Source organism: Symphodus melops, assembly GCF_947650265.1.
Source record: "Symphodus melops genome assembly, chromosome: 15".
In the NCBI taxonomy this organism is placed as follows: Eukaryota; Metazoa; Chordata; class Actinopteri; order Labriformes; family Labridae; genus Symphodus; species Symphodus melops.
Genome location: NC_136705.1, coordinates 14203420 through 14436121, shown reverse-complemented (window position 1 = coordinate 14436121; position 232702 = coordinate 14203420). Strand labels below are relative to the sequence as shown.

The 232702-nt window shown below is 38.8% G+C and overlaps 14 protein-coding genes and 2 long non-coding RNA genes across 34 annotated transcripts in view; 9 read left to right on the top strand and 7 right to left on the bottom strand.

Annotated features, from left to right (window-relative positions):
- Nucleotides 1–3729: 3729 nt before the first annotated feature.
- On the bottom strand, nucleotides 3730–50696 carry camk2g2 (calcium/calmodulin-dependent protein kinase (CaM kinase) II gamma 2). Of its 14 annotated transcripts, XM_079362789.1 has the most exons (23): nucleotides 50467–50696; nucleotides 48675–48769; nucleotides 30805–30864; nucleotides 28598–28652; nucleotides 27938–28003; nucleotides 26154–26226; nucleotides 23071–23173; nucleotides 22632–22715; nucleotides 22385–22479; nucleotides 21301–21423; nucleotides 20707–20790; nucleotides 20487–20529; nucleotides 19575–19634; nucleotides 16370–16410; nucleotides 13127–13207; nucleotides 11292–11336; nucleotides 9958–10012; nucleotides 7835–7939; nucleotides 7280–7399; nucleotides 5828–5903; nucleotides 5568–5662; nucleotides 4892–5137; nucleotides 3730–4522 (listed from the first exon to the last, which is right to left on the bottom strand). In XM_079362789.1, the coding sequence occupies exons 1-22, from the start codon at nucleotides 50529–50531 to the stop codon at nucleotides 4905–4907; spliced, it is 1857 nt and encodes a 618-aa protein (XP_079218915.1). In that variant the 5' UTR covers nucleotides 50532–50696; the 3' UTR covers nucleotides 3730–4522; nucleotides 4892–4904. The 14 variants fall into 14 exon arrangements, with proteins under 14 accessions (XP_079218915.1, XP_079218911.1, XP_079218917.1 ...); XM_079362785.1 differs by lacking the exons at nucleotides 7280–7399; nucleotides 7835–7939 and adding an exon at nucleotides 15560–15592 and having other exon boundaries at nucleotides 50467–50693; XM_079362791.1 differs by lacking the exons at nucleotides 7280–7399; nucleotides 7835–7939 and having other exon boundaries at nucleotides 50467–50692.
- Nucleotides 50697–56987: 6291 nt separating this feature from the next.
- LOC306835666 (arylsulfatase I) lies at nucleotides 56988–59373 on the bottom strand (the record flags this gene model as incomplete). Its single annotated transcript, XM_079362331.1, has 3 exons — nucleotides 56988–58068; nucleotides 58159–58491; nucleotides 59069–59373. The coding sequence occupies 3 exons, from the start codon at nucleotides 59371–59373 to the stop codon at nucleotides 56988–56990; spliced, it is 1719 nt and encodes a 572-aa protein (XP_079218457.1).
- An 8765-nt stretch (nucleotides 59374–68138) lies between these two features.
- Nucleotides 68139–78563, top strand: synpo2la (synaptopodin 2-like a). The gene is made up of 4 exons (XM_079363041.1): nucleotides 68139–68553; nucleotides 71164–71315; nucleotides 71551–72269; nucleotides 74210–78563. Exons 1-4 carry the CDS (start codon nucleotides 68452–68454, stop codon nucleotides 76795–76797), a joined length of 3561 nt encoding a protein of 1186 aa, XP_079219167.1. The 5' UTR covers nucleotides 68139–68451; the 3' UTR covers nucleotides 76798–78563.
- A 3705-nt stretch (nucleotides 78564–82268) lies between these two features.
- On the top strand, nucleotides 82269–87605 carry myoz1a (myozenin 1a). The gene is made up of 6 exons (XM_079363081.1): nucleotides 82269–82509; nucleotides 84159–84245; nucleotides 84831–85018; nucleotides 85874–86114; nucleotides 86558–86714; nucleotides 86795–87605. Exons 1-6 carry the CDS (start codon nucleotides 82494–82496, stop codon nucleotides 87021–87023), a joined length of 918 nt encoding a protein of 305 aa, XP_079219207.1. The 5' UTR covers nucleotides 82269–82493; the 3' UTR covers nucleotides 87024–87605.
- Nucleotides 87606–88162: 557 nt separating this feature from the next.
- On the top strand, nucleotides 88163–104097 carry hhat (hedgehog acyltransferase). Its single transcript, XM_079362883.1, is given in 14 exon segments — nucleotides 88163–88314; nucleotides 88596–88744; nucleotides 88832–88896; nucleotides 89118–89231; nucleotides 89330–89416; nucleotides 89418–89490; nucleotides 89493–89524; nucleotides 90569–90781; nucleotides 91113–91290; nucleotides 91929–92079; nucleotides 94150–94185; nucleotides 97555–97756; nucleotides 98215–98359; nucleotides 102904–104097. Coding segments are annotated over 13 exon segments (1503 nt in total). The 5' UTR covers nucleotides 88163–88314; nucleotides 88596–88623; the 3' UTR covers nucleotides 102990–104097.
- A 5441-nt stretch (nucleotides 104098–109538) lies between these two features.
- On the bottom strand, nucleotides 109539–147148 carry kcnh1a (potassium voltage-gated channel, subfamily H (eag-related), member 1a). 4 transcript variants are annotated; one of them, XM_079362879.1, is made up of 14 exons: nucleotides 146710–147148; nucleotides 143649–143675; nucleotides 141621–141744; nucleotides 137587–137693; nucleotides 137105–137233; nucleotides 135842–135960; nucleotides 134489–134881; nucleotides 131224–131250; nucleotides 128726–128883; nucleotides 126435–126706; nucleotides 121934–122133; nucleotides 120186–120438; nucleotides 115821–116017; nucleotides 109539–112392 (listed from the first exon to the last, which is right to left on the bottom strand). In XM_079362879.1, exons 1-14 carry the CDS (start codon nucleotides 146780–146782, stop codon nucleotides 111523–111525), a joined length of 2949 nt encoding a protein of 982 aa, XP_079219005.1. In that variant the 5' UTR covers nucleotides 146783–147148; the 3' UTR covers nucleotides 109539–111522. The 4 variants fall into 4 exon arrangements, with proteins under 4 accessions (XP_079219005.1, XP_079219006.1, XP_079219007.1 ...); XM_079362880.1 differs by lacking the exon at nucleotides 131224–131250 and having other exon boundaries at nucleotides 146710–147147; XM_079362881.1 differs by lacking the exon at nucleotides 143649–143675 and having other exon boundaries at nucleotides 146710–147147.
- Nucleotides 147149–149154: 2006 nt separating this feature from the next.
- Nucleotides 149155–153111, bottom strand: mrpl57 (mitochondrial ribosomal protein L57). Its single transcript, XM_079362888.1, has 2 exons — nucleotides 152952–153111; nucleotides 149155–149720 (listed from the first exon to the last, which is right to left on the bottom strand). Exon 2 carries the CDS (start codon nucleotides 149703–149705, stop codon nucleotides 149400–149402), a length of 306 nt encoding a protein of 101 aa, XP_079219014.1. The 5' UTR covers nucleotides 149706–149720; nucleotides 152952–153111; the 3' UTR covers nucleotides 149155–149399.
- A 504-nt stretch (nucleotides 153112–153615) lies between these two features.
- LOC306836021 (cytochrome P450 3A30-like) lies at nucleotides 153616–159826 on the top strand. The gene is made up of 13 exons (XM_079362884.1): nucleotides 153616–153765; nucleotides 153869–153962; nucleotides 154089–154141; nucleotides 154809–154908; nucleotides 155838–155951; nucleotides 156072–156157; nucleotides 156941–157083; nucleotides 157192–157316; nucleotides 157794–157878; nucleotides 158231–158391; nucleotides 158479–158705; nucleotides 159219–159381; nucleotides 159464–159826. Exons 1-13 carry the CDS (start codon nucleotides 153695–153697, stop codon nucleotides 159536–159538), a joined length of 1497 nt encoding a protein of 498 aa, XP_079219010.1. The 5' UTR covers nucleotides 153616–153694; the 3' UTR covers nucleotides 159539–159826.
- Nucleotides 159827–164167: 4341 nt separating this feature from the next.
- LOC306836023 (cytochrome P450 3A30-like) lies at nucleotides 164168–172940 on the top strand. The gene is made up of 13 exons (XM_079362886.1): nucleotides 164168–164695; nucleotides 164810–164903; nucleotides 165569–165621; nucleotides 166920–167019; nucleotides 167448–167561; nucleotides 167683–167768; nucleotides 168441–168583; nucleotides 168669–168793; nucleotides 169835–169919; nucleotides 170668–170828; nucleotides 170916–171142; nucleotides 171990–172152; nucleotides 172235–172940. Exons 1-13 carry the CDS (start codon nucleotides 164625–164627, stop codon nucleotides 172307–172309), a joined length of 1497 nt encoding a protein of 498 aa, XP_079219012.1. The 5' UTR covers nucleotides 164168–164624; the 3' UTR covers nucleotides 172310–172940.
- Nucleotides 172605–188336, bottom strand: LOC306836024 (deubiquitinase DESI2). Its single transcript, XM_079362887.1, has 5 exons — nucleotides 187643–188336; nucleotides 180782–180854; nucleotides 180498–180591; nucleotides 179303–179444; nucleotides 172605–177139 (listed from the first exon to the last, which is right to left on the bottom strand). Exons 1-5 carry the CDS (start codon nucleotides 187688–187690, stop codon nucleotides 176873–176875), a joined length of 624 nt encoding a protein of 207 aa, XP_079219013.1. The 5' UTR covers nucleotides 187691–188336; the 3' UTR covers nucleotides 172605–176872.
- A 589-nt stretch (nucleotides 188337–188925) lies between these two features.
- mtrf1l (mitochondrial translational release factor 1-like) lies at nucleotides 188926–194934 on the bottom strand. 2 transcript variants are annotated; one of them, XM_079363038.1, is made up of 8 exons: nucleotides 193284–194934; nucleotides 193097–193176; nucleotides 192490–192594; nucleotides 191994–192072; nucleotides 191388–191551; nucleotides 191141–191258; nucleotides 190016–190152; nucleotides 188926–189421 (listed from the first exon to the last, which is right to left on the bottom strand). In XM_079363038.1, the coding sequence occupies exons 1-8, from the start codon at nucleotides 193684–193686 to the stop codon at nucleotides 189209–189211; spliced, it is 1299 nt and encodes a 432-aa protein (XP_079219164.1). In that variant the 5' UTR covers nucleotides 193687–194934; the 3' UTR covers nucleotides 188926–189208. The 2 variants fall into 2 exon arrangements, with proteins under 2 accessions (XP_079219164.1, XP_079219165.1); XM_079363039.1 differs by having other exon boundaries at nucleotides 189285–189421; nucleotides 190027–190152.
- Nucleotides 194935–195020: 86 nt separating this feature from the next.
- Nucleotides 195021–199191, top strand: fbxo5 (F-box protein 5). The gene is made up of 6 exons (XM_079363040.1): nucleotides 195021–195208; nucleotides 195871–196481; nucleotides 196961–197131; nucleotides 197547–197637; nucleotides 198115–198312; nucleotides 198436–199191. The coding sequence occupies exons 2-6, from the start codon at nucleotides 195919–195921 to the stop codon at nucleotides 198694–198696; spliced, it is 1284 nt and encodes a 427-aa protein (XP_079219166.1). The 5' UTR covers nucleotides 195021–195208; nucleotides 195871–195918; the 3' UTR covers nucleotides 198697–199191.
- Nucleotides 199192–200347: 1156 nt separating this feature from the next.
- On the top strand, nucleotides 200348–202043 carry LOC306835627. The gene is made up of 3 exons (XR_013780678.1): nucleotides 200348–200645; nucleotides 200751–200848; nucleotides 200944–202043. It is a non-coding gene; the product is annotated as an uncharacterized lncRNA (long non-coding RNA).
- Nucleotides 202044–207847: 5804 nt separating this feature from the next.
- Nucleotides 207848–213319, bottom strand: vip (vasoactive intestinal peptide). Of its 2 annotated transcripts, XM_079362172.1 has the most exons (7): nucleotides 213265–213319; nucleotides 212928–213179; nucleotides 211907–212011; nucleotides 211226–211330; nucleotides 210235–210360; nucleotides 209796–209907; nucleotides 207848–209126 (listed from the first exon to the last, which is right to left on the bottom strand). In XM_079362172.1, the coding sequence occupies exons 2-7, from the start codon at nucleotides 213095–213097 to the stop codon at nucleotides 209118–209120; spliced, it is 627 nt and encodes a 208-aa protein (XP_079218298.1). In that variant the 5' UTR covers nucleotides 213098–213179; nucleotides 213265–213319; the 3' UTR covers nucleotides 207848–209117. The 2 variants fall into 2 exon arrangements, with proteins under 2 accessions (XP_079218298.1, XP_079218299.1); XM_079362173.1 differs by lacking the exon at nucleotides 213265–213319 and having other exon boundaries at nucleotides 212928–213194.
- LOC306835557 lies at nucleotides 213306–215436 on the top strand. The gene is made up of 3 exons (XR_013780660.1): nucleotides 213306–213404; nucleotides 213601–213726; nucleotides 215212–215436. It is a non-coding gene; the product is annotated as an uncharacterized lncRNA (long non-coding RNA).
- A 9718-nt stretch (nucleotides 215437–225154) lies between these two features.
- anapc1 (anaphase promoting complex subunit 1) overlaps nucleotides 225155–232702 on the top strand; it is a 42786-nt gene continuing 35238 nt past the window's right edge. Inside the window, exons 1-13 of the mRNA XM_079362878.1 lie at nucleotides 225155–225381; nucleotides 225980–226219; nucleotides 226572–226736; nucleotides 226883–226925; nucleotides 227006–227103; nucleotides 227550–227632; nucleotides 227791–227864; nucleotides 228007–228152; nucleotides 228246–228388; nucleotides 229204–229335; nucleotides 229761–229979; nucleotides 230797–230892; nucleotides 231123–231213. Coding sequence (XP_079219004.1) covers nucleotides 226004–226219; nucleotides 226572–226736; nucleotides 226883–226925; nucleotides 227006–227103; nucleotides 227550–227632; nucleotides 227791–227864; nucleotides 228007–228152; nucleotides 228246–228388; nucleotides 229204–229335; nucleotides 229761–229979; nucleotides 230797–230892; nucleotides 231123–231213 — 1506 coding nt within the window. The 5' untranslated portion in view covers nucleotides 225155–225381; nucleotides 225980–226003. The remainder of the gene's footprint in view (nucleotides 225382–225979; nucleotides 226220–226571; nucleotides 226737–226882; nucleotides 226926–227005; nucleotides 227104–227549; nucleotides 227633–227790; nucleotides 227865–228006; nucleotides 228153–228245; nucleotides 228389–229203; nucleotides 229336–229760; nucleotides 229980–230796; nucleotides 230893–231122; nucleotides 231214–232702) is intronic.

Sequence of the window (232702 nt, the reverse complement as noted above, 5' to 3'; positions counted from 1 at the left end):
AAACTGTAATGGGTCAATCATTGCCGTCAATTTTAACCACATACATCCACATGATCGACTACACAACTTGAATGCAGAGTAGCTAAGAGCTTAAGTTGAGCAGTTACAGCAGGGGTGGGTTATTTAACACCTATTACCTGAAAAGGCTGTGAATAGTGAGCTTTCACTGCACTGCAGTAATAGATTACTGCTGTTAAGGTTTGAATTAATCTTTTAGGCTTGCAAAGGAAAGATGAACTAAATTTTAAAATGCTAGCTTAAATGATTATAAACTTAAGGACGACCTTGTTTATTATGTAATGCTAACTTTAAGGAGACTATTTAAGGCGATGTCTTTCAAACAAGAAACCAAAAAGTGAATTAAAGTTCTGATGAGTTTTGAAATCACATATTGTTTGCACTGTTAGTCCAGGGCTCAGCTGTAGGTTGACTTGTTTGGTCTTTAACGCCTCCCAGAGGTGACTGTCAGTACAACATAAATGCAACACATTTTGATATGATTAAAAACGTGTAAAATATGTCCTTCTAGACTTTGATGAGCTAAGGCATTCTTATTTGTGAACAGGACATTGAGTATTTCATGAGTAATCGGTCCACTAAACTGTATCCACATCGTGTTGAGGTGGATTTTAAGCTGCAACATGAGAAACAAATCATGAAAAGTAATTCACGGTATATAAAATGCTTTAGTGAATAATAAAACTATGAATAACTGGTTTAAAAAACAAACGACAGACTGTTTTAAATGTAGGATGTTTATTAACTGTATGGTCATGCAAAAAGTCCAGCATCCAAGTGAAACTCAAACAGTATAGACGTATGTAGCCCCTTTGTAGTACAAGGTTAAAATGCAATAACTTCACTTACATACAAGCTCGGCTTCTGTGAACCTTTTATGCTCTTTAATGTGAGATAACATTGGCTGACTGTCATCTCAAAGCCATTTTATAACCTGGAGGATGCAAGTAACACAGATTTCCATTTTTTTTTTAAGTAACAGTGAAAAATTACCAGAAAGTAGACATGCATATTTCTACCATTTGTAAAACTGCATATATAGTGCCGCTGTTTAAGATTGTAGTACTTCAAGGATCTTTTCCTCCCCTCAGTTTATTCTGGTGCTTTTGCCTTATCAAATATTTCTTAGACGTTTTGTAAAGTGTCTAATCAATTCTGTATTTGTTTTTCATTTTTAAAACTAATGTTTTATATAAATTAAACAGACGGCTACATGCTCTACCTACTGTGAAATCATACCTCTTAGGTAGTTGGTGCATTTAGCCCAGGGTTAACCTTTGTAAGGTTTACATTTGGTCACGTTTCCTATATACAGTTTTAGACTCAGAAGTCCATACCCTGTCTTATTACAATACAATTAATGAAAAAAAAAAAAAGATCTTAAAGATCTTCCACTGAAGCAGGGAGGTTATTCTGTAACACAGCTGTGAAGGCAAAGAAAGCTCATCTACTTTAAACACCTAAGAGATCAGAACCACTGCTTCATGTTCATGAAATAAAAAGATCCTTTCATTGCATTTAAATCATCTAACAACCGTCCACTGGAATCTTGTTTCATTGACATTAAGAAGCAAAATGTTTAATGACAAAATAAAAACCCAGTAGAATATTTCAATGCAGTCATATTGAAGAAATATTGAGCACTCTGAAATTAATGAAACGATAATGGAATCACTTTGAGCTTTCTTTGCCTCCTTTAACTGTAGATGGACTAAACAGGCCTTCAGCGTCCACATGTTAACCCAGATTGAAGATATTAAGTCATACGTGCTTGTTGATACCATGTCTGATTCCACAGGTTCTGTTCAGGACAGACCATGAAGTGAGCCTTTTAAAGAGTCAGTTCATCCAACATGTTCTCACTCACCTCCAGCCAAGCCAGCTATGCAGATTGTTTTGATTTTATGTCCAAATTTTCTTTAAAAAAATCTGATTTATACTGTAGGAGAATTTCAGAACATTTTAAGAGACTGAGAAAAAAATATTCTTGGTCAATGTTTTAGGAATAGTTACTGATAATGCATCATAGATGTATTATCAGTTACAATTACACCATGTTGCCTGTCTATTCTGCCTTCACATTGATCAACTAGAAATGTTACAGTAACAAAACTTGAACTGTTTCCTTCTTTCAGGAGTTTGTACGGTTTAAAGGGAATCGAATTCAAACACCCCCAAGACTGTGTGGCACACAATGAAAGAAACATACGTCAACAAATCGCACAAACAACCATTAAGTCATCAAAAAACATCACATAGTTTCAGTTCTAGTTTTCATCATGGGGTGGGCGTGGGGGGGGGGTCCAGTTTGTTGGCATTTCAGATATTTCACGGAAGTACAGGTGACTGATACAGAATGGAAGTACTGGTGGCTGATACAGGAGGGCTGGTCTCAGATGATTCACAACGATTTCCAAAAATGTGCATCAACTGCACCAGGGTACGTATGAACATAGGTGATGATTTGAAGCCTCAGCCTGCAAGCACGAGATAGTACGGAGCAGCACAGCACAAAGGACATGACAGCAAGCCTCCCCACTTCCGCTGGTACAAAGTCACACACACAGTTTTAAACGACACAGTGACACACACGTTTGTCCTCTTTAAAGGGACAGTCTTCATACTAATGTGCTTTTACGGTGCTGTGAATTCAATCAAATCAGCCAAAGGAGTGTGTTAAATGTTTTTTTTGTTCCTATATTTTGCATTCAGTGTGTGTGGGGACAAAGGAGGGGCAGTATGAAAGTGTTGTTGCAGTCTCCACCTACTTTCATTTCAGCCAATCATTTTTTTACAGTTCTGACTAGAACAACTGATAAAAATATTAACATCAAATCACGCACAGCTACGCTGTTTACAACAGAAACTCTGACAAAATCCTTTGATTGCCATCAGCTATGGTCCCACAGCCCTTTATCAGGCCAAGCCCTCTACCCATCATGCCTTGTTTTAGTCTGACCCTTCAGCTGCATTCCCTTTTTAACATGCTTTTTTTTATTTATTTTTTATAGTGCAACAACGTCACACGGCAAGCCAAGACAGACCCCATAAAAACTTTAAGAACACGACCAGAACAAGAGACAGGCATAAGGGTGACATCATCACACGGCTGCGATGAAGACAGTAAGTAGGAGGCAGGAATGACGCAAGTAAAGGGACAGAGGTAGGGAGGAAGGGAAGGATTCAGGCGAGCGTAACCTGAAGTTGCAGAAAGGTTTACTCCCGTCAGAAGAGTGAACACAACAGCATTGAGTCGTAAGTGTCAGTGCAGAAACAGTACAGGCCATGAGAAGATCAGATAATCCATGCTTCACCTCAAAAAACACAACAACAGGTCAAAGAAATTGTAAAATGTTGGCATGGGATCGGATCTGAGCTTTCATTAGGAAGTCAAAGATGTGAGGAGCTTTTCACTAATGGCGCCCCCTGGTGTTTGATTTTAAACACTGCGGGGCAGACAGAGGGAGGCCTTCTGCAACTTCAAGGTGAGCTGGCCTCGTGCTGTGTCTAAAGCTCAGAGGTGGCTCATCCCTAAAGAGAGGCTGGAGCACACGGGCCTCGAGTCTGTGTGTGTATTTACACCTCAGGACAACAAAACGGAACAAAAACCCCAAATTCATGCTGAACTCCCTACACCCTCAAAGTACCACCCTTTCCCCTTCTATAAATACCGATGTGTACACGATTGTATTAAATAAAGTCCCCCATAGATTAAAAATGATCAACACAGTTATTTAAAATACATAATTCAAGAGATACAAACAAACTGCTGAATAACACATCATACAAAAAGACCAAATCAAAATAAAGGTCCCTTCAGTAACGTTGAACGTCTAAACCCTGCATATGCTCAAAGCAGACACAAAGATGACATGTTGATATTTCAGTTGTGCTGATCCTTCCCACACACAAACACCTGTAAACTGTAAAACAAACAAATATCTCTAAACAAGTCGGCCTTCTTCTGCTCTCTGAAAACAAAAATCACCACATACTTATATGACTTGCCGCTCCATTCTCTGTGAAAGTGTTTTCTGTTATATATATATAGATATATATATACATACATCTATATATATAGATAAATATATACTGTATATTTTAACATGGTAATACTTTTCCAGACAGCAGACAAAAACAAAGACAGGGAAGTAAAGGCCATGGGAGACGAGGACCAGGACAGCATCAACCCATGTTGCCACGGAAACATGCACCATCTGCAAGAAAGTGGCTGACATCAGCCAGGCCTCACCCTCATACGCCAGGGTTTAGACTGGATTGGTGTCGGTCGCTGTGGTCTGTCACTCGGTCAAACTTTGTATTATGCTTTTTTTTTTTTTTTTTAAAGTCTGTTTTTCTTTCTCTGTTAATTTTTTTTTAATATAGATTTTTCCCCACTTTTGTGTTTTTAGAAGGTTCCAAGGAGCCTCTTCCTGGCCAGGATCCAGACACCAACCCGAGCCAGACAATAAATGCTCCAAACAGCTTTAGGGTTCAGGCAAAGCTGGAAGAAGAGAGCAGACACTGGTTAGTGTGCAAACTGGAAGCCTTGTTACATATTCTTTTTCTTTTTAGCCTTCTCGGGGTCGGGAGATGGGAGAAATCTCCTGTAGATAGCTTAAAGCAAAACTGCCTGCATGCAGAAAACATTTGTTAAATATGTATTTCATGTATTTGGGAAATGTCTATTCCACCTCTAGTAATTATTTCTGTTAAATTGGTCCATAAACTTTCATGATTCTCGTCCTGAAGAAGGACTCTTCACTTTGTAGCTTTAGAAGAAAATGTTGCCGAGTAAAGAGCTTCAGATGACGTGAATTAAAGAGAGCTAACGTTAGCATCAGACTCTCAGAACAGTGATGCGTTATCTTACCTGGGCCTGGTCTTCAGTTCAGAGGTGCAGCCGGCGCTCCAGAGCAGTGGAAGTGCACATTGAGCCATTTGGCCTCGCGGCGGTGCCACACGCGCGTCTCCTCCGACTGGCAGGAGCGCGGCCGGCCCTGGCTGTCGATGTACTGTGTCAGGCGGATGTAAGCGATGCAGGCGGCCTCCTCTCCAATCAGATGGACGTGGGGGTTGAGGATGGTGGTGTGCACCGGCTTACTGTTTTTACTCAGTACTGCGGGGAGGAAAACGTGCCCGTAGACATGTCAGGGCTCAGTGGAAGTTAAGTAAAAAAAATGAAGATGGAATTTTAATATTTTTGTAGCTTTTCAACATTTGCTGTCAGCTTAAAACAGCCAGAGGAGGTTTTTATTTCTACAGCTGAGGATGAAGTGCAAATGTTCTGACACATGTCTAACTCTAAAGGGATTTGAAGACAGTTAAAGTGATCAGTACATTTAAATATGAAAAACTTTTTATGTTTGTTTGCCGTTTACAAAAATGTCTGTCAGAGAGCCTAGATTTAAACCTGAGATACATATTTCTGCAACAATGATCAAGCAACAACACACTGTTTTTAAAAATAACTGTCCCTGGTGTCAGAGAGGTCAATAAAGCAGTGTTATTAAAGAAAGGTTTCTTCAAAACTAAACGGAGCCACTCACAGTTCTCAAAGTAGAACTTGTGGAAGTCCATGCCCTCCACCAGGTTTCCGAGAGCTTCTGGCTCAAAAGAAGTCAGTCCAGGGTCACAGATTCTCCTATCAGAGGAAAACACCGCCATGTATCATCTTCAGCTCAAGGTACTTTATGATGGAGGTTAAAATGAGGGGGGTCAAAACTTTTCAGGCTTTTGAGAGTCTCACAAAACGAAAGACACTTTTAAACACAGCTTCTAATTGTTTAAGCAGCATTTTTAAACTTACGTGTAAGCTTCGAAATCTCCATTGTTTATAGCTTCAATCAGCTGCTCCGTCATCTTTATGATCTCCTGTTTACGAGCTGAAAGTCAAAGAAGATGAGGAGGTGCAGAGAGTTAGGGGAAAATCAGGAGAGGTTAAAGGCTGTTTGAAAAGGGTTGGAGCTCGAAGGACTACACTTAATGTTTTCCCTGAATGTTCCTTTAACTCTGACATTTGACAGAATGTGAACACAGCCTCTGGCAATAAGCGGACGTTTGATGTCATTCTGTATGAAACACATCAAACACACTGTGAATACTCTCCGTGTTCAACACAGCACCAGGAGCATGCGAAGCTGTGTTTAACGTCACTGAAAGCAAAAAAAAAGCATCTCTTTCTTCCTGGTGTCTTTGGACAAAAAGCCTTTTTGGTTCATTTAAATCACAAACCTCCACAGTGAATACCGTATTTAATGTCATGTTGCAGTTTAATATTAAAGGACGCTTTCACTAATCTGCATCCCTCAAAGGGAAACGTTCAGTTTTTGTTGCACCTCTCATTTAAAGATAGAACGACAAGTTAAAAAACCTTCAGCATAAAAAAAGTCGAACAGAAATGACACGGTGTGTGGCTGACAAATCGCCGGATTTTAGATGAAATTTTCAAAAAATGAAACCAAATATGAAATTTGTTAAATGACATCAGATTCATGATGCAGCACTTACCATTTCAATTATGTTTTCACAGTAACTGTCAGTTTTAAAAATCACCTTTTTACTTGAAAGGACCAGACTACAAATCAGTAAATGGATTCAACACTCAGACATTTTCTTTTTTTTTTTTTTTTAAAGGAATTCATTTGCATCAATCCAAGTAAACTCCAAAACAAACTAGTGATTCTCCACACACTTCACCACAAACAGGACACATGCTTCAAGGTCATTTTCTGAAACCAAAGGGTAACATCTGGAGATGGAGAATCAACCAGGTAAATTAAAGAGCTGTAGAAATGTCACAGCTCAAAATAGATAATTTGACAAACAGATGAGCAAACACTTCAAACACAAATATAGAAAAAACTGTCTCATTTCCAGTTGCACACAGTTTAAAAAAAAAACACTGCAGCATGAATGCAAAATGCTCAGCTCTCTCACAAAATCTTTTTTTAACAAATTTTGAAAATGAACCACGAAAGAAGAAGAAATTTCATAAGACATCACTCCAGAGAAGGACAAACTGCATGCAACAAACTCCACATCTGTGCAACTGTGAAGATAACAAAACATCATCATACACTTTAAAAGTGTTTAAAATCTCAACATGCTGCTGCTGAGCTCGAAAAACCCCCCCCAAAAAAGCCAGCAATGACATCCTCCACACCCGACTGAATCTGTGTGTTGATAGAATCACTTCATTCTCTCAAGTCTTCAGAGTGAGCTGAGTGGGAACACACTGCTCGACCTGCCTTCAACTTACTCTTCTGTGGTTTGCTGCTTGCAGGGGGCGACAGAGCAGACTGCGGTTCCGGACAGGAGCTCTGAGCTGGACGAGTCTGAGGGACAGCGGGGCTGATAGCAGCCTCCTGCAGGGGACGAGCTGCAGGCAGTCATCCCGGTAAAATAAAGTTATTTATAGCAAACTGGGAAGTATGCAACGATTCACACTGCAATAATGTTGCTTATTCTGCACAAAGTAAATCAAGCAGACGTTAAAGGAAATTAAGACTCCACACTCCAGACTCAGATATAAAATAGGAACAGCAGCGTGTAGTTAGACTTTGGTGCCAGTAGATGGCAGCACAGGGCGGCAGTGGAGAGAAGTGCAGTAAATTGGTGAAAAGTGGAAGAGAAGCGGTCAGATTGTTTGTTTTCTTGTGTTAAAAAAGTGAGACTTAATTTTAACACCATAAATGTCCTGTCCACCCTTTAGGGAGGATTTATTGCTAAACACTGTCGCCGGGTGTAAAGAGAAGAGAGGAGCACACGTCAGTCAGAGCAGAGAGGTGAGTCGGGTAAACTGCTGCTGACTTACAGGTGAGAGGTGAGCAGCTCGGAGACGAGGTGTGGGTTCGCTCCTCAGCAGTGCTGCACAGGCTTAACACTGCACTGTCTGTGCGAGTGGACTCACAGGCAGCCACTGCAGCTATCACAAGACAAACACACAAACACAGACTGACAGAGAGCCTGAGAGGATGTGTCCACCGTCTGCTGGGATCTCTTTAGAAATGTATCATTTAAGTTCTTTAAGCCAAAAAAAAAAAAACGTGTGATGGCATCAACTTAATACTTTTTTTTGGTTTTTTTTAAATAATGAAAATGTTCAATCCTCGCACAGCTCATTTAATTGTTTTTCACTCTAGTATTGTGAAACTCACACCTAGATAAACACACTTCAGGAGGTGGTTTCGCACACAGAGCATCGTGGTGGAAACTTACCAAGTAAACACAAAAGACAATCCGAAACGAGTATTGTCAGCTTCTTCAGACACCAGAGTAAAAAAAAACCCAACTGATTATTGAAACAAGCCACACATGTAGCCCGTCCTCGGGTCACTCGTCCTCCAGAGTGGACGAGTGAAGGGAGACAGAGATCAGCAGTCTGCTGCAAACAGCCTTCACTCAACGCAAAGTTATCTGAGCTCGAGAGTAGAGTGGAAGTGCAAACAAACGTCCTCACACATGTTAGGGCAGGTTTGAATTTACTGATCATATACAGCTTTAAATCTTCCTCCACGTCCATGAGAAGTTTTTGAAGTTTTTGACACCGGGGTGGTTAGAAGAGACTAGCAGCACAGGTATAGGATGTTATCTCACTCACTTGTCATTACAGACAAACTGAACATTCTGAAGCTTTGACAGGTGTCTGAGGGTGATGGCCCCCTTTTAGCTTCATTTGTAGACAGCAGATATCCACATTATGGATCCCCAGTGCTGCTTATAGTTTGTAGTCCAACGAGCAACTAGTGACACATGAATAGAGTTTGAGTTGACAAAGTTCCATCAACAGATTTCCTCAGAGGTCATACTTTGTATTTCCACCGGCTCATTCTGCCTCCTGCTAAAATAATGGGATGTCATTTTCCTGCCTGTTTGTTTGTTTGTTTTTTTACCAGTTGTAAAAGAGGAACAACTGCCTCTCTGTCCCATGTCAGTGATGATCTGCTATAAGATCGAGCGCTGGTAAACCTTCAAGCTGCCCTCAGTAAGTGGATTAATTACACGCTGGAGATCTGCAGGTAGGCTCTGTCCTACTTCACTGAACTAAAGACACTGTGGGTCATCGCTGACCTGAAGACGTGCCGTGTGAAGCCAACATGCTCACACGGTCATACAGGAACCGCAGAAATAAGGCACGAGCGTACACTGTAGGAAGAAGTGCTCTTTACAGTTATTCAGGAAGATGATGTGAAATCACTTTCTTATATAGCTCTGACTAAAGCTACCACTGTACAGTATGTGCAGAGCTTTAATGTGTTTCATTGATTCTAAAATTTTTATTGCGACTATTATTATAATATTTTATTGCGACTTGATTGCTGTCTGTCACAGAGGAGTACACACACTGCCGTGGCCGTCTCTATACATTATACTAATATACTCAGTATATACTATGCTCGTATGTTGGTCCTTGCACAGCTTCAATGATTATAACAAGTAGTAGCTGAGTGAACTGATTTAGAAAGCGGGGTGACACCATCTATCAGCTCTACCAAACAGAACCGCATATAAACACGTATTTAAGGTGAAAGACTGAAGAAGAAAAAAGCAGCTGTTTGGTAACAAGTTTCTTCTAATTATAGCTTAAATAGCATGTGGTCACTTTGTACAGGAGATGTAAATGTGGAACACAAACAGGCTCAGAGAAAAGAACAGTTTGTTCATATCCACATGCTAACAATGTTTTCTCTTTTCTGTGGCGCTTAAGGGCATCTGTCGTCTTTCAGCTGCCAAACTTGCTGAACCCGAGCTGGGATTACCATGACAGACTCTCTTTATCTTTATGAGATAACAGTTGCCAGTAGATGTGATTTACCTTTAATATACATTGAATCAATGCAGAGCAGGATTTAGTCTTACATTTCTCAGTCTATTCTGGAGTTGAACGAGAGAAGTGAACGTAAACGCATGCAGAGTAGGTGAAAGTTGGACAGGTACCTTTCCTACCTTTCATCTCCTCCTCTTCAGTGTTATTGCAGCTCTCTGTGGAGCCCTGTCACACAGAAAAGAGAGATGGAGAGAGAGAAAAGAGGTTTTGGAGAAAAAAAAAAAGAAAAAGCAGAAATAACAAAATAAATCATTTGCTAATGTGTAAGTGAGACATGGCAGGGAAGTTTTAGACACTTTCCTCATACAAAGACACAGACAACCTGACAGACAAATGGATGGGTGGATGAATCCCTCCCAGGAGCACAAACCAGCCAGGACAGCAGCGCAGAAAGCCCCATGCGTGTAGGGAAATTTACAAATCCTTTGACTTATTTTAACTTGAAGGAGTGTTTGAGTGCGTGTTATAGAAGTGTGCAAGTGCTCCTCTAGTGGAACAGCAGCAGTCTTTGTGAGTGTAAAGGAAATCAGTGACTAGTATAAAGTCAACTAATACACTAGAGTAACAGGCACATGACAGTTACTTCCTGGTTTAATAAAGTCGTACAGAACTATTTGAAGATATAGTTGTTAATGATAAAGACGGTACATGCAGATGCTTTAAAAATGGAGAGTTTAGTACGCAAAAAGGTTTTAATAATTATTAATACACAGCTGGCTAAACACTGAAGCTTCAGTGTCCGCTATGTGGCAACTTGCATGAGCATTGACTTTAGGGAGGAGGGTGCAGTGGCAGACAGCCCCCTGCAGCAATAACTTTAACAGAATGTCTTAGAGTTACATATTGCTCCTTTAATATGTCTTAATTATAAAATGTTGGATGTTGTTAAGGATGTTGGAGTATTTTAAGGTATGAAAAGCCAGCATTCATTGATATCTGGATAACTAGTGTAAATGCTGCGAGGAGCTGTAACGAGCTCTGATTGGTCAGTTCTTTTGTGTTGAAATTCCAGCTTCTTCTTCTTTTTTTCAGACTGACGCATGGATTTATCATTTAAAGACACAAAAGGAAGCCAAATTAATTAATAGTAAAATCTCATAAACTTTGTGTTGAATGTATACAAGAATTGTTTTTGAAACTTAACCTAATGTATATTTAATGTATTAATTGATTCTAATAAAACACTGATATTCAACAATTATTTCAGTTGACCTTCACCACAATCAGAAGCTGTGTTGATTTGGCTGCGAGTAATCAGGAAGAGAAATAATGAACACGCTGACAGAAGCCAGCTCACATTAGGTGCACAATGAGGCGTAAAGAGTTGCTACAATCATTTTTCGACAGAGATTCACATGGAGTAAATTTAGAGCAAATCCTCCACCAGTTCCCTGCCAGTGTTAGTAGTGGCTGGTGGCTTGTGGTGGGAGAAGGAGGGGCTTACCTTGGTGCCGTCAGCTGGGTTGTGAACAACAGTTGTCTGGGCTTCCTGGGGGAAGGTAGGAAACACTTTACCATGCAGGGAGGGAATGAGTAGATGGGGTGGGTGGAGGGGGCACCAGGGAAGATGCCAGGGAATATCAACATATTCCATGACAACAAATACACAAAACAGACGCATGTGTGCACACCAAAACAAACCAGCAGCACAGAGTGCGGAGCATTTATAGTGATTATGTGGATGAATGTACTTCTGTTCGATCATTTACCAGCATGGGGCCTTAAAAAACGTCTCCAAAAGAATGAAAAAAGCAGAGAACACTAGAAGCTGCTAGTACACACATTCAACAACCAGGGCCAAGACTAAGGAGGAGGTTCTGTAAGGGACCGTTCGCTTCAGTTCGGCCTTTAAAATGTATGAACAACTTAGTACTTAATGCAGATGTTACGCAACCTTTCCATCACTTTAAAGTTGCCTTTGTTGAACATGTACTCACTCCCAATGGTTGCAAGATGACGCTGCACATACTTTTAGCATAATGTAGAGTTATGCTTAATGACAGTTAATAGATGTATTGCTGATGTCGACAAAGAGAAGTTTCCAAAGTAGATTACAGTTGCGATACATTAAGGCTCCCTTGACCTCCTCCTCAACTTTGACCACTTCCCAGAAACATTCAGCACAAAGCGATCCAAGAGCACCAAGTACTGCATTGTTTGGAAAAACAAATCCACAGTAGCACTCACATGCTCAAGTTCCAATCAAATTTAGATGGTGGACTTACAGTGCACAAACTACACCCGAAGAAAATGCAGCCCCTTCAAAGATTTTTTTTAGCTCATGGGGAGTTTTGATTTGATATAATTCTGTTTGACATTTTTAGCCTACAGGGATTGAAGATAGCAAAAGAAATCGTGATTTCTTTCCAAATGACTGAAATACCGGGTGGCAGACAGAATTCTTTTTCGACCCTTCTAGGGAAAAGCAATCCTTGCTAGTTCATCTAGCTTACTGGCGTTTGATGATTTACAACTGGTAACATGAAGTGTGTGGGTGTAATGGGAATCTGTTTCACTTTCTCATTAAGAAACATGAGAAGGCTGCTTCTTCTCTAATGGTTGTAAGCACTTTGGATGTGCTTTTACATGTATTAACACAAGGGCTGCATCCTCACTATATGGGTGTGTTACTGTGTTACTAATCCACTCCTGCTCAATGTTTTACCCAGAAGTCCTTATCATAACAAATCAAATAAAAAGCTTTTTTTTAATGGCTAATAATTGATTTAGCAATTGTTAAGTTGTTGAGTTTCCCTGCTCAGCCTTAGAGAAGCGGCTGTTCCTTTTCAAAGACGGCACATAAACAAATCTCAGGTGACACATTTAAAACGTACAAATGAGTTGTCAAGACTCGGCTGAGCAGAACTTGATAGAAGTGTCAGCTGTTGTATCTCAAAATGAAAGTCATTTGTCATCCCGTCAGTGTCGCTCGCTGTGTGGAAATAAATACACATGTGGCTGCAGTACGTCTGGGTAAAACACGAGCCAGGAGAGACGCTCTAGGGCTCGAATCAGCAATTCAATTCCAGAGTTGTCAAATCCACCGCCAACATCACAGTTTGTGTTCAATACAGAAGCAAAGAGGCAGAGAATGAAGAACAAAAGAGAGAGAGAGAGAGAGAGAGAGAGAGAGAGAGAGAGAGAGAGAGGATGAAGTGCTGAGAAGATTTCACCAAACATGGGATATGACAAAAGGATGAGGTGACTGAACTAAACACTAAAAAGATGAAATGATGCCATAAAAAGCAAAGTGAGAGAAAACAAATAGAGATGAGGTACCATTGGTGCTGTAGATGACATGCTGCTGTCTTTGGTGCTGCTGCTGCTTACTACACTGTTATTACTGTTGTTCCCCTGAGACTGGGGCAAAAAAAACAAACAAAAAAAACAACACAGAATGACTCCCACTGCTCCCATAAACCAACCTATGTGAGTCCAAGTGGAGATCAGGCATATGACTAATACAAGGCCAATATAAAAGGAGGAGAAGTCAGCGAGAGGACTTCAATACTTAACATGTTCATTGGAACATCTGTGTCAATAATCTGCTCCTTTCCGCTCTGTGCAGTTTACAGTCTTTGACTGCCTTCTATGGACCTCGATTAAAAGTGATCTCTCTAATCTGCAACACCATCCTTATTAGTGTAGCTACCTGACGCTGTAACCAGTTTGAGTGACAGGAGATACTTTATTTCTGGTATAAAGCTGTCCATTGAATGGGGGTTGAAGGGCTCTTTAAGTCTCACATCCTGAGCTATGCCCGTGTTTTGTGTCTAAAACTACCGCAGACGATGTAGGCCGTAAAAAAGAAGGAATACACAAAAGTTAGTAAGCAATACAATTTAAAACAACAAACATAATACAAAAGTGGATTTTAGTACGAACGAAAATCGACTGGAGAGAAAGAGAAACCACAAAGTTTGTATCTTAAACAAGTCGACTATTCCTTGCAGCAACGTAGCTAAAGCATGTGTAACCAAGTCTGACATTCATCTAATGATTGTTTCCAGTTCAGGTCTGTGCATGCAGTGGAAGGCCTTGATGACAAGTTCTTCTGTAACTGAGGACAAGTAAGTGTGTGTGTGTGTGTAATGTATGTTTTTTATTTCTTTTATTTTCTTATGCAAAGCCACACAACTTTTACAAAACAAACTTAAAAAGCATTTGGAATTATTTAGAATAAGAAACATGTTTGATAACAGCCTCTGTCCATCACACTGTAGATATAACAGTGGACTCACAAGAATATCACATATTGCTTGCTTTTTGAGAAATGCAGGGTTTCTAGCCTTTTTTTTTTTTGAGTGTAAAGGTTCACATCTCTCTGCTGCTCTAAATATCCTCCTGCAGGTCGCTTGACTTTATGGAAGTGTAGTGCTAGCACTCTTGGAGTTCTGGTTAAGTATTATTGCTCGCTCAACCCAACATTCACTTTTGTCATGTTTTGTTAGAAACTCGAGTAGAGGTTCAGCTGCATGATGACAGATGGAGTGTATGATGTGAACAAGAAAACACAGTTTGAACTGGACTCTGCCTCGAGCTGACCGGAGGGGGGGGAAAAAAAGGAAGAGAGGCTTCGAGAATGCAAATCAGTCCTCTATAAAGAAAGTTAAGCGGTGTGAACGGATTGATTGCATCAACAAAAAGGTTCGGAGCAAAGTGCTGGGAGCTCTTTGGCTGTTTTTCTGCAACTTCAAAATAAGGAAATCTCCAACAGTGCTTGAAAGTATTTTGGAAGCTTCTGTGGCAAATCTAAATTATCTTCTGACAGAATTACTAATGTGCACCACTGAGAGCACAGAGCAACATTTCACTTACATTATACAAAGTTTTACAAAATCTGTCTTTTACGTGTGAATCAGAATAACTCAAAGTGTTTGTTATTTATTCGTACTATCTTGGAATCACGTTACCTTACAATATGGACACAAGATTTTATTTTCTTAACAAGTGACCAATACATACATGGCAACTATTTACAATAATTTCAGAGCTATCTATTTTTTTTCTTCACATTCACAGAGATATTTTCCTTCAGAGAGATATAAAAACATATTTGTCTTTCAGAGTTTGTGCCAAACTGCAGGCCTTTTTTTAACACAAGATCTCTGTGAGAGAGTGTTTCCCCAACAGTTATATATAAAAAAAAAAAGTTGTTGACAAGAAATGAAATCTTTAAAGAAGTGTTTTATTTATAACTAGGCATCAAACACAAAATCAGCACCAGCTGAAACTGTCTTGACTGTATGTGGTTCAAAATAAATTATCTGCAGATGACCAGGACAGCTGTTTTCTATACAGGAAAGAGGACAATAGGAATAATGATGACGCAATAAATAAATAATTAAAAGAACGAACGATTAGTTTTGATGTTTATGGTGGTTATTTATTTTCTTACTCCCTGATCCCATCATCAGACCACTTGTCTCACTGTGAATGTGTTTCTCGTTGAGAGCTGAAATGGTTTTGGTGGCGCTTATGGCAGAAGGGGATGCAAAGATGTTGGATGGAGTTGGAAAATCCAACATATATTGAACAAGACAGAAACTGTCATGGTCGACGCCTCAAGCATATCTGTCCCGGTGGGGAAAAAAAAAAAAAAAAAAAAAGAAACAGAGAGGAGGGAGGGGAGGAACTGAGGGGGATATACTCAGAAAGACGAAGAGAGGATAAACATGATAAAAGAACAAAAAACGACGGAACAGATCTCACCATCAAACAAACACTTGAGCTGGACTTCCTTTTCTGACAGACAGCAACAGAAAGGAGGAGGAAAAATAAGGGTTCATCGGGAAACAAGAAGGCTAATCAGAAAACACTTCAGAGAAGTGAAGCTGTAAGGTTGATCCCAAAAAGAGAGAAAAACTAAAAAGCTGCATAGGGATGAAAGGAAGATAAGAAAAAAAGGATACTAAAAGGGATTCAGGAGGATTATTAAGAATCAGGAGGCAGGGAAAAAAAACAATCAAAGGAGTTCTTTTTTTACAGGATAACTGGACATTTTGTGGGAAAAACAGGTTAAGTGATGTATTTCAATAATATTCTGGTCTTGTTTCGGAGGGATTTATTAACTGATAAAGCTACTGTATGTGTTTTTGGCCCTTGTTGATCAGGGTGCTTCACTGCATGCATTGACACGGACTGTCCAAAGAAAAGTGAACGTCGAGGCATAATGGCAGCTCAAATCTAAGAGAGAGAAACCTGGTGGTTAAAATGAAGACAAGCTTTTAAAGGCTTTTGGTCCTATTATTTCCCTTCATCTAACTTTTCACTCATCTCACAATTAACTGCTAAACATGAGTAAGCTGCTACTTAGTTTACTTAGCACTAAAACACATGGATTATTCAACGGCAAATATACTGAACCTAGTGCTTTTCATACACGTCTCATATCAAAGAAACACAGAGGACGTGGGGTGACTGACAGTAGAAGACAGGAGAGTAAGACAGTTAATAAGTCACAATAAACATGAAATAATTTAACAGTCCAGTTATAAATCCCTCATTTGACAGGGAGCTTACCTTCACTCCATCCGACTTTTTGTTTAGTAAGGTTTTGCATGCTGGAAGAAGGAGAGAAAAGATGGTGAGGACACAGTTTTAGACGCTGCTTTTGCATGCTCATGGTGTTTTAGAAACTTCAGCTTCATTTTCTACAGACAATACATGCCTCTTTTCTTTGATAGAGATTAAGAACAATTTTATGTTTTTATTGCAGGATGTTTTTGTGTGTGTATTGTGAGGAAGTCTATTTTAACCGGAAACACATTAAAAACAGAAAACAAAATAAATATATATCCATTAAAATGTACAGCAAGTCCTATGTTTGACATAATTATAAACGTTTTGAGGAGCTGAGCCTTTACAGCTTTCAGCTGATGCCGAACCACCAAATATAAAAAAAGAATAATCAAGTACACAAACTTAGAAATGCATCTCCCATACTTATGTTTTAAATTATTTTATTTATATTACATTGTTTTACTTTTCACATTAATCTGAAATTATTTTACTTTTTCATCAGTAACATATTCATCCATTCATTAAACTTTGGAAGAACAGATTCAAAAACAAACATTCAAAGAAAGTCAAACAAAACATGAAAAACATTCGAGCTTTGCTTGTTATTAGAATACACTGATCTAAATTGATTGATCAGTGAGCATCCTCCCTTTAGTGAAGCCTCACAGGGGTAAATATGACTGGATGAATAAAAATAAAAATCTAATTGAGCAACGAAAACCAAAACATGCTTAGAATTCAGCAATAATAATAATAATAATAATAATGTTGTTAATGTCTTAGTAAAAAAAAAATATACGGTTTGTTCTATGTGCTACAGCTAACATTGTCAACTGTGGCTGACAACCAGAAAATAATGACACAAAACTGTTTACTGTGATAACACATGTTTGTGTTCTCTCCTTTGTTCACATGTCATCTGCATGCATTCATAACTTGACCACATCAAAAAAGTGGAATTAAAAACAGAGCACTGAAGAAAATGTCCACAAGCATGCACACACACAAACAAAGACTTGTATGTAAAACATATAGTCATTTATCAAGTATTGAAACACCCGGATTTGTGTTAGTCATGTTCCAGTCACCTTCCTTACTTCCATTTATCAGGTAAGAAGGAGGGCAAGAAAACAGTCGTATTGAATATCTGCATCCTAACTGAAAACTGACTACAACAACTGAAGACACAAACACCTGTCAGGTTTACATTATGTGAGAGATATTTGTTCATCAGTTGAAACAGGTGGCGGGGGTTCATGCAATGAAAGTGGCTCATCAATATGTTCGGCATGCAGTATCCCAGGAGTGTATTACCAACAGTTATGAGACTGTTCAGAAACCTATCACCTAAGAACCATACCCTTCACTGACGCTCATCATCATGACCGTCAGTGAAGGCAAGAAACAAGCTTAAAGTGATATCCGTCACTTTAACTTATTATTGCACCATCCCAATCAATCAATCAATCCGACCATAACTCCTGGAAGAACGGTCTTTAAGCAACCAGCTCGCTCGCCACGACGACAGCCATTTACCTTAAAAGAGCTCAGTATGACAAACACCAGCTGTCAAACAGGGAACGACGCATGAAAAATCCTACTCACAGGGATTACTGAGACCAATGTGCTGGACAGCAAGGCGTTGTGCTCGTCTGGTTTTTAGTTTGAAATGGGCTATTTCAAGACTATGTGTGGGAAATTGTAAACATGAGAATAAGGATTCCCTTTAATGTAAAGTGTTAAATAAAGGTCAAGGTCGTGATAAGGTCAGTGAATGATTAACATTATAAAACAAAAGGAATCATTACTCACACATGATAAGGGCTTAATGGCAATACATTGGATGATGAGGCTGAGGCACATCACATTTTCTTTTTTCTCTTTACTCTTCAGTTGTGTTAAAATGATACTTACACATCTCTAAATATACTACTTGATTGTAAGTTAAGTCATTGTTGGCTCTCTTTCTTCTTAATAAAACCTTCTATGCGTCTTTTACCCACAAGTAAAGGTACAAAAGGCCTTCTGCTAAATGAGGTAGGGTAGGTCGACATAAAAGGAACCTTTCACACAAACATGCAGCCTGAAGTGCAGGAATTATAACCTGAAAGCTAATAGCTATGTACTGTACTACCCACAACTATCTTTGAATACACATGGCTGACAGGTTTCTGTTTTATATGATTGTCATTTATGTCATTTGTTATACTTGTCTACTATGGATCTCTTATGTGTTGTACTGCATTATGATGAACCAAATGAAGACATTGGTCTCAATATCACGACGTTTAAGCACAAGACTTTATGTGGTTTTGGTACTTGCCATAGAAGCTTTCAGAAAATCTAAGAAAAAAAAGGTCTTGGAGTCAGCTCTCTTAAGTTCAGTGTTGGTTTGAGATGCTGTTTGACGATCATGCCAGCACTTCGTTTAAAGCATAGTGACACTTCCAGGTTTTCGGTGGCTTTGTTTGTTCACACAAAAACAACGGAGCAGGCAGGAGAGAGGAGACAGAAAAGATAACACAGTGCACTTTACATTCTGTTTATCCAGCTTCCCATGCAGTTAGGCATACTGTGCTGTGCGCTACACATGCTCGGCTGGCGTTAGTGCCAGAGCCATGCGGTTGGAAGGTTGAAGCGATCACAGGCAGGCATCGACTGGGCATCCCAATATTGTGGGTACAAACCAATTCAAAAGGAGGTTGGGAGGTTGAATGTTGATGTGTCCATTTCCATTTGTAGTATAAAAGGTTCAACTTGTTCCGCAGCAGAAGAAAGAGATACACTATGCGGTCTTGTTGTGTTAATGCAGAGGTGTGTAAACAGAGCCTTACTAGGCAGCAGCTGCAGCACTTGGAGGTCACAGGGTCATGCTGAGTGTCAGTTAAATAGCTGTGGCGTTCGACACAGGAAATTAAACAGCCTGTCCTGAAGAGGAGCTCGGTTCATTAGAGTGTCAAAACAGCGACAGTGCTGAAAGGTTCAAAACTGAACTGTTTGTGGTGACTATTTACATGTTTATTTGTCTGTGTGCGTGTGTGTGTGTGCGTGTAGGATGCCCCAGTGCAATGACAACCATTCAAAAGTGTTTCATCACTGTGCAGTAGCAGCAGGCACGAGGTGGAGGGTTTCAAGCAGCAGGTTCAAATCGCCTGAGTTTGAAGTTGGCATTGCCGGACTACAACACCCCCTCGAGCACACGTACCTTCCTGTGCCATTGTGGCCGTGCTGGTGGTGGCGGCAGGGCTGGTATGCTGCCGTCCCACTATTGGACAGAGAGGGATTCAATATGGAGGCATAGGTGGGTCAAGAGCCTCACTGAAGCTGGATAGCCTTCAATAAACTTTATGTCAAGAATGACATCGATGGGGTTTCTGAAAAGTGTTTGGTTCAAGATGGCATACTGATCCTGTGCCATCTAATGAACTGACAATGTTGTACCTCTGGTCATTTTATTTGGATAAAGTGAAGCAATCGACGGGAAATCCTCTATGCCACACAAAAACCTGTATCTCGATTTTTAAATCTCATTTTAAAGAACACTTCCTGGTCTATAGTTAAGCACAAAGTTTTGACCTGTCTTGAATCTTTAGTCTTGACACATCCTGAACATTAGAAAGCGGATGGCTGTTAACCACAGGAGCTTGTTTGCTTCCACTAAAGCCTGCAGTATAAACACAGGGCAAATATCCATTAATCATCTTGCCTGCAAATTGGGTGTTCAAATTGAAGTGCACTGTGTTTCAGTGATCGAAGTACTTACAAGGTGGAAAATCACAACAGCCAAGAAGGCTGACGAGCAAATGTGGACAGGACTACAATTTTGCAGTTAAGAAAATTAGATTCAGGCAGAAGGACATATTGATCGCAGACAGGAAGTAAAGCAGAAGACAATCAGTAATATCTGTTCCTTGACCTGTGTGAGAGATCAGACCAGGGAGAGGTGTGCCTGTCTTTCTTATTTGATGAAATGACAAGAGAACTTTTTTTTACACAAAAACATTTTGTTTCTATGAACCCAGCTGTTTCTTTGTGTTGTATCTCTCCTTGTTTAGACTTAAAGGGCCAAATGTTATTGTTTTCTATGTTGTTTGATTTGCAAAGCTGCAAAGCTCACCTGAAAAGTTCCTGGACACCAACATCGTTGTGAGGATAGCTCCCTAGAGGGACAAAATAAATAAAACATCACAGAGATGTGTGTGCCGAGTCAGAAATTCATGTAATGATTTCCAGTTGAGGTATTTGTGATTATGCCAAGTCTATATCTAATCAAGAACAATAGCATGTGTGTGTGTGTGTGTGTGTGTTTTTGTGTAGAAGTACATGACCACACTCACTTTCAGTTTCCTCCTGGCGTTAAACTTGCGCAGACACTCCACAGTCTCCTGACGGTGCATCATGGAGGCCACAGTGGAGCGTTGCTGTATGCAGAGGAGAGGAAATCACAATATTCCTGAATGCACTGCTTTAACTCTTATTCGATCAAATAAGATGAAAAGTCCTGATAATACAGCCATGGCGGGAATTGAAGTCAAAGACTATAAGCATCATACTGTTTTTTTTTTCATTTTGACATAATCACATCACTATAATAAAATTGGATCCTTGTTTAAGTTTAAGTTTGTCTGATTACATTTAAGGCCCTCTATGACCTTTCTCGCTGTCATATCTCTGACCTGTTTATTTACTTAAGGCTCTCTTGTTTACTGTACTGATTCGACTGTTGACTGAAATGTTTTTGTTAATTTACTGGCCAATCAGAACTACATATTTCCATGAGTATTGTATATTTTTCTACATTTCTCTGTGTTGTTTAGAATATGTAGTCTTGAGAAGGAGGGTGGGGATGCCAGCATTTAAACTTTTTTTTTTAAATGCTGGGGGTAAAAAAAAAATGATTTGAAAACCAGAAGAAGACAAGTGTGACGTACGCAGACCCAGGGATGCTTGATGGCCTGGTCGGCAGTGATCCGTTTGGCAGGGTTAATGGTTAACATCTGATTGATCAGATTCTTGGCCTCAGGGGTCACTGTGTCCCACTCTGGAGAAGGAAACTGAAAATAAAGAGGAAGAAATGTTAAGAAAGTTAAAAAAGAGAGTATAATCAAATATTTCTGCCCCCCTTTATCCCCATCCTCAGGGGCTTAAGGGCTGTGGCTCAGCGGTAGAGTCAGTCATCTATCAAACCCAAGTTGCTCCCCTCTGCTTCGTCAGTGACATATGAATGGGTACGAATGAGATTGGTTAATACTGATGGACACTTTACATAGCAGCCTCTGCTACAGTGTGTAAATAGAAGACTAGAAAAGCATTCCACAAGCTGCTTTACCAGAAAACATTTTATCGATGCAGCACTGAAATGTTTTTTGCTAAAGATCAAAGCTGGCAGGATGTACTTCAAACATTAGACAGCAGCGGATCACTGACATAAAGGGTTAAAAAAAGACACTGAAGGTATCTGTATGACTATGATAAAAATGCAGATTCTTACTCGTGCTTGTCACAGTCACTTCATAACAACTCTCATAATATGCCCATTCATTGGATGTGGTTGCTACTTATTATGAATAATGTTATGGGGGATAAATTCTTCTCTCCCAGAGGACTTTGACAAGCTCTGATAAATAAGCCCACTGCTCTCTGATAGTTCATCACTAATCTCTTATCTCAAGGTTTTGAGTTTTATATCAGCTGTACAGCCTAATGATCTGAAAATGTTGTTTGTTCAGCACCTGTTGGGAGCTGAGGTACAGAGCTTTTCTTGTACGTAATTACCAATTTAAAAATTCTTAAACAAAACTTTCCCCATTAAGCAAGGCTCCCTGGGTTTTTTTTGGGGGGGGGGGGGTTACATCTGAAGCCTGTAATCATAATATACTGTGACACAAAAGCAGGCAAACTAAATGCTGAGTGTGTGGGCCATGATACACCTCAGGGAGTGTTCTTCTTCTGAAGTTTTGAAGCTCATACAGATGAGGAGGAAGGTGACTACAAGATGATGATGTCAGTACTCACGTCGTAAGCACCAGCCTTAATTTGTTGGTACAACTTATGTTGATCCTCATCCCAGAAGGGAGGGTAGCCCACCAACAAGATGTACAGTATCACACCTGCCACACACACAGAACCCATGTAGGCACATGAATATAAATAACACATAAAAAGCATAGACAATGTAGTTTCAGTGAAATGTTTTTTTTCTAATCATTCATAGGTAGCATGACAACAAATAAGATGGAAAGTGAATTTTTCAAAAACTGACCACATGCCCATATGTCCACCGGTTTGCCGTAAGGGTCCTTTCTCAACACCTCCGGTGATAGATACCCTGGAGTTCCTGCAAAACCTGCAAATAAATCGTTGCACAAATTTTAGATTTGTCATCAAATCAGTGAAACCTGCCCTATTTATGGAAAAGTAATAAACACAATGAATATTCTTTCGGAATATAAAATCCAGCCATTGAGCAGCGGAACAAAAAGCTCAAACGTGCACAAGAAAGACTGTTTGTTGTGTCAAATTTATTGAGTACTTATATTAATAAAATCAATATAAGAAAAACTCCACATGGTTGTTCAAAATGTCACAAACGTATTCTTCACTTATCTATTCAACAGTCTCACTCATACTTTCTCAATCAGTGCTGTTGGTTTTCTTGCAGAAGGAAACTTTGGGACGACGAAAGAGAAGAAATGTCCTACCAAACCATGCCTGTTGGTCTCCCTGCACCTCAATGGCTAGACCAAAGTCAGCCAGCTTCACTGCTGCTCCCTTCATCTTACTGGCCAGGAGAAGGTTCTCTGGCTGCAACACACAGGAGAAAAGAGCTTTTTAGAAAGACATTTCTTATTCAGGTTGCATCTTGGGACTATAGTCAAGTTTGTTTTGAAGGCAAAAAAACAGTTACTCTGTAATAGTGTCTATCTTTCATTTAAAGTGTTTTAATCAGCACTTTAAGATAGAATAAGTTATAATCAATCATTGTGATGTATCCTCGAGCATACTCGTGAGGAAACACAATTACATGTATTATATTTAGGGGAAGAAGAATTCCGCATGCGTCCTGTTTCATCCTGTTTTATTGAGGCATGATTTGGTTAAACGGCCTCCCCCAAAGGAAAGACCTTCGACGTGAGCTGTCGTATACACAAACCTGTTGTAAAAAGTCAGGACTTTTCAGAGACGTTAAACGACATCTTATGCATGATCCCCTGCATGAAGGCTCAAATAGCTGTTTGAGAATTGTGAAGTCCTTGTAAGAAGAGTTTCTGAGAGGGCACAGTGCTTTCTACGATCTTAGCTTTCAGTCGTTTTTAACATGTTTGTTTTTTTTGAAGGAGTTTCTGTTTTTGGACTTCCCTACCCATCCACATAAACATTACACAAAAATGAAAGAGAACAGTTAATGCTGGTGAATGCATACATAATGCATTGTAATGGAATATAACCACTGAATAGTCTTTGATTGGAGATCTCTGTCCAGTGACACAGACGCTCAATGATCACATAACTAATGTTCTTTTGCAAGTAAGCTGCCTTTCAAAAAGCTGAAGATTGAGGGGAAATAGGTCAAAAGAATGCCTATACTGTGCAATAAAAGGAAAAGTCACATGACCTACGGTGGCCATGCTGGTGCTAGCATCCTTCTCCACTGGCAATAGTTCCCTTCTTATAGTATGATTAATGTCGGCCTGGGAAACTGTAATGTGTTTGTTATTAATTGGTTACAGACCACTGATTTAAAAACTCTTCCCCAATTTATTCACAAATGTAGCACTTGACTTTATGCATGCAAGCAAAGGCGCTCCCGCAGAATTAATAGTGTTTAAAGCATCTGCCTCCTCACAAGAAGAAAACCAAAACAGTATATTTTTTTGTTTTAAATCTGTTTGTGTAGAGGGGGAAAGTTTCTCAAACCAGGCAAGGTAAACAAGTCTGACAACACTTGTAAGTTGTAACTGCCTTGAAACAAAGCCTGTTCCTTCTCATCTGACAGTCTGGATGTTTCTCTTTCTCCATCTAGTAATCCATCAATCTATCTATCCCTACTTCCAACCACAGTTTCTATTGAGCTGAAACAACTGGAGAGAGATGGAAAAAAAAAAAAAAAGGAAAATGCTAAAAGGACAGAGAGCAGGACTGAGGGCGTCTGAAGAAAAAAAGAGGGAGAAGGAGACAGATAGAGACAGATAGATGGGTGGTGGCATAATGAGTCCCTTTGCTGGTGCTGCAGCAGCCGGGTGACCTCACCCCCACAGTTACCATGGCAACCAGTCTGCCACCAGCCGAGAGCACTCAACTCTTTCTCTGTAATTCCTGTTTTGCTTTCAGCAGCAGGCCCTCCCAAGGTGACAGAGAGGCCAACATATGAGATGTGGGGGGTCACAACTCTTCATGGCATCATTAGTATTTTCATGCCTCCAATTCGGCTTAATTCCCTGGACGTTCTTGAAAAAGGTCAACACCATAAATCAGATGTAGCTTCCTTCACAGCTGGAGGGTTCCCAGAGAAACTAACCCCATGAAGCTGATTTAGCTTTGTTTTCAAAGAACAGGGAATCAAATCAAGCTGTAAACAAGGCATTGATCATCTTTAATAGAGATGCACGAATCACTAATGCCAGCAGATATGGAGCTCATAGCATTGATTTGATAGTGTATCGCTGGACACCAAATAGTGAAATAGTCGGTGCCTTTTTAGTTCAAGTTAGCTAATTGAGTCACTATATTGAATTCTGAATCAGCTTATTCCAACCCTTTACAGAAGCTGTCTGCCAAATGAGAGTGACATCATGTAATGGATTAGAAGTTAAACCAGGATAAATATTCAGATCCAAGGCTTCATTTTAGGCTTCTTGAGCATCATTTGAGACACATTTCCCCGAATTCAACCTGACAAATTTGTGTTTTGTAAACACTACTAGACTTCAAAATATATGTCAGTGGATGTAAATGCTCTTTGGCTGAATGAGTTTGTAAGAAATGATGCAGCTGATGAGGCCCTGAGAAAGTTGCACATTGAAATGAATGCATGTTATTTCTGCCCTCTGTCCACATCAACAGCGTCATCATCTCTAAAATTCTTTGGCTCAAAGTTCATTACACATCGAGATCCATTTGCAAGATTAAAAAAAAAAAAAAAACATCAATGAAAAGCAGGTAAAATTCATTTGCACCACCCTCACAAAACAGACCGCTCACCTCCGGATTTATGCTCTGATTTTGTTCGGTCTCGTAAAAGTAATGGACAAGATTGTTAAGTATACGAGGCCCGTGAACTCAACCCTAGGTAATACAAATGTGGTGCTTATATCTCAGTTCACTTTGCTCTCTTCATTCACTATACTGTTAAAATCAAATCAAAAACAGCTGAGCAGGTCAGAGGGCTGCAGCAAAATCGTCACTGGCTGTCATCGCACCACCAGACCTGCTATTTATAGCAGCTGGTTTGCTTTCGTCACTCCTCAGCGGTGCAGGATGGAGGGGAAGGGGGGAAAGGCAAAAAGGAAGAAGGAGAGGGAAGAGGACAAAAGGGGTGGAGTCATAAGGCAAACTGCAAATAAAGGGGAGAAAAGAGGTGAAGAGAAAAGAGGGATGACACTGAAGTTGTTCTGAACATCACAGCCTGGCATCTGCATGTGTGTGTGTGTGTGTGTTTTAGGGCTGTTATGAAACCCTCCAAACTGCATTCACCACATCGTGCTATAATGCATGTCTGAGTGTTTATGCTGCGAGATAGTATAGGAGGTCCACTCATATTTACCACAGGTGTGTAATAACTCACCTTCAGGTCTCTGTGCACAATGTCATGCTGGTGGATATGACTGACGCTCTCCAGGATCTGATTGATGCAGTGGCTGCAAGAGACGGAGAAAGATGAGACACAGAGAAGAGACACATCTGTCAGTCCAAAAACCGAGGACACTCGACCACACACAAGAAAACACATCAAGTTAAACTTAACACCGGGTCTTCACATCTTTTGATCCTTTGTGTTCATTCGATTATTTTTCAGGGTGATTTAAAGGATGAGAGGTATCCGAGGTCAGAGGTAATGTAAAACTCTCAAGAGGCCCACAAAATAACTCGTAATACGTATTCTTACAGGAAGTACCACCAGCAATGTTGAAAATAGCTCTGAGGACTTAGAATTGGGAAGCACAACAAGACAAGAAAGGAAAGGAATGGCATAGAGACAAAAAAAAAAAAAAAAACTATGACAAATGGAAAGAGTTGAAGAGAGGGGCATTAAAAGTGGGTAAGTTTCTCCTGGTACAACATCGTCTGACCTTGAAGCTAAGTGTGGTTGGAGAAATTCTCTGTTGCAGCGGTAAGTTTAAACAATGTCCAACATGCTACAGGTCTGTCTTTCTATAAGCGTAGAGTATTACATTTAAACATACAGATAATTAAACCACAAGCGTTTACAAACTGATTAAATGAAGAATTAGTGGTAACATGTTTCAACAGTGGGTGCAATGTGCAACAATGCGAGCCTTCCCTCTCAACATTTGACACAACTAAAACCTCTCGGATATTTATGTACGAGTACGCAAGACCCTTGTAAGAGGCAAAATTCCTCCATAGTGCAGACATTATTGTGAGGATGGTTGTATACGAGGGGGGAATGGCTCAGTGGATTTTTGTGTGAATGAGCGTGGGGAAGGAAGTGGAGCAGCCAGGGTGAGTGTGTTGTTGAGGCAGTGAGGTTATGTAAGTTATGTAAGCTTGTCCTTGGTTACAAATCAGCTATTTTGCTGGTCTGATGCACTGCTAAAATCACTTTTTTTTCTTCTTCTCCTAAACAAGGCTGAGGGTCGACACTCAGTGAAGTCAGGGTCAGCAGCAGGGGTGCTCACACATTTTGAGAGAGTGTCCTCTCTTTGTAAGAGAATCTCTGCGAGTGTTCTGTCCAAATTAGGCTAAATCTGAACTTCACATTCACACTGCCTGTTACTGCAGCTTATTCAGGCCCCGTCGGAGAACCCTTTCGCTGATCGCTTAGTCTCTTTCATGTGTCCAATCTTGAGCTTATCCTGTCCATGTATTTGTCAGGGCAGGTTCCATTTTACAGACCAATATCAGATAACCGGGTAATCTGTTTTTTAGTAATGTAGAAGTAGTTAACGTCATTATTTTGAATGTTTAAGTCAAAAAGTAACCAACTCTAACGAGTTTCCCCAAAGTTTGATTTAATCTGCACAGACAAGAAAAGTTTTGTGCTGCAGTGCAAAAACGCAGCTGCTACGACTGACAAAGGGAAAAATAAGCTTTAAAAACTTTTAACAGCTTTTCCATTATTTATTAATGAAAATAAATTTAAAAACCCCAAGTGACATGTTCAAAAATAAAATGCTCACTGAAAACAACATCAGTAAGCAGGCTGGGAGAAACCACAAGCACTGCTGCTGCTGCTGCTACAGAATCAAGTGCATTCACTTGGTCCTTTCTGGCAAAGTAAGGGTTCATTTTGGTCTTTAAAGATGTTCTACGCAGGAGAGTTGACAAGTTACTCAAAGAACTGCTGCACATAACATGTTCACATGTTAGCATGATGATATACTGTACCTGGCATCTGCCTCGCTGTAATACTCTCGAGCAACAATGTCCTCAAACAGCTCTCCTCCAGTGACACTGCAGACATACACATTGACACATTAAAGACCGGCTCGTTATTGAGAACATGATCCTCGTAGCTCCACCTTGTTTTGTGTAAATATGGAGCTCTGTGTACTTAGAACTTAACAACTGTCGCTTTCAGAGGCCACTTGACCAGTTGCTTATTGAACAAGCTGATTTAGCCCGTCTGACTTATTTGTGCGTCAGAAAAATTAAAGCAACAAAAACTTGATAGCTTTGGAGCTTCAAACAATGACAAGTGAGGACTACTTCTATGAACTACACATTTTAAAATCTACTCAACAAATTGTGGTTCTGTTAAATGTTATCAAACATTTACTATGGAAACTAAGGGAGTATTTTCTTATAGACTTTTATACAACTGGACTTTTTGATGCATGTAAAAGATCTTTGAACACGTTTTAGAGCCAGGTCTCTTTTTTGGAAAAGTCTGCGAAAGCAATTTTTCTTCAGAACAAAATAAATATTGAACCTCTCATCTGTTTACATCTTTGTCATTGAAGAGTTCTTCAAATATAGATAACGGTGTTGGAATAGGCGTCCAGTACTGGAGAAATGCAGTAATGGGCTGTAATGTGGTTCACTTACAGGTCAAAGACAAGGTAATGGAAGCCTTCCTCTGAGATGCTGTCATGGAGTCGAACTAATGAAGTAATAAGAAACAGAGAAAACCTTTAATAAGAAAATCAGTCGTTTATGTCAAACATCACGGATAATGTAAACGATCTATTGCAGTCAGAACACCAGGGTTGGTACATTTAGTCATCAACTTGATTAAATATATAAATTAGACAGCTATGGTGGTTTGATGATATAACAATGGGTAATCTTTTCTTTTATTATTTAAAAAGGGGCACACTTCATCCCAGCAGGTAGAGAAGGTATTATCAAGGCTACGTTGTTATCCGAGCTGCTGGAGTTCATTTCAAAACCTGTCCCTTTGCTTCATGTCATCTGCTCTCTCCTCTCTCTGTCCTGTCTCTTCTCAGCTATCACTTTCAAACCCTAAAAAAGCCAAATGACAAAGAAATGATATGAAGAAAAAAAATGTATGGATCTTTATTTGGATGACTGATGAGACTACTTGCCTTCATAGTATCTCATTAAGTGGTTGGTTGTCTGAATCCTGGATTATATTAGAAATTTACCAAGAAAAAGTTGTAAACTAAATATACAGAGGTTTTAGCTTTCAGGGATTACTTTACATTTGTATACCAAATTATGTAAACATTATTCCATTTAAACTGGGAACAACAATACAACATTATGACACATGTAAAGGACCATCTTTATAGATGACCTTTTAACTGTCTGCATATTTAGTCCTATCTTCCTAATGCTAATCTGTGAACAATGTGGAATCGTAGTTTTCAATGACCAATGACAAGAGCAGATCGGCTGAATAATCAGATCAGACTTGGCGCACGTGGGGACTCCATATTTATTTCTTATTTTTGTCCCTTCGTGGGGGATTCTGAGCGTTCGAAACACAGGCAGGTGAGAGAGTCTGCATGGAGCGACAGTACATGAAAACAGACGCTTTAAAAATAGATATGAACCCCAAAAAGGGCAGAATATGGGACCTTTAAGAACACAAGGTTTCCAGCAGCAGAGCTTTTTTCCTGCCTCTCTAAAATGATCCACTCGACGGCCCAACTGTTGGTTTGCAAAGCCCGACTGCCACCTGTCTCTTTGGCAACCTAGAAGTAGCTCTTGGATGATGAAGTTGACAGAATGGATGCCATATTTTAATCATTCATAATTAATTTGATACTGATCATTCCTTTTAGTTTTTGTCTCTGTAACAGGATGCTCAAAAGCAGGCAGTGGACAGAGTTATTGCCAACATGGACAACTTAAGCCAGTGGCTCTTCTTTAGAAATGGATTGGCCTACTAAACTGACTGCTCACAAGTAGATTAAAAACCTGCTCAAGTCAAGGTGGGTGAAGGTGCCAGAGTGTCTAAATTAAAACTGGAAAGGTTGTACAGATTAGACTGTACTTCATTCACATGATTTGCTTTTTAAAGCAAAGAATGCTTGACACGCTCTCCCCATGAGAATGGGGAAGATGCACATCCAATAAAAAAGAAAAGCTGAAGAAGAAAAAAAAAGACGAAAAGGTTGCTGATGAGCAGGAATCACATGGGATGAAGAAGAACGAGAGACCAATGAAACTATTCTTTTGATGCATACTGTGTGTGTGTGTGTGTGTGTGTGTGTGTGAGAGACCATTTCCTTCCAGTCTGAAAAGGCACACACAACTATCACAAAGACTAAGTTGTGTGAAAAATTGCTGTCTCAAAATGTGATGAAATTAAGATTTAACAAAACAGTTCTGTATGTTTTTTTTTTCGTTTTTTCTGGGGGAAGTAACAATGTAAGTCCATCAGATATAAGAGAGGCCAAGTTTTGCGTTTGTCTATATTTGCTTCATTGAGTATCATTGTGTGCCTGCAGCGAAAGCAATTAGGAAGGTATCACAGTGTTACTTTGAAACAGGAACAGAAAACTTCTGAATGTGCGATTTCTTTAAGTTCTGAAATCAGAAGTACGGTTAGAAGAGAATTCAATACATTTTTCACAGAGGAAAAAAAAAAGTATTTTGCATTTTTGACTTTGTTCCATAAACAACAAAAGACTGCACACGATGAGCGACACTCATCAGAAAACATTTGTTTTTGATCAAACTTCGTGGTGACTTGTTTACTCTTGACATCCTTCCCCCCTGATGTTCTGAATGAGTGACGCTGTTCCACTGATCCATTAGTCTGCTGGCTCTCAAAGATGACTCACCTATGTTTGGATGTTTGAGCAGACGACAGATTCTCGCCTCCCGCTCGAGTTTCTGGTGATCTAAAAGGAGAAAAGAACAGAGAGAGGGGGAACAGTAAGGACACACGTTCAGTACCAGGAAGAAAGGTGGAAGTAAAGCTCGAGGTCGTTTGCTGTTATTCAACATTAAGACTGAAGAGACAAACAATCAGAAAACACACGGCACTGCTTGAAAAGCCGACGGGAAGTGAGCACAGGAGAACAAAGCAAAGATTTATGCAAACTGGAATTGTAACACATAGATTAAAAAAAACAACTATTTTTCCAGTTCTCTCAGCCTACTCATCCACTCCCAACTACATTTACCTCTTAAGATGCCACTTTGTGACCAACATGAAATGGACTCGAGCTGAGGGGACAGCAGAGACAGCATGTCAAATAGGTAAAAGTTACTGTGAGCCAGGCGAGCTACGAGGCCAAGAGAGTGGCTGTCAACTTACATGACATTACATAAGTGAACAGGCAGCCATACAGTGTGTACAGACCCACACCAACACACAAACAGCCTTTAGCGCAAGCGTTTTGCACTTAGTGAAATTATTCTTGTAGGTCTGGCCTTAATATAATCAGTGTCCAGTTAATGATTCTAATGGCAAAGGAGGATTTCAGTGTGTGCGTGTGTGTGTGTGTGTGTGCGCGTGTGTGTGTGTGTGCGTGTGCGTGTGTGTGTGTGCATGTGCGTGTGCATGTGCGTGTATGTCAAGCAGACTGCTTGTAGCACACACACACACGCATCAGTCAGACGCAGTGGAGGAACTCTCTTGTTGGAAGGTGTCAGAGGTCAAGTTCACACAGGATTCTCCTGCCACCCACCAGCTGCTGGTCTCAGAGCAGAGCACAGATGGGCAGCTTATGTGTGTGTGTGTGTGACAGCGACAGCAAGAGGACTACATTGGACATCTCTAATCCTCCGTCTCATCCAAGGTCTATGGCTGGGTCATGGTATCTAGTGGGATCATAGTGCAGCAACGAGCCATGATTCTAAACATGAATCAGAGCATGTTCTCCTTTTACTGTTTGGTCCATAGAATGTTGGAATCAATGGGAACATTCCTTAAAGTTGACATGTTTAGATGACTTGTTCAATTCAAAATATCAAACTATTCAATCTAGTATCATACAGTTTGAGACATCCATACAAGCCGTCATAAATATACCATCTGCTGTCTGTACGTCTATGACTGCTATCAAATAAAGATTCATATTAATGTGACACAACTGTAGCTGCAGGCTAGCTGGAACACTTCAGTCGTTTTTCTGCTAGTTCTCAGAGAATCAACGTTCCAATTAAAGACAGCGATGATTCCAAACAAAACCCTTTCAAATGTAAAAACGTCATTAGGCAGGGTCTTGGTATGTAGATAACATGTTGACACACATGTTGAGGCATTTGTTCCCGTGAACCTCTCAAGACTGTGACCCAAGTAAACACATCTGCATGTTCAGTGGAAATAATCCTTCCTTCGTAAACACAGAACATAAGCTCCTGAGTAGTTACAAGGGTAAGACGTGCGACGAGCCAGAGTTCAACTCCATACGCCCTTTCAATCCAGTGTTTATTCATTTTGTATTGAAAGAAAAGTTCATATGTATTTTAGAAAATTAGAAAAATAATTGACGTTTTGGGAAAACAGAGGGGTTTAAATTTGTATTCATGTCTTTTGATTGAAGATGTCAAATATGTCATCTCCCAACTAATTTCACTTCTGACCACAACATTAATCATAATAATAATAATCATAATAAACATTTTAAAAGAGCAACTTATTTGATTTAAATAGGATATATTTTTAGCTCATTCAGAAGTGTGATTGTCTTGTTGTGAGAAAATACTGTAGTGTATTTACCCGACGCTCTCAGCTGACAGTAAACGTTTCACCTATGAAAACACAATAAGGTCCTGGGTGAGCAGCGCGGTAACATGCTAACATGAATCACTAAAGCTGATAGCACTCTCAAATCTGAATTACTGTTGATAATGAGGTCAAACGAACCCAGCCAAAACAGTGAACAACAAGTAAACTCTGTTTGTTGCAACACTTAAAAACAAGAAACCCGATACTTTAGGGGAAACTAATCAAGTTTGATGTAACGGATGAACCCTGAAGCTAACAGAGGTAACGTTAGAAAGCCTCCCAGCTGGCTGGAAAAACACTCACAGGAAAAGTGAATAGGAAACATTTCCTTCCTTCAGTGTGGGGCGCATTAGACGCAGTGGAAAACCAATTTCCACTCTGGTTGATGTGTACTCTGTAGTCCTGCTCAATCTCAAAGGTGCCGATTAGCTCTAAAACTGATTTACTGTCAACTTACTGATGTATCCATCAAGCAAACGAATAAATGTTAGGATAACGTTTTCATTTTAAATGTAAGGAATTGCTCCGTTGTATTAGACTTCAAACAAAACTTGATTTAACTCCAGACCTGGAAGGAAACGGGATCAAAACTATGCCCTGCTAAACCGACGACCCTTAGGGCTAAACCAATCAACTGCAGCTTCTTCCTGCACGCCTCCGTTTAAACAAATGTTAATGTCAGCTTATCCTGTTTGGTTCAATATCCAAGCTTTGGTTTAGACCTCACACAAATACTGTTCATACAGACAAAAAAAAAAAAAAACCACGGCCACAAGATTTCACCTGACCCGTGTGTTCACAGGATGAGAAATCAAAGGATTCAGCAGACATTCTTCAGACTTCTACCCAGAGCCTTAACAGGCTATTTTGGCTGCTTGTATTATTAGAAGTTGGATCTGCGAGCTAAAACAGGACTATTTTTCTATGCTGGCCTGAGATGACTTCTGCATTATGCCGGTGAACACGGACAGTCTTGGCAGCTGGATGATTAGAAATTCCAAAAAACTCACTAAAAAAAACAGAAAGAAAGATAATAAATACATGGTTCAAAAGGACTAACAGTGGAGAAAAGACAAGAAACATTGTGCACTTCCTGTACTGTAATCATGTCAGAGAAGCTGAGGTGAAATGTACTGAAGGCCCTTAAACAAATCAGGAACAGTAGAGAAGGAGGGGGAGAATAATAAGAATAAGAATAGGAAGAAGAATAGGAATAGGAAGAATAGGAATAGGAATAGGAATAAGAAGAAGAAGAAGAAGAAGAAGAAGAAGAAGAAGAAGAAGAGGCATTCTCTAATAGAAACAGAAGTAATGAAAAGCGTCCTTGTCCTCACTTTTCATCTTTACAGTGAACCTCGAGCAGACACTTTTCAGAGAAATCCTCTCAATCTTGTGAAGTTGCACTCGCGCCTGATCTTTCAGTAATAGATACTAAACCCATGAATTGTTCACCAACTCACACACGCACGTAAACGTTCAAGAGTTTTCCACAGACACGCTGTGATATCGTGCCTGCTCTGAAAGGAAAAACACACACAGCACTTAGCCCATAGATTGAGCGGTTGGCACATCATCATATTTATTTATCCATCCAGCCCGTCCCTTATTACTATCTCATCTAGATGCTCTGAACAGACTGAGCAGAGGATGGATGGATGGATGGCTTCTTTCAGACCACATACACTGTTTGAAAAATGATCCATTCCCTCATGTACATCAATTAACTTCAGCCTGCGGGGGAAGGGACTCACCATAGAATAAACTGTCAACTAACCGAGCACAGGGAGGAGATACCCTAAACACTTTTCCTGTTAACTATCAGATTGATTTATTTTATTTTTTGTTTGCTTTGATGACACGTTTATATGTGGTTCATCTGGTCCCCGCTGTCTGCACATTTGCTGAATTTATGAACAGTAGGTGATAGCGCACAAGGTTGCGATTTTTACTTTGAGTTGCACCAGTCATCTCGTGCACTTCATATTTTTCTCACAAAAAGAGTAGCCATACCATACCAGGCATTTTACAAGGAATGTGAAAGTTTCATTCATACAATGATACACCACCAGGTTTTTACAAGCGGTAGAAAAAAATACATTCATGTCGCAGGTCTGTCCGACTGTGTCAAGATAACTGTCACCAACACTTCTTTAAATAGTCAACGTGTCAGTCTGCAGTTTCGTCAACGTCCCCTCTCCTCAGGCTCCGTCAGAAACAGAGCAGAGTCAACAAAAGTGCCTGGTTGCCATGTTCCACTCTTCATTGTCTGACTGAAGCTGACCTGGCAACCTGCAACCAGAGCAGGATATTAACATGATGGGAAGCTTATTAGACACAACCAGCACACACACACAGCACCTTTAAAGAACTTCTATTATAAAGCAGAGCTACTTTAAGTCCTTGCACAGCTTTCTTTACAGCTAACCCAACAATACAGTCATAATACAAACACTGTCATGCGGAGGTTCTCAATACGCTGGAAAAGTGTCAATAACAACATATGTCAATATGTGCAAATAAATGTGTAAAAAAAAATTTTTTTTTAAAGAATTATGAACGGACATCAACATATATTACATGCAGATACAGCAGAGCCCATACAAAAAGTTTGTGGCTCTGTATGGTGGATTCATCTCATCTCTCGTGTTTTTAAGAATGCGTATTAAAAATCAGACACAAACGTGCCAGCAATAAAATGTGTGTGTGTGTGTGTGTGTGTTTGTTTCGGGTGTCATGTACTAATGCCGTTAGATAAGACAGACATCTGTGGCCTGCTTCGCTACTAAATAGCTTTACACAGTGAAATGTCACACACCTAATCTTTGGACCAATGTGCTTAGCTGCCTGACTCTGCGTGTGTGTGTGTGTGTGTGTGTGTGTGTGTGTGTGTGTGTGTGTGTGTGTGTGTGTGTGTGTGTGTGTGTGTGCGTGTGTGCGTGTGTGTGCGTGTGTGTGCGTGTGTGTGCGTGTGTGTGTGTGTGTGTGTGTGTGTGTGTGTGTGTGTGTGTGAGAGAGAGTTTTGGTTTGATTGATGGGGCTGAATATGACCAAAAAAAAAAGATTTAGGAGCACTCAAACCAAATGTGAGCAGTGCTCAGGCTGCAGTCAAACTCTGATACAAAGATCTGGGTAAAGACTTTTGACACAACAGAATCACGAGTGGATGTAAGTGCAAACTTGACAAACAGTTGTATTAGAGACAATCTGTGTGCACTTCAGCGGTTGAAGTGTGTTCGTTGGTCAGATTTCTATTTTTCAATCAATAAAAGAAAAGAAATCGGAGTCGTGGTTTCCCATTGAGGAGTTGTTGTTGGGTCCTGAGGATGGATCGGTTGAGAACCACGGCCCTGACGGCACCCTAAACTGTCTGTTAAGAAGTTTTCATCAACAGCTCCAGATTTGTTGGATTTCGTTTTGGGGGACGCGATGACACAGAAGCCTCTTTTCATTATGAGACTGTAATGTCCCGCGTTCGATAAATGTCAGGGGGGGTAACGGTTGGTCCAAGTCAGGCGGTACAGGATCTTTGTTAAGAGGAGATGACGGAACACAACAGCACGTGTTGTGTGAGTGTGCGAGTGTGTGTGTGTGTGTGTGTGTGTGTGTGTGTGTGTGTGTGTGAAGATCCTGCTGCTTTTAAACAATTAAAAAAAAACATTTCCAGATGTTACTTTTTCATAATATAAGCACTTCAACAAACTAATAGTTGGGAGCTTTTATTGTGAAAAAAATTAGAGCTTAAGCAGAGCGACAATTCGCCGAGATTTTTAATAAAGCTGAATGATTATTAAGTTCACTAACTGTGAGGTCACTCACTCTTGTAACTGAACCTGGTTAAGGATTCGACTCAGTGTGGTGTCAGGTGTGTGGAGCACCTCTGTTGGCTCATTATCTCCCCTTCAGTGTTTTCTCGTGCGTGTGCGTGTAAAACACAAACAGATCCTTTCAGTGACGGAGCCGAACTAACCCGAGATGCCGTTGTTAAATGCTTTATTTATCTTTTCTTCTCATATTATTATTATGTTGTGATTGTCAACTTTTGATAGCGAAGCGTTCCAAGGAATTTTAAATAACTAACTGTAGCTCAAGCAACTCGAGTGAATTCAGTCCCACGTTTGAACATTTTATAGACAAGTTAATATAAACAAAAGGTAAATTAATGAATTATTTATATAGGGCTTCTTCTTAGTTCCCCTCTTCGGAGCAATGCATGAATCAAAAGGGAAATGTTTTCACCTGATTGTTCCCTTCTTAGAAGAAAAGTAGGAACACTGGATGAGCACTTGGATTTTAAGACACGAGCTTGAGTTGAGGATTTTGCGAGTTTAATTTTTTCTATTTGACGGTAAGTCAAGATCGAGGGAAGCCCCACTGGTTTAAGACATTTGAGTGACAGACAGAGAGACCTTGGTCAGTGTGGCCCAGAGCAGACAAGTCTATAAATAAATCCAATCCTCCGCCGGCTTACAGCCCTGAATCACACTGACCCGGCCCGCCCTGCATCAGCAAGCACAGAGACCCAATGAGACAGAAAGTGAGACGCAGAAACAGAGAAAGTGTGACAGATGGAGGCGTACAGAGAAATGAGGAAGCTGATTCTTTCCTTTCGGTCACGGCTTTAACCATCAACAAATGACCCAAGTCAGACAGTCCTGCTGCTGTGAGAGGTCAGTGTGGAGTCTTTGAGCCGATGATCATGGTGCTTCCTCGAGCAGCATTAAACACGACGAGGAGGACAGTGATGAAGAAGGGACCGTTACGTCAATTCTGAAGACAACAATCCTTTAGACTGTAAATAACAGGAGACAGTGGGTTCTTCTTTTATTCTTTTTTATTTGATTTATTAACTTTGTAGGTCCATTCTACTTTTCAGCTGCCCCTTGCAGTATGCTAATTAGACAGAGACAGACACCAGTTCTGCTCCATAGGAGCCCAGGGACAGACAGTGCAGTGCCACAGCTCAGCCAAGAGGAATAAAGTAGAAGATACGTCAAAAGAAAGGACAAGACTTGGCTTTGTTCAGACGGCAGAAAATTAGATTTCATTCCTTTACCCAATCTTTAGACAGTGTGGCTGCACTGTTATTTCAAACTGGTCAAATCAACTTTATGTGCCCAGACATCAGCAACTCATTTGCATGGGTTGCTGACAGTTGCTTTTAAGGGGGGGGGGGGGGGGGGCACAATTGAAAAGTGACTGAAATGTGAGTGAGCACACGCACAGAGACATCCGATTACTTTGAAATCTTCCTAACATCTATATTGGAACGATCATGATGCAGCAGAAATGGATTTGGGATGACAATCTGAAGACAAACTTTCACTACTTTGAGGTTTTTCTTCGGCACAAAGGTGCTTTAAGGTCAATGTTAAAAAGTCACGATGCTGCCATGCTCAAAATAGTTCAGCTAAATTGTTAATGTTTAACTGATACGGTGTATACTTAGTTTACCGTCAAAACAAGTAATTCAAGTTATTTTCTGACTTCATGGCTGGCTCTCGTTCTTTTAAATTTTGCTCCGAACACAAGTTATGCATTTGAAATTTGAAATAGTCATGTAGTTCAGATTAAACTGATCACCAATAAATGTTTGTATATCAAAGTTTATAACCCTTTCCATTCTTAAATTAAACGCAACAATATGCCCAGTCATGTTTCTGAGTGTGTTGGAGTCTGAGAGGTATCAGTTTAGCACCATCACACACTGAACTGAAAAACACAATGAGAGATAAGAGGGAGGTTTTGCCTCATATTATTAAGCATGCTATAGGAAACACTAGTGAGTCGTTGTAAAGTTTAAACGACGATGTGCTGACCCGCTGGGCGAGACCATCTCCTCCTCAGCGTTTAGTGATTAAAATCAATCTGACCAAAGAGACAACAAACACAGCGACAGACCGTCCTGCGTCTTTGTTAAAGGTTGACTGCGTTTACAATGAACAGAGCTCATTCTTGCAGTAAATGGTGAGAGGTGAACAGGCCAGCTAACAGCAGCACAAACACAAAGAGCGGCTGACCTGTGTGCAGGAAGAGTGAGTAGAATGAGTTCAATGTCGCCACGGGATGAACGTACGCACCAGCTGTTTTCTAAACTGAACCAAGCTGGACGCGACGCACCCATCAGGTATTTCCACATTTAAAGCTCATCATGCTGTCTTCTATATTTTTAAATATAGAAGACAGAAAACTCTTGACTGAAAAACTTGTTATGAGTTGAAAATGATCATTACAAAACTAAGAGTGAAAATATGTTTGTCTTTCCCAGAGCAGAAAGTTTATCTTTAAAGAGCTTTATTTGTTAATAGTTTATTTTGGAAAAAGCTTCGACATCAAATGTTTTTGACATCTTTGCTTTGTTTTTATATTTGATGTATTTTTATATTTATTTTTATTTGTTAACATTTTTCACTTATTTAAGAATTAAATTGTTTTCAGCCCTAGAACACTTGATAAACATTACTCAAACACATTTCTCAATAAAACATCACTAACAATAACAGTTTTGATTCATCTCTAACAGGACTGTTGTTAAAACTTTCAGAGTTGGATCTTTCTCCTGCACAAACTGTCACTGACTGTGGTGATCTCTGGAAGTGGAGACAGCAACCTTCCTCACACACCTGTATCCCAGAACAAAGCTCTCTGTGACTGGTCTCTCTCAGGGTCCCTCCGTGTCCTTTTCCTGCTCTGTGACCTTCATCAGGCCTACATCAATAACACCAACCTTTTTCAAATGATAAGAACGCTGAGGAAAGAACTCGGCTGCTGACTCAACACCAACACTGACACACAAGTCCTTACACAGTATACTAGCATGACATCACATCTGTATGTCAACATGCAACAGTCAGGTGTGGGTTATGGGCTTTACACGAGAAAGTTCAATAAAGTTTTGTTCTTCCAGGTTTCAAACCTGTTCCAGGCAGCCATATTTAAAATCAATGAATCCATGCATCATGAAGGATCTTTTTATTTCATTCCAGTGACCCCACACTAACGTTAGTTTGACTCTTCTTTTAGAATATTGATCAGAGCAAAAGCTGCCCGGCGTGTAAAGGTCTGTAAAAAATGAAAACATGACACTTGTGAGCTTAACCCATCGTGAGATTATAGGTACATTTATTACAACTCCTCTGCCTGATTTTTGAATCTTTTTTGACTTTTTGTCAACAACTGAGCCTACATGTTGTGCTCCGTATTTGAATAGTTGAAGTGAGTAGCTCTTGCTTCAAATTTGTTTGTAAAAGTTTGTGATGATGACCTCCAAATGAGCACTTAGACTTTGCCAACATCGGCACCTCCTGTATCCCAGCACCTACATAACACATTGTTCCCAGCCTCGATGTGTTGGAGTGCAGCCTTAGTCCTCGCTTAAATGATCATCACTGATGAGATAAGCATCAGCCTTGAGAATGGTCAAACATTAAACATTCATTCGGGATGGAACAATGACCTCCTCAGTGTGTTCAAACACTCAGTCCTTTGGGTGAGGCACAAAGACACACACATGAACAGACACATCCAGAGGTAAAGTCTGACAGCTGAGCAGGGATCGCTCCACAGGAATACTAAACTTCTTGCTCCTTTCAGGTTGGCTCTACCAGTTTAAGCTACAAAAAGACATGATGTTCACTATTTGTTTTGTACTACCGTAGATAGATCAAGTCCCATTTGTTGTGTGTAAATAGACAAACGTAATCAGATGCTCTATTGGCTTGATTAAACAGTGAAGGATTACAATGCTCACTGAGCAGTGTATACCAGTGTGCCCAAATATTCAGATGGGCACAAACTTGTACAATTCATCACCATAAGGGGTCACTGAAAAAACTGCTGAGATTTAGCCCGAAAATCAAACCGTTTAAAATGACGACTGATGCCGCAACTAGACCTCAGAAACGCTAAGTTACAAATATCAGCTGCGAGAAGATTCACTTTAGTCCCAGGAGATGCAAAGGTTGGCACTAAAATGGGAGCTCCTCACTGAAGTTTTAGGGTGAGATAATATTCCACACATCACTTTATTTAAATCTAAAGTCCTCACATCTCGGCATCACTCACACAATATGTGCTGGCAATAAATGTTCCTGTCGATGAGGCAGCTCATGTTGTCGTTTTAATCCACTGGTGGTGCATCATCAGCATTTAACAACAAAAGTGGATCAACAGAGTTTGCTGTGAATAGAATTATTGTATTCTGAAGGACTGTTTTGGTTGTGACCTTGAAAGCAATAAAAAATGCAATCTGTGCCGGTGTCGACAGGACCATGCACTCCAACTGAACGGTAAGGTCATAACACACTTGACTCCATTTATTAGGACACTACAAACGGTTTAAAAACATAGAGAGCAGCTTTGACTGGACATAATCAAACACTTTTAAGTTGGCTGAGAGGCTGCAGACAGCCGTCTTTTGTTGAGGAAGACCTGTGGCACTGACAGCAGGACAATCGACTGCGTGTATGTACAGTATGTGTGTGAATGTGTGAGCAATGTAGTGTGTGTTTGTGAGTGGCTGGTTAAACATCCTCCTGTTGGGAAACAGAAGCCTTATGCAAAGAGAACTTAGCCAATAGAGATAATAATGAGGACAAAAGGTGAACAAATATTTGCACAGATCATTTTATTTTCTTTCTTTGTGTTTACACCCAAATGTGGATGGCAGTATGTTTTCCGGGTTCTGTTGCACCTGGTTTACATCTTGTAAAGTGAATATATATGTATATTCACTTTACACTATACATATACACACAAACACACATACATGCATATATATATATATATATAGTGTATATACGCTGATAAATAATGACGATGGGATATGTGAAGTGGCATGCTGTAGCCTTGATCAATATTAGCCGCCTTTTAAAGTAGACTGATGAGTGACATGTGAGAAAAAGAACGACGTGATAAAAGACGGTAAGTGAGGCAGACAGAGCCGTGTTTGGAGACATGGAGCTCATAACCATTAAGGAATGATTTGGCAATATCACCTTACATGAAACCTCAAAGCAACTACAATACTCAGAGGAAGTATGCAAAAGACTCCACTCCTTGTTAGACTTCAGGTGTCATCAAGTGGATTTCACTTGCGCGTCGTTTCGACTTCAAACTGAACATCTCATTATTAAACCAGCTCCATGGATGGCTAATGACGGGTCAAAGCCCCATACTTCAAAACCTATTACTTATGGATGGCAAACATTGCATCAGAAGCTAAGAATGTGTTAAAAGCACACTCACTATGGATGCTAACAGCTCTTTGTCATACACGAGGCCCAATGTGGTTTCTAACCTGTTCAAATTCAAAAGACACTCCATAGAGTAAAAGACCATTTGATTGAATTTGCATTGGAGCCCATTGCTCAGGGAGCAAAGTTATTAAACAACAACATGTGATGTAGACAACAGACGCATCAGAGAGGACACTTTGGTGGCAAATGTCCTCCAATGACAAGGAGTTATTCCCTGTGCTTTTTATGATGAGGACCAGGGGCCTGTACCGCGAAGCAGGATTTAAGATGATCGAGGTAAATTCAGTGTTAACCCTGGGTTTTCAGACCTACGAGGGCCGTTCGCTTCTTACCTGGGTTTATCGCCACGGTAACTTACGCTGCCTCCAAACCTAACCTGCTCTGGAGCAGGTTTTGTCGTCCTTTTTTGTCTTTCCTGCATTTGTTGCTGTAGCAGCTGTGTAACTTAGCCTGTTTGTCTTAAAGCTATTTATGTAGTTAATACAGTTTGATTACAGTTTGTAGACATGCCCATCTGCCGATGATTGTGATAGGTTAAATGAAGGTAACGACGCCCTTTTATGTGAACGCGCTCTTGGTAACCCTGGGTTGACCTATCAGGTTGATAACCAGCTTCGTAGGACGTTCTCTATACTCCAAGTGCCAGATGAGTTTTGACCTCTTCCTGCTATACGTCCACACATACGTCTGTCAGGAGCGTGTTAAAGAGGGGCCACTGAGAAACTTTCTCTCCCAACCAAACGGATTCAAAAGACTTGAGACTTATAGCTGCATCAGTATTAGCATTACTGCTCAACACCTGTTAACATGTTCATTTGACTCAACTACATCCAGTTAATGAAACATTCAGATTAGATCACACAAAAAAGTCAGTTTTTACTGCAAGGAAAAAAACAACAACATTTGATTGGCTAAACACAGTAAATACTATTTCACTATGTTTCTAATAATTGTACAAGGCACAAGATCATTTTGGCTGTCAGGAGTGAAGCATAGGCTGCATGTAAACTAGCTGTTACCATGGAGACAAGCTGCTTGATTGACAGGGTGACAGTGAATATGTGATCAGACGCACGCACGCACGCACCTACACACACACACACACACACACGAAGATGGAGTTATTCATGGTCAAACATCCTGTTTTGTTGACCAACAGTGGCAAACAAAAGGACATAATATTTGTTCTTACTAAAATCATTTTAGGATTTTGCCCTTTTTATGAAAAGAAAGCTGAAGAGAAAACAAGAGGAAACACTGATCCATCAAAAGAGCATAACCAGTTCCCCATTGCAACTTTTTTTTTTTTTTTTTAAATCAAAAAAGTTGTTCGAACTCATATCTTTAAAAAAAATATATAAATTTAAAAAAAAACTTCATCCTGAGCCGTCTCTTCTTAAAGTCTCTCTGTCCGTCAAAAAAAAAGTGAAATCATCTTTCTTGTGATTAATCACTTTTCTTGTTCGGACCATCATAGCCCTACATGTCAAATTAAAATTTCATTACATTTGGCTCTTTATCGATGCCATATGCTTTGGACAGGGGGAATAATGGTGAGCCGATAAAGAGAGAGAAAGAGGGCAGTATGAAAATTACAGGAGAGGAGTCCTGGAAGAAATACACTGAGACCACAGAAGACAGAATGACAAACACAAAACAACACAATGTTGTTTGAAAGCCTTCATAAGACAGGAGGAAGACCCACGTTATGTATGTGTTGCAATCCACTATTTATGTTCTAAATTGTGTAATCCCATCCTTCACACTCTCTTACTATAGCTGCCCTTCTCTCTTTCCCATATATGGCTCTCTCTCTCTTTCATCAAATATTCACAGTTGGTCCCATTAAACATTCACTGGGCTGCTACGTTTATCTACCCTCCGCCAATCAGCCTCCAGCGTGCAGAAGCCCACCAAAAGCCTGAGAAAACACACACACACACACACACACGCACACGCACACGCACACACGGGGGACAGGAAACTGTGTCTAAAAAGATAAAAAGAGAAGAAGAGGAAAAAAAACAAACAAGAGAGACAAAGATACAGTGGCTGAGGGAGAAATGACACATGACACCAAAAATCTGATGAAGATAAAGAGGCAAAAAAAAAAAAAAAACAAGTGTGAAGGTTCACTCCTCTGCTCTGGTCCAAGTAAGAGCCAAGCAGCCTTGCAGCTCAATAATTCAACAGCAGGACGAGCGCCGCCCGTCCGCCTGCCTCTACTCCCTCTCTCTCTCCTTCTCGCTTTCATTGACATCAGAAGGCCTTACCTAATAGCAGTGTAAAAATACACACAATTCGTCAGACATAATTGAAGCTAAAAATAACATAAATCAACTCCAAGATATATCCCATTGTCAACAATGTCTCTTTTGTTTCTAATGTCTACACAGATTGAGTTCAAGTCAAGTGTTTCACGTAAAAGATGTGCTCTTACTTCAGTAAATATGAAGTCTTCTCGGGCCGGTGAACAGCTCATATTTCAGTCTTTTTCTCTCTTTTTCTTGTTTATCTAAAATGATTGAGCGTGCTATCAAAATGTAGATGACATTGTGAATTGTGCATTAATTCAATTAACTGATCTTTAGTGAACTAAACTGAGATGTCTTCTGTGCAGACAGTGAAAGCAGCTTAAGCAAAGGCAAACGCTGACGTGCTGATAAACATGTAAATGCAGGATTTGGGGGGGTTTTCTTATTCTAATGCCAAAAAGGAGATATGAAAAGATCTCCCAAAAACTTCCTTCATTGTTCTTTTGAAGCCTAACCACTGACTTCTGGTTTATCTTTACACAGAACGAATTCAGGCCTCCACACCAGATGAGCAGAAGTCCCGTCTCATCATAAAAGCCACAGAGAGGAGAACACTTTATGTGCTCTTTCCATCAGAGAGTGCACTAAAGGCTGAGAGCCCTCCATCACTAACGTAAAAGTCACAGTAGCTCACAGGCACACTTCCCTATATCAACTTCTGCTTCCCACGCTTTTTTTTTTTTTTTTATCAGGTAGTGACGACTAACTCAGAACAACCATGACTGACATGATCGGCTTCTGTAAATCGAGTCACTTGTCATGTCGGTGGCTTAAGTATTAGTAACCAGGAAGCCCGCAGAGAATTCAGGAAGTAACTGATCTATTCATAATATTGGTTGCTGTTTTTTGGGGGGGGGGTTTTAAATTTTGCTTTTATGGAACACTTGCAACAGAAACTAGATATAATATGTTGACAGATAAAAAAAGACCTTTCAAACATTAGTAGGCAGATTGATGATATCAGGCTGGTTGTTCAGGGTCTTTATGCTGACTCTCTTTTTAGAAAGTGAAAAAGTCTGTCTCCAAATATTTAATGAAGCTGCATCACTTCATTTCAACTATAGGCGTGCTGACACAACACATAGTTAGACCCTCTTTATTTCAGCTCCACTCAATCCAAAGTAGTTGTTTGAGGATAATTCAACTATGACTAATGAGATCTATCCCACTAAAAGAGTCAGACTGTTTGTCAGTTTACTTTAAATAGTGTTTATGATCTGTGTGCCATTCAGCAGGTGTTGATTCAAACGTGTGAATGTCAGAGGAAGTGACAGACCGTGTGTGTGTGTGTGTGTGTGTGTGTGTGTGTGTGTGTGTGTGTGTGTGTGTGTGTGTGTGTGGTTGTCAGTATCTGCTTGAGCGACTGAGTGCATGCACGTGACGCCACACGACCCAGCCGTAATCGCTGACCTCGCCACCAGCCAATCAAGCACGCACACACCACGCGAGAAAAAGCAACACTCCGAAATTCATCAAACCACCAAAAATATTTACAGTATATCAGTGTTTTCAAACACTACAGGAACAGAGACACACAGAGTGTCTTATATTGAATCGAATATTTTACCTTTTTTGATTTTCGGGGATTTTCAACATTAAGACGAGACAAGAGACGAGAGGATATATTACACTACAAAGAGTGCCGTGACGATCAGTTGGTGAATCACCCCTGTGAACAGAGCTGGTTTAGCTTTGGTTGATGCCTTCTGTTGCTTTTAATCACATGGTGATTCTAGCGTTAAACGCGTTAATCGTGAAGCAATGAGCGGAGTTGCAACGATCCATCGCTCCGGATCGATACGTGGAAAGGTTAACCGATGATCCAATCAGATCACAAGAAATATTCTGTCTACATCGTCATCTTTATCTGATATGAAATACCCGGTGGGCCTATTTAACAGGGTTTTTTTGCCCAGTTGTGTTTCATCCTGAACTTCCAAGCAAGCTAGCGGCCAGCCGTCAGTAACTGATCATCTATTTAGATCCTGTACTGATACGAGTCTATGTCCGTTCACTTTCGATCCATCGCTAAAGACGTGTGAGGTTTGCACCGCGTGTCACATCTACGCATTCACACACTGATGACAGAGTTGGCCAAGTAGCAAAACCATCAGAAAGAACTAATCCCATTCATACGCCGCAGACAAAGCAGCGGGAGCAATTTGGGGTAAAGTGTCTTGCCCAAGGACACATCGGACATGTTGCTGCATGTATATAAGTGATTGTCACACCTTCTGCAGACAACAGGATTTTTTCATAGATATCTATGGATGTCTTGGTTTCACTGAATGGATCGATTGTGGTTATTTTTTTGTAGATTTATGTTTTGAATGTTCAAATGCAGCCTTATATAAATATGAAAGAGAAATAAACCATGGTATTAGAGAAACTGCATACTTGCAAATGTTTGAAAATTTGGATGGGATAAAGTTGAACCGAATTTGTAAACTGCGATGGATGTTTACAATGGAAGGTTTGTTTGTTCATCGTTGTTCTCCTCTTCATCCCTCTGGCTCGCCTGCAGCCTCGCTGAAACCTGTCTAATTAACTGACTGCTGATCTCAGCAAATCCAGATCTCATTATCAAAAACCTCGTTAAAAAAAAAAAAAAAAAAACTGTCTAAAATATGAGAATCAAACATTAAGATCGGATAAAAAACCTGACTCATCCTTCTTGTCTTTCCGTCAGTTCTTCCGAGGTGGCGAACGTGTGGGGTTGAGACAGAAAGTATGTGCTCCCTGTATTTGTAATTAAAACACACGCTGGCAGCACCAGCATATTTCAGCTCTGATTAAGGACACTGCGCTGTGGAGAACCGACTAATGTGTGTGTACTTCACAATGACAAAGTGTACACAGACTGGCCTTGTCCACATTTAGTGTGAGAACCGTTAAGTAGGTGGGAAGAAAAATGTGAGCAACTGTCTTTGTGTTTCAAAGTGAGAAAGAGCAGTCGTCTATGTGTGATAATTGTGACCACTCTCTCTCTCTCTCTCTCTCTCTGACAGCCTATAGGATGACGAGGTTCACCCCTGCTGTTGCCGGGTTACTAGCTCCAGACCATAGCCAAGAAACACACACACACAAACTTGATGAAATTGCCTGGTGAGAGAGGTTTTAAGATCTTTCCTCAAATCAATCTTTTGTTTACAGCGAACAGAGTGAGAGGGAGGAAGAAAACTACTTAAAATGAAAGGAAATGACTCGGGTGGGGGTGTTTGAGAGAGGCACAGAGCGAGACAGAGCAATTCAGTCTGCATCCTCCCCTGAGGAAAAGAGCAGCCCAATCAGTCCAGAACTGGCCCTGATCCGCGACTCATGTCATCACTCAACCCGATGGCGGCCCAGCTCTGACGCTTTCTCAGAGCAAAGACGCGCGCACACACACACACACACACACACACACAGTCTGCCGCGTATTGTGACAGTGAGAGGAAAGAAGATACAGTGACAGATCCATGGAAATCCTGTGCAAAATGGAAAAAAAAAAAGAAAAAAAACATCAAAATAATCAACAGACAAAGACGCAGGGATTCAGATGCATGGCAGAAGGAATGCTTTGACACATCAGACAGTGTTATGGGCTGATCAATGACAGCGACAACAAATCTGCTGCAAAAATGCTAAAGCACAGGTGGTGGTATTTCAACGTGTGTTAAACTGCACTGACACACATACACCTCACATTCACACACAGGCTGGATGACGCTGCAAATATCTGAACTCTGAACAAACTACAGATTCTAAAGAAGAATATTTAGACTTGGGTCATTATTTTTTTTTTTTTTAAGTTTTGGCTTTCAAGTTGCAAACAAATGACTAATCTCATGAAATGGTAACGGCGCTCAAAAAGACTTAGCGACAATAGATCAGTCTAATCAAGGATCATTCATCTATGTATGCAGTTGTTCAGTTTCCTGCCAGCTTTGCTTTTTGTGACTGACGTACCGTCGGGTCACAGTAGACATCAGGGTTCGCTTTGTTTGACATACATGTACAATCACAATCACAATTACATTATCGAAGTAAAACATTTTCTTAAGGGCAGTGTTGTCAAATCCAAAACAAACTTTATCTCATCGTATGCTGAGGTCAAACTCGAGGATATTTTGCAAAAAAGGTCAAGCTGGCATAAGTACATACCCAACGGTAACCGCAACAAACCCAAAAACGGTTGCACACACAACAGCCAAAGACCACCGAGTCCCACCCAACCACAACAGCAGACCTCCAGCTTCCCAGAAATCTTCACTTACAAGGAATGACGGAGTCCCTGGATCACTGCACTTGAGGAAATTAAACAAACCTTCTGCTCAGCGGACTTCCCTGAGCAACAATTGGCATAAATAAGTTGATTCCTTGCCCGCTATGCTGAGCTTCACGATGGGAGTATCAGATGCACTTACCTCTGGCTGACAGCTTTTTTGTGTTAATAATTTTGGCAGCATACTCCTGACCAGTGGACTTCTTAACACATCGTCGAACGATAGAGAAGGCCCCCCTGTAGTAAAAGAAAAAAAAGAAAGAAAAGAACCTGAATGACAGACGAGTAAAATCATTTCAAAAGTATGACAAAAATCTGCATCCCGGTTGTGTGTGTCAAAGGGGAAAGTGAATAGACTGTGACGTACAAAAGAAAGACATCTATTAATCACGTACAACTAAAGAGAGCAGAGGAAGTCGCATGCATAATTAATACAGTCTGATATTGTGAGTATGAGATGTGAGAAGAGGTCCTGGGTGATCGTACTCGACAGGAGAGGGTGAGAGCTCACTATTAGCTCACGTGAAGAAAGGTGAGAGGGGTTCAAGGCTGTAGGAGTTATGCATTGACATTATGCTTAGTGCATGTGTAATAGTCATAATGTAGGACATGCAAATAAACTGCATTCTGTTTAATATGAATTTCAGCTCCTGCGAGACTCTGCAAGCCACCTGCCTGTAAACGTGGACGAGATAGTGCTGCTATCAAAGAAAATGTTGCTAAGCCATAGGCAGCAGTGTTTAGTTATGCAATGCTGCTCTTGAATGCATTCCTGTTCACAGCTGCGAATTCATCCTGCTTATGGTTTTAATGTGGCTAAACAAATTGTGAGTGCGTTTGCTTCTTGGGGTTGCTTTTCAGTCACTTCACGTCCACAGTGTAAAGATTTGGCTCAGAGGCAGTATGAGATTGTAGAAAGGAAAAAAATGTGTACTGTCACAGAGCTGTCTACAGTTTTCTGACCCAACATTAAAAACTAACTTAGATGTTGCTCAACTCTCTCCACTTGTCATGCTGGTGTCAGATTCAATGAGAGAGGACTGAACTGAGTGTTAGAAAATGGACAGGTTGGTTTTGTTAGAAGAAAATTCCCTTTTGAAGTCACAAAGTGATAGAGGTTCTCAGTGTTAATTATATTAAGATGAATAATACTGCATATAAATGCCATTATTACATGTATATTTTCAAATGTATAAATATCACAACCAATTAACAGAATTTTCTTTTCTTTTTTTTTATGAAGAAGGAATTCATCTGTCTTCCAATATTGCTGGCGTTATTTCACGCACTGCTCCTTTAACCTCGGCTGTCGGCTGTATAGGTGGGCGGAGCAGCTCTATTAGCCACACGCAGAGATTAGATGTTACAAAGTGGCTTTGTAGCCAGGATATACGCAGTAACCTCCTCATGTTATTAATCCTTAGTGCAGTAGATTATCGCATGTTCATAATGTGCAGCGCTTGGTGTTTGTTTGTGTGTTTGTTTGTTTGTTTGTAGCCGGAATCGTGTCTTTTTCTAGTGGCTTGACATAAAGCCTCCAGTTTCCCTGCAGTGTGCTCAGAAATGCACAAAAACACAGCGCTGAATGATTAAACACGAGCGCGAGGATGCCACCAGGCAACGGCGCGTGCTACTTGCAGATGAATTGACAAACAAGTTGGTCCAGGACGCGCGTGTCTCACACCTTTTCTGTTAAAGAGAAAGCCCAAAAGGTGCGATGCACCTTTAAATGCGCATTCGGGGATTAAATACAAAACCTCAACCTGACCTGTCTAAGGTGCCTCTTAATACCCCTGCAGTGTTTCAGACAGCCCCTCTCATACCTTGTCAACACTGAAGTAAGCGCACACAAAAGGAGACAAACGTGCAAACCCACACAAGCACACACTCTGAATGCAACAAGAGCAGCAGCAGCGCGGGTCACGGTCGCTTACTTTCCGAGCTCCTCATACAGCTGATATTCGTCCGTGAATCTGGTCGAGGTTACCACTGTAGCCATGTTGACTGAAGTGACGAGGGGAGAAGGGGGGAACAGGCTCGCGCTATACTGGCCGACTCGCAGGTTTCGGCAAGGGAGCTTGTGAAGGCAGTGAGAGGGGGAAGAGTCTCGAGCTCAGAGAGAGAGAGAGAGAGGAGTAGGGAGTGGGAGGAGAGCCGAGAGAGGAAAGGGAGGGGGGGGGGGACTGTAGTAACAAAGATGTTCTATTAAGATGATGTATTACTCTTTTTTTATTTAAAAATAAACGATTAGGAAAACTGCGTTGGAAAAAGTGGGCGTCTACAATCTAATATCACGCATCGCCTCATAATGATAGCTTTGAGTTTTCCAAACAAGTAAACACTATGGAAGGCAGCTTCAGCATTGTGTACAAAAAAATAACAACTTGGTGTGATATTAAAATGATAAAAGGCTCGTCCCTTTCTGTCCATTAAGTAGGCTTTGCATTTTTATCTCATTGTATCAACCTAAAACAATGTGGGTATTTCAAAACCAAAATATGTCTTTTCATTTCATGATCATGATCTATCTATACCGCAAGTCACACTTACCTAATCACACGATAAGGGCTGAAAGTGTTATTGTCAGCTATACCAATTCATATGCCGTGTTTTGCCCAAGGACACATAGGAAATGTGCTGGCAAGAGCTGGTGATTAAACCACCGACCTTCTGGTTGAAGGCGACAACTCTACCACTGGTCCACACAGTCACATCTTGTCACTAGTTGATGTATTTTAAAAAATAAAGTGCTACCAAACTGTCGCGTGTTTGGGAGGTATGTTTGCTAAAACCAGAGTAATAGGCATATAGGAGAAAAAGGCTGGTCAAGAGTATACGTGATTGTCTACAACAACTTTTGAGAACACTACATCCATTAGCTGTTAAAATGTTTTATTTGTTTTCTCAAAAGTCAAATAACAGCAGAGTAAGACCTCTTTTCTGCTTTCCTCTCTGTAGAAGTAATGGCAGAGGAGGGATGGAAGCCACGCGAGATCTTTATAGTGTCGGCTCAGAAGCCACAGATCTAGGTTCAGTTTTAACAGATCATTCCTCTATCTTTATTTTCATGTAAATAAATCGAAAACTGACACGCGAACAGCTAGTGACGGCGGTTTCATTTGTACAAACGTGTCTTGTCGGGAGATGTAGCCTAATGCCGCAATATTTTAATATTGGCACAAAGCGATGAGCTGCATGCAACGGAAGCGCATTGCATTCAGCAACACAAAAAACAAACACATTTTAATACTTAAACGTGTTATAATGAAATCAGAACCTCGTAATTAGGAGATAATTACAAGACATATAACATAATGTCTGGACTTTCTATATGCAATACCCACATCCCTGAGTTTTACCTAAGGACAATTCTAGGCAAAATAGGTGTCATGAAATTTGTCGAAATTAGTTATTAATGACCAAGCTCATTCTTGTTTATCTTTTCTGTGTACCTGTATAATGTCCAGGCGCTTTGATATCTCGCTTTGTTACGGTTAATCTTATGGCCATTTCACTCTATAATATGGATGCACACTGGCTGCACAGCTAAACGCACCTACCTGATTGTGCTACTTGTCTGATTGCATAGTGCTGACGAAACTTTTCGGAAAAAACCATCATCTGCTATTGAAATTTGTCAAAATGCACTTAAACCAAGGAATTCATATAAACTCAACAAAGACAAAATAGAATCCGATTTTAACTGTAAACAGAATCATAGGTGTAAAGACAGAATAATTAGTGTAATATGTAATGGCCTGCTACACTGTAAAGGTTCATCTGACCTGCATGAATATCTCATGAAGGATATTAATATATTCTCTTGGCATCGCAAGCGTGTGTGTGTGTGTGTGTGTGTCGGTAATTACAGCAGCATACACCCCAGGTGCAGTAAAATCTTAGAAAGAGCATACAGTATTATATATACTGATGCTTTATTTGCCATTTATGATGAAAAGGTATTCAGTGTTCATTGTTAATATTCACCTGAAAGATGTAAAAAAGAATTAGGTGGAGAGTTTCAAATGGACATCTAATAATATTATATGATAAATATTTTAGTATAGGGAGGACAATAAAACATGTATTTTCACATTTTATTTTTCTTATAATACTAATATGCAAGATTCTTAAAAGGTTCCTCACCTGTCCACTGGTCACCCAATTCATTTTTGTACCCCACCTCTACCAATCACTGGTCACCTTCCTCCACAGCTGTTCTTAGTGTACTCATATATTTATTTATCATGATGCAGTCATTATGTTTCTGTCATTTCTGACTGCTTGTTGATTAAAGTAAATAACCACAGCATCCTCCACAATAAATCATCCTTCAGACCCTCTCTATGTGCCTGTGCATTACGTCTGTTGTATTTTTAAATGGAAAACACACAGAGAGTAAATGTCCAACATTTCACATAAAACAGCTACACATTACTTTATGCTATGTTTCGAGCAAACATGCAGTGTTTTCCCTCTTCTGATCACTGTGTTTTGCATCTGAACTGTGAGTGATTATCTGGAGCAGTATTAAAAGAACTCTGCTGGCAATTAATGAATGTTTGCAGTAAGCACAGGAGCACCATGGCCACTCTCTGCCATAATTACAGGAAGCCGCTCTGACATGAAAGTCTAATTAGTGAGAGTTCAGAGGTACCGTTGTATTAATTGTTGAATCGCAAGTACTGAGCAGGCTGTGGCAGGTTGAAGGGTGGGTGGTAACAGTGGTAACAGCGAGAGCAACATTTTTTTACAGTAAGATGTTTTTTTGCTGCAAACACTTGTTAAAATGTGTGTATCCTTATGAGGTTTCAGGATTTTCACCACATGCATTGTCTCTAATCTTAACCAGTCATGAGCTTACCTGAGAGCAGCACGGTTGGTTACTGAAGCAGAAAAAGAGCAAAGATTTAAGACACATTATTATTATTATTTTTTTTTTTAAAACGTCCTTGTAGATAATCAAACTTTACCCTTCAAAGGTCAGTAGGCCTAAAAAAGTGAGAAATGATTGTCACATCCTCTTTCTGGGAACTTTTATGATTTTAGCTCTTTAAAGGGATTTTACAGAGTACACTTGTCCTGTTTGGTAGTGTAGTTTGTTTATTTTACATTAAAAGTGGAGAGATGAGTCTAACATACACAGCCTTTGTTGTGGTGAAGTATTCAAGTATTGTTTATTATAAAGAACAAATAAAGTTGTGCCAGTAGGAAGAAACATAATGGATTAAACTATCTCAAGAGTTTCATTCATAATGCCAGTGTTGCATGAAAAATAGAAACAGGTAATGCTGATTTATTTAGTATTATTAATAACAAATCCTTAGTATTATTAAGTTATGATTTGTCTTTGCAAATACTTAACATTAATTTATTTTCAATGTTTCAGTTAATTTACAAAAAAAAAAATCGTATTCTAATGTTCTCATGAGCTTAAGGCTCTTTGTGTTGATGATGTTGTCCAGCAGTATTTTGTAACCTTGTGAGGCTGAAGGAGAGTGACTCATTCTGCAAGAATCTTTTTCAGCTTGGCTCGTGGTGTTCTGTGCGTCTTTGGATCATCTCTCCACACTCACATTGGCCACTGACATAATAAGACTCTAATGGTTTTGATGGGTGTGTGTTTTTATGCATCTCAGGGTGTGATCACTGTCATTCCCTGGCATGACACCCAGATAAGACCACCCTATCTGCTGCTGAGCTGTGCTGACAAAGCTAACCAGATGTACTGTAATTCAGTGATACATTTTTCCTTTTTTTTTTTTCCAAGTTTAAAGCTTTATAATTTTTTAGGGAACAGTTTGTCAGGTACAGTACATTAGACTGGACATGTTACCAGTCTTTAATGGGACATCAGGGGGATTTTACTAGGTAATGGGCTGCAAATTATTATGCAAAGGACTCCTGTAAATGTGTCCCAATGGAGTCGTTGATACCTTTCTGTCTTACTGTGTGCAGAAAAATGGCTGCATTTACCTTCAGTGTGGGGTAAATAACCATATCAAGACCACAATAAGAAAAAAAAAGTTCTATTTAAATCAGAGCGAGCCTATTGTGTATAACTTCACGACTTTACCTTCAATTGATTATCCAACAGTGAATATGACAGCTCTCGCCCACATACTGGATCACAGCGTGTTTGAATTCTGTGAATGTTTTTGTGTGTGTGACACCTCCTCCGTGATTTATATCATCTGACGATGCTTTATTTCCACGGGCCATCACAGTATACTGGGAATCAGATGAGTGGGCAACTAACAATTGTCTTCTACAGTTACTCACATGAACAGGACTCTGAGGGTCTCTGAACAACATTCCTGTCATTAACCCTCTGCGGTCTCATCAGATCCCCTCACTGTAGTCTGGTCTTGATGGTTTGAGGTTTTCGCAGAGTTTTTGTTGCATGGACCTATACAGGAGGTAAAGTGCTTTCAGCTCCAGTGCTCCACATAGAGATGTCATACTGTAAGTCATGAGCTTTGCAAATGTATTTTCTATAAGAACTGAAAGCCTTCAGTTGTTTGAATTGGAGAACTTCCCATACAGATAAAGGACACTGAATCTGAGTTTCTTCAAAGATCGGCTAACGGCTCAGATGGCTTGAGCAAGTCTATGTGTAAAGTGAGGCTGTACCTTGAAACCCTAATCGTTTATTTTATTACCTCTACAGTATACAGCACGTTGCCTGTCATAATTGTTGTAACCGTGTTTGTCTTGGTTGTCTGGTTGAAATTGTCTTTAGGTTTTTCATTTGTAGTCTTATATTTGGTAATCAGATAGCTGTATCAAAGATATAAAACATTACATTGACTACAACAATTATCAGCTATAGTGAATGTATGTAGTGTGGCTTTTTCTCTGAAAAGCACTTTAATGTGATCTACAGTAAATGCACTCCAGACATGACAGTTCCCTACTACCCCTGGGGAACTCTCTCCTCCTGCCTCTGCTCTTTTTAGCTAACTGTATGCTACAGAGCTCTGAGCAAAAATGTTTTAATACTTCTAACTTGATCTTCCAAATGAGCACCACTGACTGAGGAATATGGAGAGCAAATTGAGAAAAAAAAAAACACAAGGGGAGGGTCTGCTGAGGGAATGATCAGAGAGCTGAGGGATTTGGAAGGAGGAGGGAGAAGAGGAGTATGAGTTGACCAGAGGGAGAAAAAAAACAGAGCAGTTGGATATTCATTATCAGGCCAATGTTTCTGTGTGTGGAATTGCTGCTGACACACCCATACACACCAACACTTAAAATGCGACACACTTCTAAATTATCTAGATTGGGATTCATTGCAGACATAGGAAGTGATTTGGTTAGGGATGAACGAGTGGCTTGTTGCACATTCATGCATTGGACATTTTTTTCCCACATATTTAGTTGTGCACCATGTTATGACTGTTAATGTTCAGTTTTTATCTAAAAAGAGGAAAACTGGAAAAGCGCATAGCATATTCCTCCCCTTATTCATGCATTGTTCTTTCATGTCAAACCTGGAACTCACATTATCAACAATGCAACAAAACTGCAGCCAGTTTAGTTTGAAATAGGAATATGTAATGCTAGTAGGAGCTTACTAAGCCCCAAGTCAACCCTAACAAAAAGAGGAAGTGTTAAAAAAAAAGCAAACCTCTTCCATTTTTTTTAGAAAAATTATTACACAGCAGTAAAAGAACAACCTTTTTCCGGATAGACAAAAAAGCCTGGTCCAATAATTTCTGCAGAAATGATTGCAGAGACTTTGTGTGAAGACTCTGGTTTTATTTAGATCATTTCAATTGGTTTAAAACATGATAGACAAGGTCAGTAACATTGAGAAAGGAAATTTGAGCTTTAGTCAGTTGGTCATTGCTGCAGGGATTGCACATCATGCTTTGGTCAGAGGTCTTTCAAACAGAGTAGTGAGCTACACAATGAGTCAAAGAGAATCTATATGACCTCTAATAAAAAGAGAACAAGGTGACATTTGACAGACAACATCCCCTTTGGGGTCTTTGTGTCATCCTAAAAGGGTGATTAAGATGTGACATCGAGTCATGCTTAATGCTTCACATCTCTTGAGGCCTCACTTCTACATTCATGCACTCTATCTTTACTATTCATGAAAACAGCTACACACACAAGGACACACACTTTGCTCCATATGCAGTAAAACAACGGCCCAAAGTCACCCTGCTGCAGTTTAGCCACAGGACAGTGAGTGAGTCAGCTTGCTCAGTCATCCGCAGAGTTCTGTTCGCTTTGTTTTCAGGCTGCCTGTTTATCTGCCGATCATTAGCATTTGATTCTGGGTATATCTTGTCTGTTTGAACTGCTAGCTTTTCTCCAGACGTTGTCTCCATCTCTCTATCCCTGTATGCATTACATGGTCAAGGTTCCTCAAATGGAGTCCTATCAACATTAATATGATTCATTATGATGTATTATCCCTTTAGTCCAATTACAGCTGATTAATTTAGAAGAGAGTGTGTCTCTGCAGGCGTGACCCCACCTTCTTGAAGAGAGCTTTTAATTTACATAGTTTACAGTGCCTAATCTTCATAATCTTTTCTCTCCTGCCATCATCTCCTCCATTCCCTCCCTCCTGCCCCTCCAGGCCTAGCCAAGGGGTCCAAACCCCTCCATGAAGTTCTGGGTCAGCCATAGGATCATCTGGAGGATTCCTGGCCATTACAGAGGTCTGGTTGTACTCTGCCAGTCTGATCAGGAGATGCTTCACCACCTCTGGACAAGCGTCTGCCAGGTCTGACCTTTCAAATGGATCAGCAGTGATATTGAAAAGCCAAACTGACTTCCCTGGCTCATTTCGTCGTTTTTCAAGTCGTTGCCAACGTTCTGGACCATCAGGAAGAGCCTGTGGCGGGATCCAGTCTCCGTCACCCACATTCCCTGTCAATAGTTTCCAATCCCCAGCCCTTATTGCTGCCCTTACGGCAGTGTCCCAGATCCCGAAGCCGTTGAGTAGCGCCTTGTCATAAGGCTCCCCAGTCTTCCTGGAGACTGGGTCAATGTTGAAAAGTATTTCAGTTCGTGGAGAGGCGAGGCCTTCGCTGATGGTTCTCCACACATCGTGACCGTCCAGACCATCATTGGACTTTAGGGCTCCAGCTAACCCCAGTAGTGTTGGAAACCAGTCAGAAACATGGATCAGTGCTTTGCTGACTACCCCCTTCCTCTTCAGGAGGGGGCTATGGACAAATCCTACAGCCCTGATGCCCCCTTCCCAGTAGGTGCCTTTGCCTCCTCTCAGGGGCCAATTGCTCCCTCCAGAGAGTGGCTGACCTCCATTGTCAGATGAATAGATCAGAACTGAGTTTTGGTAGAGACCACTAGCCTTAAGTTCCTGGACCATTTGTCCAACCCCATCATCCAGGCAGCTCAGCATGGCTGCATAATGGCGTCTCACACGATTGCTCTGAGAATCATATTGGCGTAGAAAATGATCCGGTACCTGCAAAGGTGTATGGGCAGCCTGAAGGGACAAATAAAGGAAGAGTGGTCTCTGGGGGTTGTGGCTCCTCAGGATCTGCTTTACTCTAGTTGGACAGAGAAAACAGTTGTTGGTATTAATTGTGTTTACAAGTTTGTCGGAATCTGTGTAATTCAAAGTATACCTTGATGTTCACCTTTCAATGTATAGCAGAGTGGAGTAGTTGCCTGTCATCTCCCAGGCAGGCCTGTTTCCATCATGCAGGTCAAATCCACAGGCTTCAGCTCCATCGCAGCTCTGATAGGAAAAATGGTCTCCACTGCCAGTAAGAGTTCCCAGGAAACTATGAAAGCCGCGTCCTGTGGGTAAGCAGCTTGGCCTGCAGAAGCCCAGGTGCCATTTTCCCACCATGTGCGTGGCGTATCCAGCTTCAGCCAGATGCTCAGGTAGGGTGGGAATGTCCGGGGGCAGGCAGAGGGGTTGCCGAGATCGGATGATTGAATGCTGGAGTCCAGTGTGGATTTGGTAGCTGGCAAGATAGAGAGAGATTCTTGATTGATGTATGTTAACACATCAATGGTCAATTTCACAGATGGTTTGAGATACCTTCCATCCCTGGCTACTCTTTACTGCAAGACATTATCAAGAGATATTTACTAATCTATTCAATATTTATAGGAAAGTTAGAGGATGTCATTTTTCTTTTTTGAAAAACCTGCTCTAAGAATTTTTTCTGCAATTTTTGGCAACAGCACTATTTGAATAACACAAGGTGTTATGCCAAACGCTTTTTAAACAGTGTTTTAGTCTGTGGGTTTACTTTAAAAGTGAGATAAATTGCAGGTGAAATTCTGCAAAGGGTGAGACAAGGGCATTTTATATCTCTTCAGCTGTTTAAACAGAGAACAAAAACTAGAAGATCATGTCTTTTTTTTTTTTTATTTTTTATTTTTTTTTAGCCAAAAGCATATTCAATCACATTTTATATCAAGTTTTAAAACAGGCTATGTCTTCAATCAAAATTGAAATATCTTTCCTTTTTTGCTGATTGCTATCTATAACAGGTGTGTTTTGAAGAAGTTATCAAATACAAAAACATTTCTCACCGCCCGGTCATGAGTTGACTGCGAGAAGGGGAGCAGATTGGCTGGACATAATAGCTTTCAAGTTTGACCCCATCTTCTGCCAGCTGGTCCAGTACAGGCGTGTAAATATCTGAGCCATGGTAGCCGATGTCACCGTAACCCTGGTCATCCACCATGATAAAAATGAGATGTGGTGGTATAGACCCTTCCATCTTCCCTGTGCCAACGCGGTAATTCGTAGATTCGTGTTTACCCAAGCAGCCAATGCCATTAGGCAAGGTCACCCCAACCATCAGGAAAAGCAAAGAGCAGATTCCTTCCCTCATCTCCTCTAATGCTGTAAAGCTATCCACTAAACTTTGATTTTGTCTGTATTTTATATTCTGCTTAGTCTGCAGTCAATAAATCTTAAACCAAATCACTTCTGCAGAAAAATGAGCCGATCTGTGTGTCCCAGGAGCTCTTCCATTACTCTTATCTGTCCATGAAGTATGACCTGAAATCTTTTCCTGGGGGTAATTTTTGGTTTTGTGTAATGGAGCTGAGTTGGGGCCAGTGTGTGTGTGTGTGTGTGTGTGTGTGTGAGAGAGAGAGAGACAGAGAGACAGACAGAGAGAGAGAGAGAGAGAGAGAGAGACAGAGAGACAGAGAGAGAGAGAGAGAGAGAGAGAGAAATAGAGTGTGTTTGTGAGTGAGGAGAGAGACACTGAAAAAGACTTTGCTCTTTGCAGTGCCGTGTTAGATTCTTCTGTGTATTTGCCTCATATGATGCCCGGGAAATCCTTGGCAACTGAAATACACACACGCTAGAACACGCACAAACACAACACTAGACTATGCTATGCAGACAGTATAGAAAGACACCAGGCTAAAATCCTGAACTATCCCAGGTTCAGCATGAATGCCTTAGGTTGAGAAAAAAACATACCAAGGTCAAGACCAGCCTGGAATAGCCAACTTTTGTTTTAACTGTATAAAACATAAATTATATCTTAAATTTTAGTCAGCATCACATGATGGTTTCGAAAAGGACTTCGTTTTAGGGTGGGAGAGAAAATCTTTCTCAACATGAACAATTACAATGCTAGAAACCACTAGAGGTAGTAAGGATATTGTTTTAAGCTGATCCATAATAAAAATGTATTACTATTACTCCTCCCTCTGGTACACACTAATGATTTTACTAATTCTGATATTGCTCCTGTACTATTGAAGTGCTCCTACAACTGCTACAGCTAATATTTCCTCTGCGCTTGATCTTAGTTCCTAGATAGTAACTTTATCTTAAATCTTTAATGACAAGCTTGCTAATAAACCGTGTCATGTTTTATTTCTTTTTATATGTTGGACTATTAATTGAGGCCACTTGATGGTTGGTCGGTGAAATCAATCCCAACAACTAAGAAACATCCACAGTGTGATAAATGAAATGAATCGAGCGCTGAGCTCTTAGCCTTTACCTCACTGCCGTCTCCTTACCATATTCCTCAGGAAGGCAATGCCTTCAATACAAGTCAATGTCGTTTGTTGTAAAAGTAAGCTGTGATGTCTCACCATGTCGGGAATTTCATAGTCCTCTTTTTGCAAACAGGGAAAAAAGAGGCTGGTACAGTATTGAAAAAGGGTAAATTATAGGTGAAATAATGAACAATACTGAAAGAAAAAAAAAAGATTATATGCATAATAATAGGTTTATCAGTCGTGGGAGTGCAGGATAAAAAAAAAGGTGCTCAAAAGGAACAGTCACTTAGTCACTGTGTACATCTGGGTGTAGCCATCAGTTTGCCTCAGGGATATGCAGGGTGACATGAACTTGGTTTTACCGCTAAGAGGGGGGGAGTAAAGGGAGAAAGGAATGCAGGGGGATCTGTGAAAATGGAAAGTGACAAATGTCTGTTACATGTATTAAAGATTCTTACATTGTCATTTGGGCAGTAATACAAAAATAGAAGCTTTATTTTAAAAGAACCAATTTGAATATATTATTGCGACTAATAAATATAATGTACCTTATCTAAGTTCATTACTTTTACAGTGAACTATACACTTCGTTATCAACAAACAGCAAACACTAAAATACTTAGTTTCTTTGCAACAAAGACGAAAGCATCCTCATGGCCTAGTATTCCCTTTTACAATGTGTTAGTGTTGTGTGTTTGTGCACATGTCTGAATGAGTTTTCGAGAAGGCAGTGGTGCAGGGTAGAGGAGAGTAGCAGTGGGCGTGATTTATTCATGACAACGAATAAGTGACTCACTCGATCTGGAGCCACTCTCTTAAGCTAAAGCTGAAGTAGAGTGTGTGTCTGCATGTGTGTGTGCCTATGTGTGTAAGTGTGTTGTAATCTGTGAAATTTTTCAATCATCCAACATAAAAGCCTGATTTTTTTTATCTTAAACATCCCTGTCAATTTTCTGTTTCCGAATATAAATACCCCAGAAAAACAATCATGATAAATAGATATTGGTCAGTCATATAAAATGATCTCATAAATACCCATGGATCATGTCTGACTCTAAATGCAGGCTAGTCTTCCAATTTCATCATTAAAGATTCATTTAAAACTGCACCTGACAATGTGCAGACAGTAAAGTCAGTTTGGAATTTTACAATTCAGCAGACTGCACGTGCATTTTATCAGTGATAATAAAAAAAAGTGTTATTGTAGGGTCTTTTGGAAAGTTAACTGAACATAAAAGAATGTGGCTAATCCACATAGCATCCCAGTCAGGTTTTGCTTGCTGGCGCTGCTCTTGCACAACAGCTAAAAATGTGCTCACAATTACATAAATACGTATCTTTTCTCACAAATAGCTTAAAGCTCATTTTGCATATTTTTGATTTGTGCTAACTCAAGAGATATGTTATCCAGCAAACACTGAGCTGGCATTTTTACAATGATGTTAAGCTTAATCCTGGACAGTCTACATGTTTATTGGTACATTGAGGAGAATTGAAATCTTTGAAAACCAGGGACCATTTTCACAAACATTTTGAGAATGTTCTCAGAGCGCTTCTATCTTAGCATAAAAAAGTCTATTTTCATGTGCGTCCCATCAATTCCACCCACACCATCGTTGAAGCCCGCAAAACACATGAATCCCCTTGTGTGAGTCTTTTCGGATGCTTTCTCCAGTCGAAATGAAACACAATATGAGGCTGTTACAGCAGTTGTTGTTTGTGTGATCAGACGGAAGACTGACGGCTGAGACAGACTCAAGTCATCACTGCTGCACTGTGGGGTTTTTTTAAGATTTGTTTTGGGCTTTTTGTGCCTTTTTTTAAAGAGATAGGAGAGTGGACAGAGATGGAAATCAGGGAGAGAGAGAGTGGGGATTGACATGCAGGAAGGGAGCCACAGGCCGGACATGAGCCTGGGCTGCCTGCGTTGAAGACTTTAGCCTCCATACATGGGGATGTGCACACTAACCACTGCGCCACCAGCACCCCACACTGTTGCATTTTAAAGTTGCAAAATATCATATGTGGTGATTACTTTCATTTCTGCCGATATATCATGTTTATCATTGAGTGGGGAGGTGTTGCTGTATCTCTACAGAAATGATTTCTGCAAGATCCAATCTAAAGAATGTATTTAACTCAATGTCATTTGATGTTTGAAGAACATTTCTCCTATCTTTTGGTTTCTAGAAAGTTTTATGAAAACAGCCCAGATGTTTCTTGGAAGTTGGTGTAGACCAAATTAAGGCTTAAAAGACAGTGAATGAACCTACATCCATGAAGTGGCTAAAAAAAAGACTTTGGTGAAATCAAATTGTTACCTTATTATGTTACATCTATTATATCATCATATATTTAGAAAAATCTGTTTTTATATTGAATATAGATCTGGAGGTGCAAATCATTGTATAACATTTTTACATGCTAACTGTTGCCAATAAGTGCTAAACAATAGGCTAAAGATGTGAATAAATTAGTTTAACAAGCATTAGGTCATAAAAATTGTGTTGAACAAATCAAATTTTGTGTAGATGTTGCAATGTCATATGTTCCATCATCTTTGTACAGTGCTAGACATGGAAATATGTAGAAGTTAGTTGCTGAGGCCAGTGGCTCATACCTTCCATCTGCACTTGAGGATACTAACAGAGACCATGGCTCTGATGCTCTTAAAATACTCGAGGATCATCTTCCAGCTAACAGAAACTCAATCCACTCCCCATTCTTCTCATTTTACTCTGTGATGGATTGACAAGCTGGGGCTGGGCAGTGGGTGGAGGCTCTGTGTCTCATCATGTTAAACATGTAGGATGCTTTGGCTTTAGGTCAAATTCACAAAGTTTGGGTAAACTTTTCCTCCTCCTCTTGAAGGTGCACTTCTTCCTTTTCGTCCAGTCAGACATATTACCAGACCAGAGTGAGTGCTGGCTGTCACAGCAATTACACAAGCTGTTTGTTCAGTATGTGTGTGCGTACTGTGTTGGTATAGTCAGTGGAGAGTGCCACCAAGAGGATTAAGGAAATATCACATGTAGAATGATAGCAGGGCTGATGTTACTTCTTTCCTTATTTTGCTATTAGTACCATTTCTCAGAGATAGAAATGGTGAAGTCAATTCAGGAGGATGAGGAGAAGGACATTTTCAAAATGTATCAATGGATAATACAATGGCTGTGGGTGGATGATGGCTGAGTGTTTGAGTTTGCATGCTGGTGCACTTATTCCTTCAAATTAATAAATAAATAGGAATAAACTTGACTTAACTTAGGTATTTTACTGTTGGCATACAATTGTTAATGTAAGCATCCAACTAAATTTTTTACCTGCTAAGGATTAGCATGATGGTTTTTCCATCAAGGACACGCAAGCATACTAGTGTAAGCTTTTAGCTCAAAGGACTGCTGTGTGTCAAGTACAGCCTCTTACAGCAACTTGTATCGCAGTGAACTCTTTTTTTTTTTTTTAACTAAAACACAAGCAAAATCTTATCTCTGGAACACTACAAGGGTGAGGATTCAGATGATATCACTATATTGACAGCCTGGTAAGAGTTACCTGTTGTATGATATGTTTTCTATGTTGTGGTTTTGTTTGAATTGGCAAGTGCATAATGCATAGGTGTGTGTGTGTTGGTGTGTTTGACTCACTGGTGACAGCACATGGAGGTTTTAAAGGCCACCTGGACCAGTGCCACCTCTCTGTTAGGAAGCAGATGAGGACTCATCTCTTGGCAGACAGTCGGAGTCCTGGGATAGATGCAGCACAGTCTGTCACAAACTGGGGTCAGAAGTTTAGCGAATCACCTGCAGGAACAAAATAAGTCACTTTGAAAGGACAATTGAAACAGTGTATTTTTTTTCTCTCAAATAAACGTCAAACAGACATGTTCTTGATGGCAGGATATTGTACTTCAAACTAAGTACTTTACATGTGAATAATTTAAGAGGCACCATCTGAAAAATTAACCATAACATCAACAAGATAAACACACACTGTATTAAAGTAATAAAATGATGAGCTCACATTAATTTGACATCTTGTGTAAAGGACATAGTTGAAAATAGACTACAAAATGTCAGAATTGCAGCTCCTCTGAAGGGAAAAACCAACCTTTTTAACTTGACATTTTAAAAATGTGAGACATTCAGGGGTCCTAAAAAACGTGGCCCTCAAACAGGTGCAGTATTGTATTGAGTACAATATGTTCTTTAAAGCTACATTGTTCAACTGAACTTTGTGAAAAATATCCCGCGCGCTCTTAAATATCAAAAGTAAATAGATAACAGAAGTGTCTTCACATGTTTTTCTGACTTTTTTAAAAGCACAGTAAACATCAGTAGTTCAGTAGAAGGAGACATGACAGGCCAGGGAGTATACAAATACACGGCCAGGGGTGGAAATCTGATTGCCCACCCCAGTTGCCTCTCCAAAGTCATCATATGGTTGGCTCTTATCAAAGGTGAGATATATGAGAAAGTCAACTATTAAGGCAGTATTACAACAGGCTGCTATAAGTTTTCTCTGTGGAATATTTTTCTTTTTTCTTTTACTAGTTTTTATTGGGATTTGAACATACTGTATTTTGAATCCTAAAGAATTCAACTGAATTTAATTGTTGACAGGTATACATTGAGAACTTGACAACTAAAAATTGATATCTGAAACATATAACAATGAAAGGAAAGAAAATGTATATAGTCATCTTTTTAATGTTTTTTTAAATATATATTTAACAGTTTGTAATGTAAGTAGTTAAAGTACTTATTATTAGTGTTGATAGACATGTTCACGATCTTAATGGCATTTGTATGAAGGTAAACTTCAAAAGTTTGAGAACCATTGTTATACATTAGGTTTATACTGGGGAGCAAGTTTGGCAGCGTCTTGAGCGCAAGTCATGTTATGCTGGAACAGCTGCATCAGTTAAAGGCCACAGGGTATGTCTCCGTTGCTTCTCAACAACCTGTCAAAGCACTGTTGGTATGGCAAGTAGGTAAAAAAAAAGTAATTGAATGGAAAATTAAGAGAGAGAAGATGAAGTGTCTGCAATGTTATAATGGTCAAAAAGTAAGAGAAAATAAAACAGAATTCAACAGTGAGAGAGAAAACCTTGAAATGAGAGAACAGCAGACACAAACTAACAAGAGACACTTGAGAGGGACCAAGCTGTTGCCCCCACTTAATAGTTCACCCAAGTCCACAGGAAAAAAAACACAACACATTAATTAATTTTTTGCAACATCCTATTGGTAAACCGATGGAATAAAAAACATGTGGAGCCGCAGGGGAAAGTAAAACATGCTGCTGCATATTGTGACCTTTTCACTCTCTTTGAACAACTCGGGTTGCTTTAAAAGACAGTCATAGAGTGACTTAACAAACCTCTTCGTGGGATGGCTGTATTGAATGCCAATTGAGATATGATCTGAGAGTAAAAGTGAGACAAACAAAACAAGAGATTCAAGTGGTAAAATGTTTTTTTTTTTAATCTAATGCTCAATGTTTTCAAGTGCAAAACAGACAAGAATAAGCCTAGGTAAAAGCTCCTAGAGACCTACAGTGAACCCTCTTTCAACCACCAGGGAGAGCAGTGTGCCCAAATGATCTACAGTACAACTACATGTTTGTCCACATATTTGTCTAAAACTATATTTTCCCCATGAAAACACACACCTGACATGGACAGGATAAGGTTTAGCAGAGCGACTAAGCACATACTTTCACTAACTGTGGTTTCTGTTAGAGCTCAAAGCGTCTCCAATAAGAGGGAATGACATTTTTACTGAGCGTCTGACCCAAAGTGATCTTGGTTTCTATCCTGAGGTCTGGAGACAGCTGCAAAGCAAAGCTGCCAAATAGAGTAGCTATCATTGGTAACTTCCAGCAGCAACGATAATGGCTGTGTTTCTTCACTGGCAAAGAAACATCCAGCCTCTGTCCACAGGTTTAAAAGCCTGTTGATGCTGAAATGTACAGGACAACAAATAACACACACCGTCAATGAAAACTTACTCCTAGATGCTATATTTCTGACAAATCTAGAGTATTAAAATCGTAAAAAGACAAAATGAGAATAAGGAAAGCAAACTTGATAAAGGTTTTGACCACAATATATCAAAGTAAAACATATGACCCATGCATGGGGGCTATACAGAAGTTCTCAAAGCTTGGGTGTGGGATCTTCCCAAATGTCAATCCCCAATCTGACCTGACTCTATCCACTGTCCTATCCTAAATAAAGGTATAAAAAGCCCCAAAATAAAACTTTAAAATTCTATGAACTTATTGCACCTGTTTCCACCTAATTGAACATTGCTGTATCCATGGTACAGCAACCATTGTATTTTTCATGGGTCTTGTCCACTTTGGTCAGGATTGAATAACCCGACATTTAGGCATATATAATAAATATATTTGACACATTTCTGTGAAACTTAGCTCAGTAATGAAAGGTGCTAAAGGATAAAGCTATACAATGTTAGTGATCCATTACGCTTCATGTACTATGTTTTAGTGGCCTGCCACTAAAATGTGCCTCTCATTAATATCAAGAGTGGGGGCAAACATAATGAAATTTCTTACATATTAACAAACAAATACATGCCTTTTTTTGTTTACTTTGATTATTTTAGCAACCTTTAAGCCAATTTTATGTTATTGCTATTGTATATGCTGACAGCAATGCAGCAGTCAGTATGCCCTTTTCTTACATTTTGATTCTGGTGCAGAATGGTCTGTATTTTTGACAGAGAAGTAGGTGGTTTTAACAGTTGTTGAAGCTGCTTTGTCACGGAAGCTTCATTGTCCTTAACATGAAACCTGCACGCCCATTGACTCTAGGAAGGAGGGTGCAGGGTCAGACAGCTATCTCCAATGTTTTGGATTTGGACTGCAGTACCCATTTTAAATACTCCATGCAATTTACACATTACGCAGTAATAATTTGCAAGTCATGCATGCTTTACATGGCTCAAAGTAAGATTGACCTGTCAGTTTGTTTGTTTAATACAAGAAAGCATGGGCCCCTTTAATGTTTGCAAAGAATTGTTCGCTCATTCAGAATGTGGGATTTTAACATATAGTTTATTTCACTCGAGCTCTACAGTAGCTTAATCCAGAGCCCACAGAAGTATTTATCATAAGGCTCTGTGATAACAGCTCAGAATGTCTAATGGCCCTGAGAAGCTGGAAAGATAAACAGTAGCCTCAGTGGCAAAGTCCATCAACTCACTGTCTACATCATTAATTTAATCTGCGCCCTTTGGTGTAAATTCGAAGAACATTTAAAAGTAACAAGGATGTGGAATGTTCTACCATTGCAAATAGCAACCTTGATATCTGAGAGTCTTACTAAAGGTTACTAATGACCTCAGTGCTATAAAGCCAGATATGAAACTGTGCCATTTGGACGTTCTGAATGTTAACTTTCCCTTGGTCTGCAGAGGAGCGGGCAAAGTAACAGAGTGGTGGCCATGGTGTCCTATTTTTGGCAGGGCTATCAGCAACACAGTGACATAGGTCTGAGTGACAGGACAAGTGTTACATTGGAACCACCCCTTGCTCATTTGGGGGCAGGCATTCCTCAGTGTAAGCAGACACAGACCCCTCTCCAGTCATATTTCTCTCTCCTTCTCCCTCACTCTCCCCGTTGATAGTTAACCCACTCTAAGTGTGGGTGGGTGCGCACTAGAGTGTATTTCCATGTGTGTCTTCAGGTGTGAGTTTCGGCCTCGGAGCTGGACTCAGAGAGAAGTCAGTGCCTGGACAGTGTGGCAGGCAAAGAGCAGGTGAGAGCTCTCTGAGGAGCCCTTGTCTGCTGATGATGGGGCCAATGCACTGAGGGCCCTCCCCTGGCAGAAATATTAAAACCTAAAGAGCAGTGGAAAATAAACCAGAAAAAGAAGAAAACCTAAAAAAAAAAAAAACGGATAGAGATCAGAACAATGGTTGCAGAGGAAGTGACAATTACATTGTCCGGTGGAGCACCATGGGGATTTCGTCTTCAGGGAGGTGTGGAACATCAGAAACCACTCCAGGTGGCTAAGGTAAGGCAGGTCAATAAACGGTTTAATGGTATTACTCATAGGTTGCTCAGAGCAAAGTATTGTAAAATGTGTTAGATATAACAGCCTCGCAAAGGAAACTTAAGCTGAGATATATTAGGTGGAGATTTAAGGAGCTGTGAATAAAGTTGAAATGGAATATTGGCTGTCATGCAAGTTGGTTTGGGGCCTGAATATGAGTCATCTACTTGTTTAAGAATGGTCTTCATGCAATGCACACTGATGATTGACTGGGTGATATTCAAACTTCAAGTTCAACTGGGAATGTAGGCCGACCTTGTAGAATATCTTCTACTGACTAACGCCTGTCCTGTTTAACTGCAAGAATCCCAGAGTCATAGATAAAAAACAAAAACACTTATCAGAGAATCTCTACAGTTCCTAATTGGTTTCTTAATTTGTTGCCCTTGACTTTCTGAAACTGTTCTTGATATTTTCATTTTGCAATGTAATGTGCACATTGCTGAGAATATTTTGCTATCAATAGTCATAATTTCATTGAATAAGTATTGGTCTTAAAAGAGAAAGAGAAAGCTTGTGGATACAGTTAACCCCTGAACGATTATTATGATCTGATTCATGCAGGTAAAGTTACATGTTGCAGTTGATGCATGCTAAAATATACATTATTCAAACTCACATGTGCGCACCAATTTAAAAAGAAATGTTGAATTAGCAAAACTACTTTCCTTAGTGGCTATATTTGGTTGAGAAGCAGCAGGCCACGGGCCAAGGTGTTCGTTTCAGCTCAGTACTCAAAAAAGTACCTCATACACTATTTTTGTACATGGGCTACTTAGTATCTTGCACTTTAAGGAAGATCCAACAACGTCTTTTTGCAGGTTCTTATGCATGGAATATGTCGCTTCTGTTCAGGCACCAAGCCAGCTTTGACGAACTGAAGACTATAGAGAAACCAAATAGCTTGTTTTTACCTTAAGCCCTGATTTTCTAAAAAGGTTTTTTCTTGAAGTTCCCCCCAAAAAACTATGAAACATTTTACATACTTTAACAGAAAAAACTGTTCAAGGTATCACGTATCATTACGAAAGCCTCTGAATGTTTTTTTGGTGTTTGAATGTTGTCTCAAACATATCTTGATCTTGTCTTAATGTTTATGTTGCAAACTGAGCCGCTGTGATGCAAGACAAATTTTGGTCCATGTCTGACAATGCTGTTTTATCAATCAATTAACTTCTTTCTAAATCTCATCTATCATATATATTTTTTGGCAGAGAGGATCACTTGGTTTTCTTGTCAGAAATAAAGGAATAGGGATTGTGCACCTTTGTGCCAATCACCTCATTCTCATAAAAGATAAACCCAACAGACAATACTTAGCCTTAGCATGTAAAGAATGATTTCTTTTTAAAATGTTTATCCTGATACATGTAGTTGACTTATGTAGGATGTGGTAATGTGTACACAGTGACAGGGGACACCAAATCACCTTTACAACGGTGGTCAACAGCTGTTTCTGTCCAACTATCCAAAACAGCATGCTCCTTCACCCCTGAGAGTATGAAGGTGTAGTCTTGACAGGTCTCACACTACGTCCACAACAGGTGGAGCAGTTTGGGTTCTCACTGAAAGAGCAGTGCCTGTGGACCTGTATGCCCATGTATGTGTTTATTTATGTGACTTTATGTGTATTTTTGTATTAGCCCATGTGGTGTGTATCTGTGCAAGCAAGTAAGGGCATTCTAACTGTTATGACATGAGACCACAAGGCGACTGACTGAATGAATGACTGACATCCTGCATAGCAGGCAGGCACAAGCCACTTTGAAAGGCTTAGCTTAATGGGGATGTGGGATTTAATTACAGGCAAACATAGCTAAAAGGAAAAGAAATTAGGTTTCTTGATTTCTGAAATCAAACATATAACATCCAAGTATACATGGTAGTGCCATCACAGCTAGATTTGCTGTCATCCTCTTCGAAATATCTGAAATGAATTACTGAGACATGTTGACATGGCTTGCATAGACCTGAGGCAATTTAGAATGGGCAAAACGCCATGGTCCTGACAGACCTTGGGCACAAATAGCAGCGTACCAAAGAAGATGGCTGCTGGCTGGCATTTTGCAATTCAAGTGTGCATGAGTGGCCCACTCAGGGTGCAATATGTGGCCTATGTCCCCAGCAAGATCATCTGTCAGGACAAAATCGTCTGGCTATCAGTCACTATCATAAAGACAAGACGGTAGCATTTTTTCGTCCTTGTCCAATACAAAGACAAAAGTACTTGGTGTGATTTGATATTTGATATCAAAACAGCAGCTCGCAGGCTCAGCATACTTAAATCTGGTTAAATTGTTGGGCTTGTGCTTCAAGGAGATTTGGCAATAGAACACTAAAGAAATGTCTATGATCTTTGAATTTATTGTCAGCAGTCTAAAGTGAAAGTCTTGTACTTTTTGGACTTGTACTCCCCTCAAGGTCTTGAATTGAGATAGTAACTTAAGACATATGATTTACTTTGATATCTCTTGAATGAGTGCTATATTGCACTGGTAACAAAAGGACTTAAAAAAGTATTAATTCAAGAACAGATTCATACAAAGAATAACTTTTCCCTCACTTTTGCAGGTACGTAAGCGCAGCAAGGCATGCCGAGCTGGGTTACAAGAAGCTGATGAACTTGTGTCCATTAACGAAAAACCATGTGCAAAGCTATCCCATGCCCAGGCCATGGACCTAATCGACAGCTCCCCTGGGTTATTACACATCAAGGTCAAAAGGTCAGAGTCAAGAGTAATGATGTTATTCACAACATTCACAATTTATATACAGTATATATGTGAATTTATTTGTTACATTCCCAAAATGACTAAAAATCACAATTACTTACAAATGTCTCTGCTGCTTTTGTAGAGATCCTTGATCTTAGAACAGACATAATTTGGAAAATTATTAAATAACAATTGGTCTTTTTTTGGCCAAATCAATAACTTTTAAACCTTAAATTGTTTGCAGGGTGCCGGCTGGTTTTCAGTCAGTGGTGCTTGTGACCCGTGCCCCATCTCCACGCATCGACAAAGAGTATCGGGCGGCTCTGCGAGCGCTATCACCAACCCATCTCCATCATGCACCTGTTCGTGAGGTCCACCGTAGCCGCTCTTCTTTAACAAGCGGATTGACATCTCCTCCTGGTAGTGAGGCTTATTATGGTGAGACAGACAGTGATGCTGATGTGGCAGGCTATGAGCGGCAACGGCGGCAGAAACGCCGTAGTCCCAGCAACTCCTACCCAATAAAACTATCCGGACGAGCCTCTCCTGAGGGCGGGGAGACGTCAGAGATGAGCGGCTATGACAGTGCTCCTGATGCACATGTTTACCCAAATTTGTTGGCTGGACGTGGGCTTGATGGAGTTGGAGGAGAAGGCCTACCAGGGGTGAAAAGAAGGGAAGTGATTTACCAACCTCCTGGTCCAGGAATGTGGTCCTCCCAGACATCAACTGAGACCTCCTCCATCATTTCCTCAGCAGATGACCAGGGTGCACGAGACGGAGGACAAGAAGAGGATAGTGGCTTTCTAGAACCCTCCAATGTGCCATTGGTTTCCCCTGAGAGAGCCAAGGAGGCCATGATGCTAAGTTCACGCAGCCAGCTGGTTCCCATGGTTGGTCCTCTGAATAAACCTATTGACGAAGAGCTCACTACAACCTACATGGAAAAGGCCAAGCAAGCCAGTAAGTAGAGTTGAGAAAAAACAATGTCAGACATTATATTTCACATGGTATCTCCAAAGTTTATTTACATATTTGACAAATGTCAATGTTTGGTGGAGTCACAACACACAAAACATGTCATTAACTGAAGCCACATAATAGATACTTATTCCACATATTCACTAGTCTTTACCTAATGTATGCTTCTTTTATCATGTTATTTTTCAGTATAAAGGTATTATAATCCAAAATAAAATGTTCTTTGTAATACATGTCATCTGATTTGCAGTGCAGCATTGGATAACCAAAGTAAACAACAGCTGGTCTGTGCAGTTATAGTCAAGAAGAACAGTTCTCAGTATAAATACAACTTTTCCCTGTAAGGTGCGACTTTATTTATAGACGTGCTCATAACTATGACCAATTTACCAATTTGCATGTAGTTCAAAATTAAGTCTAAGTCACTTTGATAAGAATTATGATTTGATTACGGTTCGATTACTCTCATAATTAAGATCTGAATCTAAAAATGAAGAACCCCAATGTTTCCCTGTTATCATATCTGACAGTCAACAATCTTAACTAATCAAAGAGTCATGTTAATTCGTTAAGCTCAGTGTTATCATTGTATGCTACAAATCTAAAAGAGCAGAAGTTATTTTGTCAATCTAAAATGTCACATAAGGAAGCTGGTATTTACATTGTTCAATGTATTTCACTTTGTTATTATAATAATCAAGACCTGAAACATTAACAAATCATGTTATGTAATAAATAATATAATAATAAAAACTTTGAAAAGAGATCAATTTTGCACAAATCAGAAACTACAAAACTCTACAATGCCCAAGTCTTGTGTTTTTTTTATTTATCTGAGATTTACCAAAACAGAATAAGAATGGCAGCATCAATGTGTGAAGATTAAACTTAAACAAACAAATCAAGCCAATTCTAAAGTAGCAATTAGGAGTATAACTGCAATATTCAACTAAATACTTTTATAAGATTCAACATTAGGTCCCCTGTCCATCTGTTTTTTTCTTAGCTCCAGTGTCTTTTTGCAGTTGTTTTTAATCGGTAGACAGCGTTTGCAGCAAAAATGCCTGGATGAAAAGCGTAGTGACCATCGTCTTTTCAACAAGGGATCTGCAGTTTTTATTCAGCTGCTCTGGGCGCTCAAGTTTTATATTCTTTTCAAAATGTATAATATTCTCAGTATTTTAGTCTCCTATATATAGATCGTACCTTGTACCTGAATCCCCATTGCGTCATATCTCAAAAATAAAACGTGCAGTAAAATGTAATGGAGCTTTGTTGGTCACACAGCGGCCGGTGTCAACAAACTGTTGTCATGGAGGGACGTGCAGCGCTTTTCTTCTCAGCACACACACGCTTCATGCACACACTCACAAGCGCACAGACAGCTCTTTTCTGCCCAGATAAAAATGTTAGGTGGATACAGGGCTTCACATAGGTATACAACATACAAACATAGTACATTGGAATTTTTCTTCTTCCTCTTTTTCCCCAAAACTTTTCATGCCCCCCCGTCATTGCGACTATGGCCCACTGTGGGAACCTCTGGCCTAATCCGAGGTGGAAATCCACTACGAATAAAGTTTTTGGCTGTTTTCAACAGGCTAAAGGGAGCACTTTCAGTTGTAAATAAATACCTGACCATTTCCATAGTAATCTTAAAGGAACATTGTGCACACTGTCTAACTTGCAATGGACTTAATTTAAAGTTAGACAGCATAAAATTTGCATGCAATTTATTATGCACTTTAAATTGTGAATTTGCAAATCAAGGATTAAGGGAAGTCAATGTGTATGTTTAGTAGCTGATGCCAAGTGAAGTTTTTGGTTCAAAGATTAAATCTTTTAATACAGATTTTTCAACATAGAGGTCCTGTTACACTATTGTGTAACTATGACTAACAGCTATGCCTTTCAAATTGCAGAACTAAATCGAGGGGATACGCAACAAGACAAGAATGTAAAGGAAGCTAAAAGCAAGTGTCGAACAATTGCATGCCTACTGACTGATGCTCCTAACCCTCACTCCAAGGGGGTTCTGATGTTCAAGAAGAGGCGGCAGCGCTCCAAGAAGTACACCCTCACCAGCTTTGGTAGTGTGGATGAGGATAACTGTCGTGATTCACAAGAGGAAGATGGAGTATTCCCTGGCAGTGAATCAGAGTTTGATGAGGATGGGTTTTCATCAGTTCCTGACCCAACATGGGATAGTGACTATTTGGAAATGCTGGAGAAGAGGGCAACTGCAGGCACTGAAGGTCGTGGAGATGGGGCAGAGGAAGCTCCAAGTCCAGGTTTGAGTGACACCACAGGCAAGGGTGCTCAATTATTTGAGCAGCAGAGAAAGAGGGCTGTTGAGCATGCAAAGAAGGCCGAGGCAGCACAACCTCAAGCTCCTCCACAGTCTCAAGTCCAAGAGCAGGATCAAATGTATCAGTTACATACAGAGATGCAAACACAGATGCAACCAATCCTCCAGGCACCACAGATGTTATCATCCAGATCTACAGCAATTCAGCAAGAACCTTCCCAGACTTCTGGTCAAGTTGCAGCTTATGGAATAACTAATGGGGACTTTCCCTACTCTGCAGTGAGCACTGCTAGCATGGTGATGTCACCTCCACCTGTGGCACCCAAACCACCCACTGGCTCAGTTACTGTTCTGACCCGACCTGCACCACCAGCTGAAACACCTTTACCAGAACAACCTGCAAGTAATGTCCTTAACAGAACAGCGCGTCCTTTTACTCCTGGCTTTATTAGCATTAGAGCTGCAACTGCCCCAGTAACATTCAGACCTACTGTAACAAAGACAAACCAGCGTCCAGCCTCAGCAGCTGTTGTGCCACCACCATTCTCCATGGCCTTGGAACTATCTCATAATGCAACACCATTTACATCACAGGTACCCCCTGTTCCTGCAACAGTGTTCTCGACGCCAGAAAGTCACGTTTCCTTTCACCCTCCTGCCATCTCTACAACTGTAGAGAAAATTCAGCCATCACCACCAATAACTACAGTTCAACAGGCTCCATTTGTAAGTTTTACTACAGGGCCTATGCCTTCATTTCCACAGGCTCCTCAACCACGGATTGCTCCAGCCCCTGTTCCCCATGTACCCTATATTCCTGGTTCTGCCAACCTAGTTGCCCCAGTGCCTTCCCCTCAAATACCACCTCCACTTCAGTTTTCAACAGCACCTACAGCTGCAGTGTCAGTGGTGTCCCAGCCAGAAGCAGTAGCTCAAACCCCTGTTCCTGGTCCAACTGGTAAAACAGGAATCTTACTTGAGGCTCGGCGGCGTACTGGGAAACCAAAACCAATGTTTAATGTGCCAGAAGTCACAAAAAAGTCCCCCAATCCTGAGCTACTATGTATGGTACAGAACCTTGATGACAGGTCCACTCAACACAAATATGGCCAACCACAGTCTGAGAATATCAATGACGATGTAGAGGAGGACAGAAGTGGTGAGGTTTGCATGGGAAGGGCACCTCCTCCGGTTGCACCCAAGCCTCGAGTCATCCATGAGGCCCCGCAATTTCTTCAAGCAGGTGGAAAAGGTGCTCAGTTATTTGCCCGCAGGCAGAATCGCATGGGTATGTATGTAGTGGAATCCCCACCTGAGACCCCTTACCAGCAGGAAATGGCAATGCACAGTGTAGGTCAGCCCCTTGACTCCTCCTCCAATCCTTTAACTCCCTCTCAGTGGAAATACTCCCCTAATGTCCGTGCCCCTCCACCCATTGGGTACAACCCACTCCTGGCACCATCTATCCCTACAGGGCCTCAGAGGGATACTACCAAGCCAGATGGCAGGGGTATGGGAGGCTCACAACGAGAGGGCATCAAAGCTCTCGATTTCATGAGAAGGCAGCCCTACCAGCTCAACTCTGCAATGTTCAACTATGGAGGAAGTGCTGCTAATTTATCATCAATGCCTTCTTACCAGGCCCAAAGGCAGCCACAGGGGGATTACACAATGGTGGGCAGTTCATTAACCCCACCTAAACAGATCCCAATCAAAACAGCTCGTGTCTTTGAGGTCAAGCGATTCTCAACACCCACACCTATGTCAGCTCCTACTCTGAATCCCAAGGTCATTGCACCCCGCTCAGCCACTACCCTTGGAGAGCGTCTGACCTATTCTGGCTTGACATCCCCTCCTTCTTCTGATCTCACTTCAACCCCAGCCCCTTTTTTGACAACAACAGCACCAGTCAGTGCCTCAAATCCAGTATCACCTCCTTCCCATCTAGCTGCACTGCCAAGTCTACCCACATTTTCTGCCCCCACTATTCCAAATCTTCTTCCTCCTGCAGTGCCGAAACCTTACACTCCATTATCATACAGCAGTGGGCTTCAGACAGCCAAGCAGTTCCAGAGTGCTCCTGAACTTAGTATCCTTGCGTCTTTGCCCCCACTCAGACCTGACCCAGTTCAGGCTCCTAAACCACGTTTCGTTGCCACCAAGGGAAGTGTCCAGCCTGTTTGGAGACCCGGGGCACTATAAAAAAGAGTAAATTAATTAAGAATTGTTTTGTTACTTTATTTATTGTTTAATTCTAGTAAAAAATGCCTTTTGCCTGTAGTTTACACATATGAAAATACTATGCTTTTCTCCTCTTAAATCATATATCAAATGTCTTTGATTTTTGGGTGGTTGATTGAACAAATAAAGGTTATGAAGATAATACATTAAGTTTTGATATTGATCAATATTCAAATGCTGCTTTTCCCATTTCTTTTGCTACCAGTTTATATATTTAAACATGTATCTGAGTGGCAATAACAATAAATTATCCTACTACATATCATATGCCTGTCCTGGGGGAGGTTTGTGTAAGGCTTCTGGAGATCTTTCTACTAATTCAGAAGAAATACCATCTAAACAGAGCCTGTACTGATTATTCTTTGAAACTTGAAATGTCTGAGAGATGTTGAAAATTAATAGTTGCAATCCTTATAATAGGTACATATTTAATTGAAGATGTTTGTTTTAGTGGAGGATCATAAAGCTCAATTTCAGGCTTTCATGTTAAAACATTTAATACTATTAATCAGTAAGGCTCTATTAGCTGATGTGCCAAAAAAGTATTTAGTCTGTAGCATTATCAATGAGAAATCCATGAGGATTGGGCCTTCTCTGTCAAGTGGTGATGGTGCATGACTCATTGAAAATCGCTGAACATGCTTCAATTTAACTGGGAACTATATGTGAAGATAAGGTTTGCTCTTGCAAGTGAAGTTTGAATGAGGAAGAGCCAAATACCTTTCGCCGCTAAATTGAAAAAAATGTTTTTTTCACATGGTCACATTTAGAAAAAGTTTTCATTGAATATATCCTTGCCACTGAACACCACAGCCTCCATTAGACACATCAGAGCCTTTTTAGTACGAGTGTGATCTTTGCAGATATTTATGTGAATTCCTTACTTTAATTAAACAAATAACACAGATGAAGGAATGTGTATTTGATTTTGTTTAATTGTGATTTGATCCAAAGGGGTACAAAGGGAAGTCGATTGATACAGAATCACCTGCATTCATTATAATGGGGTTCAAGAAATGAGAGTGACAGTAGAGGGGAGATGAAGTCAGAATGTTGTTGGCCAGTTTACTGAATGGGCTCATACCATTTTACACAAGGGGTCATGGTCAATAGTGTGGCAAAAAAGTGGGATTTACTGTGTGGTTGAATGTATATAGTTATGAAATCCCACAGCCTGTAGAAGTTTGACGAGTATGACTAGGAAAGTTTGAGGTTTGTTGGCAAAGCTAAAAGAGGTGATAGAATGAAGCGCTGAGGTTAAGCTTGTGTCTTTCCTTAAACAGTGGTGGCTAATTAAAAGTAAGAAACATATATTCAATGGATTTTTTTACATTAAGTATCTAGGTATTTTAATGGAAACAATAATAAAATAAAAAAGTGTAATGTTTGAATACTTGGGATGGTACTTTAGTTGTTTTATACAATTTCTAAAATATAATTTCTATGAATGTAGCTGGATTCAGTTATGAGCTTTAAAATGTTGAATATAAATGCTGAGTAGGCATATTAATGACAGGGGGACAAGACATTTTTAGAGGAATAAAATTAGATTTGAAAGCTCTCCAGTTGTCTAACACATGTGATTTTACACTGCCCCCTGTTGCTCATTGTGTGATGCTGCGCTTTCATTATTTTGCATATGCATGTATGCGTACAGTTATGTTATTAATAATTAAGCAATGCAAGAAGTGTATATTAGTTTAAATAAAAATATGTGTTTAACCATACTTTCAGTGGGTAATTTTTTCCAGCCTTTTTCTCTTTTTTTTTTTTTTACAGAAAACAGACACAGACACACCAACTTTGTTTAAGCTGATATTTGATTTAAGGTTGACTTCAGTGTCACTGATGACTTTATGTGAGAGAATTTGAAGCAGAACAGATTTTAACAATTTTGAGGGGTGTTTCATAACGGAGGATTGTTATTGCTTGATAAAGTAAGCTTCAGCATATTCAGTTCAAGTTCCAAAAAGTGTTGGACACATTAGAAATATATTCTCAGGATAATTTTCAATATTGGTTTGAGTAATTCAGAAACATCTGAAGTGGATGAAAGCATTATTTCATGAAAGACAAATTGCTAAAATAATTAATTACTTTGCAAGAACCAAGTTTTTGACAATATTCCATTATCCTAGCTTTTAACTTTTAAGATGTAGAGAGCATTACAATATGAGCAGAAATCAATTTAGGATTAAAAAAAAAGACAGATAAGCAGCTAAGTGTTTAAAACAAGTACTTACAACTTGGGTAGATATTCAATGATAGGTTAACGTTTCGTGTTGTCAGGTTGAACAGTGAAGAGATATTATTTCAAGAGAAAGACAGAAAGAAATCAAAAAAAGAGAAAGATTATTTAAACATACCTTTGTACATCGTTCTGCATATTGTTCAAAAACATCGCATCTCCTGCGTTCACATTCACAAAACAAAAACCAACATCAACACATCTTCAAACACAAACTGATTAGCTCTGGAGCACAGCACCCTGTCATGACTCATGGCTCTACAGAAACTAAAGTCAATCAAAAACCTAGATGTCATATTTTTTTTTATAAAAGCAGCTTCAAAGGGCGCTGGTGGTGCAGCGGGAGGCCCGGGTTAAAATCTGGCCTGTGGCTCCTCTCCTGCATGTTGCACCCCCCTTTCTTTCTCTCTCTCTCTCTCTACCTGACTTCCTACTTCATCCACTGTCCTATTTCTCCAATTAAGGCAAAACACATCCAGAAATATATCTTTAAAAAAGGCAGCTTCACCCCCAGAGACATCTCCACCTGGCTCTTCCTGCTTAAATACACGGCCATCTTGCCTTGACCTAGGACACAGTCTAAAAGGCCACAAAAATGGTTTTGAGTGGACACATATTGGAGAGATAAAGAGAAAACCAGAGGGAGAGAGAGAGAGAGAGAGAGAGAGAGAGAGAGAGAGAGAGAGAGAGAGAGAGAGAGAGAGAGCAAAATTAATAATAAATACAGAATACTTTGAGAACCAGAAGTAAAGGAATGGGCAAAATTCTCACAGGTTTCATTTCACTTCAGCTGTTCTGTCTCAAGAGCACTTGCATTTAACCATCTTCACTTATCAGCACTACAACCTCAACTGCAGTTTAAAACTAAAAAGAAAAAGGACCAGTAAAATGTGAGTACCTTCATAAGAGTGTTGATGCATCATGAACATTTGCTTTTCATGGATCCCTATTTGTGCACTATACAGATGTCACTGTAGTTTAAGATATTCTTCTACAAACAGACACAGGTACGTGTCTTTAAAGGGTTTGGCATGAGCAAAACAACAACACAAGTTAATTTTCTTTCCTGTATAATAAAAGTAGAAGGAAATCCTGAACGCCTAATTGTTACCACTAAGCCAATGTCACAAAAAAACATAGTTTCTTAATTCTGTTTACTCTGGTTAATGTTGAAAACAAATGCATTTTTAAATTTAATTCATAATCAGTTTGAAATCAGTCTTATTAGTTGGTGGAATTAGGTCTGAAGTATTACTGTGTAAAAAGTCACAGCATTGGATTTGAACCTGATATTACTGTGAATAGATTTATTTTTCTAAAATAGTCAATGTCAGAGTTTACATTTATATTTGTTTGGTCCTCATTTTCTCTCCCAGTGTTTCTTGGTTATCTTTCTTGATCTGTCTCTTCTCTGGTGTTCCTTGTTTCTTTAAATCGAGAGTGTACGTACAGTATGTTCCCCGCTTTGCATGGGAACATATGACCCTTTTTCTAAATAAGGGTCCTATGTTCCCTGCTTTCCCCCAAGAGGACCCGAACCCTAACCCTACCCCTAACCTAACCCGCTTACGACAGCAGGAAATATAGGACTGTTTAAAAAAAAACCAAAAAAAAAAACGGTCCTGTTCCCCGGAATGTTATGCGGAACATAGGACCCTTTTTAGGAAAATCAGGGAACATAGGATCTGGGGAACATAGCGATGACCCCCTTTAAATCAATGTGTCCTAGAGTTTATTTTTTTAGTCTTTAGTGTTTACTGTTTTATTGTGTAATTTCTTCCCTGTGCCTCTGCTCATTCTTGAGTTCCGTGTGTCTTCAGAGTTTCATGATTTAGTTTGTAGTTATCTTCAGTGTTGCGTTAATTCTGTGTGTTTCCCTCGAGTCTGGTTGCCCTCATTGTTTTCACCTGTGTCTGATTACCCCTGTGTCTATTTAGTCTCAGTGTTTCCTCTGTTCGGCGTTGGATCTCCGTTCATGTTTTCCTGTGCCTTGTGTTTCCTCTTGGCTATGTGTTTTAATTTTTTGGACATTCAGGATTTACTATTCAAGTAAGTTTTAGGTTGCCTTTTTTTGTTTGACAAAATAAATTTGAAGTTCTGCAATTCGGTCCACGTCCTTTGTCTTTCAATGCATGAGACAGTCAAATGATCAGGGATATTTTGATCAACTCAGTTAGACCCTTTTCTTCTAGCCAGATGACTATTTACCACTAGGTGATGCTATGGTGTGTGTGAGTCAAAGCATATTTGACTGAGTGTGCAATCAGAGTAGCATGACAATGTCAATTTCCACACTCAACAAGTGCTTAAAAGCCTGTTTATATATATATATATATATATATATATATATATATATATATATATATATATATATATATATACACACATCTGTTTTGTTTTTTCTTCAAAGGAATTATGAGATTCTTCATCCAGTGTTCATCGTGTTCAACATTTTTTCTTAAATCACTTATTTCGAATGGGAACAACTTGGGATGCACTTCGGGCACATGGCTTTAGTATGTTAGAAATTCTGACAACCACCTTAAATCCCAGACCATGATGGATAAAAAAAAAAAAAATCCAATAATAATAATCTGAGCATATGTCATGCATTCACACAACATAAAACATCATACAGCAGCACACAGAATGCATTGTCTTTTAATAGGTTGTAGGCTGTTTGATTAAATGGTGCTTTAAAATGTATTCTTTCAAACAGTTTGAACTATGTTAAGCCTCTCTCCGTTTTATTCTACAATTAACTTAGCTATTTAGACAATTGCTCCCCCTGCATTACCATAACCTGACAATTTGGTGTCAGGTTATGCTATTGCAGGGGGAGTAGGAGGTTACTGTCACTGTGAAACACAAGCTTACTTGGCCCTAAACGAACATATATGCCTAACCTTAAATGTGTACTGTGAACGTATACATAATATACTGTCCCTCTCTCTCAATCTCATTGTGTACCCCAAACACACCCCTGAGTCCTCTGAGGTTATCTTATAGCTGAATTTTGTTCCCTCAGTCTTTGCTACTAAATATAGGCTTCTGAACCATCTGTGAGAATGATTTTGTTCCCTTAATATCCCCATCAGCACTTTCAGCTGGCCAACAGGGACTTCTCCCCCCATCTTAACGCCCCCATCCCTATTCATACTCTTAACTTCAATCTCCCCCCTCCTCCCTTCTTGACACCAACGAGGCTACCAACCACAACCCCAACCCTCTGGAAGCTCTGCCATCTGAGTGAAGGGTGGGTTTTTTGCACTTTCCTGGACCTGGTTCCAGCCATACGAAGGGTCAGAGGCACTGAGGGATTTGTAAACTTGTGATTAAGATCACCAGCATTGAGCCGAGGGTTCCCTCTTCTCTGTTAGGTATTTATAGGTTTATATCTCCTCCAAGGATGACAACAAAACCGGGTAAGTGGATCTCCATCTTGTTGATGTGCTTGGCTCTACTAATCAACCAACAGCTTAGACTTAAATTCTGAGTACAACAACATGGGGAGAAGGAATGTAGATGTGCAAAATATTTCAATGTGCAAATCTTTCGATAAAATACCTACAGAGGAATGCTTCATAAACGTGAGTGAACCAAACTATCACTTTGCTTTCGATGAGAATGCTTTCAATTCAACCAACGATTGTTAAAGTTGTTCTGGGATTAACTTTGCTTCTTTCCCATTTTCCTTGTAGCTATTAAAATGCCGAAAAGAGTGGACGAATTTGCTGACCATTCGACTATGTGGGCGTTGCAGAAATTTTATATATCGCGTTACCAAACCCTGATAGGGGGGTGGTAAACCTAAGCACCAGAGATCCCTGAACTGCAATTATTTATGGAAATGCCAGCAGCTGTTCTAGATCTCAAATGTGTTTTGAGTTGATCAAGCATACACTTGTTATTGTTTTCAGAAGCAGTGTTTTGTGTTTTTGAGAGCGTCAAGCCCATTTGATAGGTGAATGACGCCATTACAAGTCACTAAAATGTCTTGGCTGGAAATGGCTTTTATAAATAGCTGCAGTGGGTTGAATTACAGTCAGTAGATGTGATGGGATGTTTTGCCCCTTGACTAGGCCTTAAGGAAAATGTTGAATGCAGAATTGCATGCGGGGACACAAAAAAGTGTAGAATACACCATTAGTTAATACATTTCTCGTGCAGGCAGGAAATACAGGCTATGAACATTTTTTAAGCTATTAAATTGCTTGAGCCAAACATGCATGTTCTCTTGCAGGTATGATCAGTACATGTTGTATGGTCCTAAGGCTTTTGAATGTACTGCAGTATGAGGCCCGAGAATGCATTGATTCCTGAATCCTGCCAAGAACTCACATGCCTCTGTTTATGTTGACTTGTGTGTCCCCAAACAAAACAAAACATATTATGCTAAATGTTTTCATTTGGGCGGACATCTGTTCCACTGGGGTATGTAGGGAATCTAAGGGCACCGACTTCCCCCTTCAACTTGAAAAATGAGCAGGGTCTGGGCTGTCTGTCCATCTGATACATTTAGGATCCATGGATTTACTTTCAGGGGTTGTTGATGGCTGTATGTGTTGACTGTAAAGAGCGGGGTTGTTGTTGGATGTTATAGTAAAGCATTGTGTTGAAGTTTCCTTCCTAAGTGTTATATAAATCTTTAAATTCAGTGAATTTCAACCATAGCTTTGCAAATGTATGCACTACAGTAAGTCAAATCTTCTTATCTGCAATGTATAGTTCAAATTTGAATGACAATAAAGGCAGTCTAAGTCTCTATCACTGTCCGAACTTGTTTTAAAATGGAACAATGTCATGTGACGTGAGCATATCATAATTTAAGTGGACTGTTTTTAAATTCATTGTTTGTCATAGTTTTATTTGGTATTCATCATTCTGGTACAAAACTGATGTTTATCAGACATATATCTTAACAATGGAAATTTCCTTCAAAAAGGTTTCACTATTAAACATATTAAAAATAAAAATATACAAAGTTTTTAGATTCAAAGTAAGATTTTTTTAGGACGTTTTTTTGGCCCTGATGTTTAAACTACTCTAACCATGCTCTTCCCTGAATCTCTAGGCACGCCTCTGGGAAAACCTGCCCCCCTAAACAAACGGAAAAAGCTCTCCAGGATCATAACTGACCTATCACATATCAGTCAGGATGGTAAGGCTGGCACAAAGAGAAATGAATATGAAACTACATTTCGACATGCTCAGTGCAGACCTTTTTATATAAATACATAAACAGACTGATGATAGTGTAGGTTGGTTACTTACAGTATTTAACATGCTAGTTAAAGTAATGTCTGCAGGGAAAGAGAAAAACAAAGATTTGAGACACTAACTTCAATAACTCTTTGTTTTTAAACTTAATGAACTTAAATACTCACTTTGCATTATTCAAAGTGTTTTAAATACAATCAACAGTGTGTAAATAAGTGTTCTATTTAATATGAAACTTGTTTGCATTAGTTCAGGGAAAACGTATCCAGAAAATGAGTTTAAAAAAAAAAGTACACATATTTCAGTCCACAGAGTTTGATTATAATGTTTTCAGTTTAACACATCATTGAACTCATTTGATTACTAATTGATGTTATTGATTAATACTTTCGGGTGTTTTGTTTTCTGGTGAATATATATTGTGAGTGTCACCTTTTATTAAATGTAAAAGGTCAAAGTCTTCTTAGTTACACGCTACACGTCAAAATAACACATTTCTTATGTGATTCTAATGTTCCTCACCTAGAGTATGAAACGGATCCTGAGGCCTCTGAGTTTGACCTGGGAACAAAGATCAGAACCCCTAAAGACATCATGCTGGAGGAACTTTCCCTGCAGAACAACCGGGGCTCCAAAATGTTCAAGATGAGGCAGATTAGGGTGGAGAAGTTCATCTACGAGAACAACCCCGACATCTTCAGCAGTGAGTCAATGGTGAGAGCAGATCAAGAGGAATAAACAAAATAAAGCCTCACTACTGTCATTCAAGAAGATAGTCTTCTTCAAAGTTTAATAAGTGATGTGAATTATAAATAAAAAAAACGTTCACAGTGAAATTTGTGTTGAGATTTGAGAAAAAGTACATTATATGATTTTCGAGAAATATAGTATAATGTTTTGACAACACTATGTTGAAATTATTTTACAAGAGTTTCAGACCTTTTGTATTCAGTGTTGGGGAGGAGCACTGTCCATATGAATAAGAACAAACTGGAGAAGGTTGTTAAACTTGTTAGCAAGATTACTGGGAAGAAAATGTGCAGCATTCTTATATGACAGACTGGTATGCATTGAATTTAGCCAACAAGATCACAGCTGACCCTCTGAACCCCCTTTAGTGGAGTATAAACTCTTGACTTTAGGTACAGAATGACCAGGATGAGGACTAAAAGAGGCATTACATTTGTACCACACAGTATCCTGCTGCTTAATAAGCTCTGAATATACAGTATGAACTCAGCACACTGCACTTTATTTAACTTGCTCATGAAATCCCTCATTTAATTATGTGACACTTTAATATTTTTAAAATCTGTTTCTATAGTTTTTTATCCTTTCAGTGCAAGGGAAATTCCCTTAGGTCCAATCAAAGTTGTATTCATAGTAATGGGATGTCTGTAATGGACTTGATCTTTTATTTTGAAGTCCCTTGTACCAATTACTTCTTCAACCACTAATCTTTGATCATTCTTGATAATCAAATCCAAATCTGGATGAAAATGATTTCTCTGTGTTCAAAGAATCGCGGTCTTTCATGAGACAATAAGGATTGTAAACATTTTCTTTCAGGACAACCTGCAGAAGTTTGTTCCATCTCTGGGAGGTGAGATTGGAAGTCAGATTATCAATGTTGGAGGGCATTTTGTAAGCAAACAGCCTGGACAGGTGAACATTGTGGGGATGCACGGCTTTGGAGGCCCCCCCGTGCCTCCTCCAAAGCCTGGGAGTAAAGGTGCAGGAGGACTTGGTGAGGGCGACCAGGGGACAGGTGGACAAGGAGGAGGGGCAAGTGAGGGGTCTTCACTGAAAGGTCAGCATCTCTATTTTTGTGTGTGCAAATTTCGAGAGACTAAGACTTTTTTGATTTTGCTTGACAAATTGAAGCAATCATACCTTATTGGTAATAATAAATGAATAACCCAAAAAAATACATTGATAGAAGAAGAAGAATTTAGGCCCTGCAACAACAGTTTGTCCGTTTTCATTTAGGATGTGGTATTGTTTAAAAATCCTTTTGACATGAATTATGAGATTATGAGAATTTAAGAGATGTTGGTGGCTTTTGGACAGCTGCACATGATAGTTGTAATGATCTTTTCATTCAATAGCAACAAAGAAAATTAGATGTTGACAATTTTTCCTCAACCTGATAAATCCAAAAACATCACACATGTTAAATTTGCCAGTCCATAGACTGTTTTCAGACAGTTTTTTCTTCAGACCTCTTTAGTGTGTCATATGATATCTTTATAGGACGTGGAAGAGGTGATGTGCATATTCTTGGAAAGACATACATCTCGCCATGGGAGAAGGCCATGAAGGGGGATGAAAATCTTGTTGCCACTCTGAAAACTGGAATGCCTGGTCCAGTTGAGAAAAAGGATACACCCAAGTACAAGTGCTTCAACAGGTAATTCCCCCAAGGCCTAATTTTGTAGAAACTTTGGAGAGAACAGGAGCCTTAATTTACCTCTCAACTTTGTTCACTAGGTCCGCCCTACCATTTGGTGGCTTTGAGAAGGCCAACCAGTTCCTGAAATTCCAGATGCCGGAAACCGAAACCAAACAGGAGCCTGAACCGGTGGTGTACCAACATGAGATTGGCTGCCGGCCTTCCTTCAACCGTACTCCAATTGGCTGGGTGGGAAGTAATGAGCCAAGCAGTATTAATATGGAGATGGATGCTGTTCCCTTTGATGGAGAGACTGATGAGCTGTGAAACAAAATTCATACTGTGATTACACCCACTGCACAAACTCACACACAAAGGCCACAAGAATGAATGTAATCACACACATTAGAAGAAACTCACAAAACAGAAGAGCTTACTATTGACAGTCATTATTATGAATTTGGATCTCTCTGTTTGGATAACTGAAGACATGAAATGTGGTTATGATCTTATTTCACTCTTTTGTGTTTGTGAGGCAAAGAATCCCGCTGTAGCCTAAATATTAATGGGAGATGAAACATGTTATTGTTATGAAATGCTATTTGTTAAGTTTTCAAGTTGAGTCTACACATGTTAAATTTTTTCAGAAAAGTTGGTGAGAAGTTGCAAATTGTCAAAGAGTAAAGAATGAATAATGTAAGAAGGACGTATTTATGGTATTTTAATGTTTTGCACAATGTCTTGATGTCAGCCTGTTACCATGATTGTTATTCCCAAGCTTGTTTAAGATTTGTTATTCTAAAAAAATACCCAAAGGTTATCTAAATCAGATGCATAGTCAGTAGCTGACTGATTAAACTACTGTACCGACACAGATCTTCCACAATAAACATGTTCAAACTTTAACAATCCACTTGTGGAGTGATTCAAATGTCAAGGAAAATCATTTTTTTGTGTGTTAAAACCATAGACTGTAAATATAACCCCCTGAAAAAGGCAATGCCATGCAGCATTAACAACCTAAAAAACAATGGAGTTCATTTTTGCAAAGCAATAACTTACTGATATCAACTGTATTTCCTGGTTTTCTTAGCAAAAGTTTGTTTTTAGTTTTAAATTACCTGAATAGTATAACTTTTAATTTTAATCTTGATATTTCTTTTAAACCTTTTAAGATACAGGGTAAAGCTAGGTTAGGTGTGGGAAATGTTTATGAAATGAATACTGTCAGGTAAATCAGTCATTGCAGGCATCAAATTCCCACAGTTTCCCAGCTTGGGATAGCTATCTATCCATCCATCCACCATTCCATCATTCCATCCATCACTCCATACCACTCCATGACTGACTGACTAACACAACCAGCAACAACATGAGTTAGTTTTTTCATGGTGAAATTCTGGACTCTGTAGCGAAAATGGCTGATGAGCCCTCCAGTCCAGTTGGGGGCAGTCATGCTCAACACAGATGTTTTAAAGGGTTAACGAAAGAAGAAGAACGGTGCCTTTTAAATGTTGGACGCCAGGCTGCTTCAAGCTGATGGTCCTAGTAATCAAGTACCAGGCAGTGCTGTCTACGTTTTACACCAACGAAATGGACACCAGTCCAATTTTAATAGGTAACGCTGCAACTTGTTCGATCCATTAGCTAGCTGTGATCTATACCAGTGCCCGAGGCTCTGATCGAGGCTATCTCCACTACAAACGGTGCTCATAGTCTTGCTCATAAAGATCAAGAACATCATCAAATAGCAGTCTGACATACTTACCTTCTTTCGAAATGTGTTGACATCTGTATAATACACATTACTGACATCTTAATTTAGCTTTAACACATTTTAGAAATAGGAAAAAGTGATTTCAGTTTCAATTTAAAGTGACATACTTTACTCTTTGTTAGGTGCACTATAGCACATTGATTTCTCCTGATGACATCCAAACCAAAGTCCCAGTTGGCACTCCTGCCACGGATAGAGATCCTAACCTATTGGGTGCTATCCTTTGGATCTCATCTGTACTCTTTCTACCAGCTGCACAGATTCTCCAGAGGTAAAGTAAATTCAAAATTTGTTTAATAGATTGAGAATAAAGAATTATTTTGGAAGTACAATTGTTTGTTCTCATGTTGTACCTCAGAGCATGAAGCAGGATTACAGAGAGAATCCCATTTGGAAAAAGGCCTTCTCAATGGATTTAAAAGGGTAAATTTGATAATGCAGTTATTGACTGAATCAAAATTATCAATGTTTGTATACCTCACTTATGTACATTTATAATTTAAGGCCCCCCCCCCCCCCCCCCCCCCCCACATCAAATGCTTAACAACATGATTTCATTTTTTAATGATTTCAATTATGGCCCTTAACACACATTATAACAGACTCAGTTGTATTGCAAATGCTCAGGTACTTGTTTTATTTAGGACCCATCGGACTTTGAGTGGAGTTTCTGGACCGAATGGGCAAAGAAGTCTTTGCTTTGGAGTCTGATTGGTCACGGCATGATATCAAGATTGACCAGCATCTTTTACCCAAAGGTAGGAAAACAGCTGCGACAGGAGTGGCCCCGGTAAAATGAATATGGTTTGTAGGTGTAAAGCTTTTAAATACATTATATTTTGATGTTTTTCGACAGTTAAGGCTGCCAGCACTCACATTGTATGGCCTCTTTGCTGCCACTAATGTGCTGGGGATCAAAGGTGTGAGTGTGCTGCTGGTACATCTTGGGTCTCTCCTTCTCTGTGGCTCAACTACGTAAACCGGCTGTGTCCTGGGCCTGTAATTTGCTGCTGCTCTCTACATTCATATTCAACAACTTCAAGAGATACAGGTTAGAGCCAAAGTGAAAAAAAACAAAACAGTTTTCTTAATTATTTTGAACCTGTTCAACACATTTTCAGAATAATGTGAGCTAAAACACAAATGTCTCTGTCAACTGAGGTTGAACCAGGGCCACTTGATGTGTGTTTGGTTATACAGTATGTTTGTTCTGAACTTTCATGCTTTACTTTTAAATCACTTAGTGTCATATATGCATAGAACACAAGGGGGCGCAATCATACAGCCATTTGGTTACTTGGCACTCAGCGTTCATACAACAAGATAAAAGGTGAATCAGTTTTTTTGAAAGCATCTGTGTAATGCAGGTCATTTCTAGTTCTAACTGGAAACACATTTGAAAATGATTATATCATATATAAGAAGAGAATGGGGAAACATGCTCAAAGTCAAACATCTATACTAGGGAGAATAAAGGACAATCTTTTTCAAGTGAGATTTTGCTTAACTGCATTTTCTTTGACGAGAAATCACAATGATTAACACAATTCATTAGGACCAGCCAAAAACAAAATTAGTTTTTATGACTTTACAAAATCAATTCTATTAATTTCAACATTGACTGGTTAGTTAAAGTGGACACAGAATCATTCCACATCCCTCTTTTCGAATGCGTCATCCAAAAGCTCCCTTGAACTTCAGGCATTTGACACATCAGGTTTCGTCCTACCTGGAAACTATACTCCAATCACAATGGTTTACAATTTGAAGGCATTAAGTCAAATAGACATGACAGGCTGTGAATGCTTCCAGAAATCTGCCTCTTTCGTTTCTGTTCACCAACTTTTAAAGCAATAATATTCCCAACAGTGTCAAGTAGACCTCATTTAAAGTGGTATTTAGCCTATGTTTGTTGGTACACATAAACAGATTTGAATCATCAATTGTTCACGTCTGTGGTGACCTTTTTATGTTGAGTCTGTATATTTTTTGAAAAGTGTGACTTTAAGCACATTAGTTCCAAACTGTCACTTTTTAAAAAGATTTCTCTGGATTGTGCTAAAAAAATAATTGGCAGTGCCTCTGTATTACACAGAGAGGCTGGTATGAGACTGAGGAGGAGTACTATCTGCTGCTCTTCAGTGTCGCTGTATGCGGTCTACGCTTCATCAGCTTCAGCCTGGAGCACTGCTGGTGCCCTCTAGACCGTGGTGGAATTAAGCAGCTCTACTGGTTGTTTTCATATAACTTCTATCATCCTTTTTTCTACAATGGACCCATTGTAACGTATAAAGACTATGTTGAGCAGGTAAGAGAGCTTTTCCTCTGTTAAACTGCATGTCACTTTTATTATGGTCTGGAAGAGGCTGAGGCTGATTGCACTTCATGAGTACCGTGCAGAGGATGTCAGGTCGTATTTTTAGAAACCGAGTATACATCACTTCAGTAGTGAACTATTTTTACAATGGTGATGAAAATGACGAGTTGAATTTTGCACAGTTTTACCATATGTTTGACTTAGGGTGCCGGTTTGTCACTTTTCCACTTTGGGTAAAATTCTCTATCTTGTTAACGGTTGTTTTGACAGTGATGATTTTTAAAAGTTACTTTATGAGCATGCTCACTTTCTTCACTTGCAGATGCGGAGGCCTTCTGAGGAGAGTGACAAGGACAAATCCGCTTTGAGCTACTTTGTGCTCAGATCAGGGCGGATCATACTGTGGTGGTGTATCGCAGAATACATGATCCATGTCATATATATGCACTCCATCCAGTCTAATGAGACCTACTTAGAGATTCTTCCTCCATGGGCCTTAGGTGAGTCTTTATGGTGCACTTATCAGTGTAACACTGAGCTCTAGCTTTAGCCTATCTCTTCCACTTCAAACACACGCTTGTATAAAGATACAGAACTGATTGTTGACTACTCATTGGGCTTGATTTATCGTGCAGTCGTGATGATCTTTAGAGTGATTTTGATAATGTTTGTATAGACATCGTGTTGTCTGTTGGGTGATTACTGGTATTTAGTTTTTTCATACCTTTTAAAGACAAAAAAAAGAATGCATAATCAACCAGGTTGTCGTCCTCTAAGTACCCCACAGGTTCGAACATTAGGTTTGTATTTATTATATTTTTGGTAACAGCCCTCTGAATGATTCATGAGCTGGTTATTTAAACAAAAAGTACCTCTGAAACGTTAGTTTCTCCAGCCAGTAATTGCAATTGAAAATCCTCTTTTGTGTAAAATTGTTTGATTTGATGGGTCAAAACTACTCTTATACTAGAAGGAAAACCTATAGTTCATTAGCACATGTGGGTGGGTCCAGGCTCTTCAGGTACACCCTGTTATTAGAAATTAATTTCCTTGTTTTGAAAAATAATAGATTGTCTTTGAAAAGATCAGACCTTTTATTATTTATAACTGGTTTTTCCTTTTTTTTGTTCATTCACAGGCGGTCTGGCCCTGGCCCTGGTCCAGTTTTTCTTTGTAAAGTATCTGGTTCTGTTTGGTCTTCCATCCATGCTGGCTACTTCAGATAACCTAGTTCCGCCAAAGCTTCCTCGATGTGTCAGCATCATGTACAGTTTCACGGGAATGTGGAGGTAAGATCATACCGTTTTACCAGCTCCAATCAATACCACTGACATAACTACAGTATTATATTGAACTTGTACTATTCTGATGGACAAGCTTGCGCCTGTGGTATCTATTGGAAAAAGGTCAATTTGATGTCAAGGGCCTCAAGTGCTCACTTTGCTTTGACCATAAGATTCAGACTGAGCAAGGTGAATTGTCTCATCTTCTGTCATTACTGGCAATCAGAGCAATAGGTCACCGCTGCACTAAGAACATTATGTCAAGCTTTCAGACTCCAGCTGAAGTTGTTTGGTCAGTTGGGGTATTACCTGCCACTTCTCATCTTTTCAAAGTAATAAAAGGTGAGAAGATCTCTAGATGTTAAATTTATAAAGCAATAAGAATTTTTTTTTTACGATAATTCAGCGATTCCTTCAATAGAGTTTGTAGACAGACAGACACACGTTGAAGTTGAAATAATAAAAAGTAATGCTGAAGTACAGCAACATTCGTGAAGCTTATTTCCTCCGAGATGCTGAAGGGGTCACAATTGCTCAAGTTAAGAACACACACACACACACACACACACACTGCACTGCTTCTTACAAAGGGCTAAAACTACTTTTATCAGCAAGACCGAAAATATGAAAAAAGCTTAAAACGTAGAACAGGGTTGTCGCTGCTCGGAAACAGATGGTAGTGTCACAATCCTGTTTGAGTTAATCATTTCACTTGTATGTCTTCCAGGATGCACACCATGTCTGGGCTGGTGCATTACAAATCAAGCAGTACGAGACAATATCCCACAGTCTCTCCTACCTTAAAGATGCACTATGTGTAGATTTGGTAGTGCAATGTCAAGGTTGGAGAAGTAAAACAATTCAGTGCTTTTATTTTCTGTACTAAGTGCACAGACTTTACTCGGGGGGGGGGGGGGGGGGGGGGGGGGGGGGGTCCCTGGAACATTGTTTGCAGCCAAAAATCTACCAGTTACGGTTTCACTGTTGCGGCCCCCACCATTACTTTTCTTGTAGCATTGTATCTTGAAACAGTGTTACAGGGACCGCCTTTTCCTCTGAGGACAGTTTGTGTATAGAGGTACAGTATGAACATATTCCACAGAAGCTGTACTTTCTAAACCCAACTTCCACATTTCTCCACCAAAACTACAGATTCACTTAAAAGGTCATCTCTTAGAGGCTTTTGAAATGTACTGTATTATACAAGCAAACACTGCTGTTTCTGTTTCCGTCCCCATTTATTTCAGTCAGTGTGTGTAAGAGACACACCTCTCTGTATCATGTGAGACAAAATGATAAAGAAAACAAAATGTATAATAAAGTGTAAATCCTGTAGCGCTTGATCTAAAGACACACCTGAACAATAGTGATCATAACATTCAATTCTCACTGCGCCAATAGTATTAACTGAAAGGGAACACTATAATGTGAGTGTGTAACACCTTACCTTCCCTGTAAGACTGAGTTCAAGCAGGATACTTACAGAATAAACTCAGTACTGAGTGTGTTAGACAGAGCAAACATATAACTGCATAAAAACAATTATTATGATCTTTCAAATTGATTGAGCAATGACCTGTACGTTTACGATGGCGGGAACAGCATTGTTTGTATTTCACTGTGTCAGAGTCAGACTTTTTTTTTTTTATATAAATGTAAATGGCAATAATAAAGTGCAGTCTTCATTAAGAGCACTTATATAGTTATATAGAGGTGGTAGGATGTAAGTCTGGTCTTGCAGTAAAAATGCACCAGCTGTAGACAAGATTGACCAATGTGCTGACACCAAGGCACTCCAATCCGGCCTGCGTGTGCTGAGCTGGTCAATGTCGACAACATTGATGGAATGCATAAAGCTGTCCGCCGATATCATTGACAAAACAGCTTCAGTTTATATGCTGTGCAAAAAAGGAAAAGCTTTTTCTAATCTTCTTAGTGAGAACACACACACACAACACACACACTTTGTACATACAGCACATGCCTCAGTTTCTATGAGATGCAGTGCTCAGGTGTTTCAGTGATATATTATTATGTAAATTTGTGACTGAAATATCCATTTTTGTTCTTTCACAGGCACTTTGATGAGGGCCTGTATCGATGGCTCATCAGGTAAGAGGCACTCAATGAGCAGTGGACGGACTAATTCAGATGTTAATGCTTACTGAAAAAAATGTGAAACGGCCTCTAAACCAAATAACAGCTATGATATCAGAGTGGCTGTCCAGCGGTCTGTCTGCCGCTGTCTGTCTGTATCTCTAACTGTTCTATCTCTTTTTCATCTGTCTGTGTAATCAGATGTATCTTTCAATCTTGACTTGATTTTATCAGATGTCTTTGTGTTTAATCAATTCTGTGTCTTTCTTTTTATTTTCTCTGTCTGTTTGACAGTCAATCAACCTTTATTCGTATAGCCCTAATTTACAACAAATGTTATCTGAAGACTCTTCACAAAAACAACACACTTCTAGTTATTTCATTTATAGAATCCCATCATTTATCCGCCATAAGTCTGTCTGTCTCAAAGTTGAATCAGTTGTATCCTCCTGTATTTCTGTCTATCTTTCTGACTGTCTGTCTGGCCAATCAATTCTTTTCTATTTGTTTGTCTCTTCTTCTTATTGTTTCGGTCTTTCCATCCAATCATTCTATCTGTTAATCTACTGCCCATCTGTCTTATCTATGCGTCTATCAATCTATAATTTTGAATAATTTACATTTCTTCATAGTTTTTTTTAAAATGTTCCTTCTATCAGGAGTAGCATGTGTTTAATCAAACTGTATCTGTTACTACACACTTACCGTGAAGAGCTCATTTCCTGTGCGGCTATGAAGGTATCAGTTGAAAAACCTTTAAAAGGTGCCATCCTCCAGCTGCCTGACCACACGTTTGAACATAATGGACGAGGACGCTGCATTTGCATGTAGGCTTTCTCATGATTATGAGGTAGAACGTTATCGGTGAATAGTTCTTCTGTTGGGGTTACTATTTATGTGTCTCCCTGGAGAAATGCCTCTTTGTTTAACGTGCATAATGCAATGGGAGCATTATGCAGTTGCTCATTCGCACTTTGGACAATGCACATTGTTAGTTTGTCTGCCTTTAATGATGCACACTCGGTTGAATGCAGCCTATTGGGGCTTTATGGTCCACTTGGTAGACGCTGGTTGCTACAGTACATGGAGGAAACGCGAGAGCTACACGGCTGTCAGAAAACACAACGTGATGGTGTGTGAAAATGTTGTTTTATATTAGTCTTATGTTGACTGACTTCTTCTAACTGTTGTTTGTCCTGAATAATATTGTTCCTGTACATTTGCTTTTAGGTTTTTAAAAACAATTTAATGACGATATATTTCATATCGGGCTGTAAAAAAAGCCCACATTAATTTCCTAAAGATCCTTAAATTTAAATTGCAAATGCACGTCTCCATTTTAGTCCGTGTCCATTGGAAATTGTATTCTCCTGCTTAATGGCATCACTTGTAATTATCCTTGTGCAGAAGCAAAATGATAGCCATGACACAATGCCCCGGCGTTCCTTCTAGTGAAAGTGCTCTTAAAGAGGTTTTAATGTGGTTCTGAAATTCTGCTGAAATTGTCTGAAGAGCGCTAGATGAGCGTGTAGGTGTTTAGTGATGTGCTCTACATGACTCACTGACACCCCGTCTCCCTGGGCAGCTAAGTGGCTCATTCTTGGCCATTCCATTACGCTTCTCTGTCTGTATGGTGTCTGTTTCACACACATAAAGAGCTCTTACTGCCTGTTATTACAGCAACATATGAAAAGGAGAATTTAACCCCGAAGCCTTAGGGGGATTAGTTGTAAATTAATAAGTGGGGAGTATGGTTCGGCTTGGCTGGAGGGGTCAGCCATTAACTTTGTACTTAAAGCAAAAATAAAAAAGATCAACAAACATGTACTGTAAGCGGACACTAACTTTAAAGTGTGAACTCACATTTGCACCATCTTTTTCCAGTTGTTGGGCAGAACATTAGACATTGATTATGATTATTCAGGGTTTTAATATGGGTCTAAAATTGAGCATATTTCTCATATGATATGTGTAGAATCAATCCCTATTAATCTAAAAATCTGAACGTGTACTCTGTACAGTGTGTTGAGGTTTGCGTGTGCTCTAATTCTCTGGTTCCTCTCCATCTGTTTCTGCTCCTACTTTCATCCTTCAATATGGCCAAGCTGGCCACTCTATTTAAGGCTCAGAAAATGCTGGCTCATCTTTCAGGAACATTGATTAGCCACAGGGCGGCTGTGATAATTAGTTCCCAGCTCAGCAACACTGGGCACAACGTGGCGTTTGTTTTTTTCTGAGCATGCTGAAGTGATGTAGCAGGTAGAGACTCTCGGTACCTCCGGGACAGGCAGCGACGTTCACACAATATCTGAGACCATTTTTCTTCACAGCGTGCAGCACAATGTGCACTGATTGGTGGAATGTTACACCAAGTCTGCCATAACTTAAAGACTATAAATAGTTTAATAAAAGTGATAATCGCTCTTTATTTGGCCAACTTGTTGATACTGTTGCAGGTTTTGTTCACAGCGTACTAACTAACCAAGATGTTGAAGTTAGACCATACCCAACCAAGAAAAGAAGCCATCTGTTAAAAAAAAAAAACGGTTATTGTAAAAGAGTGTGTTAATGTGCTTTAAAGTGGGATACAGAAATGCAGACACACCGGCTCGGGATGTAATGATTCACTCAACTGCCCATTCATGACACTGAGTTCACAATACGATTCTCTCACGATTTATTTTGAGAGAATTGGGAGGTGATTGGAGCTTCTAACTGCGCAGTTGATTAAATGTTGCGTCATGTCGGTTTTGCTATTTGTGAAGTTCTCTGTCTTGTTGTAACATTTGCACACAGTTTTTGTCTTTAATTTTCTGTCTTGCCATGATAACGGCTGCCTCCTCTGCATTTCGCATCGTCGACTCAGAACCCCAAACAGCAGCAAGCATCCGTCAAGCGTAATTCCCAAAGTAAGCTTGATGCGTCTTCATGACAGCACCAGCTAAGCACATAGACACAGCATTACCTGGGCCCACCCCACCCAGGGCAGCTCTGCAGCTCCCATGCCTTACAAAAGGTTTGTTGTGAATCACAGAGACATTTGGAAGCATTCACCCAGCTGGAGGACAACTGGGGGGGGGGGGGGGGGAGATTGATATTCTCAGGTGTGTCTCCATTTCTACTCTGGACTTCAAAGCAACATTTACTTAGTGAAAAATCAATGAACATGGCATGATTATTTATGTGACAGGCTGACCAATACCTTTAGCATTAATGCTCCCACCTCTTTATCACATGTGGCTGTTTTACATCTGTGTCCTGGCCTTTATTTATACATCATACACTATCACTATTTGCTTTATTCTGTTTGGTCGTAAAGGTTACGATCTTCTTTAAGGATCTGTTCAAAAGGTTATTTCTTCATAGTATGTACACATGTTCCAGATACATCTATGTGCCATTAGGAGGTTCACGTCACGGTCCCCTTTACAATATGTTTTCCACTGGCCTCGCGTTCGGATTCGTCTGCCTCTGGCACGGAGGCCACGACTACCTGCAGTACTGGGCTCTGATGAACTGGGCAGGAGTCCTGGTGGAGAATGGGCTGAAATCACTCCTCACTTCATCCTTTATTCACTCCATCGTTGTAAGTTTGAAATCTAAGAAACTTAGAAACAAGATCCAACGAAAGCCTTTATATGAAGCTCTATTGCAATTAGCTTAAGATGAGTGGACATGATATCTTTCTTGCTAGCTAAAAAATAATGGGCACATAAAATCTAAGTACAATAAGAGATGGGGCCTGGAGCTCTTATGTGCAGACTGGTCGGCATCTATGCTTAACGCCTGAATATTGATGCCAGTAAAATTCTCTTTCCAATGCATTGTTGAGTTTCTTTCAGGCTATTCATACTTTATAAGCTTCTAGCTTCAGGCGAAGGATCTTGTTCTCCAAATAATGCTAAAGGTTGATAGCATACTGTGTTATTTCCCAGTTTATGGTCCCAAAGTTTATTAGTGCCAGGTGCTTTGCTGCTCTTTGTTTCTCAGATTTATGATGAGTATCTTTTGTGATTCTCCTGCATGTGCTTACTGATTTCCCAGGAGCGGAATTTCTCTGCGGCGATGGAAAGGCGTTGCGTTGCCCTTCTCTCTGCCTTCTCCACTGCCATGCTCATCCTCTCGAATCTGGTGTTCCTTGGAGGGATACATGTTGGCAGAATCTTCTGGAAGCGTGTCTTCGTGCAAGGTAAACGGCTTTCTACACCGATCATTCAGTGGAATTTGTGTTTGCATTCATCTTGCTGGGTTGCTCAGCTTGTTTCAGCTTGTCTTTAAAAAATAATAATAAAAAAAAAAGTCCAATGTATCAGACAGAGAGAGGCCTCACATGGTCAGAAAATGATCACAAATCAAATCAAATGATCCTGCTCTTCTTTAGGTTAGGTTATATGACAATATGACACTCATATTAGAAGATGTTTATTCTTGGGTTCTTTTTGCCTCTGCATGGGCAAAGTCCCCTTAAAAGAGACATCTCCTTTATGTTTGTGCCAGTCCCGCTTTTGTTCCCTGTGTCTTTATTTGGCTCGTTTGGTACCTAAAGCTAAATGGCAGGCCCATCCTGAAGCCTGACTACTAATGATAAGCAATCTGAGCTGCTCTCGTTGCTCAACTGGGAGCAGAGTCAGTGCCCCAAGCTCAGTTTAGAACTGATATATATATATATATATATATATATATATATATATATATATATATATATATATATATATAATACACGCTTTGGATTCTGTCTAAAAAATGCTGAAACAAAATGCATGTTTAATCATTTAACCTGATTGATGCGTTTGTGTTATTGGCCACTTAACAATACCAATGTACCAATGTCATGTATAAGCAAAGAGTTACCTATTGACACTTTATTTGAAGTGTTGTTTCTGAGCTCTCACACACGTCTTGTATTTAGCTAACGTTGGGCTCTTTTGTAGTCTCTGCCAACGTCTCTCCGACTCTGTATGCTCCACTATCTTAACCAGCACTGACCATGGCCGTCTGCTGTTTCGACCTAAACCAAAAAATGTATAATCAATAGTATATCAAAGATCTTTGCTGAAGACACCCCCTTGTTGTGGCTTTTAGCTATGATAAGAACCAAAGATACTGAATCATCAGTCAACTTGCTGGCTCATAAAACCAAATCGCAAAACCAATCACAAAACCAAATCAATATATCAAAGATCTTTACTGAAGACACCCCCTTTATGTGGCTTGTAGCTATGATTAGAACGGGGAGAATGAATCATCTGTAAACTTGCTGGCTCATAAAACCAAATCAATGAGCTGCAAAAGACGAGCAAGCTTTTAAGTAAGCCCTCCTGTAGGGTTGAGACTGTTGTTGCTTTGAGTTTTCCCTCTCAAACACAAATGTCAATTTGTTCTTTTTATATAGAGTATAGATTTTTTTCTTGCAGTTTTGCATTAGAATTATAACATTTATTCAGTAATTCAAAGGCTTGGTTTAACACCTTCACAGTACAACACCGGCGCACGCAAGAAAGCTGTCCTCTTTTCAGCTTCATGACTCTCCAGAGAAATGCGACGGCTCATGCAGGTGGAAATAAAATGACATCTGTCAGGATCTGACGACGGTGGTTTCATTTCAGTTTCTGATCACATTTCAACTATTTCTATTACCCATGAAGTCCGTGCTCAGTCATTTTGTGTTCTCTACAGTGTTTCAGTCTCATCAGTATCAGGTCTTCAATCCTTGAGCATTCTGATTGCGTTAGACGCTACTAAAGGAGTCTGAAAAAAAGTCATATTCCAGACACCACTTAAGCTTTATCAGGACAGTTAAAAAAAAATAGCTGTAAGCCTGGAGGGTTCAGAGCAAACTATGTGTACATCCTTCTTGCTGCACTTCTGCCCCCTTTTTACACATACTATACCGTAGACTTGTTTTAAATAAATTAAGAGTTGTCTAAAAATAAGAACAGGGTGCTGGAAATTACCATATCTGTCGTGAATTATTGAGAGAAGGAACTATAAACTCAACTGAGAATCTCAGTTTGCTTCTGCAACAACACATTTGACCCACTTTGATACTAAATAATAAAGATTCCACGTGGCTGATTTTGAAGAGGCACTGATCGTGCCATTTGCTAATTGTGCTCATCTCACTGTTTGTGTTGTTGTGTTTGAAACTGAAATATAATGCACCATCCAGATATGCCTGAAGCAATTCCTTTTGTCTGCATGTGTCTGCATAATGTACCACCGGGGGAGGGAGTTGTGGTTTCCTTCATTAACATAAGATCAATGCTTTTAAATCAGCCTGTCTGGGATTTTTACTGGTGCGGGCAGAAGCGTAATTGCTCTCAGACCTCACTGGCAAAAAAAAAAAAAAAAAAAAAATCCTACTCACACTCTGTCTAAAGTCACTCTGTATGTTGTGACTGAGGATGTACTCGGTTTCACCTGTGTATGTGTTTTACATAAAATAATAGTACTGGGAACATAGTGTTGTTTAGTGTGCAACAATGAAGAAACTTCTTCACCTTTATTCTGATTCGGATTTATATCTAATGTCTGTTATTGTATTCAAAGTTAAGAGTCATTTTTTAACACTTCCTGCTAAAAAGATTGAAGATTGTAGCTGCAGTTTCTGAGATTCTAACCATCACAACCAGTTACAGAGAACTGATGTTGGTGTCTACAAACAAACATTGGGAATTGGACTGTATAGAGTCTGTAGTTTGCTGGCAGTCACTGCAGTCTAAAAAAAAAAAAAAATGTATGAAATCAGATGTTTGTTTATGTCTTTGGTGTGAAGGTGAGAGATTAAATCTATAGCTTAATTTATCAAAGAACAAATTCAGATGGGTTTTTTTTATCAGCCACTTATTTGGGTTTAAATCCAATTTTTGAATAGTGCTTTTTGTCTGTTTAGGCATAATATTCTTTCCTTGTGTCGAGGCGCATGCAGGGTTGCCATTTTGCGGACACGTTGCGCTTATTAGAAAAATGCTGAGGCTTTTTAGATCGGGTAAAATCAGTTATATCTGAACCAGTTTGCTAGCCTACTTCCATCTTAAATCTGGTCTTAAATCTTGCAAGCCGAGGGCAGCCAAAAAAACCTGCCTTCCTTTTCTGAATCAAAAAATAACAGGTCATTCTGGACCAGAATGGAAACTTAGGAGGACATACTGGCTGCTGCAGTGTTCTCGTGAAAGCCGGAACTTCAACATAGCATGTTTGCTTAATGTCTCATGATAGGTGGGTAGCTTACATATTGCGCTGAAAATGTTAGAGAAGAGATAACAAACTTAGGTAAAATGTGTCTCATATTTAACAACAAAATGTAGAGATAATTCACTGTTTTGCCTCATGTTTGTCCAAGCGGAAAAGGAAGGCAGTCATAGTAATGTAAGTTAACCAATATTGATACGTTTCATTCTGGATCAAACAGACGGATTGATTGACTAATAAAACTGACATTGTGTTTATAAGGCAACGCTAATAGCACATAACAAGCACACATTTGTCAACTAGCACAAGTTAACCTTTGTTTCATTCAGCCATCCAAAGTTCCCTGCTAAATCCAATCCTGTTTATACTTTACAGTCCTTCTGCTCATTAATCAATGTTATATTTGGTTTTCAGATACATCTCCGTTCATTTGGCTTTCACACCTCAATCGAACTGGAAGCAGCGTGTTAATCAAGCTGCAAAAGAAACTGGTGTGTAATTACAGCACCTGTTGATCACAGTCAAGCAACCGACAGAACTAGGTTATTCATTAAAGGTTGCACCACTCTTCATCTCTTTTCCACTGCTTCAGAATGACTTATTTAGAACAGCAGAGCCATCAAAACATCTCTATGTTCCAAAATAGCAAAAAACTCTAATCTTGCTTCTCAGTGTTTTCCAGAAGTTATATGCGTGTTGTGTACCTTTAAATTCTGTTTCTTATTGTGTTAGTTTAAAGTCGTTTACAGCTGAAGTTGGGGAACGGTTTGCAAAATCTATTTCACACTGAGAGCGTGAATGACATTTAGATACCTGTCAAGTCAAAACCCTGGGACGCAACATGTCAGCTGGACTTAAATTCGGGTAAAAAGTCTTTCAAATGTGATTTAACTAACTTTATAATAAACTGGCCTTGACTGAACATTTCATTAAATCTTATTCCAGAGAAAAACAGCAAGAAGTATTTCCTTTTTTGGTTGTGTGACTGTCATCAAAATGTGTCTTTTCCATCCTTAGCCAATGCAGCCTTATTCTTATGCAGACAGAGAACTGGCAGCTGTGCATGATGCAGAATGTGTGTATGTGAATTAGATTTTGACATGAATAGAAAAGAATAGACCATTGAAAAGCATTGTGGGTGCAGGTGCAGGTTTCTGAGATAATCTGGATGGAAGCCAGTTTGGGAGGAGGCGCAAACAGCCGTCCTTACCTGCCTGCTTGACTTTCTAAGAAGCAGCTATAAATAGAAAAAGAGAATAACAAAAATACAACACTGTACAGCATGAAAAACATGGCCGTTGCCACTACTGTTACTAATTCTATTTCCTATTTACCTGCTGAAAAGAGTGCAAGACGACGCAATTACTTTTTGGCTTAGTTCAAATATAAATCCTTTTTCTTTTCTTTTTTTCCTTGGAGGGGATGAAACCTTAATCTGGGATAAAATAAGATAAGGACCATATCTAATATTTTGACTTTTGAAATGTTATGATTACTAACATTTAAAAATAAATAACTTAAAGGGTTTTGTTTTGATTTCAGGCTGGTCTACAATCCTCCCTCCTATGCTGGCTTTCCTCTACTGCTTTGCTCAGATTGGGCTCGAGTGGACTTCTCACCCAACATGAGTCACCTTGGCTTTGTTTGAAGGTGTGAATAACTGCTAACGAACAAACCAGAACAACCTGCTGAGTCCACTACTGAGTCCATACCAGCGAATCTGGCTCGAAGCCCCATAAGCTGTCCGAGACTTTGCTGAAGTAAAACTGAGGAGCCACTTTCCACATCTGCAATTTAAAAAGAAACACAGAAACTGCAATAGAAAAATAGTGTCTTTTTGTCAGTGCAAGGAAGTGTACATGAGCAGCCTTTGCTGTTTCAGGGCCTATTATCAGCCCAATAAGCTTTATCGTCTCAATTTTATGACTCTGATAAGATATTGCTCAGCTATCCGGTAAGCTGGAGAAACACTAATTTTATTTTTACTGTCCTTTAACTCAGCACAGACGCAGTTGTGTATTCAGATTTGGACAATAGGCACAGAAGGCTGAATAGAGCAGCAGGAATCTGATCGATGTCATTATTTCCTCGGCAGAGGCCATTTGGCTAAAGTAGAATAAGACTCATGGTTTATGTATTTTTAAAAGCCTTACACTGACGACACAGTAGCTTTTAATTCTACACTGTCACAATGGTAGGTGACATTTATACACTAAACCTTTTTGTGTTAAAAAAACAGGCTTTAACATTTTGTATCCACCTTGTGCCTTCAAAATGTCAAACTCGCAATTCCTTCATCCATAAATGGATAAAATCTTGAATTTAAAATACAACAAATATTAATGTACTTTTTTACGTAATTGGTATATGGACTTGTATCGTGTGTGTTTTTTTTTTTTAGTATTGTCACTACTTTTATACCGCATGCCACACCTACCTTGTCACACCCATTCACACACTGTAGAGGCTGCTATGTAAAGTGTCCATCAGAATCCATTCAAACGCCGCAGCCGAAGCAGCAGTAACAATTCAAGTTTAAGTTTCTTGCCAAAGGACAAATCGGACACGTTGCTGCAGGAGCTGGGAATTGAACCACCAATCTTCCAGAAAAGCAACATTTTCCCATCACTCTCTACAAGTAAAGACAAATCTTTAAAAAGAATAGAAATAAAATGGTCAATTAAATGCTATACAGATTTTTTAAAAGTCACTCTGGAATAAATCTATTCAAAGTTATCACTGTGTCCTGAACTTTTTTTCGAAAATCAAACAATTGATAAATTTAAAATACTGTGTAAATGATTAGATTCTGAAACAATCATTATTTTCAAGTCTTAAATTACACCAATTGGAGTTGACTTCGAAGTATAGGTGATGGGTTGGATGAGTTTTAGACGTTTTCGGTTGATTTACTTTGTGCCTGTTCAATTTCAAATCATTAGTTTAATAAAAAAAACACTTCTCGGTTTTAAATGTACAATTTTTTGTCTAGCCTTTGATCCATATCTGACAAATAAGATCGGTAATACAGTTTAATAGTTTGTCAACAAATTATAAAGACCAACTCTTGTGTTTCAACAAGAAATAAGAAGCTGCTTTAATGAGCTTATCTGTGCTTCGCTGTGTCTTTAGAGCTTAGAAAGTGGGATGCTGCAAAAGAGCCTGATCCTCTTACCATTCACAGTGCACAGTAAGGAAAGCAAACAGCTTCAGGAGATGACAACTGAGAAGATTAGTTTAAGTATATGTTTATTTTAAGTAAGAGTTGCCATCGCTGAGATATACTTTTGGCCCACAGGTTCATTACATTCATGCTACTGACTGTCCCAAAGGTTACGTTTCTCAATAATGGATCTGTGTTTCCTGCAGGGGTCAATGATAAAGAAAACATAGTCCTTGTTACTGTGTAAACAGCATTTTGTTGTTCTGGTGAGCCTGAAGTGTTTCCATTAGCTAATATGTTGTTAGGATTAATACAACCAAAGTGGCATTAGAAAGGATCATTATCAGTGGAGGGTCAGTGAGAAATCCTCTTAAACATGCAGGAAACTGTGAGCTTAATCTGATTTAAGAAGATCAGCAGGAGAATATACCTGCTGAGTAACACCTCCTTAAATAACCACCCTGATCAAATGTCCAGAGAGAGCAGACAGGCATAAAGTATTTATAAAATATTTATTATCAACAATACAGCATGTCACAGTTCAAAACAAGGAGTTCTCGGTGTGCTTGAAATAGTTTCATTTCATCATCTCAATAGTTTCAATGTAGTGTGAACATGGAGGCATGTGCATATAACATTTACCTATAACCAAAATTTCAAACTTTTTCTGTCTTAAGAATCTAAACATTGCAGTATAATCTGTGCATAAATATATATTAAATATATGCATGTCAAGTTTTATAATAAGGCAGCTTCTGCAGCTGACCACAAAAATAGTTGTGTTCAGTTAGTTTCAAAGAGGGGACAGTAGTTTGGATGTTTAACACTGCTTTTCTCACCACCGGCTTGGAATTGGGGCACTATGATAAAAGCACAATGTTGCATGCTTTAAAGTAGTCGAATGTCATGACTAATAATATTTCAGGAAATGTGACAAAGTGGTATTGCAGTGCCATCAAAATATTTTTTAATGGTTCAAATGATTGGAAGCTTAAGGTTTTCTGTAGAATCTTCAGTGTTTGAACCTTTATAAATGTTACAGCACAGGGAAACATGTTGCTTTCAACAATCTTGTCTCCTTCATTCTATTTAATATCACATTCATTTGGTGTTGGTATAAAGTTATGCCTTTTAAGAATGTTGGACTGCTTTCAAAAACTCCCACAAATTTGATTAACAAAAACCAAACGTATTTACAGCGTTTATTACAAAAAAATCTTATAGATCCTCACTTTGTGTTCAGATTGAGTAAAATGTAATGAAACTAGAGGAGAATTGTAAAACATTACAGTTTAAACAACTTCCCACATGAGAGAATCAACGGAAACAGACTCAATTACCTCTTATGAGTACTTCCAATTCTGCCATTCAAATGTGTCAATGGTGAAGTGAATCAAAGGCTGACAATATTTCACCACAAGTATTTAAAAAAAAAAATATATATATATATATATATATATAATGCATTGTTGTTGTTCTTCCTGTTAATTAGATTAAATACATTTAAACAGTTGTGATGAAACTGTTGGTGTTTTGCATGGTTGACAACATAACTACCTGACTTCCGGTTATTTGAGTTTAAGTGACATTTTGAGCTGTCTTGTGATATTTTAAACAAAGGCTCACATTTCTCACCAGTTTGTTTTCCTAAACAGTCAAAATAATGAAATCACTTTCTACAAGAAAATATTTGAAAACAAATTGACTTGTTGTCAATAGTTAAATTATTTTATAGTCTTATGTTAGATTTGAATTAATTTTGGACATTTGGGGTCATTTTAACTTCACTCAGCAAAGAAGCTGAAGAGGTGGAAATGGCAAGCTTAATTGTTATTGTTTGTCAGTCATAAGTTGAATCATGTTTTCATCTCAGTATGGGGAAAAAAAGTAATGATGTAGGATGTAAAATAACATAAAACCAAAATGTATATTCCCCCTAATATGTTTTTAGGTTAAAATACTGACAGTTGGTTTCTTTTGTCCTGCGGTGCTACAAAGGAATTCACAAAAAAAAGTACATTGTGAGATCTTGAAGAACCTCTGATCCTCTATTTTATAAAATGTAAAAAAAATAAAAGAAGCCATACCCAGGATACAGTAATTAAAAGTAATCTAATCCTTTGCATAAAACAGATTATCAGTGATGTTGTAGTTGACCAAAATAACGACTACCAGGGGAGGGAAATGATATTCCAGTTATAAATAAAACCTTAAATTGATTTTTTTTAAAAAGAAGAAAGCTAGCTCAGATGTTGTGATTTATTAATAATTTGAACGAGTGTCTGAGTAGCTGTCAGCTAATAAACCAAAATATGTCACTCATCAGTGAATGTGTTTACATTGACTTGAGTATCTTGGTTCAAGATATGATGGTTACATGCACAAACACAAAAAATGGTGATTCAAAAATTCAAAAGTGTGATTCTCAAGTTGATGTAAACATCCTGGCTATGTTTCTGCACGATGAACTCAATGACCTCACGCAGCAGGTTGAGAAGACAAGCGACTGTCATGTAATGTCATTGAAATTTTAAAGACCACCAAGTTTACATGAAAACTTTCTACAATAACATAACTTTTACATCTTTCAGTAGGATTCCTCAGTGAAACTATCGGCTGTCTTTTCAGCCTCTTAGATCCGAACTCTTCTCTCTACCCAGCAGAAGCTTCACGAATTCTCTGTGATACAGAAGCAGTAGCAAAATGACTTTCAGGGTTTTCCCTTTCTCTAAGATCAGAATTTTCTTTGCAAAAACCGACCCATAAAGCCCCTCAAATACTGACTTTACATCAGAGGAGATCTCACTTCCTTCATGACATACTCGTTTATTTTTAGTGAGTTGAATTTTTGATGGGAAAGAATGTGTTATAGAAAAAAAACCTTTTCACCCTCAGCTGTGTCCATCTTGGCTTGTCTGGGTAAGAGAGAAGGCATGTTGGGAACATAAAGTATCTGTATGAATAATAAATAATATAGAATAATGGTAAGTTTTGTACATTAAAGAATCATTTCACTGTATACTAAGGATAGATTCAGGAAGACGAAGAAGGCTTGTGCTTGAACTGAAATTAAACACTGGGTTCTGTTCTGGTGTTTTGACAATTAGAAGGACATATTCAGCTCATTAAAAATACTCTATGATTTAGAGTGACGAGTTTTAATGATGTGGCAATTTGAGGGGAACCTCATTTTTACAGTATTGAACAGAAATACAAGTAATGATCTTTATTATGGAATCAGGCTTCTCAATACCAATTTGTCAAACATTGGGAGGTTGTGAGAAATGCAAATAAAAACCATTGTGATGATGATTTGCAGAACATTGAAGCTCCATATTTAATTGAAACGACATGTAAAAAATCACATGCCTTTTTGTATTTAATGGCAGCAACACATTTAAAAACAGGTCGCGACAGGGTCAGGTTGACCACTTTTTGATTTTAACAACGTGCAAGTGTTTCGGAAACTGAGGATACCACTTTCTGTAATTGTGAAAGTGGGATGGGTTTTATTTTTCTTAACCTAGGATTTCCACATTTTAACAGTTCAGGGCCTTCTTTTTAATGTGTGGGACTGAAGAAAGGTCAGTATATAACCCTGTTTCTTTTACTCTAGAGCCATGCTGTTGTAGAATGTGTTTGGGATTGTCTTGATGAAATAAGCGAGGCCCTCACTGAAAAAGAAGTTGTGTATTCAGTATTAACGATGCCTTCAGAAACATGCAGGTTACCCATGCCATGTGCACGAATGCACCCGCTTACACTTAATGATGCTGGCTTTTGAATCACATGCTTGTAACAACACACTGTTTAGCTCCCAGGGGCTATTTTTTCGTATTTAAACAGGGAAATGTTCCGATCTACAAGATCCTTCTCAGGCCCTCTCCTCTTTTAACCAGTGATTGGGTATCCAGGATTTCCAATCAGAAAGTAAGCGTTGATTTGTCTGAACTCAGGACAGTTTATCATTTTGCCTTTGTGAATTTCAAAAAGGCCTGGACCCAGAGAAGGTGGTACGTTCTGGATCAGGTTTATATGTGGGTTCAAGCTAGCTTTTGTGAATGCAGTGATGAACTGTGTTCACAGGCAATGGTTTTTGGAAGTGTTCCTGAGCTCCTGCAGTGGTGCCCACGACAATGTCCAGGGCAGTCCAAGGACCCAAAGATCATCGCCACACAATATAACTTTTTTTTTTTTTTTTGCTTTGTCCCCTGAGTAAAAACATTTCCTTGGACTCTCTAAATCTTTTAATAGTATATTATGTATATTATATGGTTTATGCTTTTGTTTTATGTTATACAACATTACTGTTAAAGTGATGTCATTTTCAAATTGCCAGTTCAATTCATGATATTTATGACCCTTTAAGCTTTTGGCTTCATCATGAATGTCAAGGAGGCCTAATGCTTGGACCAAGTCTTCCAACCGCTGTGTCGGCATCTGAAGTAGTAACAGAGGCATAACAGTAAGCCAGACGCAAGATGAAATTACTGTAAGAATGCAGAGCCAGAAGAGCCATCTTTACTTTAGCAAGACTCAGCCTCCCTTGGTAAGTCCTTTTATACCCAAGCATATCACTGACCAGTAACCAGTTAACCTTTTTTAACTTTAACATATTCCATTTGTTATTATTTCTTATTCATAAGCACTACAACTGTTTAAGTTTTTTTGTTGCCACTGTCCCTATTTTTAAACACGTAGCCATCAAATTAAAGTTGGAAATATACAATTCCAAAAACAAGGACATTTCTCAGATGGGACATTTGGAATGCTGTCTTTGTGCTAGTTTCAATCAACCCTCTGCAAATAGTCACTGTCGATTTTAATATAATTTCAAACAATGTGCCAACTTTGTAGACAATTGGATCGTAGATCATTTTATGATCTGGAATATGCATAAAATCATCATGTGATTTTTTTTCTTAAATAAAAAACAAAACTTGGGTATAGTAAAACATAGTGCCACAATTAAGGAAATCTTCACAATGCTTCTTTTTTTCAAACCAACTGTGAAAAGGATAAGGATAATCTTTATTGATCCCCAATGGGGAAAATGTGGGTGTCACAACAGCTCAAAAGAAACAGTAAAACAGGGAATAAGGGGAACAGGGAACACTTCCAACTCAGTGAAGAATATTTGTAAGTGAAATATTAAGAATAAAATCAGTGAAGACTTCAATTTCTGCAAAAAACAATATCAAAATTAATCAATTTAATGTTTTAAAGATAAGTAAGATACTTACTTAGGTATTGATTCATCATAAATATCATGAAGAATTAATAAAGACTGCAATCATCTAGCTTTGTCTTCAATACCTGAAATCTACATCAACTCTGTGATCTATAAAATATGCATGATTATTGCTAATTATCAAAAGTCATGGTTCTGTTTAACTGGAAGTTGGAGGCATATTTTTCTGTAAATTAGAAGTTGTTTTATCAACCAATTTTAGAGTTTTTTCAGACAAAAAGCTTGAGCACACTTACTCTGTTCTCATTCTCTGCTCCCTGATCGTCCTGACCCGTCTACTTATATCTGCTCATTGCTTTTCATAATACAACACTGATACATTCATTTACACAGATTCATTTTTGGTAAACAATCTCATTTAGGAAGCTAATGTGCTCGAGTTGATCTGTGAGTGTACATTTGGTTACAGAAAAATCTTTAAAAAAACAAACACATTTTCAAAAAAATATTTTTTTTTTCTTACATTTTTGTGTAAACTGCTCTGTAAACTATTTCTTAAATACATTTGTTTTTCCTTCATGAAAAATGACTCATGATTTAAACATTTTGGTTTCCTGCTTGGTTGTCTCCCATTTCAAAAGTGCATATAGAGGAAACATTTTCACTGCAAGCAAGTAGAAATTGACTACAAATGTCAGCCACAAAACAAGGCAATCAGTTCTGAAAAAGATCACCAGCACTGGAAACCCTCGGAATCATCTTGTGTGACCAAACAACCTTCATCTTCATTCTAAGAGTTTGATCTTTGCCCTCTATTTTGTAGATATACTGTGTCAGACTTCGTAATTTGATGTTTGTTTGTTTTTTACTCTGGTGGACTGACACATTGAATCATGCATGCTTACTGATGTAACACGTAAAAAATGTACCTTAGCAGACATTAACCATAGGTTTTAGTTAATGTCTTGGTACAATAACACAAACAATCCTGGACTTCATTTTACTGTATTAAACATAAATACATTTATTTGAAAAACGTCCTATTTTTTAACCAAAGCTTAAATTGCTTGGCTCTCGTATCAACAAGCTCATCTGGCCTTGATTAATGGAAATGTTCAGCTGTGCTGAAAGATGTATTTGATTTTGATTTAAATCTGATTGTTTGGCCAGTTTTGTCTTGTGTAAAGTTCATCATGATCCTGACAGTTGATATAATAAAAGAGTGCATCAATTGATTGAGAAAATGTTTCAACAACTGCAAACACTGCCCTTTCTTACCAACACTGTGAAACAATGCTAATTACTTGCTGCCTGGCTGCAATAATCAAACACGCACTGTCTGCAATATGAGGAATACGTGTACTTTATGTGGCATGCAAAGAATCCCATACAAATGATTCAATCACAAACCAGTGGGTCATGCTATTTCTATTGGAACCTTGCAACACAGATTCAGCAGTTTAGCTGAAACTCCTAGAATCTGATGTTATAAAAAGATTTTGGACTAAAGACAAAACTGCTCAAGCAATTTTTCCATTACATTACAATGGAAAAAAATGTACAAACATAACCTATGTACAAACCTTGCATTGTCGGTTTTTATTCAGCTTCAGACACCAAGAGCTGGACTACAACCTGGCCTTTTCAGGCTTTACAAAGGTACAAACCTTTGATGAAGGTTGGCGCAACCTAAAGACAACACTGTCACCATTTGTAAATGGTGCAGCTTCAGCTATCCAAGTAAGCTTGATGTTACTGGATTCCAGCTAAGTTTGCAGTAGACGGTTCCAGATGATTCATTTATCCTTCAAGAGAAGATATCCTCTTTCTCTAGTTCAGGCGAAGCAGGTCTGGAAACATCAAAAAGAGGTTGTGGAGAGTCAGAACTAGATTTCCTCGTTTTGAGTAGGTTAAGTGCTTCTGTGAGTTGCGCCTCCAAGCCAGACACGCGAACATTCAGATTCTTGAGGTCGTCCTTCAGCTCCAGTTTGAGCTCCTGAAGCGAGGCCTGGAGAGTTTGCTCTGGGATTGGGTAGAAGGGGTGCCTGGTGTCTGGAGGCTGGACGGGGCTGCAATCGTGGGGTGTCATACGACAGTCGCCTACATTGTCCAGACGCAGATCGCTTTTGGTTATCCCGCTGTCACAAGAGTCTGTCTTCTTTAAAGGTATCTGTGATTCAAGGACCTTGGTCCGTTCAGGTAAAGTCTCCATGGATTCAGCTTTCGATACCTTATTCCAGTTATCAGTTTTGACCATGGACTCCTTGAAGCGACCCCAGCCTTTGACTTTGAGTGGTTCAGCAGCACGGCCTCCAACCAGAGAAATAGGTACTGGCACCTGCAGCTTTGACTTCTCTGAGGGAGTACAGTTGGGGGATGTTGAAGATGAGGGGGTCGAAGATGAGGGGGTTGCAGGGCTTTCTGTTACAGTGATGATGCTGGTGGTTGTAATGGCTGTGTTAGCCATTGGGACATCCACGTACATGGGGCCCTTCTCAATGTCGTGTTCGTCAAGTTCTGGTTTGTCTGTAACAAGTCGAGCCTCCTTTTGCTGTCGAAAGCGCTGGAAGAGTTTCCGTACTGGGTGATCCGGTGGCAAGTTAAGAGGGGCTTCATTTTTACGTCTCTGACGCTCCTCCTCCTCTCGTTTCACATCGCTGATCTTTCGGAATACAATCTACAAAAAAATTAAAGGTACTTATGACTAAATTATCATCATAATAATCATCAGTTTATTCTGAATAATCTAAAGTACGTGTGTTGACTGTGCATGAGCAAATAACATTGCAATTCCTCGTTTTGAGTCATTTTAGTCTCCTGAAGTCATACATAAGCAAAAAATCATCTTTAGGATCAATGAACAGGTGCATTGATCCTATAGATTGGACAGTTTGTATGAGAAGACTGTTTCAAAATCTGTCTGCTGCTTAAATGTCACTTCAAAGAGGTAATTCCCGAGACACAAAGGAAAAGTTCACATCCTGCCTGTGGCTTCAGTTGGTGAAGGCTCTCTGTTAACTTATGCACAGCATGTAAATGTTTAAGCAGCTTAAGTTCCTGTACTTTGGATTTTTTGGGCAACATGATGTCTCTTTCCAAAATAAGTCCAAATAAATCTTTGTTGTCACTGAATGTTTTCAATTTAAAAATCAGAAAAAAACAAAAGATCAAACTCCCTCCATTAAAAAAGAAGACTCTGGGAAAAGCAAGTCAATAAATCATTACTGTGCTTACACCTTAAGTGCTTCAGTCACTTTAGTCATAAGTGCTTCAGTCACTTAAAGTGTGCTTAAGTCAGCGGGAAAATAATAGAACCATTCTCACAACTACTGTATACTGTGTTTAGCTTAGCATAAGAATGGAAATGTTATTAAAAACGTGTACTTTTTTTTTTAAGGAAAATATCTTCCTGGTTTGAGCGCTAAAGATTACCAATTAGCACCTCGGCAAATATGACTTTGTTTTAATTTGTTGAGCAGAATTACATAAAATCAGTCCTACAGTTGTATTCTGGCTGATTGTTTTTTATAAAACAAATAAATAATGGCCAAGAGCAATTTAAATATACACACAAAAATAAAACAATCTTAGGGTGTTGGATTAGCTCAGTCACTACAGTAGACACTATACTGTATACACTTGGTGGACTTGTGGTTTTACCAATGAGCTAAACTGGCACTTAACATGATAATTTTTTACTTTAAACTCGTCAGAGCTTTTGGGGGTCAATACTTTCTAAATTCCAGTGAAAAATGTTATGATTTCCTGTTTCAAAAATGTGTTGCTCTGGCATTTGACTACAAATCTGACAATAGATGTATAAAGAATTAGCTTGCACTAGCTAACATGTCCCCTTTGTACATTTTTTAAAGAGCTATTCTACTCACCCACTTACACTCACCCATTTTGTATTTTGATTTACAGTTTCGGATAAGCCAATACAAGAACCCCTCTGTGAGTAAACTTTATCTGGCCAGAGGAACAGAGGCCAGCTTTAATTTAAGCATTGTTTTTATTTCCCTAATTGTTTTTAGTTGAATTACGCTTATATGTCTTATAGTACACAGTGTACAGTCAATACTATGAATTGCATTTTGCCCAGAGACCTTCTCATCCCTCAAAACAAATATTAATAATAAAGCTGGGAATAAATAAGTCCATTCAAATAATAACACACAGGAATATAAAATAATAGTTTTTTTGATCATCTAATCTTGTGTTGTTTTTGGGCATTGAAAAAAAATCATCGATCATTTTTAAAAAAGTAAGACAACATCCATTTTCACAGTCTCATTTCAACTGTTCTCAAGACTTAAACCCCTCAAGTGTCAAGCATGTGGTTTGCTTGATTTCCCAAGTAAAACCTCCCCAGCTCCATTTGAAGGCAGTGTTTGGATTCTTTTTCAATCCATCTCTAGATTTCCCTGCTGTATACATTCAGAAAGTAGGGGACCCTGGTGAATCATGATTTTAATGCAGAAGATGACATGGCTTCTTAATATGCAGGCATTTCAATCTCTCTTGCACTCTCTTGGGCAGGCTAACCTTATTATGAATGAAGTAATGACTGGTTGCGACATTTAAGTTGTTGATCACAGCTGTTAATTTCTGGATGAATAATGTAGCAGAGGCTTTAATATATGATGGCTATTTAATGCATCTGCACTTATGATTAATTTTACCCAATTTTATTAGATGTTATTTACTTCATATTTTCCAAAGGGACAGTGTGTTCTTTTTGTATAGTGGGACGTTACAGTATATTGACTCCAGAATCATATTCAGTTGTTTTACTAAGCTAGCTGGTTCCTCCTGCTTTTAGTCTTTGTGCTAAGCTGTGCTAGCCTATTTCAGTGCAAAACATTAGAGGTGTGATTTTTCTTCAATCTAAATCTCAACAAGTTGCTAAAAAATAATCAGCATTTCCTCCTCAGGAACATGACCCTAGCACAACAAACCCTCAGACTTGCCTTACTACCACAGGAGTCTTTTCTAAATGAAGTTCAAGAGACTTTATTTTACAAGACAGGTGGGCAGACGACTTAGTAAAGTAATATAACAGGGATCTCTTAAAGGGATACTTCACCCACTAAAACAAAATTGGGTCTGTATTAAAAGTGGGTCATATATTTCGTAGAAATATGAAATCAATTTTGACGTTGGTGCCTTCTTGACCAAGAAAAGGCAAAAAGTTTCCTTTAGGCTCATGTCGATTAAAGACAACAACTCCCAGAATGCACAGCACTGCAGGCCCCTCCCAATGAAGCTTGGGTGCTCTATTTCCAGTCTACAACACATACGGCCGTTTCCTCAAAAGATTCTGAGATTTTTCCTCATGGAATTGGCATCTTAGAAATTTCTTGCAGCAATGGACTCTATGTCTATGTCCATAGGCAAACAGTGACAGCACCGACACAACCAGCTCGAGCTGGCCCAGACTCCTTAAATCGCGGCTCGTAGAGATAGCAACGAACATCCAAATCAAGCACAATACCTTAAAAATCAGCTTCATCCATATCAGTTTGAAGTTGAAACATACTCAGGGGAAATTGAGGGCAGGATGCAGGACCATTCAAAAATACTACCAGATATCTAATGATACAAAGCTTAATTGAGTAAAGTATCCCTTTAATAAAATCTTACTTTTTTTTTACACTTCAGAGGACTAATTTTCAAAATCTGTATTTACACAAAATAAATCACTACATAAGCAGGAACCTAAGCCAGTGTAACTTTACAAAGAGAAGACAAATTATAGTAAACACCTGTCCTAATTCTCTGTTGTCTTTAGTGGGAAAATACCACAGCTATTATGACTCGTCAACAAAATAAAAACACTTCAAGTTTAAGCTCAATAGAGGAAAAAAACCACAGGAAATGCAGCGCTTATGGGCCTGAAGTAAAAGCAGACTGCAACCATGAAGAATCCTTTGTTTCAAAACATATATTGGGTCAACTTAAAAAAGACAATCATCAAGATTTAGAGAATGATTTTGTTTCAAAGTTAAAAAAAAATCAAATCAGACATGGAAGTTACAGGAAAATGACTGTCAAGCCAAAATCTAAACTAACTGAAACTTAGGAACTGTTTGAAGATTCTCTCACCCTTTTTCGTAGGTTGTAGGTGAGCAGCAGATTTCTTGAGAAGTGGTTGGAAAACGCTGTGTAAAACTCGAGCACCTTCTGCAGAGCATCCCGTTTAATGACGTGGAGGTCACAGTAGGTCAGAGCTCGGACGTTGGCACATGCTTGAGCCAGAGTGACCTCCTTCCAGAAAACATCCCCAAACACATCCCCTTTACCTGCAGAGAGAGAACAATGTTTAAACATTGCTTAATGTTAATGTTTAGCTGCTGGATAAGGATATCTCCTGGATCCTATCAAAGATTTGTCATGCTTTATCCTTAATTATAACACAAATTATGTGAAAAAGAAATAGGGCTCATATTTATTTACCTGTTTATTAAATATTGGTGTTCAGTCCTTTACAATCTTTTCTGACCAACTCCAGCATATTGTGATTTACTTGAAGTTATGAAAATAAATATGAGCGTAGGAACTCTATGGACCAACAGATTGCCTGTGAAGGCACCAGTCATCATCAACATCTGCTGGTTTGAACCTTTAACTGAGCACATAGAACAACAAATCATTGTGATGTGCGTGCCTGAGAAGAAGCCAATTAATATGATTTTGTTGTTGACCACCCGGATAAAGACTGCAGTTTCCGTAGAAGAAGAAGGGAGAAGAAAGACAGCAGTTATTTGCGCGCATTGTGCGGCTCACTACAACTGGTTTTTATATCAAAGATGGCTCGACATTGAGCAGGTAAGTACCTTCGTCACTGAATAATCCTTATCCCTATGGAGTAACAACATATATCAGGCAGTATGCATGTAGAGTATCTGTTTTTTTTCACGTGTTTGGGAAGGCCGGTTATAGGACGCAAGTGTGTCCGGGTGATGCTTCTCTACTCATATTAAAAGATGTTGATGAAGTAAAAGATGAATTTTTCGACTTTCTTGTCTTTTTGCTGTTTTGCACCTGAACAGTTTTTCCAGTTTGATGTTGCTCTTTTTCTTTACAGTTGGAACAGTTGTAGGCTGCACCCAGTAAAAAATGACACTCAAAACTGAAATGAAGAGTCGGCAGTCATGGCAAATCTTGAGCACATACTTTAACACATCAGAAGATTTCATCTTTTTACCTCAAGTTTGACGTCAGGGTAAAATGTCTGCCTTAAGAAAATGGTCAATAAATCAATAAGGCTTATAACTCAGTATAATCAGACTCCAAATCAACAGTTTATACCGTAAAAACATTTATCGATTTACATGCCTGATAACTAATCTAAATACAGCATGAAAAGTAAATGAAGCATAATAAAACAATAATCAAACAGATAAGTTATAATGATTATAATGAGCAACTGATGATGTTTATAAAGCAGTCTCAGGGATAATAAGCCAAACAGCCACAGCCTGAAGATCAGATGAGACGTTTGTGTACTTAACATGTTGATTCTGTTCCCAATGCCATTAGGCTAACTAATTTGATTCATAGCGGTAACTTGTTCATCACTTCAGGCTCCATAACAGGCTCTGACCAGGTCAATGGTATTAGCCTGAAAATACATTGATTGTTACAGAGGAACCAATAGCAGGTTATTGATGGAAAAAACACAGCCAGTATAGTGTCTCTAGTGCAGCCAGAGAATGCTATCCATTATTCACTTAATCAATCATTAGGCAAATTAAAGGAGGGAGTTAAAAAAGAAAAACTCCACTGGGATTTAATCAGGCCAGCATAAGCAAAGGAAAGATCTGTTATCTGATCTTTGTAAAGACAAAGTACGATGCTCACTACTACCATTACTAGTGTACGCACACACACACACACACACACGCGCACACACACACACGCACACACACACACACACCTAACACACGTGTCCATACACAAATGACCATACACACACACATGACCACGCACACAGACACAGCACACACCCTTTGACACATACACAATACAATATTGCTTCGTTTTTTTTAAGTTTTGATTTTTCAAAGTGACATATCAGCACATCTTTAGCTTATAAACAGAATTTATTATCAATATTTGCTTATTTAAAAAAAATCAATTATGGAGAAACGTTAATTTAAACGTTTTTTTGGCCATTTGATAAAAATCTGTCTCTCTCTCTATTTAGGTTTCCACCAACTCCTGAAATGAATCCCAGACTACTTAGCTGCTAAATCCTCTGCTATGTTCACCTACTACTAAGCTTGCTTTGTGTATGCTTTTTTCTTACTAAGCAGAAAATGTACAGGTGGCCTTAGAGCTTTTTCCCTGACAACAGTTAGATTATAAGGCAGGAGAAAACGCTATTTACTGTAAGCAGTTAAAGAGGACCAAAATAGGTCCATATAGCTTCAGCAAAAAATTGTGATTTATGAAGCTGAGAGACGCTGCAGATGTAGGTGTATGGGTGACCCTTTTCATTTCATGAATTATTATGATTAAAAAATATTGATTCTAGCCTTCTGTCTAACGCAGGGCCATAATGCTCCAGAAGGAGTAAAATGGGACTTTTATTACATCTGTTCATTTTTCCTTGATGTTTATTTATAGGTATGTTTTGAAATACGTGTGTGTAAAAATGTGTATGTTTTCATTTAGTTTTTATGAATTATTTTGTAACTTCTTATACACAGACTCTTGTCAATTGATGGTGCTGACATTAGTGGAGATGGAGAGAAACAGACCATTATTGTGTTCTTTAGAGGAACAGTTGTTTTTCTTTCATTGCAACTAAGACAAACTTGAAAAGGCAAGAGTTCATTCAAAATGTTAGCAAGTGTGTTTTTCTGTGACAAACATTACAGACAGCAATCCCCCAAACAGCCACTTTAACTGCAGTCACAATGAGGAAAGTGAAAACTGCAGACACAAAAGGAGAGTCTGAACAACAACCTATTTTTGTTTTACCATGACGCTACACATTTTTTTAAACAGCACTGGAGGCAAATTGGATTTTTTGTTGTCCTTACTGCCACTATGCTATAAAAGAGTTAGCAATAGTAATTCCAGATCATAATGTTGAACACACCTATGTCTGTGTAATGTCACCTTTTTTTAACCTTAGAAAACCCTCACTGTATTTGTCCTGAAAAAGGTGAAGAAATGTGGGGGAAATAAGAAGCCTTGACCGCCCAGGTCATGAAATAAAAATAAGTGAGGAATCCATTATTAATTAGGTTAAAATGCTAATGCTGTTATTTCAGCATTTCTTCAAAGGGTCTCTAAAGTCCTGGGACCGTGTTTACCACACTGCAAAAAGTAAGTTATGGGATCATGACAAAATACAAAATGGTTATTTGTAAAACTAAAAATAAAAGCAATTTTAGTTCTTGATTTTTTTTTTTTTTTTTTTTACATCTAAATCCAGATCCTTTAGATCTCTGAGGCTGGTTAAGAGTACAACCTGAATAGCTGCAGATTAAGCAGGCTTTACAGGAGCTAAACCAATAACTGCTGTTGAAGATTTTTCAGGTAACATGACAATAAATAACAATATACACTAAACAAGAAAAAAGCTGATACTGATTTTAATTTTTCTGTCATTCTACAGCATAATTTGAGTTCACTTGTGGTTCTACATACTCATTATGATAACAATTCAGATTTTATTTTTAGCAGCAGCAGAATTTCTTATCTTATAATGAAGTATTATTTCTAATATTAGCTACTATTGTATCCACATTTAGACTTTAACATGCCAAATGGGAAGTTCTGCTTCACAGCACTGTACAGTCAACAAAGAGTGACAGCACAGAGAATCAAAACAGTATACATTACACAGTAACACAGGCCTGCTGTTAAGTGCAGTTATGGCTGCAGGGATCAGGTTTTTCCCGAAGCCAGCCTTCCTGCACATTTGTCCTGTATCTTTGTACGTTTGGTTTAGTTTTTTTTAATTTAGTTTATTAGTTTAGTTGTCAGGGACCATGTAGAAAAATAACATTGATCTTACTGAAAAGATGCTTCGGACCAGATGATAGCAGTTTGCTAATTTTCATCTGCAGTCCCCGGTCAACACATAATACAACATATGTGATAAATATATCACTTTTAGTCTTGCAATTAAAAAAAACTTTTCAGACATAAATTAACAAAGACAAGATCATCTTATTATTGACACTCAGAAAACCACTTCCCAACTCCTCATTGGCTCTCAATTCCTAGTCTGTGAATAAAGGCCAGAGTTTCAGCACAAATTACTGTCAAAAATATTTAAAATAAGTATTCAACCGCTTCATTTTACTTCTTTGAATCACATTTATTGGAAACATAGAGATACCAGTAAGTCTTAAATTGTTTATGGCTTTGATTTGCATATTTACTTAAACTCAAGAAAAACAAACGAGGAATCCACCTTTTAGTCACATTTAAATAAATCCCCTGACTCACCTAAAATTGCCACCACCTCGTCGTCCTGAATGACCTCAAGTGACCCCGACACCACAAAACAGAGGCTGTCTACGCTTTCACCAGCGTGGTAGATCAGGTCTCCGGGGGCACAGTGGATGGTCTGAAACTCCATGGCCAGCGCTCTGAGACACCCATCACTGGCGAGACGGAAAGCAGGGTGCTCTTTAAAAACCTTCCTATTGAGATGGACACAGATATCGGCTCTCATGTCCTTGGGACAAATCTGCAACACCTGTAAAGACGTGTAGAGAAAAGATACTAAAGAACACTGCAGAGCTGGTTGGACAAAATGTTGTGGTTGTCTCACACATAACATTTGCTCATGTGCTTAACCACAGTTTTCATTATAGTGACTAGTTGGGACCTTGAAAGGCATTTTAGATGATGTGATCAATCATTTTTGTCCCCAAATGTGTTAAGTTGGACAGCTACATGTCTGACATCTTTGTTTGATGCTTGGTTAAGTGTTACAGTAATAACTAGAGACAAAAATTAAGATTTCTCATTTAAATAAATATCAAAGGATAAAGTGTTTGAGAGAGAGCCTTACTGTGACCTTCTCATGGATATCATTATATCATATCTCATAACTTTTTTCCAGACCAAAGAGAAAAAAGTAAACATATTCAGTGATTAAAAAAATGAATGTGGACTTTGGAGTTTTTAAAAAACAAAACAAAAGAAAAAACAGATTATACTGTAAATAGCAGTTCAAAGTGGAACTTGTGAGAAATTCTGATTTAATTGTGCACGGTTTTGAAAACTCAATTGACAAAAAGAAATATTCTAAAGTCGCCAAATAATTTTCAGAAAGTAAAAAAAAAAAATCACATGACACCATAAAGCCTTTTTTTTTAACCAATAAGAGAGCTGAAGCACATTTCTAGTTCAAAAGCCTTTGAAAAGACTTCACCAGTGAAATATGTATCTACATGGTACTGAGTGTGTTTAGTATGAGTTATGATTTATAATGGAAGCTTCTAACAGCTCAAAGTCCAGCCGCCTCTCTGTTGAGTGTCAGCGAGCAGCAGCATGTCATTCAGGTACACCTAATCACCAGGACTCTGCCTTTAAAACAAATCTGTTTGAAGATGAATGTCAAGCAGAGAGGGGATTATGTGCCATTTTTAGACCCTTCAGTGTAGCCTGAAGCCAGACAAATAAATCACACATATAGATGTAGTGTAAGCATAACTTAAAAAGATGAGCAGATAAATAAAGATTAGCCTTTCAGTTACACACGTTTTCCTGGAGACAATATCCTTGCCTTGTTTGAGATTCTGCTTCTAATTTGAGCTTAAATAATAAATTTGTTCCTATAATTGGATTCTGGACAGTTGGATTAAATGGGATTCAGTGATATAAATTCTTTCTGGCTTCACATCATTCAGCGTGGCACCAGCTCAATCTTCCTGCAGCAGCTGAAATTGCTTGATTTCCACAAACTCAAATCATTTTAGCATCGACTGAATTCATCGGGATGACAGGTGGGGGGGAACTCTATATTACTGTGCCATAAATGCAAATAAAATACAACGCCTGATTTTGATAATAGCAGCTCAATTTTTGCCAGAGAAAAAACCTAAACGTTTTTCTGATACAAGTTAACAATAAAAAAAGTACTTTTCCATAATGTGATGGTCAAGGAGCATCAACGGTAATGGTTGCATATCAGTGGAGTGGATGGGAGGAATAAGGGTATTATTTTGGTGATCAGTCTGACATACCTTTTCAGTGTCAATACCCCGTGACATGGACCAGGTGGAGGCAATGTAGTCCATAACTCTTTCGCTCAAGCCTTTTGGCACCTGGTAAAGCTTGAGGAAGTCCCGCACGCTGTTAAGCATCTCATGGTAGCGATTGGTGTTAGCGTACATCTGCTGGAAGATTGTTGTCACATTACCAAAGATGGTGGCGTAAAGAAGGGCTGTGGAAAAATGTTGACATTTAATTTAATGCAAGTTAACAGAAAATCGTGAGCATCATCAAAGACAAGTCTCCAACATTGTTTAAAAAAAAAAATTAAAAAAAAACTGAACCCAAAGGGTGATTTACAAGGAGACCCTAATCTAAAAGAAACCAAGGATAAATAAATCTTAAATCCTTTATTAATCAAGACTTAAACATCTTAACTAGTTGACAAAGACGTTTAAAAAGTAAAAACTTGAAGAATTGGACAAGAAGAAGAATTGGACATAAAAGGATATAATAATTCACATCTCTAAATGTGGGTTTAAAAGTCTCCCAGACAGGAAAACAAGATGTATTCTCTTTGACACTGGTTTCCCTTATATATTTACTATCTTACATCACATAGCAAACAAAATTAGCCTAAGACTTAATATTATTACATGAGTGCTTTATCCAGAGAGGAATAAAACATAGCAGCTCATAATGGTCTCCAAATATAATCAACAGAACTCTGCAACTATTGAAGGTTTGTGTGTCTGTGAGCATGTGTTTGTGTGTGTGTGTGTGTGTGTGTGTGTGTGTGTGTCTGTCTGTCTGTCTGTACCATCCATCCTCAGCCAGTTACACCCAGCTAAAAATATTAAGTCTTGTCTAATGAGACAAGAAAAAAGAAAAAAAAAGTATATCAGTGCATCTCTGAGGTGGATAAACTGGTGCAACAGCTGGTGTGTGCGTGGATCAAAGCAATCACATGTCAGCTCAGCGTGTGTAACCTTCTCTTGGCAATGAAGCCTTAATTAGCCCTAATAGAAGGGACGGAGAGGAGACATACCAGCCACACATTTCAATTATCCTCTGAAGATGACAGGAACCTGTGCGTGCATTTGTTTGTGTGTACGTGTTTGTTTATTTCACGGTGCACAATCAAAGTGTTGAAACACTGTACAGGGAATAATGCTAATTAAAAAGTGCACACAACTCCTCAAGGGCAAGTATAAAAGCAACCTTCCTCCTTTCATCACTGATGCTCATTTGTTACTCCATGTTTTCAAGCATAGCAGTAAAGTATGATGCTCTTCAACACTTGCTAAGCAAAGGGTATGCTATTGTTTGTACAATATCCTTCAAAATCAGCAGATTAACGCAACAAGACGAGGTCTCAGCCAATTAAAACAAAGATGCCTCCCTCTGAAGTTGCCAAAGTTTCGGATGATCGAACCTCAAGCCTGAGCGCAGATGGCAATCCTCACTCCACTGATAAGCAGAAAAATGCTGCAACAAAAGGAAACTCAATCGTTCCCCACGGAACGGCCCTTCATCTAGTTCCCAACGTTGCTCTTTTCTTGCTGACGTGCACAACTTCGTCCCAGCCTTCCTTGGCATCCAACAACTGGCTTGTTTGAAGGTAGTTAAGAGACAGTAGTCAGAAACACAAGCCCCAGGCCAACAGTTGCTATAGAAACAGGACATATGTATAATGCCCCCCCCTTCCCAAATCCCTCGTCACACTGTGATCTTCTACTGCCAGCACCGATCCAGTGCTGATGATAAAAATAGAACAGTATCAGGGCATTCATATTTCATAGAGAACAGCCATGGACTACAGTAGATTGCATCTACAACAAGCCTCCTGAGGCTGTCTGCTTTTTGGGGTACTTACGCTTTAAGATGATTTGAATCTCATGAAGGAAATTTTAGATAAGTCTGCAGATGGGTTTTGTGGGTTCCCTCAAGAGTAAATTCATAAACCTGAACAGCCAATGACAGGAAAGGGAGATGGGGACAATCAGTGCTCACCTCAGGGTAGGGACTGTGCTTGAAAAAAATATTCGACAGAGGTGAGAAGTGATTGCAGAGGGATCACAGGGAGCACTGTACTAAATTGATCCGACGTTGTTCGTTATTACTTTGAGGTGTTGCTCCCCATGTGCAGTCACACATAATGGCACCGTGCTGTACAGCAAATTATGAGCCACACAAGCTGCAGATATCTTATAAATGTTTAATATTGAGATGGGGGAAGAAGGACATACTGTGAAAATCTCCCTACTTCTCAGCATGTTAGATGGTTTGTTAGTTAGTAACAGCGGGTGTCTCGAATGCAGCATAACAAAGTTCAACATCTTTATTATTTATATCCAGGGCAAAATGGCAAATTCTGCCCATTTGTTAACCACAACAGGGAACAGAAACATCTACTGATGAGACCTTTACATTGTGTTTTTAATGGATAGTTTGCCCTTAACTAATGAATATATGCCAAATGATTTACATTTTCAGGCTTAAAATTTCCAGAAAGCCACACAGTTTGGTAAAAAAAAAAAAAAGCTTTACTTAACACTACTCTGAGGACTACACTTCAGAAAATCTCAATAATTCAGCACAGTAGGTCTTAACAGCAGACTGAGTTAATGAGACTAATGTAGGAAAAAATAACAGCTCCCACTGTGCTGTGTTAATGTGGTCTGACTGGAGAGAGGGAAACTGTTGAAAGCTACACAATAGTTTTGACTACAATTTAACGCTTTTTAGACATTTTCACATCTTGCTGAAAATCTGTTTCCCTGCATGTTTTTATTTACTAAATCGTTGTTGTTGTTGTTTTTTAACTATATTAATCTTAAATATCTCAGCAATTGCACAAGCTGTTCTTTAAGTCAGTTTCAAACCAGCCTTACATTTTATTTTGTTATTTAAAAAACGTTTTGTCTCATATCACATCCATGAAAAGACAGGCATAAAAATGTAGCAAACTGAGATGTGATGATTAAGCAGCTGCAGAACTCAAAGTGGCAATACATCCAAGTATTTATATTGCCTAGCTGTAGAAACTGGCTTGTTTGGACACTTTTGCAGGTAACCTATGATGACTGGGCTATCCAACAACATGCTGGACTATTGTGACTAATATCTTGCCAATCACTATTTTACCAAGTGACATTTGAACCCCTGGCATTATCTCATTGGGATCATTTCATTCAATGTAAAACTCAGAAGCTCTTTGAGCTAGCTTGTTGTGTGTTGGCAGGCTCATCAGCTTGGTTGCTAACTTTGATATGTCAGACAAATCTGCAGGGGGCAAAAGATGTGTTTTTTTTATTTTTTTTTATTTTTTTACCATCTGTCATTTCTAAAATAAGATATGTGTAAGCTCTAGTAAGAAATTGACTTGTGTTGTATTAGCTTTTTTATTGATTGCTCTTTATTTAGAACACTGAAATCTAAATGACATAGAAGTTATCCTCTTCTTTTTTGACAATATGGATTGATCATTACGTCTTATGTTGATAGCAGATAGAGAGAGATTGTGGATAGGTGAGCTACAATGACTTTGCTCAGAGAGAGAGGGGCTGTTAAAGAGCTGGTCTCAACAGAAACAGTCTCTTTGTACTTTCAACACATAATAGAGACAATCAAACCTGGCAGGGGCAATCAGTACTACCTCCTGTCTTTATTACTTTTTTTTCTTCTTTTTTTTCTTGTCTCATTATGATTGTTTTTTTTTACAGTTATGAAACTAGACATGACTCTCACTATGAGCAGTGGCAGTAACTGTGGATGAGATTAACAACGGAAACGTGGTCAAACATACTTGAGAAGATGGCCGATGTTTAGCAGGGTAACAATTGATTCCCTGTCCTTCACATGTCCTCTTACCAGAACCTTCCTTGGTTTATGCTGGGTAGTGTTAATTGGCCACCATTTTCATGTACGGTATTTACTTTTTTTAAAAAGGGGAACTGTATTTAAGGCTGTATTTGGTCACATATTTGTGAATAAATGAAATTTTAACGAAGGAAAGTCTATTTCCTTCAATTGGTTTTGAGTGGACCAGTTACCCAAAACCAAAACCCACCCATAATGTTGCGTCTGATTGTATGGTAAATCACTGTCTTTGAAAAGCTAAATTCATCTCTGCAAAAGCTCCACTGATATATTCAAAACATCAACCTCTTGAAGTGGAGACAAAGAAACAAAAACTGACTTCTAAAAGTGGTACTTCTTTAAAAGTATTGACGCCTAAATAAGGGCTTTCATGTGTGACTTTAAGTCGAAGGAATACACTCTGAGGTAGGCTGAGAGAAAGACAGATAGCATCCCCAACCTGTGATAGTAAAAACTGAATAAGAAATACAGGAGAGTGAGAAATATTGCTCAGGTTAATCATCTAAAGTTTTATCTCCCAGCTTGAATGGCTTTATCTATAATTCATTTATTCACCTATCTCACTGGATTGTGGCTTTAAAGAGCATAGTTAAACTCATCATGTTTCATGCATCTGCCACACTGGATGGAAGATAAAACAGCTCCACTCACATCCAATCATCATCATGGCCACGGCAAAGATTTTCTCGCAGTCTGTCGTCGGGGCAATGTTACCAAAGCCTATGCTCGTCAGGCTTGTCATGGTGAAGTACAAGGAAGTGATGTAGACTGAGTGCTTGTTTGGTCCTCCCTCCCACTTCCCTGAGCCGCTTGCGTTGAAACGGTACGGCGTGCCTACGGTCTCAGCTAGGATGTAGAGCCAGCTGTCCATGCGAACAATGTTGGTTTCTTCATCGATAACTTCGTAATCACCAATGCTGTACCTGGAGTGAGGAAAGGAATAAATCAGCAGGAAATACAGAAAACAAATATTTTGAGGGATTAGACACTGAATCTCACAATTACAGGTTAGTAAATGTTGTTTCCATTAGAAGTATTATGTAATGATGAACAGGAAATATGTGGCATACTCTCAAGACAAAACTTAGCAGTCAACATTGAAGCTAGCCGCTCTGTGAGGCTAAAGTCACAGCATTTGCTGCACAATGAGCAAAAAGCAAAGCTAGGATAGCTTATGCTAACACATATTACATTTAACAGGCATTATGAAGGCCTATGCATATGTTACCAATGTTATTGGTACCGGTAAGCCCTTTTGGGTAATTATCAATCAACGTGTATAAATCAGTGGCAGATGGAAATGTCTTTAGTGGTTTAAGTGTGTAGGAGTTGGAGAGAATTCAGAAGGTCAATTTTGCCAGTCCGTCATCAGGATGGCAACAGCCAATGAGCTTTGAACGTTGACTGGGGTTCTATAGCCTGGTATGGTAACTTGTCTATAAAATAAATATCAGAGATTGCTCTTTGCTGTCTTTTTTTCTAATGCTATCTGCACTGGTAAGAACAACCATACAATTGTTTTGTACAGTAGACTACAATTGACAGTGATTCTGCTTCCATCCATCCATCTAGCTCAGGGAAGCTTGACAGTACCAGCAGCCTAATTGCTTATGTCTGTCATTTAGTTAGAAAACCAGCTTGGAGAAGAGCTGGGGAGCTGTGGAAAAAATCCAACACATTATAAATTAACAGCTGACAAAGCAGAAAATTCTGATTTCTTTCCTGTTTTTTTATTTCCTCTGTGACGTGTTTTGGATTTACATCACTGGACTGAGCATGCAAAAAGAATAAATCCTATAACTGTCCCCCCCCCCCCCCCCCCCCCCCCCATAGAACCACAGGATGTATGTCTCCCAGCAGTAATCACCTAAAACTGAGCAGTATTTCACAAGCAGAAAAATCTAAGAAATGTGAACATTTTTCAGAGAGGGTTCATTTACTGTCCTGGTGATCATGATTGATGGTGGTTGAACTTTTCTCAATTGACAACATGACTGTTGTAGATCCACTATACTTTCGTATTACCACTAATAATGAAGGAACACGAGACCAGGGAAGTTGCACTTTGCCTGTATTACTTTTTTACTCAGGACTGAATACCATGACAACAGAAGGGGGTGTGACGGTATCTTAGAAGGGACAAACTTAGGCTGTCAATACACAACAATGACACTGTTTGTGACCATGGAAACCAAAGAAACCACACTGAGGGAAAACAATTCTGGAGCTATTTTTATTACTTCTGAGTCTGTTATTTGGAGAAATGCCAGTTTTATTCATTCATCTTTTATTATACTGTCTGGGCAAATGAAGCAATGTTTATGATATCGGTGAGAGCCTCCTGTGTGTTTCGGCTGCCTCCAGGTTTGTGAACGACGTTTGTGAACATCGTTGAAATCTTTAGACATTGTTATAAACATAATAAATCAAGCTCAACACATGATGGTAACGTAACCAACTCCTGCCCCCTGTAGAGTAGCTGATCTGATTAGACTTTAGAGGCCAACACTCCACACATTTGCATTTTAATGAGGCTCAACAAATTCTCATCAAAATCATTACAACTCTTTGTGGCTCTACCAAAAACATGCAATTTCAATGCATGAAACAAGCATGTTGACAGAAAATGTCATGCTAATGAATGCCCTAATTACTGTACCTTAATCAATGGCCTGCCTATGTTAATTTGCTCTAACGTAAATGTCAATGTCAGCTTAAAAGCAGTCCATTAAAATGTAGTATGTTATTTATTCTATTATCACATGTCGCAGTTATTTCATCTTTCTAATTGAGTGACATTTTTATGAATAAAAAAACTATAAAAAACGGCATGACTGGCTGCAGAGAAGTTGGAATAGCAGAGATGACAATCGTCTACCAACAAGTGAAAGGTAAGAGATTTATTTTTGAGAAGGGGAACAAAAAGCAAAACATAAACATACCAGATGCAGGCCAGCCAGTGAGCAGCCAGTCCAAAAACACAAACCAGCAGGACCAGTACAGCCGCCCCGTATTCAATGTAGTGATCCAGTTTACGAGCAACCCGACCCAGACGGAGAAGTCGCACCACCTTCAGTGAGCTAAAGAGACTGCTGATCCCCTGAAACAGGAATAAAAGAGCAAAGGGACAAAAAGAGAAGACAACATCAGAAACACTTTGGAACATCATCATTTATGTTCAGTTTGTGATATGAAGTAAATGTTTACACAAATCTGAACCTGTAGAACTTTTAACTACAGTTAGACTTTAATATAAAGGAACCCTTTGGCCTTATTCACCACTTTGATCTAATTCATGACTTTATATAAAATACAATGTACTTGTAGCAGGACAAACACAAATACAAAAACAACACAACTGCTGCTCCTACAGTTATTTCTACTGCTATCTCTATACAAATCTGTACAGAAATGACTGTGGCTATTTTCTTTCTTTTTTTTTTGTTGTTGATGACTTTCCCGCTTTAATCCCGTTATTTCCCACTTATTACCTTTTTGTGATTAGTCTTGTTTTTGAAATTCGTAAAGAATAGGAATAAGGTGACAGCTGCTTGTAAAAGTAATAAATCTTAGTGATATTATGATTTGATATAAGCACAAACAACAAAAACCTGTATTCTTCCTTGCTTTTCTCAGGCTGTCCTTACCCAAACGATATTAAAACCAAACATTGCAACATGGTCAATTAAATGTGATAATTTATGATATTTGCAAGAGCAGATCATATGAACGAGAAGAGAATAGAAACATGTTAAGACCAACAAGATTCAGTGCTAATATTGATATCTTTTTTTATATTAAATATTTCTGCGCATCAAGACGATTTTACAAGCGGCAGTTACATAACAAGGAGCCAAATGTCTACTCGGCTAGAAACATCCACTATGTGATTCAAACAGACAATCCCATCATTTTGCTGGTGGTCCTGTGTGTGTGTGAATGCGTGTTTATGTGTGTGTGTGTGTGCAGGCGCACGTGTGTGTGTGTGTGTGTGTGTGTGTGTGTGTGCATTTGGAGGGATATTGATTTAACTAATGTGCTGTTGTGTGCAATCCGAGTACGACTGCAGCGCTAACTGTCACTTGATCTGATCGAGCTGCCTGCCAGACACCTCAGCTTCTCTAAAATCCCTTTACAGAGCTGAGCTCCAACACAACTCAGTTAGGAGTGCAATACCGCTGTTAAGTCCTTCTGCAAACTCTACAAACACAGGAGCTATGTTCATCACTTAAAAGCTTGTTAGGGGATCTAACTTGTGAAAAGATTTTTCTGATTCATAAAGGCTTATTTGCTTTCTTGTTATGAGTTACATGAGACTAGATAGCTGGCAGGAAATGTTCAATACAAAGCTGAAGTAAACCTGACAAGCAAAAAAAGAAAGAGCTTCCAAATTATTTTTTTTGACATCTTGCGCTATACCTAAAGCTGATCAGGTTTCATAAGTCCTGAAAATGTCATATAATTATTATTGTAAATATATAATAATAATAATAAACATGTTAATCGTCTGCCTAAAACAATTATTTGGCTTTTCTTACCAGTGCAGATAGCAGTAATTGGTTAAATGAGGTTAATGCCGTACTAGGCCAACAATACCTGATTCTAAAATTATGGGTGGTGCGATCATGTTTTTATTTGCTAAGAAAGGCAACCTGAAGCCCAAGCTTTTTTTTCCTCCCTATTGAAATGTAGGATTGATGCCATGGTAATATCTGTGCTTTGAGAGAGAAAGAAGCTTGAGCCTGGAGTGAGGCAGTCTCAGCATGAAGGAGGGAGAAACGATCCTCTCTGACATTTGCGTAACAAAAACTTAAAACTTAACTTAAATTTGGGTTCAATAGGGAGCTTCTGTCTGTCAATATTTTGTCGACTCTTTCACAGTGTCAAAAATTTGTCAAAATAAGACACTCTGGAAAACAAGTCTTTAAAAATGTTGGAAGAAGAGACTTTTAAAATATGCAGCACACTTTCTTTAAAACTCCCTTTGTTTAGGCATTATTTCAATGCCTGGGTGACTTTTTGAATTTTTTAAATATCTCATTGCTGCTGTATATTTGTCACAAATGACACGTAACTGCTGACTGGAGGATTGAATCAGCTCTCATGCAGCTTTAATGAAGCCGTTTTTCATTTCAAAGTGGAGAGCACAATCACATTCTTGTCATCTCCAGGCAATGAAGAGCCTCAGCAAGAGAAACAAAAATAAGCAGCACAAATCTTAACTTGCTTTCTGTGACATTTACGTCACGCAATAATGCTTCTGCTGTCGTACGCTCATCCAGCACAGCAGCTGAAGTTTCAACGCAAGAGTGAACGAGGATGTGTGGTGCGTTTTGTCAGAGCTTTCGTGGAGGGTGGATGTAACGTTTGTGTCAGGTGTAAAGGTGTGTCTACAAGTCAAACGAAAACACAAAACTACTCTAATCAAACTGAAGCCTACTTGGGTGACAGCTCGGTGATTCCAATTCTTCCCATCACGTCCCATGCATGAATACAGGCAGAGGAGGAAGGTGGGGGGGATGGGTTGACCATGCAAACAGAATGGAGGGATGCAAAAGAAGAAAAAAATACACAAATAAGACAGAAAATCAGAAGTAAGCAATGAATAAACACATAATAAAGAGATTTAAAAAAAACCCATCTAATTTGATAAAAGCATGCAATCCTGTACCGACATTCTTAAAACACATGGACAGCAATACACATTTGCTGCTGATGTTTTTGTTCAGTAGTTTTTTTAAACTGAAATGACAATCAGTCTCAAGTTGATGTACGGCCCTTTAAAATCGCCAAGAATAACTTTGACAGCCGCTCTTTCTTAATGATCTCCCCTCCTCTGTTTGGAAACCTGTTGGGGGGAACAGCCATCAAAGTTATTCATGTCTGTCGTTAAGGTCTGCAGTGGCAGCAAATATGTTTCAGTGCCAGGTTTAATAACACGGGCAATTGTTTACCCGCTCTCGTTTACCCCTGCCATGGATTGCCTCACAGCAATCTGGAGCATATTGGAGTCACTGAGATGATGCAGAGACAAGCTGGAAGATGATCCTGGAAGTGGATGGTCATATACAGTAGCAGGAATGGATGTTGCTGTACAGTAAATGTGTTCATAACCTTATCCACCTCACAGTCATAGAAAACAACAGTATGGTGTTGTGATAAGTCTGATTTCTCGATATTTCATCAGCTTGCGGTTCACGTGGATAACAGCTTCATAGTGTAACTGAAAAATGTATGCATTATTTCTAAATAATCTCTTGACATGGAATTTGTTGAAATAAATAAAAGATGTACACCTGTCCTGATTTTAATTGTCTGACTGTTTACTATTGTTTTTTTTATGGTTTATAAGGTCCTACTTTGAGATGTTCTTTTAAATGTAAGGTGTGTTATAAATAAAAGGGATTATTATTATTATTATTACAATTGCTCTTACAGGATTTAACTAATTATGTATCTCTTATTTAGACCTCAAGTCAACAGCAGTAATCTATCCTGGATACAATTATTGTTTGTTTTTTCCCCACTCATGACTGTCAGCATATCTTTATTCTGTAAAGTCAGTTTCGAGCATGTGGTAGCTTTTATGCCACACAGACACTGAGTATGCTCAGAGAAACAAGGTTTCTGGCTTTACTTCTGCAAGACATCAACTAAGCTCTGGCCGTGACAATTTCTAGAATAACTACACTTAAACAATTATTTTTCTAGAAGATCACAAACTGCAGTGGGTGGGTGCCTTTTAAAATGCCTTTTGGACTTTGACAATTTACTTTGTCTTGAGAATTTAAGTTATTCACAATATGTTGTGTGCATTGTGGGAGATTTTACAACCATTCTGTCCATTGATATTTTGGTCATCAGTGGAGTGCTTGACCTTACTTATAGTGATATGAGTAGATTACTGATTCCTGATGCTTTTACACTGCTCAGCTGTTCTACAAGTGATGGTAACAAACCTGGACATGCAGCAATGCAAGTGCAGGAGAAATGAAGACTCCGAACAAGTTAACATAGGTGTATACAATGCAGGGAAAATCAACTTTGATGGTCTTTTATGAGAAAGGAAACCCATTTGTTGCAATGCTTAGAACACCAAAATACACAATGTGTTATCATTGTTTTTACAGGAACTTCACAGGTCTCCTTTAATAAAAAATCCTAGTATGAATTTTAAAATTATGGAAGTGCCCATCACAGTTTTCCCCGAGCTCAAACAACAATTTTGCCCAATGAAAAGTTTTAATGCCCCAAGATTTGTGTTGTTACAGTCTTTGGTTAATATGATGGATTACTTTGTCTCCAGAAAGAAACAACATGCTCATTAGATCGTTTCACAGACGAAGAAATGACTTCTCATTTATTTATGGATTTGTACTTTTCTCCCCACAAGATCAGATAACCCCAGATCTACCCTTTAAATCCCAAAAGGCAGTTGTTTCTTCCTTCTGCTGACCCCTAACTCTCTGTGGCCCCAGCCAGTTGAACTTGTCAGCGTTCAGGATGCTGAAGTATTGAAAGACTAGAAAGGGCTAAAAATGCTTGACCTGCACATAAAACTCAAGGCTCCATGCCACCAAAATGTCTCTTTTTTAAAGCATTACCACAGCATTTCTTATTCCTGCGTATTGTACGAGCTGCCCCTCAGAGCTCTCAGTGTGACGCACAACACTGTTAAACGCCACTGCAGCATTTCTACATGAACACGCTGTCGCAATAACACACACACACATCATGAGGCATGACACATTTAAGCACACATGGGCTAATACGAACACAAGCAAGGATGCATTATTATAATGAAATCCAGCAAGTGCAGGATGCAGAAGCTCCATTTTATTACTGTGTCAATGTGTTGGAGTGTGTGTGTGTGAGTGTGTGTGTGTGTGTGTGTGTGTGTGTGTGTGTGTGTGTGTGTGTGTGATTGTGTTTGTGTTGGACCTGACTGAAGCACCATGGAGCTGTTTTCATTCATTTATTTCATAGATTTTAATCAGAAAACTTGTAGAATATTTAAAGTAATAAACATTCTTAGTTATTTTCACACATTAAGGTGAGAAATGTATAAACTAGAAATAGACAGCCTTCCAAAGGGGGATGAAAATAGAGACAAAGCTTAAAAATCCATCCAAAAACCAAACAGTCTAATTCATACATATAAATAATAAATATACAACAACACTTACAACTAACTCAAAATGCAGGTTTGAAAACACAACACCGCTTAGTTTTAATCACAGCAGGGTTTCCCATGATTCATTGCTTTTGTCAGCTGTCATAAGGTGTTAATGGTTTTAAGGCATCAGTGACAAAGCAGAGGACTGCAGAGTGGCTCAGTTTAATAATGTAACACTCCTTCCCCCAATTAAAATGTGCCAATTATCTCGAGATCCTGTGATAGCTCTCCAGCACACACTGCCTCATTATGGTCCAACATTTATTTATTCACAAACAAGCATATTATTATGGCGCTCCTTTTTTTCCCTGTGTACAGGATGGGATACGGAGTGCTGTCAACAAATACAATATGTCCTCCTCCTTAGAACTAATCACATCACATAAAATTCAGAGGCAAAAACCTGATCATAAAGCTTTAAAAAATGTGTTTTTATAATAGCAGCAAACGTCACATTTGACAACATGATGTTCATCAATCTATCTTTTCAGCACTAAGTAACAAGCACAGACAAAACCAGCGCTCTCACCTCATCGACGTTCTCAAAGGCGTTAATGACGTCATACGGCAGGCAGGACAGCAGGTCGATGACAAACCAGGTCTTCAGGTAGTTCATCCGAATCAGCTTGGGGTCTGAGATGACTTCCCCGGCGGGTCCTACAAACGTGGTGTGAAAGTTTAAAACAATATCCACCAGGAAGATGACGTCCACGATGCTGTCAACCACGAGCCACGTCACGTTGTTCTGCTTGGTCTTGAAGGAGACGTTGTAGGGTACCATGATGGCTGTGTAGAAGGTGAGGATGAGGATGACCCAGTCCCATGTTGTTTTGAAGAGGCAGTAGTGCAGGATGATGTGAGGAGGAGTTTTAGGGGTCTCCTGCTTATACTGAGGGAGGATATCTGAGCCCAGCTGCAGAACCTGCCACAAGAAGAGGCACATGGATACAGAGTAGGAGGCAAAATATAGTAGTAGGGATAGTTGCGTTATTTTTATTTTTATTGAGAAATTGAATGCATGAAACAATGTTTGGACTAACCGTTTTCAACAAAATCACGAAATCATCAAACTATAAAAAATACATTGCAACTAAATGCAACTGTGTGCCCTTACCAAAAGAGGCTCGAGATGACTTAAGTTCTTACACAATACGCTTCATTTGCAGATGAAAATGAACACCTGGAAGGTGGTACGTGAAGCAACAGAATCCCTTTTAAAGCTTCAAATCAGTCGACATAGCGAGCACACAATTTAAAGTGCAGAAACATTGAAATGTCAGTGACAGATTTACTATCTTGTGTTGAAAAGATGAATGTATGTGATTACTAGGTTATTACATTTACAGTGTTCAATTATTTATTTTACCTAGAAAGCATAATGTTCAATCACAATTGCAATTTTTTGAGTTATTTTAAAAAAAAATTTAGGCCATTAGCACGTTTGCAATAAAGATATCAATCAATAAATCTATTATTTTCTTTTACAGTGCCAGCTGCTGTGGGATGTATATCTCACAGCAAAATGACTTTTTGAATTGAGCACTGACACATCAGTGACTGAATTTCTGGTTTCTTAAAAGTTTGCATCACGGCTTCTCATTGGCTAAAAGATTCAACACAAAGCATCATGGGAATGACCAAGTGGATGGTTAACAGTTTTCAGTGAAGAAAAGATTGATCGGTAAAGACATTGAAAATTGCATTTATCCCTATGGATTTACCTTAATATGTCTCAGAGAAAACACGTTGTTTAAGGCCAGATCAGAAATTTCCAGAAAGAGAAACAGTCACCCTGGAGCTCTAGTCAGAACAGCACAGTTGTATGCTTCACAACAAACAAAAAAAAGGAAAGAAGTCTCTAGCATGCAGCGTTCCTCCATACCTCAGCTAAACGAGAGTGCTTGGTAACATTCTCTCCTTTGTGCACTGTGGGCTGCAGCTGCTGTAAGACTCCTCTGCTGCTTGTTAGAGCTCGAGTCAGTCTGGCAAACTTTCCCCAACCTGAGGGTCAGAAACACAGTCAGGAAACCCAGACTTTGACAGGCTGTTTTTTTTTTTTTTTTAAAGTTTTCTCAGGACTGGCTTTTTCCTGGGGCACATTTGTGAGGCTTGTGGGAGTTAAAATCCAGGGCCTGAAAATGATCTTTTTTGGTATTGAACAAGTAAAAAGCACTTGATAAGTGAACTTTTCAAACCTTATTATTGCTGAGGCACGTTGAACAACAAGGGCTTCAAAAGGCCTTGGAAACACTATTTTGATAAAATAGCCTAAAGTACATAAAAAACAAAACAATGGACAAACATTGAAGTCTAAATCTTTATGTTTCCATATTATTAGTAATAAACCCCAGACCGTATCATGTGACACCATCCAACCATAATGTAAACTAGGAAGTGGTTGAATGTTAAAGTCAGCTGTCTTCTATTGTTAACAAAGGGGTGAGTGAATATTTTGTTTTAAATTTCAAGTTTGGCCTGCAGTGCCAAATGTACACTATACAGTACATTGTTGTTGTCCTTCCAGCCTGTTAGGCGTTCCCAAAGCATTTAAATGATAAAGACTTCATTGATCCATACAGTTTGCAATCCTGGAATAATGACAGCATTGAGCTTTTTATCCTCATCCGAGTGTGTGACTTCAGAGAAAAGGAGCCACTGTGTGAATATAGTAAATAAACGTTAAGTATTTGCTGATGCAACAACCTTCAGCAGAGCAGACTTGATTTTATAATTTCCCTCTGTGTATTTGTAGCTATAGTGTGTTTGTTGTCATACACTTGCGCCAATGTGTTCTATGTTGGCTGTCTTAAACACTCCTACCCTCAGTGAATAACTTTTTTCTGCTCTGTGTAAGCATGAAACGTGCTTTTTTTTGTCTGAGTGGGATAGACAGTTGCCAGAGCAGATGAACAGTGTGAAAAGACTTTTTTTAACTCGACTAAGTGTAACCTCTGCAACATTTCATAACCTCCACAAAGTTTTAGATCAAACATCTGCTACATAATGGGAACGTAGAGCCACGTGAAGTATGGTGTAGGTTTCTTTACTTTTCCTTTTTCATGTCCTCCGAGGTGGAATGGACTCTAATCAGTTTCAGCAAAGCAACCCTTTTTTGCTACAAGGCACTTTATTTAATGAGTCTGACCTTTGGAAGAATCGTCTTCGATGGGCTGTTTAAAGGCTGTGATGTCACTGAACGTGCAGAGAAACAGGACCACTTTCTCTTGTTCATTTCTTATGGGAGCGATCTTCACAAAAAACCAAACTGGCGTCCCTGAAAATATATACATAAAAAAGAAAAGCTGCATTATCAACTTATTTTTAGAGATATGATAAGTGAGCACAGAAAGCTTGATAACGTCGTGTAAACCACCTCAACACCTGCAAGCAGGGGAAGGCTACAGCTGCAAGTGGAAACAAACACAGCACCACATCCTGTATATTCTGGGGAAGGTTTCTCTTGGCTCATTCTCAACCAATTAGCACTTTTTTTTTACAGAGGTAGAAATGTTCTGGTTCTGCCTTTGAACTCCACTGTACCTTACATCCACTGAATATATTTGCATTTCAAGGGAGTAGAACTTTACATTTCTCTCCTTTTCCTCACATATGGCACAGAACACTTACTGTTTTTCTTGTACATAAGGATTTCAAACGAGTTCATCTCATAATTCTCAAACGTTAGCCGCACTTTTTCCGTCGTGTCCTTGTCCGTGAGCTCCCCATACATGAAGCTGGAAAACACAGAGGGGACAAAATTATTTGAATATTTAAAAGGCACCTTCGTCATGCACGCTCATACTGACATTAAAACAGTGCTGAGGAAAGCTATAATGTATAAACGTCTTAATATATTAGCTGCAAATACTCCCTGGTTTTATTGTAGCTCCCCCTCCTGTTGTTGTTTTTACTTTTGCTCCACATTTACAGTTTTAATTCCATGTGTTCATTGAAATGCATATTTTCTAAAATAACTGAACATAGGAAATTAATCATATTAAGAGTTAAACTTAAACTAGGCTGAACAGTAAATGATAGCTACTAAGAGACCTCCGGAGAGTTTCACTGCAGAAATAGACAGAATTAAATATAGAGCAGAAGAAGATTAAAGCTCACTGAAATGTATCCTGAAAGCATGAAAAAGAAAAATGGAGGCTGGTGTCTAATTGGCCAAATACAAAGTGCCTCACAAAAACAAATTAAACCTGAGGACAGGTCAAACATCCATGAGCGCATTCAACCGTACAGCAGAGATATTCATCTTACTTTGCTATAATGCCACCCTCGCTGCCAGCCTGTTCAGGCATGATCTAAAAATAACTCAAAGTTTGTTATGAAATACTTAAGGGAGGCTAAATTTAATGAGACTATGTTCTGAAGGTGTAGAGACTTTTTATACCAACACTTGATATAATATCACAGAGTATTGTTATTTTTGTCTTCTTCTCTGAATGGCTAGGAATGTGTCTCTCTTTAAGGAAAACAATTCAGCACAATTTCTCATCATGTCTGAAAATTCCCACAGGTTTGTCACAGAGTGTTTACAGGATCCAATATAGAAAAAAACCCACATATACATAATTAAATAGACAACAAACATATAGTAAGTGCAGTTTAGTTGGCAATGACATCTTTGAGCCACATGCATCTGAAGAAAGAGAGGCTCAGATACATGACAGCTAAACCCTGGGGAAGTAGGCGTATATTTTATGTTTGAGTCACCCTCAGAACCATCAAACTTCCAAACTATCTGAATGTTTTATGGGCTCATAATCACGCTCAAATGAGGGTTTTTTTAACATACAAGAAAAAATGCCAAAAGTCCAAATGATTCAAGGTATAAAACAATATTTGGAAGAATGCACTGATACCAGAGCCCGTCCAAATCATCAGCTAGCAGATAATATCGTCCGATATCCATATCGCATATCCAGTGACTCTCAGTATCAGCTCATTTTAGTGCAGATATGAACACACATTTATTTACCAAAATAACAAATAACATTTCATTTGAGTTTACTATTATTACACTATAATTCATTTATCAGCAGAGCTTGCTATATAGATTACATCACGCATTATCACTCTCCAGAGTGTAAAGCACATACATTTACTTTCCAGTTAAGTAAACATCTGTGTCTTCCTTATATTTCTTTTCAACAAGTGTTGAATAACTGCATTTGAGGGCTCGGTACAACACATTTGTGTATATATCTATCTCTATAGTTTGAACATAGATCCAAGAAAGATATATCTGATTTTTTTTTCTCCCCAATATTGATATGGGCTAAAAAATTATATATCAGTCGGGACCTTTATTGTTGACTAACAAAACTAATAACCATGATCCAATTTGCCTGCCGTCATATTTATGATGTAATGGAAACTGAAATCTTAAAGTTAACATATTTTAAAACACAAGTCATGTTTCATGTCAGAAATCGAGTTTTATATTTAGGAGTCACACGCACACGCACGCACGCACGCACACACACACACACACACACACACACACACACACTCTCTCTCAAATACACGTACACACACACACACTCGCTCGCTCTCTCTGTCTCTGCTGGGATCTTCTCCACAGGAATACTGTATTTTGGTTTGAGAATGTTAGGTAATGTACCTTTTGTTATGTTTACATTTCAGAACACCTACCCACACATACCTACTCCACTCATGACTTTACTCACCTACACAACTCACATTGTAAATATCTTATTTTGTGTCATTGGGTCTATAAAGATTTGTTTGACTAAATAACAAATTGTTCATTTAATTTGGTTTGATTTGGTTGAATAAAAAATTTGTTAAACCTTAAACTTGTCTTTTTTTTCCTGTGACTTCCTGAATCAGGTCATGACACGGCTGCTTCAGATTATCTGATTGCAGATTATGAACACAGAAATTAAATGATTGTTCTACAGTTCAACACTGTACACATCTTTGACTTCAAATGGAGGACAATAAATTGTAATCAATAGACTTAGGACATCACCCTGTGTCAGTGGAGTTGGGCTACAGCTAGGTTATGTTGTCTGTTAGCAACATGTGCATGCTTTAAGCTAAATACTTGGATTTTGTTTTATTTTGTTTTTTTAATACCTTTTTATTACATAGATAGGACAGTGGATAGAGTCAAGGAATCAGGGAAAGATAAAGTTGGAAATGACATGCTGCAAACGAGCAACAGGTCTGATTCAAACCCAGAATGTCTGCTTTGAGGACTAAATCCATCAAGTGTACCAGTATATTTATTGCACTTATAATAACAACCTCTTTTGGATATTTATCAGTCATACATTCACTTCAAAGACAACCTGCTTCTTTTTTTAAACATGACCATTTGATTATTGATCACTGTTTTGGATGTATTGTCCAATACTATTTCCATGTTTCACAAGTGCCTCTGGAAAAGTGTACAAAAGACTTTCTAGCTCGCTTTCATTTACAATAGTCATGAAATTTACGACAGTATTTATACATTTATACTGATGTATAAAAACACTGTGAGAAGATTCTAGGTCTGTTTTCCCTTCTTTTGAAAAACACTTGATCTAATCCATTTAGCCACCTAAAAATAAACCTGAAGCAAATCTTCACACTTTGTTCAATATTTCTATTGGCAAGTGTTCTGAAGCTTATGCTCAGGGACCCAAGGGTCTAAATCAGTAATAGCTGAGGAAAACTCCATCTCCCACAGCTCTTAAATCTGGCACCAACTGTTTCCATGTCATCCTATTAAAATAGTGGTTACAGACATGCCGATTTCAGGCAATGAAAGCACAAGTCTAGAAATTGTTCATAGGAAAAGAATACTTCTCATTTGAAAACTTTAGTGTGTGGCTTTATGTGAATGGTTAATAAGACAGCACCTCAGGCAAACTGTCTAAAGTTTTGCTGAAGAGTCATTGAAGTGGAAGCCATTTCAGCTGTTACAACCTGATTACATCACAGATTTGTGTCAAAAATATCTGCTGAAATTACTCTTAAATTATGGAAATATCAACATAGTAGAATACAATTTTACAATCACTTGTGATAAGATGCCAGTCTGGAGGGAGTAAGTCTATTAAGGGGCTCTCTTAATCCTTAGTATGGCCAGCCTGTGGCGGAATGGCACCTGTATCCACACTTTGATCAATAAGGTCACTATATAAAATATAAAGCCATTCCAAAAATTGAAGGTTACTCTGTGGCTCCTAGATCAGATCTCTAATATCTGAAAACCATTTGAATAATTGTTACCAAATTTGGACATTCATGGTTCTCAGAGGATAAATACTAAACACACTCGGATTGGAGCATTCCACTTAAATGCCACAATCATGTTGTCATTTGTGTTTTCAAATAAAATCCACCCAAAACAACTCTTTTGACATGAAATGTTTGCATGTACTGAAGAAAAACTGTTCCTCTTTCACGTCAATAAAAATATCAGTTAGCTCAGCTGGAAGTTTATCAGCCTAATTTGTTGAGTTATGTTATGAAGCTGCGTCTAAAAAGCTTGTGATTCCGTAGCATAAAGAAGGCGTTGTTTGATTTAGTGTTAATGTGACCAATAAACTTGAAAGTGAATACATTTAGAAACAGTTTCCCCTTTCTCTGTAATCTTGACCAATCTGTACTGAAAACACACCAACACTCTGGCCTACCTGCAGGTGCTGCTTTTCTGCATCACCTCAGCTCTGTGGTACCCCGACAACTTGCAGAAACCGTCATTGCTGTAGACAATGGGCCAATCCACTATCTGAGCATTTCCCAGGACAAAGTTGGTATCTGTTTGAAAGTAAATGGCAAAGAAAAAGGGCACATAACTGGAGGGGGTGAAGCGTTTACTAAAAACAACAATACAATAATACATAAAATATAGGGTATGTTGGGAAAAGGTTTCATCTCGTTACATTTGATCTATTTCAAAGTCAAGGAGTATTGGAAATAACGCTTTTGACTCTCTAACCTTATAAATGGTATTATCATAAAGAAGGTGCTATAGTGTTTAGATGAATAGAAAATGCCTGTGCTCACACATGAATACTTTGGGAAAAGATAAAACATTTAAATTTAGTGCTCCTGCAGTTATATTTGGCCCTTTGTGGGCAGGTCATCTTAAATATCAGGGAGAAATTAGTGACTTACTGAACGCTTATATGAAAGGTTATCCGCTCGTCATGGCAACGCAACCTGTTAGTCCTAGTAGGATGCTTTGTTTTAAATCAATTATGGTGTCAGGAATGAATCCTTCTTCTAATGTTTCCTCTATCATTAAAAAAGACTAAGTAATGCTGCTTTTAGGAGACACCTAAAGTGATGGTCTACAGCCCATTACACACTCCTCGCAGCCTTGGTGAGGGGCTATAGTCCATGTAAGCGAGACACATTTTCTCATGTAAAAAACTATCCAATATATTTTCTTTGATTAGCAGTTGATTGATAGTTGACAACTTTTTGACAACCCAAATTAGTCAACAAGCCAAGCGAGCTGCCTCAGAAGTGTTAGGGGGAGAAAACATTTACATTAGTACTTGTGTTTGCCATTTAAAAGTCATATATATAAAAGTGATTATTAAGATTAAGTGGCAAGCATGGCCTATAAGTATTAATGTGTGCTGTCATCAATTTTTAAATGTCACAGAAAGGAGTTCATTAGTTCTCATATTGCTTAATTTCCATATTCAAATGTTAGCAGGGCCTCCAAGCAAGATTTATTAATAGCAAAAATGTTAATAAACCTAAATAAAGATTGAGTTTCACCTTCAGTTTGTTGGTCTCTTTTGTTTTGATAGCATTTTAAAACCTCAGCCACGTCATAATATCTGCACATGTTCTCATATTTAAGATCAAATACCTGATCAACACATTTTAAATTGGGGGACTTAAAATAAGATTATTGGTCTCATCATGCTTATGATTACAACATGAAAACAGACCATGTCTCAAGGACTGTTGTGTCAGATTTGATAATTCATTTGCACATTAGCATGTTCCAATTTGGCATAAATCAAATTGAAATGATTGAGACATTTTGTATTATGTACAAACATTTTATTCTATAGCTTGGGGGAAAAGCTTAGATATCTGGGGGAAAAAATAAAAGCTAAACAAAATTAAATCTTTTCACACAATTTTGGCAAAAGGAAAAAGGAAAAGATGTGATGATTTGAAAGGGACAGGAGAAATGATGATAACTGAGAATAAAACCGAGAAAACACCTTGCTCTACATTCAACAGTGTGACAAGACGGGGGTGAAAGAGCAGAAGGAATCAAAAGATCTGTCAAATGACACATACAGAAATGCTATTTCCATAACACATATGAACACACCCACACACATACAAACATTTATTTGATCACGCCAAAACTAAATACATTAAAATGACAACTAAAAGCATGATAAGATTGGTAGAATATAATGCACGAGACGTTCCATGCCAATGTGTTATTTTACAATGATCAGACAAACTTGAAATCTTCTGAGTTAATAAGAATTAGGGCCAAAATGTTATGCTTTTTATTAGTCCTGGATTTGCTGTGTTGCAGCAACCTCTCACCAACATTTTAATCAAGTCAATTTAATATTTGTGTAACTTTGTAAATTAACAGCATTTGGTATAGAACATTTAGTAATACATTACAAAGAAGAGGAGAAAACATGAGAACATCAAACTAAACTTTGTAGTACCTGTCTGTCTATGTGACAGTGTCCAAACTGAAATATTTAAAAAAAGGAAAGAAAGTTAACATATTACAGTGAGAGACATTTTTAAAAATCAGAAAATAAATGGGAAGTGTCAAGCAAAATTGGAACAGGTGTCTTCAGCAAGCAGGTGAAGTTAAAAAAAACTCACTTTGTGGATCTAACCTGACTGGATACTAACATCTAAACAAATGTGACAACTTGACTGAGGCATTCAATTAGTACAAAAAACGAAATAATTAGGCATTATAAAAATAGGTGTTATAAATAAAGGTGCATTTATTCGTTGTCTGACCAAACAAACAATGAAAAAAGTGAAAAAAACAGATAGCCTACACAACTATTGCCTGCTGCAAATTGTTTAGCATACGTTAGCTCGTGTACACATTGAACAGAGTTGTAGTGACTTAACCATGTGTTCTTTTAAATGTGTTTTTATTTATCAACTCCTATATTAACTCTACTTAGCTGTTTTCGTTGTTCTCTTGCAACTACTGAGAGAATTTATTCATAAAAATAACATTTCTTCATAAATAACATTAACTGGAAACTTGCTCTGTTGTTTGGGGGCTGGCAAGAAGCTAAAATTTAAAACTGCAAATCTACTGCAAATGGAAATTTAAAACTGACCTTTCCATTAGAGTAGCTATATTAAACACAAAGGGTTTTAGCAATTGGTTGCTCTTTTTATTCACCTTAGGCCTACACTCACTAGTTCATCATAAGACAAAGCTAGAAACTAGCATGCTGACTAAGCATATAGCAGCTAAGAAGCCTGACATTGTTCCTTCAGAAGATTTGGAAACTGACATGGGTGCATGAAGACAGTCTATTCAGCAGTTGATAGGACAAAAAGCTTGAAATGCTTCTTTTACATGTATCATTGTGAGCACAGAGGGGTAAGACAGTCTTGCTTGTTTGTGACTCTCAAATACAATACTTGGTTAACGGAAAATTAGTCATTAGTTTTTCCATAATTCTAGTGGTAAGTAAACACAAATGAATGGAAGTGAATGTGCTCAGCTTTAAAGGTGATATGTTGTTGCTACATATAACTTTGTCTTGTCTACCTACTTTTCTTGTCTGCCTGCCCCCTCTCAATAATACGGCTTTGCATCTTCATGATAGCTTATAAACCAAATTATGAGGCCCACTTAAAAATGTGTTTGGAGGATAAAAGTGGCTGTGTCAAAGGTGTTAAATACATAGCCCAAGAGCAGTTTAGTTTACACATGTTTCTACATTTACATCTTAAGGTTTCCTGTATTGCCCATATTTGTTCTGTGACATTATTAACTGACACTCAGATGAAACGCAGATATTTTTGGGGGGAAAGAGCAGAAGAACTGCTCAGCATTTCCTGCTTTGGTCCAGAGTAAAATATTTCAATACCTATTTGTTGAATGAAATATTGTGGAGACATTTAAAGGTCTCCAGAGCATGAAAAACCTTAGACTTTGGAAGAAAGTGAAGTTAGGATAGGATTTATAGGAATGTCCTATCCTTTATTGGGATAGGATGTTCCCAATAAAGGAATATGTGCGATCACACAACCACCACTGCAAGTCACTTCAGCTTCTCAGGGCTTCCTCACGATTAAAGTCCTATACAAGAGATTTACCTAAAACTAATCCATATATTGCCAAAGGTCATACAAAAAATATATTCACTGGTTTAAAGGGTGGTGGGGTTTTTTTGTTTGTTTTTTTGTGATAAACATCATTAAGCTTAATGATCCATTTCTTCAGACTGATCTTGTTCTGGAGAGTAGCGCTCACCCTTTTTGAAGAAGTTGTTCCCTTCTGTCACAACACATTTTAACGTAGCCATGTGCAACTGGGCTAGGCTGAATGTGAGGCCCAGAAACAGACAAATACACATTGTTCTTGCACTTCTGTGGTCATTGTATGGACCCAAAATTAGAAACACAATTTCTTACTTGACAACCTTAACAAAACAAAAAAAAAGTCACTATAGCTTCGACCAGGAAATTAGCTTGTGTGCATCAAATATTGTGCCCCAATGTGGCACATACACTATAGTACACAAAGAGCTGCTGGTCCTGTGTTTCACAGCTAGCTGTCTAGTTTGATAACTATCCAGTCTTTCCTGTCACTTCCTATTGGATCTAATAATACAAAATCGACAAGAAAAAAACTGACACCCAAATATCCAAAAATAACTAGCTCAAGGGTTCAGTACATTTTCAATTTTGATTAGGCTATGTTTTATTTTCTTTACCTCTGGACAGTATTTGCTGTCCTAACTGGTCTAAATGGATCTGTTTTTTTCTCAGTAGCAGCACAAATTAAGCCAGACGATGAAGGAATTGTCAATATTTGTAAGAAGACATATTTACCTCTATTGAGGTAGGTCTTTATTGTCTTATATTTAGAGGTGTGGTGACGTGTGTGAGAGTTTTCAAGTTTCTATTATAGATTAACTCAAACGGAGCTAAAAATCAATCAAATTGCTTATTTGACTGTGTTATGATGAGTTTCATGACGTTTTAGGCTCCACAAAATTAAAGATGAAAAACAAAGTGTATGCAGTAGCTAGACACATGCGGAGATTTGGTTTGCAAATGTAAAACTTGGTCATTGCTTTCTGTATTAGGCTACACAGTATCAATGAGGCACATAGCGCAGCTGTACAGAAATGAAGAATAATCACACTCGAGTTTGCATTGATAATGTAGCCCTCTCAAATATCGATGTCTACGTGGTCTAGGCCTCTCTGTTTATTAATTAAGACTGGTGGTTTGTAATCTGTGGTAGATACACGCCTTCAGGGAACAGGAGCATCGCATCAGAAAGTCAGAAAATGATCAATGTTCAGGCGATAGGATTTTTTAAAAAAACAGCATTGATTTCCCCCTCCGCGCAGCTCAATTAAAAACAACTTTTTTTAATGTTAGTAAAAGTGAGAGTTCATTTTATTTTTCATCGTTAATAAGTTGTCCGGCTTCAGTGAGACTACAGTCTTAAAATTTTGTTGCAATGTCTAAATTTCCAAATAAAGTCATGATAATAAATCTCATCCTTACCGTTCGACCGTCTGACAATATTCTCCAAAAAAGTATTCTGAGGGGCCACTAGTCCCCTTCGGCCCCCCGCCATCCTTCTTCTTCTCTCAGGCGTCTGCAGGAGAGTCTCTCCTTCTCGGTATGTTGCTGGTATTCATGGTTTCTTCAGCTCTGCCACAATGCGTGGATTTCTGTGCGGACCGTGCGTCTCCTCAGCCCTGCGCGATGCGGTGCGATGCGTTGGCGCCTCATCAGTGAGACGCTCAACCTCAACATCCACGAGATGAAAACAACGCCTGAGCAAACCGCACAGGAGGGGGCCGCGACTGTGCTGCTTCACATGGACCACTGACAGGAGCTGGAGCGCCACCTGTCGGATTAAAACAATGTGCCAAATCTCCAATGACAAAACTGGGCACTGTTCATCGCTACTGCACTTCACAGCCTTCAGCCAACCGCCACAATTAGGATTTAGCCTTTCAATATTAAAGTTTCCCCCAATGGTTCTTGGCAGGCGAATGTGTCCATAATGTTGTTGTTTTTTTTATCTGAACGACTAAATAAACACATTTCAAGAGAACACCGGGGAAAAAACAAACAAACCTTGAATATTCATATTAGGCTATATATATATTTAATATCATGAAATAAACAGACATGTTGCTGCTTATTACTTTTACAACTACTAACAGCTGTACAAGCAATTACAGTGGAGGGATGAGGGAATCACCACTAATTTAGTAGGCACTAAAACACCTGTGCCATCTACAGTACAGCAGTGCTGCTCACAAATTGTGATATACAGATGAGATCATAAATTTAATGTAATACATTAGTCAGGACCATTAGTCTTTAAATTGACTTCGACTGAACTCGCCTTGAATATTACTTTTTTTCCTTAAATTTATTTTAGCAAATACAATTTAGTGATGTAAGTATTGTTTACATTTGATTCTCTTTGTTGTTGAAGACAAGGTCCTAATGTACTTTATTGGAAAAGAAAGCTTCCTGCAGTGTTCCTTGAAGTGTTCTGGTTAGTTGCTTTAGTGTGGATTAAATGCTTAAAGTCCAGTTCATAAAGGGAGGGCCCCATAGGAGCAGAAACTCTGAGCCATGTGGATTTTTTTCCCCTTTAACTTTCACAGAAGCAGTTTGGTTTTTTTCCCCCTGGAGCTTTTTAATCCTGTTCAGTTAGTCTTGGGCCATGTCGTGCCCACACTATGACAGGCCTCAAATAAAGCCTCTGGTGTCTACATTACCATCACAATACAAAGACAATCAGCATGATGGTCAGTGTGGAACACTGTTTCTCGTTGCGTTAACCTGTCTCGCAGGTGTAAATCAGGCTGGATGGCTACCATGGTAACCAGCAGGTCTCTGCAGGGAAGTGCTAGCTGAATATTGCGGCCTTTTGCTCAACCAATTAAAAAAGAAAAAAAGATGAGACCTGGTGTTGTTGGATATTGCACACACTCGTTTCATACTGGGGGTTAAATTGTTACTCAACAATTTATTAAATTTGTCTTGTTTTATGTGTATAATTTGGATGTTTGACAGATATAAATAGGAATGAGTAACAAAACAAGTGAGGCATCTGTTTTAAACGTTTTGCTACAAAAGCTTAATAATGCACATAGTCATAATAATAAATTATATAATCTGTGTGTTTTTACAAGTGGATGAACCTTTATGTAGGGGTCAAAGTCTTCACAATATAAAAAACAGGCCCATTCTTCAAATACCTTTTTCGAGACTGAGGATCACTGCCTCTGTGTTTGCTTTGTGTTTTATTGTGCAGGTGGTTTCCAGGTTTTTAATGATCACCCCTGATACTTCCTTACATGGTATCTTTTAGTGTTTGAATGATAACAGACAAAAAAAAGCAATAAATGTTATCAGACGTCATCGATAACAGTATATTGCGTTTGAGAGTCAATGTCCTTTTTCTGTCTCAAGAGCACCATAACCTCAATGAACTAGCAACTGACTAAGAGGTTGTATAATGCAAGCAGTAAGCAGTAAGTCTCTTACTTAACAAAAACGCATGTCTATGGTTCAAACAGTCACATGACTCTGCTCTGTGGTAAAACATGACAAAATGAACAAAGTGAGAGGCTTATAATTAAGTGTATTCTAATGTAATCCTTCCTGCTTTTCTTAACGTCAAAGTTATTAAGGATTAAACTCTTCAGCTTGGGATACAGTTTTGCTTCACTGTTTAATACAAAACCTTTGATTTGGTGTTTCACAGGAAAAATTACCCCAACCCCCCAAATCCATGAAAACTACTTAACTTTGCCCAAAACTCCCTCGACGGATTTATACTTTCAACATTTTCCTCGTGGAATAATCTTTCGCAGTTCATCTAATTAAAGATTTCCTAAGCAGTAAGGGGCCTGAGTTTCTGAGTTACACTTGAAAGTGTGTTTTGTTAATGATTGTAAAATAAGAACCCAAAGATAATACAACATTTTTAAGCCAATTTTATCTAAACAAGCAGCCCTCAGTGTGGAGCAGTTACAGTCCTGTTGCCGTGTATTTAGACTGACAAAGAACAGTTCACAGATTTGTTTTATAGAGTCAGAGAGATCTATTCTTCGCTTTGTTAACTTTTCATTTTCCTGCGTCACACTTTTAAAGAAATAAAAATCACAAATTCACACAAACTCCATTTTAAAGACAGTCTTTGCACGTCTCTTCTCACGTTATCTTCACCACGTCTTAGTGATGTTGAGATGACTCAGGTGGTCTGTCAAGCTCTTGTGTTTGGGGAAATTTGCAAACTTGGTCTCCTTGATCTTTAGCCAGTTCTGGGCTCTGCGCTCTACTGCGTGGCCGTACTCCTGCTCCGGGGTCATGTACGGCCGGCTGATCCAGTATTCATTCTCAGCCTCGCGCTCCAGATGCTTCAGCATGTTGCGTTTCATCTGCCACGTGATTGGTCGCGGGCGTCTGTACTTTCCGATCCACTGCTTTCCTGGGATGCCTTTCTTCAACAATGCTAGGGTGAGGAACATCGTGGAAGATTATTCCTAAAAAAAATAATAATAATAATAAAAAAAAAAAACAGTTACAAAAAATAAGGGTCTGTGAGTTGTAACGTCATGCCGAAAAAGAATAAAGATGGTGATAAAATACAATCAAAGAATGATCACAGCTCTAAGAAGAGATCTTATCGGTCTATTCAAGCAGACTTATTTTTAATGTGCAGGGTCTTAAAAATAAGCAGCATTTAAAATACATTTTAAAAAAGTAGTGCCACAATGCACCAGCTCACTTGTTAATCCTGGCTTTAAAAAAAAGAAAAAAAGTTGACTCACAAGTTGCTCCCTAATTTTACCCATCCATTTAAAGAGCACTCCCCTCTGCTTAAATCCTTGACACCATGGACCAGACGTTTGGCTTTTGTGTTAACCCTCCAATCAGTGTAGGAGCCTCACTAATAAGGCTGAACGATTTTAGGAAAAAATTTAATTGCGATTTTTCTGGCAGAAATTGCAATTTCGATTTTTATCACGATTTTCTTCAAATCAAGCTTGTGCAATGTTCTCAATGTACAGTAACATTTACAAACATGACAGGAAATTACATCATACCAGTTAAAACTTTAAATAACGGAACTCTAAATTAAGACTGAAAACTGAAGTTAAGAATTAATTTTAAATGTATTTATGAAGAAGAAACACACAGGCGGTGATGTTCTTGTTTTTAGTGTCAGTTTGACAGAAATCTGGTCATATGTGTTGATATATTTTGTACCTTTGGGGTTGCCGTAGGGGACTTTGTTCACAGAAGTTGTGCAACAAGAGAAGCCAACAATGTCTCCATATTTTCTTCAAGCCATACGACCGAAACATTTGCCTGAGTGTCATTTCAGGTTGTTCAGGTCTTGCATTGCATCTCTTGAGTATGTTTAATAAGGTTACAACGTGAGATAACAATCGACACATTCGCGATGCTAACCGCTATTATTCCTATTCAAATTCTCATAGACATTAGCATCAAGCTAGCAGACTTTTCGTTTTGTTTTTTTTAGCTTATGAGATTAATAACTTGTGTTTTGATGTCTGTTTAGTTTGACAATGCTTCCTTTATTAAAGACTGGACACAAACTTTAGCTTCTTTATTAGAGGAAAACTGTTAGCTATCTGTCGAGCTGTGTATCAGGCTAAAGTCACGCACACACGCACGGGCAGAATGAACAGCTTCTGGGTCAGTCGGGAGAAGCTATGCCAAAAACCGCGGCTTTGGCGATCACATGATCGCGTTTTTTGAAATCACGATTTCGATCAGAAAACAATAAATCGTTCAGCCTTACTCACTAAGTTTATATGAACCATGTTGTGGACACACTAGGAAACACTGGCCATCTAGACATTTTTACCAGCCCAACCACTCGCCTTTACAATAATTCCTACTTCCTAACTGTCAAGAATCGGTTAAGCTCAGTGAAAAAATACATACCCAGTACATGTTATAAATATTAGTGTAAATGATAGAACAGTGGTGGCCTTGAAATGTGCAAGAAGCCATCCATTCCAGTTGAGATAGGATACGAGAGGTGGCGAAAGAAATCGATTCATGTTGGAGGAGCCATGTTACATGTTTAGTGTGAGGCACCATTTGCTCCAGCAGATGTCGCCTGTGGGTTTAGGGGAAATTCATTATAGGAAGGAACTTTCACTGTGTTCAGGTGTGCTGCTAGATGGAGGGAGAAAATAAAATGACCGTTTGTATATTGCACAAAATGGAACGACATAAATTAAATGGCTTAGATTAGCTATGTAGCCTCTAAGTGGCTTTAAGTTTAGGCTTAGCTGCTATACATGTAAAAATCCCAAAAAAATTCTTCTAAGACTTAAAATCAATTCATATTTTTTTTAAAAATCGAGGGGCAAATCAATCAGATGACTTGAGTAGATCATGAAGCATGATGTATGTTTTCAAAAATAGACTTTGAATCCATGAATCATTTTAAATCGAAATATCAATTCTGGATTGAAACGTTACCCCAAGAATCGCAATCGAATTGTGAGACACCCAAAGATTCCCAGCCCTAGAGGCACTAATAACATCAATCTCTGGGTCCATCTCAGTCACGAGTCTCTACTTCCTGAGCCTTCTTGAGAAACTGTTGACCTATTTTTTTTTTTTTTAACACCAATGACTCATGGATTGCAAGTATTTTACTGCAGTGCATGGCTACGAAATCAACCTTTCCCCCAGTGTTACAAAGGTTAATGTGCAAAATGTCAAAACTGTTAGTTATTTGAAGCAGCTTGATCAAAAGAAGGCCTATTTGATGGATTATTTTGTTATGTTTTTGACGTTTAAATAATGTGTTTGTTTATTAAACGTCTACCATTTCACTCTTACTGACATTTGTATAAAAAGAAGATTTAAAGCACACTTTCAATCCAGGGATATTTGGCTCAGGTGTTATTGAAGACCCTAAAGGAGGATGATGATTATTTTACAGCAGTGCATGGCTACGAAATCAACCTTTCCCCCAGGGTTACACAGGTTAATGTGCAAAATGTCAAAACTGTTAAGTTATTTAAAGCAGCTTGATCAAAAGTGGCCTATTCTATACATTTTTTTTAATTATATTTTTGACATTTAAAAAATATGTTTGTTTATTGAAGCTCTATCATTTCACTCTTACTGACATTTGTTTAAAAAAAATTTAAAGCACAATTTAAATCCAGGGATATTTGGCTCAGGCGTTCTTGAAGACCACAAAGGAGGACGAGGATGATGATGATGATAATAAGTATTATTATTGTTGTTGGATTATGTTCACCAGAGGGTGAAAAACTCAAATTTATATTTATTTATTATTTAAATAAATAATTCAGTTTCTCGATGTCTGATTGATGTGTAGTGTGAGTCGTTTCTATGGAAGTAAAACAAAGAAAGGGTTTAATAGTGAAGTAACTTAACATATTCCCCATGTGACATCCAAGATGACCTTAGCTCAGATGTAAGAACAGGAGTTATTTTACCAGATAAATGTCTCCGAAACACGACAGGTAAACCCCTGTACAGGTAATTCATGAACATAAAGGCGGATCAGTTCAACAGGTAAAAACAATGACCCATGGGTGTGACATCGCCGGCACGTGCTAATATGTGTTAGCTGACATAGCAAGGTGAGGCTAGCCGAGCTGCAGGCTAACATTACAGAGAAGAACAGCGTCAATTATATGTAATTTGAGACTAAAATAAGACAAGCATTTTAATGCATCGTATGTGTACCTTACCCCACTTTCTATCGCTGGCAAATATGACTCACTTTCCAAAAAACAAGCTGTAAAAACTATTTAAACAGTTCACTGGGAGGTGACGATGAAGTCAATATTTGTTTCCTTATTTTCTACGGTGCCCGGGAAGGCTGATATTTGCTCCTCGCGTTTTCTTCTTCTTATACTTTTCTTTTTTAGGTTGTTCGCAAACTGCTTGCAGTTGCATTACCGCCCCCTCTGGAATGGAGGGCGGGTCAGAGTAGTTTTTTACACTAAAGTCCTTAAAACAAGTCATGTGTGCTCTAAAATGTGAATAGCCCCCTCGCTATTGGCTTTCTGACATCCAGAAACAGAGATATGTGATCGTGGGAAGTGTATTTTCTTTTCAGTAGTCCTAATCCTCTTTCGTAGATTAATGTGGTCGGGTTTCCCAGAATTCCGGCTCCGGAAAAAAGCCCGAATTTAGCCAAAAATAAAATAAAGGCTGAATTCTGAATTTAAATCTCAGAATTCAATTTATTTTTTGTTTTCTCAGAATTCTGAGAATAAAGTCAGAATCCTTCCAGTGGCCTTCATCCACTTCGTCTTTCTGTAGCCAATTATAACACTGGACTGTTTATTTCCTGAAGTCTCTGAGCCCCGCCCTCTGAAGACAGCAGTCAAGCCTCCTGCTTGTTTTCATCGCAGTTAGTTTAGTTTGTTTCCTTGTAGCCGAGTGCTAGTTTTCTCTCTCCTCGGCTCACACTGACAGGACAGGAACAATGTTTCTCTTCACTTTGTTTTCACCAACCACTTGGACTCTGCTGGCACTGTGTTTTACCCTCCTGATACTGTGAGTAACGACCGTCTCATTGTGTTGTTGTGCGATTTTGCAAGTTTTTGACACTGGCGATTGTTTATCATAAGAAATTAAAATCTGTGTTTTTATCATGCAGGTATGGCATTTGGCCATTTAGGTTTAGGAAAAAAATGGGAGTGCCCGGACCAATGCCAATACCTTTTATTGGAACAATGCACTACAACAAAAAGGTAACAACTAGGACAAAATCAATTGAAACATAGATTATCCGAACCGATTTTTTTAAGTTGCATTTCAACCGCATATCTGTTGGGCTATAACCTGTAACAACTGTCAACACGTTTCATTTCTTTCAGGGTATCACTGTGTTTGACCGGGAGTGTCACACCAAATACGGGGATGTGTGGGGGTGAGTTGTAATTCAATATTTAAAAGTTCAGACCTTGTGGTGATGTCGGTGGTGGGAGGAGGACTCTGATCTCGTGACGTCATAAAAATAAATGGGACGGTAGCTACGAGTCAAGCAGTGCTCTGTCCTTTTCCTTGATCCACCCTACTTATAGAATTTAAAATCTCTTATATTCACGATGGTGTAGATTTCAATATTGCTCTATACATACATTACTATACATTCTAAAAGACAATGTGAACCTGCAACCTTTGTCAAAATAGAAAGCTGGTAGTTTTCTGAATGTATTTTCTTTGGTTTGATGGTTATTTAAATGAATTAATTACAAAGGTGGGGAAATCTTTTTGGTGGAAACATTTGTGGGAAAGAGTAGCCCAGCTGATTCAATTTTGAACAAGCATGATAAATTTGAATCTTAGAGAAAGCAGTAGCTACATCCCTCATTTAAATCGTTATGTAGAAAGGATAATATTTCCACATGACATATAGTTACTGTAACTCTAAGGAAAGAAGTGTTCTAGTTTAAAGTATTTAAGCAGAATGCCTAAAGTGAGCTTAAAGACAGGCACTTTTATTTTGTTTAATAAAGATTTAACTCAGAATTTAAGCATGTCTTGATGTTTAAAAATAAATCTCATTTATTCTCTTTTTTTTAAATTTCATTCAGATTGTATGATGGAAGGATTCCGGTGTTAATGGTGTCAGACCCTGAGATTTTAAAAACTGTCATGGTGAAGGAGTGCTACTCAGTGTTTACAAATCGCAGGGTAAGAAACTTCTCTTTTTGTAGAGTTTGTAAACCTGAGGGAACATTCAGAATTTCATAATCAGTTAATGAGTGTTGTTTTTGATATTTATTCAGTTACAGAATTTATGATAATCGCACAAAGCACTCTGCAGTGTAGGGAACACTGACAAAACACACATGACCTTGATGCAAGGATGGCCTAGTGAGGAAAAATACCTGGATCTTTGAGTGAAGAAAGTGGCAGCAGTTTATAAACTACACAAGTTTAGATCTGCATCTATATCCTGTTTGTACAGATTTGAGGTTGATGATTGCACCAGAACGCCCATGCTGTGAGGTAGTGAGTCTTCAGTTTCCAAAATGTCTTAACAGAATGCACGTAATAGAGAAGTAAAATCATTCAGTGGCTTTGTTAAACGTGTCTGCACTGATCAATCAAACTTTGTTTGTATAGCACTTTTCATACACGGTTGCATCACAAAGTGTGTACATCATCGTAAATCACGCAGCAACAACACAACTTCCTCCCGCACCCCACTATTCAAAAACGAAGGTAAAAGATAACAAGATCATGGTCGTGCTGAGAAGCACCTGGGCCTATAAATACAATTAAATGTCTGTCCAACAGATTTATAGATTACAATAAAAATAGTTATGAAGTGCTGCAGAGCTGTGGCCAATATCATTTAAAGAAACATATGAGCTCTTCCCAAGTTTTCCATGGCGTATTCGCCTAACATTTAAACTGTCACCAGGCTTGTGTTTGAGGCTGTTCTGATATCGAATTCAGATATTTGTTTTTTGACAAATGAATCACTATTTATACAAACAATTAAAACCATCTTTATGACTGTGTTACCTTGTATGGGCAACAGAAGTATTGCAGAAGTATCGCTCAAACGTTGAATCATTCAGGGTGCAGTATCAAACTCGAGTCATTTTCAACAGGAAAATCCAGTGGCAGGACCTATGTATGATGCAATAACAAATGTCAAGGACGAAAGGTGGAAAAGAATCCGGAGCACTTTATCACCATGCTTCACCAGTGGAAGGCTGAAACAGGTTAGTCTAATATTTAACCACTCTGCTATCTCTTTTTTATGAACTAGTCCCATGTCAAATCCACTAATAGAAATAATGTTGTGGTCATTTTGAGTATTTAACAACTCTTCTGTTTTGAAGGTTTTCCCCATCGTTGCTCGTTATGCAGATCGACTTGTTGAAAAAGTTGGACAAAAACATTTGGATGAGCCAGTCGACATCAAACAGTATGTTCATCATTATTTATGATTTCATTTAAAGTTGTAAATGTAAATGAATTTACATGAAAATCAATTTTCACACACATTGTATATCAAAAGCTAATTTGTAATTTCCCCTCCCTTTTAAAAGTTTTATATGCATTAAGGTCAACCATGAATACACAACAGGCTGTATACATAAACAAACTACACAATAAGTATGTAGAGTAACAACAAATATACACACTTAGCAAGACCATAAAGACTTTTATAGATTTGCAAATTGAACAATACAATCAAAAAATAAATGTAATTTATTTTGACAATGGTAATGATATACTGTCGGTTTGAATGACCTAAGTTTGCTTTTGCAGCCTTGCTCACATTTCTTTTTTACAAGCATCATTAACATTTCAGACTTGAATCTCTCTATAACGCTGGAATGTATTACTTCGAAAAACTGCTCACTCACTATTTTTTTGTTTTAACTCTTAATTATTATTAGTATTGAAGACTGAACCCTGGAATTACAACAAATTGACACAATTTTCATTAAATATTTAGTGTTAGACTTTGAGTTGTTCATGTTGCTTTTACCTGTTACCAAAATGACAGCTGTGTTGAAACTGACAGTCCTTCCAGATGCATACAGTATACAACAGTATCCTCAGCACACTATACAACCTCAAAATTGAATTGTGGCTTATGACATACAAGTTTAATAATAAGGTGTTTGTCAGAGACACTGAACGTTTTAGCAATAAATCCATGTTTTGTCCTAAAGTAACACTCTCTATTTTCTTTTTTTAGATTCATGGCACCTTACAGTTTGGATGTTATCACCAGTGTGTCTTTTGGTGTTGAGGCAGACGCCATAAACAATCCAGAGGATCCACTTGTTGTTCATCTCAAAAAGATTATGACCTTTAAATTTTGGGCATTATTTGTAATAAGTATGTATTTCTTCAACTTTGTCAGAGGCAGTGACAATTGGGTTATTTCAGCCCCATGGCACCATAATAATGCAAAGTTTGGTTAACAACACTGTGACCTTTTTTCAGTGGTTGTTCCCTTTGGCGCCCGTCTGTTGAAGCTCCTAGATATTGATTTTTTTCCCAGAGACAGTGTTGATCATTTCTACAACATCATCAAGAAATTAAAAGAGCAGCATCAGTCTGAAAAATCAGTAAGTCTTCCATATGTAATGTGTTAACAAAACAATTGTGTAACGTTTGGCTTCTCAACATGGGGCCAAACTGTGCAAGCCTCAAATGGCCATTTGAGGGACTGCAGATTTTTGCACTTCTATTATTGGTTTTTCTCCTAAAATTAGTGCTGCAAGCAGCATTGAATGGGCCTTCACACCCCTCTGGATGTATCGATGTAACGCTACACTGAGGAAGAGAGTGCTATTCTGATTTGGATATGTTTCACCTGCTTGGAGCAGTGTCGTAGAAAGCATCAGTAATGCCTTAAGGTCCTACAGAGTCCTCTTGGTTGGTTAATCAGGCCTTAATAAACACATTTCCCAGAAATATTCAATTGTCATTAAAACTTGCAAATTTTCCCCCTAATTTTAATCAATATAACATTATACATTCAGTGTCAATGTGTTTTTGTTGCAATTTTTATTTAATGTTGAACATTTTTTGTATTGTTCTAGCTCCGAGCAGACTTCCTGCAGTTGATGATTGAAAACGAGATACCAGAGTCAGAGACAAAGAATGAAGAAGAGCAGCCAAGTAAAGGTGTGTCTTTACAACTTTGTTGTACTGTACTGTATCTACTTTTCTTCAGAGGTGAAATGGTAAATTCATTATTCCTTTATGTTCAATGGCAGAAAATGTATTGGCAACTTTTCTGAATTTCTTTAAACAATTAAGGTTGCTCTGTTAGCAAAAGTGTCAAAGCTATCAGTTTATAACCCTCAAATTTTAATAGAGTATATCTGTGATTTGATTCGTATTCTTTAGTTCCAGTTTATTTTAGCTTAAGAGCAAATGAACTTTGTGTGTTTGGAGGGAAATGTCAGATTGGCTTTGAAACATAGTTTTTTAGCAGGTGATGTTCGCTTACATTTTGCTGTATTTTGTTTTATAGGTTTGTCTGAACACGAGATACTTTCCCAGGCTTTCATCTTCATCTTTGGTGGCTATGAAACCACAAGTACCACTCTCAGCTACATCCTTCACAACCTGGCCATCAACCCTGATGCCATGCAGACCTTGCAGGAAGAAATTGATGCCAACTTACCCAAAGATGTAACATCATGGTCATGTGATTCATTACCAATGTTTAAATAGCTCACACAATGTTTGTTTGATGGCTCCTTATTTTTTCCCCTCCAGGCTCCCATATCGTATGAGGATCTGATCAATCTGGAGTACCTGGACCATGTTATTAATGAGTCAATGCGCATGATTCCTACTGCACCACGGCTTGAGAGGGTGTGTAAAAAACCTGTCCAGGTCCACGGTCTCAACATCCCTGAAGGAACCCTTGTTGGGATTCCTGTCCAAGTTTTACACATGGACCCACGATTTTGGAGTTCACCTGAGAAGTTCAGACCAGAGAGGTAAGTGTATGATAAGCTCATTTAAATAGTATTAAAAGAGACACACTGGGATAATGCTTAATACTATACAAAAATGAAACGAAATAGGAAGCCAGGACTCCACTTTTGTAGAAGTTTTCATCTTTTAAACATTCTTTCAAAAATCACAAACATTTCTTTCTTATTTGCATTCTTCATGCTAAATTTTTTTATTGCACTCTTAATTTAAGCATTCATATTTTGGTAAAGTTTCCTCTTGCACAACTTTGTTCTGTGATCACAAGAAACAAAGGTGTTTTATAAATCTTGTGGACACATTAGATCTTTTTTGGAATAAGATCTTGACTCTCGTGTCTGATGTTTTTTATTGACACATTTGTTCCAACGTGTGTGTGTGTGTGTGTGTGTGTGTGTGTGTGTGTGTGTGTGTGTGTGTGTGTGTGTGTGTGTGTGTGTGTGTGTGTGTGTGTGTGTGTGTGTGTGTGTGTGTGTGTGTGTGTGTGTGTGTGTGTGTGTGTGTGTGTGTGTGTGCAGGTTCAGTAAAGACAGCGGTGAGGAAGTGAACCCATATGCGTTCATGCCGTTTGGGCTCGGGCCTCGTAACTGTGTCGGGATGCGTTACGCCATTCTCACTCTGAAGTTGGTTCTTGTCCGTCTCCTGCAGAGTTACTCTGTGGAAACATGCAAAGACACTTTGGTGAGAGTTTATTCACATGTGCACGCAGATTGTTAACTTTGTCTCTTTATTTTTCTTATATAACTTACTTTTCTTCCTTTAGATTCCTTTGGAGTTTGACTGGAAGTTTCAGCCATTAAAGCCAATCAAGCTCAGTTTTGTCCCCAGACAACAGTAGATCAAGACAGAGCATCTCCAAACATACCAATGTTTCTGCATTCCTGTTCAACTCAAAGCGCAGTATAGATTGCTTTTTCTTTGTTTAAAATTAAATATGACGCTTATTCCCATGTTGTTTTATCTTGATAATACAATCTGTATGATTTTTTTCTTAAATCAGTTGACGATGAACTTTGAGTGCCTTTTGTAGTAAATTTAAAGTTGACATAAAATGCACAATACCTGCGATCTAACAAAATGCTTTTTTTGTCTAACACGTTTTATCTAAATAAAGCAATAAATGGTGTGTCAATTGTATAGTAGCTTGTGTTAAATTTTTAATTGCCATATAATGGAAAAAACAAAAATTCCTTTGATTGACTTTAAGAAAATGTGATTCCATTAGGAGATAATTGTCTTAATACATGACAAGTAAAACACTATGTGTATAGAAGTCTGTCACGTGTTAGCTTGATGTTGCCATTCTAAGCTGCGTGAAAAATTAGAAGAAATATTCTCTATGCATTCACATGGTCATTCTTTCTGGACTGTATCCTTTTAATACTGCAATCAGTCAGAGAGGAATTTGACCCATCTGTTAATCAGTGCATTGTAAGTCTATACTCCTCCCATCTTTTGGAAGTTGTGCTTGATGCAGGTGAGATAAGACACAGAAGTTAAATAAATGGTACATGCCAGTTAGTAGGGCTATTTGATCAATTTGACAAAATGTTAATCTACATAGTAATAAAAACATTGGGAAATGTAGGCTCAAATATACTTGAATTTCAACGACACGTAGGCTATGAGTAGTCCTCCGTCCGTTGTGAAAATAAATGTTCACATTCTGCCTACAGATAACGCCTGTTAAGTGGAGGATTCCTCTAGAGGGATTAGAGATGATCTGTCGCCAGTTATCATTGAGTTTATGGTTAGAAGCTATTTTGGCACGCATGTTCGTTGAGTAGTTGTAGACTTCATCTTTGAACTTTTCTTCTATAAACTTTTAAAGATTGTTGTTGTGGCTCTCTGGCGTCTCTGATGATGTAATTTCGGTTCTCATCACCATACAGCTCTACACTGCTCCTTGTTGTGATTGCATGCATAAAGCGTATTGTGGAAGCACTAGCCTTAATTTCTGAGAAGATGTACAACCAACGCTGCAAAACACCACAGGGTGGGCGAGGCTCATGTTTGCTGCTTAATTAAAAGACAGTATCATACTATGTATGTATGTACATCAAATTAAATATCCATATATTCTTCCATAATATAAAACCACCTTCCTGTTCAAATTGGTTGTCAGACACATAGAGTTAGACAACAAGCCAAATGCACAAATTTAGAGGCACCATTATTTTTTACCTTTATTTAACCAGGAAGAAAAAAAAAAAACTTTTGGAGAATAAACATCTCTTTTTCTAGAGTGTCTTGGACAAAACAAGCAACAACACAAACAACAGAGTTTCAGATAGACGATGAGCAGCCAACAATACAAACACAAAAATACATCATTGAAAGACACAACTTAACAAATAAGGGTGTGGGCACAAGCCAGAGTGCTAACCACTGCATTACCATGCAGCCCTCAAAAGTGTCCAATGTCCAATAATCCTCCTCCTTTTATGGTCTCCAATAACACCTGAGATGTCCCTAAATAAAAGTGTGTATTTGTTTTTAAACTTATTTTAAACTTTTAGCAAACAAAAGAGTGATAGGGGTGTCCCATGAAATATGAAGTTATCTATTATAAATTAAACAAACACAAAATCAACCAAATACTTTTGATCAAAGCTGCTTAATAGAGTTTTTACCTTTTGCACAATAATCAACCAAACCCTGGGGAGTAAGCAAAGTAATAGGTACAGGAGGATTCTGCAGCCCAAGATAGTGCAGAGTCTTTCAGTGACTATGATCCAAAATGATTGAACTGGTTGACAGGCCCAAGTGGGGTGAAGATAATCATCTGTGCTACCATAAGTGCATTCTGAATAGGGGACTCTGTTCACAGAAGTTGTGTAAGTTAGTTTTACAATGCTGGACTGGACACAGAAACTTTAGCTTCTTTATTAGAGGAAAACTGTTAGCTATCTGTCGAGCTGTGTATCAGGCTAAAGTCACGCACACACGCACGGGCAGAATGAACAGCTTCTGGGTCAGTCGGGAGAAGCTATGCCAAAAACCGCGGCTTTGACGATCACATGATCGCGTTTTTTGAAATCGCGATTTCGATCAGAAAACAATAAATCGTTCAGCCTTACTCACTAAGTTTATATGAACCATGTTGTGGACACACTAGGAAACACTGGCCATCTAGACATTTTTACCAGCCCAACCACTCGCCTTTACAATAATTCCACAACTGTCAAAAATCGGTTAAGCTCAGTGAAAAAATACATACCCAGTACATGTTCTAAATATTAGTGTATATGCTAGAACAGTGGTGGCCTTGAAATGTGCAAGAAGCCATCCATTCCAGTTGAGATAGGATACAAGAGGTGGTGAAAGAAATCGATTCATGTTGGAGGAGCCATGTCACATGTTTAGTGTGAGGCACCATTTGCTCCAGCAGATGTCGCCTGTGGGTTTAGGGGAAATTCATTATAGGAAGGAACTTTCACTGTGTTCAGGTGTGCTGCTAGATGGAGGGAGAAAATAAAATGACCGTTTGTATATTGCACAAAATGGAACGACAAATATTCCAGAGGAAGAAGACAGATTGCCATGTTTCACAATTTTAAGCTCAGGAACGATGCGCAAGCTTGTCCATTAAATGACTTAGATTAGCTATGTAGCCTCTAAGTAGCTTTAAGTTTAGGCTTAGCTGCTATACATGTAAAAATCAAGATTCTTCTAAGACTTAAAATCAATTCATATTTTAAAAAAAATCGAGGGGCAAATCAATCAGATGACTTGAGTAGATCATGAAGAATGATGTATGTTTTCAAAAATAGACTTTGAATCCATGAATCATTTTAAATCGAAATATCAATTCTGGATCGAATCGTTACCCCAAGAATCGCAATCGAATTGTGAGACACCCAAAGATTCCCAGCCCTAGAGGCACTAATAACATCGATCTCTGGGTCCATCTCAGTCGCGAGTCTCTACTTCCTGAGCCTTCTTGAGAAACTGTTGAGCTATCTTTTTTTTTAACACCGATGACTCAAGGATTGCAAGTATTTTACAGCAGTGCATGGCTATGAAATCAACCTTTCCCCCAGTGTTACAAAGGTTAATGTGCAAAATATCAAAACTGTTAGTTATTTGAAGCAGCTTGATCAAAAGTGGCCTATTCAATACATTTTTTTAAATTATATTTTTGACATTTAAAAAATATGTTTGTTTATTAAAGCTCTATCATTTCACTCTTACTGACATTTGTTTAAAAAAAATTAAAGCACAATTTAAATCCAGGGATATCATTGAAAGACACAACTTAACAAATAAGGGTGTGGGCACAAGCCAGAGTGCTAACCACTGCATTACCATGCAGCCCTCAAAAGTGTCCAATGTCCAATAATCCTCCTCCTTTTATGGTCTCCAATAACACCTGAGATGTCCCTAAATAAAAGTGTGTATTTGTTTTTAAACTTATTTTAAACTTTTAGCAAACAAAAGAGTGATAGGGGTGTCCCATGAAATATGAAGTTATTTATTATAAATTAAACAAACACAAAATCAACCAAATACTTTTGATCAAAGCTGCTTAATAGAGTTTTTACCTTTTGCACAATAATCAACCAAACCCTGGGGAGTAAGCAAAGTAATAGGTACAGGAGGATTCTGCAGCCCAAGATAGTGCAGAGTCTTTCAGTGACTATGATCCAAAATGATTGAACTGGTTGACAGGCCCAAGTGGGGTGAAGATGATCATCTGTGCTACCATAAGTGCATTCTGAACAGATGTCTATTGTTAGCTTAACCCATTTTGAACATTTTGCCTTGAGTGATGTGTGTTCTGTGGATAGTTTTATATTGTATAAGTTGCACATAATTTGTTTGTATTATCGGTCAAATCATGTTTTTATTGATTTGTGGCACTGAGAAATTGTTGAACTTTGTTTATACTGATGAGTCAAGGACTGCAGGGCACCACGATGACATCATCAACCATATCTCCCCAGGGTTTGGTTGATTATTGTGCAAAAGGTAAAAACTCTATTAAGCAGCTTTGATCAAAAGTATTTGGTTGATTTTGTGTTCGTTTAATTTATAATAAATAACTTTATATTTCATGGGACATCCCTATCACTCAGAGAGTGTGACATCGCTAGATAATGTTAATTTAGTTGCCATACTGTATGGACTAGCTTAGCTGTAACTTAACATTACAAACAAGGGCAGCTTTAATTTGGTATTATTTGATACACAAGTAAGACAAACATTTGTATGCATCATGGATGTACACCTTAACTCTCTTTCTATCTCTGAGAAATAAGGTTCACAATCAAAAACTATGAGGAAAAAAGACAAACAACTGTTATTTCTTGCTATCAATAATGATAGCCACTCATAACAAACAGGAAAATCTGGAAACAGGTCTCAGTGCCTCACATAATAAAGTATTAAATTGTATCTTACTGTACTGACTGTGAAAGGTAACTATTGTGTATTCAGAAATAACTTACTTCAATGTCTTTCTGATTATATTTAGGGTATAAGAGTGTGTTTACTCTAGATTGTTCACTTGAGATATTGTACGTGTGCCCATGTGCTTTCATTGTGGAAAAATAGCAACATCAAAAAAGATTTCTTATATTGTGGTGCTCAAAGTGCTAAGTAAATCACGGGAAGTTGTCTGCATGAAAAAGCTGCACAACATATCCAAATCGCAATCTAAAATTATGTAACAGTCATTATTATGTGCAATATAAAAGTATGTCGAGAGTTCAAATTTGGTTTGTGTTGTTTGAAGTTCCACCCAGGTAGATTAACCATTAATAGCAGCCATTGGGCCTTTCTGTACACAAACAATTTCCTGCTCTGAGACCCTCCCACTAAATGGCATACCATGTTGCTTGTTTTTCATTGCATTTCCTCAGTTTTCACGTAGCCCAGTTTGAGTGTACACTTCTTCTACTCGGCTGACGCTGACAGGCAAAATGTTTCTCTTCACTTTGTTTTCAGCAACCACTTGGACTTTGCTGGTGCTGTGTTTAACCCTACTGATACTGTGAGTAACTGTCTCATTGTGTTGTTCGATTTGCGATTTTGCAAGACTTTTACACTTGGTTGTTTAATGTCACTAATGTAATGGTTGTAACGTTTAAAAATCTTTATCATACAGGTATAGCATTTGGCCATTTAGGGTTTTCAAAAAAATGGGAGTGTGCGGACCAAGGCCATTGCCTTTTATTGGAACAATGCACAACATCACAAAGGTATGTAGACACACCATTAACAAGCATGTAGACATTAATAGGCTAAGTAGGCCTATTAAACTAATATGAAAAGAATGAATGTATGTTTAGTAAAAGATAGGGCAATAAAAAACATTTTCATCAAAATACAATCCAAGATTGTTGTTGACTTGCCTGAAACTATTTCTTTGTTTAGTTACAACTGTAGACTGCTTGGGGAAGCAGTAGCTGAGTCCGTAGCGACCTTGGTTGGGAACCAGAGTGGGGCTGGTTCAAGTTGCAATGCAAATCAAACATATGGAAGTTGGTCTGGTTACTGGAGAGATACCAGACCACCTCTTGAGCATTGCAGAGGTGCCCTTGAGCAAGGCACAGAACCCCCACCAGCTAAGGGGTGCCTTCTGTGAGCTTCCACCTCTCTATTGTTGCATGTCCACAGGCTGTGTTTGTGCATGTGTTTGATTCCAGTGTGAGAGAAGCTTGTCTCTAAAATAAAGACAAATCCGAATTTCCCCTCAGGGATCTATAATAAAAAAAATCTTCGATTCCACTTCTTTGGTTAGCGTTGCATCCTTGTTGCCAGTTAAATAACCTAAGGACATGACAGCTTATCAAAGTCGCTTTGCTCCTCGTATATAAATATCTGTTGGACGATTGAACCTTTAAACATTTCAAACTTCTTGCAGGGTGTTGCTACCTTTGATCGTGAGTGCCAATCCAAATACGGGGATGTGTGGGGGTGAGTTTTAACTTCATATATAAAAGAGTAATGAATTGCATTTTGTGTGAATTTGTGTGTTGGCCTGGAGGTGATGTCGGTGATGGGAGGATCATTCTGAGTGGTCTTGAGTGAGGTCATCATGACATGATAAAATGACGGCAAGCAACACCCTGTCTTTTATTTTTCTACTCTTATTGTTTAATCATCCCATTCTCTTTTTTGTTCATTGGTATTTGAATTAATCCATTTAGAAGTTAGTATTTTGGTGGATGGTGTAAGCCAAAGAGTAGCCTATACAATATGTATTTACATTTAGGAAATACATATTATCATGTTATCTTTTAATCTGAATGTCACCAGTAGCTATATCTACCAATTAAATGAAGTAAACAAGTCTATTATTAGCCCAGGAAAAAAAAAAAAAAAAAAACTTTCAAATATGTACTTATTCAACTTGTATAGTTACTGTACCTTCACAGAAGAAAGTGCTGGAGTTTGAAGAATTTACAGGCTTGTTAAAACAAGCTCAAAATTAGATGTTAGATTTTTTTAAACTTGATTTGGGGTTAATTTTTGAAATAACAAAAAATGATATTACTTTAATGGCGAGGCTCAGACGAGGGGCACAGATAAAAGGGATTTATGACATACTTTTGAAATAATGCACAGGAATCCTGGGGCACAATGGCGCAGCAGGTAATCTTATGCTCGGGGAGTCAGGATGGACAGTTGTGGAGGTGCTGAGGCTTGCTGAACAAAGGCACTGGAGGAACAGGGAAACACGGGGTTAGATCACTGGCAAAACATTAGGACAACTAGAGATACTTGTCCGCATTAGAGAACCCAGATACTGCTGAAGTAGCAGGCCAGACTTGCAATCAAAGGACTCTTTAAAGTTAAACATTCCTGAATTAACACACAACACTACTTAATGAGATGAGACATGAACAATTACCATATCAATATGATCAAATTACTTTTTAAATGAATTACTTGTATTGGTCACTAATGGCCTGCAGTAGCTCTTAGGTTGTGCCTCATTTACAAGGCTATAAACTTTATTTCGGGCGGCCAGGGTCAAAGTCCAAGCTGTGGCTACTTACTGTCATGTCATTCCCCACTGTCTCTCTTGATTTTTTTACTCTATGCCCAGTCCTGGCCAAATAAAGGCAAAAGCGCAAAAGTAATTCTATTTAAAAAAACATCTTAACTCTACTGCCAAAAGGTATAATTCCAAAATGTAGTTTTAGGTTTTACAAGTTTAATTCTTTATTTGAAACCGTTATGTTTAATCATAACTGTTTTTTTGTATTCAGATTGTATGAGGGACGAACACCGATGTTAATGGTATCAGACCCTGAGATTATAAAAACTGTCATGGTGAAGGAGTGCTACTCAGTGTTTACTAACCGCAGGGTAAGAAACTTTTCTTTCTGTAAATGTTGTAAATCAGAATATTATATATTAATTAGACAGTTTTGATAACAAGTCGGTGTGGTTTTTGATATGAAGCACTCAGCAGTGTAGTAAATACTGACAAAACACATGGCCCTGATGCAAGTATAGCAAATGTGGAAAAATACCACCCACTGTCACCATGTAGGAAACCAGGCTTTCATTGAACCTGCTATCTCTTGAGTAGCTCCCCAATACTGACGTTCAAATTGTATTTTAAAATGTTTTTTAAAACTAGCTGTAAAATCAAGTGAAAATTAGTTCATGCATTGTTTGTTGACTCACCGCTGTGCAGACAATTTCAGGTCAAAGAAAGCGATATGATGCAGGTGTCAAACTGTTCAAAAATGGAAGCATTTGGTGTATTTAACTTCAATCTTTTTTCACAGGAAAATCCGGTGGCGGGACCTTTAGAGGATGCGGTATTTTCAGTCAAGGACGAAAGGTGGAAAAGAATCCGGAGCACTTTATCGCCATGCTTCACCAGTAGCAGACTGAAACAGGTTAGTCTCATATCTAACCACTTCTGCTATCTGTCTTTTATGATCCAGTCCCATGTCAGTCTCAGTGAAAGACATCATTTTAAGTTCACTGTCCGTGTTAAACAACTCTTCCGTTTTGAAGGTTTTTCCCATCGTTGCTCGTTATGCAGACCGACTTGTTGAAAAAGTTGGACAAAAACATTTGGATGAGTCAGTCGACATCAAACAGTATGTTCATCATTATTTATGATTTCATGTCAATTTGTGTATGGACATGTATGTAACATGGAAATCAATGTCACACATCACAGTATGTATATCTAAAGATAATTTCCCCTCCCTATTATAAGCTTAAATATGCTTTAAGTTCAACTTTAAATATACAAGAGGCTGTAAAAAAAGACAAACTGCACAATAACTATGTAGAGTAACTAGATATAGAAAACATAGAAAGACCATACAGACTGTACAATTCAAGATTACTCCTATAATATCACTTACAGAAAATGCACTAGTGTCCAGATGATCATTTGAGCAAATGAGAAATTCACATGGGTTTTCATTAAGAGATTTAACACAGGCATCAGATTGAACAGGGCACAGATGGAGGGAAGAGCAAGCAATTGAGCAGGCTCTCAGTCAGCTACAGCATCAGGAGATAAGTCAGTGGTTGCAGCAGGACTTGGGTTGGGACCAGGATCCAAGATGTGGTCTAAAGCCACAAAGATAAAAAGGAAAGAATTGGTGGTCTCAAAAGTGATCCCTGTGATTTACAAGATCAAAGCTGAGAGCCAGAGGCAGCATGGAAGCAGTACAAATGTGGAGGCAGTCACCAACTGCCAAGAATGTACTCCATGTTATGTCCTAAAAGAACTCTCTCTCTCTGTTTTGTTTTTGTAGATTCATGGCACCTTACAGTTTGGACGTTATCACCAGTGTGTCTTTCGGTGTTGAGACAGACTCCATAAACAATCCAGAGGACTCACTTGTTGTTCATCTCAAAAAGATTCTAAACTTAAAGTTTTGGCCAATACTTTTTGCATGTATGTATTTCTTCAACTTTTTTTAGAGGCTGAGGCAATTTGACTATTTGCAAAGTTTGGTAAAAACACTGTGATCTTTTTCCAGCTGTCTTTCCCTTTGGTACCCATCTGTTGAAACTCCTAGATATTGAAATGATGCCCAGACCCAGTGTTGATTATTTCTACAACATCATCAAGAAATTTAAAGACCAGCGTCAGTCTGAACAAGCAGTAAGCCTTCCATATGTAATGTGTTAACGAAGAAATTGTGGGGAATTATAGGAATTGGTTGACATGTTTGTATACATTATGGTAATGTGCTTTTTAAAGCTGGGTTTCATTTACGACTTAATTGTCATTGCTTCACTGAATAGGCAGCTAGTAGTGAATGAGGTTTTGCACCTCTGTGGATGTTCGGGTGGGGCACAGCAGCATTGCCTGCTGCTGCAACGCTGTCTTGAGCCGACCACGCCGGAGTCATAAATGACAATTCAAAAGCCCTAACTTCCAATTTCTAGAGATGATGAACATGATGATGTTCAGCCAAGTTATTAACTATTTACATTTTCACAGTGAGGAATAATGGCAAGTTGTATATTTGCTGCATCACTGTAGGACACGCGCTCTGAGTAACAGATCTTTCTGAATGCTTTAAAATGAAATCTCTATGATCCTCCTCATTAGATGTAAGCATAACAAATGTTTGTGCATTTGTTCAGGAAATGATCAGTTTCTGGATTTAAACAATTGACTAATAATGCAATTTCAACATGTGAGGGTATAAATAGTCTTTTAGTATGTTCTCTGACGTTCTCCATATTTATTTTCTTTAACACATACAAAGGTTTAGTGTTAGTCTCATACATGTTGCCCTATACCTTAGTGCAATAGGTCAAATACTGCAGAAAAAGTGAACTATACAACATATAGATAGAAGCAGAATCCAAACTGTCCTTTGCTCGGTTAAAATGACCAATGTGTGGTTTCCATCATCTATTATGACTCCCAGAAATGTACAGACAGTCTTTAAACATGAACACTGTTTACCGTGCAGATTTGTTCCTCGTTTCCTTGTCTTTATTTCCAAACATAATGAATTTAGTTTTATTCCATTACAACGGTAATTTATTTTCATCAGCAATGACAATGAGGTCGGTAATTATTAAAACAATGTTTGTCACCTCTTCATCTTTAGAGAGTGGACTTACTTTTTCCCTTTCAGGAGAAATTAATGATTTCATTTTTTTTTTTACGTTTTTTGTATCATTCTAGCTCCAAACAGACTTCCTGCAGGTGATGATTCAAAGTGAAATACCAGAGTCAGAGACAAAGAATGAAGAAGAGCAGCCAAGTAAAGGTATTCACACTTTATCTCAATCTATGAGTCATGAAGGTCACTTAAGCAACATTATCAACGGCTCTGTTTTTCCTCTTAAATTCAAGAAATGGCAGCTTTTCTCTGTTTTATCTGTGCTTTAGAGTTAACATTCTGATTTGAAACTTTCAACAAATTACATTTTCTTTTTCATTTTGTAGAAAAAAACTAGTTATGTGTTAGATTACATATATGTGTTAGATTAGCACCGAACCTGGGGAGACAGAGCCTTCTCCATCGCTGCCCCCTTCCTCTGGAACTCCACAAACCCATCCGTTCCTGCACACACCTCCCAACTTTTAAGACCATGCTCAAAACTCACCTTTTTAAATTAGCTTTTAATGCATAACTTTTTTCTTTCCCTTTCTGTTTTTCTGTCTTATACTATCTTTTTCTGTTTTTAACTGTACATTGTGTGATTTTCATGTGTAAAGTGCCTTTGAGCTCCGGGAAAAGCACTTACAAAATAAAATGTATTATTATGTATGTATGTATTATTATTATTATTATTATTATTATTATTATTAAGTTTGAAATCATGAAATTTAATCCTTGTGTCTGCAAAGACTTTCAGCCTCCAAATGCACAGCCTGATACATCTGTCCTGTGTGTGTGTGTGTGTGTATATATATATATATATATATATATATATATATACACTACCTGTGTATATTGCCCTTCAGAGCAAATGTTGATGTTCGCTAACATTTTGCTGTATTTTGTTTTATAGGTTTGACTGAAACTGAGATACTTTCCCAGGCTTTCATCTTCATCTTTGGTAGTTATGATACCACAAGTGCCACTCTCAGTTACATCCTTTACAGCCTGGCCATCAACCCTGATGCCATGCAGACCTTGCAGGAAGAAATTGATGCCAACTTACCCAAAGATGTAACATCATGGTCATGTGATTCATTACCAATGTTTAAATAGCTCACACAATGTTTGTTTGATGGCTCCTTATTTTTTCCCCTCCAGGCTCCCATATCGTATGAGGATCTGAACAATCTGGAGTACCTGGACCATGTTATTAATGAGTCAATGCGCATGATTCCTACTGCACCACGGCTTGAGAGGGTGTGTAAAAAACCTGTCCAGGTCCACGGCCTCAACATCCCTGAAGGAACCGTTGTTGCCATTCCTGTCCAAGTTTTACACATGGACCCACGATTTTGGAGTTCACCTGAGAAGTTCAGACCAGAGAGGTAAGTGTATAAGCTGAGACACCAAGAGAGAGGATGCCAGATACCTAACAAAAAATATGAAGAGATTGATAATAATAAGTTTTACATTCATCCATTATTGTAAACATTTACAAAAAAGTAGCTAAATATCAAATAAACTATATACAGAAACAAACATGTTTATTTACACATGTCAGTGATAATAGAGGTGTCTATAAAATAAAATTAGTTGTGTTTTTTGGCTGTTGAATTCTTCTCTGTTACTAGTTAGGATAGGCCTGCAGGGCTTGGTGCTAAAACAGCCACAGAGTGTCAGACCTGCTGCTGTAAAATAACTATGGAACTAAACTGTCACTGTCAACGCACATACATTATTTAATTTGAATGACAATCTATGCATACTCTATTATGTAAATACTGTAAAAGATAACTACCTCATGTTACTTAATCATCCTTTTGCACTACTCACCACTGCATTATTTTATTTTGTACATATTAGTCTTTAATTACGTTTTCATATTTTTAGCTAATTGTTATTATTTAATGTTTACATTGTACAGAGAAAGCACAGAGTACCAAAGTTAATTTCTTTGTGTCTACCTGGCCAATAAAGCTGATTCTAATTCTGATTCTATCCACCCTCCAGTATAGTGGGGGTCCCAAGTCTGGGGCACCCTTGTGGCTATCTAATAATTCTGTGTCTAATATTTTTTATTGACACATTTGTTCCAACATGAATCTCTCTGTATCTCTCAGCGGTGACTTCATGATCTTTAGAGCCTCTCTGTTTGTGTGTGTGTGTGTGTGTGTGTGTGTGTGTGTGTGTGTGTGTGTGTGTGTGTGTGTGTGTGTGTGTGCGTGTGCGCAGGTTCAGTAAAGACAGCGGTGAGGAAGTGAACCCATATGCGTTCATGCCGTTTGGGCTCGGGCCTCGTAACTGTGTCGGGATGCGTTACGCCATCCTCACTCTGAAGTTGGTTCTTGTCCGTCTCCTGCAGAGTTACTCTGTGGAAACATGCAAAGACACTACGGTAAGAGTTTATTCACATGTGCACGCAGATTGTTAACTTTGTCTCTTTATTTTTCTTATATAACTTACTTTTCTTCCTTTAGATTCCTTTGGAGTTTAACTGGAAGTTTCAGCCATTAAAGCCAGTCAAGCTCAGTTTTGTCCCCAGACAACAGTAGATCAAGACAGAGCATCTCCAAACATACCAATGTTTCTGCATTCCTGTTCAACTCAAAGCGCAGTATAGATTTTTGTTTTTCCTTTATTTACAATCCTTTTCCAATTCCTTTCTTTTTCCATCTTTGTTTCTTTTAATAATGTAGTAGGTATGTATGATTTTACTCGCATATTAATGAACTTTTGTAATAAATGAAAGTTGATTGATCCGTGACAGTGCACAATACCTGTGTAATTTCTACCCGACTTCTTCAAGATTAAATCATAATATATCTGACATTTTCAAGGGGCAGAGAATTATTTTTTTTACAATAAATTGACAAATCATGCATCTGTTTTCGAACATCTTGTTATAAACCTTGCTTTTCTAGCAATGTGACAGACTATATATCTTGTATTGTCCTTGTGTTTCAATCTTGTGTTGTCCAATCAAGCAGTAGAACTTTTATAATTCAATATACTGTCAACAGCAACCGACCTCAGTGATGGATGTCACTGATCAATTCAATCATTTGTCTCCCTCTAGTGGCTGAACAGTTTACTTTGAAAATAACCTTAATCAACAGGTTTGAATCATACTGGCATAGCTGACACAGGTGTTTATTGAACAATAAAGACAAAGAATACGAGTCATAGTTTTTTATACTTTCCTTTATTAACTTTACAACAGGATATAAATCAGCTCCACTCCTGTGAAGGCTCTGTGAAAGTCCATTGAAACAGCTGAAGTTGAAGCTGTAGTTTTTCTCAGGTATGAATGTCTGAGGTTTCCCAATCGACGCTGACTAAAAAGACATTCATTTAAAAAAAAAAAAGAGAAGAAAATTAAAAGCGATGTGGAGTGACATCCATCTTTGGCCTCAGTTATGTTGATCTGTGATACTTCACTGTTGAGATGAACAAAATATGATGTCAATGTTTTAATCCAATATGACCAATGAATGTTTGTACTTGATGAGATTGAGATACATTTTCAAAAACGGACGGAAACAGAAGAAGACATTTTAAAGATATAAAGGAAAGGGAAACCTTAGAGTAACCACAGAATAGCCAGCAGAGGGCGCCTGTAAGAGCAGATTATCTGTGTGTCAGCTTGTTTCTGTGCATTAAATATGAATTTGAATCAAATAAAGATTTATAAAAAAAAAAAAAAGCAACATTAAAAATCTGATTCTTAACAGAGCTGAAACCTTTCACTTGACACGTGCTGGTTTTTAAGAGAATGCCATTGTTGCGGTTTTGTGTTATGATTTTATACTTGTGTTTATTTGTCAGAAAATGTGTTTGTTTCTACCAGAGCACCTAAATAATGTGATACTGACATTTTTCAAGTGTAGCCTGAGATATAAAATTTATCTGGTCGAAAGAAACCTTTCATCCCAGAGAGGTGGTAACATCTTACATGAACTTAAAAAACCTCGGGAATTCTGCTACATTTGTTACAATTGTTCAAATGTCTTAGTATCTGTGTCGAAGCATGATAATTTGGCCCAGTTGGCAGCTTGTTGAAATGATTTATAATAAGAGTGTGTACACAACCACACATTCGTTCTCACACAGAAAAATAAAAAGAGCAGCACAGGCTCACATATAAACATCCAGGTTGTAAACAAATGCTCTCTTTCATATCAAAGAGAGAAGAAGTATAAAACTGTACTGCCACAGTGTGTTGTCTAACAGCTCTATGGAGTGACTACTGCATCTGAAAAAGCAACAAGAACACAAACAAAAACGTGTGGTAAAAAAGTTCAAAGGATTACATTACGAAGCCTTTTGGGGTCCTGAGTTTATCAACCATTTATCAAACAGATGAAAAAGGCCATGTAACGAAGAAACTGTTGAAAAGGATTAACAAACTGTTTAAATCATTTCTATCTAGATTTGACAAGTTGTCCTGTGTGTAGTCCTGTCCTCTCCCAGCAAACAAATACAATCTGCTGTTTTCTTTATGTCCATGGCTCCTGTTGGTGACATAATGCAGCATCTTTGTAGTTTACAGGTTAATGAGTTTCATGGACTTGCTCATCGGATAGGAACGCAGCATTCTCTTGCGCAGAGTAAAAATGATCCTATACACATTGAAGATGATTTTAAGATTTGTTAATAAACTGAATGATTGCTGGGAGTTTGCCATATTTTAAAGGTCACATATTATAATCCATTTTTCCCACATTTAAATAAGTATCAGAGCTCCCCAAAACATATCTGCAAATGTTTCTTACAAGAACACCCAAGCCAAAGGCAGACTCACAGAGCAACATAATCACCTAGCTGTGGGAGTTTCCCCCACCCGAGGGAGGGGTTACTGCCCTTTGTGATGTCACAAGGGGAAAATCTCCAAACAGCCTGTTTGAGCACACATTGTTGAGGAGGCAAAAGACGGAGAGGATGCACTTTTGACACAATTTGGGGCATTTGTAGACAGACAAACGCCACAAACACTGATACATATTAGTGTTAGAAAACTATTGTAAAGTGTATTTCCTATAATATGTGACCCTTTAAAATCAAAGTATTATATATTTAGAGAGTACATTAATCTCTTAATTAACACGTGAGGAAAATGTCTGTCAGCATGCAGGCAGATAGTGGCCAAAGAGTTATAGACAAAGTCAGATCCAACACTTTACTTCAAGTTCCCTTCAGTTTCTTCTAATGTCTATTTTGTTTTCTTTTATATTAAATACAAAGGTCAAACAGATCATGTCTTTGAGCTATCTTATCAGAATCTGAATCACAAGAGTAAAAATCAAAGATTTTGCTCTAAACCTAACAAACACCATCACACTGATAACTGGTACAACCGCAAGTCTTGGAGCACCGATGGGAAGCAGAAGCAGTTTGTAGATTAAGCGGTATTACGTGTTGAGTTTGTCTGTGTATGAGAGGCCCAATCCCTCTGCGGACACATGAGCTCATTCCAAAGTGACAAAAACAGATTTTCAGTTTCAGGGGATAATGGACTAATTGAAACATACTGTGAAGTTAATATCTCCACACGATAATTCATCTTAATCTTAAACACTGGTTCTTTCAGTCCCACACTCAAAGGCACCTTGGCAAATGCTACAGAGAAAAATGTACCCTCTTCCGTTCCTGGATTTAAACCCACAACCTTCTGCTAACAAAAATGTCTTCTTTAGCCGCTGCCAGCCACACAACCTTATTGTTCCAAAATAAACTTCATGACATCATCATTACAGTATAGGTTGATACACTTTAAAAAAACACTGAAATGGGTCTGTTACTTTTATCACCTAGGGTTACTCCATAATGAACAGGTAGGAACTTTAAAGCTGCTACACATAAGACTGCTGTAACACAAGGGACAAAAAAAAAAAAAAAAAAAAAGGGAACATGAAAAGGACTCCATGGTGTGTCAAATGACTTTCAAAAATCTAAGACACCAGTGCTGGATCTTCTTTTTTTGCATGGCGTTTTGCGAAAGTGAGGCTGATTGTAGTTCTAGGAGGTCCCGTCTACTGTCAGAGAAAAATACAAAAAAAAAAAAAAAAAAAAAAAAGGCTGAAGTCTTGACGCACACACAGCTTTCAGGGGAAAAGTCTAGACAATCCAAAGTCCGCCAGCTGCTTACAGTATTTTACCAGCTACCGATCGCCAGAGGAAACATTAAACAGCCACAAATCAAATGATACCAGCACCTTGCAAGTGGTACTTTCAAACTACTGTAAATAGAAAGCCAGGGCTCCTGTTGTAACCGTGTAAAGAGCTGTGGATGGATGATTAATATGGAAAAGACCCGATAAGGCATTCACATTACAGCAGAAAAACTCAGTCTTTTTCTGTCAGTTGCATTGATCTGTGCAGTATAGATTCATTAGCAATAAAACTAAAGTTGCTATTAGTCGTGTCTCGACACTTGAGATCACAGCCTAAAGATAAGGATAAAGATAATAAACAAAAAGCAGCAACGTCGGAATTTAGATTCATTATTTTTGTGACAGAACCGTTTTCAAATCATCTGGTAAACCCCTAAAAAGGTCCAACTTCTCTTCATCAGAGCAGCCTTGTGGGTGGTCAATAAGGTTTGAAAATGTTTGTAACGACTCAAATGGGTCAAATTGACCAAATTTAAAGGTGACTCCTTTGGCTTGGGGCCATGTTCGTAAAGTGACTCAAACTGAAAGATTAGCACCATCCACCAACTGACTACTAGTTGAATCTGCATGTGACTGCTTTGCCTGACTAAGAAAGAAAAAATGGCTGCCTTTCAGCCGTGCGAGTTGCCTGGTAAAATAATGGAAGTGACTTGAGGGGAACTAGTTTGGACTGTGGGTGTGCTCTGAGAATCCAGCCGTGGCTTCTGAGTTACGATCCCATTTTTGTCAACAGTAGAGGAACATTTCCCCCGTCTCTGGATCACGGCAGAGATCTTGCTCACTTTCTTACCAAGAGCACGCTGCGGTTCAGTGCCCTGCTCAAGATCACGGTGTCAGGACTTGAACCTGTAGCAGGATTCTTCATTGTTGCAGGTCATCTGTTACCTGACAGTTTTTGTGATCACAATTCCAGCCCCAAGTTTTCCCCAGCCGACCTTGCGGCTTCTACCGACGAGGCTGGTGTCTGGAATGCCTGGGGAAGGAGGTGGGGCTGGAGGAGGATGAGGGTGACATCGACGCCAGGGAGGCGGTGGCGGCGGCGTCCTCCGCCTCCTCTAGCTCTCCCGCTCCGTGAAGCTCCTGGCTGACGCTGGACTGTAAGGCGGCGGGGGTCAGCCACTCTTTGGGCAGGCAGCTCTGCAGGAACGGGACGCAGGAGCTGAAGTAGGCCAAGCGGTTTACCCAGCGAGGGATCTCCCTGCCGCACAAGATCTACGGAGACCAGAAACAGCAGGAGGGAGGGGGGGAATAAAAGAAAGAAGTTATTATAGATCTTATTTCAAAAGCTACAGATAAATATCCGTAATCCAAATTCACACGTGTAACACTTTGCCTCAACGTTAACCAGCTTCATGTGTACATTATTCTTATGCTACTTTTTAAATTGTGTCCGTAGTGCTTTGTTGAGTTTTTGTAGTTTCAAACTTGGACTGGTATGTTGTGTGTATCATCAGCGCCCTCTTCTGGCCCTTGCTGACTTGACTATGTGCAGACTTGATATGTATGTCTTATACACTGTTTACAGTGTGCTGCATCCTGTTTGCATGTACGGTTGATTTTTTTTTAATAGGCACTATAAAAAACACTTGTAAAATTGTCATTCCACCAGGTGGTGTGTTTAAGGGAACCCACCAAAACCCCTTTTATATCTAACATTATATATTTATATCTAACATCGCAGTGAGGTTTGTCATATGGTCATTGAGGCTCACAATGTTGTTCAGCTTTGCTTCAACTTTTCAATACTTTCCTACAAAAAGGAGGTTGTGAAGATACCTCATAAACGTATACTGTTACGAAGATAAATGGCCTGTTAGAGCCAGAAGGGATTTAAATACACAGGTTAGGGGACAACACAGGCAAGATGGCGCAACAAATGCACATGTTGTAACTCAAGACAGCGAACTACAGCGTGTAAGTCGGGTGATGTGTGCTATTTGACGCGGACTGCAAATGAAGCGGGAGACACGGTGAAGTACAGGGATGCATGTGTGCCGTCTTTAACAAACCTCATCCTGCAAGGTTTCCCATCGTCATTGCTTTGACATTAAATACAATAATTATGCTTATTTGCTGTAGTAGTATGAAGTATGAATAACAAGACTCCAGCTCTATGGGACTTCAGCCTCACACGTGGTCTGGAGAAGCGCATGTAAAAGGGACAATCTGAATCAATGAGCATGAATTCCATGGAGTGTCCTCTTTGCTCTGCGCAACAAAATTTGTGATTGACTCGAAATGTTTGACTTAATCGTGGTTTGTTGTCCCCGGTTTTAGTGATTTCTAGCGGTGTGTATAACTAAGTGTCAGTGATCTTCATTTTCTGTCATTTTGTATTTAAACCTTGTGCTTACAGTTTGACACTTTATTCTTTTGTTGACACTTAATCTTTGGTTAAATCTTAGTATAGCTGCACTATCGTTCATTTACTGCTCTGTGTGCCTTTATGTTGCCCCCTGGGGACAAATTAAGTTTTTTTAAATTGAAATGAATAGGGGAAAAAAACGGTCTTGCACGAGTAAATAAATAACTGGAAAATACATCTGTCCATTCTTGTGTGGGGAGACCAAAGCAAAGAATTGTAAAATGTATTGCTTTCTCTGTCCCTAACAACCGTAAAAAGAAAGTACAGTGTCCTACTACTTGTGTGTCTCTTTTTTTTTACATCTACTGTAAGTACTGACTGATTATACTTGAGGATATCTGCTTGGGGGAAGACCTCTCAAATCTCTCTCATCACTCCTTCCTTTAACAGATGAGCTTGTAGACACAGGCTGTTGCAACACCGTCAAAGTAAAGGTCTAATCGTAATCACTTAGTTCCATCAGCTCTATTACAGCAAAACAAGACGAGAGGCTTCCAAGAAACGCGGTGGTTCCTTTCCCAGTCAAGGCTTAAATGTGCTTTTATCTGAACATTCGCCAAAGCTGCCGATCGTCTGTTTTTTAAAGAGAAAAGTGAGAACTGACATGAAGGAAAGGAGCCATCAATACATGTGTGTATGTTTGAATTTTTAAGAATGCATCTATGTGGCTGTGGTCTGCAGGTTTTGTGTATGAGCAAGTGTGCGCATGTGTGTGTGTGTGTGTGTGTGTGCGCATGTGTGTGTGTGTGTGCGCATGTGTGTGTGTTTGCCAGCTGGCTCTGCGTGTCTGGACTTGTAGTGTGTCGTAATCCCCATCTCATCTCTAATCTGCTAACTGTAAGACTCCCTGCTCATTAGTCACACAGGGCTACACTGACTGAAAGCACACACTTCCTTAGAAGGTTACACACACACACACACACGCACACAAAAATAATCACGAACTGTGTGTGTGTGTGTGTGTGTGTGTGTGTGTGTGTGTGTGTGTGTGTGTGTGTGTGTGCACATACCTCTGACAGTGCTGAGGAGAAGTGGTTGCAGTTCTTGTGCATGAGGTGGTAGGCGTTGCCTTTATACTCCTTTCCCATCTCCTCAACTATCCGCTCCACATCTTCCTCTGTGAAGTCGGTGCTGCCCAATACTATGGCTTCTCTGCAGACACGATCCGGAGAGGGGGGGGGGGGGTGTTGAGAGAGGGGGTATGGAGGCGGGTGGGACAGGGCTTTTAACAACGCACATTCGGTGGATCTTGTGCAAATAAAAACAATAAAATACAAAAAGACGCGAAGCATTCACCTTTATTTTCAAGATTATGGTTTGGTCTTTTGCCCTCATTTGAAAGGACGGCTATACTCATGAAAGCATCAGCCAACATGAGCGATAAGAAGGAATGTATTCACATAGATCTGGCATCTGTTCTTTGCATTGTGCAAAGAGAAAAGCGGTGTCTGATTTATGTGCATTAGTCCCGATGATCCATACTCAGAGTCTAGTGGCCTGCATAGAGACAGCAAGTGTGTGTGTGTGTGTGTGTGTGTGTGTGTGTGCGCGCCAAGCAGAATCTGTGTAAAGCCACAGGGCAGATCAACTAGAGCAGAAGTAATACACAGCAGTACAGCAGCTCTGGGTAGATTAACACACAAACATACAGAGAAAAACAGACCCTGGGCTTGTTGTGTGGGAGTCCTGCAAAAATATTGAGCTGACTGGATGTCCTGATATCTCACAGCAACAACACAGTCCAAATGAAGAGCAGTACAAATCTCACACGTACTTCACTCACTTCTGCTGTTTTGGGGGGGTTTTTTGCCTCCAATTTCTCTAGTTCATTTCAAGTTCAAACAATTTTATCTCTTCATTTTCTGTTTGCCACCACGAGCCATGAGGGCGAGAAAGTGTGAAATCACAGAATGCCTGTCGCATGCTTTACACTCTCGGCCCTCGATCCACGTCTCTGCCAGAGCAGGTTCTACTATAAGGAAATGTCAGCCTGGTTTTAGCCAAAAATCAAAGAGGTGCCAAGAGAGTGACTGTTGGACAAGGATTATCTGATAAGTTCCCTTATTTTAGTGATCAACTGGTGACCCTAAAACAAACAGTGCAGGTATGTCTTTACATGTGAATATATTTATCACGTTTGCTTTCTTCTTACAGATCTTCTGTCACGAGGATAATAAACAAAACGATCACATATCCCGTACTCACTTGAACTTGAAGGTCTCGCCCAGTTCAGTGGCTTCCCCTGGTGTGATCTCAAAGACCCCTGAGAATGGGTACGGGTGTCCGCCATAGGCGAACTCTAAAAAGAAAGAAAGAAAAAAAAAAAAAAGACATGGAACCACACTTTTGAAGAGCGTCAAGTGTCACACAAAAGTCGTGTGTTGCTTCATAATGATGGTTGTAAACAGAGCAGGTCAGACCTAACCAGGCGTTCTACAGGGAGGGAGTCAACTGATATGTGTGGTGTCAGGTTTCGGGGTAATCGTTACCTCTCCCATAGATCTCGATCCCTGAGTGAAAGACACCGATGCCCAGAGTGCTGGTGAACTCATTGATCCAGTACTGAAGAGCAAAAAAGACAAGACACAATCATTAGTGATGCACACACAGTTACAACTTTATGCATCTATAAAAAAAAACCAAAAAAAAAACAACCCTTGTGTGTAGGCAACACTAGAACAGACACTAAAGCAGTAGTTGTATTCACTTATGTTTGATGTTATTTGCTTTCATCAAATGATTGTTGGTCAGTGCTGGTCACTTCCTAACAAGTCTCCTATATTGTTTTGTTTTCTTTATTACCTCTATAAACACTGACACACTTCATGGTTTGCATATTAACGCTGTAAATATTCTTTATTTGGTGATTCAATCAATTCTCTCGCCTTGAAGAGGCTCTTGGTACAGTTGTTGGCTACCGTCCTATTTCTGACTATTGACCTTTTTAAAAATTCAAAGATGACATTTATTTACAGTCCTTTTTAATACCAAGAGGGTAATTGTTCCAGGACTCAAGACCAATGCAGAAATAAAACTCCGGGAGTCGTATTCACAAAGCCTCCTAAGTACTCAGACTTGCTCCGAGTGACACGTTTCTAAAATAATTCTTAGAATCAAGATATTTCCGATGAATTTCCCCTCAAAGTGAAGATCCTTGTAAAGATGAAAGTTATCCCGTTTCATTCTCTCTGAACGATCGCCTGCCTCAGCATAGGCCATCCATCCACAAAATCTCGTACACACGCCGACAATAAAGACGAGCCCACCTACAAACAAACGCATGGAGGGGCAGAATCAATGATTTCAGCAGCAGTGATCTCACAGTGCCAGTCCTGTGTCTGTGTAACATCCTGAGGCTAAAAGGTGATTGGTCGGGCTGTTGCTAGGCAGAGTTCACTGGTGCGAAAACAATCTTTTTTTTTTTCCCCACAGAGGATGGAGCAAGGGATAATGGGAAAGAGAGCATCAGGTGACTAACTAATGACTCAAATACACGAGTAAAAAGGTCGATTTAAAACAATACACTGACAATGTTCAACATACGTAGAGTTGGATTCAGCTGTTTTGCTGCATAAGCTAAAGACAAGTACCACAACTGTGTCCAATGTCTAAAAAACACAACTGACTGAACCTGAAAAAAGGAGGCGCTTGTTGTTTTTGTTCTGCGTCTTATTAATGAATTGACTGATCATTTCTTGGCAGGTCAAAGTGTTCCGTCACGACACAGAGGCTACATCCCACAGTTTGGGTGAAATGAGCTGTACAGATGTTTATCAGACTGAAACCACGGCAACCTGTTTGCGAACGCCTCTCTTACTTCCTGTCGTGCGCGTGCGTGATGCAAATACCGCACGGACTCTGCTCGGATGTTAACTGGAGCGATCTGCCAAAACATCTACTTTGCAAATTCTGCACACAGTCATTAAGAGTCTATCTCGAAGGGTGACTTCATCAGTGTAAGGCTGTTACAGAGCAGCTATGATGACGACCACACCTGTGACTTGTTGCACATGGTGACACTGGCATGCGTTCACTTCTACTGTACGTACTACAGACTGGAGCAATGATGCAAGGAAGGGTCATGTTTAAAAACGTGAGATGTATAATGAGAAGGGAAGCATAACCATAGAGAACACGTAACAGATATCGACTGGCATTAACATTAGACAGCAGCTCTGACGATGAGACCGTTCAAACACAAACACCTTTAACCACCTGGGATGGTTGGTTTAACAATCCTGCGCTGCTCCAGAGAGAAACACTAACTATTTTAGGGAAGCGACGCGTCAATGTATACACCGCCGACTGAATGATGAGTCATAAACGACCATTTCAGGTTTTCCAGGACAAACTCTAGACTTTCTCAAAGAATATCACCACGCCTACTTTCTTTTTTTTTTTTTTCGGAATGAGAGTCTATGAAACAGATGAATAACAAAGAACCGTTCAATTATGTTTAATCGTGAGAACTGCTTGAGTCATGATTCGCCTTGTTTTTCTAACGCTTACTCCCAAACAGCAGAGTCTCCTACCAACTTTTCAAATAGTGACTGAGTGGGTGGGGTCACTTTTTTTTTTTTTTTTTTTGTTAAAGTGACCACCCCCTCACATTAAGGGAGGGCTGGGCAATATGGACCAGAACTCATATCCCGATATTTTTTCGCAGAATGGCGATACTCGATACGTGTCTTATACAGTGAGCTGCACGATGTGCTTTCTGTGATCCAATCAGTTTTTTGAGAGAGAGAGAGAGAGAGAGAGAGAGAGAGAGAGAGAGAGAGAGAGAGAGAGAGAGAGAGAGAGAGAGAGGTGAACTGACAGCTTTACAGAGGACGCCTATAATGTTACTTTAATGTCACTTAAACTACACCGACATTAATGATATTGTCTTAACCTTTATCTTGTTTGAAAACATGTCGCTGTATCTCAAAAAGCCGATACATCGCCCAGCCCTACATTTACTGTTGGTACATCGTGTTGTTGACAAGCCAACAGGATCAACATTTAGTCCAAACACTGGAACAGCATGACACGACAACATCCTGCAGAAAGAATTCCTCAAATCATCTGATCACAGAATCAGTAATTTGTTTGTGTTTCTCCAAGCACAGGAACAAAGTTCATCTGTGTTAAAAAAAAACCCCAGCTGCTTCTGGGGCTGAATTGGACCAAAGAATTTAAGCTTTTCCTCACTGCTTCTGTTCAGGATCCAGGGCTTTTTCCTAAGAAACGAGGACTTCAGGTGGCTGCAGTCCAGAAAAGTCAAGACTCAGAGAATAAGTTTCAGGTAAACAGAGAAAGGTACGTTTATCCTCTGCTGCCTAAATCCCTCAGAGTTGTCTGTATCGATGCCCAGACATGACCTCGCCAAAATCAGCCACTGGACGTGTTGCTCAGTCTGACAATGAGTTAGTGAGCTAATCTGCTAGTTGAGTTAAAGCTATACACCCCCCCCCCCCCCCACCCCACCCCCCCACACCCACACACACACACACCTCAGAGCTGAACTAAGACTCTAATCTCAGTCTTCATTACTTCAGAGCTCATTAAAGTCTTCCTCCTCCCTCACATCACAGAGAGTGGCCTGCCCGCCTGTGTCTGTGTGTGTCTGTGTGTGTGTGCGTGTGTGTGCGTGTGAACTTGCTGATGCAGTAAGTTCCTGTAAAGTTAATCATCCCCATACATATATTACTATTCAAAAAGTATTTTAGTCTGATAAGGAAGTTAATTGCATTGAACAAACATGTAAACGTGCACATTCTAAGCTATAACTCACGATTTGTTTTCCATCTGCTGCTCTGTCTTTTGTTTTTCACACATTTCAACATTTTTCTCCTGAGTCAACAAAGGGTCCAAAGAAGCTCTTCTCTTTTTTCTAGTTGGCACCAATGATGTCGAGGGTTGCTAATGACTAGTTTGAGTTTCATCTGACTGGATCAAAAAAAAATAAAAAAAAATTGTAAAATCATTGTCCTTGTACCCAAGCCTCCATCCGATAGCAGAAGTGCGCATGCTGAGTGAGAAAGCATAAAGGCACCTCTTCCTTATTGTGACAGCCATGTGTTCGCTGCAGAGTCTCACGTCGCCAGAACTTTAAAATGAGGGTGCATTGTGCAGCACTCGGAAGATACTAACCAGTGTTTCTAAAAAGTAAAGGTCGATAATCTCAAATAAGTTATTATTATTTTACCAACCACTGTGGGGGAAAGAAAGAGTCAATATTCACATTTAAAGAAGCTGGGATCAGAGAATATAGACTCAAACCAATAAGTAGGATGTTGTATAATAATCAATAACTAATGTGTAAAACATTGCAGCTGCACTATTTTAACATTCAGCAGCCGACTAGTGTCAACTAAAAGCAAACTGCAAAGGCTTATTAAGTTAATGAAAAGTTACCAACCATGAGCCAATGGATTTGGAAAGCCGCTGATAACAGATTCAACATGTTTTTTATTATGTACATCAATCAGATGACCCCTAGGACTGAAGCAAACATGTCTGACATCAGACGTGCAATGTGTCCAACAGTGTCACTACACAGTGGATGAAGGGACGCCCCAGAAATCACCCTGCTGTACCACCCCAACATGCGTCTCTCTCGTCTGAGCACTCAACGCTGTGTAGATTACACAGCAGGAGAAAACCTCCATTAATGAATTCATCCAGAGCAGCAGCCACACCGATACTCTGACAACGAGACGCGGTTAAACCTATTACCCCGATACGTTCTCTCACACTACACACACTCAGACACAGCAGTCCTCAGTGCTGGCAGGCAGACGGGCGGTGTGCAGATAATGCTGTCTCATTAGAGCAGCACACTAAAGCACTCAGAGCTGGCCAGGAAATCCACTTAGCAGAGATGGGAGCAGGACGGCCTGGGGAACTCAAAGAGAATGGGAGAAGCTGAAGGATGACAGTGAGGTATGGGAGGGAGCGGGGTGGGGGGGGGGGGTGGGGGGGTAGGCGCATTGATGTGTGTACGGTTCTTCCTGAAAGTCATGTGACAGTATCAATGCTCGCAGGGAAAAAGAGGAATTTCACTTTGAATCCAACGGGTTGTCTTATCTGTACAGTTTGCTGACTTCCATTAAGACAAACAGCTTGTCACCCGACCAGTCACTCAACTGGTGATTCAGCCAATAAAAAAAAAAAAAAGGTTCCTGTTTAGACCCTCAAACAGCCTCCTTATTGTTTTCACTGAGACCTCCATGTTTGGTTGTCTCTGCAAATGCATCAATATTTTCTTATTTCCCCAAAAAGTGTCCAGTTGCAGTTATGACTTTCACACCTTTTACATACTCAGGATAACTCAGAATAAAGGATTTTTCATTGGAATGTCCAACAAATAATCCATCTCTTGACGATACTGAGTCGAAGGCAGCAATGAGTCAGTCCTCAAACTGTTGGTCAGCCTCCGAGTCAATATGGAAATGGTCACTTCAATTAATTAATACACCGTATGTTTGAATTTAACATGTATTTTCTGTGAGCTACACTGCGTTCCAGTTGATCTTGAAAGTCGTAAAATCCAAGTTGCAGGTCTGATTCTTTTTACAGTCTATGATATGATCTGACGTCATTAGGAATCCAATATGGCTGCTAAATGTATCGACAGGGAGGTTTAGGCTGTAACTGTTGTGTTTGTTAGCAGCTTAATTGTCTTTTTCTGTAATTTAATCAATCACACCGATGGTATCATGCAAGTTCTCTCTGAGGAGGTGTTGTCATGCTATATTCGGACAGAAACTCTATTAGATAGTGTGTTGGTATCGTCTGGTATTAACATCCTAAAAAGGTGTGTGTGTGTGAGATTCAAATAATCAGAACCTATGTCAGCTTTTTTTTTGCGTGTGAAAGTGTGCCATGGCTCCTGCAGTCGTTCAGAGTGACAGAGATAAAAGCCACTTGGACTAGAAACCAATGTGGACCGGGAAAGAAGGAGAGGAAGAAAGTACACTAGGAAAGGATACAAGCAGGAATATAAGGAGAATAGAACAAATCGGCTGGTCGTTATAGGGATATATGCATAAGTGAGAGTACAATAAAGCTGTATCCTGATCTTATAGTTTAACATTGTCTGAAGCTCTCGATGTCAATCAATGCCCTCAAACTGTCTGACCTTTGACCTGGAATGAAATACAGACCAATCATTCATGTTCGGGAAGATAACAGAAATAAATAAGATTAAATAGAAAAAAAAGAACCAAAAAATAGACAGGGACATGCACCTGTCATTGATCCAAGTGTGACTTCCTCTTAATATCTTGAGAACTTTTACAGGTTAAGGTTGATAAGAAAGAGACAAAATCCAGCAGAATGTGTATCACCAAAAGCCTGTAGTCACCAAGTAGTGGGGGATGTCACTGTACATTACGCCAGCTTCTGTCTGTTTTGCAACCCCAACCAACAAAACAATTCCCATTTTAAGGTGTAATCTCTCCTCCCCAGAGGCTGCACATCAAATCAATGATTCATCAACACATCAGTCCATTTCCAATTTCCCTGCCCCCTCTTTATTCCCACTGAGTCACTCCTGCATGGTGACACCATACTGACTCAACTTCTGCCTCTTTCCACAAGACATATTTCCCCCCCACTTTCAGCACAATGCAATTGTTGATTGTCACTTTGATTTAACATCGAGTTCAAGTCTATTGGCAGGTTGGTTTGGCAAGTCTTCCAGTTTTTCTACAAGTGAATCCTTCTAAATCAAGACTTAGTTTTCTTCTTGACAGACTGAGCCACATACAGAAGGAAACCGCCGCTTTCCTCGTTGTGTCTTTCTAACTACTGTACATGTTTTGGCAACATCAGCTTAGAGAGAACAATAAGGACCATCTCGCTCTGCTACTGATATGGAAACCAAACACTGTCAAGGTCCCACATGTGAGCTTTGCACGATTATGAGCCAGCTCTGAGGTTTTAAAAATATTCAGTCTCTTTTACCTGGCTGGAAATGAAAACACTAGTTATTTAAAAAAAAAAAAAAAAAAAAAAAAAGGTTTCAATCTCTGGTTTCATTTTTAAGGGCTGACCTCTCCAAAATGTCCAGATCAGTTTTGGAAGTGTATTGTGCAGTTACATGGCAGGTGTTGCAGCACACTGAGAAACTGCTGAACCCATATCTAAAAGTGAATTGTGTAAAATGTGGGTGTGCATGTATCAGGGTTACTTTGTGGCTTTGACTTTCACATTAGTGGCTCTGCATTGAGTCGCCTTTTTCTCATAGTGTTTGGCTCTCAGCACTGATACTGTTGACAAAGCATGCTGCACAGACCTTATGAACGTATCTATTATTGTATATCATGTTAGCTTTAAAATCCAGGATCTTTATTCCTACTTACCATATCATAAACGTTCAGGATGATCGGCTCGTTTGCCATCACGGGCATCAGGATTTTCTCCCCTTACGTCCCTTCTTCTTTGCGGGTCTTTTTCTTCCACGCACCCCCCCCAACACCTCCCTCCCTTCCTCCTTTCCTTTGGAGCGAGATCCACTAAACTCTCACCCTCCAAAAATAGACCTCACTCCTCCCCTCTTTCCGAGCACTTTCACGATAGACGATCGGTTTGATTATCCGACTTCACAACCCGGTGTAAAAACGTACCTCTGTTATTTTTACAGTCCAACATCTGACTGGCTTTGTCCAAACCCTCCTCCTCCCCCCTCCCCCGGTAACAGAGACAGATGAGACAGATGAGCCCACGGTCGCTTGTCAAAACGATCTGGCTTGCTAAAACCGCTCAGCTACCGAGGTCGAAGTGTAAAAAAAAAACAGACTTTGCAGGAGAAAATCCGTTGTCCTGGAGTCGTTTTAAGCATGGGAAAATCGTCATTTAATTCCGATTAAAGGCGAAATCTGCAAAAACAGCTGATACTGAGGTGAAAAAGGGCAGAATTCGCTCTGTGAGAAAGGCTTGCTACTCCCCCCTCATTGGTTAGCTAACGGTAGCGCTACAACAGGCAGGATGCGACCGCTGGAGGAGGTCTGTGTGGGCGAGTGAACGAAGACTCCACGCTCGATTCATAAAACTCGATGCGCTGTGCGTTATGGGTAATGGAGTTTTTAAACATAGGAATCTATTGTAGACATCCTGATTATCAAAATGACTCTCCCACATACAAATCTGTTACAGCTCAAGTAACCAATCAATCAACTGATCACTCCACATAAAATTAACACATGAAAATCTTCTATATCAAAGAATATGTTTGTGAAGTACAAATGCTCAAAAAAATAATTCATTTGTATAGAACTTTTTTGTGTTTGTCTTTCAACATTAAGTTTATTTGTTTTGGTTGTGGCCATTGTTGGAGCAATCCATTTGGATATTTCTTGTATTTTCTGAAAACCAAATAATTAACACGTTATTCATTAAAATGATCATTTCGAGCTATTTGTGATAATTTCACTGGCTTTAAAATACCAAAATCAGCTAGATATGAAAACTGTTTTTTTTTTGTTTTTTTTTAAGATTGATGTGGAAAAAGTTGACTGGTCATCACAGAGCTCTGTTTGAACTACAACCAATCCACCATCTTTAGGATCTCCTAGATCACAAATAATTCATAATATAGTATGGCTGAATTATAGTATGTTTTTGAATGATTATTTCACAAAGCAAATTCTGTTACAGAATTTTAAGTTTTATTTGTTACTTACAAGTTTGTGCTGACAAGTTCAAAGGTAGGCAGCTGCTTCACACATTCCACAGGTGTTGAAACGAGGGATGGGCAGAGGCATTAGTCCTTGGTCCCCTGATAATTATTCATCATGGTCATTTCCCTAAGTTTTCCAGCAGGATTTAAAGCATACCAGTAGTAGGATAAACAAATATCGGTATTGCGGTATATAACATGTGGCGTGAAGTTTCAATCTCATCAGAATCCATGCACCTCAGAGCCCAACTCATGACCTTCCCTGGTTGTTTTCTTCCAGCAGTTCAATGAGTATCTCCTGGTTGGAGAACTCTTGTAGTGAGGAGTTCATTTCGTCCAGCAGATTCTCTCCCAGCAGGAAGCTCTTGATGTCATGCACCGTCATGCCGATACGGTGGTCTGTCACACGGTCCTGGGCAAAGTTGTAGGTTCGAATCTTCTCTGATCTACCTCTAGTACCAATCTGGGAGAAAGGAGAAACACATTTTTTTCATATACTTTTCTTTTTCTCTTTGACCATTCAGATAGCTGGTGCATTTGAACGGTTTTAGTTAAAGGCATACTTCACTCATTTGCATGAAGCTTTGTATCATTAGAAACATGGTAGTAGTGTTGAATGGTTGTGAATCCAACCCTCATTTTGCCCTGAGACGAGAAAAATATGTTTTTCTTTGCCTGGAAGTTTTCTTCATGTGATGCAATATGACGCTTTTTGCATCACATGAAGAAAACTTTCAAGCAAAGAAAAACACATTTTTCTCGTCTCAGGGCAAAATGAGGGTTGGATTCACAACCATTCAACACTACTACCGTGTTGCTAATGATACACAGCTTTGTGTAAATGGGTGAAATATCCCTTTAATTACTGGGTAATTAAATTGTAATTCACCTGAGTTTGAAATTATTATGAAATCCAACATCCTGGATCTTTTAATAATACAAGCTACCAATGTTTCGGAAGGTAAACCATCACTTGGAGCACCTGTTTGCCATGTCACATTTCACTGCCTTCCCCTTTAAATTATGACGTATTCATGTTATTCTATCTAAATTTCACCTGTACTTTACGCTGGTTGTAGCGTTTGCTGCTCTCCTCCTCATGCTTTATGCTGTATAGCTTTGCTCTCAGAGCGGTCATTGCTTTCTCCTTGTTCTTCAGCTGAGACCGTTCCTGCTGGCACTCTGCAACCACGCCTAGCAAACACACACAAGTATTAGAGTACAACTCTTTCAGTTGAAGTACAGCTCCTTCATGCCTTTGTAATCACGTGCTATCTTGACCAGGTAACTTCTGGAGATCTGAATCACAAGAACCGTATTCAACCATCTTTTACATTGCACGATTGCTACAAAAATGACTTGCAGTAAAAGAAGCTCATGTTGTGTAAAGACAACCATTTTATAGTTCCTTAACCATAGAAGTTAAACAACACTGCCAACATTAAGCGAAGAGTTTAGATCAGATCAAACTTGGGTGGCAGGAGTTTGAGAGGGCTTGAACAGGATTTTAAAATACTTACATATACTGTAGGTAATCCGTTAGTAAATAAATAATTAATGCTGTTATTGTTAGCCTGTACATTCAGGACACGTCATAGGAGCAGAAGGAAGGTGCATTTGCATCGTTAAAGAACATTTTAATGACAAGATGCTGGGAACATTACAGGCCTTTTATGTCCTTTGAAGCCCATCTCTGCAGACTATCAGTTACTTTTATTTGCAGCATAGTAATGACAAGTGTTTAGCTTTTTAGCCACAGACTGTGCCATTCTGGAAATGATGTCTCAACCTAAATTTCAATCACTATAACAACAGGCTTTAAGAGGAGAAGGAAGTGGAAGTAACCCAGTGTCAATGACTCCTGACAAACTGTTACATCACACACGTCCATCAGGATAACCTAACCTAAGCATAACTCCTATCCCTACAGTGTGTGTCGATGTAGACAAAAACTAATCAGAAGAAAATGTTTTTTTTCTTTTATTGATGGGGTGTGTACATGACTTCCAGGTCTTTTGGGGCCATGCAGAAACTCATTGAACTGCAGTTTTTTTTTTTGCACTTCCTCCTTGTTCTCCTTTTTCAACATGTGAGGTTGCTGCTTGTTTTTAACCTTCGTGTGTAAATTTTACAATGTTTTTTATTATATTTTTATTAACAGACAAATGACAGTTTTTTTTACCTGTTGGTAAGTGAACTATTCTGACTGCACTGTCTGTGGTGTTCACGTGTTGACCTCCAGCTCCACTCGCTCTCATTGTGTCTATCCTCAGGTCCTTTGGATTTATAGTGAAAGAGATCTAAAAGGAACAGAAACATTTTACATACAGTAGGTCTTAATTAACACTGTATGAGCTGGGAAACAGCCCTGCTTGTTTAAACAACAGCAGTGAAAAGTGTGTGTGAGTGTTTCGTCTGCAGAGCTGTACCTCGGTGGGCTGGGGCAACACAGCTACGGTCATGGTGCTGGTGTGCATTCTGCCCTGTTTTTCAGTCTTGGGGACCCTCTGAACACGATGGACTCCAGCCTCAAACTTCATCCTCTTGTAGCTCTGAGGACCGCTGATGCTGACTGAGGCATGACGAAGTCCCCCTGATCACAGGCGAACAACTAGTACAACAAATTCAAGTAACAACTGAAAGCAACAACATGTGGTTACGTTTAATATTCAGACTGTAATAGCTGACAAAAACCTGGTGCGTTACAGTCTGTGATTCTCTGCTTTTGACTGTTTTTGCGGGTAGTTAAATCATTTGTGGTTGGAATTGGTTATTGCCTTAGTCATTGTAATTTTAAAACTGGCAAAAGTTTGCACTTTTTAATCTACTTAGAACATCTCATAGGTTATTTTATAAAGAACACATTATTAAGGTCTCTATACAAAGCCCTGTTATTAAACCACCTAATTTAAACACCCTGAACTAAAAGTATTTTTATTATTTTGTAATCACTTGGGACAACCTAGTTTAGGTTTAGGTGTTGGTTGACTATATGGGAAAGAGAAAACAAAACCCATGAGTCTGTATCCACTGACCTAGTTCACTTGTCATGTGCTCCAAAAAGTCAAAGGACCAGCCGTTGTGCTGAGCGTAGCCATGGTACATGTCAAGCACCTACAGATGAGAGGAGACAAGTGGGCTAATAAAAACACTGCACCCGTTGTACTTTTGTCTCCTTGATGCTTCTTCAGTACCTCTAAAGTCATTTTAAGGTGTCTATTGATGTCCTGATTCCTGATGCACAACCAGTGTCAGGTGTGTTGATATAACACAGAATGAAGTATCAGTGATAAAGGGAAATGTGTCAGCAGCCTTCTTGGCAGAATATAAATGTTGCTTCAACAACGTTAAAGGTGAACGTTACCAAATCGACCACCTCACTAATGATCAAAGTACCTTCAGAAGCATCACAGGAAAGTGATACATAGCAAAACATGATCCCAGTCACTTTAACTATGTGGGGCATTTGTTTGGTGTATTCATTATAACAGACATAAAATGATTCATATTTCTTATTAGGTACATCCAGACCTCTGATGTGAACAGCATGGCCTCCTGGCCTCCGACTCCAGCTGTAACCTCTAGCACGAGGTCGCTGAGATCTGCCTGCTCTTCAGGTATCAACAGATCCAGGATCTGATATGTGAAGAAGATGATGAAACAGAGAGATGTGATGTGGAAAGAACTGAATGTCTAAGGTGAAATAAGTACGAAAAAAGAAGCTGGATTTGCCTCTAACTGCTACCAAGCATAGAGGAGGGTTGTTGTTGTTGTTGTTGTTTTGTTTAGGGCCACTTTTGCGTTCCCTCGCAATATACAGTATTTTGTTGTACTTTGCTATACTTTTTCTTATGCTTTACCTGGGCATACTTTCGCATTCCCTCACAGTACATTTCTTTCTACTTCTCCTTCTGAGGGAGAAGTTTTGCTAGGTAGCACAAGTACTGTGAGGAAATGCTAAATATTGCAAGGAAACACAAAATTATTGGGAGGCAACACAAAACATATTGCAGGGCAACACGAAAGATAATGGGAGGCAACGCAAAATATCACTTGGCAACTCAAAACAGGTTAAGAGGGAATGCAAAAGACCACTTAAGGGGTCAGTAAAGTGCAGCTTTTTACATGGGTAATTTACCTTTTGATTTAGGTCTTGAATATCTTGCAGACAGCTTTCTCTTTCCAGCTCTGCCAGTTCTCTCAGGGCTGGATCTTCCTCTTTGAGTAAATTAAAATGGCCTTCACATTAATTACGAGATATGGAACGAAACACTTCCAATGGAACTGTCTCTTGTCTTAGTTTGGATGCTGCAGATCAGTCTCACCTGTCAGTAGCGTCTCAGTCTCAGCCAACTCTTGTTTTTTGGCATCCAGCTCTCTGATGCTCTGGATGAGAGGAGCAAGTAGGGACACTTTGGTCCTCTTGGCCCTTAGTTCGTCCTGACTGCACTGTTGTTCCGTCACATGTTTGTTGACTTCTTTAAAACATTCACTATACTCCATTTCCGTCTTCTTCAAGTAATCCTGCAGAGACTTCTTGGCAAAAAGCTCCTCCACAGACAGAAGCTTGGCTACCAGCAATGTTGTGCCAGCGTGAAAAGTTCTCACAGATCTACCAAGGTGTTCTTGGATTGGGAAACATGGCATTTTTTGTTGACGAGGATTCAACAGACTAACGACACGCTGCTTTCCTCTTGGAAGAAGACTTACAACTCTTCTGTAAGCCATCGCATAAGGGGAGACAATATTTTGCAGAAATAAATATCCTTATGTCCTTGGCTCTATTGGAGTAGCTTTTTATGATCAGCAGTAATGTTGATTAAGTGTTTGGTACTTACAAACACTAAAAGTACTTTACAACCACATTCGAACCGAGAGTTTTAATTTGGACGATGAAAACATCTTAAAGAAGAGGTGACTGCATGTATGTGATGTATTAAGTGCTGCATATCAAACTACAAACACAGTAGTGAACTCACAATATTCAATCTATAATCGAGAAACAAACCGACGAATGCATCCGTGTTGACGTCTTATACATCGGCCTGGATATTAAGAGACATGTTTCAGTCATAAAATGTCTAAGAGCAGCATAGCAAGCGGTTGTTCACGCTTGTTTTTTAAAGATAATTCCTCTTTACCACCTTGCTATAGAGCGCAGACATATTGTGTCTGACACGCATGCGCAAAGGGCAGGGCTTCTTCTTCTACTGAGAAATTTGCCGCAGGTTTAGGACTGATTTCACTCATGACTTTTCCAGAGTAATTATAAATCGAGTTTAAAAATGTAAAATAGAATATGCAAAATGTCATATTAAAATCAAATTCAAAATTGTATATTACAATAACAACAATAACAAAATACCAGAGATCTTGCTTCTTTTTTTATATATATATTTTTCCCGTCAGCTGTCCTACATTTTCATTCCCTTGTTCTTCTGGGCTGCATACGTTGACCATCAGCATAATGAAAACATTCTACAATCCTGTTGTTTTGTTTGGATTTGTCCATCTTACGTACTAAAAAGTATGAGTTAACGTAGTTATTTAAAATGGAGACCACGCAATTAGGGTAAAACAAATGGTCCAGTATCTTCACTTGAAACAGCCCATAATATTCTACTGACCCATCCTCCTACTTCCCCCCTGTCTAGTTTCAGTCACACATTCCTGCTCGGGTGTGAAGTGACCTTTCCTTCAGATGCCTTTTAGCTCTTTTCTTGTATGCCTAACACATCATATTATTTTATTATATGACATATTATCATAGCTAATGCACCTATACATCTTTAACAAAGTAAATGTTGTTTTTGCTAAAATGACATATTTCCACTTTGACATGATTTGAGTATTAATCTTTCTCAACTTGCAGGCACATTGATTTATATATCTAACACCGTCATATATTATAAACACCACAGTACTTCACCGGAATATAATTATTTAAACTTTTTTCAGATCGAGAGGGAAATACTAGTACCACGTCCACAACGCGCTTACGTCACAGAAGCACGAAATCAAATCTCAGCTCCCATTGGTGGATGCTTTAAAGGGACGTCCAATCTCTTAACCAGATTGGTTGGGCGCCTTTTGCGCACGTATTTCAAATGACGAGCATCGAGTGGCGGAACATTTCAGTCCAGGAGCATTTAATTCTTGAAGAGCGGTTCCCGGTCCGGACGAGAGATACTTTTGCAAACGTAAGAGAAGGAAGGAGTAGTCTGTGGATAACGACTTAAAACAACCTCAGGTACGCGACTTTATTTGATATATTCCACTTAGATTGATCGACATGAGTGAGTGGACTGGCTGTTGGTCGACCAACCGATATTTGGCTATCAACTGAGTAAATAAACCAATACTATGCTAAATCTCAGAATATATTTAGAAATGATTGTTCAAGTCCGGTATGTAGTTGTTTAAGAACAGGCTCGCTACTTCTAATGCACAAAGTATTACTACGCGCGTAAATCCACACTAGTAACTTTAGGTTTGGTTGTTTAACAACGAGCATCCATGTTGTAATATACAATAGATGATAAACCCACAAGATACCAACCACTTGTTTTAATAATGAATGTTATTACTGGGGGGGAAAGCCTCTCGTTGGTTTATTTTCACGTCACTTCTATTTCCGCCAAATTTTCCATCGCGCCAAAATCGGTTTAAATTCAGTAAAGATGTTTGTCGGACGAGTAACTGTACTCAGGGGTTTTTTGTTTGATAGAAGTGTAAGCAAACTAAATGATTATATGTAACCTTAGATGAGTTATTAGTGAGCTTTTTTCGCAGATGTAACGTTATAGCTAAGCTTGTTTGCACGAGTCTCGTTGCTCCTGCATGTCTGATAACATGTAGTATTTAACACTTAAGTAATCTTAATATTTCCTCCTGTTTTGTTGTATCCTTTAGATATCTACGTACTCCACCCTGTGAATGTTTCACTGAAAGAAAGTTACTATGAAATCCCCCTGCTGCGAAACCACCAGAGCAAACAAAATGGAGAAAAGCTCTGCTGTAGAGTCTAAGCTACTGCAGCTCAAAGCGTCCCCTGTGAAGGAGCCCATGCCCATCAAAGCTCAGTGTCCACCTGCAGGAGTGACCACAGTGTTGTTCTCTCTCAACAACTCCAGCACGAGAGCGGTCCACAACAAGGAAAATAGCCAAAGCAAGGAACATGACAGGTCTCTGGATGAAGTGTTTGAAGACAGTGGCTACCTGTCTCTGCACAACAGTCATCTTGCTGATCATCATGGGGAGGAAGAGGACAAACACCCTGCGTTGTCTTCTGTTGCTACACAGCATGAAAAGACAGAGCAATCCCCCTCCAAATGTGTGAAAAACTGGAGCCGACTCCTGCCTCAGGCGGCAGCGTCCCCTCCTGTAGATTGTCAGAGAAGAGCCGCCACTTATTCTCTGTCATCCACCCCAAAGACAAGTCGCAAGGACCCTAATCTGCCTATTCTGAATTTCCAGCGTGCCGTGTGTGAAAGGCTGGCAGAGAGCTATCAGAGGAACAAGAAGTAAGATTATGTTCTTTTGCGGATATGGCTTTAAAACAACATACAGAAAACATCTTTACATGGAAATAAACTAGTAAAATGACAGATCATTTTATACAGTGTAGTTGAACTATTTTATGGTTGGCCCGGATTAAAACAGAATGGCAAATGCATGTTCCTGTTTGTGGGTTATATATATATTTAAACCAGACTGGGTTCTTGTTGTTTAAAGTTAAATGTTGTAATTCTGTCAAACCCGTATGAGTGAAATTTAATTAAAATAAGAAATTACTTTTTAGCCACACACACCCACTCTTGTTGTAAAATGCTTACAAATCCGACCGGAATTTCAACTGGCGGATGGGCCTGAGGGCACACAGTCTAAGGTCACTAAAGCTTTGTGAAGACCATGTTTAATTCGGATCCCTTCTTTCAGGTGTATTAAAATTGTAACAATGACATGACTGTAAATATTCATGAAATTGTTGTCTTTGTCTCAGGTATGACTGGAGCATTCCCTCACAAGTAGCAGAAGATTATTTTTTGGATCGAGTGGTGGGAGGACAGATGGGCCTGGAGTTTGTCGATATTTTTAAATCACTGCTGTCCAGGAACATGAGAATCATCTTGACTGACATTCTTGCCTTGCTGAGTGGCATGGACCTTATAAGGTAAATTTACTAATGCTTCAACATGTGGGGAGGTGGTTTATACTGCAGTGAAACTGAAAGCCTTTTTTTTTTTTTTTTTTTAATTCTATAAAGGGGCACGTTGAGGTTCACTTTTTAACGACAAACCTGATGACCAAAAACACTGCCATGAACAATAATTTTTAAAAAAGTAGGAGATGTAACACCCAGGAGAAAATGATATTCTCTACGTTCTCCTGAGCTAAAATCCCAAGCAGTTTTTTCACATTTTATCTGCTTCAAAGAGACTTGTAAGGACTAAACTTTTTCTAAAACAAACAAAAACTCTGTAACTCAAAATTGGTCAGATACGGTAGTTAAAACAAATTCTACTGCCTCCTTAAAGTTGCTGATTGTTTCTCGTGTTCATCATGTTCAACATTTTGTCCCCTCACAGCTGTAAGAAGGTGAGCAAGACATGGAGGAGGATCATCTGTGAGGACACAGCAGCTCAGAGCAGGTGTCAAATGGCCGAGCAGGAACTCGGGGTGAGAAGATAAACATCAGATTGACAACATACTAAATGCACTCTGGAAATATTGTCTTGGCTAAGACAACCGTGACTTTTTTTAAAATTACAAACCCTTTTCATCTTAGCCTCAACACACCGTATGTACATACAGAGGACGTCTACTGTCTCATCCTTACATGCCTTTAGTCTAAACAAGAATTTGAACTATTCTGTGTGTGGTTTTGTTTTTTAAGACCAGAACACCCTCCTCATGTACACAAATGTTAAAATCTCAGCTGAACCAAACACTTTAACATTTAACTTGATTCATCTTGGTTTGGTTTGTTTCCAAATATGGGCAAGAATAGACAAACACTGTTGTTAAATAAAACATCAATGAGCATACAGTATACTTCTTACTATTGTAAATGTGTCAAGTTCAACAAGGTTTAAGAGTTTTAAAATATAAAGTGTATATTTCATATTCTAATAATGTTTTTTTATCCTCTTGAAGAAGTCACAGAGCTCTCAGAGAGGTTGCGGTCTGACCAGAGATGAAGCCGTGTCCAGGTTGGTGCTGTCCAGCATTCAGACCCTGGCCTCATCAAGCAGCCTATCTTCATCGTGTTCTTCCTCGTCTACACTGAGCGGCGGAGTCAACAGGCACACGGCTCCTAACTCCCAGTCTACACACTTTAATAACTATGTGCAGGTGAGCTATGGTGTTTGGATTAGGGCTGTGAGCATGTTTGCCTTAACATATGCAGGGAAATCCAAGTTAACAACCCAAATAAAAAAAGCATATAAACTGATCTTTTTTGTTTCTTCTGTCCAGGCCGCCAGGAGCTTGAAGCAGCATGAGTCTCTTCGTTCCTGCAAGTACTGTCGCTCGCCATCGACGTTTTCGGCCGAGACTAAGAGGGCCAAATGCACACGCCCCAGTTGTCAGTTTGATTTCTGCACAGTTTGTCTGCAGGCCTTCCACGGCTCCACGCCCTGCAGAGTGGTGCAGCCCAGCTCGCACTTCACGTCCTCCAAGACAAACCAGATCATACCGGGAAGTGCTCGCAGCAAGAGGAACGTGCGGCGCCTGTAAGGCCACTTTAATGAGGTTTTTATCACAAACTCTTTTAACTGGATGAGGTCATCTTTCCCCTCCAAATCTCTGACAGGGGAGACATTTTTGACGCACATTTGTCCTGAAGTGGCAACTATCTGTACCCCTGAGGAGGAGGAGGAGAAGAAGAAGAAGAAGAAAAAAAAAAAAGTCTCTCCATGAACTTTCTGCACCTCACTGAATGGAATGACTGAAGCACTTAATGAGTTACTGCTGCTGGAACACTCAACCAGTTAGTCGTCTGGATGAAACTGTCGTCTGTGAGCGACAATCGCATCTGATGCCAAAAAAAACAACCATTTGTAAAGTTTTATGTTTTTAAAATGAAATGGCTCTACATTTTATTGTTTTAATTAAAATGTTTTATACGTGTTTTCTAATTAAATGCTTTTCTTCCCCACGTGGTCCTAAAATGTTAATATTTACTCGATGTACATGTATATTCTCTGTAAATATACATTTTCTTAAAACTTACTCTGGATGTTGTGGTGCTTTTTAAATCTACATTCATTACAAAGTTGAAAGCACGTTTTTAGGGATTGAAGCCATTCCAGCACAGCACACAAGTCAATTCTAAGATCCCTGAAGAATGAAGGGCATGTTTCCCTTTTTGATTCTAGCAGGGGAGAAAGTGGTTCTCATTCTTTGCGACGACCTCATAAATAATACAAACCTCCTTTCAGGTTAACTTTTTCATATCTTGAAAACGTGTTTAATTTATCGATGAACAAAGATGGAGGAAAACTTCAGTGCAGATTGGTCTCTTTCATATGAAGATACATGGAACTCCTACATTTTCAGTTTCCAGTCCTCCCTGACTTCACTTGTTTCTTACATGCAGTGGACAATTTTAAAACGCTCTCAATCAAAGGAGAATTATTTCTAGCTCTATTTATTTCAATTTTATGTACGAATGTTTTTCACAGTTGTCCCATGTCAGTGTTTGGCTTTTTATCTTCAGCATGCAGTATTTGAAATGTTCTTTAGAGGGCAGTATTGTTTTCCGTCTGCCCCTCAACATGGCAGGTATTTCTTCAAACTGGGATGCAGTCTCTCATTGTCGAGGCTTTTCTCATAACCTTTTCTAAAAGTCAAGTAACTCGTTTATTACTTCATATGACAAAAGTGTAAATTTGGTTCATTTACTACAGCCAAAAAATGTAGGAAGAAGAATTGGGATAATTTCACTTGCAACAATTAGTCAAATACGGGGATATTTAAAAAAAAAAAAATTCTTGTTTTTTGTTTATTCATTGCGGGGTTTCATCTGCTATTTGTGTGACCACTTAAAAAAATGCAAGTCATCTGCTTGTGGAAAAAGTAGATTTTTTTTTTTGCCGTATGTCAGTTGCAACTTGCCACTTGTTCAGGAGAGTGACGTAGCTGCGAATAGCATCACTAGCGTTAGTTAGCTACCTCTGACATTTACAAAATGACCCATTTGTCTTCTCCCACTCCCCCCCTCCCTCTTTCTTACAGCTTAGTTCCTGTGTCTAAGAGTAATTTGTTGTGATTATGTAAACATCAGTTAGCTCCTGCATGGAAATTATGCTTGACATCCTGTGACGAGAAAGCACGTGACAATCCTAGTGTTAGATAAATCTAGCACTATTCATTCAAATTCAACATAGAATACTTGAAGTGAAATATAGATACTGGACGGTTATTCTTTGTTTTAGTTGAATTTAGTTTCTCTATTGCAGGAGATAGTGTGACCATGTTTCAAACACTGCCTGGTATATCTTATAAGGAAAAAAAGGTCATGCATTCTAGCTATATAGCTACCCGTTTGTCACTATCACTCAGGTGTCTGTACTATACTAGTGCTGTCATGTCATTCAAACCACTGCAGGCTTGAAAGTATCACTCCCAAGTAAACCTCAGAGCATTGTAGAATTCAAGTTCAATCACTACCGGTTTCCTAAAAGGTAACAATCATTCCTTATGGGTATTTTGGGGTGACATTGTGTGCTGAGATCCTGTCCTCTGCCTGTTTGTTGATGTCTTCATTGAATTGAGGTGTTTGTGTGCAGGGGGGTGGGTGACAGTGAGCAGGTAGGCTGAGAGGACGGAGCTGACAAGAAATCAAGATGAAATTGGAAGACCATGATGTTCTACTGAGAGACTCAAGGTACAAGTCGAATAGTTTCTTATCTGAATAGCTTAAAAAAAAACATTTTCTGGAGAGAAATAACTCATTAACTCTTTTTCTTCTTCTTCTTCCAGATTAGGATGCAGTCACTGATCCACACTCCATAGTTGGCGGAGGTAGTGCACTGAAAAGTTGTTTGTCAACTGCCAGAAGAAAAAAAAAAAAAAAAAAACGCAGGTAAATTTGGTCATGGATACACGCTATTAAGCTATTTGAACCTTGCTTGTTTCAAAAACCAAGGGTTGGATTTCCTCCACAGACATGTAGTTGGCTTGCTTTCTTTTGGACAGGCTAATGCAGGTTTGGCGTGTAACAAACACTGGAAGTAAGCTTGTGATAGCTTTCTAAATTATTGGCTTTTCCATAATAAAAAATGTAAAAACAAACCTACACTGCAAGGTAGCTTGCAGTAAATGTACATGCTAACCCTGCAGTTATAGGTGCCTCTGGTGGCAATGAGCAGGAAGAGGGGCCCATAAAAAAAAAAAATAGTTACCATCTTTGTAACTAGACTTTATTTTCTATTAATTACATGTCACCATTGTATGCTGAATTTAAATTTAGAAACACGATTATCTTTTGTATTTTTCTTCTATAAAGTGTAAAATGTTCAACTAAGCACTTTTTCATGGTCAAAGTAATTTAATGATAAATTACAAGAGATTATTGAATTGTCAGAGGTGAATTGTAATAGTTTTTCATGTCTGGTAAAATAATTGAATACTGTTCACTCCTTTAGACAGAACATATGCCAAATAATTTCTAAAATTCATTTATCAAGCCATTGCATTGCCATGCATCTCCCATGTAATTTTTGAATTGCCCCCCCGGGGACAAATAACGTTTTTTGAATTTGATTGTAAGAGGATGAGGCTCTGAGGGATCTAAATGAAGAAGTTTATAAAGCACCAGAGCTGCTTGTGTGCCTGAGGCGGTTTGGCTGCTGCTGATTAGTCTGTGCTGTGGCCTTTCACTCCCTCAGAAACTCCAGGTCATTTATCTGGCAGATTTATTGATCCACTGCAGCACCAAGACACATCACCAATCAGACCTGCTGCTAATTCATTAGAGCCGGCATCAACAACTGACTCTGTGTGCGTGTGTTTGTACTGATGCCTTTGTGCGACCTTGATAAGATAGTTGTATTAAGATTAGAGATACTTGAATTGACCCCCGGGGGAAAATAACCTTTTTTAAATTAAATATACTCATCATTGTACACATACTGCAACGTTTTGACAATCAGAAAGAATCATCAGAATCAGAATCTCAAAAAGAAATTTCCGGCACACAGACCAAAAACGGCGTACACAATGAAGGAACAGTCCATGGAGAAAACAAATGACATTACAGTGGAGCTACTGTTTCAAAATGTAAAGTTCCTATTCCCATTTTGACCAAGCTTTATCTCGCTCGTGGTATGTAATTAAAAAGACAAAACAGTACAATGAAATGTTCAAGCATCCTGATCTGTTGGCTAAACGAGGTACATAAACGAGACCATAGCAATGTTGTCACAGATTTTCTGCGTTTTTTAACAATTATCTATCATGAATCAAACTGAAATAAATGTAACACAGCCTCTTATCGTGCTGTGACTAACTTTTCAAAAATAACAAAATAAATCTACGAACAAAAGATCTTTCTTTCTTTCTTTCTTTCTTTCTTTCTTTCTTTCTTTCTTTCTTTCTTGCATAAATAACTCATTTTAGCCAAAGGACAGAGGAGGGGCTTGTATGATGGGGCAAAACAAGCATGAGCAGCTTGTGTTTGTTTTTCAGGTTGATGATGTTGATGCACTGTGACTTCCACATGTCAATCAGCCGTATGTCACCAACGTTGAACTGTAAAAGCCCTAAACACAAATCCGTCAGCAGACAGCCTGCAGCATAATGCGAATGATACAGGAAGTGAATCAAATCCAACTGAGGGAATAAATGAAGCCTGGCTAATGATTTTGTGTTTTTAATCTTTAGAGGACATCATCAAATGTGAGAAGAAGACCACTGTGAATAGATGTGGTTTGCAGTTTATTGGATGTTTGGAAATCCATTGGTGGCTCCAATTTTTCTTCCTTTCAGCAACATCAAGCGTCATGTTCGAAGACAAATTATAACATTTATGTGAAGTTGATTTTAAAAGCAAGACTAAGGTTGGTTTAAATCGCTGGATTAGATTATGCATGCATTTTGCAGCCGGAAAGAAGAATTCTGTAAACTGAGACATTTAAAGAGACAGTAGTGTTGTTTTCTCATCACTGTAAAAAAAAAAGATAAATACTACTCCTTCACAAAATAATGAGGTTAACTCCCCAAAGCCCTGTAATGCATCTACATTGACATTGGGTAATATTGTTAATGATTGTATTCTTTAGTGATGACTTTTGGGGATTGAGTATAAATGCAAGGCATACATAAAGAAGTTAAATTGGATTTATAGTCATATCTTTAGATTTAATGAAAAGGGTGTCGGCCGAGGAGGTGTTTGAGTCTTTCAATGAAGAGTGGAATGGCAGGAACACACACACACACACACACACACACACACACACACACAAAACACAGTAGTTGGTGTTAAAAGGCTGCAGCTCTCTCTCTCTCTCTCTCTCGCTCTGTCTATTTTTGCTCTGTTTGGTCCATTAAGATCAGCAGTGATGAGAGTTAATGACTGAAGCCTCTCCACCAAGCAGCCAGTAATCACAAATGTCCAGGAGAGTGGACACACACACACACACACACACACACACACACACACACACACACACACACAACATTAAAAAAGATACACATATTGAAAGCAGTTGAATGTTTTGATGACAAATCTGCCTGACTCATGGGGCATGCCAGTGAAAAGTCAGCCATAAGCTAACAAACACACAAAAAAAGTTAAAACATGAAAAATGACCAGAATTCATTAGCAGATGTTATTCCTCTAATATTTGTAAAAAAACATAGGAACACAAAAGTTGTTTTGTACAGTTGTATGGTATATGACTGTCTGGCTCTTCCTCTTGATTTTTTTAGAGCAATTAAATCCAACTATTAATCTGATAATATAAATGAAATCGTTTTCATTTCAAACACATATTTCATTTTCTTCTGCATTCAATTGTTTAAAATTCAGAAATATAATCACTGGATAATATTTCATACATGTTTTATCCCTATTAAAATGTATTAATGAACACATTTCATAATACTTCCAAGAATCTTCTCCCCACCAAAACCAATGTCAATTGGATCAAATAAGACCGAAAATAGGATTTTTTTTAATTTTAAGCAAGGGCTAATGTAGACTGGAGAACGCACTGTCATGTCTCATCTTTCTATCTGGTTATCTGTTTTGTTTTTAATCATGTTTCAGGTCCTTTGTGGGCATTTTATTATTCACTTCTTTCCATGTTTGTTACAGTTCACTTACTGCCTGTATATACTGTATGTTTTACCTGTGTTAATGTCTGCTCAGGGTCAATTTATTTGAACTCTGCCTAAGTCCTCCTATCTTACATGCCTTTTGCCCAGCCAGAGTCCCAGATGTTAACCTTCAAAGGATTTCTTGTAGGCCTCAGTTCCGTCACCACTCTACCCCCAGGTAGTCTACCTGAGGTGTCCTCCTCTTGTCATCTTTAAAATTTAAAACCCAATGTTAAATTAAAAAAAATCTATCTCCGTGGTTTTCAGTCATAGCAGTAAAAGAACCAAAAAAAAAGGACAGTTAAGCTCAGTGGCTCTATAAGGCTGTGCTTTACCACTGTACAGTTTTTAGCTTAATGCTAACATGCACTTGAAACATGCACACATTGGCATTAAACAGGCCTATCAGAAAAGAGAATGTGTGATGTTCAAAAGCCAGTGTGCCAAAGTTTGCTAATTGACTCTAAAATCAAAGTAAAGCTGAGGGTAACTTCAAATACTCCCAGGAAAGGAGTAAAACATTGGTCTTATATTGGTGTGCATCGAAAACACAATAAAATCACCAAAGTTCAAAGAAGAGAAAAAGACTGGAACAGAAAGAAAGAAAAACTGAATGTGATGGTAATCATTGGCAGGGGAAACCAATTGCAGACCGTAATAAAAAGTTTAGAACTTAAGTATTTTTTTTAGAAAACCGTGATAATAATGTGAGCTAATTCTGACTCAGCAAAGTCCCTCGAGTCTGTCATCCACAGTGTGAGAGATCCTGGTTTCTAATTTTAGGATCATCCAACAAGGCTCTAGCCCTGCAGGTAACATTGCTTATGACATTTATGAGTCAAATTTCCGCTGCCATTTTGACACATGCAAACAGAGTGAGTCACATAGGAGAGAGAATGAGCAATTAACTTATCACTTTAGTCATCTGGGGAAACCCTAGTAACCCCAGAATGATAGATTTAACTGAAATACTGTTTAATAATTATTTGTTTAATCATGTGGCGTTTGGGATAGTCCAGTTAAAAAAAAAAGTGTTTCTCCATTTAAGAAGCAGATTCAGATGGATTTTGACAAATTTGTCAAAAATATGAAAAAAAAGGTCAAACTTCACATTATTACACTACATCTATAGATTTTATATATGTTCTTGATTAACCCCCCAAGGTTAGGTTTACACTTTATTGATAAACATGATACACACAAAGCAGTGACACACACACGTTTTTTTTTTTTTTTTTTTTTAAAGCTAAATAAGTAATGAAATACTTTACATCTTTGAAACGTTTGCTATAAAAAAAAACAGGTTGCAGTCAAGCTCATCACCTACAGGTGGTGTTAGTGTGAAGACAGCAGCAGTTACTTTCTTTGCCTGTAGATTGTGGAGGTACAGGGAAAAACTCCACCTTTTTGGGTATTCACAGGAAGCTTAGTGAGATTGAGTTTTTTTTAAGTTAGCTTGAGAAATTTGAAGTCTAAACTATGGAGTTGGGTTAATTAATGGTGTCACGGTGGTAGAAAAACAAGCATTAGGATCCACTTGCAGAAAGTAATTCCATCAAAGAAATAGCTTACCGTTTCCAAGAAAAGAAAAAAAATAGTCCACGTAAAAGGAAAAAAACAAACAAACACAAAATTCAATAGAACACATAGACCCAGGGGGAAAAACCTTTATGACAAAAATCCAGACGTAACACAGAGTGGTTAACATGTGGTGTGAAAAATGAGAAATCGGTAAACGGATGAGTGCAATCAAACTGGAGGGAAAACACACAAGGACAGGAAGTAAAACTATGCTTAAAACAGAAGAAGGAAAAAACAAAATCAAAAAAAAAAACAAGGAACGCTGCACTTTTTAATCATGAGATGACACTCACTCTCCTGCATGACATATAAGAAGCTAAAGAGAGAACACGAGGCCATTTCATATTGCCATAAAAAATAGTGAACATCAGGGCGGAAACGCACAGTCCATTTACACTTGTACTTCTTAATCACATGTGTCTGGTAAACATTTCCTCCTACAGTGGGAGCCATTACAAAGCTGTGGATACTGACCGTTTGATTACTAACAAGTGTCTTAATGGTGCAAAGTGTGACAACATAACTGAGAGCATGGCTGCTTTTTTAACTTCCAGATTTCACACACATACCCATTAGCAGCATCCAGAGAGGCCTCGTTAAAATGAAACTGTAAAGGCTGGCCTTCAGTATCAAAAGTGTACTGAGATATTGATTCAAGTCAGGAATAAGGTACGGGTTGTATCTACTATTTTGTGACAATCGTTTGGATTTCTTTTTGCAGTCTACTTATAAGACTGCTGAGGCACAACATATTTAAAATACTTAATATTTTGTTATAGCAAGAAAATACCAATGAAAGAAAAAAAGTCTGTGCATTAGGGAGTTTCAATGCCCCTTCTGACTTCCCTCCTTTTTCTGTGCTCCTTTGTCACAAGCCCAATGGTTCCCAATGACAAAAGTAATCTTTAAAAAGAGCTCAGAAATGAGGACTTTCAATATTCGTAGTTGTGGAATAACACACATCAGTCACACTGAGAGAGTGGGGAAACCATAACTGCAATGTTTTTTCATGTCTGTTTTTTAGCAACTCTATCTTTGAGCTTACTTTAACCAAACGTTTGTCATCATGTAAGTGTTTTTAAAACTTTAACCTTCAAGTTAGAGAGTACAAAGACATTGATCAGCGCTTTTCTTATTTGGGGGAGTGAAATCCACATGGAAGTTGTCCGACTGGGCATCATGAAACATCAAACTCTTGCAATCCCCAAGATCAATTTGGCAAACAGGTTTGAAATTATCAATATTTTAACCCACTTTGACTGGTCATCTTTTGGAGGCTTGTGGCCTAAATCAGGGTCATCAGGCCACAATCCGAAAAAGTGTTGGTCTAATTTATTGATAAAGTTCATCTCTATACTAAAAGTGTTACTGTCGCTTTTTGATTTCTTGCCTTTCACTCTTCATGCACCTTGATATTGGTGAAGTTGTGCCGGAAAATCCCTCTCTGCTTCGTCAGCTTTTGGAAATTGTGAAGAAATTGTTTCATATAGACTCTTAATCGGTTCACTTGAGTAATAGATGACCTCATGATAGCTCATTTAAAACACAAAATAGAAACAAAGAACCTACCAAACTGACTTCAAATGAGCAAATTGTCAGCTTGTTGGCAAAGTGTCACTGTCCATGGTTCTGAAGTTCCAGAGTCACATGACCTAGTTATTTTCCACTATTGCTCCTTACTTCTTCCTTGTTTCCATTGTTCATGTCCTATCACAACATATTGTTTTAGAAGCAAGGTTACAAAAAGAACACAGGAAAAATAAATTCATCTTAAGGTGTAAAATATGAGTGAAGTTATGTGTATTGGTAAAACTAAGGATGTACATGTAGATATTGCAGTTAATGCATTTGTTTAATCTCAGAATTTTCCAAAAAGGCCATCAGCCAAATAATATTCATGTCATACAGGGTTATATATTAAAAAAAAAGGAAAAAAACACTCATGTGCTACGTCCACCATCAAACAATCAGCCAGACAAAAGACTCAGCTTTGAAAAATAAAACAATATCTTTTATTTGGTGACTGGTGTACATCACTATATGCACTAAAGGCATGTCTATGCTCAGTTATAACATCTTTGCTCTACATGTTGAATAGTATAAAGTGATTATATGCATTTGTTTCCATTCAAAATGTGTTCCTCCTTTCCATTTTTATCATCAAACAACCAAGATTAGATTCTCTAAAACAATTCAATGAAAACTTAGCTCATGGTTGCACCATTGAAAATGTATACAACAACCTTTCATTTGATGTCAAAACAACAGATGAAGTTCAAACTTGTCCCAATGTGCTGCCTCATGTGATATATAACAAGCTAGCTTTCAAATGAAACACAGTTAACCCAATGTGTCATCGTAGTTTAACAGATGTGGTGTTTTATTTAAAGTACATTAGTCAATATAACTTTGATAAAGCAAGGGTCCACTGGAAGCCAATTGTGTAAAAGTTAATAGCAGTATTGGTAAGCATTATTTTAATCAATCATGATCCAATCAACATACAGTATGTCCAATTTAAAGATCCTTTGTATCTTTTTTTCATTAAGATAAGCTAAAAGAACAGAGGAATGGGGGTGGATTAAATCAAATAAACATCCAGTTTGGTGTTGTTATTAAATAGAAAGTAAAATGAACATAGTTCATACAATTTAAGGGTAATAAGGGAAAAAAATGTTCTGTTGCAATAAAAACATGGCACATGAGCTATACTGTAAATAAACCAGCATAGGTCATTTGAAACCAAGGTAGCGTAGGTTGCACAAAAATACATGGGAAATGTCATCTATCGTAACTGAAATCTGTTCTAATAACATTCAGTGGGTCAATTATTTTTCTGAAAGGTAAAAGGAAAAGTTCCACTTAAATTTAGCATTGGTTTCCGATAAAGTTACGAGGGGAGAAATGTAGCATTGAAAGGTCAATGAAACAACAGCATGGACTTTAGAAGGGAAATTGTTACTTCTCTGTAGCTGGTTGTTGTAAAAACACTCAATGAACAAAGTGTACATGGAGACACATGCCGCTCGAAGTGGCCTGAAAAGACTTTGGCCAGGACCTTCTTTACGTATTGTATATACAGTATATTCTGCATATATACAGTGTAAACATGTACTTAGTGTTTGAATAGATAGAGAACACATCATCAGGTTGGCTTTGTCTTCAAATGTCCTTTGGATAAACATCGTGTTGTTTTTGGAATGGACTGTTTCATGAGGATGACTTGAGGTTTTCACTCGAGTGCAGAGATCTCCTCAAAGTGGCTGCAACACACGAGAAAAATGGACAGAGAGTTAATGATATAAAACAACTCTGCTTTGACAAAGCTATATTGTATTCTACTCCATGTCTCTTCTAGCCATTGGCATATAACAATATTGTGCATTTAGCTTGTCATTGCTTCAACATGCTTCAGGGTTCGAAGATGAATTGGGCTCAGTATGGTGAAATTTTGGATTTGGGTCAGGGAAATAGTTGAGAAGGTTAAAGTTCCTGTTACCAACTTTCAGCTGGTATTGATTTTCAGAAAGGTTTTTGCTTATTTTTTGCTGTACTACATGTGTCAGTAGTGATTTCTGGTGAAAAACAAATCTGTCTTTTAACTGGAAGGTAGCGGACCCTAAGAATCTTTGCTGTAGCAAATGTTAACAGATTCTGTAATGCCGCTGCTGTGACTCACTTTGCCTAACACCTAACCCACTGCAGCGGCAACAAGAAAAATGAACCTTATAGAGATTATTAATGTTAATTCAGATTGTCTCATTAGCTTTAGAAAGTGATAAAGAGACATTAGTATCATGTTCAGTTTCGTGACCAGTATAAAACTCTTAGTGAGCTTAAGGGAAAGTTCAGAGGTCTACAGAAAGCATTTTGTTAATGAGGGCTACTGAGGAATAAAATTTACAACTTTTTTTGAAAGTGTTTTTTCCTACCAATTGAAAGTTGTTTAGGAGATGGTCTACACTGATGTCACTGTAGCTGTCCTGGATGGTGTTGGGTTCATCCATGGAGTCCTCTGGGTCACTGGTTATAGGATCTTCTAGGCTGTGTGTGAATACGGAGAGACAAGGTATAAGGTAACCATCAACTGTCCACAATTTTTGTTTGAAAAAGGTCAAAGAAAAATGCCAATGTCTATTTAAAAATATAGATATTACTCTGTCTGTTTTTAGCATATTATTACAGCCTTACTTATCACAACAATAATTTCCCTAAAGAGCCTCAAGAGGCTTCTCAATAATGCCATCTTATCCCTTACAAATGTGTGTGTGTAAGAACTCCTGTGGAAGAGGAGTTATGTATCAATACATTCAGTTTGAGAGAGAAAGCAACAGGGATGAACAAGTGAAAAAATTCATAAATAAAACATACCTTCTCTTTCCTGTCAACACTGAATTGAGATACTTCTTGACGGCCATCTGTTTACGGAAGCGGCTGTAATTGTCTGTAAAGATGGCGTCTGAGTGGCGCTTCACTGGCTCATCCATCAGCTCGTCACTGTGTTAAAAATGTAACAAAGAGATACATAAAGGTTTTCAACACAGGTCAGAGGGCAGCGTTTTTGAATTTAACGTCAGTGAAGCTCAGGATCTGTGATTCATGGTGTCTTTATTCTCGATCTGTGAGTGAATCCCCCCCCTCCCCCTCTGGTCGTCATATGTACTGAACCAGTTATGGCATAAATTAACCTTTAAAAAGGTTTAGTCAATTAAAAAAAAAAAAAAACACATCAAGCAGGTCCAGTCTTTCAGTGCAAATGTCAAAAGGCATGTTCGTGTTTGTCTTATCATGTTTGTGTTAAACTGCAATCTCTATATGAAATAGTGAACATGATGTATGGTCTTTTCCTCTTTTACAAAAACACTGCCAAGAAAAGATAATGAAGTAATTCTATAAAATTGTGTGATAATTAACAGTATAGGACTTCATTACATGATTCAAAGATATCAGATACCATTGGTGAAATTTTGGAAAATAAGATTCAAACTTTTTCGTTGTTGAATAAATTTAATTCATCTTGTATATATCTATATAGCTTTTGTTAAAAAAAATCCAAAAGAAAATAAATTCGTCATAGCTGAAACACTTGAAGTATAACGCTTTGTCATTGTGTCAATTGTTGTCAGATAGCCTGTGTTTCGCAATAAAAAATTTGCACGGTTTGTTTGTTAGGACATTTCTATTAAACAGTGACATTCTGGAACTACATACATCTACATCTTCTTGTTCTACTCATAGATGTCCATGATGACAAGAAAAAGGTTTATAACCAGCTGTGACGGAAGTCCTTGATAGCTTCACATTATTGTATCTTTGGCAGCAATGAGTGCCTTTGAAAAGTACATTGTGAAGGGTCCCCTACCTGACCCGTTTTCCGATCAGAGACTCCAGGTACCTTCGCGCTGAGAGCTGTCCGAGCAGTTTGCTGTATCCACTGGTGAACAGACCGTCTGCGTGTCTGGACGGTCTGCGCAGCACCACAAGAGGACAACGTCAGTATATGGTCGCATTTGATATAATAATACACAAAGTAACGCAAATAAAATGTCTAAAGGTTTAGCAGAAGTTGCAAAATGATGCCTACGTTGGATAGTGTTAAGGTTTTCAATTTCTTCTAAACATGGAAACGGCAAATGTTCATTCAGCACATCTGCCATCAAATTGATTCTTCATTTATAAGACAGATTATGTGTAAAACGTATAAGATAGTGTATAGGGGAAAAGCGGCAAGCCTCTCATATCATGTTCAATTAGTAGATGACGCCGTGGAAGATCATACACATACAGAAATGTTCAAAATTACTCTCGCTTACAGCGTCAATCGTTGTCCAGGGAAAGGTTTTAGTTTTGACGAAGGCATCACGAACCACTAAATTGTAGTGACATGAATAGTCAACATTTTTCGCTTGGTGTTCCCATAAATGCACCAAAACAGGGGTCCGGAGACAAACTTTCTGAAACCAATCCACAGCTCGAATCAAAGAGCGCTGTATTATTATTTTTTTTGCCTTTCAGTAGTTTCACAGATCATAATTTCTCTTACCTCATGGATGTGTATGGGAGACTCAAAGTACGGGAGTAAAACACACTGCACAGGGCTATTAGGAAAATCAGCTGGGGTCCGGTTCGTTGTAACATCGCTTTACACCTGAGGGTGAAAACGAATGTGAAATGGTTAATCTGCACTTAACATGAAAACAGCGAGCTGTGTAATTTCCCACCAGTTTATCGACCGACAGAAAGAGCATATGAACGACTCAAAATAACGTTAGTTTTTACATATAGTTTCATGTAACTGCCAATACCCGAAAAGTTGTCTATTGGTCAAGGTAAGAGTTAGAAGAGAAAGTAGACGAGACATTAGTCCCATAGTTTAGCCAAGAGAAGAGTCATTTGGAAAACGATCTTGTGAAGAAAAACAAAACCGTGTAATTTTGAATTGTGGGAGAGGAGAACTGAAAGAAGAGGACTCTGATGCGTAATTACGCGCGGTTGTCTCGGACATCATCTTTAAGCTAAAGTATTAATTCTGTTTAAAATGTTCGAAACATGTTTAACCATACGCTCTTTAACGTGTTTTCTTTATAGTTAGTTCACAGCCACTGTCATGCACATTTTACCCCAAAACTCTGTATAGGAAATTTAACGTTTAACATCTGAAAAACCTTAAATTACAATTTAAGAAAACAGAGAAATGCCAGGGAATTGATCTTTCATATGTCTCCCCGTCGGGGATACATTTTAACACCAGAAGGAAAAATATGAATCCAATGCGTAATTGCGCACAACGCGTTCAAAAACAAGCACCAAACATGGTTTTACACTGCGGGGACGGTGCGATTCAGTTGCCAGCATCGACCAAATAAACAATTATAGGATACATTTCTTCGATATCAAACTTCATTATCATTTGAAACATCCTTCCTAACACACACTGTACTTTGGCGCGAAAAAAACGGTTAACACACAGGTTCAAAAAGACCAAACACTGAGACCATCGAGGAGGGCCATCTAAAAAAAAGAGAATATATATATATTTTTTAGGAGAAAATTTAAAATCTTACATGTGCTCTTTAGAGAGTTGTCGGCTTCGTTCTCTTTCCGCTGCGCTGTCCGAAAGCCCTGATCTAGAGCAGCTGCTGTATCTCCACTGTGATGCTTCTGACTCTCTTTGTGTTTCTGTCTTCCTTGCCTTTAGGTCTGCTCTCATTTTATACACCTGGTTGTTTCTCATGGAGCAGTGGGGAACATCAGATTCAATCAAGGGCCTGAGACGTCAGTAGGTCTCTGCTTCCGTCACTGGACTTGCTCACGGTCTGAACCAAACAGGCCTATGGTTAAAAAAAAAAAAAAAAAAGGAAAAAGAATTCTTGTAACTAATCGTAATAATAACCAACTTACATGGACGGGCTGATGCTGTTGACTCATCTTCCCTGAACTATTCTCCCATCGTCTGCTTCAGGGTCACGGGAACAGATCAAATGAGAAGATTAAAGAAGTTAAATGAAAGTGGTTACTGCAAAAAAAAATGAAGTTAACAGGTAAGTCTCAATGAAAAAACGTAAAATATAAGAACTACTTTACTCTTTCACACAGCACCCCAGAAATGGCAGAAATGCTCATTTAATTTCCAATTATAGAACAGAATCAGGATATTTATTTTCATTTGTTAAATGATAAGTTATGGAAATGTATACATTCTGATATGTTTTTTTTTTTTTTTTTTTACTATGCTAGTGTTTTGCAGTTCCAGTTCAGACAAAGCCATCACTGTAAATAACAGCAACAATGGGATGGGATGCAGTTTCAAACAGGAATACTTGTCTTGTGTCATGGGTTGGTTCATACTGTCACGATATGCGGGTAGGAAACAGGGAGGGAGGACCCATGTGCAGGAACAAAAATATTTATTAAACAAAAGGCAAAACCAAACTTACTCAAAAAAACCTAAATCCAGAACGAGTGTGAAAAAACAAAGTAAATCCAGGGAACAAGGAACAGACAGGCAACAATGGACACTCGTCAAAGACTACACTGGGAATGACAAAGGACAATGAACCAACAAGAGACTCAGGGAAAACACAGAGACTAAATAGACATGGGGTAATCAGACGCAGGTGAGACTAATGAGACAGGTGAGGAACATCAGGGTAATCACAAAGGCTAGAGAGACTAGACTTAAAAACACAAGACAGGAAATAAACTAACAGGTAACATACTGTAGAAGGACACAGGGAAACACACTGAAGACTAAAATAAACACAAGACTATGAAACAATCAACACAGGAGGGAAACCAGCGAGACAGGGAAACACAGTAACACGGAAAAAGACGAGGGAATAAATAAAACTGAACTCAAAACTCTGAAATACAACCTAAACGAAACCAAACCGTGACATCTTGGACTTGAAAGCAGCATACATTTAGCTTCCTCTCGTCTCATGAAAGAAGGAGGCAAAAAGATGCTCTACATGTAAACAGAGAAGCAAATACCAAGGGCACATATAAAACATATATTGCACATTGCCCATATTGCCCATGATCCACCTCATAAATCAAACAACTGTTAATGAAAGATAAGAACACCATGACGTTATTGCAAAACTCTAATATCCTTAAGAATCATGATTTAACATGTTGATTGCCGTAGGCACAAAAATCAGCTCTTTATTTTTCCAATCAACACTTGACTGCAGGTCATTATTTGTCCAGGAAGCATTGTCAAATCAATACTAATAGTGACAAATATGAATTGAAAGTGTACACTTATTGTTGATCATTTCACTTTTGATACACCACATATCAACCTAATTTTAAATTCTTAAATAAAATAGTCAAGCTTGTGATATAAAATAATAATTAAAAAAAACAAGGCTTTGAGGAGAACTTCTAAAAACCCACAGAGACGCTAACACATGATGAACTTTGAACACTTTTCATCAACCAAAGAACCGAAACCATGACAACAGATTTTGTTTTATTCTTCCTCAGAGGACAGAGGTTAACACGGGTCAACCTCAGCTCCTGGACAAAACTTTATTTAGCCCAGATGTCTGTCATAAAAACACAGTTTTCACAGATTGAATGAGATGTGTTTCCAAGCCTAATTTTAAGCTTTAAACAGTGTCTTTTTTTAGCTTGTGCATTGTCCTCTCATGACACTAATACTTAATTCCACAACAATGTTGCTAAAATCCCACTGCAGCCATTTATATCCACTGGTTTATAAGTAAGCCCTGAGCGCTGAATACTGAATAAAAACACATGGATCTTGCAGATTACCACTCTTTAGAAAATTTCAATAACACATGTTTAAAAGATACTGAACCTTTATGTTTTCTATTTCAGGTAAGTGCTGGTCTTTAACAATCAAACGTCAAACAGGACTGAAGTGTTTCTGAATCCACCCACAGTGTCCCTGATGAGTCTGATTTGCTGCACTGGAATGGCACAGTGAATTAGTCGTGACGTTGGCTGGTGCCTCATCCATCCATCCATCCATCCATCCATCCCCCCATCTTTTAACCATCCATCTTAATGTGTGTGAACCATTTAGCCCATTGCAGGTAAAGATGGCTTGCTGGGATGTGGCTTAAAGAGAGAACAATGGGAGACTGTAGAGCCACTGTAGGTGTTCATAGAAAAGGGGGAAAAAATTGATAGTGAAGTGATGTTAAATCAAATGTTAATAATCCATCTAACTCTAAACTGCATGTTGTTGTCATGAAATCCCAACATATTTTTGGTTCGTGTGACATAGAGGAACTTTCATTTTATGTCATCATCACTGCACCCTGTGGACAAAGCAGCATGTGTCATATGTTGATGATCTTACATGCAAAAGTCATGTTTTCTAATAAAAGATCTCATCCTGATGTCTTTAAACATATGTAGGTAGTGTTTACTGTGACTCTTTGTATGGATGATGTAACAACAGGCTGTTTGAGTAGCATGGTCACAAACAGAAATAATAACCATATAGAAATAATCCCTCTGATGGTATGATTTGCTTTGTAGCTCACAAAGAGGCATCAGCATTGATTTTCAGCTGTAATGAAGCCCTATATTACAAAAAAATCTTCAATACCATTGTCTACTAATTAGATATAAGGAAATAATCATTTGTGCTAACATTTAGTTACAATTTGGAAGAGGAAATAAATATCCAAATGGTACAAACAAGATTTAAACTTAGCTTTAACAACCAAAGTAAAATTATTTCTAACTGACAGATGACATTAAAGATAAAACCAATTTCAGTTGACATTTTGGCCCCTTGGTTTTAGGCACTGCTTTAAGGTGTCTTAAATCAGGAGGCAAAAACATCCACTAGTTGACGGGACTAGAAGATAAAGTTGTTTGGAGCTGCTTGTTATTGGCACTTTATACGTCCCTGCAACCTGCAAAGCTGCAAATGACAGTCAGAAGAAAACGACAAATCCAAAGAATTAATTGTAATAAAAGAACATGTTTATTTCAATCAAAACCAACTAAGAAACAATGAGGAGAGGGGGAGATTCCAGCAAGTCTGACAGCAGAGAGAGCTTCAAAAGACGCCTCTCCTCGGCTGAGCAGCAATCAGGTAATCAGGTGCAGCCCTTCTAAACTGACCTGCACTGAGAGAAACACATGAGAGGTGTGGTCTCGGGCTGTCTGTAATGTAACACACTTCATAAAACATGCCATGAGCCATAGATCAAGAAGTCAAAGGTTATTAATGAGGGAATGTAACACAAATGTTTAATAGGATTAACAGCGTTAAAGGTCCTGGCAGCAGTTTTTGTTATGAAACAGACTGAAAATATCACTGATGTCTCTTTTCGAGCTTAAAGCATTTGATATTTGTATATTTTTATTTGTAGGTCTAACTGCTGCATTGAAGTAGTGTAGGTGTCAGAGGAAGGGAAAAACAGCAACCTAAATCATACCTTGTTTATATTTTCTACACAAAATAGTCACAACGCTCCACACTATACATTCGACTGTGAAAGGGAGTAGGATAATAACACAATTTACACAGAACAAGATTATTAAAGAGTTAATAGGAACAACTTTGTCCACAAGGAGATGCAAAATGGACACATACCCAAAGTTCCTCAGTGGAAGCTTTAAATTATAAATGGACTTTATTTGACAAAAAAAAAGGGCCAACTTCATTTTTTAGAACTATTTTTCATCTCATTAATTTTGAACATGGCGGGACAATCAGGTTGGACATTTTGTGCTTATGTTTGCGGCCATTAGCTTGAAAAGGGTCAGCTCATAAACAACAGGTTATTTTCTTCTTCTACATGTTAGTGAGCACATTTACAAATATCTGTCAAGTTTAAAAAGTCAGAAACATATGAGCCAAACAAGCTTTTATAGGGTGGGATCAAGCATTTTCTGAGAAGATTTATGTTGTTGTGGTTGTGGTTGTGGTTGTTGTTGTGTGTACCTGACAAAGATCAGAACTGTCTTTTACCACTACATCGTGACAACAGTCTCCTAGGCCTCTCGATGTCTCCTCCCCAGCAGCAGATGCTCCCCCTTCTCCTCCTCCTCCACCTCCTCATTCTGCCTCATCTTAACCATGATGGCACCATATGAACCTTAATGTGATCAGTCAAGAGAGAAAGTAGATTAGGCAGAAGTCCATGGGAGAAGGAGCTGGTCTAATTGACAGCAGTGATTGGAGACAGATCCCTACAGGAAGAGGAAGCTGATGGAGGAAACATCAGCGACATTATGTTGATGGAATGCACGGAAGAAAACGTTCCTATGGACGAGTCACAGGCCGACTAACCTCTGTACGCAGGATGACACGGAGGACGGAAGACAACAGTTTAATGATTTTATGCTTTTTTTATTTAACGACCTCAACCAATGCTCTGCTTGAAAGTGTGACAGAATGCATGTTGAAATGAGTAAGAAGCCTTTTGTGGCAGAGGAAGATATGAAGCCTGGTAAACTGCCTCAGGCGATGTCACCTGAGTTAGTGTCAGTCAGTGCTGAAGACAAATAGCTTGAAATATCTAGTAGGGGAGTCAGACATAAGTTTGTGTTACACCTCACTTTGATGCTAGCAAGTTGAAGCTTCATCATTTAGCAACACACCTTATTCATCAATGCTTTGCAGCGTGGGTAATGTATGCAACATTTCACTGAAATAAAAAAGCAGATCCGCTGCATAGCTTACATTTTTATGTGGCAATTATACAATCAAGTCCTATAATGTAACCACCAACATGTTGGCTGTTACAAGCTTTATGCGACTAGTAACATCTGCACACATATTAATGTTTTGCTGGGAGAAGTCACAAAGGGAGAGGACCGAGATGTAAAACTACAGGATTGATTTACTGAAACAAAAAGATCAAAAAGGCTAAATCAAACATTTGCTTTTAGTGCTACAGTACAACTAGCACACACCACACAAGTACAACAATTAGTAGCAACCCTCTTTTCATGTTTCTATTCTACTCTATGTTATTACTTTTGGCTCCACTGCTTCTACTTAGACCTTCACTTCGATTGCAATAATTTCAACTACATCCACAGTAAGAGTAAAAGTGCAATGGTCCAGCGAGTAAGCGGTTATCCTGAGTTGAACTGTTATAAAGGTAACAATTTAGTAAAAAAATTCAGTCCGAATATGTGTTAAGCACGATGATGCCTCTCAAAATGATTCTTGTGAAATCCTTTTCATTGGATCTTCAGCTCATATGTGAGCTTTTGTTTTAGTTGTCACAGAGGGTAATCTGAAACAACTACTTTAGTACACTATATTGTATTTTTATTAGATGTGTTTTACATCTTTAGATTAACAGTAAAATGTTTTACAGTGACTTTGTTACAGTAAATTCCATCACTTAAAGGAAGACCACAGCCTGGACTATAGCAACTAATAACTAATGACTTAATAATTATAATACTTTTGTTTATAAAGCAGTCACCCAAAACGAGTTACTGAGATGTTTACAATACAGAAATATAAGACTAATTAAAAAACAAATAACAAGGTTAAAAAAAACACAAGATATGTGCCCAATGAAGCGACCCGAAAAGAAACCCCTCATTCAAACAACAAAATGAGAAAACAGCTAGGAGAGTCTTCAGAGAGACAATGAACGTATAGAAAAAAATAAACTTAAATTAAAAAAAATGTAAGTTTCACCAGAGGAAGGTTTTTTAAAGTCAAAATGGCTCTACGTATCTGTTATGAGACACTTTGCATCACGACTCTCCCAGCAATCGATGTGATAAGGGGAATCCCCTGGCTTGCTGAGTACCCCCTCTGCACCACATTATCCAATTAATGGACCACAGAGTGACGACTCTGATGGTAGATTACTCCTGGCAGCCTGCCGAGACTCAGAGGGGTCTCTCTCAGTCACTGTCTCTTTTTTTTTTCTCTCTCTCTCCTATATGTCACATCTGTGTGTGTGTGTGTGTGTGTGTGTGTGTGTGTGTGTGTTTGTGTGTGTACACATGTTTGTGTGTTTGAATGTATGCACATGTGTTTGAGGCTGGTATAAATATAATAGAAGTGAAGCACACTTGGCAGGAGAGTGAGTGAAAGTAGAACAGAGAGAGGGTAAAGACACGTTCTGAAGGATTACCCTCTCAAATAAAAGTAGTCAACTAACCATTGAAGCTGAGCAATGATCAACTAACATTGACATGTTTTTATGCATATCAGGAGAGCCCATACACATCTTAAATCTTTAGAGTAAATAGCTTCTCAAACATACACACATGAATTTGTTTTATTTATTTATTATTTTTTTAAGTTTTCAAGACAGTGTTGCCCTAGAAATCTTCCTCAATTGCTCTTTTTCTTTTACAGAAATGTTATACATTTTTACATTTGTTTACCCAAACTCCCAACTCGGGACATGAGTTGGAAATTATGTATTTATGCAGCATGCTGGTTTTATGCATTTTATTGAAACTATGTTAAATTGCATTGCCCTTATTAATGAAATAAATGCAATTCAATTGAACAAGAGAGGGTCTCAGGAAGCAAGACCTTGTAAAAAAAAAAAAGGCCACCGCAGTCCCAGTGTAATGTTCACAACATGTCCAAAACAGCAGACAAAGCAGCAGAGTCTGATGCTAGTGACAGTTTTTGCCTTTTTCTATCAACGCTGCATGTTATCAGATATATTAATAGTATAAACAATAGATTGGAAAAGAACATAACTGCTGCTGAAAGTGTTCCAAGCAGATTCATTACATGCACTAAGATTGAACCAGTCGTACAATGGTCAATATAATATATGACTATATTACCTGCTGCATTAATGCGTCAGCTCAGCTCAGCCCAGCTGTGCTCTGTTTTCAAAATGCTATTATTTCAAGGCCCTGGGTATTCTATTTTATCTCAAGGTAATAACTTGAACTTTCCATCTGACAATATGAAAGTGCAAGTGTAATAATGACAATCTATTACAATAAAGAGACATTGGTCTTTTCTCGTTGTTTGGATAACTTTGAGCGATTTTAAAATGTGCATGTAGCTTTTTGTTTACAAATGATCATTGAAGAGTAATTGAAGTGGCCTACAGTGATGGTTACTCCATGTTTCAAGAATGTCTGCTTTACTCAGATAATAAAATGTGGCCAGAAGTCATGTATGTATGCTGGAAAGGTATTCCTGATCAATGGCTAATGGTTAAAAAATGTTAAGAGAAAACAAACTATAACATGTTGAGTGTCTATTTAAGATTACACACTTGACTCTGTGATGATTAAATTATTATTATTTTTTAGCTGTTCGAGCTCCCACAACAACAACAAAAAAGAAGACCATGGCTTATGCATCACTGTGTGTTACAGAATGAGTAACTTCTCCAACAAGCCGTGGGAGGAGATGACCGTCATGCACACAGTGTATGTTTGGAGACGACAGTTTCATGACATCCCTGCACAGACAAATGACAGTCTTTTACACACATCTGAAATGTCGTCACAGGTGCCTTTGTCAAACAGGTTTCTACACCCAAGGGGGATGAGTTTCGCCTCCTGGCTTAGTGTGGGCCCAGTTGGGTTTTGTGATGGATTGCCATCTACAGCCAGAGGAGATTATCCTCATATATTATAGCTAAACTCCCCTGACAGCTAAACCTGGTTTATTGCAGCTGGAGACTGGCTGCATCCTGACAAGAAAAGGAAAGCAAGTGGTCAACACAGCTAGATAGAATTTGGGAAATGATCAATATTAGTGCTGTAACAATAATGATGCGTTTTAAATTCAATCATGTGTACCGGACTGTCACAGGTTGATGAACAAAAGAGGAGGCTGAATGTTTCTTTACTATACTTTTGAAATTAATGTATTTGATCACTTAATATACCATGTATTCATTTAATATATTGTATTTGATCACCCCAAATCATTATTTTTATGTTTGCTTTTTTTAAATTTATGAACAACAATAGGTTTTGTGTTATATCATTGAGTTTACACACATGGGTCAAAAATGACCCGTGGAGGCAGGTGTGATGCCCTCCAAGGGTCTCTTCATATGTTGCATGACAAGCTTGGTATTATACCAATACCAAATGGCCAATCCTCTGGTCAGGGGTTTAATTTCAAATACAGCAACACACAAACATTGAATCATTTTGATTGTGCATATTTTTTCTCCTTCCTTCACACACATGCACAAACACAAATGCAGACACACGTTCCACAAACTCATCAGAGCTCTTGATCCCTGGGGGTTCCTTTAATGGAGGCCTTGTTTGCAGTGTACGGCCTCCTGTACAGCTCAATTAGACCACCAGAGCTCTTCAGTGCTTCCTGAATTAACTAAACACATAAATACATTTGGCCTGGATTCAGCCCCAGACATTACGTACAACGATGCCATCCTGAGACTTTGATGAGCGCAACACACACTCATACACACACACACAGTCACATTTCCATCATTAGCTTTCATCAAACAGCAAAAACCATACCCATGATGTACTTGGGTCTGTCCCTCATCGGGACCAATCAGAATTAGATTTCCCTGCTCTCTGATCAGGGAAATGATGTAAGTCTGTCTGTCTGTCTGTCTGTCTGTCTGTCTGTCTGTCTGTCTGTCTGTCTGTCTGTCTGTCTGTCTGTCTGTCTGTCTGTCTGTCTGTCTGTCTGTCTGTCTGTCTGTCTGTCTGTCTGTCTGTCTGTCTGTCTGTCTGTCTGTCTGTCTGTCTGTCTGTCTGTCTGTCTGTCTGTCTCTTAATTTGGATTTTCCTTTAAAATTCCTCCAGCGTCATTCCTTCCTTCCTGTGTCACCTGAAAGCTTTTTCTAAGGAGGGGAAAGTGTAATGTCACCTATTCAGAGTGAAATCCCCATTCTTAAGCAGAGCTCTGCCGCCTGTACTAAGGCCCATTTCAAGTTTTTATACGTACAGTAATAATGGCTGCATTCCATTCAGGTGGTGCCATGCTATTGTGGTTCACCAGTACATCTGTAATAGATCCCTTGTTAATTTTGTCAGATGCAGCTGGGCCTTTCTGCTGTGACATTACAAAATGTCATGGGAGGTCTAAGGTATGAAAGGATTTCTGAGGAAGTGTGGTCTGATAGTATGGATCAAGATCAATATAATGTAATAAGATGTAAAACAAATTGAAAGAAGGAAATCAAGAAAATTGCAGAAAAAACACTTTTGTATTTTAATTGTAGAATAGATAGGCTCATGCTGCATTCATGTTATGGAAATGAATATACTCGACCACTGATTACAGTCTAAAAAATTAGCATACAGTTTGACTTACACCTTCGGATGTAAATCTGCAATGCCACAAGCAATTGATGTCGTCACCATGGGAGCGTCATCTGTGTGCAGATTTTCCCTTTACAGTCACCTGCAGACAGAATTTCAGACATTTCTTTCAGATAGTATAAATTCTTCCATGAGAGTGCAACTATCATCATCCCTTCCTACTCAGATGTAGTGCGTCACCACAGACAGTTGTTGGTCAGGAGGCTTTAGCAGCCCCAGAGTAATGAAATCTGAACGCCTGTTATGGCAGGATGACCTCACCTAAAGCAGCCAATCTGCTGCATCGAAATCAGTATAATGAGATGTGTTGGATTAGTTACAGTGCAGTTTGTTTTCTTGTTAGTAGAGAGGTAGCATGAAAACAGACAATTAGACCAACAAATTGTTTTGAATGCAAACTTTTGTATTAACTTTCCGGTTTTCAGTGAAAATGATGATGCCAGTAGAAATATTCCCAAATGTTCTTGTGACAATTCATTGTTGAATTATACTGTTTGCTTCATTTTTTAGAAGAATAAACCTTGGTGGGATGCAAACTCACATTCACATATCTATAGCTTAACATAGTTGAACAATGAGTAAGGTCTTTTACATGCTTTTTGTAAAGTGTCTTGAGATAACATTTGTTATGAGTTGGCTCTATACAAAGATTGATTGATAAGATATTCTCTGTGTATCAAGGGATGATAAGATTACTTGTAACTCAAAGAAATATATCAGGTTATCTTGAGCTAAAAAGCCTGTCTTTCATAGATCAAGAAAACTGTCTTCAGTTTGAACACATTTCCAATAATCACCTGGAGATCGGAACTTAAGAAGTGATTAAGAATAATTTGGTGAATCTTTGTTGTTTATTTCAGTGACAAAATAATGTGCAAAAAATAGATAGATAGATAGATAGATAGATAGATAGATAGATAGATAGATAGATAGATAGATAGATAGATAGATAGATAGATAGATAGATAGATAGATAGTTTTGTTTTGAAATGTTGACAGGGCTCAAAGACAGACAACAATAGCCAGAGTCTGGTTTTTGTTTTTCATCTGCAAATTGAGAGACGCCAAACAGAGAGTAGAGAACAGGGAATGGTGAATTGTGGAGGAGAGAGATATTAGGGAAAGTAACAACATTTAAACAAGTTTAATCTGATCATTGGCATTTTGTGTTTAATGTATTCTCTCTATATAAGAACATAAAGCATTCTCAGTTCTTTCTCACTCGTCTTTTTTGTTGTTGTTGCTTTTAAATCTCTCTTTCCCTCTCTGACACACTCACACCACCCAGGGAACTAAACTGATATTACAAGGGAGCGTTAACTCAGTCAGATTGTATCGTGTTGTGAAACATCCATCACATCCATCAGCACCTGAGCTGCCTCGACTCCAGATTTTCTTCTTTGGTTTTATGCTTCATGAACCTTTTTTTTTTTTTTTTTTGTCTTAATTTGATTTCTTCCATGAAGAATGAGTTACTCACTTTTGGTCTAAAAACAGATGACATGATAATCAGACATCCCTTTTCTACTAGGGGAGACCTGATTATAATTTGATTAACCTTCAAAAAAAAGGGGGAATTCTGTGTTTCGATAGTTCCTATTTCTTACTAACCAAATTAATTTACAAATGAATCAATTCTAATTGAATAAATAATCAAAATCTGATCAAACATTTAAAGGAGATAGTCAGAAAATTGTTGTGTGAGATTTACTCCTTATGTGACCTTAAACCGAGGTTGGTAATTACTCACCACTTCCACTTAGAAATATCAGCGGAATTATTCTTAATTAAGGTGACAGTAACCTTCTCTGGACAACATATTAATCCACATTTAATTGTGTTATTCTGAAAGTCTGAAACTTCAGAGTTTGAAAATGTGTTTTGTACTTTGCAGGTCATCTTCATGCAGATTATGTTTAAACAAGCTGCTGTAGCTGATCCTAAAACTTTTCTCTCACTTTTTCTTTCTTTGGCTGATGATGGCCAGCGAGTTTCATATTCATTTTTCATTTCATTTTTTTCTTGGACGTCTTTGAGACTCATAAATAATCAACCAAGTATGATAACACGGGAACGTAGTAGCATTTGTTAATTTTCAAAACTTCTGTGGTCTCAGATGGCAATATTTACAATCCAATCCAAATGTATGTATAAAGCTCATTAAAATCTTGTCAATGGTCATTGGTTTATCTACACCAAAGGCATTATGTGCCGCATCAGCCTGAAGGTTGAAGATCAAACTCTGTAAAGAGAGGATGAACAGGGCACTGCTTGAGAAAAGTCGCCTTTCTGGCCACCACTCTGTTTTCAAGGTTGACAAACTGTACATCTTGCTGGCTACTTAAACAAGACTACCAAATCCGTTTGTGTCTTATTGTAGGGTTCCAAACCAGGCTGAGGCTATAACACAAAACATTAAAGCTATCTATCCGGTCCAATTCTCTCTTCATCCTCTGGCAGGAACAGCTTTTTAGAACGAAGCATTGACTGCATACGTAGCAGTCAAGGCAGCCAATCAGTCATGCCCTCCCTTCCGTCCCCTCTGCTGATTGGATGACTCGAGTAGGAAGAGGATGTTGAGACAGCAAAGATGTCCGCGCTCATTTGAAAACTTGCTTTGACCAAATCCACAGTTTGGCACCTTTTATACGATTCGTTTTAATGTTGGCACTTGTGAAGACGTTGTGCTCAAGCAAGACCCACATAAAGAAAAAAGACGGAGTCCGCGACAAGAGCCAGACTTTTCCTTATTATCAGGTTTGCGTCTTAATGTTTCCTTACTAACTCAGAGCTAGCTAAAGATCACATAAGTTAGCATGCTAATCCACTACTCTGAAGCCTGTAAGGCGCTTGGTAATGCTATAAAATACTTTATAAATAATGCTATAAGATACTTTATAACTTGCCCATCAGTCGCAGCGATGAAGCTGTCAACATGTTCACACGACTGCTGTGATTTGTTCTTCAGTTTAAGAGTCAATTAGCTGCTAGCGTTCAGCCTCTGTCAGAGTCAACTGATGTCTTTACACTTTAAACACCATTAGGAGTAGATAAATGTTAAAACAAGTGAAGGATTAATACAGAAAGATAAGTCCAGACAGTGAACTGAATATATGAGACATTAAAGAACTGCTCTGTGTATGTGAATAGTTGTCTATTAGTCAAAGGATCAGGTTTAAAATGTAAGTTTGATCACTAAATATAATATGATGAAAACTACGTGTTCATAAATGTTTATATGTATATGAACGTATATGCATTTATGTTTATGAAATGTATCAAGTAGAAAGTGATAAACCTTTCTTAAAAGTTTCATGTTCATGGGTTGTTCTTTTTCTGTCCTCCTTGATTCCAGAAATAATGCTGATATCTGGAACTCATGTCGGAAGTCGTGTATGAAGAGACAGCCACGATGATTGCCGCAGGGGAATTGCAGTCGTTTGTACCGTTTGGCCGTGAGCACTGCAGGAACCATCCAAATGCCTTTAACCTGCAGCTCAGAGAGCTTCAGCCCGCCTCCGAGCTTTGGTCGTCAGACGGTGCTGCCGGCCTGGTTGGATCCCTGCAGGAAGTTAGTCTGCAAGAGAGAGAGAGGGTAAGAATACATTCAACTTATACTGTAAAGTCCTTTTTTGGGTTTTTACTCCCATTTTTATTTGTAAAACGTGTGAAGAGGAATGCAACAGTTTATGGTAGAGAATATTACAAAGGAGAAAAAAAGGAAATTCAGGTTTGCTCTTTATTTAAAAAGCATTTTTTTATTGCTCCGTCTGAAAGTAACATCAAAACATATCATAATAATGATAATAATAACTGTGATATACAATCCTGCTGCATTCTGAAAGTAATTTTGCACGACTTCTTTGCTTATGAAAAGAACTCGTAGAGTTCGAGGTTTTGCTTGGTCTTTTGTAATGGTGATGCAATCCTTTTATTTTCATTAACAGGAATCCTGGCAGCTTAGAAAGGGCTGCATCCGAGTCAGAGAGGAGGATGTGGAGTTTGAAGAGGAGCTCTATGCAGCAGGAACAGTGGTCATCTGGAGCCAGGGCAGTCGGACTCAGGCCTCCAACGTTTACAAGGCTTTCACCGTCGACAGCCCAGTGCAGCAGGTTGGAATGCTAACTTTATACACTGAGCACTATAGATTAAAAATAGTTCCTTTAAGGGAGATCTAAAAAAGTTTTACTAAATTCTGTTTGTTAGACAAAAGAGTATATTCATTGTAAAAGAGTCGACATTGTCTTCCTCTCTTCAGGCCTTATGGTGTAACTTTGCTGTTCCTCAGAGCAAGAACAACGGTATGGAATCATTTAAAGGACATTTGCAGTTCTAATTGATTTCAGAACGACGATAAACTCATTTTATTGATGATTTTTAGAGGAGGAAGTGGAGCAGACCGTGTGCATCATCCAGAGTAGCTGCGTGAATGTTCACACTGTGACTGGGAAGGATTTCATCTCGCCGCTGCCCTTCCAGGTGAGGAAGCATTAGACTCTAGTAGGAAAGTCAGGAGTTGTGCAGAAATATACATATATATATAAAAACCCAACACCTGACAGATATCAGCTCGGTGGAGTCACAAGCCTTTGATTATTTTTCCTACCATTTAACTTCTGTCTACATTGATGTATCTTGCCACAAACAACCAGGAGTCATGTTGAACAGCCTGCAGCATCAGTGCAAGTATTCACACAGACTTGGTCATTTTTATTTTATTTTTTTTACACTTTATTGATGCTACTTTTTTTAGTGTTTAAGTATTTTAATTAGCGCATCTGTGTGTGTGTAAGTGAGTTTGAACCAGATAACTGGTAAGTATCTGTGTCTGTGTTTGTAAATTGGCTTTATGAGTCGGTTGCAATAGAAAGATGTAACAATAACTTACAATGTTCCCTCTCTGTATTCCATCTGATTTCCTGCAGGTCTCAAATGTCTGGTCGACAAAGTTTGGACTTTTGTTGGAGCGAAAAAACACAGCAACTGACGCACAGATCAGCCCTCCTGGGTACACACTAACACTGCACACACATGCATGGAACAAAGCTCATTATGCTTATGTTCAAAACTGAAATAAATGCATTTTACATGAAAGACATGCACTCTCAATCATCTGTCCTTTGGCAGGTAACTGAGGTACTGAGCTTTTTTTTTTTTTTTAAACAGGGAACCTCTGCCAACAGTGTTCAGCATGCTGCATCCTCTAGATGAGATTGCACCTGTAGTGTGTAAACCAACAAGTATGAATCACACATTCTATGTCTCTCTCTCTCTCTCTCTCTCTCTCTCTCTCTCTCCCCCCCCCCACCCTCTCCCCTTGTGTCTCTCTGTATGAACTAACACCCTTTCTTTTACTGATTTTGTGTTTGTGTGTGTTGTCAGGTCTGTTTGAGGGCTCCCGTGTTCAGTATGCGTCTGACTCAAACATGAAGATTGTGTTCAGCTGCTGTCAGCCCTCTCTGGTTATCTCGTATGACACTGTACAGGGCATACACTCCGTCTGGGCCCTGCGCAAGGTCACACATGATGTGAGTGACCACACATACAGACAGACACACAGACGCTTGAGCAAACACACAGCGACTCTATCTGTCCCTAACGTTCAGCCTTACCTCTGTCAGGAGCGTTCGACAGTCCTGCGCTGTTCCTCTGAGCCTGCTGGCACACCGTTGGGTCTGATGGCATCAGGGGTCCTGACCTCTCACCTGCGTAACATCTCACGGCTGGACTCACCGGGTGGGAGTAGTGCAACAACTGGGGCAAGGTAATGAAAGTATAATTCAAGGAGGTACATAAACCGTACAAGCTGATTAATCAAAATATGATAGACATGTTGATGTCTTTATTTTGTTTTGATGCTTAAAATCCAAATTAAAATTAGGATATTAGGGTATTGCCTTCTTTGTCTTTCAAAATAACTAACTTATTATTTTTTCAATTTGAGACTTCTATTTATTGACATTCCTTTAAGTTGTGGGGAAATTATAATGTCCTTTTTCTTTTATACCGCCTTTTTCCCCTGAAGTATAGAAAAATAAAAAGTTTGATGAAGCATTGATTTCACATCAGTTTATACATAATAATCTTCAGTCTTTGCAACTATTGTTAAAGGTGTGAATAGAACCTGAAAAATTGGAGTCCAGACATCAAGATGATTCAAAGGTTCATGAAATGAACACGGAGGCTGAGCAGACGTAAAGCGAAGGGTGACATACACTGTCCTCACGCAGATCTGCCTCAGGACTGACACGTGCTGAGTAACTGTAAAACTGCAAAATATCAAATACATTAAAGGTCCCATATTATGCCCTTTTTGGGGTTCATACATTTAATTTATGTCTAATAAAGTATGTTCACAATATTTTTGCAAATAGATGTGCATAAACGTGCACAAGACACCTGGACACACTGAAGAGCATATAAAACCAGAAAAGGGGTCCTTAAAAGAGGGAAACGAACGATGCATGTATTTAATTGGGATCATGATTCATAAGGGACATGTCATGAGTTGGTCCCTGAATGCATCACTGGTCCCTCATATGTTCTCTGACCTCTCCCCTCTTTTCTGCTCACGTGCAGTTGCGCTGCTGTCACCGGCTCGCCTCTTCACTTGAGCTCTCTACACGGCCACCCGAACAGGATCATGACCTCCTCACCAGGACTACACTCCCGTGTTCATTCCCCAAGTATTTCCAACATGGCTGCTCTCAGGTGAGTTTGAAATTCAAAACAAGGAATGTCTTGTGAAATGTCTTTTTTCCTCCCCAAGAAACAATTCGTATAGGAAATGTTCAGAACCTTACGATACCATGTAAAGATTTTAGAAATATACAATGTGCTTTAAGATGTAAAATGTTTTGAACTTTTAAAGGTCCAACTGAAAACTCATTCAGGTTACATACAGTGATGAGGGAGTTAAGAGCTGCAACTTAGTCTCTTTACAGGATATGGAGTTGTTATTTTGTAACCCTTAATCTACTCTATTGCAACCAGCCCAGCTTGGCTTCACTAACTTTTTTTCGGTGTCACAGATGTTTGCGTCCTTGAGTACGACATACTACAGTTAGAGCAAATGATCCTGAAAACGGTGCTGCGTTGACATCATACAGCATTCTCCTCCTTCATCCTCTTCCTAGCCGTGCTCACTCTCCAGGCATGGCGGCCCCGTCCTTCCCGGGCGCAGCTCGCTTCAACTCGTCTTTTCACTGCCCGTCCCCGAGGAGCCACCACGGCCTGTTGACTTCTCCCAACAGCACGATCAACGAGGCGCCACTGGTCCCAGAGATGGAGCCCATCGTACCCGACCTCTGCATGGAGCAGCTGTGGAGTGAGACCATCACAGCCGGCTGTCACAGGTGAGAACACACATTTTGAACACATCCAGGCATCATTCATTGACATCATTTAGGGAGAAACAAATGCTGATAGTTTTATTTTGATGGTATTTCAACTTTACTAAATAATGATTACGCAATTTATTTTTGATGCAAGAATAATTAGCTTTCTAGCTCCTGCAATTTAGGAGACATAGCTGTGCCTCACTACCTGCACTATGATTAGAAAAAACTACACGTTTTGATTTCGGCCCTCTTGTGGTCAAAGCAAAATATTTAACGTTGTCGTTAAATACGCTTTAACGTATTTCCTCTCGTTCACGTGCTAGTCGTGTTTTTTTAAACAAAGTAACAGTACACACAGTACATTGTACACTCTATGAGATTCTTTGTCACTGCAAATGTGAACAAAGTCTGTTTTTACAACGTGCTGTAAACCACTTTGACACCTACCCCGCACTCCCCGCGACTTTGGGAGTGAAAGAAATAACCGTTGGATGTCTTTTCAGTCGTTGTGCTGGTGGATTTGTTTGATTTTGTAGATCATAAAAAAAAAAAAACACCACGTTCATTTCACTTTGTTTCATTACCAGCAGAAAACAAATCTTTACAGGAGCTTTAAGAAAAGAGATACCATCAGTATGAATATGTTTTAACAGTCACTATTTCATTTTATGTACTGGTACTTGTGAAATGAACATTTAATTGTTTTCTATCTCCCAGGTAGAGAGAAGGACATCATTCTGTACCAGTCTTCCCGTTTCATTTTTCATTTCTGTTGTTTCTGTTGTAGCGGAGCTTCGATGTAGCTTGACTCTTCACTCTGTTGTTTTTGCAGGGAGATGAGCAGCCAGGCGTCTAAAGTGTTCCTGACGTCAGACCTCTGTGAGAACCGTTACCTCTGTTTCCTGGTGGAGTCTCACCAGCAGCTCAGGTCAGGAAACGTACGACAACACATCGACTGGTCTCAAGTCTTAGAAGCCTCAAAGACATGAATCCTCATCTACAGCAGCTCGAGAGTTACTAAACAGTCCTCACAGAGAATATTCAATGAACAACTACAGAAATACTTTAAATGTCACTCTCTGTGACTTTTTGTTCTTTTGCGTGATCGAGCACTCTGCTGCTTTTTACAGCTTAACACCTCTTTCATTCTCTCCACAGAATTGTGAAGTTCGTGCAGAGCAACGACACATCTCAGTTCATCTTTGCATCAGTTACGACCATCCCAGCCAAAGACGCCGAGCCACTGCCGGTAGGTTACAATATTTAAAAATCCTCTTTTAACTACACAATTGCATTGTAAAGATGTCAATGTGTCGAAAGTTATCTCTGTAACTCCGGGTTTGTGAATCCTGGATGAGCGCCGGACATGACAACATGACAACAGTCACAGGGCTGCTAGCGACAAGCTCAACGTTCAATGCTACATCGATAGTCCAACACCTGCGAGCGAGAAGACCTGTTGGTATAGCTACTCGACCGCGATATTTTACCATTCAGTGCTTAAAGCACCGTCTCTGGCAATCAATAAGGATGAAACTGCCCTTAAATGAATTTTTGCAAAAAATAAATTCAAAGGCTCAAACAATGAGAAAAAACCTCTAATAGCCTAGTTCAAATCCTCCTTTATTAATGCACAAATGCACACAGAACTGAATGAACACATTACTGCAACATCATGTCATGTTGTGATGCATGACATGATGAGCTACGTTATGGTATCATGTGATAAGAGTAGTGAGAGTTGAGCTTAAAGGGTGAAAGATGCACTGACTGAAATATAAGCAGCATCGTATCCGTCATCTTTTATCTGACACAGCAGAACGATTAGTGAACAGAAACGTCAGTTTATTATGTGATTTGTGATTTACAGACTCATTTACCTTGACTCCACTCTGTCAGTGTGTTTGTTCGATCTTTCTGTGATCATGGCTGTTTTTTTTTTTTTTTTTGGCAAACTGCTGTATGGGAAGTTGCGTGAACATTGCGTAGGAAGGATTGATGTATTCTTGTTTCACGTTTCCATCAGATATATAATTAGGCCTCTACTTGTTCCTGTTACCTTTAGAAATCACGGCTTGTATATTTAGCTGAGCTTAATCTCCTCCTCAAAGGACTTGGTGAAATCCGTACAACCAGCGTTAAAGAGAGCGTTTTATTGATGAGCCGCAACAGAACAGTTTGAATTACTGAACCAGATTTAGAATCTTGGATTTGAATTCCTTGTAGATATTTGAGTTACTTTTGCAGGTGTAGATAATCAGACAAAAGGATTGGAGTGGATACAAACCAACAAAGGATTATGAACAAACAAACTAAAAAAAAACAACAAAACAATACAACCCCAAAGAAGCACAAAATCAACATGTAGGAATATTTACTCAGCCATGTTTTAACCTATAGACCCATCATGGATATAAAGATACAGCTCGCAGAACACTTCAAATCGTCTCACGAACTATACAAAGAGAATGTTTTTTGTGTCATTACCGGATTTTGGCGAATGACCAAAAAAATAAGCATCATTAAATCACAGCAGTGTCACAAACTCCGTCATAGTGGGCTCCTTAATGGAGAGGAACAGTTGAGTCTGTGAAGGTTGTTTTAGTTTGCTCAGTCCTCATCTCCCGGTATCTTTCATTCCCCTGGTTAGCTGTTGTTGTTTTTTTTACTCATGTGGGGCAGTGCAGGAGCATTTTATTTAAAAACATTAGCTTGGCCTGTGGGAATTTATGTTTTAA

Coding starts and splice junctions, on each gene's coding strand:
- camk2g2 (XM_079362789.1), bottom strand. CDS start 50,531: ATGGCTACAGTGGTAACCTCGACCAGATTCACGGACGAATATCAGCTG. Junction 26,227..27,937: donor TACAGCGAGGCAGATGCCAG/GTACAGTATATC, acceptor CGTCTCTTGCAG/CCACTGCATCAATCAGATCC. Junction 22,480..22,631: donor GGTGGACATATGGGCATGTG/GTCAGTTTTTGA, acceptor TGTGTGTGGCAG/GTGTGATACTGTACATCTTG.
- synpo2la (XM_079363041.1), top strand. CDS start 68,452: ATGGTTGCAGAGGAAGTGACAATTACATTGTCCGGTGGAGCACCATGG. Junction 68,554..71,163: donor AACCACTCCAGGTGGCTAAG/GTAAGGCAGGTC, acceptor TCACTTTTGCAG/GTACGTAAGCGCAGCAAGGC. Junction 71,316..71,550: donor TTACACATCAAGGTCAAAAG/GTCAGAGTCAAG, acceptor AATTGTTTGCAG/GGTGCCGGCTGGTTTTCAGT.
- myoz1a (XM_079363081.1), top strand. Junction 84,246..84,830: donor ATCACATATCAGTCAGGATG/GTAAGGCTGGCA, acceptor TTCCTCACCTAG/AGTATGAAACGGATCCTGAG. Junction 86,115..86,557: donor TGAGGGGTCTTCACTGAAAG/GTCAGCATCTCT, acceptor ATATCTTTATAG/GACGTGGAAGAGGTGATGTG.
- kcnh1a (XM_079362879.1), bottom strand. CDS start 146,782: ATGGCGGGGGGCCGAAGGGGACTAGTGGCCCCTCAGAATACTTTTTTG. Junction 137,694..141,620: donor CAGAAAAGCAGCACCTGCAG/GTAGGCCAGAGT, acceptor TGTGTTTTCCAG/CTTCATGTATGGGGAGCTCA. Junction 116,018..120,185: donor CGAGGTGGTGGCAATTTTAG/GTGAGTCAGGGG, acceptor CTCTCTCTGCAG/GTAAAGGGGATGTGTTTGGG.
- mrpl57 (XM_079362888.1), bottom strand. CDS start 149,705: ATGTTCCTCACCCTAGCATTGTTGAAGAAAGGCATCCCAGGAAAGCAG.
- LOC306836021 (XM_079362884.1), top strand. CDS start 153,695: ATGTTTCTCTTCACTTTGTTTTCACCAACCACTTGGACTCTGCTGGCA. Junction 157,879..158,230: donor AGAAGAGCAGCCAAGTAAAG/GTGTGTCTTTAC, acceptor TTTGTTTTATAG/GTTTGTCTGAACACGAGATA. Junction 158,706..159,218: donor GAGAAGTTCAGACCAGAGAG/GTAAGTGTATGA, acceptor GTGTGTGTGCAG/GTTCAGTAAAGACAGCGGTG.
- LOC306836023 (XM_079362886.1), top strand. CDS start 164,625: ATGTTTCTCTTCACTTTGTTTTCAGCAACCACTTGGACTTTGCTGGTG. Junction 164,696..164,809: donor TGTTTAACCCTACTGATACT/GTGAGTAACTGT, acceptor TTTATCATACAG/GTATAGCATTTGGCCATTTA. Junction 167,769..168,440: donor GAGTCAGTCGACATCAAACA/GTATGTTCATCA, acceptor TTGTTTTTGTAG/ATTCATGGCACCTTACAGTT.
- LOC306836024 (XM_079362887.1), bottom strand. CDS start 187,690: ATGCCCGTGATGGCAAACGAGCCGATCATCCTGAACGTTTATGATATG. Junction 180,592..180,781: donor GATCGAGATCTATGGGAGAG/GTAACGATTACC, acceptor CTTTCTTTTTAG/AGTTCGCCTATGGCGGACAC. Junction 177,140..179,302: donor TCTCCTCAGCACTGTCAGAG/GTATGTGCACAC, acceptor TGGTCTCCGTAG/ATCTTGTGCGGCAGGGAGAT.
- mtrf1l (XM_079363038.1), bottom strand. CDS start 193,686: ATGGCTTACAGAAGAGTTGTAAGTCTTCTTCCAAGAGGAAAGCAGCGT. Junction 192,073..192,489: donor CCATGCTGTTCACATCAGAG/GTCTGGATGTAC, acceptor TCTCATCTGTAG/GTGCTTGACATGTACCATGG. Junction 189,422..190,015: donor ACAACCAGCGTAAAGTACAG/GTGAAATTTAGA, acceptor CCTTTCTCCCAG/ATTGGTACTAGAGGTAGATC.
- fbxo5 (XM_079363040.1), top strand. CDS start 195,919: ATGAAATCCCCCTGCTGCGAAACCACCAGAGCAAACAAAATGGAGAAA. Junction 196,482..196,960: donor AGCTATCAGAGGAACAAGAA/GTAAGATTATGT, acceptor TCTTTGTCTCAG/GTATGACTGGAGCATTCCCT. Junction 198,313..198,435: donor ACTTTAATAACTATGTGCAG/GTGAGCTATGGT, acceptor TCTTCTGTCCAG/GCCGCCAGGAGCTTGAAGCA.
- vip (XM_079362172.1), bottom strand. CDS start 213,097: ATGAGAAACAACCAGGTGTATAAAATGAGAGCAGACCTAAAGGCAAGG. Junction 210,361..211,225: donor CTGATCGGAAAACGGGTCAG/GTAGGGGACCCT, acceptor TTTTTAACACAG/TGACGAGCTGATGGATGAGC. Junction 209,908..210,234: donor GTGTTGACAGGAAAGAGAAG/GTATGTTTTATT, acceptor ATTCACACACAG/CCTAGAAGATCCTATAACCA.